At 52.9% G+C, this 270,849-nt stretch overlaps 4 protein-coding genes across 10 annotated transcripts; 2 read left to right on the top strand and 2 right to left on the bottom strand.

Annotated features, from left to right (window-relative positions):
* Window positions 1-962: 962 nt before the first annotated feature.
* KIF12 (kinesin family member 12) lies at window positions 963-8,763 on the bottom strand. Of its 4 annotated transcripts, none has more exons than XM_067040109.1 (19): window positions 8,598-8,659; window positions 8,462-8,527; window positions 8,285-8,363; window positions 8,007-8,134; window positions 7,838-7,913; window positions 7,331-7,465; window positions 7,022-7,157; window positions 6,148-6,239; window positions 5,819-5,969; window positions 5,013-5,131; window positions 4,826-4,930; window positions 4,131-4,233; window positions 3,956-4,046; window positions 3,687-3,773; window positions 2,835-2,925; window positions 2,659-2,763; window positions 1,926-2,026; window positions 1,713-1,831; window positions 963-1,383 (listed from the first exon to the last, which is right to left on the bottom strand). In XM_067040109.1, exons 1-19 carry the CDS (start codon window positions 8,621-8,623, stop codon window positions 1,274-1,276), a joined length of 1,920 nt encoding a protein of 639 aa, XP_066896210.1. In that variant the 5' UTR covers window positions 8,624-8,659; the 3' UTR covers window positions 963-1,273. The 4 variants fall into 4 exon arrangements, with proteins under 4 accessions (XP_066896210.1, XP_058927583.1, XP_066896208.1 ...); XM_059071600.2 differs by having other exon boundaries at window positions 5,819-5,966; window positions 8,598-8,623; XM_067040107.1 differs by having other exon boundaries at window positions 8,007-8,363; window positions 8,598-8,763.
* Window positions 8,764-53,216: 44,453 nt separating this feature from the next.
* Window positions 53,217-197,791, top strand: COL27A1 (collagen type XXVII alpha 1 chain). 3 transcript variants are annotated; one of them, XM_059071692.2, is made up of 61 exons: window positions 53,217-53,312; window positions 59,728-59,798; window positions 63,878-65,610; window positions 73,487-73,540; window positions 77,603-77,656; window positions 87,932-87,985; window positions 89,478-89,531; window positions 99,434-99,478; window positions 100,106-100,159; window positions 100,594-100,638; window positions 103,420-103,473; window positions 104,346-104,390; window positions 112,934-112,987; window positions 115,258-115,302; window positions 123,153-123,206; window positions 123,877-123,921; window positions 127,169-127,222; window positions 128,494-128,547; window positions 129,184-129,237; window positions 132,268-132,321; window positions 132,472-132,525; window positions 133,642-133,686; window positions 135,080-135,133; window positions 136,842-136,886; window positions 140,791-140,844; window positions 142,700-142,753; window positions 142,975-143,028; window positions 146,874-146,927; window positions 152,423-152,476; window positions 153,032-153,076; window positions 153,166-153,210; window positions 153,494-153,547; window positions 154,663-154,716; window positions 155,552-155,605; window positions 156,786-156,839; window positions 158,693-158,746; window positions 162,740-162,847; window positions 166,653-166,706; window positions 166,818-166,925; window positions 168,123-168,176; window positions 169,171-169,224; window positions 172,826-172,882; window positions 173,075-173,128; window positions 173,711-173,764; window positions 174,047-174,100; window positions 174,941-174,994; window positions 175,077-175,184; window positions 176,215-176,322; window positions 177,166-177,273; window positions 181,100-181,153; window positions 181,652-181,714; window positions 182,098-182,151; window positions 182,293-182,328; window positions 182,450-182,467; window positions 182,700-182,735; window positions 183,020-183,046; window positions 185,766-185,831; window positions 186,716-186,884; window positions 187,981-188,090; window positions 194,506-194,724; window positions 195,773-197,791. In XM_059071692.2, exons 1-61 carry the CDS (start codon window positions 53,251-53,253, stop codon window positions 195,917-195,919), a joined length of 5,541 nt encoding a protein of 1,846 aa, XP_058927675.1. In that variant the 5' UTR covers window positions 53,217-53,250; the 3' UTR covers window positions 195,920-197,791. The 3 variants fall into 3 exon arrangements, with proteins under 3 accessions (XP_058927675.1, XP_066896998.1, XP_066896999.1); XM_067040897.1 differs by lacking the exons at window positions 185,766-185,831; window positions 186,716-186,884; window positions 195,773-197,791 and having other exon boundaries at window positions 194,506-194,618; XM_067040898.1 differs by lacking the exons at window positions 185,766-185,831; window positions 186,716-186,884; window positions 187,981-188,090; window positions 194,506-194,724; window positions 195,773-197,791 and adding an exon at window positions 183,200-183,280.
* Window positions 197,792-210,544: 12,753 nt separating this feature from the next.
* On the top strand, window positions 210,545-214,001 carry ORM1 (orosomucoid 1). The gene is made up of 6 exons (XM_059071323.2): window positions 210,545-210,690; window positions 211,083-211,225; window positions 211,473-211,543; window positions 212,387-212,494; window positions 212,641-212,744; window positions 213,825-214,001. The coding sequence occupies exons 1-6, from the start codon at window positions 210,574-210,576 to the stop codon at window positions 213,888-213,890; spliced, it is 609 nt and encodes a 202-aa protein (XP_058927306.1). The 5' UTR covers window positions 210,545-210,573; the 3' UTR covers window positions 213,891-214,001.
* A 2,297-nt stretch (window positions 214,002-216,298) lies between these two features.
* On the bottom strand, window positions 216,299-268,789 carry AKNA (AT-hook transcription factor). Of its 2 annotated transcripts, none has more exons than XM_059071315.2 (22): window positions 268,744-268,789; window positions 253,923-254,312; window positions 249,743-250,806; window positions 247,958-248,032; window positions 242,943-243,099; window positions 242,133-242,287; window positions 239,505-239,564; window positions 237,351-237,478; window positions 236,673-236,880; window positions 235,031-235,185; window positions 234,751-234,930; window positions 233,671-233,917; window positions 232,658-232,764; window positions 231,824-232,026; window positions 229,820-229,982; window positions 226,719-226,895; window positions 225,939-226,054; window positions 224,910-225,056; window positions 223,347-223,442; window positions 221,632-221,748; window positions 221,169-221,361; window positions 216,299-217,425 (listed from the first exon to the last, which is right to left on the bottom strand). In XM_059071315.2, the coding sequence occupies exons 2-22, from the start codon at window positions 254,197-254,199 to the stop codon at window positions 217,167-217,169; spliced, it is 4,284 nt and encodes a 1,427-aa protein (XP_058927298.1). In that variant the 5' UTR covers window positions 254,200-254,312; window positions 268,744-268,789; the 3' UTR covers window positions 216,299-217,166. The 2 variants fall into 2 exon arrangements, with proteins under 2 accessions (XP_058927298.1, XP_066897000.1); XM_067040899.1 differs by lacking the exon at window positions 268,744-268,789 and adding an exon at window positions 259,327-259,447.
* Between the last annotated feature and the right edge of the window lie 2,060 nt (window positions 268,790-270,849).

The following is a 270,849-nucleotide window of genomic DNA, read 5'->3' as shown; positions in this document are numbered from 1 at the left end:
CCTGGGCCAAATGCTATTCACCCCCTGAAAATTAATCATGGCTCTCTTTGGCAAACCTTCCCTGACAATTTCTGATTGGGTGACCCTCTGTGCCTCCACTGCCCTGGGATTCCCCCATCAAAGCACATGTGTGAGGTTGTACGTGTCCGTCTGTCTGTCCCCCACCAGACTGTGAGCTCCCCAGGCAAAGCCAGTTTGTCCCTCGTCTGTCTTCTTTGCCACCTTGATTTACAGTTGATGCCGGTGGTGTCTGTTGAATGAATGAGTGAATGTATGAACAAACAAATGAATGAGCCACTGGGTCTCAGTTTCCCTAACTATAAAATGTGAGAGTTAGGCTAGCCTCGTGGCGCTTTCTGCATTGAGGTCCTCCCATGCGCAACACCAGTTTCTCATGTCACACCCGGAGTTACCCCTGATTGTAGACCCACTGCATCCTATTGAGCACTGTGCTGGGAATCATGATATTCTTAACCTCCTTGACCCTCACTTAGAGATCAACAGGACAGGGAGCCACGTCTAATGGACTGAAAACCAGAAAGTGGTCCAGGGAGGAGGCAGGGCTTGCCCAGGGTCTCAGAGCCGATCTGCGGCATCAGAATTCAGGCTTCATGATCCTTCCAGCACCAGGACACATGCAGCTGGGACAGAGAGTGTGAGCCCCTCGGTCCACCACCTGCCCCAGCTCAAGGCCACATCAGTTTCCCCCGGGCCTCCTCCACGGAGATGCTCACCATTCAGTTTCCCCATGCCTGCCCAGTGGCATAGAGTAGTTGCTCAATGAAACCTCGTATAATACATGAAAGGAAACGGGAAACCTGAAATATTCCTGATCAGAGGGCAAGGGGACACACACCTCTGCCAGGAGTCCTTGCCTCCTCTTCCTCAGAACCCCCCCCAAGAGCCCCTCCTCTCTGGGATTCCCTCAAGGGCAAGTCAGAGGACAGGACCAACCAGACTTGGAGCTGATGCCTCTCTTTATTCATTGATTTCACCACTGCTGCCTGGTTTCTCCTGAATCCGGTCTCATTTCTCCTGGTCTAGGCTGGCGCCCTCCTTTTGCTTCCCCAGACTGCCCCATCAGCCCCCACCCCCATGGCCCAGGAACTGCTTTCTGCCCAGCCCAGCTGCCAACTGGAGCAGCAGCTGCTATACCTCACTTAACAGGTGGGGAGACTGAGGCCCAGGAGTGCAGAGCCCAGCCCTAGGTCACATGGTGGTCTCCTGGGATCACACTCTGCCCTCACCAGGAAGGGAGGACCCGGCTGGGCCTTCATGTGCCTTCACTGGGGGGTGGCTGGCTCCGGCCACGTCGAAGGGAGCTGCCGATTTGGTCTTTGAGGGCCTCCAGTCTCCGGGCCAGGTTTGGAACTGCAGCCCCACCTGAGGGACACAGTGAGACTTGAGGCCAGAACCCCCTTGGGCCCTGCCTCACCCAGGCCCATCAGGGTCCCAACACCCTCTGGGGAAGCCTCAGGTGGTACCCACTCCCCTCCCCCTGCCATGTACCCCATGGGCTCCAGCATACATCTGGGAGTGCAGGTGGCCCTAGGAAGAGAATTCTAAGTTCCAGAAATAGAAAAATCTTAGAACTCTCACCTCTTCATATGCCCCCTATTTCAGAAATGGGAAGACTAAGGTTTGGAGAAGGTGGGTTCTGGCCAAGATCACAGAAAACACTGGGGCAGCCCTTCCCCTGCTCCTTTCTTCACCTCTAAGCACTGGCGATGTGTTCAGGGACCCCATGGGCAGGGGAGGTGCAGAGGGTACCACTTCCTCCTTGGTCAGCATTTCTGCCAGGACCTGGGTCTGAATCCAGTCGCTGTGACTCCTGGGCCAGGGTGGGTTGGGTGGTGGTAAGCGAGCCTTCACGTTCCCGGGCCTCCTACCCTCCCCCAACCCCAGTGCCCCAGAGCTGGACCCACCTCTCTCTTGAACATTTAGCAGAGCCAGGGCTACATGGGGGCACCCAGGGCGGGGGCTGGGCAGACAGGGGCATGTCAGCTGGGGCCTTAGAGCAAAACACCTGCAGGCAAGACCAGAGCCCACACTGGGTGACCTCAGCCCTGCTTCTGTGCCCCACTTCCCTGGCGCCGACCATGACACCACCATCCCTGCCGTACCTGCCCCATGGGGCACTAAGAACGTCAGGTGGGCATAAAGGGGTGGGGTCATGGTCACTTTTTCTGTGGGCAGTGCATGGCCCTTGTGATGCCCTCTCTGGAGACAAGGAACTCCATGAGGGCAGGAACCATGTCAGGTCTGTGAATCCTCAGTGCCCAGAACGGGGGCTGCCACGAAGCAAGGAGCTTAAGGAGGGTTATTGAATGAGGAAGTGAACACTCATTCACTAAGTAAATGCACCCGTTAACTCATTCATTAAGTAAATGCATAAATGAGTAACATGTAAGTGAATGAATGAATAAGCAAACAGCAGAGCAAGTTTCCGAAAGAAGGTAGGACGGGGAGGAGGGGCAGGAGAGGTAAATAGCTATTTTGAACCCTGGGCAGAGAGAACCCAAAGACAGCCACTCCCCACTATGACCCAGCCCGGCACATCAGAGTCCCCAGAGTTCTGGAGCCTTCCAGACTGCAGACTCCCTAGATCCAGGTCTCCAGCTTGCCCGCCTTCCCTCCCCCCACCTCGGCCTTTCCTACCTGGGGCAGGTGGAGCTCCCTCCGTGGGCAGGCCCAGTGGGCCAGTGGCGCTCGGCACAGGGGACAGAGGTGGCAGCAGGGGCAGGGGCAGAGAGGCGGCAGGGCCTGCAAGAGCCTGAGTCAGGGGCTCCGTGACATTCCTGCTCCTCCCCTCTCTGGGCTGGGCAGAGACTCACGTGGCAGGGGGAAGGTGGCACCATCACACAGGGACACGGTGGGGCCGGGCCAGGGCCCGGCTGGTGAAGGTAGCAGGCAGAGAGGAGGCGCCTGGAAAGAACAGTGGGGTCTGTCTGTCTGTAGTCCTCAATGGTACCAGCAGGCTGGCACCCAAGTCCCGCTTTTAACAAACACTCATGGAGTGCTTACTATATGCAGGCACCGTTCTCAATGCTTTACGTATGAACTTATTCAATCTGATCTTTAAAACAACCCTGGAGGACCTCCCTGGTGGCGCAGGGGTTAAGAATCCACCTGCCAATGCAGGGGACACGGGTTCGATCCCTGGTCCGGGAAGATCCCACATGCCGCGGAGCAACTAAGCCCGTGAGCCATGGCCGCTAAGCCTGTGCTCTAGAGCATGCGAGCCACAAATACTGAGCCCACGTGCTACAACTACTGAAGCCCGAGTGCCTAGAGCCCGTGCTCCGCAACAAGAGAAGCCACTGCAGTGAGGAGCCGGCGCACCGCGACAAAGAGTAGCCCCCGCTCGACGCAACCAGGGAAGACCCGCGTGCAGCAACAAAGACCCAACGCAGCCAAAAATAAATAAACAAATAAATACATTTATATATATATATATATATTAAAAAAAACAAACCCTGGAAGGCAAGTACTATATCATTCCCATTTTACAGAAGAGGAAACCCAGGCAGTGAGAGGCTAAATGACACCCATGGCCACCCAGCTGGTAGCAGAGCTGGAATCAGAACCCAAGGGGTCTGGATCCAGAGGTCAGACCTAGCCGTTTCACTGAGCCACCCCTTTCCCACCTGCCCTCCGTCCAAAGGCTTGTCTCCGGCCGCGCTCACCTCTCCAGCTCGTGGATCTGCTGGGCCAGGACGCGCTGCTCATCTTGGGCCAGGTCGCGGCTGCTCTGCAGCTGCCTCTTTTCTTTCCTAGGAAGAGCAGGCCCCGGGATCATGACAGGTGGGGGTATCAGTCAGCCTCTCTACACTGCAGCACAGTATGAACCCCAGGAGGCAGGTGGGGACAGAAGGGGAGCCAGGGACCAGGGAAGGGAGGAAGCCCAGCAGTGAGGGGCGGGGCACAGAGTGCCCGGCTTGGGGCAGGGCCCTACCTGAGCCTCTCGTTCTCCAGCATGAACTCCTGCAGCATCCCGTAGAGGTTCCGCTGAGCCCAGGCCACCCGGGCCCCAATGAGTCCAGAGGCTGCAAGGAAGAGGGAGGTGGCTGGAGCCCCAGGAGCCCCAGACCCTATCCTCATCTCACCACACCCCCAGGGAGCGCTCATACCTTTGGGGTCCATTTGGCCCAGTTGGGACCGCAGGCGATGGTTCTCCTCCTGGAGCTGCAATAACTCAATCTCCAAATGCTTGGGTGGCTTCGCCACAGGGGACTGCAGAGAAACAGACCCAGAGTCGCTGCTTGTGGCTGTAAACGTTTCACACTGCACAAGGGCTCTGGGATTGCAGAGAGTGGAGCTTAAAACCCAGCCCATGCTCCACTTGTCGGCCTTGAATCCTGGCCCAAGGCTGCCTCCATTTGGAGGGGGCACCTTGTCCTAACAGCATTAAAGTGCCATGTGACCTCAGCTGCATGCCTGGAGGGCCCGCTCTAAGCTACACCCCACTCCCTGCCCAACCCCAACTCAGCTCTGTTCAAACCTTGGCCCAGATTCTGACCCCAAATAAGACCCCACGTCAAGACTCCAACTTAACTCAGACTTATCATGATACCCGCTCGGATGTTGGCCAGACCCTGAATCAGATTACTAATCAGACTCCCACCCTAGACCCGCCGTAACCCTGACTGTGACCCGACCCCCGACCCCTGCCCAGCCATAACCCCATCAGCAAGATTCCGACCCTAATCCCAACTCTGACTCAGTCCCAGACTTCAACGTGACACCAACTCAGTCTCCAGCTATTGCCTGGGCCCCCACCCTCTGCCCTGCCCGTGTCCCTCTGCCTGTGTCTCTCTCCACTCACCTTGGGGGCCTGGGGCCGAGTGGTGATCCGCTGAGCTCGGCTTGCATATCGCAGGGTGCTGAGGGTCTCAGGAAGGCACTGGGCTGAGGGGGACACGCAGGCCACCTGGGGAGGACTGTCCCTGAGTGTTCCTCTCTGGGAGCCCTCCCTCAGGACCCAGCCCTCCCTGCCAGCCCCCCTTAGGTACCATGAGGGTCACCCCACGCCCCCCAAGCGAGTCCGCCAGCAGCTTGGTGAGCTTGCTGTCCCGGAAGGGGATGTGGCTCTGCTTCCGCTGTGGGTCCAGCAGCAGGGAGATGCAGTGACCTGGGTGGGGAAGGCAAGGTTACCCTTCATGTCCAAGGCCACCCAGCTGGTACTCTGCAGAGCCAGGATCTCCACCCAGGCTTGTAGGTCTCTAAGATATCTCTTTCCACGTGATCTCATGACCCATTCAGATTGGCCTGTGCCACCAGACTGGGCTCCATCCTTGATCCCCAGGGCCCACTGAAGGGCCCGGCACTTGGCAGGGGCTCAGGAAATGTCTGACAAAGAAATCGAATGAAGAGGCGTTCCCTATGCGTCTCCCCATGCGTGCACAGAGGAAGGCCAAGGCCCCAGCTGTTAAGGACCTCAAGGCCCAATGACCTGGGGGGTGGGGAGGCGGGAAGACAGGTCAGTGCCCTTCCCCTCACTGGGCCTCAGTCTTCCCAAATGCAACAAGGGACGGGTTGAATGTCTGAGGACTTACACTCTGCACTTGGGTGTTTCTACCTCCCCAGTTAGAATGTAACTGTATCCTCAGGATTTATAGATCTATAAACAAAGTTCTAAGAGGGAAAGCATGAGACAACAGCAAGCCGAGGCCAGAGGGAGGCCTGTGGCTTCTGGATCACAGCTCTTTAACCCTCCTCCACACCCCACAACTCCTCTGGTTTTCCCCACTGCGGACAGCTATGGGTAAGGCACAGAGGAGGGAGTCAGGAAGTCGGTCCAGCTGGCTCCAGATCTCACCCAGGGCCAGCAGGCTGCGGTTGATGCTGTTGGCCTCAAGCATCAGCTCCCCACGGGATCCTGTGTTCGCCACCTTCTCACTGCCAGCCAGGTCTACAAAGCACAGCTTCCCCCCAGCAGGGGGTTCCCCAGTATCCACAGGAGGCATCTGCTGGCGTTGGGGGAGCAGAGCATGATGGGGACGTGGGAGGGGCTGTCCCCATCAAAGCCACAAGGCCAAGCATTTTCACCATTACCTCCTGTGTACGCCCAAGTTGTTTTATACATCCAGAGGCAGACCCTTGCTGGGTGGCCCTAGGCCAGCTCTTTCCCCAAGCTAGGGCACTCACAGTTTGGTGGCTGATGTATAGTGTGAGCAGGGCATGGCTTCGGCTGGAGGCCTGGTTCATGGTGTGAGCTGAGCTCCTTCTACGGCTAAGACCTAGAGGGGAAAAACATATGGAGCTGGACGTGGTAGGAAGAGCAAGTGGTCACCAACAAAGAAAAAGGAGCAAAGGGATCCTGGTAGAGGGCCCAACCAGTGCAAAGGCACAGAGGCAGGAGAGTGGAATGATGGGTGCTGGGTCGGGCTCTAGCACAGATAGGTGAAAGGGGGCTGGGGAGAACTAAGTGGAAGCATGTCAGTCTGATTCACATTTTATCAACATGTCTCCCACTGCTGTGTGGACGGAGAGAGACTCAGACAAAGAGATCAACTGGGAGGCACGGCACAATGCTCAGCCTGAGGCCAGAGTCTCAGTGTCTCTGAAGCCAGCCACAGTAGGTGCTCAATAAAAATCTGATGAACGGATGAATGACAGTGGAACTGAAGGGCCTTTAGGCTAGGCTAGGAGGTATGGCCTTTACTCTCAGGGCACAGGAAAGGTCTGGAAGAGAACAGGGATGTGGTTTGCTACATGGAGAAGCATGGACTGAAAGGAGGAGACCCCCCTTCCAGGGGGTAAAACTGAGGCCTGACTGAGGCAGAAGCCCAGGGCTGGAGAGGAGGGTGGGAAGAGTCTGGAAGGCAAAACCAGCAGGTCTGGGGGGTAGGGGTGGGGGACATTCTTGGGCTGTATCTGAATTGTTGGTTTGCTGGCTCTTTCCTCCCACGAGGGTCATCTCCGAACCCACAGCTCCAGCCTGGGGCCCCGAGGGCACTCAGTGAGCAGGGGAAAAATGGGCATCTCTCGTACCCCAAAGCTCCCCTGAAATAGCACGCACCCACTTGCAGAAGCTCCATCAGGGCCCCCAGACTCCCAAACTCCACCACCCGCAGCTGCTCCACATAGAAGCCCCGGGTCTTGTTCCAGCGAACAGGGAGGGGCCGGGGAGCCCCTAGGCTCAGCAAGTCTCGAACCTGAGAGAGGAGGGTGGAGGGTGAGGGAGGGGCCTCTCTGAGTTCTTGCTTCATCCATCCCGAGACCTTATGGTCGACAGTCCCCCATCTATCTGCCCCTTGACCCAGCCTCCTTGGAAAGAAATGCCTCCTTTTCCTTGTGGGCTATCTTTCTAGCCTTCTCCGTCCCCCACCTGCTCATTGTAGATCTCCAGATAGGAGGCATGGAGAGTGACAGGGGCACCGAGGTGCTGCACGCGGTCGAACAGCCATGCGAAGGTCCTCTGCATGATGCCGGCCAGGCTGGGGGGTACGGGCACGCCCTCCCCCTGGGGGAAGAAACAGCTGAGCCTGGGGCCGGCTTACCACCACTGCCGCAGTTATAATTACCCTTTGTAGAACACTGTGCCAAATTCCCATACAACATCACATTTAATTCCCAGTCAGTACTATCACTTCCATTTTACAGATGAAGAAACTGAGAGCTAGTAAGTAAAGGGGGCACAATTTGAACCCAGGTGCTCTAGACTGGCCAAGTCCCTTCACCTCCCTGATCCTCAGTTTCCTTGTCTGCATATAAATGGGGCTGGGCGTCGTTCTCCACATCTCTTCCCTCTGGGAGTCGGAGCTACCTGAGGCTCCGCAGGGCTCCTCGCCCATCGACCCCTGACCCCCGGGGGCTCCGAATGCGATCGGCCCACCTGGGGAGGAGGTCCGGTCAGGGTGTAGGTCTTCCCGGAACCGGTCTGGCCGAAGGTGAAGACGGTGCAGGAGAGGCTGCGGGCCGCAGGGGTGTGGCTGTACCCAAGGCGGGGCGGGGGGCGGGGGCGGGGCCGTGGTGGGGGCGGGGCGTCACCGGGCCTCACTCACCCGCGCAGCGCCAGGTCGCCCAGGCGCCGCACGCCACAGGCCCGGAATACGTCCTCTTGCGTGCGCGCCCCGTCCAGCACTGCGCCGAAGCGGAACGCCACGTCGGGGCCCCCGCCCGGGGGGCTCACCTGGGAGAGGGGGCCGTGGAGAAGGGGGCGGGGCACTCTGGGGAGGGCGGGGCTCACCTGGGGGAGTGCGGGGCCTGGGGGAAATTGGCCTGGAGGGACCTGACGTCTTCCCGGTAGGTGTTTTTGGGGGAGTGCGGGGGAGGTCCTCACCTGCAGAGTCCGGGTCCCTGAGCAGTGCAGCACGCTCTGCTCCCCTCGACGCAGCTCCGCCGCGCTCATGGGACGCACCCTGTGGTCCGAAGAGGCGGGGAGGGGGCGGATGGTCCATCCTGAAATCTCCATCAGTGCCTTCCTCGCTTGGACCCCTCCTAGCCAACCTATACCCACCTGAGCACCACCTGGATGGGCGTTTCTGGCCCCTCTGGCCCCTGTTCCAGGTTCCGCGCGGGGTCCCTGTGGCAGCAACGCGAGTTAACCATCCCTGCGCCAGCGGCTCCTTGAACCTCCCTAAATCTGTACTTACCCGTCGGGGGACCCGCGTTCCTCCATGTTCTGTTTTGCACACGGGTTAGCTCCGCCCGAGTCGCGTTCTTTTCCCTCCCCAGTACCCTCCCCCTTCACCACACTGGGACTGGCTATACACACACCTTACATCCTCCACCCTCATCCCCCCCTTCCCAGGCAACCATCCATCCGGAAAGTCTGGGCGTGCCCAGGGCTAGCTAGTTAAAGATTTACCCACCGCCGTCTCTGTGGCGGAGAGAGTCTGTAGCTAGGGGACTCTGGAGTCTGAGGATCACTTGCCCTTCGCCAGTCCCATCAGGAGGGACCACCCAGACCAGCCTCCTCTGTGCACAGATGGCGAAACTGAGGCCGGGATGGGAAGGACTCAGCCAAGGCCGCACAGCAAGTCTGGGCAGAGCATGGACCAGGCTCTTTCTACTTTCTCCACGTACTCCTACAGTTTTGTAATCTTCCTCCCCACCTTACCCCTCCCCAGCACTTCTAGCTTCCTCCAGCTCAGAGCCCCGGGAGGGGAAAGGGGTCTAGAGGGGTGGGAGGGGCCCAGGTCTCAGTTCCAGGAAGATGTGGCTGGATTGAATTCCTTGAGCTGAGCTGACAACAGGCTCTGAAGCATCTGGTTAAACTTTGGGCCACCTGCCTCTCCAATGCCAGAGCTGATCCGAGGCCAGGGAGGTTGTTTAACTCTCTCCTGGCCTGGCTGATGAGAGCAGCAGAGATGTCTGTGAATATGCTGGGGCCGGGGCAATCACCCATTCAGTGCCATTCTTCACGCAGGGCACCGGGTGGAGGAGTCACATGCAGATCCTGCCCCTTCCAACCTCATAGTCGTGCTGGGGAGACAGGTAAGTGCAACCTGATGTGCAGGGGTTTGGAGGAGGGGGTGGGATTCAGAAGCCTGTAGAGCAGGGAGGTGAGAGTGGTGGGTGAGGGTGTTGCAGGCAGATGTAGCATCCTACAGGAAGGCCAGGATGGGGTGGGGAGATGTGTGTGGCATTGAGAGCTGGTTTGAGGCTGGACTCAGCTCACGAAAGGCACATCAAAGAATCTGGACTCATTCCTCAGAGAATCAGGAAGCCAATGAAGGGTTACCAACAGGGAAGTGACACCATCAGCAGGTATTGATTGTTATAATTATTGCCATTCTGGCCATCTCTGCATGTTCTCTGAATATTTCTGTAAATTCCTCTTCCTTCAAACAAACATTAGAATGAAAGCTCTAGTAATCACCCCCTCTTGATGAAACACGCTCTATACCACCACAAATGACAGCCAGCTGTCAGAGCCACCCAGGTAGCAAATGATTTATCTTGGGTGGCAGTGAGTTCCCCATACACTGGAGGCATGCAAGCGAGAGCCCAGTTGACCTTTTGGTTTTATAGGGCCTTCTACCTAGATCTGCAGGGAGAATTAGGTAGAGCAAAGAGCCACTGCCTCCAGCTCTGCCACTAACAAACCGCAGAGCCCTGGGCAAGTCATTTCCCCTTTTAGCCTGTTTCCTTCCTATGAAAAGAGATGAATGATCCTGCCCTTATTTTATATAGTTCTGTGATTTCAGTGAAACTATAATTGAAAGTGATTCATATATTGTAAAGGATTATTTAAAAGCAAAAATAAAAATCCCGAGATGATCTCCAAGATTCTTTCCAACTCTGAAGTTCCTAAATCTGTTATATTTTTTGAATCCTTGAGGTGGATAGGACAAGAATCACCATTCCTGTTTTTCAAATGAAAACAAAACAAAACAAAACAAAACAGGAAAATAGGGATAGGCAGGGGAAGTTGTCTAAGGAGAAAATAGCTGTAAATGGCCAAACTGAGAGAGTTTAAGTCCAAAACCAGGAACTCGAAGTTCTTTGCTGTCTGCTGTGGCAGGTTGCCTTTTTCAGTCATAAACCCAGTTAAGTGAGCGAGTTGCTCCTTTAAATGCCCTTAAAAGGGTTAAGGGCTATGAGTCACTCACATCTTAGTGTGCATTGGTTTGATCAGATTGCGGTTCCTCCTCAAACTGGAGTGAGGGGAGCCACACTGAAGGGATTTTGAGAGAAGTGCAGAGACAAGGGGCAAGTGCACTCTGGGGTGTGATGAGCCGTTTGGTCGGGACTTTTACACCAGGCTTCCAACCTGGATCCAAACGTGGCCATCACTGGATGTCTACGAGCAGGAGCAAAGTTCTGGTTCTGGTCTCTAATGGTGAATGTGAACATCTGCTACCCCCATATTGAGCACTCATGCAGCAAATTTTTATTAAGCCTCCTCTATGTGCCAGGCTTCCAGGCATTTGAGATACTCTAGTGAGCAAAACAGCCAACGCTAAGTGTTTGTGGGGATGTGGAGCACCAGGAACTTACCCATTACAAGTGTAAATACAACCATTTTTTGGAAAACTGTTTGGCAACATCTACTAAAGCTAAGCATATACCTGTCCTATGACCCAGCAATTCCACTCCGAGGTCTGTGCCCAATAGAAATGAGTGCATACTTCCACCTAAAGACATATACAAGAACATTCTTTGTAGCTTTATAGTCATTTTAGCCATCACCACTACCACTATTTCTGCCTCTATCTTGTCATCATTACTGCACCATTCCCATTACCCCATCACCAATACCTACCAGCAGTGCCCATAATCAGCACTGCCAATAACCAGCAGTGCCCATAATCATTAGTCACAGAAACCACCATCTCCACCATCATCATCACTGTTGCCATGGTATGTAGTCTGTGTTTATTCACTGGAGAAAATTCAAGATGCAGTACCTGGGCCTCAAGCCCCTCACCGACCCTGATGCTACCTGTTCCCACAGCTGGGACTGAGTCCCTCTGTGTCCACCTCCCCTCTTCACCCTGTTTTGAGCTTGTCCTCCGCTTCCAGACCTCCCCTTTTCCTAGGGAGCTATGGGACTCCTGTAGTTGAGGGAGGGATAGAGAGCAGGCATGTACAGCAGCTCAGCACATCTTGGAAGCTGGCTGGACCCTGCAGGGGTGTATCGCCAGGCCTCGCTAGAGGGCAGCAGAGCATCACGACAACACGGCCCCAGGGTTCATCACAAAGGAGGCTTTGTCAACGCTCTTTCTATACATTTTCTCCTGAGCTTGTGCACTGTGGAGGGGCTGGCCGGCCTTGTGCTGTGGAGAGGGATGAGCAGGCCCTCAAGAAGTGCTTCTCGAGGGAATGAATAAAAAGCCACACTGAGCAATCAGGGGACCCTCCCCCACACACCCTGCTCCTGGTTCCAGCCCCTTCAGTCCACTCTCCTCCCTTCAGCCCCAGCCATCCCCACCCTGAGAAAACCCTGCCCTGATCCCTGGGGCCTCAGAATGAAATCTGAGGTCCCCTGGCTGGGGCTGAAGGCCATTCAGACTCAAGGCCATTTGGGCTCTATCTCCAGCTGCCCCCTCTGGCTGTCAGTCTCCACTCCCCACAGCCCCCAACCCCTGCATCCTGTGCTCCAGCCTAAAGCTTTCCTAGGCTTTCCTTTGATTCCTTTAAACCTTTGCCCCTGCTGTCCCCTCTGCCAGGAGCGCTCACTTCTACCTGGTGGATTTGTCCTGCAAGCCTTCCCATCTGTAGAATGCCTTCCCTCCCACCCCCTGGCCCACGAGGTCAGGTTGGAACCACATCTGTGTCCTCACAACCTCCTGGCTTCCCTCCGTTACAGTGCTGATCACACTGCGTTGCTCTTCCTCTCTGTCGGGTAGCAGGGACTCTGTGGGCTTCGTCCCTAGGGTCTCTGAGCCAGGGCCCTGCATGCAGTAGGAATTCAACCAATGTTGGTCGGAGGAAGGGAGGCTGGCGAGAGGGCTGCTGGATGCATCCTTACATCCCCCCACCCCGGACCTCCATCTCTCCTCCCTCCCTTCCTCTCCTAACCACAAACCCTCAGCTTCATGATGCAAAGACTCATTTAGAGACCCATTTTATCATAGAGATCATCAGCTCCTGCCACAAAGCTGCCCTCAAACGTGCCCAGAAGCTGAATGACACTCTCCCCAAGCTAGCTTCTTGGACCCAACCATGTGCTACAAATTTAGAGTTCCCAGAGGGTGGAGGACAGGCTCTAGGGGGCCCTGGTAGGCCCGGGGGTCAGTGCCCTCTGCTCCTCCCAACACATTACACAGGAGGGCTCGTCCCCATTGGTGAGGTACAGAGACTGAGGCCCTGTGAGAAGACGTTGAGCCCAGCCTGGGGCTCACCCTGCCAGCCAGACTCGCATTGGACTGAGGTGGAAGAAAGATGATAAAGAAGATCAGCGAGGAGGATGGTCTCCCTTTATCACACGACACCCTTCTGTCATTGCTCCACTTGTATCCGCCGTGGAGGAAAAGCCAGATGGGTCCAAGGCCTGTTGTGAAATTTTCCAAACAGCTTGCTGGAATCTTTAATTAAAACATCAGTGTGGGCCACAGGACTCATTTCACAAAATTCTCCAGAACAGGGACCTTAAGGGATCGCTGAATGAATGTCTCTCTGGCCCCCTAGCCCATTTTGCAGATGGAAAAACTGAAGGGGGCCAGCACGGGCTAGAGCGACAGTTGCGTTCATGATCAAGAGTGATGATTTTAGGACAAGATGGAGAGAGTAACCCGTTGGCACACCCAGGCCACCACTCTTTCCCCTTAAATGCCTGGCTCCTCTCCTCCGAAGCCTCACGTGGCTTCTCTGCGGTGCATGGTGGGTACCGGCAGCCATGCCAGGCTTCCTGCTAGGCAAGGAGCTTGGTGAGGGTAGGGATCCCATCCCCATGCCCAGCACAGGGCCTGGCACAGAGGCACACTCACTGTCTGTCTGTCTGATGAAGGCATGAAAGTCCAGCAAGAGGAAATGATACTGTGAAGGGTGGTTGTGAAATCAAAGGATCCAGGGTTGTTGAAGCTCAGTTGTTTCCAGGATCTCAGCTCTTCTCCCTAGAAACAGAAACAGCTTTCCCCTGCCTCAGTCCACCCACTGCTCACCCAGGAATGACTTACCTGTGAGCTGGATATCTTCTCCTAAAAGCAATAATGTTAATATGTAAGAAAGTTAAGGGGCGTTAAAGACCATCTCTTGCACAATGATGCCTCGTGTCTGGAACCTTCTGGGTCAGAGGGCCGGGAGTTTATATTTATTGAACACTGGGTATTTTTTCTACTTTAAGTAGTTTTCAAAGCAATCCTCTGGATTGGCACTATAATTGTGCCCATTTTACAGAGAAGGAAACTGAGGCTCTGAGATGTTCGGTAACTTGCCCAAGTGGTGTAGTGAGGATCTGTCAGTCGCCAGAACTTGTGCTCTGTCCTCTACTCTCTGCAGCCTCTTCCCGTGAGCTGTTCTGCAAAGCTGAACTTGGCTAACTGAAGTTGACCTTTTACGTACACAATTTGTCTTAGTTTTACCATCTCTCTTGCAACATGCTCCCCTATTGGCTTTCACACCCCACTGCCTTCTTCCCTGGGGAATGGTGAGTGATACTTTAAGGCGGTGGAGCTCCTCCCCTGGCATCAAAATCACCTGGGGACTCCAGGCCACACCCACAGAGATTCTGATTAATTGGTTTGGGGGTGGGGACCAGGCCTCAGTGTTTCCAAAGTACTCCAGATGGTTTTAATGCAGAGCCAGGATTCACAACTTCAGCTTTCAGTTGTTCTTGATGACCAAGTCACCCCACTCAGAGTGTGTGTTGGACTATGTTGTGGTAGAGTGATTTCTCAGATCCTGATGGGCATTTTGAGACCTTGTGTCTGTTTTATCTAGAACATCTACCCTTCTCTTGGGACCAGACTTCCGGATAAGCCATCTCATTGCTGCCCGAGAGTCCCTCTTTTCTAGCTTAGAATCCACTGAACTCATGGAAAAGAGCAGAACCGTCCACAGGCCCTGCCTGCAGGGACCATGGGATCCATCAACAGTTTTCCAGATTTTTCTTCCTTTCCAGATTTCCTCTACACAGGTGACAGAAAGCTGTCCAATGTGTGAGGCAAAGCTGCACATTCAATTTGAATGTGAATTAAGCACATTCAAAGCACCCACTGTGTACCAGGTCACAAACTAGGTGCTAACGATCCACTGTGTCTTGGTGTTGTTTGGTTGAGCATAGAGAAGCTGCATCCTCTCCCAGGAAGTCCTCCTGGATTGGCACAAGAGCCCTGCTCTAAGGACCCACACCCTCCCACAACTACCAGCCCCAGGCCCTGAACCCATCTAGTGGGGGTAGTGATGGGGCAGCAGCACCTGTCTGCCTGGGAGAACTCTAAGTTCTCTGAGGGCAGGGACTGGTTGGTGAATCAGGGCATGTCTCTTAAACTGAACTACTCATAGCAGCTGGAACCGATTGCCATGGGAACACTGGCGAGGAAAGTGAATCCTGACCAGAGAGGAAAGGCTGGGGAATCTGGGAAGACTTCCTGGAGGAGGTAGCATTCAGACAGGCTTTAAAAATGGGTAGAAATTGGGACAGGCAGAAGGGAGAAGAAGAGCATTTCAGGCAAAGGGAATAGCACGAGCAAAGGCCCAGCAGTGGGACAAGTTGAAGAGCAAACTGTTGCTTAGTGGGATCAAAGGCCAGGGAGTTTGGTGGGATCATACTCAAACTGCCAGAAGATAGAAGTTTCCATGGAAGCCCTGGTAATGGTTCTGGCTAGAAACTCATCTTCACTCACCCTTCCAGATGAGCAGAGCCTGGGGATGATGCCCTAGTGCCCCTCCTTGTAATTATTCAAGCTCTTCCCACGAAGCCCCACCCACCTTATCAGCATGAGGCGGCTGAGTTCCTGCCTGGGTGGGTGCCAGGCCCCACTGCTGACTCGCCCCTCTGGCAGCTGAGGAGCTGGAACACGAAGCCGTAGCTTCCACATAAGCCCAGCCACCAAACCCTCAAAGCTGGCCCACTGGAGCAGCAGGAAGCACATCTCCCGAGACCACAAAGTCATCATTCCCTACTCGGTGGCCCAAGGGAGACACACATGCGCACACACACACACACACACACACACACACACGGAGCCTCTGTGCGTGTAGAGGACAGTGGACCAGAGGCACCCAAGACCCTGCTTCCTCCAGGGCTCTGGGATTTCTGGGAGCAAACACTGTCCCTGCCTCCCTGAGGGAGCGGGAGGCGGAGACACAGCCTGGCCCCCCACCCCAAGGCACTGTCCCTGAAACAGAATCATATTCTCTCACCAAGCCGAAGAGGATTTAATGAGCACCGATTTCTGGGGCCCTGCACCCCTTCATTTCTGTCAACCTCATCTCTCTGGACCCTTCTCCTTTCCAATTTCCATAAACTAGACCCTGTTCCATCTCCCCAGAATTAAAAGGGGCTGAATTCTCTCAGTCTTACCTCTCTCTTTTGGCACTACTGTTACTAGCATCATACTAGTACGTCCACTACTACTTCTACTACTCTTGCTACCACTGTTTATGAGTACAACCAGCACTTCTACTACTACTCCCACCACCAGTCCTTGCAGTACCAGTACTTCTGCTACTGCTACTATTAGTACCACTGGTACTTCTTAATACTATTGCTACTACCCGTACTGTGACTACTATTACTATTATTACTTATATCATCGCTTCTACTGCTACTACTAGTATTTATACTACTACTATTTTACGACTGTTACTACTACAACAACCAACTTCTATTTGCTGCTACTTCTAATAGCAGCAAACGTGGTGAATCAAACACAGTGGGCCAAGAACTGAGCTCAGCTCTCAATTGAGGTAATTTAATCACAGCAACAGCCGCTGTGGTATTAATAATCTCCCTACTTTATGGATGGGGAAACTGAGGCTTGCAGAAGCTAAGTAACTTGGCCAAAGACACAGGGACAGTAAGAAAATGAGACAGGTTCTTGACCAGCAACTTGACTCTGGGGGCCAAGTTTGAGACCTAGAAGTCTTCTTCTCCCCGTCCTTTGATGGTTTCCTGAGTACATCTTGGATTATCTTGAAGCCTCAGGAAAGGATTCCTGAAGTTGAAGAAGGAAAGGGGCCCTTCCCCTCTGCAAGACATCTAGAATGCTGTGAACAAGGTACATAGTGGGTGCTCAGTGCCTACATCGTTTGAACTAATTGGATTCTCGTAACAACACTGAGGTCAGGACAAGGGTCCAGATGTTACAGCTGGGGAAACTGAGACTCTCGGAAGTGCTGTGATCTATCCAGAGGTTAGAGTTGGGACTGTACTCCAGAACGGTCTTTTCATGACCTCGAATGTGACGTGAACTGTTCCTCCCGGCCATGAACTCTTCAATGTGCATTGCACTTTCCAGTTTACAAAATTCACACACCTATTATATTATTTCTCACAGTGACCCTCAGAGGGAGTGATCAAACTCCATTTCATGGATAAGAAAGCTGAGGCTCAGATTGCTAGGCAGGTTTTGAAGCACTCCTGGGGCGTCAGTGGCAAATCCAGGATTTGAATTCCCCACCCCCCAGAGCCTGCGAGTAGGGGCCTCCCAGCTGGGAGGATCCAAGAGGCCTCTCTCGGGCCAGCCATCCTGCCTTACTCTGTCCAGCCACTCCAGCCCCAGTAGTGGGTGAGCCCATGGCCCCTAGGGGCGGAGAGAACTGGTTATTTCCAGCCTGGTACTTAAGGACTGGCCAGGGAGTGGGGTGTGGGCTGGCCAGAGGCTTCTGTGTTCCTGAGAGGGTCTGGCCTTTGGCTGCTGAGACCTAGGCAGGGGGTCCGGGATTTCTGTCCAAGCCATCTAGGCTAGCCAAAGCTGGGCAGGCCACCCTTCCCCCAAAAGGTAAGATGTAGGTAGCGAAGACACACACAGGCAGCTCATTCAACCCCCTCCAGCTCAGCTGATCCCGTCCTGGGCCGTGGCCCAGGCTGGGTACTTCCTGGGCTGCTCCCGAGAGATGGAAAGAGCAGGCAGCCGTCCTGATAGGGGCCTGAAGCAGCCACAGAGGCCTGAAGATCGATTAAAAGCCAACATGTTATGCTCTGAGCACCTACTCTGTGTCATCCTTCCTCCCAGCAGGTCTGGGAAATTGCCACCCATCACAGATCCCTCTCCCCCTTGCGTGTGGAATGCTATTGCCACCCTGACCCCCTGCAAAGCACTAAACACTTCCTGCCTCAGGACCTTAGCACATGCTGTTCCCTCTGCTGAGAGCACCCTTCCTTCAGCTCCTCACATGGTTGGCTCTGTCTTCAGGTTTAAATTTAAAAGCTCACCTTTCAGTGATGTCTTCCCTGACTCCCCTGGCTAATAAGTTCCTTCCAACCCCCCCCACTCTCCCCCACAACTTGTCTCTCACCCTCCTCTGCTTCCTCCTCAGCATTTAAATTTAATTTTTAATCTACTTGTTGATGGTCTCTCTCCCCCATGAGGGCAAGGACAAAGTCTGTTTTATTAACCATCATGTCCTCAAGGTCCAGCAGACAGCCAGACAGTTTGGAAAAACATTCATCACATGAACAAATGGGAAGGAAGTGAAGGCATTTGCCCGCGTCCTCACTGGGGACATCATGAGTTGAAGACGTGGCTCTGCCTTTCTCCAAGTTGCCACCATGCCCCCGTAAGCAAGCGCAGTGATCACACCACATTCTCTGCAGTGGTTCTTCCTCAGCCCCAGAGCCAAGTCCTTTACACGTGGGGCTCCGCGCCCTCATAGGCCCTCCAGCCTCTGCTTGCATGTCGCCAAAAGACAGCGAGCTCACCCCATCCGTTGCAATATTAGACGATCCCTTTCAATGCTGTGTGACCTTCCGAATGACAGAACGGGCTGTTCTTCACAAGTTCTCAGATGCTGAAGAGGAAGAATTTCTGTCACTAGCACAAGGCTTTGGACTTTGACAATGCACTTTTCTGTTTGTTCATTTATTTCCTGAGCCCTAACCACGGGCCAGGCCTGTGGTCACCAAGTAGGGAACAAAATAGCCTTGGTGGCTCAATGATGTTTAAGGTCTGTGACGGCCTGTGAGCCATAGAACAGTGCTGGTGGTGGCAGAGGGGCACGTGCCGTAGATCTGATGCTTCTGAAACCTCACTGTGCGCTCATATCCCCCGGGGATCTTAAGATGCAGATTCTGCGCCAGCGCATCTGGCCAGAGAATCTGCACCTCTCAAGCAATGCTGTTCCTCTGGTGCATGGACCGCACTTTGAGTGACAGGGTGTAGACCCAACTGACAAATAAGGACAGTGAGGCCCAGCGTGAGTAAGGGACTTGCCTAGAGTCACCCGGCCCGGCAGCAGGGGCTGAGGAGGGAGCGCCCGGCTCCCCCGGCTGGGGCTCTGGAATTCACGGCGCAGGCTGGGCTCAGTGTGTCTTTGTGAGATGCAGCATACCTGGACTCACCCGGGCTGCCCGCCCCTGCCCATGAATAGTGGGCCTCTTTCCTTCCTGCACCAGGCTGGCGGGCGCACGCCCACAGACGCCCCCTCCCCTGCACACATACTCACACACACTCACACACCCTGGCCAGCCCGGCTGCCCTCCCTATTTGGGGAAAGTCAACAAGAGCATTTGAAAAGTCTTTCTGTGTGGAGAATCTGTTTGTATAGGGGGAGGAAATGGAGAGCTGGCCAATAGGTAGAAATATTAATGAAGCTTGTTATAAAGGGCCCATTCACGGCTCTCCGAGTAAATAGGGCTCTTGTCGGGCTGCCACGTTATCTGCCAAGTTCAAGAATGTGGTTTGAAAAAATAGAATTTAAAGGGGTGAGGTGGAGCCTTAAATGGCCAGCCTGCTGCAACTGGAGCCAACGACAGGAGGAGCCTCTGCTGAGGGGCTGGGGGCACCCGGGCGCTGTGTCTTGGGGTGAGGGGTGAGGGGCTGCTCAGGAGAAGGGCGGGGGAGGAGCCGCTGGTGTGTGGAGCTCAGAGAGCCTCCCACCCGCCGCCCACCATCCACCGTCTGCTGGCGTGGTAGGCCTGGTGCCGTCGCTGCTTCCCGTTGGTATCTGGCCCGGGGCTTGCAGTTCTTCTGTTCGGCCTCCCACGTGGTGATGCGGGTCAGGAATGGAGTGTTTTAATCCCAGCTACCTTAACTCCTCTGGGAATTTTGCCCCTTGGGGTGTTGGTAATGGGGTCTCTGAGTGGCAGGAAGAGAGCTTTTTAGTAACTTTCAGCCATACTGCAGCACTACTCCACAAAGCACAGCCATTTTCCCCTGCCCCCTAAATGCTACCTTGCAAATTGTTACCCAAACAACATATGAGAAAGAGCATAAAAGACTCAGACCCTCAATCCACTCAGCTCACACAGGGCAAATCCTGGGCTCGGAGAATGAGAGTGACCCGCTCAAGGTCACTCGGCAAGTCTTTAGCAGAACTGGGGCTTGCTTCCACCAGTTCCTTGTTGCACCAGGTCCCCAGGACTGCGGATGGTGCCTGGTCCAGAGGAGGTACTTTGTCATTTCAAGTGCATAATGTTTTATTTTTAGCCCCTGGCTTAAAGCAACTTATAAACAAGGGTCCTGTCTTACGCCCAATTTGCCCCTGGCCAGCTGTGCGGCCTTGGGCAGGTGACGTTGCCTCTCTGAGCCTCAGCTTCCCTTTCCATTGTAAAATGGGGTTATTGAGACCAACCCCTCCTGCTGAGAAGACACAGAGGGAATGTTGGTGAGGTGCCCAGTGCTGTGCCAGGCCCTTGGTGGGTGGCCCAGGACAGTGGCTGTGAGTGTTTCTTTTTCTGTCCCAGCCTGCAGTACAAGAGTAGAGTCTCCAGGAAGACTGTTCCCTGGCCTCTAGGTTTCAGGGCATGGTTTCTGCTTGCGTCCTAGAAGGCTGCCCCGTGCTGAGGGTCATAGGAAGCTGGTAAATTGGGAGTCAGGGGCTTCTGCCGCGGGTGATGGGTGATGTTAGTCAGCACAGCCACACCTGAGTGTGAACTATCTCGAGGATCTGAGAAAAGGCCCTGCAGGGAGCCCTGGCAAGCGGCTGACCTTCTGTCCCCTCTCTGAAATGGCTGACCAGAATCCACCTCTGTCAGACAAGGGCTAACCTATGTGTGGGAGAACATTTACATTGGCTTTTCTTTACAAGTAAAAGGGGGGAAATTCCTATAAAGCAAAAAGGAAATAATCAATGCAAAAACTGAGTGGAAACATTTTTTTAATGGCTCTGCCAGGAGCTTGCTCTGTGACCTTGAACAGTGGGGAACTTAAGGATATTTGGAATGCAGGGAGGCAGCAGCATCCCTTTAAAGGGAGGTGGTGTGGGCTACCGTCACAAGCACAAGTTTTGGGGCTCACGGCCTCAGGTTCAAACCTGGACTCTGCTCCTCATTGGCTGTGTGACCTTACGCAAACGACAGACCTCTCTGGGCTTCCATTTCTTTGATCTGTACAAGAAAAAGAAGAGAGGGTTAAAGTGTGTGAAGCCCTGGCACATCAGGGATGCTCGTTAAATGTCAATTTCCTTTCCTTTCTGGGCCTCTTGGCAGGCCAAGGGGAAACGTCTGACAGCTCTCACCAGCCAGACCTGAGAGAGACCCAGCTCTGCAGGCCTCGGCGCCCGCACAGCAGCTCAACAGCCTGATGCTGACTATGTCTTCACAGCCCTTCACAGTTTGCAAAGCACTTGTCTACTCACCATTAGGGCCTCGCAAGGATCCTGTGAGGTGAGTAGGGCAGTGTTCACTACCCACCGGGCTGGACTGAGAGAGGGTAAAAGACTCGAACCCAGAGCTCTTGGGCATGGCCCTAATCTGTCTTCATCTCTTCATTCCTTCAACAAATATTGGTTGAGGATTATGTGCCAGGCACTGTGCTGAGCATGAGGAATACCGTAGTGAGTAAAAATAGACACAGATGGATGGATGACAATTGGATGGATGGATTATAGATTGATGGTGGATGTATGATATTTGGAGGATGGACGGGTGATGGATGGATGATAGATTGATGGTGGATGTATGATATTTGGATGATGGGTGGATGATAGATTGATGGTGATGTATGATATTTGGATGATGGATGGATGATGGATGGATGATAGATTGATGGTGGTTGTATGATATTTGGATGATGGACGGATGATGGATGGATGATAGATTGATGGTGGTTGTATGATATTTGGATGATGGACGGATGATGGATGGATGATAGATTGATGGTGGATGTATGATATTTGGATGATGGACGGATGATGGATGGATGATAGATTGATGGTGGATGTATGATATTTGGATGATGGACGGATGATGGATGGATGATAGATTGATGGTGGTTGTATGATATTTGGATGATGAATGGTTGATGGATGGGCAGTGGATAGGTGATGGATAGATGAGTGAATGAAGGAAGAATGGCAAGTGCCTTGAAGACAGGATCCTTGTCTCTTCTTCCCACCACTGTGTCCGCAATACTGAGGATGGTGCCTGGCACCGAGGAGGAGCTAAAACTTGTCACGTGATATCTTCTTTGGTGGTGTGGACTCCAGAAACAGGCTACACAGATTTCTAGTTGTGTGACCAAGGGGAAGTTACTTAACCTCAGGGTGCCTCAGTTTCTTTATCTGCAAAATGGGACTGACAATACTTTATAGGTTGTTGTGAGGATTAAATGAGTTAACACATGAAAAGCCCTTAGAACAGAACCGTCTGGTGCAGAGTAAGTACCATGTAAGCATTGGTCATTATTATTTTTCTGGTTTTACTCCTGAATTCCCTTCTGTCTCCTTAGGAAGATGATACATTCTTTGAAGGCAGGGCTCTGGGTGCCCCACCTGGGAAGCCTCCTAGTAGAAGCGTCTGTTGATGCTGTGGTTCAGAGAGGGGAAGATGTTGAGTCCAAATCAGGGTCAGAGAAGTCCAGGGTACACATTCCACCGGGGCCAAGGGTAGAGCTGGCCCCTGGCTGAGGGGGGCAGGACGGCAGGGTGGTCAGAGCTCTGGGCTGGGAGATAAAAGGTCACATGTCCATTGTGGCCCTGCCATGGCCCTCCCTCCTGGGGCCCAGGCTTCTTTGAGCCTGGGTTTCCTGTTAGACATCCAGGGAGATAGTCTGCTGTGAACCACTTGAGCCTCAGACTGAGGAAACACGAATCAAGCTATCTTCAGCTCCTCATCCTCAATTTTCCTCTCTTTGAACAGATTTTTCCGAATCGGAAAAACTGAGCCTTTGCTAGCTTTGGAACACACACGCACTCTCTCGCGCAGCCGAAATGCTGTGTCAGCATCAGCTAGTGGTTGAGGATGGCACCAGATGGAGGGCTCGTTAATGCCTCCAAGCAGGGCCTAGGGTCCCCCCGGGTCAGCTCCCCAGAGCACACAGGCTGAGCTTTCTCTCTGAGGGCTGCCGACAATCCCACCTTGTCCTAGCCTTGCGATTTATAGGAGCCAGTGGTTGACACAAGCTCCCGCTCGGCGTGGGCTCGTGGGACCGTGGGCTCCCCTAGACGCCAAGAGCCACAGAGAGAGCTCCCGCCCGCCTGACCCTCACTCTATAAGTGAGTCACTGGGGTTTGGAGTGGGCCACCCTGGGGGTGGCTCCTTGTTGGAATAAGACAGTCACCTTCGAACAGAGTAGGCAAAGATGGCATGCCAAACCCTTAGTTTGGCAAAGCTTCTTCCCAGAGGGCACCAAGGTACCTCCTTCTAGCCAAGGAATTGCAGGCACTCGGGCTGGCATGACCCTCTGGGAGCCGTGATCCCAGCTCCTCCAGACTGAGAGGGGGAGACAGAGGCTCAGCCTGAGAGGGGAGTCAATGAGGCCATGACACACAGCAAGTCAACGGCAGAGCTAGAACCCTGGAGACCAGGTTCACGGGCATCTCCTGCTCCCCTGCCGTTCTTCTGCTAAAGGAATGGGAGCAGCCGAGGGCCTCCCTGGCTGCTAAAGCTGACCCCTGGCTGGTCTTCTGGGAGCCAGGTGGGGGCCTGGACCTCTGGTTTTAGGGACAGATTCCTGGGTCTCCCAAGTTTCTAGGGAAGCCAAATTGATGCCCCTTTTGCATGACAGGAAGAGAAAGGGATATGGCGTGGAAGAAAGGCCTGGGCTTTGCAGGACACCTGGGTCCTGATCTTGGCTCTGTCAGTTACGAGCAGGATAAGCACAGGCAACTTACTTACCTCCTCTGAGCCTCAGCTGCCTCATCTACACAAAGTGGTAACTTGTCACCTACACGGTGGGTCATGATGTCAAGTGTCTGGCACATAGTAGGCACTTAATAAATGGTAGCTATGGCAATAGCAATCAGTTCCGCTCCAACTGGCTCAGGCAGCCTCAGTGGAGGGCGTGACTGGGGCAGGACCTGGGCCTTTTAGGTGATGGGGCACTAAGGTGATGTGCAGGCACTGGAGGACTGGAGGACTGTCCTTTCAGCACAGGCAGGAGAGCCCTGGGGGCTCTCTGGGGGGCCTGCCTGGGTTACCAACCTGCAGGAGAATAAGTGGGCAACTCTCAGCGCTCTCTTGGACTCAGGCTCCCTATCTGTGCAGTGGATGTTGGAACAGCAAACTAAGGTCGCTGCTGAAAACTCCAGGTTGGCCCAGCTGGCCGGGTGAGGGCAACACCCACACTGGGCCTGCTTCCTGCCTAGATGGACGTTGTCTGAGGAGGTAGAGACTCAACCCAGGGCATCCAAGACAGGAGGCAGGTGAGTGGGCAGGTAGGAAGGAAGGGACCGGACTAGGCTGAGCCTGGCAGAGCAGGGCCACTGTCTAAGGTCCCCGGGCTGATCATCCAAATGGCTGTGAGGGCCCAGTCTTCCTGGGCCAGGCCCAGGCACTTAGGACCAAGGGTTCTTGGCAGCAGTGAGGAGAGGGCCTCAGCCCCTCCCTCTGACGCTTAACATCCTGGGCTGCAGCCATCCTGGCTCAGGGCTTGGACCCACTCCCCTGTGTTATGTCCAAGCAGCCTGCAGGGTCTCCAGGAAGCAGGGGACACTCTGAGAGGCCCTAGGCCTAGTGGGCCAGGCTGCCAGAGGCCTCTCTGCTGCACAGTTTAAGGCCACACTGCTGCAGAGTCACCTTCCTACAGTGCAACTCCATGTCTGCCATCTCCTCAGCTCAAAAACCCTCAATGGCTCCCCAGTGCCTGGAACCGGCTTCATATTCTGGGGTCTCTGTGGCTCATGGAAGAACTTCAAAGTGTCCCAGAAGCCTTGACCTGGGTGCCAGACATCGGGCATATACATTTGTCAGGGGAGAGTTCTGGAGTTTCATCAGATTCACATAAAAAGCCACCGCCCCACGGGCTGAAGTCCAGGCTCTTGGTCAGCATTCAGAGCTCTCTCCAAGCTGGCCTCAGGTCTCAACATCTGCCCCTTCTCGTCCCTCCACTCCACTCCCCGCCCTCCCTTCCTCGTCTCCCCTCCTGGAAGTTTTCCCGGCTACTGGCCCTTCTCCCAGGCCCCACAGCATCATCGAGGCCCCCTCCCTTTTCTCAGAACCGTCCTCTCCTCCACCCATGGCTTTCACGGGGCTTAGACTTTGCCCTTGCCTGCCCGGACCTTTGCAGTAGCCTCTTGTGTGCTTGCCCTGCCCTCCCCTCCTCCAGCCTACCTGCAAGCCCTGCTGTGTTGCTCTCCTACCCAGATCCGTTCTCTGTCCCAGATGAGTTGGATGATAGGGCAGAGGGGAAATGGAGAAGGAGGAAGAGGAGCAGGTAGAGGAAGGGGAGGAGGGAGAGGAGGAGGAGGGAGAGGAGGAGGAGGGTCAGAAACAGGGGGAGATACATGGGGAGAGACTGACAAGAAAAGAAAGGGAGGGACACAGGATATAGAGACACAGGGAGCTATATAGTGAGAAACAGAAAGAGACAGAGAAATGCAAAGCAAGGCAGCAGAGACAGGGATAGAGAAATATAGAGACCTCAGCCAGAGAGGGCTGGAGCCAGAAGCCAGGCAGAGAGAAAAGGAGATTGAGCCTGGGGGTGCCCTAGCCTGGCACTAGACAAATGGCTTTCCAGTGCCTTCCATCCCTGGAGCCCTGTTCGCCGCCACCCCGTCCCCCCGCCTCAGAGCAACTGATCCTCACTGCGGAGCAAAGGAGCGGGGCCTGGTACCCGATCCTGCCGCCTGGTGGCTCCCCGCCCTCCCCACACTGGAGGCTCTGGCCTGGCTCCCTAAGACACATGTAAAAGACTCCCCCAACATCACCCTCCAACCCTCTGTCCCTTAAGAAGTGACAGTTGGCTGGGCTGGGGGCATCACAGAGTTTTAGAATTTAGGGACCTCCAGTTTCAGAAAGTCCAACCGGCTGCCAGATAAGCTGTGTGATACTGGCCCAGGACCATAACCTCTCTGGGCCTCTGGGGAAGTCAAAGGGCAGATTCAGTGTTGTCTGTGAGGGACATTGAGAGGGCTTGTGTTACACCCTCTCAACCCACCTGCTCCCAGCTCCCTCCCAACCCCAGTCCCACTTGAGACTGATCTTGTTTCACCGTATCTATGACCACTGCTCTGGAAGGCGGGAGAAGAAAGAGTTGGGGTGAGAGCTCTGGCCATTTCCCTGGGGAGCAAGCGGCCCCCGGCCCCGGCCCCGGGCTGATCTCACATTCCAGCTTCACCTCTGCGTTGGTCTCCGCCTCAGCATCTGAGATGGGAATTAAGTTACCTGTCGCCAGAAAGAGGCTGGTTAACTGTTCTTTGCCCAGGAGGATGGCCTGGTCCTTGCAAAGCCAGGGTCCTGTTGGGAAACTTGGCAGGAGTATGGAAGAACAACAAAAATAATTGTAACAATAGCTAGCATCCACTGAGCTCTCACCTGCTATTCTGCTTAGCATTTCAGTCAAAAGACCATGCGACACGGGTGCTCAGATTCTCCCTGCTGAGAGTTAGGGAGATTGAGGCTTGGGGCCAGTAAATGGTGGTGACATTCAACTCCAGACAGCCAGACTTCAGAGCACTCTTATCCCTTTAAAGGGCATGACAAGAGTGACACCCTTGTTGGTGCCACACCCATCCAGGCAACACTGCTATGGGCCCAGCCCAGGGCTGGGGACCAGGAGGCAGGATCCAGCAGTCCTACCTTTAAGTGCTCACCACCCAATGAGAGCAAAGACAGTTACCCAATGGGCAGAGGACTTGCCCCTTAATGAGCACCTACTACATGCCAGCCTCTGTGGAACACAGCTCAAGTACAGGCTCGGCACATTGCCTGGGTTTGGACTTATCAACTGTGTGACCTTTGGCAAGTTACTTAACCTCTCTGTGCCTCAGTTTCCTCATCTGTAAAATGTTTCCTTGAGTTGTTGTGAGGATGAAACATACTGATTCTTAGAGGGGTCTCAGAGCCGTGCTTGGCATGTGCTGAGGGCTTAGGCCTGTTACCCACCATCTTCTTCATCACCGTCGTCATCTTCTCTATCAGCACTTTTTGGAGACCATGCTGTTTAATCGTCCCAGTAATTCTGTAAGGTTGGCATGATTATCCCCATCTTATAGATGAGGAAACTGAGGCCCAGAAAGGTAAAATGACTTGCAGTAAATTAGTAAAAGGCTGAACTAAGATTTGAACCCAAGACCGTAGAAACATGGCCTGTGTTTTTAACCATCTTGTGTGTCAAAGAAAAAACTTCCTTCCTTTTTCTCTTTTCCTCCCTTCCTTCCTTTTTCTCTTTTCCTCCCTTCTGTCCTTCTTTCCTTTCTTCCTTCCTTCCTTCTTCCGTCCCTCCCTCCCTCCCTTTCTTTTCTCTCTCTCTCCCTCTCTCTCTGTCTTTCTTTCTTTCCTTTATTCGAGGAATATTTATTGAGCATCTTCTACATGCCAAGTCCTGTGCTGGGGCTGGAATTCCTGTGCTGACCCCGGAGACCAGAGAAATGTTTTCTGCTCCATTCTGACTGGCTGGACCTGGGCCTCCTCCTACCTCCCTGGCTGCAGCTGCAAAGGGAAGAAAGCTTTGATTGGGCCCGGAAAGGTGGGCGGGGGACAGGCGTGGGAGGTATCTGCTGGGAGGCAGGCTCCCTGCCTCTGACACACAGCCTCCCTCTGTGTCCCACCGGCTGTGTTTACCTTCATGAGAAAGTGCACTTGTCCAGCCCTGGGTTAATGAGGTAAGACTTCATCTAGTGGATCCTGTGGAAGGATGTCTGGGAGGAAAGGGACGGGCAACAGGGGGCACAGAAAGAGAAGACTCAAGGCCCAGGAAGCAGACGCCTTTACCAAGGTCTGCTTGTGCCTGTGGGGGTCCCTGGGGGGCCGGAGTGAGAGGACCCTGGACCCGTCCTCAGTCCTTTGCAAGGTGGGGTGCGGAGCATGTAAGAGGGGTTGCCAAGTCCTCCAACGTGGATCGTCTCAGCCCCGATCATCAGCCCTCTGCTCACATATCCCTTCCTTCTAGAACCTTCTCAGACTGGTTCCAGCGCCCTCAGCTGGGTTCCCACAGCCCCTTGAGTCCCTACTGATCGCTTGTCACACGGACCAGAACTGCCCGGTTATTTCCCTGCCCCGTTCTCACCTCTGGGCTTTGGCACTTCTGTTTCTTCTCCTTGGAACTCTCTGCCCCTGTTTAGCTCCCTCACCTCATCCAGGCTCTCTTTAAATGTCACCTCCTCAGAGGGGCCTTCCCGGACCACCCTATCTAAACTAGGCTTGTGGTGATTTTAAAAACATGGCTGCAAATTTTCTGACCCTCTTCCTAGCAAGAGGTGGGGTCTCTGTCCCTTCTCTTTTATTCAGGGTGGGCTTGTGACTGACTGCTTTGACCCATAGTGTACGGTGGAAGTGACACAATGAGACTTCAGAGGCTAGGCTGTGAAAGGCCATGGAGCTTCTGCCTTTTTGTTGGAACGCTTGTTCTTAGAGCCTTGAACCACCATGGGAAGTGCAACTGCTCTGAGGCCGCCATGCTGTGAGGAAAGCCAAGCCACATGGAGAGGTCATATGGGGGTGATCTGGTCAACTGTCCTGGCTGAGCCCACTTTTTAGTTACCAAAAGCCAAGACACCAGACATGTTATATTAGCTTCTAACTGCTACTGTGTTTTCAAATTACCGCCAACTCAGTGGCTTACGATAATGCAAATTTGTTCTCTTAACACTTCTGGAGGTCAAGTCTCCAGTGGATCTCACTGGGCTAAAATCAACCTGCTGTCTGGGCTGCATTCCATCTGGAGGCTCTGGGGGAAATCCTTGCCTTTTTTCAGCTTCTAGAGGCCGCCTGCATTCCTTGGCTCACGGTCCCTTCTTCCACCTTCAAAGCTAACAGAATAGCATCTTCTAACCTCTCTATGTCCCCTGCTTCCCTTGTCACATTTCTTTCTCTGACTTTCTTGCCTCCCTCTTTCCCTTATAAGGACTCTCACGATTCTGTTGGCTCTGTCTGAGTAACCAAGGATACTCTCACCCCTTCAAAATCCTGAATTTAATCACATCTTCAGAGCCTTTTTGCCACATAAGGTAGCATACTCACTGGTTCCAGGCATTAGGACGTGCACATCTTTGGTTGGGGGCGACGGGTACTCTTGTGCCTACCACATGCATGAATGGAGATGCTTCCAGATGAGTCCAGCCCCCACCTGCTCACACCCCCCACCACGGCCATTTGAGTCTTCCCAGCCGAGGCCCCAGACCTCAAGGAGCTGAGACAAGCCCTCCCCGCTGTGCTCGGCCCAAATTCCTGACCCACAGAATCTGTGAGCATGAAAATGGTAGTTGTGTGAACCACCGAGCTTGCGATCGTCTTTTACACAGCAATGTGTAACTTTAACAAGCCTCATTGTTCTCATCATATTCAAACCACTTAGCCTGCTTTGGTTTTTTTTCACAGTACTTAAAAAGTTAGCTTTATGTACTTATACATTCATGGGTTTCCTGATCTATTTTCTGTCTCCCGTAACTGGAATATAAGAGCAGGGGAATTAATACTTGTTGCTCTGTCCCCAACACCCAACCATGCCTACCAGATGCTTGTTCAACAAATTCATGTCACCCCCATCAGACTGTAAGATCCCTGAGGTTAAAAACCAGTCTGTCTTGACAAACACTGGTTTCCCGGAACCCCAGCTGGGTCCCAACACAGCGGAGGGGCTCGGTACACGTTGAACAAGTGACTCTCTCTTCTCCATCTAACTCCTTCCTCCTCGAGAATCGTGAAGTCAGAGGGAGTTTGGAAGGCATCTCTGAGTCCCTCTTCCTGGGGCTCACAGACTCAATCGCCTACAGGGGCCAGCTGGGAACATACGTAAACTGGGCCAGTTGAACTGTAAGGCGGTTGGGAGTGCTGCGGCCCGTGGCTGACTGGAAATTGCCCTACCACCCGAGGCATTTTTTTTAAAGATGGACACATGAACAACCAATCAAAACATGTCTCATCTTGTTATTTCCTCCCCCTCTCTGGTTCTCCATCCACTCCCTGCCCTTCCTTGCCCTGCCCTGTGCCCCAGGAGGCTCACCTCTACATGCTGCACGGCCTCACCTTGGCTCCCTTGCCCCCTAACTTCTGAACGGGTTTGGTTTGTGGGGACACCGCTATCGGAGGGCAGGAGGAGAGAGAGGCTGGGGTATTTGCATCCTCTCTGCCCTGAGCTACTGTAGCTTTGCGATGGCTGCTTTCCTAAGGCTGCACCTCCTGACCGGCTCTCCTAACCCATTCCCTCCCCTTGCCCCTTCAGGCTGGGATGGCAAGAGCTTCTCACTGTCCCCGGGTCTTCACCAGCCCTGGCTGATTGCCACAACCCTGCCCAGTCCTCTGTGGATGCTTTGTTTTGAATATTTCCACGGAGAAGTTCCATTCTAATTTTTTTTTAATTTATCACTGTCACTAGCAGTAGTATCACTAGTTATCAGCTAGTCTTTTTGCCTGGAGCGTTGAATGTTGTCTCAGTTGACCCCTTTAGCAGTGTGTGCTGCCTCCTGCCAGGATCCTGAGTGTGACAACATCTGTAGACCTCATTTGGCCCTGGATTCTGATCCAGTCTCCCAACCGGGCCAGAAGTTTCCCCTCTAGCCCCTGCCAAAGAGTCATTGATTTCTGCCTGCGTTGCCCCTCACCTCCGCCAGGCCTGGCTGATTACCACCCCCCATTTGTATCCGTACGTTGTTTGAAACTCAAGTTCCTTTTCCGTGTGGGGTGAAATCTCCCTCTGGAGCTTTCCCCAAGGCCACCCAGACCACGTGGACTGTTGTACAGGACAGTGGCTGTCCTGTCCTGTCCTGTCCTGTCCTTCAAGTGGCTGTCCCCCCACTGAGATGACTCTGCTTCAGGTCAAACTCCCCTGGTACTTCTCCTGGGCCCCAGAGGACCTCCCGTCTCTCCCCTGTCCTCATTTTCACCTATGCCCCAACCAAACATACAACATAGAAATCTGTTGATTTTGTTCCTGGGTGTTGGAGGCCAAGAAGAGGATGAAACATGTCCCCCCTTGGGCTGGATTGGATTTTTTGGTAACAGTAACTGAGTCGCATTTCCATTAACAGACAGATTTAAGGAGCTTTGGAGACAATTTTCTCATACACTTGGCTTTCATCGATGGTGGTCAGTAAGTTCCCCATATCCTCATCTTCTTTACATATTCCCCCAAGATCAAGGACAAGGCTGCCAGGATTCTATCATTGTCCATGTCGTTCTGCCATGACCCAGCCAAAGTTGGGGGGAGTACAGCTCTGGACGCTGGTACCCTTTCTGGGTACCCAGGAGTCTCTATCCCTCTCTGGGCCTCTTTTTCTTCTTTTGAAATATCAGGCATTTAGATTGGGTGGTTTGAAAAAAAGCCAAAGCCTGACATCCTCTGTGTCTGGGCCTTCTTTCCCACAGCGCTTTATCCCAGAGGTAAGGGCCCCTTCACATGTGCAATGACCTGACTAATGCCACCTCCCTAGTAGACTGTGGGCTCCACCAGAGTAGATACCTTTGTGCATCACCTGACAATCGTAGGTACTCAGTAAATGTTGCTTAAATGAATGACTGCCTGGTTAAATTTTCAAATACCATCTTCAGTTCAGCATGTGGAGAGCCCATCTCAGCTCCACAGATCACCTGGGAACTCCTTGGTGGCCCCCAGCCCCAAATGAAACACAGAAGAGCTTCCTTGAAAGATTTTTTTAAAAAAACCGGGCTTCCCTGGTGGCGCAGTGGTTGAGAATCCGCCTGCCGATGCAGGGGATACGGGTTCGTGCCCCGGTACGGGAAGATCCCACATGCCGCGGAGCGGCTGGGCCCGTGAGCCATGGCCGCTGAGCCTGCGCGTCCGGAGCCTGTGCCCCGCAACGGGAGAGGCCACAACAGTGAGAGGCCCGCGTAACACACACACACACAAAAAAAAAAAAAAAAAACCCAAAAAACGGAGTATTCTTTTTTCCTTGCGGCTCACCTGGCTGCCAGGCCCCCTTAAATGCACCAGGAATATTCCCCCGAGGCTGCCCTGGTGGAACAGCCCAGAACTGTGTAAGGAGCTGCATCGGGTTGCCTTTTTTTCCTGCTGCCTCCTAATATTAACCTGGCGCTGGGTCTCCAGCCCCCACGCAGTGATGGGAGGCCCTGGATGGAGCCAGAAAACAGATCCATCTGGAAATAGAAAAATAATGCCAACACTAGCGGTTTTGTCTGGCCTCCCCAGTGGCGTGTGGAGCAGGCCCATGAAAGGGGCTTTGAGGGCCGGTGGGCGGGAGTGCCTGTGTACCCAGCATCAGCTGGGTACCTGTGCCCAGGCTCCCAGGGCAAGGGACAAATCCGCAGGCATCAGGGGCTGTGTCACAGCTGACTCTGGGACCAACCGGGACTCTGCAGTGTTCCGGCCCGACCTTGAGTCTGAGTGACCTTGAGTGAATTGCTCGGCCTTTCTAGGCCACGTTGCCCCTGTGTTTCAAGTGGGGGTCATAAGATCTATGCCTAGGAATTGATCCCATGGCCAGAGCGCCCAGCCCAGTGCCTGGAGTAGAGAAAGGGCTGAATAAACAGCTCCAGCGGTGACTGTAATTTCTGACTTCAGACCCTGGGTGAGAGCCCACTGTGCCTCTGTCTTCCCATCTGGGCAGTGGGCCGTGGCCCAGGGTCCTACGGCCCTGGAAGCCAGTGAAGCGAGGTTCAGCAGCCATCTGCCCCAGGACAGAAGGAGGCACCTCCCTCCTGCAGGGAGCCCACCTGTGTGCACAGCGCCTGCGCAGACAACTCAGAAGTGGCTGGAAGCTCCCCACGGCCCGTCCCCAGCTTCCTAGGAGAGCCCGGGAGCATCCTGGGCCTCTGCTGGTGCTACTCACTATTTCCATGATTCGGGAGACTGGACACTGGCAGCAGAGATGCTGCTCTCAGAGACTCAAAGGGCCTGGGATGGGGGCAGAGAGAGCCCCAGGCCGGTCCCCAGCAGCTCCTGCTGTTGGCTTAACCTGTAGGGGGCTGTGAGAGCAGGAACCCCAGGTCTGGGTATATTTTCCCATGCTTGGTGTGTTCTTAGGCAAGTTATGTCTCTCCTTGTTGATGTTTCCCCTTCACTCACTCACCCACTCATTCATTCATTCACTCATTCATTCAGCAAACACGTATGGAGTGTCACCTCTATTCCAGGCTCTGTTCTTGTCCTTGGAAAGGTCAATAAATGACAAAGTATCTCTCCTCCTTGGGGGCAGAAGGAGGGGAGGGGAGCACTGGAGGGGAAGCAAGCTGGGGTATGAGGAGGAGGTGACAGTGTAGTTTTGGACAGATTGAGTTTGCAGTACCCGTGGGACCTCCAGGGAGTCGGCTAGATGGGCATGAAGCTCACGGGAGGCAATTGTGCTAGAAACAGAGCCCTGAAGAGGGGAAGGACCTGCCTGGCCTCAGTCTCCCCACTTACCCACAGTCCTCGGTGCTGGTGATGACGATGATGACGGTGATGATGACAGGCATTTATTAAGAGCTGACTCAGTGCCAGGCGGGCCCCGTATCAAGTGATTTGCGTATTGCCTTTCATCTCATTATCAGAACAACTCTGAGGGGTGAGTCTGATTATCGCTATTTTCAGAAAGAATTGAAGCTGAGAGGTGAGTGTCTTTGGCAAGGTTCCCTAGAAACAAAGCCTGAGACGGAGAGACCAGATGTGTGGTTTACTGATAAAACCTGGAAGGGAGGGAGGGCAGCCCCGGGGAGCGGGACAGGGAAGGGAAGGAGTGAGGATGTGGGTTCTGCAGTGCGGACGGCACGACGGGCACCGGCGGGCTTTTGTACCCGCATCTCAAGGAGGCCACTGACTCGCAGTTACCTGGGCTGGGGGCGCAGCAGGCAAAGCGAGCAGCCTGTAGTGACGTCATCTGAGCTCACCAGGCTGCAGCATCTGGGGGCTTCTGAGGGGCTTCGGGGGGTGCTCAGGGGTCTGGCGGAGTGGGAAGGGCCCTCCTGGCTAGAGGCTGAGGCTGTGTCTTCCAGCTCCTCTCCTGGCCTGTCCTTGGTGTGTGTGACCCTGTGTGTGCACATGTGTGTTCTCCTCCCTCTCCTTGGCCCATTTCTCCTTCAGTTCCTCTGCCTGTATCTCAGAATCTCTGACCCCTCTCTTGTTCTCTTCCTGTGATGTTTCTTTCCTCCTTTTTTTTTTTTTTGGCTGTGCTGTGCATCATGCGAGATCTTAGTTCCCTGACCCGTGATTGAACCCGTGCCCCCTGCATTGGGAGCTTGAAGTCTTAATCACTGGGCCACCAGGGACGTCTCTCTCCTCTCTTGAAGACATATATTTCTCCCGGTGCCATCTGTCTTGCTCTTTTTCTGTCCTCTCTCTTCTTTGTTTTGTTTTGTTTTGTTTGTTTTTTTGCGGTACGCAGGCCTCTCACTGTTTTGGCCCCTCCTGTTGCAGAGCACAGGCTCCGGATGCGCAGGCTCAGCGGCCATGGCTCACGGGCCCAGCAGCTCCGCGGCATGTGGGATCTTCCCGGACCGGGGCACGAACCCGTGTCCCCTGCATCGGCAGGCGGACTCTCAACCACTGCGCCACCAGGGAAGCCCTGTCCTCTCTCTTGTTATACGTGGCTCTGTCTTCTTTCTCTCCACTTCTCTTTATGTTTCCAGTTTCCTTTCTGTCTGCCTCTCTGTATTCTGTCTCTTTTTGTCTTTTCCTGCCTCCATCTCTGTCTCTCTGCCTCTTTCTCTCCTGTCCCTGCCCATGGCTGGGCCTGATACTGAGGGGCTGAGGACTAGGGGTGCCTGCATCACTTCTGCATTGGGTTTTCTCTTTTCTTAGGTTTTTTTCTCCTTTCTTCTGTTTCTTTTTCTCTTTGTTCTTCTTTCTTTCTGTGAGTTTGGTTTTTAAGATTCCACATAAACGTGAGATCATACAGTATTTGTCTTTCTCTGTCTAACTTATTTCACTTACCATAATGCCCTCAAGTTTTATCCATGTTGTCGCAAACGGCAGGATTTCTTTCTTTTTTATGACTGAATACTATTCCATGGTACATATAGAGATGCAACCACTTCTGTTTGGCTTGTGTTCCACCCCATCCCCAGCCGTCCTTGAGCTGTGATTCCAGACCAGAGTCCACGGAGACAGCAGCCTTTGGCCAGCTCTGTTCAAGATGGTGGGAGGGGCTCAATGGAGAACAAAGGCAAGGATGGTGCCAGACCCCCAGTTGGAGATATGTGGTCATCAGCACCACGGAATCAGGACATGGCTGTACCAATGCTTATATTTTCAGATCGAGAACCAAGGCCTGGAGGAGGTGGGTGGTGGGCTTTGGGGGATTGATGGTCAGACTTGTTCACGGTCTCAAAGTGAATTTGGCAGGTTCAAGGCCAGAAGTCAGGGCTCTGGGACTCCAAGCCTGGTGCTTTTTGCACAGCTGCCAGAGGCCTCCTCATGAGTGTGGCTATTCTCTCTCCCTAGCAGCTCTCAAGACCCTTCCCAGGGCTGCAGGCAGGGCCAGGGAAGCATTGAGCCAATCAGGCCTCTCCCAAATACCCCACCTCCTTTCCAAACCCCTCCCTTTCAACATAGCCACTCTGACTGAGCTTTAATTTCTAAGACCTCACGTCCTTGCCAACCCCACAAACCATACCCATGCCATGACCCATTCCTCTGGGGTTCTGCTCTTATCTTTGTTAGCAAGGAGCCAGCCAGCTGCTCCAATAAATCTTCCAAGGTCAAGTGCAAATAAGTGTGCATGGGACGATGAGCTTGTGAGGTACTAATTGGTGCTGTGATCTGTGTGCTTCTTCCTTCATCCCCGGTTCAAGCAGCTGGTCAGCCCTCAAGATGCTCTGGTGGCTGGAGTTTGGGGAGAGCCGAACGCTGGGGCTGCTTGATGTAAAGTCTTGTGTGAGCTCAGAGAGGAGATAAGGGTCCCAGAGTGGAAGGGAAGAGGCGAGGAGGAGGAGAAAGTTGGCATTGGTGGGTCCTCGGGTTGGTGGGAAACAAATAAAGCCTCAGAGGGGATGCTCCACGGTATCCCTAGGAAGACTGGATGCAACACATTGGTTTCTTAGCTTCCTATGTCCAGAACCTGCCACCAGGTCACTGGATGTAAAGGGACATCTGGCACAGACAGTATACACCTCAGTGGCCACAGATGGGAGCAGAAGGACAGAGAGATCTCCCAAAATGTATTACTCTGCATAAGACCCCAGGACCTTTGCATGACCAGAACCAGGATAGGGGGATGTAAAGGAGCCTCAGTAATGACCAACACTGAATTTCCTGCCAGCACGGTGATGCACGGACTCAAAGTTGGAATTTAGTTTATTCAAAGAAAATAAAGGAAGGCCATATTTCTTGTACCCTGTGTTGTGGACTGAGATTTAGCCTTTGTGTATGTTGAATAAATGAGTTAGGCAATGAAAGAAGAATGAAGGATCCCTCTCTCCCCTCCAGCTAACACAGTCTATCCAGAGACCTCTGCCTAAGGGAGCATCTCCTACAGATGGGGTTTCCAACAAGGGTGGGCCACGGAAGGGCATATTTTGAGGCTGACAGAGTCTCTGAATCACCCAGATATGGATGAAACAAGCTATGCCTGGGTCCAGGGACAAGCCCACCTTCTCTGGTTTCTGAGTCACTGGGGAACACACTGCCTGAGGAAACAGTTACTGCCTCTCTTTCTCTCTGTCCTGTGGGAATGGATGCTGATGGAGGAGACCAGGGCATTGGCTGCTACAGCAGCATCCTTGTCCACACCTGGTGATGTGGGCTGGGTGGGGCTGGGTGGGATTAAGTAGGGGCCAAGTGGGGAGATGGCTAGCAGAAGGTCAGAAGGCAGGCCAGGCTCTGGAAGCCTCGGGCCAGGAATGCTGCCCATCACAGAAGGAGGAGAGGTCAGGCAGCCACACAGGCTGCCTTTGCGCATAATCCCTGCTGGGACTGAATGCCCCCTTGTGTGAGGTCCTTGTCTATGCTGAAGTAGGTCACAGAGTTGAAGGATCACAGAAATCTTAGCCTCAGAAGCATGGAATCATAGAAGCCAAAAGGCAGTGCCAAGTAGGATTCCAGGATTTTAGAGCCTCAGAGCCCTGGCATCAAAAGGCATGAGAAGTCGAACGCTTTGGGCATGAAATTTTATGGCTCAAGTGATCTAGGAGCCACAGAACCTCGCACTTGGATGACCCTTGGAGGTTCTCATGTCTGATATACTCCCCAGTGCAGCGTTCCCTTCTAGAAAGTTCTAGAAGGTAGCAATCTTCTTCAGGTAGGCAAGGAGGTGACAGCAAGGCAGGACGGGACACATTGGTTTCCAGGTGGGATGGTTTTAGGAGTTCTGGGTTGGAATTCCTGACCCAGAATGTCTGTGTCAGTGGCTATCGCAGAGTCTGGAAATTGTACCATTATCCATTCTTTCTCTGGATCTAGAAAGTCCTTTGGACTCCAAGGATCTGTTTTGCTGTAGACCACTTCTCGGATCAGAACCGCCTCTCAGGGCCTCCTCTACATGGGCTCTGATGAGCGAGGCAACCCTAGATCCAGATGGGACCCTCCCCTCAACCCAGCACCACCTCTGGGTCCTCCTTTTCTTTACATTGACCACCCAGCTCCCGGCAGGAAACCAGCTGGCTGGGAGAGGCGATTCCAACAGTCCTGAGGCTGGCCACGGTGTACAGTGTGGTCCCGCCTCTAATCCCACCACCTCCTGGGGGCAGGCGACGTGGGCAGCAGCCTATAATTTGGGGGTGGGAGATGGGACGCCCAGGTCAGCTTTGACCAGGGGGTCCCCAGAGGAAGGGAGTGGCCCAGGGGTTTGGAGAATCAAAGCCTTCCTCTCAGCTCTCTTGGTGACCATGAAGATAAAAATATTTATGGACAATTTTCCTCTCTCTGGGGACGGCCGGGCACAGAACAAGGCTGTTTTTTTCCTTGGCTGTGGCTGACCTCTCAGGATGGAGGGAGCTGAGACAAACACAGGTTGTTTATGGGGTCTGCAGCAGCCCCAGAGACACATGCTGCATACAGTTTCCCCTTTTCAGCTTCTGGCAAGTTGCCCAGAGGAACAAGGGTGGGTTTCTGTCCTCTGTTAGCTTAGTTCTTGGTGGGGCTGGAGGGATTTTTTTTTTTTTTCCCCGAGAGATGGGGTGAGTGTGTTATGGTGAATAACATGTTTCCCATAATTTGCCTTTTGAAAACACAAGGAAATCTGCATATGTGGCTGCAACAGCCTGGACAGAGAGCCTTCTGGTCCTTCATTTCCCCACCGTGTCAGACTGCTCAAAATCAATAAACACTTGTTGACTGAATGAATGGGTCATAGAAATGGCAAGCCAGAGCTGGAAGGAAGGCCCCCTGGAGATCCTCTGGGCCAAACTGCTCAGGTTTCAAGCAGGGAAACTGAGGCCCAAAGAGGGGGAAGGGATGGAGGCTGCATACAGTGGTAGATTTCCCAGCTTATGATGATGACAATAATAAAGCTAATAATAATAATAATTATTATTATTATAAATCTTTTCTGGGCGTTGAGTGTTTTCCAATTTACCAAAAGCTTTCCCATTGGCCGGACTCCCAGCAAGACTGTGGAGGAGGCAAGAAAAAGATTAGAATTCCCTGTGTCATGGACCAGAGAAAAGAAGTTCAAAGCTATCAAGCAACTTGCCCGCTCATCCAGAAAGGGGTGAGGTGGAGTTCAGGAACAATTTCAGGCTTTTCTTTCCCGTTTGGGTGTGAAATCCACCCCAGGCTCAGCCTGACATTAAATCCCAGCTCTGCCACATGTGAGCTGTTGAAACAGCTCACTGCACCCATCCAAGCCTCAGTTTCCCCATCTGTAATTTGGGGCTTGCACTCTCGAGAATGGCACCAGAGAATGGATACGAACCCACGTTGGGAATTGTCAAGCAAACGGGAGGTCCCATTGCTAGAATTATGATGTGTCAGTGGCTCCTTCCATCCATCCAGGGGAGACAGCATTCGGATTCCAGCTCTTGAGATAAAAATAGCTTTAAGGGGAGGGGAGCAGCTCCCCAGGATATCTGGGCTAACATAAAATAGCAAGGCAATGAAAGAAGAATGAAGGATCCCTCTCTCCCCTCCAGCTAACACAGTCTATCCAGAGACCTCTGCCTAAGGGAGCATCTCCTACAGATGGGGTTTCCAACAAGGGTAGGCCACGGAAGGGCATATTTTGAGGATAAAAATAACCCACAAGAACAGCTGGCTCTTTTTCTTCACTTTGGTATTCACTCACAGTCTTCTGATCTCTTATTCGGTTTCCCAAGTCGACCTAGCATCCTAGGCAAACAATCCTCCTTGTTCTGGGGCCAGGTGGTGGCAAATATAGTCCAGGCTCTGGGAGTAGAGGCTTTGGAAGCGAGAAATATGGGTCCCATCCCACTTCTGTTTACAACTCTCTGTGTGGTTCCAAGCAAGTCATTCTGAGTCCCATTCTTCCTCCATATACAGTGCTGTCCAATAGAACTTGCTCCAAGGATGGAAATAGTCTATGTCTACACTGTCCAATACAGTAGCCACTAGCTGCATATGGCTTTTGAGCCCTTGCATTACTGTCAATTTTCCCCTTTAGGTCTGTTAGTATTTGTTTTATCTATTTAGGTGCTCTTATATTGGGTGCATACATGTTAATGAGTGTAATATTCTCTTCTTGAATTGATCCCTTCATCATTATATAGTGTCCTTCTTTCTCTTTCTTTACAGACTTTGTTTTAAAGTCTATTTTGTCTGATATGAGTATTGCTGCCCCCACTTTCTTGTCATTTCCATTTTCATGAAATATCTTTTTCCATCCCCTCACTTTCAATCTATGTGTGTCTTTCGCCCTAAAGTAGGCAGCATATTGTAGATTCTTGTGTTTTTTTTTTATCCAATCTGCCACTCTATGTCTTTTGATTGGAGCACTTGCCTATCGAACACTTGAAATGTGGCTGGCATGACCAAGAAGCTTAACTTTTACTTTTTTTTTTTAATTTTAAGGAATTTAAATTTAAATAGCCACATGTGGCTAGTGAGTACGATATTGGCCAATGCAGGCTTTTAAATGGAGATGAGGTGAGCACCTGCCCCGAGTCCTGTGGTAAGGATTGGTAGCATGTATGTAGAGCCTGGCACGGAAGAGATGCTCGCTGCTTGTTTACGCCTCCCTCTCCCCCACCGCCTTGAAAAGTGGATTTTTACAAGTGTCTTGGAGCTGAAGACTCCCCCTTTGGGAACATGCAGCTCCTCTTTGAAGACTGGTGGAGAGGTGAATGGAATGGTGGGAGGAAAGGGGTTTCTGTGCTCGGTGGGCTGAGAGAGCAGGAAGCATGTCCAAAGCAGATGACAAGGCCAGGTCAGAGTTAAGGACAAAAATGGCTGCACCTGCCCATTTGTACCTCCACTTTTTTACCTTCATGGGCACCAGTACTCAAAAGGGGTCTATCTTAGAAATTCCTTTTCTTTGCATAGACGTGGTTCAGATCATGGACTCTAGAATCAGATGGTTCCTAGGTTAGAATTTCAGTTCTATCAGTTACTAGCTGTGTGACCTTGGGCAAGTTGCCAGCCTCTCTGTTTCCCATCTGTAAAATGAGTAGAATAATTCCTACCTCTGAGGGTTTTGTGAGCAATCAGTGAGCTAATGTGTACAAAGCTCTGTGCAGTGGGTCCAGCACATACCAAGTGCTTAAGAAACAGAAGCCATGGCCAATTTTATAGAAATAAAGCCCTTTAACTCCCACCCCAACTGGAGTCCAGTGAGATGCCTGAGAAGCCAATGATGGGGTATCTCCAGAAGACCTCTTTTTGGGTAGTCGTCGCAGTGAAGAAGGGACCAGGCACAGGAACAAGTCCTTGTACCCTCAGATGGCAGATAACCCATCAAACTGAGCTGGAAGCCATCCTGAAGCGTCTAGCATTTCTGTTGATCCTGCCAAATAGCAGTCTCCTGGGACCCAGCCAGAGATGGGAACTCTGCTACCTCTTGAGGTCGGTGATACAAACTGATGGAAAGTTTTTCCTGGGATCCAAGGGACGCTTGTCTTTCTGTGATGTCCTGCCTTTGGTTTTCGTACAGTCTCCACTTTCCAAATTCAACTACCTTCCATCGCTGCCTCAGGTGGGAAGTGTCTGCTGATTGGTCCTAGTGAAAATACCCAGCGCAGGGGCTGGCTCACCCGGGTCAAGGACAGGCTTAATCTTTGTTGAGTTGGAGGAGCTGAAACTCAAAAGCTCCAAACCTGCCCCCAGTTAAGAACAGAGGATGTCTTTCATCAGCGTGTCTTATTTTGTGGACAAAGGAACCGAGGGGGTGTTGTTTTATCCATCTGTTCATCCACTCCCTCGCTGAAAAATAATTATTGAGCACCTACTGTGTGCCAAGGAACACAGAAATAAATTCCTGTCCCCTAGGTTTATAAGCTGGTAGGGAGACAGCGGTATCAACGGTGATTATAACGGTGTGATATGGGCTATCATGTCAGGGATGGAACCAGGGTGAGGTGAGTAAAGCACTTATCTGAGGAACAAAATTTAATGCAATGCCAAAAAACTCAGTCATCAAGATAAATAATATTTTACTGTAATATTTAATTTTATTTATTTATTTATTTTGGCCTTGCCGTGAGGCTTACGGGATCTTAGTTCCCCAGCCAGGGATTGAACCCAGGCCACGGCAGTGAAAGCGCCGAGTCCTAACCACTGGACCACCAGTGAATTCCCTGTAATATTTTTAAAAATAAAAATGAATGCAAAAAAATCATGATGAACAAAAGATAAAACTTTTAAATGAAGACAGGATCAAAACGACTGATTTTTCCTTTTGCCTCAGGCTGTAATATGGCTTGGCTCAGCACTGTATTGTGGGGGATGTCAGAGGGCTGCTGTGGGACAGAAAAGGTAGGCAGGTGATCCAGCCAGTGGTGTGCTGGAATGAACTCATATCAGTTTGCGCATTTCTTCCCAACCCTGCACTCAGAATCTGGCAGATGCGAAGAATCCGGGTTTTCCCCTCCCTTTCTGGAGAGCCGATCGTTAACTATTTGCCAGCAACCCACTATATCCAGCCTGCATTGGGGTGGGGGCGGGCCTTTAAGAAAATTTTCAGGATCAGAATCTAGAGAAGGAGAGAAAGAACACCCTTCTAAAGAAGGAACTCCCTATGTAAAGCACCAGAGGAGTAGGGGAGAAAAGTGTATTGCTTTTATGAAACTGCAAGGACCAGAGTGTAGTTGGAATAGGTGATGCTGCAGAAGGAAATTTCAAGAAGGCAGAGAAGGTCACAGCACCAAGTGATGCCCCAAGTTTGAGCAAGATCTGGGATTGTGCTGGGGGAGGAGACTGCAGATCTAGGCGAAGAGGAGGATGCTCCATACTTCTGCAGTGTCCAGACTGCCAGCCCAAGCAGGAGACCTCAGTGGTGAGCTAATAAATAACAAGATCTCTGGGGAAAAAAAGCCCTGATTTATTACATTGGCCAATGTCAGAGGTGTAAGTACTCCCACCCTGGCCAATTTCAAGATGCCAGTGTATGTCACTGAATGTCGAGTTAAGAAGAGATGCTCAGTAACACATCATTATATAGTATGTCCACCCTCCACTTATAACAGATGTAAATAATTTCAAGAACACAGATAATAGTAAAATGCACTAAGATAACTAGAAAGAGATGAGCTTTGAGTGTTTGTTACTTTGTTTTTAATATAATTTGCTTTTAAATTTTTAAATTTATGCAGTTTACTTCTTAATAAGAGCTTGACAGCAGCTCACAAACTTCCTGAAAACTTAACCAGCTATTCTCCTGAGCCAGTCAGAGTAGGTATGAGCGGGCTCCAGCGCGCCAGTGGGAGAAGAGATTTTGGTCCTTACTTGCTGCGTGTCCATGGTGGGGCGGTGCTTTCTGACTCCCTCTGCTTCATTTTCCCCACTTGAGAGACCGCATCAGCTTTATCACGAAGTGCTCTTTGCCCTGACCCTCTGTGCGCAGGGACACGGATCCACGCCTCTGGGTGGCTTCCCGGGATGATGCTGCAGTCCCTGGGACATCAGAGAGTCCAAAGCAATCAAGATTCTCAGATTTCCACCCAGGAAAAAGGACAGCCCGGGGCCAGTTTTGGCCCGTAGGTTTCATGTCTTCATCACTTCAAGAACTATTGTTTTATTCTGAAGGATTGGCACCTAAATGATCTGAGAATATTACAAAAATAATGATAGTAATAAATACAACCTATATTTGTTGTACTTTTACCATGTGCCAGATACTATTCTAAGTGCTTTATATATATTAACTCATTGAGTCCTCATTATAGGCACAAGGTTGGTAATATTATTATACCAATTTAAGAGATGAGGATATGCTCAATAAAAATAAATAGATAAATAAATAAGGACTTTGGGATTAACAGCTACTACTATATAAAAAATAGATAAACAACAAGGTCCTACTGTATAGCACAGGGAACTATATTCAGTATCTTGCAACAACCTATATTGGAAAAAAATCTGAAAAAGAATATATGTATATGTACATATATATATATTCTTTTTTTTTTTTTTTTTTGCCAAGGAGCCAACACTTTATTTGGGACTGAAGCACTTTACTGTACACCTGAAACTAACATGAAACTAACACAACATTGTAAATCAGCTATACTTCAATAAACTTTTTAAAACGATGAGGATGCGACCACTATCACAATTCAAAAGATGGAGAAATGTACAAGAGAGGTTACCAAGAAGTTAAATGGCCTGCCCGAGGCCACACAGCTAGGGATTTGAACTGAGATATGCTGTTAGCCATTACCGACGTGTTTAACAAGGGCAGCCAGTGAGAAGAAGCATTCTTTTGCAACTCAACACAACAAGCAGAGACCCATTCCCTTGGGGGGAACATCCAGCCAAGACCAGCAGTATTTGATCACAGGGACTGATGAAGTGGGAGAAAGGAAGAGTTACCGCAGAGGTGCACATTAATAACCCTAAGTTCACAGAAGAGGAAAGAGGCTCAGGGAGGAAAAGAGGGTGGCTGAGGTCCCATAGTGCTAGTACAGAGTGGAGCTGTAACATGAGCCCCGGGGTGTCAACTTGGCCACATCCTGCAGCCAACCTCAGGTGCTGGGCAGGCGTGGGGTTCATATAAAATCACAACCATTCCCAGATATCCAGATAGGTGAGATTCCAGATAAGAACTGCAGGGACTTCCCTGGTGGCACAGTGGTGAAGAATCCGCCTGCCAACGCAGGGGACCTGGGTTCGAGCCCTGGTCTGGGAAGATCCCACATACTGTGGAGCAGCTAAGCCCTTGCACCACAACTACTGAGCCTGTGCTCTAGAGCCCGCGAGCCACAACCACTGAGCCCGTGTGCCACAACTACTGAAGCCTGCGCGCCTAGAGCCCGTGCTCCGCAACAAGAGAAGCCACCGCAATGAGAAGCCCGCACACCGCAACGATGAGTAGCCCTCACTTGTTGAAACTAGAGAAAGCCTGCGTGCAGCAACGAAGAGCCAACGCAGCCAAAAATAAATAAATAAAATAAATTAATTTTTTTTAAAAAAAGAAAAACTGCAGAAAATAAGGAGAAAATACCCTCAGTGAATAAATTGCCCAGCCCTGGGAAAGAGGAGTGGTAACCACCCATCTCTGATTATCACCACTTTTTTTTTTACCCTTGCAAATGCGTGTGTGTGGGTATTAGTACATAGGGTCCTGCACTAATGACAGCAGTTAGACAGGGTTCAAGGGCTGACAAAGTCTCACAGGGCTCAAAATAACAATGCTTACATATCTGCAGTTCCTTGCAGGAAAACGGTGCAATCTAGCAACTGCACTCGGGTGAGAATATTCTTCACAGCCAAAGGCTGCCTCACAGCAAGGGCTCTGGAGAGGCCAGGCATGAGCCCCAATTGTCCTCCCTTTGAGGGGCCAGACCAGGGTGCACTTTTTCTCTCAGATCAGTGACCACTAACTTGTACATGGAATGACCCCAAACCAGGAAACCCCCAAATGGAGTCTCAGCTGGGGTTTCTTATCCCCAGCCAGTCATGTAGGCATATTCTTGCTAGCAAACCAGCCCCAATGGCAGAGGCTTCGGGGATCTCACCAAGACCGGGTACAACGCATTAGTCTCACTTTTATCAATCAACAGCACTGAAACGTGAAATGCCTCCGACTCATGGGGACAAAGTAACACTATTAATCAGTATGGTCATCAGTATGACCAGTGGTCAATGTCCTATAGTCACGGGTCCTTAAGCAAGGATGAGAGAAGCCTATTTAACAAACAACAATTCAGATAAGCTGAAAGGATGGACCATGCTTAGAAAAGGCTCCACTTAGGAGGACAAAACTTTACTGCCCCAGAGGAGGCACATGAGAAAAACTTAGAGGTTCTCAATGGTCATCAGCTTAGTGTGAATGCTGTGGTGTGTTAACCAAAAAAGCTAATAGGCACTCGGATCAAATTAATAGAAGCATAGAATATATATCGGGGGAGGCGATAGTCCTGCTCAACTCCGTGCTCGCCAGATGCCACCTGGACTTTTGAGCTTTGCTGTGGTCACTTGGCAGTAGTTGGAGGAGATGATGCTGGAAGATGTGACACTGGTGCCAGATGAATAGTGCCAGATGAGGAAATGAGAATGCTGGGCCTGGAGAAAGGATGCCTTAGGGGGTGGGGTTGTTACTTTCAGAGTGATTTCAGCCATGGAGTCAGGCTTTAGTTGACTTCGGAGCTGCTGTTCTCAACAGCCATTGTGTAGGGGCTCCGGCTTGATGGCATGCGTCTGAAGAGCTCTTTGCAGAACTGGTTGCTTGGGTGGAAGGTGGAGTAGTGTGTGTGTGGCTCCTCTGTCTTCACTTTATGATGGGGAGAAGCATCCAAAGGCATTTGCATTGGTCATCTTTTCCTGGAACTACCCACACGCAGGAATGTATCACATCGCATGGTCTGGACATGGGGTGATGAGGTGGCCAAACTCTTGGAGTGTGGGTTTCAGCTGGTGGAGGGGATGACGACTCCCTAACACAGCTGTCTCTCCAGTGTGTTTGACAGAACATCTGACGCTTCGGAGTTTGCTGAGGACATTGTGGAACTGTGGACTGGACGCATTTTCAACTCTTTCAAATTCACTCAGTGGGCCCCTCCCCAGCGGGCTCTGACTGACTACTCCTTGGGCTGTGAAGAGACCGCCCCCCACCCCGACCTCACCACACACACAGGTCCTGGTATATTGTAACAAGCACTTAAGACCCCAGTTCTAGCCCCATTTCTGTCACCTCGCTGCTGGGTGAACTTGGGCAGGACCCTTCCCTTTTGGGATTTGGTTCCTTGTCTCTAAACTGGAGATGCAGCTATCTATTTGTTTCATGGGGTTGTTGTGTGGAAACTTGCGATGCTGGCAATGAAGTTGTTCTGTGCTAATACTGTCGTTGTTGTCATTGCAATCCCCTGGTCTGTCTGGTACAGACCAGAGTTCCTGTTCCCCTGCTACATCAGCTAGGATGCTTTCAGCTGGCAGCGAGAGAAAACCCTACTAAAAGTGTTTTAGACATGAGGGACACCATTGTTTTGAGAAAGGACAGTCCAGGTGTGTGTGCCTGATTCAGCATCTCAATTATGTCCTGAAGGACCTCGTTTCTTTCTGCCTATAACTCCTCTCACATCTCAGGGGCTGGTTTGTGGCTTATGTCGACACCCAAGCCACTCACTGGCCAAGAGAAGGAGGCCACCATGGTGGGCTTAGTAGAAGCGGGAGTCAACCCTTACAGCTCGAGAGGGATGCAGTCTCCACTGAAGGATGAGGCAGCTTAGAAGGAAGCAGGTGAAGATGGAATTCTCTTAGCGAGGATGAACCAAACAGTGTCTGCCCAGTCATGGGAATGTCCTTGCATGATGGTCAACCAGTCTCCAGCTCGGCTTCTTTTCCCTCCGTCCCTCCCTCCCTCCCTCTCCCTTCCTCCATTCCATCCTTGTTCATCCAGCATTTACTGCGGGCCTATTGCGGGCTACCACCGAGTGAGCCCTGGGGATTCTATGGAGATAAGGCGTAGCCATGGCCTTGAGGAGGTCCATCCAGTTCAGTAGGTGCATGAGATAAATATACACCCTGATGTGAAATGGCGGGATAGGGGCAGGGCAGGGTACAGCTGTGGGAATCCAAGGGGGGGATCCAGTGAAGAAGGACATTCCAGCAGAATTGGTGACAGGGGTGAAGGCCTGAAAAGTCTCAGAGCTCCTCAAATGCTTGGTCTTCACTCTTGGCTGCAGGGATATGGCCCAGAACTCATCACAGACTCCCTGTTCGGTACAGCCAATGGTTCCAGACAGATCATCAGAGAGAGTCCAGAGACCTTAACTTGCCACAGCTCTCACACCTGGAAAGTGGGTCTAATTCTTCCAACGTTGACTGAATGGATGGAAGGATGAGGGGATAGGTTTGACTGTCCACAGTTAGACATCAGTGTAGGAGGCCTGGCTTCTCACCGCAGCCCCCCATTGATTCTGTGTGACCTTGAGAGCATCAGGCACCCTATCTGAGCCTCAGCTTCCCCACCTGAAAAAATGAGGAAACTGAGTTAGGTGGCACTAGGGGCTCTCCCAGGACTGAATTTCTTTGGGGGGGGGGTCCCACATTGGATCAGCATCAACCCCCGCAAAATTATCTTTGGACATCTGCCAGCCCTCTGCCACCTGGCCCAGCCCTGAGGAAATAAAGCCAGACTGGGGAGCAGGGCGAAGGCCCCGGGGAGATGGTCTGGGATGCCCAGACAATGGGATCACATGCCCAGAGGATGTGCTTTCTCTTGGATAGTGGCCCAGGAGCTTCCCTGGCTTCAGCCCTCATTCCTCTCGGTGGAATGATTGTTTCTGGGGTCTTGGCAGCCGACAGGCCAGAGTGACATGGCCCCAAAGGCAGAACCCAAGCCCTGGGAGGCAGGCGGGCAGTGGTAACAGCCCACACCGGCTCCCTCCTCCCCTGGGGAGGAGTACTAGACTGGCATTGCCTGGAGGGGACAAAGGGAGGGGACACTCTTGGAGGCTGCCTCTTTCTCCAGCCTGGAGTTCAGGGCAGTTTACTGAAATGCTTTATTCTGGGTGCTGGGAACACAGTAAGGAACAGGATGGAGTATGACTGGTGTATCTGCAGCCCCTGAAATTGGGCCTGCCGCATGGCACGTGACCAACGAATAATTGTTGATGAGGGAGAATCCAGATGTAGGAGAGAGAGCAGGTGGCAGGGGGAGCTGCCCTGTTCTAAGCTGGCAAACTTTACTCTCACGCACGTATCCCTCCCTCCCTCCTTTCCTTCCTTCCTTCCTACCCTCCTTCCCTCCGTCAGTCACTCAGCATTTATGGAGAACTTCCTATGTGCCAGGCACCGTGTTTCGTGCTGGTGTCAGAAACTCAGCAGGGCAACTGCTCACAGCAGGGACCACAGCTTGTATTTGCCTGTTACCAGTGCCCAGCTCAGGGCCTGATGCACGGCAGCGTCTCCTGATTGGCTGAGTGACCAGGGAATGAATGACTCTGTTATTAGATGTGCACTGTGTGCACACATCCTACGGGACATGCAAGCCCGATATGAAAGGAAGGCCCATCCCGGTGTGCCCAGCAGTGTCAGGCATTGGAAAATTGGGGACTAATACGTGGCATCCAAGTTCTCCTCCCAGTCCTGCGGTACCAGTGAAACAAGTGAGTTGAGGCAGGACTTCCTGACCTGCGTTATCTGTCTGTCTCCTTGCTCATCTCCTCCTGCAAACACTGAAGAGCAGGAAGCACAGCCTGGCGCACAGTGGGTCCTCCGGAAAAGCTTGGTGGATGAATCGGTGGAGACTGATACCAGGGCAGTGTACAACCCTCTTTCTGCAGGCAGACTTCATCTAGAGATTTAGTCAAACATTTATTTAGCCCCTACTAAGTGTCCATCATGGAGGCTATTGAGATCAACAGTTTCTCTCAAGGCGGATGCGCCCCAGAGAGCAGTGGGTCCACGGCTGCTCTGCTTGGGCAGAAAGTAAACTATGTGCCTTGGAAAGTCCTCACCAGGAATTCCCGGCCGGAATTCCTATCCTTCTGCCTCGTCCCCAAAACATCTCCATGGGCCTGCAGGCAGTGTCCACCCAGTTCCCAGGCTCATCACCTTCTGCCCCTTTTTGGCTGGCTGGTGAGCACCGCATCCCTTTCACAGGGTGGGTAATTGCTCAGTAAGTGTCTTCTGGATCCAACTTTCATGAAGACTGTTTGTGCCCAGTTGCTGGTGCTGTGCCAGGAACCTACTTGGCAGGAAGACTGGGTGTGAAGGGGCAGTGGAGGCAGGAAACAAGGTCCTTTCCCTAGAGTTCTTATCAGTGTCCATATCTGCTCTTTTCAGCTGACCACGAACTCCTGGAAGGCCATGAGCCTCGCTTCTCTTCCAACCTAGGAAAACGCAAGCAGCCCTCAATAATTATTTACTGCATCGGATTGATTATTTACAGCAGTCTCCTACTCCCAAACTCAAAGGGCACACGCTAAGGATCATGGTCAATGCACCTATTTTACAGATGAGGAGAGTGAGGCTCAAAGGGGACACCATCAATCTTTGTGGGCTTTGGGGGGTTTCCCATGGTCTTTGGGGCTTCTCTCATTAAAGCAAGTCTCCCTGGGGCTCATCATTGCATACTCAGATTTGGGAGTGAGATTTGGAAAGAACTTGGAATTCAGCCACTGACCAGCTGCCTAATCTTTGAGGAAATGCATCCCCTTGCCTGGAAATGTCTTTCTGACCAGTAAGTTGCTCATCATCACCCACACGGTGCATGGGGGAGAACTGGATGGTTTCTTCACTGGGCTCCCCTCACTCCTCCTCCAAAACCAGCCTGAAATCTGCTCCCACAATCCGGGACCTTTTGTGACTCTTTCACTTGAGCTGTCTTCACCAGTGGCTGCATGTTTATCCAACATACACTTCGGGACCCAAAGGCCACCTCCTCCTGGGAGCCTACCTTGGTTTCTCTCCATCCCTTAGTCTGCTTGACAATTCAATTCATCTGTATCTCTCTGATAGCATCTATCACATTCTTCTTGTGTTATCTTTACATGATTGCAGGGGGTTCTCTGTGACACGGCAGTGTCTGATGTCTCCTATCCAGGCCCCCTTCTTTGACCCAAGTTGCTGACCACATTACAAATATGTGTGCCCAGAAAGCAGGACTATGTACAAATTTCTTTGTCTTCACTCCATAGTGGCAGACCCTCTTCCCCCAGCTTTGTATAGGGGTTTGCACACTGTAAGAGTTAAAGAAATTCATTTAAATTATTAATGGTTTGAGCATCTATTGTATCCCAGGCTCCATGCTGGGTGTGGGGACACAGTTAGATCTGACCATGACAATACCATGTGACGTGTGCTACAATACGGGTGTGGAGCAGAGCTTTGAGCTGCACCTAAAGGGACAGAGAGTCTGTGAACAGGCAGAAAGGGGGTTTCGGGGAGAGAACAGCCTGGGAGGAGACAGCATGGACAAGATCTTGAAATACACCAGCTTGTCCAGAGCCTGGATCCAGGCATCAGAGAGAGTGGAGCTCACTGCGCAGAATATGAAGTTGGAGAGGCTGGCAAGGATCTGCTCAGAACCCTCTAGCGGCTAAGATTTAAATCATCATGCCCAGCTGCAAAGACAGGAATCAGACTACCTGGGTTCGAATCCCACCTCCACTACCTAACAGCTTAGCGATCTCAGGCAAGTTACTTAACCTTTCAGAATCTCAGTTTTCTCATTTGTAAATGGAGATAACAGGCCTCCCGTAAGCGGTGGCACTTAGAACAGTGCCACACCTGGCTCAGGGGAGGCACGTGAGCTGCAAAATACTAGGGGATGCCAAAAACCCTTAGTAATGGAGCTATACATCTAAGGGGGGGGGGCTCAGAAAAACCTCTTAGTAATCAAGATACATAATATTTTAATGCAATACTTAAAAAATGTCAAAAATATGTCCCCCCAAATCCACGATGAACAAAATACCAACATTGTAAATAAAGGCAGGATCTCCCTAGTGCAAGGGATGCAGCTCAAAATACATCAACGATTATAGGACTGGGAGTTCGCAGCCTTCAAGAGCCGTGGACTTCTGAAAACCTGAAGAGAACCGGTGGCCCCTCTCCTCCAGCAGAATGCACAAACAGGCACAATTTGTGCAGATTTTCGGGTGTTCCTGCACTTCTGGGGCTCGGCCAGGTGGAGGTTAAGAGCGCAGCTTCAACGTGGACGTGCCAGGGTGGTTCCCTGCGCCGTCCAGCCGCCTGCGGGTTCCCCGGCACCACGCTGGGCCTCCCTCGTGGCAGTCAGCGGTGCTCTGCCCCCTGCAGGAAGCAGCGCGCGGCTACGCGGCTTCTTTTTCTAGCTTGCTTGGCTCGCGCGTCGGCCCTCCCACTCCCTTCGGCTTGGGACTTTTCCTAAAGTTGCTGAAACCAGACACCTTGCTCGACCGAGCCCGCGTGCAGCCACGGTTTAAAAGGCCGCCTTCAGCGCCCCCTCCCCGCCCCCAGCGAAGACTTCAAAAGGCCCGGCGGGCGCCGCGGCCCCTGCACCTATGAACCGCCCCCCGCGCCCGGAGCCCGTGCCGGAGTCCGAGGACGCAGAGCGGCTGAAGTTCGAGCGCAGGCGGACCGGGCGGGTGGCGCAGCCCGGCGCGCCCATGCCCCTCCCGGTGCCGCTGCGCTCCGAGCGCCCGCGCCCAGTTTAGGGAAGGGGACCCCGCCCCCCCGCGCCCGCGCCCGCGCCCGGGGCTGCGGGGACCCATGAATACAAATGCCGTTAGGCGCCCGAGGAAGGACCGACCGTCCAGCCTCGCATCTAGGGACCCAGTAAGTGGCCCGGGGTTCCTGGAGCGCTGGGGGTACGGGGGTGTGTGCGTAAAGGTGCGCGCGTGCGGGGAGGGGGTGCACGTGCGAGGACTGAGTGTGTTTGTGCCCGCATGCGATGGGCACTAGCGGAAACCTGTGTGCAAATGGGCGGTAGCGCGCGTGAGTGTGTGCACTTGGGCTGTTACGTGTGCACGTGAAGATATGTGTGAGAGGTGTGCACGCGGGTGTGTGCGTTGGGAGGATCTGGCTAGGCTAGGCTAGTATGCATTTGTGCGTGTGTAAGCACTAATGTGCATGCGTCTGCGTGTGTGGAGTCCGGGTGTGCGCCAGAGTCCAGACACCCCAGTGTGTGTTTGTGTGAGTGCAGGAGGAGTGCGTGGCTGCGCCTGCATGTGAGTGAGTGTGAGTGTGTGTCTGAGTTTGGAGCAAGTGTAGATATGTGTGGGAATGTGTGTATGCACCAGGGAACAAGTCGTGGAAGTGGAGGCGGAGGGGGATTCTGATGCCAGGGCTCGAACTGGGGTTGTGGGTGTGCGAATTTGCCAGGTGTTTGTGGTGGCCTCAAGGTGTGCAGTTCTGCGCTCCGTAGTGGGATGTGAGGGAGCCTTTGGTCTACTCTGGGGTGAAGAGGTAGGTTAAGCTCCCATTTCTTACTGCGTGGAGAGGAGAGAGAGAGAGAGGTGACCAACGTTGAACAAACGCACCCGCTACGTGCCCAGGAAAGTCTGTCCTCCAGGGCGCCCTGAATCTGGGAGGAAAATAGGTGTGTGTATGTGTGTGGTAGAACACTGGTTGTTGTTTTCATGAGAGCCTGGACACTGAGTCCTAGTCCCAGATCTGTCCGTGGAAGTCCGGGTTCCTTTCAGCAATAGTATCTGTCCCCTTTCCCCCTCTATCTTTGCCCCCAACTCGGGGACCCCCAGTCTCACGATCTAGAGGTCCCGAATCTCCGAACTGTGATCATCCCGCTGTACAGTCTTGGCCAACTCTTTCCTCTCTGTGAATCTCAGTTTCCCCATCTTTACAGGGGGTCTGGGGGGGTGGGGTGTCTCAGCGGGACAGTCGTGGGCCCGCGGAGGCTGTGTCCCCGGCTGAGGCCGGCAGGGGGCAGCAGGGGGCAGCAGAGGGCGGCCCGGCGCGGGGAGGAGAGAAGGTGGAGAGCCACCGCGGGCCGAGACTTTAAATCGCCTTCATTTCCCCCAAATCCTTCCTTTTCCTCTCCTCCCCCAGGCCGGCGGGGAGGCAGCTTCCACCGCCCTCCGCGCGCCCTCGCCCGGCCTTGCTCTGCCTCCGGGGACCGCCAGCAGCCCGCCTCCAAAAGTTTGATTTTTTTTTTTTTCCCCCTGCTTCTTCTTCCTTTTCGGTGGAAGCAGAGAAGAGCGAGGCAGGGGCGAGCGCGGCGCCGGGACTCCTGGGACCATGGGCCTGGCGCGGGCGCCCGCGGGGCCCCGGCCGCGCTGCCTGCCTGCTCGGGCGCCCCTGGGAGCGGGGCTGCGCTGGGGGCGCGGGGGCCGAGCGCTCTGAGCCCGCCTGGCGCGGCGGGGCGGGGGGCTGGCGGCCCCATGGGGCGCGCCCACACTTGCCCCCCGGGCTCGGGAGCATGAAGTAGGGGCCCGCCATGGGAGCGGGATCGGCGCGGGGGGCCCGAGGCACAGCGGCGGCGGCGGCGGCGCACGGAAGGTGAGTACCGGCTAGGGGTCGCCCCCTCCCCAGCTTCTTGCGGCTCCGGAGGCGGGGGTTCCCCGCCGCGCGGGACGCTTCCAGCGGAACGTCAGCTTCCTGCTCCTTCCTTCACCCCTGCGAGGCGGGCCGCCAAGGGTTAACGCGGGCAGCGCCCCCGGCCCGGCGAAGGTTGGCGAGAGCGCTGCCCGCCCTGCCCCGCCTGGCGCGGCTGCCCGATCGCCTTGGGGCGGGGGCCGAGCTGGGGAGGGTCCCATGCAGAGCCAGCCCCGGGAATCGGGATTGGGGGGTGGGGGTGGCGCCTGGAGCGGCGGGCTGGCGGGCGGGGGGCGGAGGAGGGCTTTTTGGATGCTTGGGGGAGGGGGGGATCTCCATTTCTGACTGTCTCGGTGTGTTTCAGTGTCGGTGTCCCGAGCCTGTAAGTCTCTGTTTCTGTCGGTTCTTGGAAAACTTGTCTGCAAATTTCTAGGGCTGAGGGTCTCGGCTTCTGCTGCTGTCTCAGTGTCTGTGTGTCTTTGCATGTCCCCTGTTTCTGGAAATCTCCGCATGTGTGTCAGTCTGTTTGGGTCTGTGTGTCTCAGTGCTTCCCTGCTTGGGGAGGGGCGGGGGGTGGTCCTCAATTCCTGTCCCGCGTGTGAGAGAGGAAAAAGTGAGAGCCAGCATGTCAGGGCATAAAGGGCCCTGGGAGATGACTAATTCGAACCCCTCGTTGCACAGATGTGAGACTCAGGGCCAGAGAGGGGCAGGGAATCTCCAAGGAGGGGCTGGGACCCAGAGGCTCTGCTTCCCAGCCTGTGGAGTAGGAGTTGTAAAGGAGTGGGCATGTGCAAGAGAGAGTCACCGCGTGTGGGTGTGTGTGTCAGTGGGCAGGATGGGAGCAGCCCTTCAGGGCCCTGTGGACTGTGGCTCATGCTTATGGCCCAGAGAAGCGGAGAACATGCTCCCTGTCCATCCTGCCCCCAGGACCAGAGGACATTCCCAAGACGCTGGTCAGGGCTGTAGCTCCGCCTTCGCCACCATGGCCTGCCCCCTCTGCGCTGGAATCAGGGGAGTGAGGCCGCCCCCTCTCTTTCCCATGTCTTGGAAAAAGTGGGCTGGCTGAGATTCCCCTGCCCCTCACTGCCCCTCACCGCCACACACACACACACACACACACACACACACACACACACAGCACCAGTAAGCACACTGCTGACTCATTTTCTCCAGAAGACCCTGTGCCAGGGCAGATGCCAGCGGTTGGGTAGAAAAGTGGTGCCAGGCAAGCACCCCACAGTGGGGCCCAAGCTTTAGGTAAGTGGGCAGTGATGCTGTATGAGGCCCAGCCTCTGCCTCCCTAACCACGGCAGTGCCCCAAACCCTGTGCCCTCTGGTCCCCTGCGTGCCTCCTAGCTTTGCTCCCAGCCCAGCTTCCAGGACACTGTTATGGAGCATCCCTGGCCTCTCTTTCCTTCCCCTTCCTCCCTGTACTCAGAACACTCCCCCTCCCTCGTGCTTCCATAAGCCTGCCATCTGCAAGGCTCAGCTCAGCAGCCATCAGCACCCCTGATGCCACACTGGCGGGGGCTTGCCCTCCAAATGTAACCCACGGTCTGTCCCTCCCTGAGCACACTCCGCCCATTACTTGATTGGCATAGGCTCTTCCTCCCTCTCTGTGTTCAGGGACCCTCTGGATACCCCACAACCTGCCTGGCACACGAAAATGCCATTTCAGTCGATGGCGGTAATGGAAGCAAAACATAAACTCACACCCGTGGGCAGAGAGGGCACTTCAGTCAAGCAGTGCGAATCCTGACTCTGCCCCACGAGCTGCGGCAGGCACCTTGTCTTTCTGCTTCTCCTTTTTCTCATCCCCTAGACGGGCATCCTCGTTCCCAGCCAGAAGGGTTTTTGTGAGTATTAGTGGGACTGTGCTTGTAAAAGGCTTTTAGGACAGGGCCTGGCATGTAGTAAGTGCTCAATAAATGGCAGCTGTTATTTATATTATTATTCACTTCATCTTGAATGGATGTGTGAAACAACTGGAAAATTCTGGGCCGCATCCTGTCCAGACAGATGCCCTGTCTGTGTTCCCATAGAAGAGGTGTAAGGTGTGAAGAAAGCCTGGGCGTGGCCGTCTGGGCACGTGGGGCGTGGCCAATCCGTGGAGGCAGGTGGGACAGGTTCACCCCCCTTCTCTTTCCTGTGGTCCTCTGGCCGCATCCTTCCCAGCTTACTCCGTGGGAGAACAGCCAAGCCCAGAGACCACGGGGCTGCTTTCCTTGTGTTTCTGTGCCCTGGGTCTCAGCTCTGAGCTCACGGTGGATGTTCAAGTTGTGTGGGTCTCTGAGCACCTGTATGTTCTCAGGTAACAAGGAAGGAGGAAAAACCGTGCACACCAGCCGCAGGCTCTGGCTGGCCTCGTGGTCCAGGAGTAACCACACTGGGTGTACTGGCAGAGGGCTTTTTGCAGGAGAAAGGAACACCTGGGTTCCCTTCTTGGAGGGCTGTGTGGCCGGGCTGTGTCTTCAAGGTCAGGTTCCTATTTCGGCCGCCTTCTGCCCTCTCTGGCCCCTGAGCTCTGGTCTTCCCGACATTCTGGAGCCCTGTCTTCGCCCAGCCAAGGCCCACGAGTCAGCGGTGAAAACAGAAGTCTGGAAGAACAAAGCTCTGAGCCAGTGCAGGCACTAAGCGTTATTAGCAGTAGCCTAAACAGGATTGGAACGGGAGCAAGTGAATCGGCAGGGCCTCCCTCTGGGAGCCAACTTTCCAGGCCTGGAGCTTACTTAGATGGCTCTTGGCTCCCCAGGCTACATCTCTGTTCCTGTTGGTGAACGCTGGGACTCTGGTCTCTGGCAAGTAGGAAGTCCCTGTAAGTCTCCAATTTCTTCTCCATGGGAGACGAGCCAAGCGAAAAGGACTGTCTACTAGGTGGTGGAGTCAGATGATGTGGGTCACTGACATGCTGTGTGGCTTTGGGCAAGTCACTTACCCTCTCTGGGCCTCAGTGGCCCGTCTCTATAAAGAGGGGCTGGGACTAGAGTCTGGCCTCTAAATGATCTCAAAGGACCTTCTCCCACTCTATACTCCCGTGCTATACTTTGGCAGTTTCTGGGTCAAGTGCACACAGAATCCAGGTCTGAGAGGGTCAGTTACATTTGTTGAGGTGAATGAAAGGGAGACAAATACTTCTGTAACAGGCCTTTTCAGGGCTGAAATTCTCGAGTTAGAAACCGTGGTGTTAGGAAGCTTAATTGAAGAGAAGATTCCGATCCCATGTCCCCTGTGAGTCTTCTTTCTCCTGACCTTTAGGGATTACAGATATTGCCCCCAATACATCCTCTGATTCTCTCTAGAGGGTGGCCACCTTGGCATAACCCCAGCAGGAAAAACTGACCGAGAAGGATGTACGTGGTTCTTGCACCTTCTCCTCTCCACCTGGCCTCTCTTTATCAGCTTGGGGAGCATCCTAAGAAGGGTGGATGTGACGACACAGGGAGAGACTCAAGGAGTGAGAGCTGGTGCCTGGAAAGGGCTGGGAAGAGAGGAGACCAGAAGGAAATGGAACAGAGACTAGTAAGGTTGCAAGAACACTGGAGAGCTAGGGGCAGTGTCTTCTGAGGAGGCATTCTCAGCAAAAATGAGTTCCCTGGTCCTCTACGTTCAGACACTGCTGACCGACGGAAAGTGCAGTGAATTTCCTTACTGCAGACTTCTCAGAGCCTTTGCTATGCAACTGTGCTTTGGAACTACCAAGACTGGGGTGTAGGAGGTGACTCTTTCCCAGTAGATCTGGCCACAGTTTCCTGGAGTAGCTACTTGGTGGGTGTGGGAAATAGTACTGAAGAGCTATGTCCCAGAGTCTGCCCATGGTGACCTTGAGGAAGCCCCTACTGTCCCTAGGCCTCAGTTTTTGTCAGATCAAACAAAGCTGCCTATTACTGTTCATCACGGCTGATGTGTCTGCCATTTGCTTCAAGCGGGCAGGTCATGCCAGAAGGGTCAGCCTCTACCCTTCTTCTGAGACAAGACCAGGCCCGCTAGGCACTGACCTTTAGTTATTGCTGGTGATGCGCTGGAGCTGAGGCCCGTGGAGGCAGGGAGGACAGGCCCTGTGTAAAAGGCATTCTCGCAGCAGTGGCAGCAGATTGGAGAGGATGAGGAGGGAGCAAGGATTTTATCCAGGAGCATCCCTGGAAAATGTCAGAGGTGGGGTGGGCCTGCTGGAGTCAAAGCTTTGGGAAGATATTCTGTAAAGTCCAGAGTCCTGTAATACCAGGTAACATTCATTCCTTCTGCAAAAATACTCGGAACACTTACTACGTGCCTGCCACGTGCTGGGAAAACAAGAGTGAACAAGACAGATGTGGTCCCTGCCCTTCAGGGACTTGGGATAGAAAGGGAAACAGAGAAATAGACAGTGACCATACATGGGATACCTGGTGACATATGTGCAGCAGGCTCTGGGAAATGACACCCAGGCTAGAATCTAACACATGAGTGGAAACTGACCAGGCAAAAGAGTAGTGTCTAGAGCACTTCAGATTAGCACGTGCAAAGGCCCAGAAGCTGGAGAAGGCTTTCAAGGGACCGTCAGCGTCTGAGTGCTGTTTCAACTAGCTCACCTTATGCTGTGAGTAACTCTCAGTTGAACAATGCTTAAACAATGAGGGGAGTTATTATCTCCCATATCAAGAGGCCCAAAGGAAAAAGAGTAATAGCGTTGGCCAATTCAGCATCTCAAGTGTCATTAGACACCCACTCTTTTTCCATTCTGCCATCCTCACATGCTCATGCGGCTTGTTACCTCATGTGCACAAAATGGCTGCAGCAGCAAGTCGTCACTCAACAACATGCAAAGGCTAGAGGAAAACCTTTTCCACGTCCCTTTGAAATTCTTTCTTAGAGGCCCTGACAGACATCCCTCACACCTCATTGGCCACATTTGGGTCACATATGCATGCCTAAGCCAGTCACTAGCATGGCAAATTCCCAGAGTGGGCTTAGACTTATCTAGATTCATCCAGTATCCTCTGAAGTTCAGTTCTCCCTGAACTAGCAGAAAGGGGGATGGCTGTGGGTAGGTAACCATCAGTGTCTTCCACAGTGTCCAGGTCCGGATTACCATTGATCCTAATTGCAATTAAATTGGAGTACTTGGTATTAAATCAGAGGGTGTTTTCCAAGGCTCCCAGGGAGCTGGGAAGAGCCCGGGGCTCCAGACATCCACTCTGGCAGATGGGTTTCCTGGATTACGTGATTCCCCAGAAGCACATCATCCTAGGCTTTCTCTTGGAAATGGATCCCGGGCCCACGTGTCCCAGGCTTTGCCCTCACCACCCGCCTGTCGGGGCTCTTTCTGCCTGCATCCTAGCTGGCCGACTCTGGCCACGTGCCGCCCTCCCCTTTGCCTGCCCGGGGATCAGATGCCCCGGTGGCTTCGGGTGTCGCCAGTGGCTGCTCCCACAGGAAGGTGAAATCGGATCACTGCCTCTGCCCATCTTGGCAGGAGCCCCTGAGCAGAGCATTAACCCTTCTGGGCCCCAGAATGCAGGGACAGCAGGGTTGGTCTAAGAATAAGAAGCACTTTGGTGGCTGGCAGCAGGCCGAGCCCTTGACATGCATGAGCTCATTTAATCCTCATGCCTGATTTGCAAGATAGGGAGTGTCAGCCCAGTTGCAGAGGAGGAGACAGGCTCAGGGAGGCCGAGGGACTCATCCAGGGTCATACAGCTGGTAAGCAGTGGGGCCAGGTTTGCACCCGTGTGGGCCTGACTCCCCGTCGTCTCCTCTTCTCTCCTTCCCTCTCTCCCATTTCCAGCATGAAGCCAGTAGGCAGATCCTTTAGCGCACATTGGTCCTGGCTAAGGGGTCTTCTCCCGCTCTCTGCTGTGAGTCTGGAGATTGAGTTCTCATCTTTCCTGCTCTTTGAAAAGTTTACCTGTCATCTAAGCAGAGCAGTCTGGTCTTCCCACTGACCTTTCAGCCCTGGCTCTGCTGCCCACTGGGCCTCAAGATCTTGAGGCCACAGTACAGATGGCGAGACTGAGGCCCAGAGATGGGGAGCGGCAGGGGCTGTTCCCTCGTTGCCCAGTGAGCCGGTAGCAGATTTTGAGCTGGACGCTGGGTCTCCTGACGGCCAGGGCAGGGCTTCCTGCCTACTAGTTCCAGCCCGGTGACCTTGGTTTATCGATCTGTGAAAAGCGAGGTTGTATTTGTACTGTGTAAGCAGGTCCTGCCCCAGAGGCTGTGCCTGGACCCCGGGGAGCGTGGGCTGCTCCGATGGGGTCCTGGAGCCTGTGCCTCGCCTCCTGCCTCCCCTGGGAGGGACTCGGGTGGGACTGGGGCTGGGTGATCCACTCCCAACTCCCCAGCTGGATCTGGACGTGAGAGGTGGAAGCTGATGTCACATCTGCTTGTGTCTCCTGGTCTCTAGGGGCTTTCTCTTCACCTGGATCTTAGTCTCACTTGCCTGTCACCTGGCTTCCACCCAAGGAGCTCCTGAAGGTAATTCTCTCTTCTCTTTGTCCAGGGGGAGACAAAGGAGGACAGCAGGGATCTGAGAACGCAGGGGTAGGAGACATCAGTTCCCCTAATTGGAACTCAGTGCCTCGACTTTCTCATCAGTAGAATGGAGCCAGCCATTGGCAAATTTCTCTCCGGGCTTGAAAGAATCACGTTTGATGTTTTGTGAAGGGTAAAAAGGGCTCAGTGCAGAGATGTGGAAAGGTGATGCTTTTGTTCCTATCTAGGGCAGAATGTAAGTTACTCTGGGTCAGTAAGCTGCAGTTGTCCCTCTTTGTCCAATGGGTACCCCCAAGAAGTGCCGACAAGAGGCACGAGGGCCACAAGCATCACTGCTCACGCCTGTGATCCGCCCTCCCCTTCCCGTGAGATGCCGCTTTTTGCCCCCGCTATCCCTGAGGAGCTGTCCAGGGGGCCCAGGCAGCGGGAGGCTGGCTACACCACTGCCCATGGAAACTGAAACGTCTCCCACATCTGTTTGTCAAGCGGCCACAATGTCGCTTAAAATAGCAGCCCCTCCCCCTCCCGCACGCCAGAGCCCCTGTGGCCTGACCTGGCCACCGGGCAGGGATTGGGCCCCGGGAAGGGGAGGGCTGTGCCCGGAAGAGGCTCCTGCTGCCCAGCAACATTTTTTGCAAATGTCATATTTTCCGAGCTTGCTCTTTCCCCCACAGAGTAGGTGAACAGCTGTCCAGAGTCCTGAGTCAGGCACTAGCGGGGTGGTGAGGAGAGGCTGGAGCAGTGTGGAGCCCGGTTTATGTAATAAAGGCATCTTGCTGCCGCCAGATGGCCGGGTCCCTCCATCTTGGCTTTGGGCTGAATTTATTCCCCTGGCCCCCAGCTCCTCTCCCCTGATGGGATTCTGGATGTGTCTCCACCCTGCCTTCCAACCAGTCTAGGGGCTCCAGCGCAGGATGGCATAGTGACGAAGGAAGGACAAAGACCCGGGGGCCAGCTGGGCCTTTTGTTATAAGCTGTGTGACCTTGGGCAAGTGACTGTCGCTCAGTTTTCTGACCCTCCTCTGTAAAATGGGGATAATAAACAGTACCTGCTGTATAAATGATTGAGAGAATAGAGATAACCCACGTAAAGCACATAGTAAGTGCTCAATAAATATTAGTTCTTCTTCTTATTGTTAATTATATGCTACCTGACAGATTTGGGCAAGAGCGGCCCTTCTCTATCCCCCTGGAGCCCACAGTGGTCAGAGGCTCCCGGAGGCTTAGCGGTGACCACCTCTGTCAGTTCCAGGTGGCAGAGTTGGGGACTTGGCCCCTGAGCTGCAGGTAGTGTGCAGGGGAGGCCTTGAGACTGCCTCCCTTGGTGTCAGCTTTAAAACCGACGTGGAGGGCTTCCCTGGTGGCTCAGTGGTTAAGAATCCGCCTGCCAATGCAGGGGACACGGGTTCGAGCCCTGGTCCGGGAAGATCCCACACGCCGCGGAGCAACTAAGCCCTTGCGCCACAACTACTGAGCCTGTGCTCTACGAGCCACAACTACTGAGCCCGCATGCCACAACTACTGAAGCCCGCGTGCCTAGAGCCCATGCTCCACAACAAGAGAAGCCACCACAATGAGAGGCCCACGCACCACAATGAAGAGTAGCCCCCGCTCGCCACAACTAGAGAAAGCCCGTGTGCAGCAATGAAGACCCAATGCAGCAAAAAAACCAAAAACAAAAACCAAACCCACCTGGAGAGGATAAGGGAAACCTCCTCAGGTTATCATCTTCCCTCAGGGAGCGCAAGCAGCTGTAAGTTGCAGGGGGCAGGGAGAGATGTGTGCAGGCCTGAGAGCCTCTCAGGGGCTGCCGAGGTGGGACAGGGGGCAGTGACTTTCTGTCATTACAAGTGGCTCCTCCCTTTTAAGTTGTTTATAGTGAGAAGTATCTTACGATAGTAAGAGGCTTTCAGTGATTAAACGTAAAAAGTATGCTACTACTCACAATCCTTAAAGAGTGTGGTTTATTTTAGCTTAGGACTTGGGGACAGACAGGTGGGAGAAAGGAGGAATTTGAAGTGAAGTGAAGGCCCTCGGGTCCTAGGGAAAAATAAGAGTCTTCAATCCAAGCCAACGTGAAACAGCAGCCTACAGCTACAGAGTTCTTAGAACATTCTTAGCACTTTGTGGCCACCTCCAGGTCTGGTTTCCCTTGTCTTTCAGACAGGGGAACTGAGGCCTGGGGGGCAGGAAGAGACTTGGCCAGAGGTGCCTGATGCAGGGGTGGGTGAGGATAGATAATAAGGAAGACCTCCATTTCATCTCCCAGCACCTCGATGAGGTAGGCACTCTTTGCAGGTTTACAGCAGAGAGAACTGAGGCTCAGGGTCTGGACTCACAGGTGGTCTTGTCTGGCTCTAAAGTCCAGCCTTCTGACTCCAGAGCCTGCTATGGAACCATTATGCTGCCATGTTACCAGCACCCAGGTTCTCAGTTTTTTCCAGCCCATTTATCTCTCTGTCCATCCACCTGTCCATCTCACAGTGGTTGACCTAGGGTCTACTAAGAGCTGATTGCATTCAGCCCAGTGCACCCCGCTCTTACTCCAGGTGATAAGGGAGAGAGCATTCCACACTCAGGGGTTAGGATGCTGAGCTCAGAGGAGGGGGCCTGAGGACCTTTCCCAGAACCCAGTTCCAGAGGCAGCTTCTCCTTTCCTGCTGAGATGGAGCTCCTGAGCAGGCTTCTGCAGACACTGGCAGCTCAGCCAACTGGAGGAGGTCGAATGACCTGACGAGAGGCAAGGTCAGGAAACCTTTCCATAAATACCCTGGAAGCCCTCCTTTTGCTCTGGCAAGCCCAGCCGGCATAATTACCAGGAGGATGTGACCTGGCCAGACCACAGTCCCATGTCCAGACGCTTCGCCAGAGGACAAAGGTTGCAGGGATGCCTTGATTACTTCCTCTGCTCTGTCCGAGGCCACACAGGGAGGAAGGGAGTCATTGGAAATGTCCTCTGCCTTCTGTGTAGACAGCAGCTCCCCCAGTCTGCTCCAGCCTGAGAGAGACTTTGGGGGTGGGAAGGAGACTGGGTGAAAACGATGGTGAAACTAGTCAGGTCCCCTGGACAGCCTTCCCAAGCTCCAGTGACATGAACATTCCTGTCGTTCCCTCACTTATGGGCCAGCTTCCTGGAGGATATGGCTTTCAGGGAAGAGAGACGGGGAAACAAACCATGGTGGGCAGGCTCTTATACCCTTAGTTCTAGCATTTGGTGATTATTATTATTTTTAATATTCATAGCTCTCCTTCAAAAGTGCTTATTTTGCGCCAGGCATTTTTTTTCCAGGTGCATTCTCATTTAATCTTCACAACGTCCTTCTGAGTTTGGTACTACTATTATCCCATTTAAAAGATGGGAAAACCGAGGCACTGAAGTCACAAGGCTAGTAAGTCATGGGATTTGAACTCAGGAAGTTTGGCTCCAGAGTCTGTGTTTTTAGCCACTACAGATGGTCCCTAACTTACGATGTTTTGATTTATGATTTTTTGAGTTGATGATGGTGCAAAAGTGAAACTATACTTCGAGTTTTTGATTTTGATCCTTTTCCAGGCCAGCGGCAGCAGCAGCCACAGCTTGCAATCAGCCACGAGATCGCGAGGGGAAACAACTAATACATTTAAACCCTTCTGAACCAGTGCAACCATTCTGTTTCTCACTCATAGTATTCAACAAATTATGTGAGATATTCAGCACTTTGTTATAAAATAGGCTTCGTGTGAGATGATTTAGCCCAACTGTAGGCTAATGTAAGTGTTCTGAGCCTGTTTAAGGTAGGCTAGGCTAAGCTGTGATGTTCCGTAGGTTAGGTGTATTAAATGCATTTTTGACTTAGGATGTTTTCAACTTACCTTGGCTTTATCAGGATGTAACGGTATCATAAGTGGAGGACGGTCTGCATATGCAGGCTCACATAGCCAGACGAGGGATTGGTTCCACCCCTGTGCTGTCAGCCACAGCCATGGGGCAGCAGGTAGCAGCAGGTGGACTGTCCTCACTGTCTGTGCAGCCGGAAGCAGGCCCTGACTGTATCCTCTCTCCCTCTGCCCTCCCTCTCCAGATGTGGACGTCCTCCAGCGGCTGGGCCTCAGCTGGACGAAAGCAGCAGGCGGCCGGAGCCCCCCGCCCCCAGGGGTCATTCCGTTCCAGTCAGGCTTCATCTTTACACAGCGGGCCCGGCTCCAGGCCCCCACGGCTGCCGTCGTCCCTGCCGCCCTGGGCACAGAGTTGGCGCTGGTGCTGAGCCTCTGCTCCCACCGGGTGAACCATGCCTTCCTCTTCGCCGTCCGCAGCCGGAAGCACAGGCTGCAGCTGGGCCTGCAGTTCCTCCCTGGCAAGACAGTCGTCCACCTGGGGCCCCGGCGCTCCGTGGCCTTCGACCTCGACGTGCACGACGGGCGCTGGCACCACCTGGCCCTGGAGCTCCGCGGCCGCACCGTCACCCTGGTGACGGCCTGCGGGCAGCACCGGGTGCCTGTCCCGCTGCCTTTCCACAGGGACCCAGCGCTTGACCCTGAGGGCTTGTTCCTTTTTGGGAAGATGAGCCCACACGCAGTCCAGTTTGAAGGTGCCCTGTGCCAGTTCAGTATCTACCCCGTGACGCAGGTCGCTCACAATTACTGTACCCACCTGAGAAAGCAGTGTGGACAGGCTGACACGTACCGGCCCCAGCTGGGACCCTTCCTCCCCCGAGACTCTGGCACACCCTTCACCTTCCAGCCCGACCTTGCCCTGCCGGGCCTGGAGAACCTGACCACTGCCACGCCAGCCCTGGCGTCACGGCCAGCAGGCAGGGGGCCCCGGGTGACTCTGGTGCCTGCCATGCCCTCCAAGCCCTTAAGGACTAGCACCACAGGCCCGCACCAGCCCGTCACGGGTGGAGGCCCAGCCCGGACCCTCCTGCCACCTGCCAAGCTGTCAGCCAGTGAAGGGCTGCCTCCCGTGCCCCCAGACTCTCCTGCCAGCTCCACCAGGCCTGTCCAGCCACTGCAGAAGAGCACAGCCACCAAAATCCCCAAAAGTCACCCCAGCAAGCCTTCGGCCCCTTCTCCTTCAATTGCCCCTGTCAAAAGTCCGCACCCCACCCAGAAGGCAGCTCCGCCTTCCTTCACAAGGTCAGCCCCCTCCACCGAGAAGCCGGTGCTACCCACTTCCCACCCAGTTCCTGACAAAGTCTCCTGTCCCACAGTGAAGCCGATCCAGAGGAACCCTGTAACGCCCAGACCCCCAGCACCCAGCACCCGGCCCCTACCTCCTGCTGCCAGCTCCTCTAAGAAGGCTTTTCCCCCAGTGGTCCAGGCGGAGGCCAAGATGAGCAGTCGTGTCAGTGGGCTAGGCCCTGCCCGCACCAACACACACAGACCTCCCCGACCCACTGGCCTGCCCCCATCACCGGCCCCCAGTCCTAGTGCTTCCAGGACTGCTCGGCCACAGGCCACAGCCATGCCTCCCACCCTCGCTCCTGGTTCAGCCCCCACTGGAAGCAAGAAACCCACTGGATCAGAAGCCACAAAGAAAGCCAGATCCAAGAGCAGCCCCTGGAAGCCCGTCCCTCTCAGACCTGGGAAGGCAGCCAGGGATGTCCCATTTAACCATCCGACAGCTGGGCCGAGCCCCAGGCAGCTGCGGCCCAGCCAGCAGACCACCCCGGCCCCGGCGCTGGCCCCGGCGCGATTCCTGTCCTCCAGCCCCCAGCCCATGAGCACTGGCTCTTCGTTCTTCCACCTGGTGGGACCCACACCTTTCCTGCTGCTGATGGGACCTCCGGGGCCCAAGGGAGACTGTGGTTTACCGGTAAGACTGGGTGGGGTGTGCCTGCCGCTTGGAGCTTGAGCGGGTGACTGGGGCAGTCAGGCAGTTAGGGCAGAGGAAGTGAAGCAGCTTAGAGCAGGGAGCTGGTTACAGGCAGGGCCTTGACTCCAGCCCGGGTCCACCATGCCTCCCCCTCGGCTGTATTCATGGTTGCACATCCTGCCCCAGATTCGTGATCCCCTGGGGTGGACTTGGGTCAGGTGGCCCCCTCCAGGTAAGAGCAAACCCTGGGCTTTGGTTAACCCAGACCCCAAGTCACTCTTTGCTAGCCTCACTGTAAAGGTTGAGCGGCTTAAGGAAAACCACGAACTGACTGGCGCCAGGTGACGCAGTCCCCAGAGGCCAGCTGCCCGAGCCCTGGAACAGGTTTCCTCCAGCCCACCAGCTTGTCTGCGAGTTTCAGGCGAAGGCCGCACATGGGTAGGGCTGAGTGTGTTTTCTTTCGCACGTGCAGCATTGTTTAAAAATGTTTGATAAGTTATTAATATTTCTTTTTAATGTGAGAGCTTTCTTCTGAAAGACTGGGTGACCGGCTTTTCTTGGAAGAGGGAGAGATGCAGTGGCCCGTGGGCTGCAGCTGGGTCAGGGCTGCTGCTTTAGATGTGCCTGCCCACACGTCTCCCGCTTGGCCTTCAGACCCAGTCCTTTCATCTTGTTTCTGTTACCTGCCTGGCTCCTGTAGACATTTGATTTGTGGCCCCTAGTGGAGGAGTTTGGTGTGGGGAGGGTCAGGGTGAGTCCAAGCAGTCAAGGAAGAGAGAAAGAATATTCCACGTGCAGGAAACGGTCTCAGGGTCGATGCCTCTGGCATGCCTGGGACAGTCTCCAGGGACAGCGACCTTTCTGCAGCTGGAGGCCAATTCCTCCGGGTGGGGAATAATGAGATGGAGTTTCCAGAAAGCTCGGGCCTCTGCTCTGTTCTCCTTCCTTGGAGATGGCCACCGTGTGGGTTCCTCCTTCCCGGGGCCGGATCGCCCACCGGGTTCCGTGCTTGGGGTTAGGCTCCCCACAATGTAGAGACAGTGGCAGATACTGGGAATTCCCAGGCCTTACAAACACACTTAATGAGTTTTAATAATCATTAGGAATAATATTTATTCAGCCTGTCTCCAAGGGGACCGAGAGCCCGTTTTTATTATAACCATATTGTAGAACTTTCGGAAATTGTATGCATTGCTTTGCAATTATGTCAACATTCTGCTCAAGTCCCGTGTTCTGAACTTGGCAGGGTACGGAGTGGGGAGCTGAGGAAAGCAGGAGAAACCCTTTTCACCCCTCCAGGCTACCCAGTCCTACTCAGGCACCAGGTACCTTTGGCCTGTGATAGCTCAGCTTCCCAAGCTGTGGAGGGGTTGGCCTCGCTGACTGTGAAGTCAAAAGGGGGTGAATTGTCCCCCTCTGATAGAGGGGAGGGATGTTTAGGGTCTCCACCCCACCGAGTGGAGGAGGCCAAACCTGTCCCCCCAAGGCTGTGTGTGATGTGGAATGAGGGAGGCCATGTCCAAGCCAGCAGAACTGGCGCAGGAGCAGGTTTTCAGGGTGTAGACTCTGCCCCTGGGCCTTTCGGGTGCCTGAGCCTCGTACTTTCCTCCTGGAGTTTGGTGATGTGGGTCAGCAAGAGGTGAGGCCTCCTGCCAGATCTGGTCTTGAATTTCCCCCCTGATCGAAGAAGGTGCTGGAGTTGACCTGTTCAGGGAATGGATGCTCAGGGACCATTCAGTTCCCCCTCATCATTGGGCGGGTAAGGAGCCTAGACACTGTGTCCAGAAAGGGCCAGGATTCACTCAGAAGCCACACGGCACGTAGGAGGCAGAGCTGAAGTGTACGCCCCAGCTCCAGACTCCAAGATCAGCACATTCCAGTCCCCGCCCCCTACACACACACACACACACACACACACACACACACACACACACACACACCGCCACCGGCCACGAGTGTCTGCTCTGAGACCCTAGGACTCAGGGCTGAAAGGCTGCGGGCTTCAGAGCTGTGTCAGGCCCTGTCCTTGGTCTCAAGTGAAGAGTTCAATGTCTAAAAAATCTTCTGTTTCTATACCTATCACATTCATGAGTTACTTCCACACACGTGGCATCTCCCTTTAGGACCTTGTAGAAACTGATCCTGGAGGGTAGGATGTGTGCACTAACCCCTCCTCTACAGGTGAGAGGACCAGGGTTGGGGAGACAAAAGACTTGGCCAAGGGCACGCAGCATGTTCTTGCAGGAGGAGCTGGGATGCAGCTTCAGCAAGGACCATGGCTCTTCCTTCATCCTGCCTTATGTCCCGTGCTATCCCCTAATCCCACCCTCCCCCCAGCTCAGAACCTAGTCTCACTCCAATAGGAACCAAGAAGCTTCTAGAAGCTTTGTCCAGTCCGCTGTGGCAAACTGGTGGCGAACTGGTCATTTATATTTCACCAGATATCTGAAATTATTCATTGAGGTGGCATCTTTGAACAGCAGTGACAAGAACTCGTGTTCCTTCTGTTTTCTCTTATTCCCCGCCTCAAACCCTCAGATACATTCACGATCTAACCCCAGCAGAGCAGAAGCTGTGCTGCCTGGGACATGGGGCTTAATTGTCCCCAGTCTGGGCACACGTAGACCTGGGTTTAAATCCTGGCTCCACTCCTTACTAGCTCTGCGGCCCCAACCCACTCTAAGCTTTGGTTTCTGCAGAAGGTAATAGCTCTCACCTCCTGTGAGGAAGCCAGTTGAGGAATCTCCAGGGCTGCCTTGGAGTTTTCGATTTGCTGGGTGATTTGGGGAACTTCTGTCCTCTCCCTGGGGCTGTCTCCCCTCTATGACCCAGTGTTGGGAGAGCTCCCTTTTTAGAAATGACTGCAGAGCCGGAGAGGGTGTTCAAGGCTGTGTCTGGCCAGTTCTGCATGGTTCTTGAGGGGCACGGGACAGACTGGCAGAGTCTGAGACAGCTCTGGGCCCAGGCCTGCCAGGAGTTGTAGCACTGAGGGAGGGAGCTCTGTGGGAGCCCCAGGAGCGGGGGGAGCATGGAAAAGCTGAGCTTGGCCCCGGGTGACTAGGGGCGGGGAAGCCGTGGTTCACAGAGGCTGCACAGAAGCTGCACAGAAGCCCCACGCCCAGGAGGAGGCGAGTCAAGGCCTTATTTATTCACGATCAGGCTGCTGGCATTTGCACGCCCTTGCACTTTTTCCAAGCGTCACCTCGGGGAGACCCGGCTGAGCGCCTGGCCCACAGCAGATGCTCCATGACTATCTGGGAGATGAATGAAGGAATTTGATCCTTACGGAAAACAGGTTGTCCTGACACACAGGCCGGGCTCTTTGAGGTTACACAGATCTTTGCTGCCGGTGGGGTAAGGAGGTGCTTGTAGTGCAAGAGCACACAGACTTTGGATTTGGAATGACCTGGGTTTGAACCATTCCCTTATCCAGCCATCTTTTCATTCTTTCAACAAATGTTGAATGAGTGCCTTCTAGGTGCTAGGTGCTGTGTGACCTTTGGCAAGTCACTTAACCTCTCTGAACCTCAGTTTTTGGCCTCTGTAAAACAAGGGTATGGTACCACCTACCTTTCCAAAGTTGTGTGGGTTGTCTGAGATGAGAGGCCTAAAGCACCCAGCTTTAGAATATGGTTTCCAGTGGATGTTTGTGGCTGATTGTTGATGTACAAATGGTTGAGGTAGGGGCATTGTTGCCCTAAGTGTTCTGGCACAGGAGGGCCTTCATGCCGTTGACAGTTAGGAATCAGGGCTAGATCTTGAGCAATTCACCCCTTACACTGGTATCATCTAGAATCCAGGAGAATGGAGGGGCATTTTGCTTCGTCTTTGCATATGACTTTTGAGCTCCTGCTGCATGCCAGGCTCTGTGCTAAGCAGCTTGCGTGCCGTGTCCTGTGACCCCAGGCAGAGAACAGGGTAATCGAGGAGAGTTGAAGGAGGGCATTATTTACAGAGGTGTTGACATCATCAAAGGAATCAACAGGGGCTGGAGAAGCACATGGGGTCCAACGTGAACTACAAGGGGAGGGGAAGGTGTTGCTAGAAGCCAGTGAGAATGAAAACATGAACAGGGGTCTCGGACAGGAGCTGGGACCAAACTATAGCACAGCAAGGAGGGAGCAAGGAGAGAAATACCCCACCCACCCTCTCCTACGGGAAGAAGAAGTTTCTTGCCGGGGCTTCCCATTGACCAAACTCAGCCAGAAGCAGAGAGCAGGGAAGCCTAGCAGTGCAGCCTGTAGAGGTCAGCTTCCCAGGGCACAGAATGGATCTGGGGAGCAAATGGAGAATAACCAGCACGCGTGTATATATATATACGTTATCTTGGGGGAAAGAAATGGGTATTGTATTCCTATTTTACAGCTGGGAAAACAGACCCAGAGGCATAGGGAGGTGAAGTAATCTGCTCAAGGCCTGTCCCAGTAGACCTTTCTCCAGAGACTGGAGAAAGCTCAGTGCCCTTTGGGCTAACCTTGGGAATAATCGTGAGCTCAGATGGTTAGAGATGGGAGGGCCTTTTGAGATCTCCTGCCTCCCCCACCAGGCAGCAGGCACTGAGCAGAGGCCCAGAGAATGAAAGGTCATTGCTCAGGGTCACCTGGCTGTTAGCAGCACACTCAGGACCGGACTCAGGTCTCCTAGATCCCAGGCCTGTGAAACCTCTCCTTGCCTGCTGCCAGGAGCCATGCCAGCCAGGACGTACTTCCTTCTGCAAGGCTTGGCAGGCAGGCTATTGCAGCTGGACACAAGGGTGGACTTGTTCCGGGGGATGGGATTCCCCTAGGCCTGACTGTTGGAGGCCAGGACCCTTGGGGGAAGCCCAGAGCGGCTGCTTGGTTGTTTCCATGGCTCTGTTTGCGTGAGCCCCGAGCCCCGGCCTCGTCCACCTCCCCCAAACAGGCCTGCAGCCCCCGCTCCCCTCCCCCTCAGCTCCAGGCCCTCTCAGAGGCCCCGTTGTTTGCAGCGTGGAGTGGAAAAATCCCACCCCGGCCTTGTGAATCATCCCGGAGTCACCCGCTCAGGCTTCAGGCCCTGGAAAGAAATGGCAGCGTTTTTCCACTGCACGGTGAGCAGGCAGGGTCTCGGATCAAGCGAGAAGGGCAGGGGGCACCCAGCCTCACTGCGTGTGGGAGGGTCAGGCCTGCTGGGGCCTCAGCCGGGCGGCTGGGCTGCCATGTCAAGGAGTCCGGCTGTGAACTGACATCGCCAGGCGGGGCCGTGGGTCCTGCCTGGCACTTAGAGTCTGTTTTGCAGATGTCAAGGATGAGGTCAGACTCCAGGCTGGATGCCCCCGTTTCTGGGGCAGGAGAAGTGCCAAGAGGGTGTGTCCAGGCCACTGCATTGGTGGCCCTCACAGGGTCCACCAGGGAGCTACACCCCACGGAGACTGTCCCTCCCTGGAGCCCTGCACCAGCCTTCACCCCTCCAGGCCTTGGCCACCTTCTCTGGGAGATGGACGTGATCTCACCGTTTCTCTCCCACTGGAAAACCTAGAGGAGGAAATCACCACAGAAATTCAGGGAACGCCAGTGTTGGGAAGGTTCTGGCATAGTCATTTCACAGATACCCACAGAGGGGAAGGGACTTACCCAAGGTTGCACACCTAGTCACAACGCACCTGGCCAAGATTGTCTGTGAGGAAGCTGCCCAGGGTAAGAGAACAACAAGTCAAGTGATCCTTGGTGGAATCCAGGCTCTACCTATTAGCTGCGTGGCCTTGAGCAAATCACTTTGCCTCTCGAGCCTCTCTGTGGTTTCTCATCCATGAAAAGGGTTCGGTCATGATAAAGATACCTGCAGTAATGCTTGGCCTCAGCCCCCTGCATTTCCCTTTGATTCTGGGTCACCTGGAAGAATAGGGCCGAGGAGGACCTTCTAGGAAGGGAAATCTTTTGCTCTCCCCCCAAACAGATGCTGAGGAAGGTGACTTAAAATTTTGAGTCGGGGAGTTTCCAGCAGCTTGCTTAACAGAAACAGCACCAACTTTCTGGGCATTAACTGTGTACCAGGCACTAGGAATTGCACTTTTTATAGATTATCTGTCAGCTAGGTGCTGGTACAGCTTCATTTTACAGTTAAGGAGTGAAACCTTGGAGACTGGAGGGGGCTGGCCCAAAGCCACACAGCTGGCAAGTGAGGGTGCCCAGTGTGGACCCAGGCCCCTGTCTTATACTGTATTCTACTGCTTCCCAGGGAGGAGCAGAGAATAGGCTGGCCCTGAATCTCAACCCCCTAGAGGTAGATATAAGGCTAGAAACTGTCCACCCAGCCCCTGGGCTCTGGATGGAAGGAATGCTGCCTGCTGCCAGTTTGGCCAGAGGTACCTGGAGGCTCAGATGGCCAGGACTTGCACTAGGTCACGCAGCGGCCTCCCTCCCTCCAGCCGGGGCTCCTTCCAGTGACCCTGGGGCCTTGGTACCCATATCTGCGTGTCTGGATCTCTCTTCTGATTTTTATTTATGGACGAGCAAGCACGTGGTGTTCACAGACCACAACTGTGAATCAAGGCTGCCCAGTGTGAGATCTGGATTAATTACCAGCCAAATCGTACTCGGTTTTCAACACCGATTTTAACTCTGGGCAGGAAACCTGGAATCTCGTTGATGGTTATTTGAAACAAATGAATTCCCCAGGCCTCACACATCCTTGAAAGCCTGGCTTCCTTTGAAGGCTCTGTGTTCAGTTCTTTACATCAGGCACTTAGGTAATCCTCATTCACTCCTTTGGGCAGTAGCTGTGGTAAAGGAGAACGGTGGAGACTCAGGCTGAAGGCCTTGCACCAAGTCTCCAGCTATTAAGTGGTAAGACCAGGATTTGAACAAAGGTCAGACTGCAGTTTAGTAAGTCTGCTGGGCTGACTCGCTTCCTATGGGAAGGGAAGAGAGGTGAGGCCAGACAGGTGCTCCCTGGATGCCATGCTGCAGGGTTAGGCCCGTCTTATGCGGGAAATGGGGAGCCATTGAATGTTGTTGAGCAGGGGGAATATTGCCTTGGGAAGGTGAACCAGGCTGTGTGGAGGAAGACAGGAGAGGGGAGAGAGTGGAGGCAGGGGTTCTCAGGGCGTGGTGATGAAGGTTGGACCCGGCTGTGACCACTGGAATAGATGGAATATTTGAGTGACGATTGCATACTAGGCATTGTGTTGTATGTTTACCATCTCATTTCATCCTCGTGATAATCCTATGAGGAGGGCCTTATTACCCCATTTTATAGGCACAGGCTGGTTGAGGAACTTGCCCAAACCCAGCTGGTAGGTGGCAGCACTGGGATTTGAACCCAGGCCTGTCTGATGCAACAGTCTTTGCTTACACCCTTTATGCTACACTGCCTCTCCGTGGTGCAGAGATGCTGGTGTGACCGTGGACAAGTCCCTTCTCTGCTGAGGCTCTGCAGATAACTTGGCTGAACTCTGAGGTCTTTTGCTGTTTTATTTTATCAAACATTTGGCTCAGCCTTGGGGAGAGAGAGATGACTCATATCCCACTAGTTCCTTTGAGGAGACCATGGTCTAGTGGGAGCAACAGGCTTCTAAGCAGATAATTCCCCCAATATAATACAGTGGCCTTTAAAGCAGAGGGAAAGAGAGGACTTGGCCCAACTTAGGGGAGGGATCAGGGAAGGCTTCCTGGAGGAGGCAACACCCTAAGTGAGTTGAGTAATAAAAGATGAGCGCTTCAAAGACCAAGAAACAGCAGCTGCAACGGCCTGAAAGCCCCAAAGAGCATGCATTCCTCAGGCAGGTACCTCAAGGGATCCCTCTTCTCAACCATAGGGTTTCCATGCCCAGAGCTCTGGATAGGTTTGTTGAATGACTACACGATCCCATTCTCTTCTGCCACTGGGCACTGATGCTGTCTTCTTGCTTTTTATTCAGGGTCCCCCTGGGCTGCCTGGGCTCCCTGGACCTCCTGGTGCACGGGGTCCTCGGGTAAGTGATCACGCGCTGTCCTTTTGAGTTCTGGTAGGCTCTGTGTCCTGTACCCCATTGCCCCTGAAGTCTCAACTTTGCTGTGTATCCTCACGCTGCCTGGCACCCATTTTCCACTTTGTCCGCTGGAGTGGACGTAGGGCTCTTAGGGGGCACTGTGTGGCCAGACGTGGCATGGGACAGTGAGAACCTCTTGAAGAGTCTATGCTGTCTATTGTGGGTATCACCCCTTGGCAGCCTGGAGTGGAGAAGGGGTTTCTGCCCATCCCCTCAGCTGATGGGCTTTGGTGTTAGTCCAGGAAAAAAGCTGACTTGGGAGAGCATGACACTCGCATCCATCTTCCCAAGTCTGCTGGGCCAACCTGGGGTAGAGATGCTGACATAGGCAAGCAGATGGGCTGTGCCAGGGACGGGGTGAGCTTCCCATGCTGAGAGGTCCAACCAAAGTCAAGTCTGGAGAATGGCTTGGCAGGGTTTTGGTGGCTGATAGGAGCTAGCCGGAACCTCGGAGTGAAAAACAGCTCTGGTCTGTTATGCCTGGCATGTCACTTAATGCTGTCTGTCTTATTTGATTCCCCTCTCCTTCCAGGAACTCCATGGGCCAGTATGGCCACTCTCATTTTAGGGATGAGAAAACCGAATTACTAGGAAATGGAAGAGCTAGGACTGGAACCCATGCTCTTAGCCATATAATAGTGGGACTCTTAGGGGTCCTCTTGGAGAGAAATCTGTTGTTTTCCCAAGAGGGCTCAGACCCATGGTGCCTGGCAGCTGTGCCCAGGCTGAATCAGCCTTTCCCACGCTGGGGGCCCGGCGAGGCCCTGGCAGAGATAGCTGCCTGGGGCATATTTTTAGCTCTGAGCCCAGCGGATGGTTCTGGTTATGCAATTACTCGAGCCCTAGTTCCCTCCAGACCTGGCCCTGTGCTCCCTGGACCCAGGGCTCTGGAATCTGCTGTCTGAAGTGGCATTTCCTCCTGGCTTTGGAGTCTCCATGGAGCATTTGCCCAGAGCTGGGGACCACAGAGGTATCATGGACAATGCTGGCCAAGGGATCTTGTAGCCTGGGACCAGGATGAGGCCCCTGGATGTAGCAGTCTGCCTGGGCCTCCAAACTCCTCCTGAGCCCCTAGCCTCTGTGCCTTTGCTTGGACTGTCCTCTTGACCCAGCATGTCCTCCTTTGCAAATTCCTCCTCCATCCATGGCTCAGATCAAATGCCACCTCCTTTTCTGATGATCACCTCCTTCTTGGAGCTCCTGCGGCAGTTAACTGCCCCCTCTGGATGGCATGGATCCCTTTGTAAAAGCTCGCATTGACCACTGAACTCTGTCACCTGGGTGGCGTATGCAGGATCTCATCCCATCATCCCAGCCTTCCCGATAAGTAAGTTCCAATACTATCCCCATTTTACAAGTGAGGAAACTGAGGCTCAGAAAGGTTCAGTTGCTTTGGGTAAGTTCAAACATAGAGTAAATGCCAGAGCCAGGATTGAACCCGGACAGTCTGACTCCAGAGCAGCAGACAATCTGACGCTTAAACTACCTGTTGCGCTAATTTTTCCATCAACTCAACAGCCTCTCTGGACCAGACAGGCCCTGTTGACTTTTCTTTTTCACCCAATGCCTAGCAGAGTACCCTGCGTGCAGAAGGTGCTGGGCAAATGGTTGCTGATGGGTTCTAGTCTGGGAGTCAAGAGCATTTCCCCCAAGAAGCTGTGTGACCTTAGGCAAGTCCCTTCCCTATTCTGGGCCCCAGTTTCCACATCTGTAAAACACTGGATCATGGTAAGGCGTTTCCATCCAAAGTTCCTTCCAGCTCTGAAATTCCACAGGTGAGGGAATGACTCTCCTGGCATTCCTCTCAGGCTTTCGGAGTACTCCTCAGTGCCTGCTGTCCATCACCCTGTTTCTAGACTGGAAATTCCATAGATCATACAATGTCAAAGATAATAGAATGCTGGGATTAAACAATCCCAGTTCCTCTATACAGATGGTGGTTCTGGGGCTCAGGGAGGGTCAGGGCTTTATCTGAGGTCATCCAAAGCCCTGTGGCTGGCCCCTTTCCACCTCTGCCTACTCCCCCAACCCATCGAGGGATGCTGGGGAATCCCTGGGCCCTCCCTCCACTCGGCTTTCTGGGCTGCAGCATTTGTAGAGTCGGTCTGCTTGGCTCCCAGTCAACTATGTGATTCATTTCTCTGCAAGGCAGTGACTGGAGAGGGGTGGAGGGGTGGCGAGGGGAAAGCAGGAAGCCCTCACCTTCACAAGCTGCAGATGGGGTAGCCGAGCGCTCTATCCCCCCATCTTTAGGGCAGCTGGGGGCACAACTGGGGAGAGGTAGTCAATCTTGACATTGCCCGGCACAGCCCATGCCTGGTTCTGGGATGCTAGATGTGAAGGTCCCCCTCCTCAAACACGCCCGTCCAACCTTTTCCCAATTCAGGCTGAGCTCTAAAGTTAGATCCCAGGAGCCCAGGCTGGGGTGAAGCTCTGAGGTCTTCCAGATTCCTTAGACACCATGAGTCCCTGTCATTCATGGAACTGAGGCTGGAGAGAGGGAAGGCTCAGAACTGGGACCATATTGCATCTAGGTGCCAGGAGACAGCGTCTGGTGAAATATTGGGAAGGGAAGGGGCTGGAGGGTTGATTATTTTGGAGGTCACCCATGATACCGTTATAAATTCCCCAGACGGAGTGAGCCTCTCAGCTCTGTTCCTCCTCTACATGGATGGAGAAGGGGAGAGTCCCAGCTCAGGCATGGAGGAAGAGGGAGGTGCCTTGGGCGGAATGTGACAGACTGCAGCTGGGAAGTTGGCCTTGAAGGGAGAGGAAGGAAGCAAATTCATACACAGCCAGGATGAGTCAAGAGGGGCCAGGGACAAGGGCAGTGTGTCTAGAGGCTGTTGTAGTAGGGGGCACCCCTCGAGGTGCCTGTCTCCATCCCCAATGCCTCAGATTATTCCCGTTGGACAAAAGACCCCCAGAAAGTACTCAACTCTTAGGACTCTGTTTACATTACTGGGCTGCAGGACGCTAGCCTAGGGCCTTTGCAGAGAAAGTGGACATAAGGCCCCAGCTGTTGTAAGGGAGATTCAAATATGGCCTGGGAAAATCCAGTGCCACGAATAAGCCTTGGACTTGAAGCCAAAAAACTGGGTCCCGGCCCTCTCTTGGCCGCTACTCTGCTGTGTGACCTTGGCCAAGACTCTTTGACTCTCTGAGTTCAGTCTTCCCAGCTGCTTCGTGGTTCCCTGGGGGACCCTGTAAGCTCAGAGCATGTTGGAATCTAAGGGAGAGCTCTGACTACGTGTTGTGGCCACAGGAGGGATGCCCCTTTGTTCAGAGCGACCAAGTGCTCCCTTGGCTGGGCTCACAACTCCAGAGGCTCATACAAAGTCCAGTTGGAGTCTGAAGTCTGGAGAGGTTCCCTTTAGCAGGAAGAGTCCCAGAAGGTTCCTTGGAGGACGTGGCATTAAAGCCAGGCCTTGAAGAATGGGTTGGGTTTCAGCTGGAGGAGATGGGTGGTAAAGGCATGCCAGATGATGGAATAGCATGACAAAAGTGATACAGAGAGGAAGTATCCATACCAGGCCTGGTCAGCGCAGCAAATAGCTAAGTGTGCCCTGAGCCCGAGGAGCCAAGTGTGGGAGGGGCTAATGGGGCCAGGTGGAGAGCTTACGGAAAGGTGGTCACATTCAGGGGCTAAGGGCTTGTGCTCTGAAGCCACACATCTGAGGTTGCGATCTAGCTTTGCCCCTTAGCAGCTGGGTGACCTGAGAAAGTTACAAACCTCTCTGAACAACAGCTTCCTCATCCTGAAAATAGGAATCGTGGTAGCACCTACCTTGTTGGTTAATAGGATAAAGTGAGATAATGCACGGAAAGTGCTTAGCACGGGGCCAGGCGTCAGGGGAGCCTCTCTGCAAGCAGCTGCCATGGCCAGACTGCTGAGACTTGGCTAGGGAAGACCCAGCGGATGGGTGGGCGGAAGTGCCAGGCCCTGCTCTAGGAAGTGGGCTGACCCCTGTTTTCCCCTCATCTCTTTTTTCTTTTCCCTTTCAGGGTCCTCCTGGGCCTTATGGAAATCCAGGCCTCCCCGGCCCTCCTGGAGCCAAAGTGAGTGTTTGCTGTGGGGTCTGGAGGGAGAGCCGTGGTAATGGATGCTGAGGTTAGGGCTGCATCGGGGGAGCTTCTTTTCTTAGAGGCTCCTGGTGGTCGGGCCTCAGGGTCACTGTGGAGGATCCGTATCCAGGCCACAAGCACTCCCTGGTGCCTCCCAGGTGCCAGGCCCTGGACCGGGCTGGAGACACAGTGAGGAGTTGAGAGTTTAGCTTTGGGTGGGGAGGGATTGAGGGGGAGAAAGGCAGCTGGAACCTGAGGCCCTCAAAGGGAGTGGGAAGAAAGGTCATTTGCTGCTAACTAGGGAGGGCTGTGAAGGTCCAGCTCGAATGTACGTGTTACTGGGTCATAAGACACACCCTGGGGAGGCATGTCAAGTTTTGAGCTCGGGAGGGATGTGGAAAGATCATGTCTGAGAAAGACCCCGGATGCCGTGTGGAAGATGGACTGGGGTTGGGGGGGAACCAGAGCAGAGGCACACCAGCAGAGAACAGAGCTGTCCAGGGCGTGGCGTGGCGTGAGAAGCACCAGGAAAAGTACGGGGCCAGCATTACTTAGGTTACAGGGAGAAGCCTCGAGTGATGGCTGGAGAAATAGGAGGAGGGGAAGAAAGACACAGGCCCGGGCAAGCCAAGAGCACAGCAACCGTGCCGAAAGAGTGTGGGGCAGGCCAGGACAGGCGGAGGGTCTGCCCAGCTGTCAGCTGCGGAGTGGCCAGGTGAAGAGCTCCCCTGGGCCTTGGTTGGCCTGGGCTCAGGGTCCTTCTTTGCTAACTCATTACAAAGGGCTGGTGGCTTGAGGAAGGCCATTAACTGACTGGCCCCAGCTCATGCAGCGACTGACAGTTGAGCATCCTCCAAAGGCCAGGCTTGATTCCTAGGGCAGAGTTCCTCTGCACACCTTGTCCGGAAGTTTGGGACAAATGCACACAAGTAGCCCTGGATGTATGACGATATAGCACCAGAGTGCCAGCGCAGAGCCCTTGCACACAGCTGCAGGAGCCCCTGCCTCCGCCCCTGTAGGTGTGTGACTTCAGCCAGGGCTGGACTGGGGTCCTTGGAAGGCGAGCACAGAGGCCTTAGGTGCTTAGGGGCCAGCAGCTGCCTGGAGGTGCTCTGGGTTTTAACAAGGCAAACACTGATGATAATAAGCACCGTATATTGGACCCTTACTGTGTGCTAGGCACTCTGCATGCACTTCGTGTAGCCTGTCTCATTTGATCCCCACAAAGACCTAAAGGCCTCATTATCATTAGGTGATAGGTGGAGATATTGCACCCATTTACAGATGGGGAAACTGAGGCTCAGGTGGATTAAGACACTGTCTAAGAAATGGCAGTGGCACCTGCCCCCATGGGTCAGTCATGCAGAGGGAGGGGAGCTCCTTGGAAGACTTCTACTTTGCAGAGGGCTCCGGTCTCCGAGGCCATGGCGTACATCGAGATGCTGAGGATTGGCAGCCGTTCTGATTGCCAGGTTTGCTCAGGAACACGCCTTTCTTGACCTGCTCTGGGACTGTCTGGTCCTCCCTCCCTCCCGCTCCCAAACGTGAGCCCTGCTTCTGTGGCAGCAGATGCTCCATCAGCTTCTCCCCGGTCCAGGCTGCCCCACACTGCAGAGCCTCAGCTCCAGTCTGGCCCGTAGCCCACCCCATCCTGCCAGCAGGTGTGCAGCGGCAGGAGGAGGACCCACCAGCTGCTGTTCTCGCCATTTGCAGGAGCAGCTCTGGGGATGGTGAGTGCGGCTCAGACCTAGCAGGTGACTCCTCCTGCTGCCACATGGAGCTGGGACCTGTGGACTCAGGGCCTCACAGATAGGCTTCCAGCTTGCTTCTGTGTAAACAAATAAGGGTGAGGGTTCCAGAAAATACACTGGAATGGGAGTCTTCTTCTCCCGTTAGAACTTGCATAACATGCCAAGGGGAAAAGTCATGCCCTTTACCTGGACACTTGGTTGTGAATCTAAGGAGTGAGCAGAGGTGGATCCAGGACAGATCAGTTGGATGGGAGGCCCGGTCTGCTGGGCTTTGGCCCTGGGCTGCTCTTAATCTGTGGCTTGGCCAGGACAGGGTTAAAGAGAGGCTCTTCCTGGATGGAATTCCTGACTTATCCAAGATTGGAAGGGAATGTCGTGGATCTGCAGGAATAGATGTGATTCTGGGGAGAGGGTCCTCGCTGTCTACCAGATCCTTTCTGGGTCTGGGAGGAGACCTGGTGGGATTGTAGGGCTGGCCTCCTCCAGGCTCTGTGCTGGCTCCTCCTTTTCCGCACGGTGTTGGCTTCGAGAGCTGCCTCTGGGGCCCCCATCCGTTCATCTTCCTGCAATCAACAAACATTTATCGAGCACCTACTATGTGCTTTTTTTGGAAAAATCAGCCGAACAGGCAGGGTCTGCGTGGTGGCAGGGAGCCTGCCCTTCGTTCGGTTGGGTCACTGTGTGGTCGTTCCTGTTCTGTGTTTATTGAGCCCTTGGGAGCTTATGGCCTTGTGGGTTAAAGATCCTCCTGCCAGACTAAGGATGGGAGAGATTGGTGGATTGAGGAATCAAAAAGTGGAGACAGAGCAAAGGTGAGGCACTTTATCCCTCTTGAGGTCACAGAGGAGCAAAGACCCAAAGGGCCAATGCCTTACTGGGGTCACTTGCAGTGACCAGCAGTGGCGGGGCTGTATTTCGGGTCCTTGGGTTTGCCAGTCGGAAGACACTTGTCAGGGCTGCACAGCTGGTACAGGCCAGAGCCAGGCTTCAACCCCACCTGCCTGCTCCAGAGCCCAAGGCTTTCCCCATGTACCACATACCCATATGCCCCACATTCAGATCATGAAGAGGATTTGTCAGGTCCTGCAAGGAGTCAAGATCAAGGACTTTGAGAATGAGGCAGAGACGCCAGAACCCTGGGTGGATGGCATTAGCTGACCCTGGAGGCCCAGGGTTGAGTCATGTGTCCAACCGACCCATAGTTATTGCTGCAGGAAAGCACAGTGGTTAAGAGCACAGACTCCGGAGCCAGACGGTTGAAGTTCCCATCCCAGCTCTGTCACCTTCTAGTTGTGTGACTGTGAGCAAATTATTTGAACTTCCCATGCCTCAGTTTCCTTATCTGGAAAATGGGGTAATAAGAGTAGCTGCCCCCTTGGGTTGTCATGGGGTGTAACTGAGTCAAGAGCAGTGCTGGCCTGTGGTAAGTGGTCAGCTGTCAGCACGTTCAAGGTGCCCGGCCTACAATGGGGCACAGACAGGAACGGTCGCTGCCGTTGTGGAAATAAGCTGACCACCCCGTGAAAAGGGCTCCACTTGAGAGGCACTGGGTGCTCAGAGACCCCACGGAATGGCGATTAACCTGGTCTGGGGGCTTCCCTGGTGGCGCAGTGGTTGAGAATCCGCCTGCGGATGCAGGGGACGCGGGTTCGTGCCTCGGTCCGGGAAGATCCCACGTGCCACGGAGCAGCTAGGCCCGTGAGCCATGGCCGCTGAGCCTGCGCGTCCGGAGCCTGTGCCCCGCAACGGGAGAGGCCACAACAGTGAGAGGCCTGTGTACCGCAAAAAAACCACAAAAAACACAAAAAACAAAAAAAACAAAAACCTGGTCTGGGAGGTGAAGCCTGCCTTTCCAGAGGGTGGGAAGGTTGAACCAAGGTCTGAAGGGCAACAGGCGACCAGGCCAAGGGGCAGGAAGAGGCTGGGGAGGGCAGCAGGCCTGGTGGGTGTGCTAAGACTTTTGGACTTTATCCAAAGAGCAGCAGGAAGGCATGAGGTTTTTAGCAGATGTGACACGATCAGATGGGGTTTGTGAAGGCCACTCAGGCAGCTTGAGAAGCTTGGTCGGTGGCCAGCAAGTTGAAGGGTGACCAATGGGGAGGCCTGGAGCTGCCCCGATGGTGATGCTGATGCTGAACCAGGTGAAGTCAGATGGGATGCAGGGCCCAGGTGGGGTAAGAAGCTCTGGGCCAGAGGCGGGCAGAGCTCCAGCTGTGCCTGTGCTGGGCGACGACGCACCTGGCCGCAATCTCCCTGGCAGCTAGCCTCTTCTTCCCTCCTCTGGCCTGCTCGGTTTGCAGTGAATTACCCAGGATTACTAGGGGCCCTTGGGCACCCGGGGAGAATAGGTGGGCAAGAGGGGCCATGCTCAGTAACCCGAGTGACTGTTAGCAGAGCTGCTAGAAGCTGAGGTGGAGCCAGCCCTTACAGGATTCTCTGGCCCCAGGACCCAGCCTCCCTTTCCCCTTCCTCTGATGACTGAGGTAGAGGCATACTCATTAAAGAAAATGTGGAAAAGTCTAGAAAGTATCAAGGGGAAAGCAGGCCTCTTGCAGTGGCCTTGCCCAGTGATAGGCACTGACTGCATTTTGAACAGCCTGTGGGCCAGGGACTGGTAACAGCTTTACCTGCTTTGCAGGGTGGATGCTATTACCCCCATTTTACAGATGAGAAAACTAAGGTCCAAAGTGGCTAAGTAACTAGCCTGTTTCTGATAAGTGTCAGAGACAAGATTTGAACCCTCTACTATCTGACTCCAAAGTCCATAGTTTTAGCCACAAGTCTATTAGCTCCATAGCTCTTTAGCACTGTTGATTAAGCAATCTCTCTCTCTCTCTCTCTCTCTCTCTCTCTCTCTCTCTATATATATATATATATATATATATATATATATGTATATATATATATATATACACACATATATACATGCATACATATATATGAATAATTTAAAATATGCTTTGTCTGTAAGTGCTATATAGTATTTAGCTGTAATTTTATTAACAATTGCCGTCTAGAAAGATTGAACCAATCCATGCCACTGCTAGCATTAGAGGACGATGTTTGAAAAAGATAATTCATTATTGTTTTCAGTTCACTTCACTGCATTGATCATCTTTGAGAGAATGTTTTTCTTACATTTGTTTTCCATTTGCATTTCACCATTTATGAATTTGTTTATTTTGGGGGTTGGGTTTTTTTTTTTTTTTTTTGCGGTACGGGGGCCTCTCCACTGTTGTGGCCTCTCCCATTGCGGAGCACAGGGTCCGGACGCGCAGGCTCAGCAGCCATGGCTCATGGGCCTAGCCGCTCCGTGGCATGTGGGATCTTCCCGGACCGGGGCACAAACCCATGTCCCCTGCATCGGCAGGCAGACTCTCAATCACTGAGCCACCAGGGAAGCCCTGGGATGTTATCTTTTTTTCTAAAAATTAATTAATTAATTAAATTTATTTTTGGCCGTGTTGGGTCTTCGTTGCTGCCCGCGGACCTTCTCTAGTTGCGGCGAGTGGGGCCTACTCTTCGTTGCGGTGCGTGGGCTTCTCATTGCAGTGGTTTCTCTTGTTGCGGAGCACAGGCTCTAGGCACGTGGGCTTCAGTAGTTGTGGTGCGTGGGCTCAGTAGTTGTGGATCACGGGCTTAGTTGTTCCATGGCATGTGGGATCTTCCCAGACCAGGGCTCAAACCCGTGTCCCCTGCATTGGCAGGCAGATTCTTAACCACTGCGCCACCAGGGAAGTCCCAGGATGTTATATTTTGTTATTGACTTGTAAAACTTATTTGTGCTTATATATGAAGGCTTATTAAGCCTTCATCTACCTTACAAGTATTTTCAAATTTATTGTTTGCCTGTTAAGACTATTCATGATGATTTTCACAAGTGAGAGTGTTACCTTTTTTTTTTTTTTGGACTAAAAATAATAACTAACACTTATTAGGAACTTACAATATGTCAGGTAGTATGGAGAGAGCTCTACCATATGTAGAATGTATGGTTCTTTACTTTAATACTTAGACATTTCTTTCCCATAGTAAGACCAGAGAGGTATTCACTTATATTCCTAGTCATTTTATAATATCATTTGTACTCTTAAAATTTTAAACAATCTGGAATTAATCTTCATGGGAGTGGGTATGAGGTATAACTTTATTTTCCCCCCAGTAGTTAATCATTTATTAAATAACTTTTCCTGCACTAACTTATATGATAGACCAGGGTCTCTTTCAGGCCATTCAAATATATTTCATTACTGTGTTGGTATATTGCTAGTAAAATACTATTTTATGACATTTATTAGCTTTATGCTGTTTGTCTCCCTCCTCCACTTAAAAAAAATTGTTCTGGCTATTTAATCTGTCAGATAAAATTTATGCCCATCTTAATAATTTCCTTAAAAACTCCCTTGGGGTTTTTCTTGGAATTGTATTAAATGTGTTTATTAATTTGTGAAGAATTATCATCTTTAAAATATTAACTTTTCCTGTCTAAAACCATGGCATATCTTCCCATTTGGCTGAGTTTTTGAAACATCTCATAATAAACTTCTATAGTTTTTATTGCATAAACTCTGCACCTTTCTTACTAAGTTTGTTCTTAGAAATTTTATATTTTTGTTGCTGTTATGAATAGAATATTTCCCCCATTATATTTTCTAGCTGGCTCTCAGCTATTGAAAAGAACTATTGACTTTGTATATTTGGACTTTTGTGTTTATTTTATAACCATGCCCTTTACTGAATTATTTTATTAGTTCTAACAGTATTTCAGTTAGTTCTCCTGGGTTTTCTAGACAGGCACTCATATTACTTGCAAAAAAAGACATATTTTTGTCTCTTTTTCCTCAAATCTTAGTAGTCTTATTTGTTTTTCTTGCCTTATTGCCATGGCCAGAACTTATAAACACATAAAATGGTAGTAGTGATGGTGAAAGACCTAGTGAATCTTCAGAGGACCTTCCAGGGCTGGGGACAGATCTGACCCAATCCCAGCCCTAGAGTTGTCTCTTGAGACTCCATTCATTCATTTTCTCACTTGAGAAATATTTTTATGATGCTTCCCCTGGGCCAGGCCCTGTGCTATGTACTCAGGATCTTGTGTCTTGCAAAAGATGACTTGCACAGAGGACTTCTGGCCCAGAATTTTCCAGTCCTTCATGATTTGTTCTTCTTTGTCTCAGCCCCTCTCGAGGCCTCATCTACCCAAAGCCTTCTATTCTCTCCACCTTCCCAACTCTACCTGCAGGAAAGGAGCTCATAGTTTCTATCCCTGCTATATTTTGTGCATTTCCGGTTTAGGATATACCTTCCCAACCATCTTCTAGTTCCTCAAGTCTCTGTTAACTAGTCCAGGCAGAGTCTACTGTTCTGTACACAGAGAGGGAAAGGGGCTTGTCCAAGATCACACAGGGTCGTTGGCTGGAGAGCTGGGTCTGGCACCCAGGTTCTTATCCTCACCAATGTGTAAACAATTAATTAGACCTTATTATTCCTTATATCTCTTACTGGAGAATTTGCAGGAGTCTGGCTGGGAAGGTGGATAGTCTTCTCCATCCCAGAAGTCACACCTTCACTTGACCAAGGGCGCCTTGAGCATTTCTGGACCCCAAACTTCATCTGGCTCCCTCCTTGTCTTCTAGCCTTAGCGTGACCCTCAGTCTGGGTCAAGTGCCCCCCTACTTCCTCCTGTACTCCACTTATCACTGGATCATAGTTGTTCATCTGCAGTGTATTGAAATGTAAAGCTCTTGGACTCTGGAAGCAGACTTCCTGAGTCTAAATCCCACTTACAAATTGTATGACCTTGGACAAATCACTTACCCTCTCTGTGCCTTAGTTTCCTCATCTGTGAAATGAGGAGAGAGATCATTGCTACCTCATAGATTTATGTGTTGAAGGCTTAGAAGAGCACTCAGGAAGTGCTAGTGCAGATTATCATTACTGGTCTCTGGTTTCTCCCTTGATCGGTCCACACAGGCATGAGCTATGTCTTGATCCCCACGCATGGTATTCCTTGTGTGCATTGAAGATGTGACTCATAGTAGATGTTCAATAAATACCTGTGTTTGTTGATGTTGTACTCGGGCAGGGATTACGTCCCAAGCACCATGCTCGCTGCCGAGAATGCAGAGAGCAGTCCATAGTAACTAAAATGCCAGGATACGGGCTCTGGGCAAGGGAGCCACTTTGGCATCCCTTTGGGTCTCAGTTTCCCCTTTTGTAAAATGACAGAACAGGATGCATGAAGGCCCACTCCTGAGAGCATTTTAAGCCCAGCTCTCTTCTATTGGCTGTAGACCGAGGTGGGCAAGGGCAGGGTGGGGAGAAGCTGCTGTCCTTTTTTTAGCCATTGGAATCCTGGGTAGTCCTGGGGCTGACCTTGCACATGGACATAAAAGGCATTGGAACTGGGTTTGTGAACAGCCGAGGGTGGGAGAGTGTCAGCAAGGGGCAGCTGCAGCATGAGGTAGTAGATCGCAGAGGCGAGTCCTGCAGAAGTGACCTGGAGGGACCCAGGTGGACCGAGAGTTGGGGTCCTAGCAAGGAGGGGCTGGCCTGAAGCCTGGGACAGTGGGAGGGCGTATGGGAGAAGCATCTAGGCTTCCTATTTGTAAACGAGGGCTCTGGAGTCAGAGAGACCGGGAACCTAGTCAGACCTAGTGAGACCTTGCCTCTTATCTGCACGTCACCCCGGGCAGTGACTGAGCCTCCCTGAACCCCGGTCTTGGTCCTGCAGTGCAGTAAGTGGGTGTAAGAGGACTGGTGAGGTGCTGCATTGAGTGGGCCTGGCACAGTGTTAGGTGCATGATAGGTGAGCAGTGGAAGGCCGCCCTCCCTCTTCAAGGCTCTGTCCAGTTTGGAATGCAGTGATTTCTCATGGAGAGTGACTGAGTCAGGATTTGGAAGGTGTGCGTCCTGACACAGAAAAGAAACAAATGGGAAGTAAAGTTGGCCAAAACAGCCTTCCTGCGTGTCACGTCCACGATCCCACTGGCTCCTTGCTAAGGAACCTGGATGCCAGCGGGTATGTGTGCGTGTGTGTGTGTGTGTGTGTGTGTGTGCGTGTGCGTGTATGAGCAGCCAGCCATGTGCATGCCTGTGTGTGTGTATATGAGGCACGTGTGTATGTATGAGCATGCACCCATGTGCATGTGTGTCCGTGCCTCTGTGTGTGTGTGTGTGTGTGTGTGTGTACGCGCACGTGCACTGCGCAGCCCACATTTTAATGGTGAGGAAACAGAGGCTCAGAGAGGTGAAGTCACTTGCCTGAGGTCCTACTGTGAGTCCATGGCTTCACCCCAGGACTTCTGACTCAGGACCCAGATCGGGGAGGGAGCTTGAGAGTGAGGGTGAGGGACAGAGAACAGGGGCTCTTGGAAGTTGACAGCAGGGGTGACTGACTTTCCAAGGGACTGTCTCCTGAGTAATTTAGTCAGATTGGTTCAAACGAGTGGGCCCACAACCGGGAGTCTTCTTCAGCCCTGTATGAGATGTGGTTTGGGGGCCCTTTCCTGAGCACGTGCTCTTAGGAGCCAGGATCTTTGTGATGGGGTCTCCTCCCATAGGCTTGGCACAAAAAGTGCTTATCTCTGTCTGGGGACACACTGCTTGTTGGTGTCTTCCCTACTCACTGCCTATTCTAACTTGCCGGGTCCCAGGACGTCCTGGAACACAGAGATGGGAGTCACAAATTCAGGGTCCTAGTCTTAGCTCTGCCATTGCCTCAGCTTGGGGCCCTGTGCAGTCCCTTTCCTTCTCCCAGCCTCAGTTTCCCCGAATGTGTTAATGGGGTAATAACACTTCCGTTGCTCACTTCATCAGGCTATTCTGGGAACCTGGTGAAGTGAGGGTTACTGCAAACTGTGAAGGCCTGTACACAGATTAAACGGCTGCTGATGCACTGGTCCTAGGTAATTAGAGATGGTGAGGAGAGCATCAGGGGACAGGAAAATCAGAATGAATCAAGCTGGCCTCTGGGACATATCTCTCAGAAGGTCTCTGAGAGCCCCGGGGGAACACGTCACCTGTACGTTGGGCCCAGGGATCTACAGGTTGGTTGGGGAGGACGCAGTCAAGCTGCATCCTGAGAATGCTTATGGTTTGGCTAATGATTGAGAAGTGGTTTTCTAGTTGAGAGTGAGTGCTTGAGCAAGGAGCCGGCGGTAGGAAGGTGCAAGGTCTGGCGGAGGAAGGACTGTGGTCTGGGGATGATGCAGAGGGACCCCGTCTGTGGGTTGGGCTGGTGGAAGGAGGGCAAAGTCTGGACAGGATGGCTGGGGCCAGATGACGGAACACTTGGGACACCCAAGGAGGAGTTTGGGCTTTGTCCGTAGGCGTGGTGGGGAGCTATGGGAGGTGCTGGAGCAGGGGAGGGATGGGATTGGAGAGGACCCTGCGGAGGAATGTGAGTGGGGTAGGAGGGGAGGGCATGTAAGCAGGGGACAGGGAGTTGAGCAGAGTTGGTGGGGAGACACCCTCTTTAGACAACTTGGCGACTAAAGTAGAATTGTTTTTGTTTCAGGGACAGAAAGGGGACCCCGGGCTGTCACCAGGAAAGGCTCACGATGGGACAAAGGTAGGTTTCCAGGGACCCCAGTGCTCAGGGAAGTGGGGGAGTGGACAGCAGGGAAATTGCCATGCTCTGGGCAGCACCCTCCCGACAGAGGTCACCACGTGACAGACGTAGTGAGGTGGGAAGTAGAAAAGGACGGGGTCTGGTTTTTCCTCAAAGCCCTTCAGCTCTCCCTACACCAAACCCAAAACCATTCCCTTCTGCCTTCTTCCGGTGTGCAACCAATAAAACCGACAAAAAATGTCGCCTGTGGACATACCTTTGGTGAATGTCCTTTCGCCTAATGCTCCGAGTGGGTTTTCTGTAGGGCCTGTTAGGTGACCCTCGGCATCCAGAAGCTTCTTGGTAGCACATGCCCAGGCAGCTTCCAGCGGACATTCGAAGGCCCCTCTGAGGTTGTTAGTACGAGCGGACAGGTCTGTGAACTTCCGGGATGTGGGAAGGGAACGGGCTGGAGACTCAGGGCTCCCTAACTCTGAAGGGCTGAGACCAGAACGTTCTCCCATGGAAGAGAGAACGCTTAGGCCTAAGGAATTCATCCATCCCTGAAGCGTCCACCCTGTAAATTAAACAAGGGGCCTGGAGGGAGTGCAGGACAGGCCGGAGCAGGGGAATCCAGAACTCCAAGTAAGGTCATCCAATGTCCCAGACATCCATACGCTGGAAGGAATCCTCGAGTCTGTCTGGTTTCCTTCTGGACACAATCCAAGAGCCCTCCTGTGGGCAGAACACTGCTTCTCAGCCCAGCCTCCAGTGCTTGGGTACTCAGAGGTGGCAGCCCCTGCTGATTTCTCTGGAGCACAGGTGGCTCGTTCACTCACATCTTCATGAGAAGTTTTTTCACTCAGCAAACTCTTACTGGGTGTGAACATCCACATGCACCCCCATCGGATCCTCACTGGAAGCTTAGAGGCCAGGCAGCTAGGCCTAGCTTACCCAGGAGAAAGCAGAAGCTCCAGCAGTAGGCAGCTTGCTGGAGGCCACGCAGCTGGTCCGGTGCAGAGCAGGCTCTGCAGCCAGGCCTGGCGACATGCAGGAGCCCAGGCTTCTCTCTTGCTCCTACGTTGTCTGCTTCTGGGTCGCATGGTGGTGGCAGAAATGCCCCCTACTGGGTAGCCGCCATGCCCAGCAAGGGTGGGAAGGAGGGTGTCAGGAACGCAGAGACGGATTCCTGATTGGAACGGGTTGCATGTCCTTCAGGGCGATGGTTTTCAAACATGGTTTTAACAGCGGAACCCATTCCCCAAATGGTACCTTTTGCCAAAGTCCAACATATAAAACATCTTAAATGGAGCGACTGAGTTAAGTGGGGAGGGGCTGGGTACCCTGCCCACCCAGCTGCCCTCAGCCCGCTCAGAGGCCCCGAGTTTCCTCTGAGGCCTCTAAGCCTCCATGAACGCTGTTTGCAAACAACTGGCCGTGGGAGGCCACACTTTCAATTTAATGAGTGTCCGCTCCTGTTCCCCCACCTCACCCCCTTGTCTGTGTTTTTCAGGGCGACGTGGGCTTGCCTGGGCTCTCTGGGAATCCAGGACCTCTTGGACGAAAGGTATACCTTGGTGTCGATGCTTTGCCTTGCCTGGTGGGCTTTCTAGCAAGTGGGGTCTTCATGCAGGAGTGCTGTGTGCCGCCCGCCTGCCCACCTGCCTCTCCCCAGCTCCCTCAGCAGGGGGCTGGTGGCCAGAGGGGAGAGAGGTTTCTGAGGGTCCGTGCTTGCCTGAGGGTGGGAAGCACCTTGGCTTGGACGAGGTCCCGCCACCATGGTTAAGGAGGTGTGACAAGAAGTGACCCTTCCTCTTGGGGCCCAGCTGCTCCAGGGAGGCCATCCTGGGGGTGCTCGTGGTGGTGGAGGAAATATTGTGAGAGCCAGGAGGCCCCCCCGCCCACTGGCCCAGCTCCTCCTCCCATGGGCGGAATGGCGGGGGCCCTACGCATCCCCTCTCTGAACCTGAGCCTCCTCCCGTCTGGAATGACCGTGAGCCCCCTGGGCCTGTAAACCAGGAGCAAGGCCTGGAGCATGGACGTTCAGAGAGTGGGCTCTGGGGTCAGTTGAATCTGGACTCTACTCCCGGCTCCACCATTTCCTCACTGTGTGACCTGGGGCAAGTCAGTAACCTCTCTGGGTCCAATATCATCCCTCTGATATACTGCAGGCCAATGTTCTATAGAGGCAGTGAGTTCTCTGTACATTCTGAGCTGTTGTCATTCTATCCCCACCCCATCACTGCTTCAGTCAGGCAGAGGGAGTTACCTCTAATTGCCTTTGGGGGAAGGTCTGCCATTTTCCTAGGTGGTGGGTCTCCGGCTTCTAGTGCCCCTGGATTCCTCTCTGGCTTCCCAGCCAGGGTGTCCCATCCTTCAGACTCAACTCTAGTTGTGTCCAGGAAGCCCTCTTGGAACCCTGGCCTTTAGTCTAGGAGACCCTACTCTGCTCAAGGACCCCATAGGCTATCTTAGCTGAGTTATTTCAGCCCCAAGACCAGCTTCACCAACAAGGATGTGCAAATCTGGTTTATCGCTCTCCCTACAGAGCCTAGCACAGGGCTGGCGCATAGTAGGTGTTCAGGAAACGGGGGAGGACAGCGCAGGGCCAGGGTCAGTTGTTTTTTTCAGGAAAATACCCCACTGCTGATGGGTTTTCCAGTAGATACATTGGCCTAGGGCCACGTCTTAAGCTTCTACCCTGGCTCCCAGCTGTGGCCACAGCTGCCCTCTTTCTCGGCCATCTGGCTCTCATCTGGGCAGCCGTGGCTTCTCCTGGCTCCATCCTGCTTGTGATCTGAGGGTCCCTGTGGCACAGGGGGACTTGGCACGGACAGGCAAGCACGGACCCTCAGATACCTCTCTCCCCACCGTCCGCTTCTCCCCCACCCTCCGTGCCCAGAGCAGGCCACACTTCAGATCTGAAGAAGCCAGACCCAGACAGGAGTCCGTGGCTGTCTGAGCTGGGGAAATGTGGTCTCTTCTGGCTCAGAGAACACAGAGGGGCTCCCTCTCCCCACTCACTTCCCCTCTGGGCTCCAGTGTTTTCTGATGGATGAGGTGTGGAAGTGTGAGTGGAAAAGTCTCCTTCCAGTCGTGGCTCATAAAGCAGCCAGTGGTGGTCTCGCTCTGTACGGGGGTAGCAGTCCAGCAGAGGAGGCGGGAGATGGAAAAACAGACTGGACCGGCTCCTGCCTGGGGTTCCAGGCCTTCCTGCTCTCAGCAAATGTCCAGGGAGGCCCAGATCCCCCCAACTCAGGGGAACCAGCTCACCTGAGCAGGGAGAGACATCTTTTCTAAATTCAGGAAGAGCCTCCACGTGGTAGGAAAACTATCTGGCAAAGCCATTTCCACCAAGTCCCTCTGGCCCCAGCCTAGGCAGACATGGAGGAGTTTGGTGTGTGGCAGGCCAGCGTCCCCTGCTTACAGAGAATGGTGGGCAGAGGATGGGGAAGCTCTGGTCCTAAGGCAGGGACCCCCGGGACCCCAGTGGTGGGGGCCAGGGAGGAGGACCAATGGGGTGGGAACCCGGCCTGGAATCGTCACTGTTTGTCAGCAGTCTCTCCTCCCACAAGTGTCTTTGGTGACAATAGTAGCCACTTTGCCCTGATCCTGTTGGGTGGTTTTTCTGCATCATCTCATGTGGGGGGCCTTGAGCGAGAAGGAACTTTGGTGGGTGAGAGGCGAGGCCTGCGTCCCCTTTGCTCATCAGCACGTTGAATTTTGGTGTCACCTCAGAGTGGCACCAGTAACCCTGTTCATTCATTTATTCAACTTAATGGATTGAATGACTATTGTGTGTCAGGCCCTGTGCAGGCCTCTGAGCTGACGCATAGACAAAAATCCCTGTTTCCTCAGAGCTTGCAGTCTTGTGTGGGGAGACAGACAATAAAAACAGTAAAAATACCAGGTGTGTTAGAAAATGAAAAAGGCCATGGAGAAAAGTAGGCAGAAGAAAGGGAGTTTGGGTTGGGAGTTTCCCATACTGACCAGCGTGATAGGAAGGTTTACTGTCCCTCATCACATTGTTTCCTAACAGTAACCTCTGCGAGTTAGGCAGTATTGTGCCCATCTTACAGCTGAGAAAACTGAGGCCCAAATAGGTCTCATCCATTCATTCACTCTTCTAGCCGTTTCACAAAGATATACCAAGGTACCTGGCCGTGTGCTGACACTGATGTTGAATGCCAGCGAGATCATTGGGGGCTCACGGAGAGTGAAGTCTACAGCCCCAGTTCACAGCCCCGCTGTGCATGAGAATCAGCGGGGGAGCTTGCCCACCTCCCCACAGGGGTTCCGGTTCAGTTGGTCTGAGTGGGACCCAGGCAGTAGATTCTCATGTGCAGCCAAGGCTGAGAGCCACTGGATGAACAGAAATAGCTGACAGGGTCACTAAATGGCAGAGCTGGGGTTTGAACTCAGGCCTTCTAGTCCTTAGTCCCTTTCCCTTTCCACAACACTGATTGAAACAGCTTCTTAAATAAGAGTGGGCCCATCAAGTGAAAAAGAGCCTCCCTGCCTGAGAAGCCTTCTTTCTCTGCGTCTGCCTGCGATGCTTGCTAAGGGACTTTGCTGAGCTGATTCCAGATGGGGGAGCGGGTGCACAGACCAGGTCAGACACGCCTGGATGGAATCCCAGCTCTGTCCCTCTCCTGCTGTGTGACCTTGTGCAAGTGGCCTCAGTTGCTTCATGCAGTGGTTGGGAGGGTTAAATAAGATGCTATGTCCTCAGCACCCAGCACAGGGCTGGAGCGTGGTAGATGCTGCATACGTATTTGTTGAATGAATGAATGAATGTGTGATCACGATGGACATGAAGAAGCAGTGCTGTAGAAGGTCTTGCCCACCTGGTCCCCTCAGTCATCTTGCTTAGTTACCAGTTTACCACCCTCCACTAACCCAGAAGGCTACCAGAACCCTATTTGTACCTTGGGAGGGCAGAATCCCATGCGGCCCCTAATCTAACCCTCCTGCCTTCTCTCCTGTAGAGCAGCGCTTCTCAGCTGCCCCCCAGGGAACAGTAAACCATGTCTGGAGACATTTTTGGTCATCACAAATGAGAGGGGACGCTACTAGCTTCTAATGGGTAAAAGCTAGAAATGTTGTTAAAGACCTTACAATGCATGGGACAAATGCTCCACCCAGAGCAATACCTCATCCAGCCCAAGGTGTCAGTGGTGCCGAGGCCAAGAAACTCTGCTATATAGAAACCCTCACTCCATCCAATCCTGTGTGCCCTGGGCCTTCCTGCGTCCCTGCATTTGCTTCCTCTGGGCCCTCTCCTGGCATGCTCAGACCAGTCATCTTCATGTATCTGTCCCTTGGTTCCATTCTCAAAGGCCATCTTCTCCAGGAGCATCTCCCCAGCACCTCCAGGCGGAATTCATACCTCCCTTCTCACACCAGCCCATTTTCTCAGCCTCTTTAGGACTCTGCACTTTCTGGCTAACAGGCAACTCACTGGTGTCCTTGGCACATTTGTCAGAGGAGAGCAAGTGCACAGAGGAGGACCTCTTCTTCTTTATTTCCTCATGTGGGGCTTAGCACAGTGCTGGCCACAGACATCTGCTACGTCGTCCTCCCTCACCTCCTGCCTCCCCTGCCTCCTCAGACATCACTAATCGCTCTTTCTTGGCAAGCCTAATTCAGTCTCAGAATCTTTCTTAACACATTGCCCCAGGTAGACATGACTAATGGAATGAAGTTGGTACTCAAGTTGAAACTTCCTCCTGGCTCCCTCCTGCAACCCTCACCCTGCCCATGAGCCCTCCACATGCCATGAGTTGGCCACTGTCTGTGAGGATCTGTGCTAAAATGGGAGGGCAGAGGGGGTCATCTGGGAATTTTTGCAGGGAGTGTGATTGATGCTGCCTGAGACGATCTCCTGCCTTTCTGCAGAACTGCCAGTTCTACCTGGATGTAGCGCCCCCTGGATAGCACCTCCATGTAGTGCCCCTACTGAGAACCTTCTCTGGGCTCCTCTGCTGAGCTGCTCTGGGTTTCTGGGGTCCATACCCCCTCCATTTCCGAGCTCCTCTGCCCCTCTGCTCTCCAACGTGGCTTCTGCTTCAAGCCTCAGCTCACCGTGCTGCCTCCCCTGCTTGGCTGTCTGCTCTCTCCTAGCACTCAGTACTTCTTTGTTCCACTTCATATGTGTTTAATGCCCATATCCCGTTCTAGAAGGTAGGGAGTGAGTTTGCTTTGTCTATCATTGTATTCTTAGTGCTCATATAGGGTGTGGCTCATTGGTGGGGCTCAGCAAACCTTTGAATGCATAAATAACCAGATGAATGAATGAGCCGTACAGAAACTGTACCTTCCTGCCCTGACCTGTCTCAGGTACGCACTAAGCAGAGTTTGGTGTCAGATGCCTGGCTGTACTGTGAAGGACTGTGCTTTTGGACAAGCCACACATCACATTTCAGAATCCTCTAATTTTTGAGCCAACAGGATGCTTTGAGAGGCCAGCTGGGGAAACTGAGGTCCAGAGAGGAGCAGGGACTTGGCGAGTATGCTGTAGTGACTCACTCTGTTTCTTGGCACGTGTTTCTTCCTCCTGACCTTTTCTGTTGAATGGGGCTCTCGGTCCTGCTGACTGCCCAGTGTGGCCTATGGGCTGCCAGGGTGGTAGAGAAGTTCAGTGGGAAGCCTCACGGAGTGCTGAGCGAGTCTGGTGAGCTCCATTCTGCTGCGAGAGAAGCCGGGGCCTCGTGCAGGCCGAGGTAGAGCCTGCAAGATCAGCTTGCAGGGGGGATCAGCTGAGGTGTAGGTGGACGTTGGTCCTCAGGACCCCCAGGCGAGGACAGGACCCCCCTCCTCTCCCTGCCCAAAGCCCAAATAGCATCTCAGCCGATGGGGAGACTGTCTGCAGTAACAGTGAGGTGATGTCTGGTTTCTCCTTGTGCGTTGTAAGCAATGATTAATCTGGCTCCCAAACCAAAATATAGCCCGAGTTCTATTATAAACATGGGTGCTGTGGAGACCCGCCTGCCCGGCGGCCAGAGGCCCCTTGCAGATTGCGTGGTCCCTGGAACTCCCCTGAAGCATCTGCTCTCCCCTAGTCCCAGTCAGGCACTTATCACCCACGGGGAAATCACTGCCCGTGGGTCTACCTTGTGGTCAGTGTCTGCCCCGTATTTGCCTAGGGCCCTGTAGAAGGTGATGGTTTAGATTCTTCCAAGTTCTGGGGCCCTGTCATTTGAAGCTCTTTGGCTAGCCCCAGCTTGGTAAACACTGTTAAGGTGCTTCCAGGGAACATATGAACCTCCCCCCGCCACCCCATGCCTTGGCTGTGCTCAGTCGCAGCGGCTCCCAGTCTGCTAAGAGGAACAGGAGTTCAAGGCAGTGTTCGAGGCCCTTCAGGGTTCATGGTTTGGGGAGGACCTAGGAATCGTGGCCTTCTGGACAAAGCACAGCCCATTGGGTCTGGAGTCGTGGAGAGTGGTCTGGGCTTGGCCATAACTTGCTAAGTAGCCTTGGGTAAGTCCCTTCACTTCTCTGAGCCGCAGTTTCTCTCTCTTTTTTTTTTTTTTTTGCGATACTCGGGCCTCTCATAGTTGTGGCCTCTCCCACTCCGGATGCGCAGGCTTAGCGGCCATGGCTCACGGGCCCAGCTGCTCCGCGGTATGTGGGATCTTCCCGGACCGGGGCACGAACCCGCGTCCCCTGCATCGGCAGGCGGACTCTCAACCACTGCGCCACCAGGGAAGCCCGGCAGTTTCTCATTCTATCCAATGAGAAAGGAGGTTGTCAAATTGACAGCTTAGGTTCCTTCCAAGTCAGATTGATACTCCGGAGTTCATGCTGCTGCTGTGATCCATAAGCTCAGACCTGGCAGGATGTGGTCTATATGATGGTCTTTGCCTAGGTGGCCCTGTGGCTCTTCTAGGGGGGCCTTGGGCCTCAACAGTATGTCTCATCCATGATTTGGTGATTGAAGACATGAGGATTCACAGCCTGCTTCCTCTGGAAGCAGGGAAGTCTCCACCTCTCTGAGCCTCAGTTTCCTCATCTGGCAAATGTGCATGGCAATTCCTCCCTCTCAGGGGTGATTACAAGTTGTTGACGAGTTGATGTATTTAAAGCTTTAGTTCCAGGCCAGGCATAGGGCAGGTCACTGTCCATGTCCCCGATGGTCATTTGTTTCCTTTTATATACATCCTGAGTAAAAGATTTACTTGAAATCTCCTTCTGGGATTTCACCAGCTAAAGCATTGGTTTCTAGCAGGCTTCTTTGTGGCTGCACAGGAAGCCAAAGGAGCAGGGGATGCTCAAGGGCTCCCCGGACCCCTTTCACGCTTCTCTTGGAATCCTTGCTCCATTATTGCATTGGCTCCATTATGGCGCTGAGGCAAGCAGAGGATGGCAGAGAGAGGCTCAGAGAGAGCCGTCACCTGGGCTGAGTCACACAGCCTAGAGCTCAAGGCTCCACCCAGCTCTTCATGGGAAAAGGCTTTGCTTGTTCTTCCTCATCTGCAGGCTTCAAGTGGAGAAAGGATAATGGTGACCATTATATGCGTCCTGTCCCATGACACAGCCCTGCTCAAAACCCTCCTGTGGTTTCCTGTCATCTTACTGCCTGGCATGCTCTGGCTTCCGGCTTCTGCTCTGACCACCCCGCCCCTCTGCCCCTTACCCCTCACTCATTCTGCTGTAGTCACACAGGTCTCATTATCCCTTGAGAGCATTCTTGCCTCAGGGTTTCTGCACCTGCTGTTCCCTCTGCCTGGAATGCTTTTCCCCGGAGAGCCCACCCTGGGTCCAGCTCCCTCCCACGGAGCAGCCTCCCTTGCCTGACCACCTGCGGTCACCACCCTCCCCAACACTGTCATTCTCTGTCCTCCAACTCTGCTCACTTTTCTTTGTAGTGCTATTCGCTGCCATACATGATCTCTTTTTAAAAGTTTATTTTCAGCGATGGTAAAGAAACACATCACATACAATTTACTATCTGAACCGTGTTCGTGTGTGCAGTTCATTCGTGTTAAGTATATTCACATAGTTGTGCAATCCCTCTCCAGAACTTTCTCATCTTGCAAATCTGAAACTCTACACCCATGTAAGCAAATCCCTGAGACATTACCCTTTTATATTTATTTGTCTTTATATGTACTTAATTAGACTGTAAATTCTGTTAAGGCAAAGGATGTTGTCTTCTTGTTCATCCAATGCCTAGAATGGTGCTGGAGCATAAAGTTTCAGTAAATGTTTGTTGAATGAATGAATGAAATATAAAGATCACGGTACTAACAGCAGCTAGCCTTTACGGGGCCTTGAATTCATTGCCAGATACGGTGCTAAGTGCTTCACACTTTATACCATGTAATCTGTACACCGACCCTTAGAGCCCCATTTTATAAGAAGAAACCAAAGCTCAAAGAGGTGACATCAGTGACCCCAGGTATACAGCCAGCCAGTAGTGAAGGAGGATAGGGATCCAGATTAATCTGAAATGAGATCTTAACCACTCTGCATGCTGGCTGCTGGCTGTGGCCTGTGCCTCCATTTGCCCATTGGGGAAAAGAACACACGGCCCCGGGTAGAAGAATCTCACCCAGCCGTAATGCATCAATCTCATGGGCCCCAGGTTTGAGATGCAATCGTAATGCTGAGCTGTCTCGAGGCGTGAGTAGGTACAGAAGGAATGCTTGTAAACGCCCCAAACCTCTTGGGTCAGACCAGCGCTGCTGTTTATGATTAAGAGCTCTGCCTTCTGGGGGTTTGCGGGGGTGCCGAGTGTATGTGCCTGTGGGTGTTTGTGGACATGCGTGAACTGTACATGCCTGGGGGCGGGGGTCTACAAGGCTCTCCATGTGGCCTCAGGTGTCAGAAGTACCCAATGGTGAGCGGAAGCCTGCTGCTCTTAGCAACGGGATTCAGGGCAAGTGGCTTCCATTATCCGAGACTCAGTTTTCTCCTCTGTAAAATGGAGATGATAACCCTTAACCCCCTTTCCCCACACCTCATCTGGCTATTGTAAGGGCTAGAGGACGTCACAAAGGTGTAATCCCATGTTATTTATTTATTTATTTTTGGCTGCGTTGGATCTTCATTGCTGCACGTGGGCTTTCTGTAGTTGGGGCGAGTGGGGGCTACTCTTCATTGTGATGCGCGGGCTTCTCATTGTGGTGGCTTCTCTTGTTGCGGAGCACCGGCTCTAGGCACGCGGGCTTCAGTAGTTGTGGCGTGCAGACTCAGTAGTTGTGGCTCACGGGCTTAGTTGCTCCGTGGCATGTGGGATCTTCCCAGACCAGGGATCGAACTCGAGTCCCCTGTATTGGCAGGCGGATTCTTAACCACTGCACCACCAGGGAAGTCCCTGGTGTAATCCCACGTAAACAGCAGTGCGTAGAGGGGGTCCACAGGCATCGTGTGTGTGTGAGTGTGTGTGTGTGTGTGTGCGCGCGCGTGTGTGTGTGTGTGTAGTCTAGAGTCTCATTTATCAACTCCTAGGGGAGCCCTAGAACTCTTGAGTTCCAAAACACTAGAGCTGAAGGGGACTCGGAGTTCTAACTCCCTCATTTGAGGTCCAGAGAAGGACAGTAACCCATCCAGAGTTGCACAGTAAGTCAGAGACGGTGTCTAGGTCAAGTGTAGGGCTCCCCTTGAGAGGGGGTCTAACGGAGATCACCCCGTCTCCTCCACCCTGTCTGAAATGGAAGCCCCTGCTCCATCTTATTTCATAACAGCCCTAAGCTGATGGAAGCTTGAAGTCCGGGATTTCCCTTCAGAGAGCTCCTAACTCCTATGAAATGACCCAAGTGGCCATCCCCAGCACCACCTGAAGGCACACGCTCCTTTTGATTCTTTTGATTTGGAGACCTGGCTTTGGGGACCATGGGAATTGGACCAGGGTGACAGAGGGTCAAGGTTGGTACTGGAATGTTGCCAGGGTCTTTCTCAATCATTGAGTGGCCTCTTTTCCCCTGGAATACTTGCTGGGACCAGTGGGAAGAAGGAAGGCAGCTATTTTGGTTCATACATTTGGTCGATGTGTGTGAGATCTTTTCCGTTAGGGGGTTAATGAGAAGGTCCTGACAGAAGGCCCCAGCATCGCATGGTGGTTGAGCATAACCCAGACCTTAAGGTCCTAATCAGCCTCCCCATCCACTAAGACGTCCCTCCACCCCTGCTTCAGAAGTTCCCACCTTCGCTCTGGATTTGAAAAGAATGGTTGTGATACAGCATCCTCCTCTCGCGGTTGCCGTATCCTAATTTATCTCCCAAACCCTGCCCAAGGAGTGATCAACCCCCAACGTCTTCTGGTCTAAGAACCATTGGTGGCGGAGAGGAAACCGTAGGAACCCCGATGTGCACATATCCATTCTGGGAGTATTTATTGAACACGTCCCTGCCATGGTGCATGCAGTGCTGAAAAGGCAGGCAGGGAGGCTGGGCCTCTCCGATCCATGGGCCCAGATGTGTCTTCCCAGCCTGATTCAGTCTCTTCCCCCCCCCCGCCCCCCACAGGGACACAAGGGCTATCCTGGACCGGCGGGGCACCCCGGAGAACAGGTGAGGGCTACAGCCTCTGCCCCGCCCTGTTTGCCCTCCCTCACTCCAGCCCCTGCCTGTCCCTGGCCTCCTCCTCGGGCCCGGCTTCATGGCTCCATGAGTGAGCTCCAGAGCCAGGAGGTTCTGCCTCCCATCCTGCTGGGGCCCCCACTCCACCGCACCTCTCAGCCAGCCACATCTGCCGCCCGAAAGGGCTGGAGTCCATGCCGGCCCGGTGTTGGCATGGGCCACTCGACTCCAGTTAGAGCCATGAATAGCTGGCCTGTTCCGGGCGATGTTAGGGGATATTATACACGCCGCCACGGGGTTTGCAGGAATTTTGGCTGCCCCGGCCCAAGTCAAACAGCAGCCGCTGCCAGCATGGGAGAGCCAGCCAGCCAGGCCTCCTCTGGGCCTTATTCCTGGGCTTTGAGCACAGGGGGTTTTGTCCCTCCAAGCTGGTCTGACCGGTTTCTCAGAGGGGTGGGCTTGGGGGCCCAGCAGGCCGATGGCCTCCCCTTCCTCCCATTTCATCTCACATTCCTGCCCTTCTCTTTGTCCATTGTAAGCCCTGGTCCCCCACCACCCCCCAGATCTGGAGCTGGGCAGGGTCTCTCCTTTCCTTACATTTCTCTTGTTCCTTTGCAGGGGCAGCCGGGACCCGAGGGCAGCCCAGGGGCCAAAGGTTACCCTGGCAGGCAGGTGCAGTATATGGCTTCTGGAAGCTCTGTGGCCGTGGTGGTATGGAACTGGCCACGGGTGCCCCCAGGCAGAGGGAGGTGGCAGGCTGGGGCCCAAGCAGCTACACCTGCTGGGTGGGCCCTGAAGAAAGAGCTGTTCAAGGGGGCTGTGCTGAGGAAACTTCTCTGAAGGCAGCAGGGCAAGGATGCCAGGGAGAAACAGAAGAAAGAGGAGTTCTGGGGCTCTGGGTGTGGGGCTCCAGAGGGTCCCCCTGAGCCACCTCCCTGGGGTCCTGGGGTAGCTGGGGGCTCAGTTTGAAGACCACGAGTGTAACCCCCACTCCCATTCTACAGAAGGGGCAGCCGAGGCCCAAAGGAGACAGGACTTGCCCTGGGTTGTTGGCAGCAGGTAGAATGTCTCCACATGTCCTTGCCCCTCTGTCTTTTGTGTTTCAGGGGTTACCTGGACCTGTAGGAGACCCCGGCCCCAAAGGCAGCCGGGTAAGTGGGACTTGGCAAGTGCCACCCGGCTGGAGCCCGGGTGGGCATTAGCTGTTCCTCCAGTGGGCCCGGTGGGAGATCAGGGCTGCAAAGCCTCCACCTACGGTCTGCTGGTGGGGGTTGGGGCCGAGGCCTCCCACCTGAGCACTCCCTGGACCGCAGAGGGGCAGCAGGATGGCCATGTGGTAGGGAACCCTTGAGCCAGCTTGGTCCCCACGGCCAAGTAACTGGGCAGCAAAGGTCTGCTGGGGGCTCAGCCATGGTCTAGCTGCTATAATCAGGCATTTGCTTGCCGTGTCCCCCAGCACATCCCAAGCGCTAGGGAACTAAAGTCTGGGCCAGTTTGTCCGTCACTGGAATCCTCAGAGGCCTCTCTCCTGCTCTCAGCTGAGCACGGGGTGGACCGCCCTTTTCGGAGGGCAGTGCTGCCCGATGGGTGAACATTGCCTGGGCCTGGAGGCTGATGGAACATCTGCTTTCCCTCTCCATCAAGGCCCCTGGAACAAACTCTGAGTAGCTAGCAGCCTCAGTTTGCCCATCTTTTCAATGGGAGTGATGTCCATTCCTACCTCTGGCATGGTTATGGGGATACCAGGAATTTGGAAGCAAATAGTGCCGAGGAGGGGCCACCAGGGGGGGCCTCCTGGGTGGGCTGTGGGGCAGTGGAGAAGGTTTGGGCGAAATGAATGGGGGTAAATGGAGTTTGGAAGACTAAGAAATGATCTGCTGGAATTCTCTCTTCTATATACAAGGAAACTGGGTTCATGGTGGGGATCCGATGGCCCCAGGTGGGGATGGGATGAGGACCCAGGTGTTTTGAGGGCTGGGCTCTCTGCCTCTCAAAGAACGCTCAGCAAGTGGGTCACACAGTCCTCCGTCTGGCCAGGTCAAGTGTGACGTGTCCTCCGCGCCTGAGCCAAAGCTATTTATGGCTGCAGTCTCAGCCCGAATCCCTGGAACTGATGGGCGGCTGTTAGGAGAGCAACTGGGAGGTGGGAAAGTTCCCCAGGACATCATGATGGTGATGTTGGTGATGATGATGATGATGGTGGGATGGGGTAGGGGTGGTGAAAGGCAGCACCCGAGGAGGCTCCTTCCTGTCCTAGGATGCCGGGCCTCCCTCCTTTCCTTTATCCAGCTGTTCCCACAAGCTGTGGCCCCAGGGGGGCCTCCTGAGCCCAGCGAGAAGGTCTTCCCAGTTCAGCCCCAGGTCTCTGATCTGCCAGGAGGACAGGAGGAGCTGTCATTAGCTACAGGCTAATGACATCTGGTGCCGCTTGCAGTTTGCCATGCTGTGGCATCTTGAGGCCACATGTGGGGAGATTGCTGGGGTCTGGCCCCAGCACACCCGTCTCCAGGGTCACAGGGCCCTGCGCAGCCTGGGTGAGCCGGGGCCACTCAGACTGCCCTCCCAACTCTGCCACCACCGGCCTCATGTTTATGAAGTAGGCAGAGCGCAGACTTGGGGGCAGGGTGACAACCTTCGAGACCTGCTCTGCCATTAACCCGTCGTGGGAGCTTGGTTGCTTGTTTGTGGGAGACAGTGTAGCAAAGTGGTTAGGAGCCGGACTGGGAGTCAGATGACTTGGATTCAAACACCACATTCTGCTACGTTCCAGCTGTGTGACCCTGGGCACATCAGTTCACCTCTCTGGGCCTAGATGGTCTCACCTCTACAGGAGGCTGACTAATGATTCCTACCTCCTGAGGGCGTGATGAGGGCACAGTAAATGCATTAATGCTTGCAGAGCACTGAGAAGTGGGCCTGGCACATCGTTTGTGCTCAGTCAATGTTAGCTTTTGTCATAGTTCTGAGTAAGTCATTTCCCAAACATCTAGAGAGTACAGTTAGGGCTAGGCACCCTGGGCGAGGTCCCTGCTCTTGAGAAGCTCCCAGGCTAATGAGGCCATGAAATGTGGACACCGCTAATGAAGATACAAAACAGAAAGTGGTAAATCTGTTAACTGAGGTGCAAATATGGCGCTGGGGTGGAGGGAGGAGGTGACTTCTGGCCTGGGGCGTCAGGGATGCTGGCCAGAGGAGGAGCGCCTCAGAGCTGGGCTTGAAAGCGTTTGCTGAGCAGTCGTGGGGGTGAGAAGCGCCTGCCTGGCGGAGGGCACCGCGTGGATAAAGGCTGAGAGGCGGAAAACCTGGACTCCACTCCTCACTGGTTGTGCTGCTTTCTCTCCAGAGCCGTAGTTTCCCTTGCTTAATGAGGAGGATGGGCAGTCTTCAGGGTCCTCGGGAGGGTTGAATACAGTGGCACACGTGCTTGCGGGAAGCCAGCACGCCGGGGTGGCAGCTGCTGTCACCGCCGGATGCACTCAGGGGCCCAAGGGTGGGTTCGAGCCCCACGTCCACGGGAGGGCCTTCGAGGCCTAGAAGGAGGCACTGCAGAAGCCGTGAGCGCCCTCCAGCATCCCTTGGGGTGGGTAGGGCTTGGCGCCACCCTAGCATCTAACCCGGCAGAGAGCTTCCTTTCCGCAGGTCCCAGAGCCCACGGCGCGGGGCGGGCCTCCCCCTGCGAGCGCCCGCGCCCTTCCCTGGCGTGAGGGTATGTGCCTTTGGACTACATCGTGGAAGCCAGCACCATGCAGTCCATGGGCATATACACTTGCCTCAAGGCCTATGTCATCGAGGAGCTACCGGAGCCGCCAATGCCTCCAGCGAGGAAGAGGAGCCGGATGCCGGAGGGCAGCGAGGGGGGCTGGGCCGGGCCGGGCCGGGCCCGCCATACCCCACCACTCGGCCCCTCTGACCTCCCCTCTGCTCTTTCCTAGGGCTACATTGGACTCCCAGGGCTCTTCGGCCTGCCAGGGTCCGATGGAGAGCGAGTGAGTGTGCTTTCTTTGTTTACCTCCCACCCGGCCACCCCCTCTGCCAGGTGCCAGTCTGGAGAAATCACAGAATGCCTCCTGGAGGAGGTGCCCCGGAGTTGGATAAAGGGTCAAGTCAAGGCAGATGCCTTCCTGACACAGGGAACAGCATGTGCAAAGTCCAGGACATATGCTGACTCGGCGAGTTTAACAGCACGGTCAAAGCGCTGAGTGTGAGGCAGGAATGGGGGGAGACAGGCTGCGGGGGGGTACCTGGGAGCAGTTATACGGCACTCAGGGGCCAAGGTCAGGAGAGGGACTCCGTTTTGACACCGTGGGGAGCTTCTGAAGGGCTTTCAGAAAGTGAGAAACGGCCTCATTTCGTATTTCCGATCAAGTGCCTGCAAGCTACGGCCCGTGGGCCAGATCCCGCCAGGCACCAGTTTTGTAGAACTTTCCGGAACACACCACGCTCATTTGTTTATGTGTGTCTGTGGCTGCTTTTGCTCTCACAGGCCTCTGGACCTTCCTCTCCGTTCCCTGCCCGCCTGAGCCCATATTTGGGAACTCAATAGTAATCTCATCAACAAGCTAGGTAAAGAGAATCTTAGGGAAACAGAAGGAGCATTTATTGAGTATCTGCTGAATACCAGGGCACTGGGTGCTTTCCTTAGGAATCTCCCCAGCTCACGTCCGTGCAGGTCCCGACTCTGTAGCATCTGAGGACCGCCCATCTGATGTGCATATAACTGGAGCCTGCTGTGTTTGTGGACCAGACGCCAGGCCCTCTGTGACTTCCTCTTGTGGGTGAAAGAGGGGCTGGTTTGGGGCAACACTGCTTGTCTCCTGCTGGAATCCTGTCTTGACTTCTTCCCTGTTTCCCCCTACAGGGTCTGCCTGGCGTTCCTGGCAAGAGGGGCAAGATGGGTAGGCCGGTAAAGATTTTCCGTGTCTATTACGCAGATTCTATGGGTGAACCTGACCTCCCACTGGCCACGCGGCCCCGTCCACCCGCGGCCTGGGCATTCTTCACTTGTCTCTGCTCTGCCCTTGCTCTGCTTTGAGTGTGTGGGTGTGCATGGGGGCCTGTCTGGGCCTCGTGTCCTGCTGCCAGAACACTGACTGGCCGCTGCTTGGCTGGGGCTGGGGGCTCCCATGGACGCTGGGCTCCTCTGGGATGCAGCCTCTCTGTGCGTCCAGCAATTGCCCTGCAATGTAGTTCTGTGTCTGGGGGTGGGGTTGTCTGGGTCATGAGTGTCCGTGCTGGGGGGGCCTGCTCTAGACTGCGTCTAGACTGGCTATCTGCGCTCCTGTGTCAGAGAACACTCAGCCTCCGTGTTGTCCTGGTGTCGCCTGTTTTACTCGTGTACACACAAGGCCAGAGAGCAGTGGGGTGTTGGGTAGACCCACAGGAGGCATGACCACCAGAGGGGCTGAGCAGGAACCCCGATCCACCAGGTCAGGCTGAAGGAGACCCAGGACTGTAACTGAGGCATCTTTCTTTCTGGCCCGGCCCATGCTGGTGGCTTAAGGCTCTCTGCTGCCGCCCTGCAGGTCAACTCCTAGGCTCGGAACCATCATCAGCTCTGGGTCTGGCCGACCCTTTGCTTGTGGTTGATGGAGAAGGGATGGCGGGGGAGGAGGATAGACGGTGAGAGGCAGCTGGGAGGGAGCCAGGAGCACTCAGGGGTGGCCCAGAGGGGGTTGTCTGTGATTCTAGGGTTGGCATGCGTGTTCATGGGCACCTTACCTGTTGTAGTATAGGGATCTGGGTCCTCTGGGGGCCAAGCTGGGGATTCAGAGGAAAGCAAGATCCGGGTCCTGGCCTCAAGGAGCTGACAGAGGGGGTACCTAGGACAGTCCGTGGCTGACAGCCCCCCTGTGCCTGAGGGCTAATATCTGACACTTAGATGTGGCCAAGGAGCAGCACCTGATGCTTCTGGCTTCAGGGCAAGGACCTGGAGTCTGTGAGGGCTGGGTTGGCCTCTGGATCTGTTCCTCAAGCCAGGTGACCTTTGGCAAGGAAACTCATTCATTCATTCATTGAAGTTGAGTGTGTGCTATGGACCAGGCACTGTGCTTGGTGCTGAGCAGTGAACAAGGCAAAGTTCCCATTCTCAGGGGCAGACAGACAGACAGACAATGACTGAATGGGGGAATGGAGGGTGAGTGGTTGATCGTCAGGTGGTGCTGAGTGTTAAGACGGAGTAGGGTAGGGGGACCGTGAGTTCTCGGGGTACAGGCTGTTGGATAAGTTGGCCCAGGAAGTCCTCCTCTCTTCTTGAGAAACCTGAAAAAGGTGAGAACGGGAGCCATGGGGCTATCTGGGGAAGAGCATTCCAGGTTGAGGGAACAGTGGGTGCAAAGGCCCTGGGGTAGGAGCGATACTGGCTCTGAACTGCAGTTTTCCCCTATGAAAAATGAGGATGATAGCTTCTAGCTCGTGGGGTCATTGTGCTAGTCAAATAGTAAGAACTCAATATAATAGTGGCATTCATTGTTTCTATTTGTAGTTGTTTGGGTGGCTGAGGATCTCTCTGGTCTGTATGACTTTGAGCCAATGGCTTTACCTTTCTGGATCTGTTTTTCCAAAGTTTAAGTTGCAGAGTGGGAGCAGTTGACTTCCTTAGAATATCTCAGTGGGGCCCTGTCCCATCACCCAGGCCTGCCTCCAGTGCTACCCATGGGGGATTTGCTCAGACTCCATCCTGGGAGCCCCACAGAGGGCCTGGCATTGCCACTTTACAGATGAGGAGATTGAGGGTCAGGGGATGAATGACTTGGCCAAGGCCTTGTGCTTCTGAGAGTCAGAGCTGGGTTAAAATGCAGCAGCCCGAGCTTTTACCTCTTGCCCCGGAGTGTGGCACTGGGGACAGCACTATAGCCAAAACAGACCAGAAAAAAAAAAAGGCAACTCTTACTGAGGCCCTTTTACCTGCATGGTATTTGAACCACATGTGGTTCTCCCATTGATTCTTTGAGGTAAGATTGATTATACCTATTTTCCACACGAGGAAACCGAGGCTTCAAAGCCATTTGCCCAGAGACCCTCTGAGGACCTGCCAGACTTAAACCCCCTTAACTGACAGCTCGTTTCTTCTTCTTTGCTCCGTGCCGTGTGCCTTTAACTTCCTAAGATTCCACCCTGCCCTCCATGATGGGTGTTCCCCAAATGGGCAAAGGGCTGCGTCGGATATGATTTAATTTGTGTGGAATATACTTCGTATCACTGAGTCCCTAGGGCTTTGTCTGTGCCTTTGCCTGGCCGCCGAGTCTGCTGTGCCCTTGGCCCACACATTGCTTGAGCAGACTTTAGGGTCATCCCCCCGTTATGTGCTCCTGAGCCCTTGATCTGCCCGATGGGGTTGGCGGCTCCTTGTGAGCGGGTCTTCCTGTTGTCAAAGCTTGGGGCCAGGCGATTTCTAGGCACTTATTAACAAGAGGAAATGTCAGGAGAATGAGCTGAACTCCCTCATGCCAGATCACAGCTGGCCTCATTTCTGGCAGGGCTGGTGCTGATTTTGCTGTAGTCCATTTCTCTCCAGCAAGCAAAATCTCAGGCCCATGCACACGGCCTGCTCAGTGTCAGGCTGGGAAGGAAGGTGTGTGGGAGTCTTTTGCAGATGGGAACTGAGAAAGACAGCAGAGGTCAGCACATCAGAGCTGCAGGAACATTAGTGATGATGTGGTCCCACTTCCTCATCAGACAGATAAGCAGGCGTATCTTGGAGAGGCCGGTAACTTGCCCGAGGTCACACAGCAAATTGGTGGCAGAATCAGGACTTGAACCGAGGACCCTTGCTTGTTCGTTCAGGGTGTTCTCCACGTCACCCCTCTCCTCTCTGTGCTCACATCTTCAGCCTCTGAAGGAAAACTTAGACCGCAGCTCTCATCTCACATCACCCGCTGGAAAGAGAAATGTGTTGTGGTTTCCTGAGGAGGGGACCAGATATAAGATATTACAAAGTTGGCTGGAGTTGAAGGGGTTTCTCCTGGGCTATCCCGGCTCATTTGGGGCACAGTGCAGTGACACGCACAGCTGGGGACCGAGCCATGTCTTTCAGCCAAGGGTCTCTCATGGGGCCTAGGAAGACGCCACAGCAAATCCTCTTGTCCGGCACCCCGTGGCTTCACTATCAAACCCTCTGGAATGCCTGGCAAGACCAGCCCCTGCTCACAGCTTCTCTCATGGCCTCTGGCCAGGCCTGCCAAGGCTGGTCTTGTGTAGTGAGTCAGGCGGGCAGACCCTAAAGCTTCGAGCTGCAAAGGTCCAGCCTTGGCTCCAGCTCCCTCGGTGTGTGGCTTCGGGATAACTGGGACTTGTCCAAGGCCACAGACCCGTCGGGGTTGGGACAGGGCTTCTCACACGGTTCAGTTTTGACTTCAGGCTCTTTCCACTTCTCAGCCTGTGGGGAACAGGGAGCAAAGTGGTTTTCAATTGGGGAAACGGAGGACAAAGCAGATGAAGGTTCTTATTGGTGGTGATGCTGCGAGCTGGGGGTGTGATCCCCAGGGCCCCAGACTTGAGCCGGGGCTGTCCCGGGTCTGTTGGCAACCCTGGAATCCTGCTGAGAGCTCTCCCTGCCTCCGTCCTCCTTGACTGCCGAGGTGACTATTTGTGGGTGGATTCCCAGGTGAATATCAGAACGTGAGAACATGCTCAGCCTCGTGAGAAAAGGGTGTTGGATCTCAAGGGATCTTTGCCCGCTGGCACACTCAGAGAGCACGCATCTTCTAGCAAAGAATACAGGCTGTTGTCAAGTGCAGTAGGAAGGATGCAAGTCAAACCTGTGCAGGAACCTCCTGACTTTGGAGAAGGTAAACCCTGTAAAGAGGACTCCAAGATCCTTCTGCAGACTCTTCCTAGAGGTTATTACGGATTCCCACTGTTGGTACCCAACCAGCGTGTGCCGGCACATTAGAGTTTACCAGAGGCTGCATTACAAACATCTCACCTCTTCCTCAGCCCAGGGGAAGCTGGGCAGGTGAGTTGTCAGGTGGGTGGGACCGGACTGACCATCTTGCAGGCCTGAGGGCTGAGTCTTCAAGACGTAGCAGGACTTCTGATCCTGAAGGCTGCATGCATCCCTGCCCCCTACATCCCACCTTGTGGAGCAGACCATCGGGTAGACCTTGGCTGCAGGCAGGGGTTAGATGAGAGGACTCTCAGAGGCCCACTCAGCCTCCGGCATCCCGCCGCAGATGTGGTTACGAGGACCGTTCCTTTTTTCCTCGTCTATTCCTCTGAATTGCTGTGGCCAAGAGAGAATGTGGAGTCTCGCCCTGGATCCCGGTTCTGTCTCCTCCTGGGCCTTGTTCTGCTCAAAGTATGAGGCATTCAGTTCCCCAAGGGAGGCCCGACCTGGCCAAGTGGAGAAACCACGTGGCTGGGGCCCGGCAGGACGCCAAGCTCATTCCTTGGGCCTCGGGCCAGCCTGCTGCAGCCAGGAGCTCAGGCCTGCACAGGAAGGTCCTGCTGCCGGCTGGGCCGGGAGTACACGCCATGCACAGGCGGGCACGGCCAGACAGAGAGAAGCAGGCCAGGTGGAAGTGGCAGTGCGTGTTCATCTTGGCGGCCGCCTCTCTGGGATCCAGAGGAGCAAGAGAAAGGGCCGGGGGCGAGCGTCAGGACTGGGATGTGTTGCGCAGTGGTGGAAGGATGTAGCACGCTAGCAGACGGATGGGGCCCTGGGCAGGTTCTGGGCCTCCAGAAGGAGGTGCTGAATGTCAGGAACACCTAGAGTCTTTCCATCCTAAACCATCTATGATTATTCCAATCACAGATCTGTTCTTGCAGCTCTTTTAAAGCCCTTTTTTCCAACTGTTGTGGTGTTTGTTTTTTTTTTTTGCGGTACGCGGACCTCTCACTGCTGTGGCCTCTCCCGTTGCGGAGCACATGCTCCGGACGCGCAGGCTCAGCGGCCATGGCTCACGGGCCCAGCCGCTCCGCGGCATGTGGGATCCTCCCGGACCGGGGCACGAACCCGTGTCCCCTGCATCGGCAGGTGGACTCTCAACCACTGCGCCACCAGGGAAGCCCCAACTATTGTGTTCGTAATTACCCTAGATTCCTAGAGGTCATCTGCTTGGCTTTTCCGAAGGAAGGGAGACGAGGTGGAGACGGGTATGAGGCCACCGAGCACACACAAGCAGAACCAGTGCTGAGCCTCAGTAATGCCGTTCCCTCTTGTGCATTAGCCCAGGGCTCTCATGAGCCCTTGAGAGACCATAGGCTTCCTCTAGTCTATTCTGTGTATTCATGGTCCATTCGTAGCTAAGAGATCAGGCTCTGGAGTCAGACTGCCTGGTTTCAGATCCCAGTTCTGCTATTTCATAACTCTGTGACTTCAGACAAGTTCCCTAACGCCTCTGGACCTCAGTTTCCTCATCTCTAAGATGGGACCAGGGCTTCCCTGGTGGCGCAGTGGTTGAGAATCCGCCTGCCGATGCAGGGGACACGGGTTCGTGCCCTGGTCCGGGAAGATCCCACATGCCGCCGAGCGGCTGGGCCCGTGAGCCGTGGCCGCTGAGCCTGCGCGTCCGGAGCCTGTGCTCCGCATTGGGAGAGGCCACAACAGTGAGAGGCCCGCGTACCGTAAAAAAAATAAATAAATAAATAAAAATAAAACAAGATGGGACCAATAATAAGCCCTCTCTCATTGGGCTGTTAGAGTTTGCTGTTTCTGTCATTGCTGTCACCCCCTCCCCACCCTGTCGTCACCCACTGGCTATACTCAAGCTGTATTTTGTCCACATAAGTGCCTCTCTTGGGGTTTTGTTTGTTTGTTTGTTTGTTTTTTCTGTATGCGGGCCTCACACTGTTGTGGCCTCTCCCGTTGCGGAGCGCAGGCTCTGGACGCACAGGCTCAGCGGCCATGGCTCACGGGCCCAGCCGCTCCGCGGCATGTGGGATCTTCCCGGACCGGGGCACGAACCCGTGTCCCCTGCATCGGCAGGCGGACTCTCAACCACTGCGCCACCAGGGAAGCCCGCTCTTGGGGGTTTTGACCATTCTGATGGTCTCTCCCTTGCTTATGCCTCAGAGATGTGCCCTCACCTTGCTGCTGCCTCCACGTGCTGCCAGGGACTTGCCCGGCATCCAGCATCTCGGCTCATTGTCTCAGTACCCCGATTGTACGGCAGAGAAAACCGAGGCTTGGAGAGGCCTGTGAGTGGGAGAGCCAGGATTGTCACTGGGTTGCACTGGTTTTAAAGCCTCACAGGGGAAGCTGGGCTGGCAACTGAGTCTGAGAGGATTCCTTGAGCCAACTTGGAGTGGCCGTGTCTGCAGACCTGTGGGTTTGAACCTTCCTGGTGGCTGCTGGGTATGATTATATTGGACATTGCAGCCAGGATTGGTGCCTGGGGAATGCTGTCAGGATCTCTCTCTTCCTGGTGGCAGCGGGGCCGGGGGGCGGGCGTTCCTGCACCTCAGGGAGCAGGCTCCTTCCCCCCAGGCCTTGTCCAGGGATTGGGCCAAGCTGAAGGATTCTTAGAGATCACACCCCACCCAGCCTGAGCAGGACAGAGGGTCAAGTGAGGGTCTGCCCGCAGTCGCACGGTCAACCTGGAGGCGAGCCCGGGCGAATCTCCAGACATTGAACTTGGAGAGCAGAGCATGGACTCCCCAAATTCTGCCCCTTGTAGGCCACGTGGAGTCAACCAGGTGCCCGGCTAGACAGCATCCCCCTTGTCCCCTGAGGGATTGTCCTCTCTTGCCAAGCCCCCAAAGGCAGAGGCAGTAGCTCAATGCCTTCAGAAGCCTTCCCTGCCCGCTGCTCACCCAGCTGATGTCTCCTGCCACAGGAGGTGAGAGGGCTCTCTACCTCACAGTATGCCTGAGAGGGGCTGGATTGGAATTTGCCAGGGCGACTCCAAGGATGCGGGAAGAGGCATCTTAGATACGGCCAGATGTAGCCCCACAAAAACTTGATCTGAAGGTTCATGCACATGCACACGCACGTGCACACACACACACACACACCCCTACCTCTGCCACTCTCTAAAACCAGCCAGGCACACACTGGAGCAGCTTCTGCATGCCAGGATTTGCCCATGCTCAGCTCTGCCACAGACTTGCTTTGTGTCCTCGGTCAAGTGACATTTCTCTCTGTGAGCCTCAATTTCCCCACCTGTGAAATGGGACCAATAAATAACCTTTCCCTCAAGGGTGAATGTCAAAGGCAAGTAAAGTTTTGCATACAAAGTCACTGGCTTGGCTCAAATCTCTTTAATATGTCCTCGTTTCCTCCTTTGGGTGTCTGAAGGAAGCCATACCTCCTATAGGGTCCATATCAATGCCTGCCCTTCAGGTCCATGAGGGCTTCCTGGCAGAGGTGGGATTTGAGGGCAATGGTGTTCTGGCCAGGGCAAGACAAAGGCCTAGATGCACACACAGTTCAAGATCTCTCTGCTCAGCCAATGTAGACTTTGTAATTGGTTTGGGTTTTGTTTTTAGCTTTGGTCTTTTTAGTTTAATCTACTTACTGGATTCCCCTGGTAGCGTTAGAAACCAGAAACAAATTATGCTCCATGAGGAATCTTTACTGTTTGAACAGCTCAGGCATCCACTTGGTCAGAAAAACATTTGCTTTGTTTTTCATTAAATTTCCCTGGATAAACAGTGATTTGAATTCAAGGAGGGGAGAACACGTTTCCCTGAATTCCAAGCTCGAGGAACTTTCCTTTCCTTTTGAAGTAGAATGGAGTTGTTCCCCCTCCTCCGCCACCAGAAGCTTCCCCACAGCTGATGTTTTTCCAGCTGCGTGTCTCCCTAGAGAGCGTGGAGTGGGGTCACGGAGGGGGCGAGAGGGCCAGATCTGCCTGGGCCAGGCCTCCGGGCCTCTCTCGGCTGCCGAAACTCACCTGTGGCTGCGGTGCTGATGTTCCCTATCCGTGTGACTCTGTATGACCTCGACACTTACCCTTTCAGAGCTTCATCTTCTTTATCTGTAAAATGAGGACTGTGATTCCACAGGGTAGCTTTTGAAGAGCGCGTCACAAAAATGGCAGAAGGTCTGAGCTGGGAAGTGCTGCAGAGGGCTTTCCTGCTTTGATCAGTGGGGAAACTGAGGCCCACAGGGGACTTTTAAAACTCTCAGCAAGTCAGTGACTGGTCCAGGCCTAGACCCAGCTTCCTGACCCCAGACTCCCATCAGGACGGGGTCTCAGCATGGGCTCTGGCATTTCCATGCCGGAGAGCTGGGTACTATTTTCTTTTCTGAGACTCTGAGGCCATGAGAAGAGGGCTCCCTGGCCATGGGCTCCTCCACAGTGGCCGGTCCTTGGGATGTTCTTTACGGGGAAAGTTTGTTGAGGGCCCGAGGTGACTCGGGACTCCACAGCCTGCCCAGATCCTGGAACCAGGGAGTGAGGTGAGACTGCATGATGTGTCCTGTGTCCCCTGGGGGTCTGGATCAAAGCCACCCGCTGGTATAAACACTAATCTGCAGATGTTTGCTCTCTCTCATGCCCTCAGGGGTTTCCTGGAGACTTTGGGGAAAGAGGCCCTCCGGGACTGGATGGAAACCCCGTAAGTATTTCATGTCTTTGGGTACAGGAAAGAGATTTGGAGCGAACACACAGCAGGTTTTAGGAACCTAAGCTTTTAGGTCAGCCAGCCGGGCCACCTGTGAGCTGGCTGCTCCTGGACAAACTGCATGATTTCTCTGAACCCCAGGGTCCTGTCTGCTATGGATGCCCTGTGTACCCCCTGCCACCAGGAGAGCCTTCCAGCCCACTGAACCCTGGGTCCCAAAACCCTGGGCTATGTCCCATCCTCAAGGACTCAGGAAGGTTCATGGGTCACTCCCCACTGGGGAAGCCAGACCTGCTGCCATCTTACAAAGCACCAAAAATGTTTATGGGATGGGGCCTGGTGAGGCAGATGGTTTGCAGGCCCTGTATGGAGGGAAGAGCCGAGTTCTAAAGAAATCTCCAGCATAGGCATGTTTAGAGCGTTTGTAAATAATCGAGGCCCATGAAGGAACCAGGTCAGCCTGCCCTGGGGAGCTGAGCCCGCCTCTCCCTTCCCGTCCCAGTCTCCAGCTTCCGTGGGGGGAAGATTGTTCTCTGCCTGGGGGTGCAGACCATGTCCAGAGCTCTTTGGAACACCTGCCATGTCCTCCCAATTCTCCTGGGGTTTCCAGCCTGCACAGCTGTGCCCAGCTGTTCCAGTGGCGGAGATGGCTGCTAGATCCATAAGCAGCACCTGATTATGTGTTCGTGTCAATTCCACAAATGCTCCCTGAGCCTCACCCAGCTGGGGCTGACCTCTGGGCTCCCTGAGAGGCTGAAGCCCTGGCCTCGGAGCCAGATGGACCTGGGTTTGAATCCTGCTGCACCGCTTGCCAGGCGTGGAAGCTTGGACAAATCAGTTCACCCATCTGGATCTCGGTTTCCTTCTCTGTAAATCACGGGGATCCGATGCCGGCCTCAGAGAGCTGTTGCGAGAATGAAATGAGAGAGGGCAGGGAGGTGTTGGGCCTATGAAAAACGTTCACTGGATGGAGGGGCTGTAAATATTAGATAATAATGGGACACGTCTCCTGCCCTGGAGGAGCTCATGGCCATCTCCCTAGTCCATTGCACGAGGTGAAGTTGAGATGGGTGGGATCAGAGAGGTCCCAGGTGCTAAGGAGGAGGGAGAGAGAAGCAGGGAAGACGCCTGGAGAAGGTGGCGTTGGAATTGGGATGAGGAAGGAGGTGGAGGACACTCCAGGTGGAGGAAAGAGCACTGGCAGAGGCACCGAGGTGAGAAACCAGTCTTTCCCTCAGTGGATCAGTTACTGGATTAACCACTATAACATATGAAGTCATCCTGGAAGTGCCCTTGGGGAGGGGCAGGGATGTCTTTGTACTCATGGCCCAGAGGAGCAGAAAGAGGACCTGATGCGTGGTCCCGGCTCTGTCACACAGTTGAGTGACCTTGAACAGGTCCCTTCCCTTTCCTGAGCCTCGGGTCCTTCATTTTAAAGCCAAGGCTGCTTCTCCTCCTCCTCTTCTCCGTGGCTGTAGTAATGACCTCCCGTCTGGGATGGCACAGACGAAGGAAGACAAGGCCGCTGGAGGATGTTGGTTATTACTAATCACCATTTCTAGAGACACCTTTGCATCTTGAACTTGCTCCAGACCCCTCTACCTGTCTTTACTGGTGCAAGCAATTATTAAAGGTCCATTTTTAGAGATTTGAGGAACAGAAACTTGCACACTGCCACACACGGCCACATCTCCTGACTCCCAGGCAAGAGCCCTCCAGCCTCTCAGAGGCCCTGGGAGGTGGGAACCGGAGAGCCTCCTTCTGGCGGGGGGTTGGGGTGGGGGTAGGGTTCTCTGAGGGCCCCCAGCACCTCCTGGCTGAGAGAAAGAGGGAGGCCAGCCTGGTGGCTCTCAGCTTGGTGCCCTCACCACTGTGTTATTTCCTTGAACTTGACCTTGGGACATTGGTTAACCTTCGGAGCCTCAGTTTTGCCGTCTGTAAAGTGAGAGCGAAATGAGAACTGGGTCAGGCATCCTGCACATCTTGATTGCCATGACCAGGATGCTACCCATCCTCACACCTACGGTTGGAAGGTACTGGATTCGGAAATCCAATCTCCCCATTTTACAGATGTGGAAAGCTGATGGCAGAGAGGGGAGGGTCTCGTTCAAACTCCAGGCCAGGCTCAGGAGAGTCAGGAAAAAGGAATGCTCAGCTCCAAAGGATTCCACCAGGTGCCCACGTGGAGGGTGGTGTGGAGGGCGTGGCCTGGAGGGAGACAGAGCAAGTAGCCACCAACCACCTTCATCTCTCTTTCTTTGCAGGGAGAACTGGGCTTACCAGGGCCCCTAGGAGTCCCTGGCCTCATTGTAAGTACACAGATGCCTGGGGACGGGGAGGCCCAGGATGCTGGGTGTGGGGAACAAGCCGCAAGTCCCCTCGGAGGAGCTGGGGGTGCAGAACAGACAAGTCTAGGAAGGGGGCTGAGGGGAAAAAAGCCCTGCTGTGTGGCTTCAGATGGGTCTCCTACCTTCTCCCAGCCCCTTTCTTCATTAGTTAAATGAGGATGGGTGCTTGGAGCATGGGACTGCCAGGTACTTTCACACCTGCTGCCTGTCCATCGCTCTGCAGCAAGGTCTAGGCAGGTGGTAGTGTGCCCATTTGACAGGTGAGGTGCTTCAGGTCCAGACAGGAAGTGACTGGAAGAGGAGCTGAGGCTCTGGGCCACGCTGGACAGTCTTCTCCATCCTTTTCAGAACACTGACCTTGGAGCCAGACCACCTGAGTTCAAGTCACAGTTCTGCCACATCCTGGCTGTGTGACCTGGACCAATTCACTTGCCCTCTCTGAGCCTTAGTTCGTCATCTGTAAAATGGGTACGGTGGTAGAATCCTCTTGGGGTGCCTGTGAGGATTAAATGAGGCATTGCTTGTATTGTCTTCGGCACAAGGCCAATTGTAAATATTGTAATATTTACTGTAATATTTACAGTAAATATTCATTTATTATAATATTGTTATTTTTAAATATTGTTTATTGTCACTGTCTCCTGGTATGCCCGGGACTGAGAGAGGCCTGTACGCGGGGAGGTCAGAGGCAATCTGACCTCTAACTCCATCCAGGTTGGGGTAGCCTTGTGGAGTGGTGCTATTAGCCAAAACCATGGCTCCCCACTGGGCCTTCAGAGGCTTAGTCTTGACCTTGGGCCCGGCCCCAAGAGCCAGTGACAGGCCCGAGCCTGGGAAATGAGTCTAGGAGCTTCCCTGAGGGTCTGATGTCCCCTCTCCTCTGTCCTTGGGGTCATACCTCATGGGGTGTGAGTCTGAGGGGCTTACACAAGTAGACCGTTCCCTAGTTTCACAAATGGGCTGCCAACTTTGGCTACTCCAGCAACTGTGCCAAGAGATTCTATTGAGAAGGAGGCTGGAGAAGGCCCTGGAGAGTTGGGGGGCCCCATTGTTCAGGGGAGACCAGTCCTGGGAAGAGGGCCCAGAGGCTCCCACGGGCAACGTGCTCCTGCTTAGGTGGGTGGGAGCAGAACCAGGGCAGGGTCGGGGTGGAGGTCAGATCAACCTGGGTCTGAATCCTGGCCTCGCCTCCTCTGGGCTCTGTGGTCTTCAGTTACGGCCTCCCTTCCCTGAGCCTCAGGGATCCACTCTGTAAGATGGGATCTTCGCTCCCGCTCTTGTTAGGACCACAGACGCACCCGGTCCAGTCCAGTCAAGTGGTTAAGAAGGTAGACCCTAGACCCAGATCACCTGGGTTCAAATCCTAGCTCTATCACTCATTTAATTGCAATTCCGAGCACATTTTTTACCCACCCCCACCACCGTGCCTCAATTTCTTCATCTTTAAAATGGGAATAATATTAGTACCTAACTTGGGAGAATGTTGTGAGGATTTAAGGAACCTAGTACATATATAGTGCCTAGTACATAGCAAGCATTCAAGAAGCACTAGTTATAATAATAATAATAATAAATTTAATAATAATCATAATATGAATGATTTTACTATTACTTGTTAATAATAAAGTACTGTTAATATGTAGTGATTCAGTAGTAGCAGCAGCAGCAGTAGTAGTAGTAGTAGTAGTAGTAGTGTTTTACACACACACATAAGATATTTTATGCCTGGTAGCAGCCATCTGGAGTGCTGCATTGAGAAAGATTTCAAAGTCACATTGGAAATTAGTGGGAGAGGGTGCTGCAAATGGGTGATGTCTGCCTTGGCTTGGGGTGAGGAAGTGTCAACATGAGTCATACATTTGTCATCCCTGATGTCCTCTGCTGAGCTTTGGATAAAGAAATATCTGCGATGAGTGTTAGAGAACCTGACGTTATGAGGATCGCAGAAGTCTAGTGGTCCAGCCTTCTCTAAGTTCAGCAGGACTCCCTTCTGGAGCATTTTGGTCAGACGGTCATTAAACTGCAACTTGAACACCCTGGTGTTGGAAGCTCCCTCCTGTGAAAGCCCATCCGCATTCACAGAGCTCTCATCGCGCAGGGTTTTCCTGTGTTTTGAGCCCAGCTTATCTCCCTGCCCCTGGGAGAGGCTGTTCAAGACGAAGATGGTTGTTGTCTGTTCTTCCCAAGGATCCTTCTTCGGGCTATATGATCCCTGTCCCCAAAGCGTTTCTGAAGGGATTGTTTACGTATCTTGGCTGTCATCCTGGCACATGTGCCTATTTGTCATTGTTGGCGCCCAATAGGTTGGATCCTGAGAGGGGCAAGAATATTGTTCGGCCAAATGCACGCAGATTCTGGAGACTATGCCATCATAGCCCTTGGCCTTCCTGACTCTTTACAAAGCTCCTTCCCACCGATGCTCCCCTTTGCTCTCCACAATTAGGGCTGCCAGATAAAATATAAGACACCCAGTGAAATCTGAATTTCAGATACAATATTTAGAACACATTTATACTAAAATATCATTCATTTGTTTCATTGTTTATCTGACATTCAGATTTTAACTGGGCATCCTGTATTTTTATTCACTCAATCTGGCAGCCCTGTGCAGAATCCCATTGGGCAGATGGGCAGACTGAGGCCCTAGGTCAAGGTCACACACAAGGCAGGAGAAGATGGAGGCGTGATCAGAGGCCATGTCCCCCAACTCCTAGTTCAGGGCACTTCTCTTTCTGCCCCCCTTCTGAGGGGCCTGAGCTAGGGGTGAGCCCTAAGTGTCCCTGCATTTCTCAGGCCCCGCACCCCCCCCATGATCCTCCTTCCAAAGAGCTGCTGTCCACCCCCCACACCCCCAGCCCGCCCTTGCCTTATGTCTTTCTCTGGCCACTTTGAGTCTCGCTTCCTCTGTTTTTAAATCCCCTTTGGTGCCAAGGTGACATTCCTTTTTCCTTGTGCCTGGGGGTGCCACAGGGCTAGACCTGCACCCACCAAATCACCGCCACTCTCCTCCAAGCCAGTACCCTCTCCCACCCAAGGCACCCACTCCTGACCTGGATTTTTGGGGACAGCAGCTTCTGTGCTTGGGGAAAAAATTGCTTCCCCAAAGAGTTGGAGAGGAAAGGAATTTTCTAACCAGGAGCTCGAGGGAAAAGGGATTGTGAGTCACATACGGTTCTCCAGAGGATGTGGGTTTTTAGCTGAGCACATGGGAATTCCACATACTGATAATCATTTTAGTGGGGATTCAGATTTATACAATGCCTTCTGTCTAGTCAGCTGAAGCAATTTGCATGCAGACTGAAGTCAAAACTTCCCCTGTCTCCTGGGTCCTTGCAGGCGGGAGGAAGGGTGAGGGAGGACAGATTAACATGTATGGAGTTTCTGTCTGCTCTGTGTGTGCTTGACATACATTAGGCTGGGAGCCTCGAGATGCTTGAGGCGGGCGGCAGCAGCCTGGTCACCCTGATAAGGAGGCTGAGTGGAGCCTGAGGTCACCAGCTAGGGACTTGCAACCCAGGCCTGTGCGACCCCAATCTCCTAAGCCTCTGGTGGCCCTCTGCAGAGACAGCCTTGAAACAGCCCCCTTTGAGTAATTGAAACCCTTTGGCTGGGCTTCAAGCAAAGTGTGCCTGTTTCTAGAATCTGCTCAACAGGGAAAATTTCTGTCTTTTTTATTCTGGGTGACACAAAGGGAATTTTGGCTTCTCCATTTAATGAGACCCAAAGAATATGTGATCTGGCCAAATGCCAACATGTGGGATATAGTGGACAAGTCTACCAGACTCTGTTACTAAATGATCATCTGGCTTTGTTTCTTTGTCTAGAAATCAAGGTCAGGAACCCCACTAGCTGGCGTTTACCAAACCCTCGTGTGCTGGGTCCCGTGCTAGGTATTGAATTATCGTAGCAGGCCTCTGAGTGGCAAGTGGGATTACAACTGTACAGTCAAGGAAACCGAGGCTCAGAGAGGCTGAAACACCTGCCCGAGGTCACCCAGCTGTTAAGCTGGAGCTCGGCCTGGGTTTACAGCTCGTGAACTTCACCACTGCGCCTAGTTCCACACAACTTCTATGCTGAATGGAGAGAGTATGTGAGAGTGTGGACCGCGCAATGCCAGCGGCTGTTCTGTGTGAGAGATGGTGCTTATGAAGACCACACAGGAGCCGGGACTGGCCACAGTTCCCAGGTCCTGTCCCCGGGCTGCTGCCCCGTATCAGAGTTTCTGGAAAGAGGGCCCTTGTTGCCTGAAAAGGCAGTTCCAGGCAACGCTGTGGCCAGATTTGAACCTAGAGGGTTTGTAAATGAGAGTAGTGTGCAGGCTTCTTTTTTTCACCCACCGGTTTAGCCACTCTTGGCAAGGGCTTCCTCTGGGGCATGGGACAGACAGTGGCCACGTAGGCACCCATGTCAATGGTCCTGGGTATGGAACAGGCCATGGGTGAAAGCCATGTCAGGCTCAGACATGATGGCAGGGGCCTGACCTGGCCTGTGGGGTCAGGGAAGGAAGTGATGCTGGTGGTGAGGGCAGAGGACAATGTGAGCTCAGGGCGGAGCACTCAGTATAGGAGGCAGTGGCCAAGGATGGCCCGGCTGCAGAGGAACAGCAGGGCAGGAAGGTAAGGCATGTGCGAGGGAGGGAGGGAGCTCTGCCAGCACCTGTGAGGGGGGGGTGATGGGAGCCCCCTAGGTTTTCTTTCAGGGGTCCTGGGCAAACGTCAGCCTGGATGCCTGCTGGCGCATGGGACGCTGGAGTGGGACTCTTGCCTGTTTTTGAATCTCAAGCCTGTCCTCACATCCTGTCCCTTATGAGTGAGCGCAATGAGGAAAGGCATCCTTGGGTCCTTTATTGGAGCAAACAGAGTCAATCCCAGGCTTTGTGAGCATGGTCTGTGGGCCCAGATGGACAGACAGACCTGCTCCGGCCCTGCCTATGTCGCCTGCTTGTTGCATAGTCTTGGGTTAGTTGCTTCACCTCACTCTGAGCCTTGGTTTTCTCATCTGTGAGATGGAATGGCACTGATGATGGTGCTGACCTCCTGGGGTTCCTGTGAGCAGTTGGTGGGCGTCTGAACAGAGCTGATGAGACTGGGAAGTGTCTGGCACGGTGCCTGGCACACAGTAGGAGCTCCTTCAGTGGTCACAGCTGTGCTTGGTTGGTTGTGTTCTTGGTGGGAGCCAATGAGATGACGGGCAAAGTGTGTGGAGCAGGATCTGGGAGTTTAGGCAAACATGGAAACAGGTTCCAGATTACAGGCATTACTCACTGTTCTTTCTCGTGGGACGTGACATTGTGTGTCACTTGGCCAAGCTGCCCACGACAGTATCGAGCGCGGAGCAGACTGGTATCTGCAGGCTGAACTGGGGGAAACGTGTCGTGAGATTTTCTCTGTTCTCCCCCAAATGCTTTTATAGTCCAACGTGGGGATCCTGCCCCCATGAAGAAGACCTGCCCTGAGCAAGCGGCCACCTTCTCCCCGTGTGCCCTGCAGCCAGAGCCCCTTCTCCACGGGTTCTTGGGTGGGATGCCACGCTGGCCCTCGCCTCCACCACACACAGACCCCCTTGGAGAGGCGCGCAGGGGGTGGCACACACGCGCCGGGCGTCAGTCGGGCCTGTACTGAACTCACCCTCCACACAACAAGCCGCCGTCAGGTCTGGAGCGGGCAAGAGGGAGCCTGTGTTCCCGGAGCTGCTGGCTGGTCCTCTCTGCTCGAGGCCCCAGCCCCCATTGGAGCCAACTGTGCTAGCCGGGCCTAGTCTGTTTATTTGTGCACCACGGGGAACGCTGGGTGGCCACCCCTTGCTCCCTTCCTCTAGGAAGACGGTGGGGGGGGCAGCCACAGCCAAAGCCTCCTGCTGAAATGCTCTTCTCTGAGGTTCTGGCTTTCCTTCAGTCCAGCCTCTCCCTGGCCAGCGATCCTGGCTTCTCCTCTCCAAAGATTACTTCAGAATTGCTCAGAAGCTCTGGGGACAGACTGCCTGGTGTGAATCCCAGCTCAGCCCAGCTCTGTGATTTGCTCAAGCCCTTGCCTCTCAGAGCCTCAGTTTCCTCATCTGTAAAATGGGGAGAGGAGGCAGATGGACCATGAAGGGCCGTCGTGAGGAGTAACGGAGTTGAGGCATGTGAAGTGCGTAACGCAGTGCTTACCAGCCAGTGTCGTTTGTATTGCTATTATCACCTGTTAAACTGAGAGCCCACTTTCTTAATAGGATTACTTGATGGGAACTGAAAGCAGAGTTCCTTGGCAAAGGCTCAGCTAGGTTGGGTTTGACCCAATCAGGTGGGTTCAGGGGGGCGGGGGGGTGACAATCTGCATTGCCTCAGCCAGGCCTTGCCGTTGCCGTCTGTGCACTCCACGTGTTTCCCTCTGTCTCTCTCCTGGGGACGTTCCACTGCACAGGCTCCTCAGCCCGTCTGCCTGTCCGTACGTATGCAGGAGTCAGCAAGAATGTGATGTTTCATTCTCTGCCGGCCTCCCTCTGAGCTGTCTCCAGGCAGCTCCCACAGGAACCCGGTCTTGAACCTGGCCACCTGGAGCAGCCTTTGTTCCTCAGTGCTTCAGAGCCTTTGTCAGGGGCCTCTGTGGAGCCTGATTCAGGGATGTGGGAAACTGAGGCCCAGAGAGGTGAAGCACATTGACTGGGCTCACACAGCAGCCAGCCACTCAGATCGGTCACAGAGGGTGGACAAGGGAGAGAAGAGGTTATTTCAGGGGCTCCCTTTCTCTGGGGGAGGGCTTAATGTGATGGCTGTGGCTGAGGCCAGTGGTGATGGGGGAGGGCAGGAAGTGAGGACGAGACTTCAGGGAAAGAGGGTGGGCTCGTTTAGAGAAAATCCATTCACCCCTTCCCTTTAGACCAGGGTTTCTCACCTCAACGCTATTGACATTTGAGCCAGCTAATTCTTTGCTGTGGGGCCTCTACCCACGAGATGCCAGTGGCACCTCTGCAGTTGTAACCACCAAAATTGCCTCCGGGCAGTGCCAAGTACTTAATACATGTAAGTCAATTACTTCTCCAAACAACTCTAGGAAGCGCAGAGTATTAGTTCCTGTTTTAGATGAGGGAACTGAGGCACAGAGAGGTTAACCCCCGAAATCGCACAGTGAGTGAGCAGCAGAGGAGAGGTGGGACAGGTGGTCTGGCCTCGACACACACTCACTGCCTCCCGACCTTTCCCCAGCCCTCAGTGAAGGGCCCCCCCGTGAACAGAACATGACTCTCCAGGGTCTAGGAACTCCTCTGCTCCCGCCTTGGACAGTCTGAGCTGATCTGACGCTGGGTCTCCAGCCTGTGGTCCAGGACCTACCCGCTGATCTTAGTATCCTACAGGGTCCACCTGCACCTCTGGTGTCTGTGATTGACAGCCCCACTCCTTCCTTGCTGCTGTCCCAAGGAGGTGGCCCAGCTTCTGGAAGCAGAAAGTTCCTGCCCCTCACTAAGCTAGAGGAGTCGAAGCCTCTGTGTGTGCTTATTTAACCCTCACAACAGCTTTCAGGGCGAGGGATCCTTGTCCCCATTTTATAGATCAGGAGATCGAGGCCCACAGAAGCCCAGTGAAATGCCCTGAGTCCCTTAACTAGTATGGGATGTAAAGAACCTAATACGAGGTGGAAAGGAGTGGTGAAAGGGGCAGCCATCAAGAAATGAACTTGGGAGAGGTCCTCTGTGAAATTTACTCCGGTACTTCAGTGGAGATGAACGTGCCTAATTACAAGATCCACCCAGGGGGATTGCGTCCTCGAAATCCTTCCCAGGCCAGCCTCCTGTGAGCCACCTCTCATGGCGTCCTCTTCTCTTTCTCTTCCCAGGGCGACATGGGAGCATTGGGTCCAATTGGCTACCCAGGACCCAAGGGCATGAAGGTAAACAAGAGCTGTCCCTTAATTCGAGTCTCATCACAGCTGGGCACCCCGTGACTCATTTCAGCCCGGAAGGAAGGCTACCTACCCTGATACGGTGTTGGGGGGCACTCAAAGGGGGGCTGGGGTGGAACGTGGCAGATCAGGGGCTCAGTGCTTCTCAGTCCCGAGAGCCCGTCGTCGTCCGCATGTCATTTATGCCAGACATCTTCATTGGACAGCAGCCCTCCAGCTGAGCATGAGTCAGACTTGGTTCTGGACTTCAGGCCACTGAAAGTCCAGTGGGGGGCATTACCAGGAGCACAGAAACTCTATATAATGGCAAGCCAGTGAGTTCAGGACATCCCTGAGTGGGATGGGCGTGCGGGAGAAAGGTGGGCTAAAATTGCCCGGACCACGTTCCAGGGATGATTCCATTTGGCCAACAAGCGTGTGACACAGCTCATGAAGCCCACCTCTCCCCATCGGCACCCTTCTCCCCTGGATGTGTCCAGAGCGCTGCGATTCACAAGTCAACTGCCCCTTCTCATGGTCCTTCAATCCACACCACTGCCCTTTGGGCTGGGGCCTCCAGCACGGGGTCTTGCAGCAAGCCGGTGGGTTTATGCCAGGGCTCTTGACTTGTGGGGTTTTGAACCTCCCTCACAGCTGAACCCTGGCCTCTGTCTTGCAGGGACTGATGGGAAACGTGGGGGAACCCGGACTGAAAGGTGATAAGGTGATCTGAATACTCCCTTATTGCACTGTGTTTTGTCTGCATGCGAACCCCCTCAGCCTCAACGCTGCTGCTGATTTCTTGCCAGGTCCACTCCCCTGCACTCTTACTGCCTCCCCTCTGGGCCCACTAAATCTGCACTCCCCAGCTTCTTCCTTGTAACTCTGGGTGGGACCCAGGCAGATGGTTCTGGAGGCACGCAGACCTTGGCAGACAGAGTGTTGGGGGGCTCTTGAGACCCGGGTCGGGGGTAGGGTAAGGCAGGTCTCCAAATTTGGGGAGCAAAGCTGAGGCCAAAGCCACAGAACACGGAGTGGGGCGGGGAGGAGCCGTGCTGAGATGATGGGCCCCAGAGCAGGGCTGATGGCGGGGGGGGGGGGGGGTCCAGAGACCCCTCCCAGGCATAGGAGGAAACAGATGAGCATCAGCCGCCCAGATGAGAACAGGGAGCCCCATCCCAGAGTCTGAAAATGCAACGGAAAAGCCAGGACGGGCCCCTGAGCTCCCACCTGCTTTCCTGCCAGCTGCCACGTGCCCTCCGCAGCCCTGCTGCTAAACTGACCCCGGGCCAAACCAGAGCTGGAGGTGGGTAGGTGGGACCCCGGGGCCCAGCATGGGGCAGACCGTGGCCTGGGTCCTGCAGCATCTGAGCCGAGAGACATGGAGGGCAAGGAGTGGTGCCCCTGTGCTCTGCCCTGTGGCCACCTCCCTGCCCTCCCCTCTGCCTCAGCGAGTGTGGGAGAGCTTCTGGCAGCATCCCAGGTTCCATAAACCTGAGCCAATAAGAGCTGCTCAGCTGCTCCTGGCGCCAGGCTGCCTCTGCACCTGTCTTCAGATGAATCTGCTCCTCCTAAATCCGAGGAACAGGAACAGGTACCGGCGCTGGGCCCGCTCTGAGTGCGCTGCGGGGCTTAGCCCGGGCATCCTCCACCCCTCTGTGAGATAGGAAGCTTGCCGAGCACAGACAGCTGGTAAGTAGTGTCAGGATGTGAACCCAGGCACCACGAAGCAAGACTGAGGTCGGAAGGGCAGAGCCGGTGAGGCCCTTAGAGGTCACCTCCTCCAGCGCCTACATTTCACAGCCCGGGAAGCAGACCCAAAGAGGAGAAGAGGCGCATCGAAGGAAACTCAGTGATCTATGGGAGCCGTCCCAGACCCTGGACTCAGAAAGTTAGAGCTGCTGGGCAGGAATGGGCACCCCAGATTGTCTCACCCACTCCCACCCCTAGGTACCTGGCCGTGCCATGCTCAGCCCAGTTTTCTCATCTGTCTCCCCCTCTCCCACCTCCGCCCGTCATGCCCAAGCCTCCAGCTGCAGGCCCCTCTGCCCTGCTGACTCAGCGCTGCCCCCTGGCTCTACCCTGCTGCCTTTGCTAAGCCCCCTCTTCCACGGCTCTCCCTCCGGACATGCAGGGGCTTTCTGTTGGAGGTGGGGCCTCCCCACCGCTACCTGTTTACCCTGCGGTGTGAGTCATCAGCGCTCTGGAAATGTTGAAGTCATGGAGGAGGGGAAGGAAGTGGGGGAAATAGGAGTGTAGGCAGGGAGCTTTTTATAGGCCCTTTGCAGAGCTGGCCTCCAGCTCACTGTTTCTTCAGGAACATGGCAATCAATGTGTTACATAGAACTCGGCTGGCTTGCTGACTGGTGGCGCCTGGGACATTGAGAGAGGTGAAAGCACTGGAAAAAAAAAAAAAAAACAAACAGGAGAAAATTATTTTCCTGTTCATAGATCTCAGGAAAATCAAATAAGTCTTAAGCGTTGAAAAAAAAAAAAAGAAAAATAAGAAAAGCAAAAGAAATCTCTTTTCTGCCCCTTTGGCTGGGGCAGGGTCTTAATATTTCGGGGGGCAGGGTTCTGATCAGCCCCTCTTCACTCCCACCCTACCCCCTGGCCCTCCCCTGGGATGATGGAGCCACCCCTTCATGTTCCATGATCATCCTGCCCAGAATCCCAGATTGTCCATGACCCAGCCTGGCCTCAGTCCCACGTACAACCACCTGGCTCCCTCTCCCCCCATGGTGGCACATTCTGGAACCCAGGCTCCTGCTCCAGGCCCCTGCTCCAGGCCCAGCTTTCTCCAAATCCATTGTCCTGATTTCTTAGGTGCCTTTGAAACTTTTTTTTTAAAACCATCTTACTCCTCCTTTGGACATTAAAAAAAAAAAAAAAAAAAAATGTTCCTTGGTTCCTAAAATTCTGGGATATTGTACAAGATTTTCCAAACTGGAAAAACCAAAGTCAGTTAAAAATTTTTTTTATTTAAAAAAAAATTCTGGCTTTTGTTCTACCAAGGAAGTTCTGCTGGATCATGGCCTTAGCTGCACTACATGAGTTCTCTAAGATTCTCCATTCTTCCTGGGTTTTTCTGTCCATTCCTCCAACTGCTCCCAGGGCTGTGAATGTTTTCTGAGTCCTGGGGCCAATGTACCAACATGGAAAGCTGGAAATGATGAGGGCTGTGTGACAGTTCCAGCTCCAAGGAGAAACATCTCCCGATCTGGTTCTGTAACAGCTCATTTACCAGGATGTGGCCGAATACAGGGAGGGACTAGAAGAGGGCTCCAACAGCCAGAATCGGTGTCACCAAGCCCATGCAGTGTGTCCTCTTAGAAAAGAAACACCCAGACCTAACTCGAGACCAGTTTACTCGCTGTTTACACATAGTCTTCACTAGCCAGGTGCTCCGGTTCCTCATGCTATAGCTGATTAAAAGCATCTAATTAGCAGTAGACCGAAGCAGATTGCTGGCATAGGAACTCCCACAGAAGGACGAAATGACAGCTCGCAGCCTGGTGGTGAAAAATACCAAGCAACAGATGCAAGCACTCAGAGCCCTCAGTGGTGCAGGGCCACTGTCCAGTCTGCACGCTCCTCTGTGTACATCAGTTGATGAGGAGGAGGTTGAAAGATCAAAGCACAGCTCCTTTGACCCTCAAGTGTCTGTTCTCCCGACAAGGAGAACGGTTTGGGCAGTTTAGTTTCTGTTAGTGGAATGTTCAGCCACCTGAGCAACCCCAGGCAGACCTGCACATAAGCTGGCTCTGTCCCCCCAGCGCCTACCTTCCCCACCCAGGGCAGGGCAGGGCTGGGAGCTGCCCTTTTCTCTAACAAGGCTGCTGCTGGGAAGATCGACTTTGGGAACAGCCTCAGCAGAGCTGTACCCTCCCCCGGTGGGTCTGGATGTCGGGGGAGACTTCCAGAACCCACCGTGGTCTCCATCGTAACCTTCTTTGCTGGTGTGTATTTAGGGTGAACAAGGGGTTCCGGGTGTGTCTGGAGATACCGGATTCCAAGGAGACAAGGTAATTGCAGCAGATTCGCCCCCTGCCCCCTATCCTGCCCTTCTCTGGCTCTGGCTTCCTTCCCAGGGCCTGTCAAGGGCCAGGACCCGCCTGTAGGATGGCTTCTTTTCACACAACCCTGTCTTCTCCATCCTCCGTCTACCCTCTCATTGTCTCTTCCCTGGACTTTACAATGGCCTCCTGACTTATTCCCAGGCCCCAGCCTCTTCCCTCCCAGTCTGCCTTCCTCACCGCCACAAAACTGCTCTGAGGGCCCAGCTCTGCTCTGTGTTCACAGCCCATCCATGGCTCCCCACTGCCCCCAGGAGTGGTGTCCTGGCTCCTTGCCCCGGCATCGGGACCCCCGGTGCACAGGACACCCTGACACTTCCCTGCCCCTCGCCCTTCCAGCCCCGTGCTCCAGCCCCACTGACCTGCCCACTGCACCTCAAGTTTGCACACGCTGCTGCCTAGCCGGACACACCCTCCGTCCCTCCTGTGCATGGCCCAGCCCCGCCGCAGAACCCCGCGTGGATGCCATTTTCTCTACCTGCTCAGGAAGCGGCCATTCTCTTCTCTGCCATTCTCATTCCCTGCCCATCACCTGCGGTAGCACATTTCTCCCCCGCTTGATGGCAGTTTGTGCTCAGCCCCCTGCCAGACAGCAGGGTCCCTAGGATAGGGCCCCAGGCTGGCCTGGAGGAGCTCAGCTTAGGGTCCTGCACAGCGTGGTGAACATTTATGACACGTCGGAGTGAGCAGCTGTCCTGACTGACTGAGGAACCCAGGCAGCCTGCCGAGGCCGGCTCCTCTTTGCCTGTGTCCGGCACCATGTGGCCACATCTGGACCTCACCCAGTCAGTCAACGAGACCCAGATGTTGGCCAGCTCTGCCTCTTCCTCTCCCCTCCCTCCTGGCTGACCTGTCCTGACCCAGCCTCAGTGTCTCCAGGTTGCGAGCCACGCAGGCCTGGCTGCCTCTCCAGCTGGGCCCCAGGCTCCAGACTTCCCCGGGCATTAAGGGCGCTTCAGTGCTTGCTTGGAGGCCCAGGGTCCCGGGTTCCAGGATGACCTGGTGAGGACAGGAGCTGCTGTTTCACCTCTGCATCCCCGGCTCCCAACCTATAGGGCTGCCAAGCTGGAACTTGCAAGCAGGGAAAAGGACTGGGGAGCTCAGCCTCCCCCTAAAAGTGGATGTTCTCCAAGCCTCAGGCCGGCAAGGATGACCAAGCAGCCGTTCATCTGGCCATTTCCGGTCCTTACTAACCCCAGTTTGCTCTGCATCTTTTTCAGGGGAGCCAGGGATTGCCAGGGTTCCCAGGCGCACGGGGGAAGCCAGGGCCTGTGGTAAGTACCTGCTGCTCTGAGATCCCTAACCTCTCACTCTCCAAATGGTCATGGAATGTGGCCAGAGATGCTTTCACATCCAGGATCTCCTTTCCTCTCGCAGCAGCTCTGGGAGGCGAATAGAGCAGAGCAGAAATGGAGATTCACCCATTTTACAGATGAGGACACTGAGGCCCAGAGGGGCAGGAGTACACCCAGCGTCATAGATAGGCATCAGTCACTGGCAGACCTCTGGTGAGAATCAGGGCTCCCAATGTCTCGTAAATAATAGTAACATCATTAATAATAGCAGTGGGTGTCATTTATTTATTGAATGTTACTGTGCACCAGATCCTTCCTGTGCTATACCTCTCTGAAGTCTGCCAACAACCCCAGGAGTTAGAGGCTTATTATTGCTCCCATTTTGCAGATGGGGAAAGTGAGGTTCCAAGGTGAAGTGACTTGCCCTGGATCCTGTGGCTAGCAAGTGTAGGAGATGGGGTTTGAACCGTAGCTCCTTGCAGTTATCTAGGCAGATTTTGCTCATATTCTCTTGAGTTTTCCAACCACCCCCAGCCGGGGGGCTAATACAGGGGATCCAGGGAAGGTAGACCCTCATTTAGCCCTGCCTCCTCCACACTCTCTTTTCTTCCATAGGGCAAAGTTGGAGACAAAGGATCCGTTGGGTTTCCTGGGCCCCCTGGACCCGAGGTATGCAATACCCTATTTCTCTGTGTCTGGCTGCTACTGGGACTGGGTGTTGTGCTTGGGAAACCAAGGCTCAGAGACAGGGAGAGACTTGCCTGAGGTCACACAGCAGATGAGAGATGGGGCTGAGAAGAGCAATTCCTTTTCTGCCTCTGTGCCTCCCGGCTTCCCTAGAGGCTCTCACAGGCAGTGGCGCAGAAACTGGCCTCAGACAGCCTCCCCAGCTTCGTAGCCGCCTTTACAGCTTCCAGAAACAAACATCAGGAAAACCCTCTGAGCTCTAGTGCCTCGACCCTTCACGGGAGCTCCCCACATTCTCTACCCCGAGGTTTGAGGCATCCAACCCCTCTGAGCCCCGGAACTTTTCTAACTGCCCACAGCCACCCTGGAGAAGTGCAGGGCTCACGGCTCACAGGGGTGGGGAGCAGGGGACAAGTGTAAAATTCTGGTGTTTGAATGGAGAAGGAGAAATAGTGAAGGATGGATAAAGCAATTAACATAACAACTCTAGTTGAGTCAGTAGAACCTGAGAGTTTCTGATACATGTGATATAAACGTTCATCAGCTGGCATTTATGTACAAAGGAACGAGGCGGCTAGTCGAGCCCCTTTTGCTCTCCCCCCACCCCACCCCAAACCCCAGTACGGGGACCAGCTCTGGAGAACAGGGTGGACAGTGCTAGGGCTCCTGTCTGTCTCAGGGGGTCTAGGTCAGCCCTAGCCGCCACCCCACCTCTACACACCTCCCTGGCCTGGGGCCCTGCACATTCATAAGGTCTCAGAGACAGAAGTCTGGTTCTGCCGGGTTCTCCAGATCCTTCCAAAGATCACTCCTGGTATCGCCTGGATGGATGAGAGAGTGTTTCCTGAAAGCTACAAGTTCTACTTTCCACTCTGTTGACTTTGGCCATGACACAGTGCTATCTTTAGACGAATGGACTTGGCCTCTCTTCCATGGACCTGTTTCCTTCCCCTAGTCACTGTGGAAAAAGACTTTTCTGAGAGTCCGGGTTTCCCAGCAGTCTGACCAGTGCGGGTGGAAAGCCTGCCGCCTCACATTTATTAGGCACCTCCTCATGCCAGGAGGCTGCGTAGTATCCTTGGGATGAGAACTGGTTGAATGGTCACCACAACCAGTGAGGGAGATATTGCTACCACCGTTTACAGATGAGGGAACTGAGTCGCAGAGCAGGCGAGTGACCTCCTCGGGGTCACCCTGCTACTTGTAGCAAAGAAGGTCTTTATTTGCTCTTTGGCTCCCTCCTGGGTCCCTGGACAGACAGGGGTGGGGTCTTCCTCCCCCATCTTTGTGTTCTGTTTGGTTTGGCTGACTCAGTATCCAGAAGATGGCTCGGGTCAGCTGAAGACAGAAGCTGATGAGCATGTCAGCGCCTTCCTGGGTCTTTGCTTCTTTTCTGCGACCGACCGTGGGCGCAGCTCCAGCTCCCTAGCCCCCGTGTGAATTAGCTCTTTCACTCATCAGTGGGTCCGATCTGTGTGAGTGCTAGAATTTGATCAGGATCCTGACCTTCGGGTTCTCCCGGGAGACAGGCCCACCCCAGGCAGACTTGTTTTGTTTTCCCAGGACACAGGACCCAAAACCCTTTGGAATGCAGATTTTTTTTTTTTTTTTTTGGCGGTACTCCGGGCCTCTCACTGCCGTGGCCTCTCCCGCTGCGGAGCACAGGCTCTGGACGTGCAGGCCCAGCGGCCATGGCTCACGGGCCCAGCCGCTCCGCAGCATGTGGGATCTTCCCGGCCCGGGGCACGAACCCGCGCCCCGTGCATCGGCAGGCGGACTCCCAACCACTGTGCCACCAGGGAAGCCCTGGAATGCAGATTTTTATTGAGTGCTTACCAAGTGCCAAATACTGAACTAAGCGCTGCACTCACCTTATTCTCTTTAAGCCTCAGAACAGCCCTGTTAGATGACTTTATGGTCGCCATTTTAGAGGTGAGGAAGCCGGGGCCCAGAGAGGCTTAGAAACCTGTCCGGGGTCACACAGTGAGTCGGGGCAGAATGGGACTTTGAGTCTCTCAATTTGAAGAAAAAGACATGGGGCTTTAGCTCCATGTGCGTTAGCTCCAAATTCAGGACCATTCTTGCCTTTGCTAATGAGAAGAGCGAGAGAATGCTTGAGCTGGAATTTAATGGGAGTTACCAAAAGCTCAAAAGAGGAAGAGGAAAAAGCCACTTACAAAGGCGAAGTGGGGGGGGGGGCATTCTGATCCCAGGGATTCATATAAGAAGGCTTTGGTTTCTGACTAGCAGAAAACTGAGGGAGTAGTGGGTCTGCCCTGAAAGCGAATGGGGTTCTAGGCTGAATTAACAGAGGTATTACGCCTAGAACAAAGAAGGGGATGTTCTTATACTGGCCTGTGCTGGTCAGTTCACACCCAGAGAAGCATGAGTGTCTCAGTGATCACCGACATTGGAAGCTGGGCGGTTGGAGGAAGCCAGACTGAGGGGCCCTGGGCCCCTGACTAGAAGCCGTCGAACCGACAGAGAAGAGCAGGCCTTTTCTGTTGGGGAAGGGAGGAGATTCTGCTCCGTGTCAGGAAGAAGCTTCCATTGTACGGTCATCCAGCTAGTAAATCTCAGTGGGAATTGCAGCTTCCGATATGAGCTGAGACTTAACTAGATCAGTCCTTTTCGAGCCTTTCGAAGTCACAACAAACCCAGAACATAGAGGATCCCTGCAGGAAAGGATGGCACTTCTCAGAGCAGAGGACGGCTGCCTCTGAGGCCCTGGCTGCCCCAGGCTTAGGACTCGGGAAAGTCTGGATTAGACGAACTTGTATGTGCTTGTTCCTGTGCTAAGACCTTCCTGCCTTGTCTTCCTTAATTTCCTCAGCACCTCTCTGAAGTGTAGGGGCTGATTCTGTGGTTGAGAACTGTGATAACTGACTGCCCAGCACCCCATCCCCTGCAGGATGAGAGGGAAAACCAGGTCGGTCCCCCTCTAAGACCTGTGGTCTTAGCATTTCCCTTCATAGTTCCCCCGGGTGACTTCTGCTCTCTGCTTCCGTTCAGGGATTTCCCGGAGACATTGGCCCCCCTGGGGACAACGGCCCAGAAGGCATGAAGGTGAGTCCCTGCCCAGGGGAGCACCAATTGATGAGAATGACAGCTCTGTGGAAACCATGGGCCTGCTTCCAAGCCAGCAGGAGTCTTGCCAGCCTGTGATGGAGATGGAGGTGCTGCCTCTGAGACCCCTTTTTGTTCCCTTCTCACCAGGGTAAGCCTGGAGCTCGAGGCCTGCCGGGACCCCGTGGGCAGCTGGGGCCAGAGGTGAGACCGTCTGGCCCTGCCCCCTGTGCATCCCTCCCAGCTCCCAGCCTGCTCTCTCCTGGGTCCTGGAGGCCTTAGATGAGGGCCAGGGCCCCTCAGTCACGAGACACAGGGCCCAGGGCCACCTCAGGCTTGCCCTCCAGCTCACCCTTTACAGCCCTGCCCCGGCCTGACTGGCAGGTCACTCCCACCACGGCAGCCCAGTTGCCCTGGGGTTTTCTGTCTCAGAGCCGCCCTGCTCCTTCGCACAGCAGCACAGTTTATTGGGGTATTGATATGGGAGGGAAGGAATCGTGAGCTCAAGTGAGGTCCTGAATCTCAGGGGAATAAAGACACTACGTCGGGTCCCATGGTTAATGGCAGGCAGCATTAGGATTCCAACCCAGGTCTGCTGCACCCAAAGCCCATGGCATAGACCCTATAACTTCTGGGCTCCCGGGGACTGCCTCCGGCCTCCCCAGAGAATGACAAGACTTGTGCAGCTAGTAAGTGACAGAGTGAAGATGTACTATTGACTCATTCATGATGAAGGAGATTGACAAGTTCTCTGGGCCTGTTGGAGCATCAGGCGGAGGGCTGTTGGATGCCTCACGGGCTGGCCCCAGGTTTTTCCCGTGCACAAGGCCCTCCACTGCACACCTTGGCCTCAGGCCACAGGTCCCCCGTGACACACAGCCCTGGGTGAGGGTGCAGGAGGCCCAGACTCACCACGACCACAGGCCGGCATCTGGCTGACATGGATCCCTTCTCAGGCTGGTTCTTTCACTGAGTAAATGGCAGAGCTCAGAATAGAGCCCGTATCTTTGAGCTGCCGTCTGGGCTCTACTCCCATAGCATATGATAGGGTTTGACTCTCCTGCCCAGCACTACCACCAGCCCGGGCTAACCACATTCACAGGGCACCTGGAGCCCCATTCACACAGAAGCCCCCATGTGGCCTGGCCTCTAGGCCTCTGCCCTGGGTGGGGCTAGGCAAGGGGCCCAGGTGCACCATTTCTAGGTCCAGGAGAGCTCACCTGTACACACCCCTTCCCCTCCTAGCAGGTCAAGTTCTCCAAGGCAACCGCTGGGCTAACTTTCTCCTTTTTGTTCCTCTCTCGTGTCTCCCGACTCTAGGGAGATGAGGGACCCATGGGGCCACCGGGGGCCCCTGGCTTGGAGGTGAGTGTTGCTGGCTCGGAGGTGGGATTTGTCAGTGCTGAGCCAGCTGTGTGCAGGTGGACAACATCTGGGTGGTGCTCTGGAGAGAAGTTGTCAGTGAGGGCCTTGGGCCCCCCCAGGGATGGAGCTAGGACAGACCCCAGAGGAGAGAGACAAGGGGCAGGAAACTGTTCTTGTGCACCTACTGTGTGCTGGTGCTTTGCACATCCATTTCCGTTCATTGGATTCTCCCGTGAGAGAGACAGTGCCTTTCTTAGTTTCACTCAAGGCCCTCAAGGCTTAAAGAGCGAAGGGCTTAGTCCAGTATCTCATAGCCAGGAAGCGAGGATGCCCTGCCTGGAAACTGACTCTGCATTCTCTCCACTGCTCCAAGTGGCCTTCCAGAGAGAAGGTGTATGTCCCGCCCCACCTTCAGTCGCGATTGCATAAATTGGCAGTTTGTGGATTTTTTTGGTCTCAGGACCTCTTTACGTTCTTAAAAATGATTGAAGGGGCTTCCCTGGTGGTGCAGCGGTTGAGAATCCACCTGCCGATGCAGGGGACGCGGGTTCGTGCCCTGGTCCAGGAAGATCCCACATGCCGCGGAGCAGCTGGGCCCGTGAGCCATGGCCACGGAGCCTGTGCGTCTGGAGCCTGTGCTCCGCAACAGGAGAGGCCACAACAGTGAGAGGCCCGCGTACCACAAAAAAAAAAAAAAAAAAAAAAAAAAGACTGAGGACCCAAAATGCTTTTCTTTGTGTGGGTTACATCGATATGAGTACTTAAAATTGAGAAACTTTGGATCATTTCATTCAAAATTAATAACAAACCCGTTTCATGTTAACAAAAATAATAGTTTTTTTTTTTTTTTAAAAGCTATATTTTCCAAAGCAAAATCATCTAATGAAAAGAGTGGCATTGTTTTACATATTTTGCAAATCTCTTGAACGTCTGGCTTAATAGGAGTCATTCTCCAGTCTGCCTCTGCGTTCCATCTGTGGATGATACCACGTGTCATGTAGCCTCTAGAAACCTCCACTTACATTCATGGAAATGAGTGACACGGGCAAAGGACAGTTTAATATTCTTATGAAAATATTTTTGACCTCCAGTGAAAGGGTCTCAGGGACCCCCAGAGGGCCCCGGACCACACTTTGAGCACCACAGGTGTAACCTCTCCATTTTCCCTGTGTCCTTTATCTTCTGTTCCAGTCCCTTCCTTTTCCTCACTCCTTGAAAGCAGGTTTCATCATCCCCATTCGCAAACAAGACCAGCCGGGGAAGGGGGACTTCCCAAGGTCACACAGCTGTAGACCCTCCCTGCATCCCCAAGGACAGTTGGCAGCCTAGAGACATAGGGGCTCTGCATCCCTGCCCCCTCCTGGCTTCTCTCACTCACCTCTCCCCGTTGCAGGGTCAACCCGGCAGAAAGGGGTTTCCTGGAAGGCCTGGCCCGGATGGCTTGAAGGTGAGGGGACCTGGAAGTGACTGGGCGGGGAGGAGAGAACGCCTGGGGAAGAGAGGAGAGAGGGGGGAGCCAACCTGTGAGGCCCTAGGGTGACCCCTGAATCCCTGGCCTGTTGTGAAAATGAGAGGAAATGGTCCCCGTTTATCACAAAGTATGTATGGCTAACGGAGAGGGAAAAATGGACAGAACCTCAGTGTCTCCCGGTGGGGCAGCGTTCAAATAATGGGGTACAACGCAGCCACCAAAGATGGCGTGCTGGAAGATTTTACGAGACGGGAAAATGCCCGTGCATTGCGGGGGGCGATGGCGGGGGTGTAGGAAGCAGGTCACATAGTGGAAGAGTGCCGGATGAGCCTGTGGCAGGGGCTGGTTACACTTGTTCCCGAAGGTTCAGAGCAAAGGCTGGAATGTGGACGGGGGTTATCTCTGGGGGGTGGGATTACAGGAGATTTCCATTGTCTTCTCTGGGCTTCTGTATATTCCCCATCGTGTACCATAAACATGCATTTCATTTATTAACAGTTTTTTTTAAGTTCTCAAAAAAGAACTGGCCCCAGTAGAAGGGTATGATCCTTAACACATGGGCAGCTTGATGCCTTTCCAGGCACTCCCTTTGAAGGCTGGATTTCCCCAGCCGTCCTGGGCAGGGATCACTGGGCCAAGTCTACAGCTGGGCAAGCGCACAGAGGGTGAGGGCAGAGCTGGGGGACCCAGGCTGTCCACGTCCCCTCCCCTCAGGGGAAATGGCCCCCGTGTCTGCGTCTGTCTGGCCCCTCTGGGGATCCCAAGTGTGAGGTCTCGGGGAGGAGTTGGGGTGGAGGCTGAGGCTCGAGCCGGGATCACTGAGCCACGTGCATTTGTAAACCAAACTCCTGGCTGGTCCAAGCTCACGTCCTGCCCTCTGAGGTGTCGGCCTTTCTGCCTCAGACACCAGCTGTCTTTCTGTAGTGGGAGCAGTGACATAGCCTGGGTGGATTTACCCCATGGGTCTGCTCACCCGCGTGGCTATGGCCGCAGAAGCAGCAGGAGCCGTCCCAGCAGCAGACGAGGCTGCGAATGGCCACCTGGTATGAGAGCTGGAAATAGCCTCGGAGACAAAGGAGAGTCTGATGTTCCTAATTTGTAGCTGGGGACGCTGAGCCCAGAGACGAGACCCAGCAAAGTCACTTGTGAGCTGGTGGCAGAGCTCTAAGATGGCAGGACACGAAGGGTCCTGGTGACAGAGCTCTGGTGGGTTAGATGCAGTACTCAGGCGCCCTGACGCCCAGTTCCCTGCTCATTCTGGGGTGGGGCAGCCTGGTGCAGTAGGAGCGGGGATTTCCATCAGTCAGACCGAAGTCCCAATTCTAGCCCTGCTTCCAGCTCACTGTGTGACCTCAAGAAGGTCACTTCACCGCTCTGAGCTTCGGTTTCTATCTCCACAAAATGGGTTGATGGAGGGCCCAGATGAGATACAGGTCTCGTGCCGAGTAATCTGCCCAGGGCCCCTCCGACGGAATGGTGACTGGGGTCATCCCTGGGGCCAGAGGATCTGTCCCAGTATCCCTTGACCCTGCCACTTGTTTGGAGTCTCCAAGGCCAGACTCTGGAGTTGAGTTCTCTGGTCCATCCCCACCGGTGGGGACTAAGGCCAGTCAACTGGGGTGTCCCCCAGGAGGCCTAGACTCCTGTCACCCACGCCAAGTGACCCTCCTCTGTTTCTCTGCAGGGAGAACCAGGCAATCCTGGACGGCCGGGGCCCGTGGGTGAGCAGGTGAGTCACCACTGTCTTGGAGCATATCGGCTCCCTTTACTGAGCGCGTACACTGTGGGAAGCACACACACGCACCTCCTTCACCCCCGTCCCAGCTGGTGAGGTAGGTTCGCTCAACTTCCCCTTTCATTGACACGGACAGACTCTGGCTCTGAGGGAGGTGAGGTCACTGAATGAGAAAGCCATGCATCTCAGTCACAGCGGCCACTCCCCACGGCCTGATTCTGCAGATGTTCTGGGGGCATTCGCCCAAAGACATTACGTGACTTTGCTCCCGGAACGTGCGAAGCGGAAGAGCCCTCCACGGTCGCTGTGCGTGCTCAATTTAATGGGGAAGCTGAAGACCAGAGAAGCAGAGCCACTTGCCAGGGACTCTTGGTCCAGGCATCCTTAAATTATAAAGAAGATGAAATTCAAACCAGTGGGCCTGGATAGTTGGGAAGTCAGGTCAGGGTCTGAAGAGGAGAGGAGGTGACAAGTGGTCGTGGAGAAGGAGGTCCAGGGCCCTCGGTGCCGGAGGCTGCTGGGTGGGTGGCTGGCCTCAGCCCCACCCCCCTCTGCAGCGCCGTGCCTCCTGAAAGCTTCACCTCTGGGCTTGTAGGCCGGGTTGGAAGGGAGCAGTCTTCTCCACTCCTTTAGAGGAGGACCCCACCTTCTGAACCCTGTGAGGAGCTGCCTCAGGCTGGAAGGAGCAACGATGCCGGGGGCCCAGAAGAATTTGTCTCCACCGAGAAACACCATCAATGGCGTGAGAGTCACACGCACGATGAGCTTCCTCACCAGGCCTGCAACATCTGTTGGGGGGAAGAAAGGAACTAAAGCAGGGGGAGGACTGGATTTTTGAAACCTTTCCAGTGTTATTCGAGTGCATTCTGTGGGAAGCCTGGGAGTTTGGAAGGGCGGCCGTGGCCTGGATGTATTTCCTTATTGGAAAAAAACAGGCAATACGTTCAGCAAATTTAATTTCATAGTTACGCTCATGGTAGGGCCCTCGGGAAATAGATACTCGGAATCCTAAGATGGCAGGACACGAAGGGTCCTTAGAAATCACTCTATCCTGGGGTCCTAACGTTTTTTGTGCCTTGGACCCCGTTGGCAGGCTGGTGAAGGCCATAGAGAACTTTTAAATGCATAAAATACAAAACAAAGGACTACAAAGGAAACCAATGATATTGAAATACAAATATGACAGTGCGTTAAAATGTGATCTCCTCAAAGATCTGTTTCTTTATTCTTGCATTAAATAACGAGATCTAACGGCGGGTCCAGTCATGACCTCAGTTTTGAAGTGGTGACAAGCCTTATTGATACATTTTGAACTCTCTGCAGCAGTGACGGTAATGTGACATGTAAATATCTGTGACCATTACAGTTGCTTACACTCATATTTGCTAAATTTCAACTAGGTTGGTGAAGATAAAAGTTGTAATTTTTCCCATTCAAGTTTATGGACCACCCCCGCCCCCCGCCTCCCGAAATCCATCCATGGAGCCTTACAGGGACGCTAGGTGAAGAACCCCTGGATCCTGGTCCATGTTGGCAGGCTGGGATTCATGGAGGAGAATGGGCTTGAAGTTAAGTAATTTGCCCGAGATCTCCCAGGCGGTAACATAACCGTCAGATCCCAAGTGGACACTCAGGCCTGCTGGATTCCCGTGACCTGCCCCGAAGAGTCTAGAAAACCCTTGACCTGAGCTCTTGCAGTTTTCCAACAGCTAGTGAGAGTGCAGCCAGCCTGCCGGGCCCTGTCCCAGGTGCTGGGTGCACAAAGATAATGACGAGGCATGAGCGTTGCCTTTAAGAAGCTCTGTCCAGGGGGAAACCAGGCCTCTAAACACCTAACCCTGAGATGTCTAGTCCAGCAGAGGACCCACGACTGTCTTGTTCCCAATTGCATCCCCAGCACCCAGGAGAGAGTCATAGGAGAGCAGGGGAGGGAGGGAGAAAAACCCCCATCGTTGACAACAGGTCTTTATCTGTAGACTGCATAAGGACCAGGCCAGCCTCCTCCCCGAGACCGGGGACTCAGATCCCGTCTGTGCCGTGCCCACTGCAGGTGACAATGTTACCTCCCCGCACATGCCCTCTTGCCAGCTGAGAAGAGCCAACTGTGCCCACAGCTGTCAGAGCTGCTTCTCCACCAGCCCCGCCAGGTGGAAGCCCTGGGCCTCGGGGGGGGGGGAGCTTCCCTGGACCAGCCTCAGTTCCACCCACGGGACAGGGTGCCAGGATGTTCCGGGACAGTGCCCCAGTGGGGACAGCGTGTCCTGGGATGGGGGCGGGGAATGGGCTGTATGGCCCTTACTCATTAGGATCCCATTTGGCTTCTTCAATGAAGTTTATGACCTGCCTGCCTTCCAGGACCCAACAACTCATAAATTTAAAGAAGCTACGAAATTTGTTTCTCTGGGCCAGTTGGGCAGGGGCTTCTTAACAGAGTAGTTTTTATTCCCTTTACTCAGCATCCTCTAAATGTTTGACGGCTCCCTTGTGGGGCGCTCAGGCCTCTGTCTTAACCCCGTGCCCTTTTAAAATAAATTAGAATAGGAAGGGAGGGATACTTGGTTATTTTCTGTAACTTATTATCCATGATCTCATACCTTGAACCTCACCCCTCTCACCTCATACTTCAACCCTGAAGGGACTGTGAACTCAGGGAACTAGGCCCCCACGTATGGTGACGGTGTTGGAGTGCCGGGCGGATCTGTGCCCTGCTCATGGCCCCACACGTGTCGGAGTAACTGACAGGTGCACGGGCTTTGGAGCCACACAGATCAGAGTTGAATCCTAGGCTGCAGCCACGAGACACACACAGTCCTGGTCTGAGCTGCCACTTTAAAACTGTCTCTGAGCCCCGCAGAGCTGACCCTTTGGAACTGGATGCTTTTTCTTCACTCTAGTTGCCTGGCAGGTGGGCCAGCTTCACTGCCTGAGTGTACAACTTCGGATCTGTTTCTGATCAGGTTCAAGGTCTCATTTCTTTCTGGATACAGTGTGGGGACAGGGAGCAGGTTTTATTGGGCAAATCCACTCATCCCTCAGTCTTCCTGAGTTCTCCCAGAAACTCTTGGCTACAAACCTGGGCTCTTCCAAAGCCACTTTTGCACCCCTGAACCACACCAGACCCCCGTCTGCTGGAATTTTCCTTAGCAGAGAAGAGAGTGGGGTCTGGGCTGGGAATTGCCTGCCTTCCTGGGTTACACCTCTAACTAAGCCCTTCACCTGTTCCTGGCGGCAGTGCAGCCACCTAGAAGAATTCTGGAACACAGAGGCCAGTTATCACCCAGTGGAGTTAAAAAGAGCAACAGGAACCACAGTGTGCGAGTGTGTGTGTGTGTGTGTGTGTGTGTGTGTGTGTGTGTGCGCGCGCTCTTTCAGAAAGGAGAGGAAGCCTTTCACAAGACAGTAAAAAGGCCTTCACTTCCCAGATTTCAATCAGGTCTTTTTGGCAAGGGCTGTTAGGGTGTTTCTATCCCCGCCAACAGGTTTGTTTCTCTCTTTGAAACGGCCCCAGAGCCCCGAAAGATGGGGACAGATTTCTCACAGGCAGGCCTCTTCCCAGCACTGCTGGAGGACCTTCCCCTGCCCCACCCCCCAACTCCCCTATCCCACCCCCTCCCCAAAGGTGGCTGCCTCCCAGCTTCTGGCGCGGGAAGAATGTGTGGCTCTCCCAGGGATGCTGGCAGCAGCCCTACAGCTTGGCTCCAAAATCAGAACCATCTGGTGGAGTGAAGGAAGTCAGGACAGTGCCCAGAGAGAGGGAACTCTCTCCTCGATGGCAGCCCCGCCGGGGGAGACGTCTCCAGTGGAAGAGAGATGTGGGCGAGTTGCCTTTGAAACTCAGCACATCTCTGAATTCACGTTGCTTCCTTCTTTCTCTTGCTTTTATACACATTTCTTATAGGGACTTCCGGGATTCATTGGTCTGGTCGGGGAGCCAGGAATCATGGGAGAAAAGGTAAGTCATGTTGGCGGGAATATCTAAGCAAACAGAGCTTGTGTTTTGAAATTTTTAAAAGGTGAAGGGGCCAGTTGCCCTGGGGGTGTCAGACCTCCCTCCCTGGCCTCTCCTCGCTTCCCTGGCCTTCCAGACCCTCAAAGAGCCATTGTTCCGTGTCCCAGCATCCCCTGGGGCTTCCGCCGTGCCCTCCTGCCAGCATCCTCAAACACAGTTAGATGTCTGTGTGACAGCCGTCTACGTGGTCTGGGCCGCTCACAGCTGCGCTCTGGCACTGCATGGGGCTGGCAACAGAAGGAGGCAAAGAGTCATCTTTCGAAAAAGGAGCCCAGTTCTTTAGCTTGCCTTGTTAATGCCAGCAGCTTTGTTTTACAGATCAGATAACCAAGGCTCCAATAGGGGAGGTGACTTGCTCAAGGTGACCCAGATAGGAAGTGGCAGAGCTGGGATTTGAACCACATTCAGTTTCCATGGCCACACTTTGCCCCATGTTGGCTTCCAGCCCATAGCTGCGGCTTCCCATTTCCCATGGGCCCTTGAGGGGAAGGCTTTTCTGATTCCCCAGGAAGGCGACCTACGGGAGTTGATATTATTCCCATTGGATAGATGGAAAGACTGAGGTCCTAATCTGGCCCCACCTAGCGTTCCCGGCTCATCCCGTGCCTCCCTCTTATCATTCTCCGTGTCCCAGACCTTCTGGTCACCTTCTCCTCCTCCTCCTTCTCTTTTTCCTCTTATTTTTAAAAATTTAACATTTTTTGAAGTAATTATATTCACAGGAAGTTGCAAAAAATAGCATAGAAAGGTCCTGTGTAACCTTCACCCTGTTGCCTCCGTGGTAACATCTTTGATAACTTCAGTGCAATATCAAAGGCATCTCTGGCCTTCTTTTGTTGCTCGAATGTTCCATGTCTCTCCTCACCTGCAAACCATTACCCATGCTGTTCCCTTGGCCAGGTACACTCTTCCCATCCCCCATCTTTGCCTAGATGACTCTCAGTTATCCTTCAGCATTCTGAGGGAAGCCTTCCCCGCCACACCCCTGCACTCGGGGGGTCAAATCCCCTAGTGAAACACCTTAGCACCAAGACCCACTCCCTCACTTCACTTACCCCAGTTTGCATCTGTTTTGGCGACTTGTGTCAGTCTCCTCGTAACACTCTGTCTCACTCCGTGTGAGCAATGTCTGTCTGTTTCTACCCACCATCGTGTCTTCAGGGTCTAGCATATCATGCCAGGCACATAGTAGATGCTCAAGAAATGTTTGTTGGCTGTGCGGATACAAGGAAGAGGGCTTCACACAAACAGAGCCAGGATCCAAACCCAGAGCCACTGCCTTCCGGCCATAACGCTGTCTGCTACACCTGCCATCTCTGCCCGATCTGTCTGGATTGGTCAAGAGAGACTAAGTTGCATCTCTGATCTCCAGCATCTCATCTGGCTTGGAGCAGAGGGTGGGGAGAATAAAAGAAATGCCTTATATTGACATCTCTGCCTTAGCAAGCCCAGCCCAGGGGATGCCAGGCCTAATGAGGACCACATAACGTGGGCCAGGATCAAAGGGGATGACGTGTTTAGCACATCCTTGATCTGGACCATCCCTGCCCAAGGGAAGCCCACCGTGTTGGCACACCGCAGTGGATGCTGAGGTCTCCTAGGACTTGCTGGGGTTCTTGGCTTCTGCTGACGGAAATCCCAGGACTCCCCCCCTCCCCCTGTCACGACCCTGGCTGACGTGGCTATAGACCTTGGACAAGTCCCTGCACCTATCTAGTCTCTGGAGTGCCCTCTGCCCCCTCCCCCCATAGAGCCACCCCACTTCCGTGACCTCCCTGAATTGCTGTCTCCATCACAGGGTGACCGGGGCATGATGGGACCCCCAGGCGCACCCGGACCCAAGGGGTCGATGGTAAGAGCAAGTCTGCATGCCCTCGCCCTCTCCTGTCACAGCCGCGGTGACAGCTCTGCTCTCCTCTGCCTGTGTCCGCGTACCCAAGGCGTTCACGATGACCGGCTCCTTTACCTTCCAGGAGGCCCTGGGCTGGGGCTGAGCCGCGGCCCAGGCAATACTGCAGGAGGAAGAGGCACCTTCTAGAGCTGATTCCTTCTTTTACATCTCTTTCTTGGTAGGGTCATCCTGGAACTCCAGGTGGCGTTGGGACCCCCGGAGAGCCTGGACCTGTGGTAAGCAAAGCCCTCATGTTCCCTGAGCTCAAACCCACTGTCGAGTCATGGTGAGGAGTCCAGTTCTCAAAGTCAGACAGACCGGGAATCCCAGCTCCCCGACTCCCCGGCTGTATTGTCAGGGCAGATCATTGAACTTCTCTGCACCTAAATTTTGCTCATATGAAAAATAGATGAAATAATCATGGTCACGATAGTGTGATTGCATGGGTGAAGCGAAACCAGGCAGCTAATGTTCATTACAAAGGGATGGTCATTGCAAGGGAGTATCATGGTCATTGGCACCTCTATTGCTTTGTTCATTCACTCAGTGTCAATACTGTGTCACATGTGCCACTCCCGGAGCTGCCATCGACAAGGCAGAAAGCTGTCCCTGCCCTTTAGGAGCTCGTATTCTGGTGTGGCGGAGAGAGAAGCCAGTAAATAAGAGAATGCAGGGAAGAAAGCAGGGAAGGAAATGGGAAATGAAGGGCCAAGGATACAGGGGTCCTGGGCTTCTCATGACGACTGAGGCACCAGGGATATTCCTGAGGATCCCAAGGCGGGGAGGTGGGAGAGGCGGGGGGCTGGGGGGAGGGTGTGGCCAGGAGCACCCAGATTCAGGGGATCTCACCCTGAGCATATGGAGCTTCTGGTCCCTCCACCTCTGCTGGTGGAGGGTGGAGGGGATTGGGGCAGGGCACTCACTTCGGCCAAGGCTGAGGCTCAAGGCTGGGAGCCCACTCAGGGGTGAGGGGATGGGGGGGTGGGCTTCAGGCAGGTGGGAAGGGTATGTTGGGGGGGCACCGGCACAGGCAGGATCCTGGGGCAAGCCTGGAGGGTGATGAGTTCAGGTGCCTTCACAGGCTAGACTGAGGGGCTCCCTGGGGTCTGAGGAAGGAGGGAACGGGAGCCTTCGATGGTTTGAACCCAAGGGAAGTGCGCCCACACCAGTTCTCTGAGCCACTTTTTGTTTTTTTTAATTTTATTTATTTTTGGCTGCGTTGGGTCTTCATTGCTGTGCGAGGGCTTTTCTCTAGTTGCAGCGAGCGGGGGCTACTCTTCATCACAGTGCATGGGCTTCCCATTGCGGTGGCTTCTCTTGTTGCAGAGCACAGGCCCTAGGCACATGGACTTCAGTAGTTGTGGCACGTGGGCTCAGTAGTTGTGGCTCACGGACTCTAGAGCACAGGCTCAGGAGTTGTGGCGCATGGGCTAAGCTGCTCCGCGGCATGTGAGATCTTCCCAGACCAGGGCTCGAACCCTTGTCCACTGCGTTGGCAGGCGGATTCTTAACCACTGCTCCACCAGGGAGGCCCTCTCTGAGCCACTTAGGGAAGCAAGGCCAACTCAGTTCCCAAACTTTTCTGTGCGCCTGCCATGTGCTGTGCCCATGCTCAGTCCTGGAGTTGCAAACATGATACAAAATAGATCCTGCTCTTAAGATTCTCACTGTCTAGTCCTCTCACTCGTTAACAGACTTTTACTGAGCACCTACTATGTGCCAGACAGTGCTAGGTGTCCAGAGTAGGGCCGAAGTCAGAGAACAAGGATGCTAGGGGTCTATCATCCAATTCTAGCTGTGCCCCTGGATCTCAGCCTCCCTGAGCCTCCCTCTAGGCTTTCTTCCTCCCGTGTCCAACCTCCTCCTCATTCCATTTCCTCAGTGCTTCCATCTGTTCAATGGTTTGGCTCCAACTTAGTGAAATCAAACGGTGAGCTGCCGTTTTCAGATCCCAAGGTTGCCATTGACCCTCCTCTGTTGCAGTGTGGGGCTGGGCCCTTGGATCTCTTGGGGCTCCTTTCGGACAGCCAGCTGCCCCCAGTGCCACTGGGGAAGCAGGATAGCATGGAGGTCCAGAAAGCCTCAGAATCAGACACATGTGAGTCAAATTCTGGCTCCCCCTTTACTAGCTGTGTGATTGTTGGCAACATTTATAGCATCTCTGAGCCTCAGTTTCCCCATCTGAGTCAGCATAATACCACCTTCATTATGAGATTGCTGTGAGAAATAAATGATACGGTGCATGACGTAATGCTTAGCAAACTGCCTGCATATACTAAGTGCTTAATGAATGGTAACAATAATAATTACTATCACTATTTGTTAGATATGATAATTACCACTATTATTAGTAAGACTGTTACTATGAAAGTGACATTTCTGATGATACCGTTCACGTCTGATTGGCATTTTCCACTTTTCCAATCACTTTAACATCCATGCTCTCCTACAGTCCACGGAGGTGAGCCAAGGTTATTATCTCCATTATTTGGAAGGGAACAGTCAGGTCCTGGGACCACCAGTTTCTGACCTCCTCTCCCTTTGAGAGAGCTGACAGCAACCCTTTACTGGGGACCTTCCAGGTCATTTCATCTTCCTAGCAACTCTAGGAGTCAGGGACTCTTTTTATACCCATTTTACAGATGATGAAACTGAGGCCCAAAGAGTTTAGGTCACTTGCCAAAGGTCACAGAATTAGTAGGTGGCAGAGTCAGGGTTTGAACCAAGTTCTCTGGTGGAACAGTGTGCTCTTTTAAGCACTCTACTCTACTGCCTCTGAGTTGAGACTTGGCTCCTGAAATTTCCCAGTGACGCATTGCATGCCTTCTGCAGTCTGAGATCCCTCTATAAAATGGTCCATTCTCACCCAGTCTTCATGTTCTCCCTCACCCGAGAGTCAGATCTGTCTTTTTAGGGGGCCAAGCCCGGGTCCACACCCTGCTTGCTCTGCTGACAAGGGATCAGGTTGGGACCCAGCACCTCACATCAGCCCTTTAGCAGTTGAAAGGTCTGTGCCCCCTGAGGCCCTGGGAAGAGAGAAATAGGAGCAGAAAGAGGAGTTTTTCCTGAGGCCCCAAACTGAGCTGGGCCTCTCCCTGGTATTCGGAGTTGGGGGATGAGGCCGTCTTTTCTTGTAAAAGGAGCACGCCCAGTCTGAGAATCCCACGGAGCTGGGAGGCTCCTGCAGCTGTTAGAGGGGTCCTTGGCCAGCCACGCGGCTAAGACGCAGCTTGACGTGTGTAGCTGGGGCTGGAACCTGGGGAGAGAAACCAGGCAGCGAGGCGGGCCGCTTCCTCTCTTCACCTTCTTTCTCTCCCTTCCTATCCTCTGTCCTCTTCAGTCCTTCCCTTAATCCCTGTCATTGGCCCGCCCTGGGCCAGGTGCTGGGAATTCAAAGAACAAAACCAGCCCTGTTTTTTCTTTCCCTCCCTCCCTGTCTCTTGTCATTCCTTCACCAAACCGAGATAACCCTGGCTAACCCTGGCGGCTGTCTTCCCTGGGCCAGGCCCTGCTCCCTTCTCTTTGCCTCCCCCAACCCCAACTTCTCCGCCCAGCCTCTCCCCCTCCTCCCCTCCCCCTCCACACATGCTTCCTGCCCCCCTCCCTCACTTCAGGACTCCCTGTTACCCTCCCTGGCTCTTTCTGCCCTGGTCAGAGCCTTCTGGATGCTTCCAGGTAATATTCAAGGTCAGGGTGGGGGACAGAACTTGGGACGCCATATTCTCCTTGCTGATGGAGAGAGAAAAGGGGAGGTGGGAGTTGGAGGAGATTTGGGTCAGGAATGTCCTCATAGCTTCTGGTTGTTGATTTTGAGATAAAGAAGGAAGTGGCTTATCCATCCAGGATGCCTTCTCCCTGCTGCCGGATTCCCAGGCGCTGACTCCTGCTCAAGGTGGCAGCATGTCCGCTGCTTCTCCTGGGGGACAGATCTTCCCACTAGGCCAAGTCCTTCCATCTGGAGCTGCTGGGCTCGGGAGTGGCCGCTCCTGAACAGTGCCTGTTTGAGGCTGCAGGCCTACTCTTCGGTGTTGTACTTGCTCCCTAAAATGGGGTTTCAACAGACTCTTTCTCCTCCCCACAGGGTCCTCCAGGATCTCGAGGCCCGCTGGGCATAAGGGGAGCAAAGGGACGCCGGGTAAGTGCGGCCCAGCCCCGGGGGGGCGGACACTGGCGGGGCCACCGGCTGGAGAGACCCCTCTTGGTCCTTGCCCTCCGCCCAGCCCTGAGATCTGTGACTTTCACGGCACCAGGCTCCTCCCAGGCCTGACTCTCCGTGTGGCACCCCCACCCATCATTCCCAGCCCATTTCTGAGCACCACGCCTTGCCATCCAGCAGGAACAGAGGGGCTCCATGGTGCCGATGCTTTGAGCATTCATGTGTTTGCTCATGCATTCATTCACCTACAATTTATTTAGCACCTGCTGTGGGCCAGCCACCGTTGGAGGCTCTGTAGATACCACGAGAACAGGACAGGCAGGACCCTTGCCTGGCTTCATGGCTCAATCAAGTAGGTCAAACAGACAGTACAGGGTCATTAGCACATCGATGGTGGAAACACAGGCAGCTTGGGAGCCTGGAGGAGGCACCTCACCTGACCAGGGTACCAGGGAAGGCTTCAGGGAGAGGGTGATGCTTGAGCTGATGCCAGGTTCCAGGCAGAGGGAAAGCCCTAAGGTAAGAAAGAGCAGCATGTTTAGGGATTCCCCGCTGGTTCAACAGAGGGGCAGGAGAGAGGGATAAGACCAAGAATGAGCAGCTGTCAAGCCAAGCAGGGCCTCAAACAGCACAGCTAAGCCTGTGGGCTGTGTTCCAAGGGTAGTGGGGAGCCATAGAGGGTTTTATGCAGGGCTGGCCCTGAGCACGGTAGCTAGAGGTAATCACTAGTACTTACTCTGTGCCAGGCACTACCACGTACATTGACTCAGCTACTCATATTTTTTTATTTTTTATTTTTTTTGCGGTACGCGGGCGTCCCACTGCCGCGGCCCCTCCCGCCGCGGAGCACAGGCTCCGGACGCGCAGGCCCAGCGGCCATGGCCCACGGGCCCAGCCGCTCCACGGCATGTGGAATCTTCCCGGACCGGGGCACGAACCCGCGTCCCCTGCATCGGCAGGCGGACCCCCAACCACTGCGCCACCAGGGAAGCCCTGTTCTTAATTCCCATCTTACAGATAAGGAAACTAAGGCACAGAGAGGTTAAGTATCCTGCCTCAGGTTGCACAGCTAGAAAGTGGCAGAACTGTGCCGTGAACCCAGCGAATCTGACTCTTTCGCATACTGAAGGCGAGGAGGGCAGATGGAGTGGTTTCCTGCCCCCAGTGGGTGTCCAGGTGCCAGGCCAGGCAGCCTTGTGAGAAGGAAACAAGATGGCACAGTGGACCAGGCAGCCCAGGCCTGATATTTAAGCTCCTACCAGGGGATCTGAGATGCTTATTCTCTTCTTGGCTGAATTTCAAGTAGTTTAAAAGTTTTCCCTGAATGAGGTGCTCTGAGCAGTCTGCCTGGGAGAGGCGAGCCTTAGAGGCATTCCCCTGGCCTGGCAGGACCCCTCCCAGTGCCATGTCCTGGTCTCTGTGAGTAGCCGAGGCCCTTTGGCAGCCGGGATGCTCCCTGCCCCTCTGCACGTTCCCTCCTGCCCGGGAAGCCAGGTTGGCTGGAGGCGGAGCTGTGCTGGCCCAGGCCCTGCCCCGCACAGCCTGCCAGATGCAGAGGCTCAGGCCTCCGTCAACTCACTGAGCTCCTCAGAACCGTTGGACCACCCTTCCCGGTGGTGGCTTGAGGAATGTATCTCCTGCTTGAGGAAACCCAGGCTCCCAACCACATCAAAGTCTCCGGGGCTGGAAGGGGAGCTTCAGGAACATGACCGCCGCCCCTGCTAGGTTGGGCAGGAATGCAAAACCTGTGGGACCCACCCCCTGCGTGCCCTGCCTGACAGGCCACCTTTGGCCACTTCACAGATGGGGTCACTGAGCGGGGTGGTGGGGGGACTAGAGAGGCACCCTCTGAGCCTGTGAAAGACCTCAATTCTGGGCAGGCCCCCTGTGCAGCTCCTGGCTTGCCCTGGGACCATAGCAAGGCCTTGTTGCTCTCCAGGCCTCAGTTTCCCCGAGTGTGCTGTGGGAAATGAGCTTGGAGGTCTGCAAGGCCCTGCCTGCTCTTCTGCCCATGTGCGGGATGGGCCCTGCTGCCCAGCCCACTGCCGCCACCCCCCTGCCCTAGGAAGAATGAGCACTAAGGGGTCAAGGCCAGGGCCAGGATGGGGCCCCAGACCCTCAGCTCTTGGTAGAGCAGTTGACCAGGGTCTGGGTCCATGGGCCACAAAGAGCGGGGGCTCTGGGGTCACACAGGCATAGGAGTAAGTCTCAGCCTTCCCAGTCACCAGCTCTGGGACCTCAGGCCAGTTTCTTAACCTCTGTAAGGCTTGGTGGATGACATTAGGAGCAAGTTGGAAGGAACCAGACTTTGAACCCAAGTCAGCCGAATGCCCAGTTTTTTCCACCACTACCTGTCATTGTTTATCAGTGTGGGAGTGAGCTCCCTGTCACAGGGGGTGTGCAGATTAGAGGCTGGGGCAGGGTGTTGGAGAAGACAATGTCTAAAAGCCCTCTCACCCGGGAGATTCCGCTATCTCCCTCCAAAACCCACTTTGACGGAGTCGTGAGGATTCTGTGATCCAAGGGCCTGACACTGAACTCTGCTCCTGTGAGTGGGACTTAAGAGCTCAGCAGACCTGGCCTCGAATCCCAGCTCCTCCTCCCTGACCTCGGGCAGTTGATTCGCCTTCTCTGAGGCCCCGGTTTTTCCTCTATAAGATGGGTCAGCAACAGAACCGACCTCTTTGGATGGCTGTGGGGATAGAATCCCTTTGCCAGAACCTCGAGTGGTAAGCACCTGGAAGGGCAGCGGTGTGTAGCAAGTGCTGGGCACACGTTCACTCCCTTTCCATCCCTTTTTCACAAGAGCCTCGATTGGCCAGATTTTCTGTCCCCTGGGGCTCCTCGCAGCCAAGCCAGACGCCCAGCCTGGCTGGGAGGCAGCCCTGGCTGTGACTGCAAACATCTTTGCAGTGGCTACAAGAGAACAGATCTGTGGCTCTGACAGAAACCCAGACCTGCCTCCAGGAGGGTGGGCTGGCCCGTGTTCATTTGGGGAAGGAGGGGGCAGGACTGAGGCACCCACAGGACAGAGGACAAGCTGCAGAGTGACCCAGAGCAAGGGTTAGGCTGTGCACTGCCCTCGTGCCTCTCCCTGCACAGCGGAGCTGGGAAGGGAGAGTGGCTGGGGCCCCTTTGCCTCCTCCTCCTTCCAGGGAGGAAAGGTTAATCCCGTTTCCCCCCCAGCCAGCCCCAGCTTCTACCTGAGCTCTCTGGTGCTCCGGGGGATAGCAGAGTCTCCCAGGTAAGAGGGATTTTAGATATTGTCTCCTCTAACACCGTGTCCTGGCCCTGACCTGCATACCCCCTGCGACAGGGAGCTCACTCCCACACTGATAAATAGTGACAGGTAGTGGTGGAAAAAAAATGGGCCTCTGGCTGACTTGCATTCAAATTCTGGCTTCTCCACATACTAGCAGGGCAACCACAGGCTATTTCATTGTTAGTTAAATGAGGAAAATAGCTTTCACTATTAACTGCTGCTGCTGCTGTTGTTGATGTTATTACTATTATTATAGATCTCATAACCTTTCTCCCAGCGAGGCTGTGATTCCCAGGAGAAACAGGGTGCCGTGTGATTCAGGCCAAGCCCTTGACACCTCTGGGCCTCCGCTCCACTCCCAGAGCTGTTCCTTTCCAGGAAGGCTAATGCCTCAGGTAGAGACAGAGGTCAGGGGCCAGAAGCCATCTCTCAGGAGGGCCCGGATATCCACCATCAACTCAGCTTCTGTCCCGGCTCTCATGACCTGGGATGCCCTACATCCTAACCTGTGCCCGTCTCCGCCAGGCCCCTGTCCATGAGTCAGGGGCGGTAAGTCTAACACGCGGTCTGACAGTGTCCATCTGAGACTGAGGCCCAGAGAGAGGAAGGGGCTTTCCTGGGGTCACACAGCAAGTCGGTAGCAAAACCAGGACTTGCACCCACACCCTCTAATCAAACCTCATCTTGAACCCATGAAAATTCTGAGCCTCATATAAGCTGCTTATTCTGAGGAAGGGAATGAATCCAGGTTTGCCAGGCTGTTCCTCTGTGGCCCTGCCCCTGGGGAGCCTGCAGCCCCCTCTGGAGGAAACCAGGTATTCTGAGCACTTACTACATGACCGGTACCGAGCTGCCTGTGTGCATTATCTCCTCCTGCCTCGAGGGGGAGATTTCTCATCCCCATTTCAGAGATGGGATAACTGAGGCTCAGCAAGGAGCAGCCACTTGTCCCTGAGACACAGCATTTCCTGAGCAGCACTGTGCCTAGTGCTGGAGCCCTGATAGATTCTGGGCCAGGGCCTGAGACACTGGGCACATAGACTCCCAGCCCGTAGTCTCCTGGCCCAGGGTGATTTCATCAGTGTGGTGCTATTTAAGGCTGCAGCGTCGAGTTGAAGCAGCTGATAAGAAGAATTGTCACTTTTTCTGGTTCAACTATTAATTGAAAATTTCCTTGTTCAATATTTAAATGATTTCTCCATGTTCCTTTTTCTCATCCCTCATATCCCCTATGCCCAGATGCTTCCCTGGCCCCCTTGTGTGCCTGGTCCCCTCGCTCCCAGGCTGGGGCGGGTCAGCCTCCTTCACAGGATCCTCTTTGTCTCCCCAACAGGGCCTCTCTGGCCCCCTGCAGAACAAACACCACACTGTTCTCCATGGTGGACCCCAGGGGACCCCATCCCATCTGTGTCTCTGTGGGAGGCCCGTGGAGGGGACACGTGGGGCAGTGGGTGGAACCCTGGAAGGAATACCAGCTGCTAATGTGCCAAGGGACCTTGGACGAATCACTTCCCTTGCAGGGCCTCAGTGTTCCCATCTGTGCAGTGCGGGGAAGAGGGGATTCTGCCTGCCCCAGGGGGCTCTGAATTTTCAAAAGACCAAGAATCCAGTCTCAGAGGTCAGACCTGAACCCAGAACTCCAGGGAACAGCTGCCCTGTCCTTGCCCCCTCCTCATGTGAGCTGGGCCAGATTAGCTGCACATCTGGCTGGAGAGGGAGCTGTTCCACATATCTGGTCACGTGTAGACCCTCTCCAGGTCGTCTGTCCTCTGCCCGTTTCCCCTAAGGGCTGTGGTCCACAAACTGCTCCTGCCCCATGTGTGCTCTGGGAAGAGCAGGTGACAGCAGTCTGAAGACCTGGCTGTGGGGACTTGGCCACGTGTCTCTCGGCTCTGCCCTCAGTTTCTGCATCCGTGGAATGGGTTGGCTGGCTGAGCCCCAGGGTTTCTTTAGACAGGGTTTAAATGCACCACCAGCCCCACTCCAGGATGGTAGGGCCCCTAGCCAAGTCCACCCATGCTACACCCTGCACAGAGCCATCTCAGCAGGCACACTGCACTGGGTGACCCACCTGAGGGTGGGGGTGCACAGGAAGTGCAAGGTGGAGGGAGCCCCTGCTTGTGCGGGGCTCTGGACAGCCCCGCCCCTCCTGGTTCCCAGCCCGAGGGAGACCCCTACTGTCCACTGTGCTAGTCTCTTTTTCCTATTCCAGGGACCCCGAGGACCAGATGGACCAGCCGGGGAGCAGGGGTCCAGGGGTCTGAAGGTACCGACCCCCGTGGCCTACCCTTCCTCTCACCTCCCGCGCTGGGTCAGGAACCCAGGAACCCAGGCTCACAGCCTCCTCAGTGACAGACCCCTTTGGGACAGCAGGGCATCCCGGAGAGGCTGCAGGGCACGTTCCTGAGAGCTCATCCGGCCACTCTTCCTGATGCTGGCAAGCCCCCAGCATGGGGGCAGGGAAGGGAGAATGAGCGGTCAGACAGAGAGAGAAAGCACGTGAATGAGAGAGAGAAAGCACGAGACTGAGAGAGAGTGAGGAGGAATCACGCATGGCCTCTGACCCCCAAGCCCCTCCCGGGCCCCTGAGAGCCGAGGCTGCTTCTGACCCCTTCAGGACCCGGGGGTCCTTGGTTCTCGGCCCAGAGCCCCTGGCGACCATGACGAGCCACTCCCCTGAGTTCTCCTGTCTGCACACTGGGGAGGGAGTGGGTGCCATGACCCCATGGGTTCCTTATATCTCCCGTGGGAGTGGGTGTCCCTCCTCCGTGAAGGGTCCTCCCCAGCACCCTCTCCCATCCTCATGCTTTGCTTCCTGCAGGGCTCTGCAGGACTACAGGGCAGACCAGGCCAGCCTGGGCAGCAGGTATGTCAGACCAAGTCTGCCAGCTCCTCTCCCTCCCCACTCCCTGCGTTGTCGTACATGCTTCTAACAAACCCCAAATGTGCTTCCAGGGCGTGGCTGGCGAGCGAGGGCACCTGGGCACACGAGGCTTTCCTGTAAGTAGCACCGGTTCATGAAATTCTCTCCGTGGGGAGAGAATAGCCACTTTAGCCAAGTTCCCATCCTGCTGTGGAAATCCCGAAGGTTCTAGTTGCCCACTCCTGCCCTGAAGACTCTCCAGTATGTCTCTTCCCCTCTGGAACTCAGTCTCCCATCCGTCACAGGGCGGAGGGTGGGGTTGGACCCTCATTTGCTACGATGGCTTGACTGAGACCCAGGGGACAGGCAAGGTAGAGAAGGCCATGGAGGGACTAAGGTCACCTTTGTTTGTCCCTGCAGGGCATCCCGGGTCCCTCCGGCCCCCCAGGTACCAAGGGCCTCCCAGGAGAACCGGTAAGTGCCCTTTCCCTCTCTCTGCATCTTTGCCCCTGGCAGGCTGGTCTCAGCTGGGTCACCCACCCGGGGGGGTGTGGGTCCTGCAGTCAGACAAGGAGAGGGGTTGGAGAGGGACAGTGCTGGGGCTCTACCGCCCCGAGGGGACAGGCCTCAGTTCAGGGAGAGAGCACTGGCCGGGGAGGTCAGGAGCTCTGGGTTGAGTCTAAGCTCCCTTGCCTTCCAGCCTCAGTTTTCATGCCAGTAAGATGGGAATAATTGTTGCTACCTTTACACCCTGTTGTGAGGATGAAATAAGAAAATGTGTATAGAGTGCTTAGCACAGTGAAAAGTGGAGGGAATGGAGTCCTTCAGGTCTCCGAAGGAGGGAGGGGAACATGAGAATAAACTAACATGCTGACTGGGCACTGCGGAGCCCAGCGTGCCCGGAGTGGAGAGAGCTGGACCTCAGGGAAGGCAGGAAGAGGTCGCAGGGGCCAGTCACCCAGAGCTGCGGACGGAGTTTGATGTTTGTCCCAAAGGCAGTAGTGAGCTATTGAGAGGTTTGAAACAGAGGGTCCTTGCAGAAGATCTCGCGGGAAGGGTGGGTTTGGGAGGACATCCCGTGTGTTTGGGAGCCCTGCGAGGAGGCTGTGGAGGGTGCTTCTAGTGACGGGGAGGAGAGCACAGTCTCGGGGCCGAGGAGGAGGAGGAATCTGGGCAGGGCAGGGGGAGGACTGGAGGCCGCGCTCTAGCCCCACATCTGGAAGCTGAGGGAGACGCCCTTTTGAACAATGGACTGACCAAGGGTGGGTGCAAGGGCATGGCAGGCAGAGAGAACTGAGCGAGCAAGGCTGGAAGCCAGAAGCCTTCTGAGCAGGGGAGGCCGCCCTGGGTCTTAGGTAGCCGGCTAGAAGAGGCAGACGGATTGGCGGGAGTGCACTGGACGGGGCGCGGGGAGGGCTGCGGGCACCAGGCGCTCAGCGAGGGGTGGCCGAGGGCATGGGCTGCCGAGTCCCGGGCTCCGCGGGTTCTCTCCCTCACCCGCCCCTCCAGACTGCGTTATGGAGCCCTAGACCCCAAAGAGGGCCCAGGCTGGCTCCTCCCAACTGTCTGTGTGTCTGTCTATCTTCCAGGGCCCTCAGGGACCCCAGGGGCCAATTGGCCCTCCGGGAGAGATGGGACCCAAGGTGAGTGCGGAGGACCCTTGTTCGTCCCGTGGTGCTGCTGGGGAGGTACCAGCCCCTCCCGGCCCTCCTCCTCCGGGGTCCCTGTCCTGTGTACTGCAGAGACTGACGGGGAGAGGCCCTGGCAGAGAGGGTAGATCCACCATGACGCCAGAGGGTGAGGGGCTGGGCTCCCCATCCCAGGGGCAGCGGGTGGGATGCAGCTGTGCCAGGACCGGCACGGGGGTTGGGAGTACCTCTTTTTCGGCACCATGGAGAGCAGCAATGCCCCCTGCCCCGACGCTGCTGGGACTTCACCCCGACACGGAGGTTTGAACCAGTCCTCTTAAGGTCATGCAGCAAGGAGCTTGGAAGGGGCCTCAAGACACCCGTGCCTTACCCAGAGGAGAAAACTGAGCCCCAGGGTTTACGCAGGGGCTGCAGCCATGCCAATGGTGATAACTCAGGAGCCCTTGTCATCCTGGCCCGGCTGCAGAGAGAAGGGCTGGAATCCCTCGGCCCTGAACGCAGCCTCCGTTGGCGTCCTCCTCTGTTGTTACATGAATCATGAAATTTTCCTCCGCACGCTTGCCAATGGGCTCCTACTGGGTAAACCACACTCGTGGGGAGGGAGGGGCTCCAGCAGTCTCTGGGCAGCCCCAACGCTCAGCAGCACCCATCTGCCTAGTCCCAACTCTAAGCTCCCAGAAGGCTGCAGCCTGCTCCCAGCTCTGTGTCTCTCACGCTGAGTGACCTCGGACACGTCCCTTGCCATCTCTGAGCCTGCCTCAGTTACCTCCTCCCTTACAACCAGGGGCCAGCCCTTGCTCTAGGAAGGACCAATGGCATTATCTTGCAGGGGCCACCAGGTGCAGTGGGAGAACCAGGCCTTCCTGGGGAAGCTGGAATGAAGGTAAGGTGGGATGAAAGAAGAGGAAAATGGCTTGTTGAAACCAGCTCCCAGCTGGCGGGCCCATCGTCTCCATGGAAGAGAAACAGGCCTTTCTTGTGCCCGGGATAATGGGTTCTCTGTGCTCCCGGCTGGGGAGCAGGGCCTGGCCATGGCCACAGCGGATGGCCCAGCCAGGCCGGAGCCCCCATCCCTGCCCCCTGTCTGGCAGTGTTTTCTCTGGCACCTGCCCCACGCTGGGACGGCCATACCTCCTGGCCTCCTGTGATACCATCTGCATTTCAGCACTGGTGCCCCTCATTACCTGCAGGAAAACAGGAGCCCATTGATCCCTGGGCTCTGGGGAGAGCCCCCTCCCCGCGCTGCTGTTGGAAGAGGACCTGCTCCCTACGCAGGCCCCGGAGGCCTGGGACTGTCGGTCTTGACTTAGTTCCAGAATCCTTTGCTTGAATAATGCAGGAAACCAACCCATATATAAAACAGGTAGTCATGGGATGGTTCTGGCCGCGGCGGGGCTGGGGGCTCGGAGCTCCGCCTCCTTGCTGTGCCCTCAGACACCAGCAGGGAGAGAGTGTAGCTTGGAAATCCCCACATGAGAGAGACCCTTCTGGGGTCTTTTGGAGGAGGTGGGTGACATTTATTCCGGTTCATTTAGGGCCTCTTCCTTCTTTGGGTTTCTCTCCAAGGTTCTCAGGGAGGGAGAGCAAAGAAGGTGGTCAGCCTCAGAGTTGCCATCTCTGCATCCGATATTCCCTGGAGCCAAACTACCCAGGTTTGGATCCTGAATCTCTCACTTACTAGCCTCATGAACTTGGGCTGGTTACTTAACCTGCGGTCCCTCAGTCTCTTCCTTTGTAAGAGAAGATATCTCTCCTGGCAGGGTTGTTGTGACAATTAAATGTGTACAATGAAAAGGCACTTAGGACAGCACTATGTACGTGTGAGCTGAGCCGTGATGGTGGTGGTGATGCTGGGGTCGTGTTCCTGACCTGCCCAGGGCTTATTGGGAGCAGGGGCTCTGGTTGGCATTTTACAATTTCTCTCTGGTCCTGGGGAGAAAGTGCTTCCTCGGCTCCACTCCCCACTCCTCCCACGTCAGAACCAGTGAGAACAAGAAGGTGAGGACTGGGGCTGCTTCTACCCCCCCCCCCCAACCCATGGACTTGTGTTTGGCTTCTCCTAGGGTGACCTTGGGCCTCTGGGCACCCCTGGGGAGCCGGGCCTCATTGGGCAGCGGGTAAGTCGAAGCAAATTCATTCTCCCTGGAAAGCCCCACCCCTCCCTGGCTGTCTGGAGGGGGGAAGGGCTTTACTCAGCTTCCCTGAGCCTCAGTTTCCTCAACTGCAGAAACAGACTGTGAATCTCAGCAGCCTCATCCAGTCTCCCTTGGCGGGCCAGCATTGCCACAATGCAGAGGCGCTCCTCAGAGAAGAGCATTCTGGGGTCAAAATGTTTGAGATTCTGCGTGCTCGGTGTTCCCCCTTACACATTAGCAGTAGCATTTTCAAGGCTCTGAGAAGGCCTGCAACCAAGAAATTAGGGTTTGGGGAGGGTTAATCCACAGTCTCCAAACTTATTTGACCTCCAAGTGCTTTTATTGAAAAACACCTGTTACCATCCTTAAAACTGTTCCATGGAAGGTTATCTGAAAGGTTATCTTCCCCTTTACCAAAAGAAACCTGCAGAATTTGGCTTCCTCTACGAAGGTTTGGGATGCCTCTGTGTCCACCTGTCTATGCTTTGTGCCTGATTTATAAGATCCCTGTCTAAATGGAGACCCCAGGGTGCTGTGAGAGATACAGAGCAGGCATCCTCTAGCATCTTTCGGATGGGGAAGGTGCAGCCCAGGAGGGAGGGGGAGTTAGTGTGGGGGGCTTGGCTCAAGGAGACACCAGGCCCCCGATCCAACTTCTCATTTTTCCCTTTGTCCAATGCCTCATGTTACTCCCTGCCCAAAGTTAAGAGGCTCCTCAAATTGAGTTAAGACATAGAATGAGAGGAGAGGACCACAGGGCAAGAGAGGATGAGCATGGAGCTTGAAATCTTCAGATGGCAATCTTGTCTGTCAGTGAAGATTGAGCAGTGTAGTTTCTTGGAGTGCCACGTTAAGAAGGATCCTGAGGCTTCTTCTGGGCTCACTAGGAAAGAGAAAGACGTGCACTCACTTGATGCCCACTGTGTGCCAGGCACTTCACAGCAGTGAGTAACAGAAGGCCCTGTCCTCCTGGAGCCACATTCTAGTCGATAGATTAGTGATGTCTGCCATGGGCACAAGAGGGGTGGAATCTACACACCTGTCTTCCCATCTTTGCCATTCCTGCATCTGATGACTTCTGAGGCCCCTTCCAGCTCAGATGCTGAACAGCTGTGAAAAAGCAAAGAGAGACACAAACTTAACTTGACAGCCATTTAGATAACTGAGGCATCCAAGGGCATCTTTGGAGCTAGAAAGACAAGCAGGGAACCTGGCTGAAGGTCAGATGGGATTCAGGGTCTTGGTGTCATTCCCAAACTTGCTGGCAAGAAAGTCTGAGGGATGGCCTCACTTTCCTCATCTGAGAAATGAGATTCCACCAAGGCATTCCAGGAGGGCTCACTCCACATTCCAGGAAGAATATATCTAATGGCTACTATTTGTGGGATGCTTATACTGTGTCTCATAGGAACCCTTAAAGGAAGTGTATCAGCCCCATTTTCAGATGAGAAAACAGGCACCCATGAGGGCTAAGGAGTTTGCTTGTGGCCAGACTACCAGTGAATGGGAAGCCCAGTGGAGGCATCGAGATCTGTCTGACGTCAAAACCTTTTCAACCAGTAGGCTGCTCTACCTCCCCATTCCAACCAGCCCACCTAGACACAGGACCAGCACCTTCTAACTCGTGCAGCCCCTTCCTTAGCCCACCCTGCACACAGAACAGGCTGTGGCTTGGGGGTCTGCTCCACTGTTTACTGGCTGTGCTGGGCGTTCCAGGCTCCTACTACCTGGAGATCAGGGGTTGGGGTCTTGTCCCAAGGAGGAGGAGGAAGTAAAACACACTGGGACCCCCTCCCCAGTAATGTCTCCTCATCTTTCCCCACTACCCTTTCCAGGGAGAGCCAGGCCTCGAGGGTGACGGTGGCCCTGCAGGGCCCGACGGGCTGAAGGTAAGCGTCCTTCTGGTGCAGAGTCTGGGGGGAGAGAATGTTCTGGAACTGCCTTCTCCCTTTGCCCCCACTGTCCTCCCATCCAAGACCTAAGTTTTCCCCCAGAAGCACCGTGTTCCCATAAGCTCTGTGGTCAGCCCTCCTGCTCCCAGGGAGAGCAGGATGGGTGGGGGTGAGCCCTGACCAGCACCCACCCTCTACCCTGCTCAGGCAGGACCAGCCGCACCTTCCACTCCTCACTGCCACCCTTCTCCTTGAAACTGCAGCTTCTCTTGGCTCAGAGTGGTACCTGAAGCCCTGCTCTGTGCCAGGCCCAGAGCCAGCAGCTTTGATATCTGTTATCTTCCAAACATCCTAAAAGATCAGGAGAAAAATAATCACCACCCATGACCCATAGCCGCTATTTACGGAGAACAAGTCACCTATGTATCAGGGACTGTGCCAAGCCCTTTGTATGTATCATCTCAATTAGTGCTATGGGGTAAAATCTGTCTTTGGATGAGGACACTGAGACTCAGAGAGGTTAAACCGCTGGTCCAAGGACACACTGCTAGTAATTGGCACAGGCAAGACCCAAGCCTCGGCTACCTCTCTGCACCATGTGCCCATTCTAAAGGTGAAGAAACTGAGGCTCACGCCGAGGTGCATTCATCTACAGTCTAGGGCTATGAGTGGAAAATCCAAAATTCAAACCCAGGGCTCACTGGCACCAAAACATGTGGGCCTGACTCCACCCTGCTACATTCCATAGATTCATCTGTCAACCACAGATGCTGGGGCCTTAAGGAGGCGCCAGGGCTCCCCTGAACCCCTGGGCAGGTTCATTCTCTGACTTACCAGCCCTGCCTCCAGCCCTGGCCTAGTCCTGGACCATTAGGTGGGTTTTCCCCAGGGCTGACCTGTCAGCTGCCCAGCTCAGGATCCCAAGTGCCACATCCCAGCATTCCCTTTGTCACCCATTGACTCTCCATGTGACCTCAGATAAGCACCCCTCTTATCTGAGCCTCTATTGCCCCATCCCCAGACCTCCACCCACATGATTGCCCTGGGTCCGGGGCTTCCCCACCTCCCAGGATGCCTCTGTGACAAGCCCCTGGCTGGCTTCCCATCAGCCTGTGTTTTGCTTGCAAGGTCGAGAGTGCCCCCTGTCTGCCATCTGTCTACCTTCTCTCACCTCCAGTTATCCCAGGGTATAACGGGGTCTGGCTCCGGAGACCCAGAGCACTTGATGGCTTCTCCACACCCTTTGCCAAATGTCTGCATGAATCGTGATGGTGCTGACGAAAATTCTCGCTAAAATGCTTTGTGTACTCACCATGCTTGCATCACCTGCCTTAAGAGCTTTACATGAATTAACCCATTTAATCCTCCCAGTAATCCTCTGAGCTGGATTCATTACCATGCCCACTTGACAGATGAGGAAACCGAGGCACAATGCAGGGACCTCCTGCACTTCTGGGCAGCCACCTTTCTTCTCCTTGGAATCTTTGCTGAGGTGGGATGGGAGGGGGGCTTCCAGACTTGGGTGTCTCACACAGTCTTTCCCGCTCACTTGTCATGGCTCCTCGGTCCTGGCTGCTTCTTCTCACTCCCTCCAAAGCCAGTGCTACCCTAGACCTTGGGCCGGAGTAGTCCGGCAGATGTACAGCATCTTCCCAGGTCCTTGTGTGAATCCAGGAGAGAATCTGTTTCCTTTATGCTGTTTGTCCAAGCATCAGCTGCATGGTGAAAACAACCTCTCGGACATGCACAGCACTTTATAGTTTATGCTGATTATGTCTTTTGAGATAGCCAGCTGCTGGTGATTCTTAGTAATAAGTAATGTTTATCCGGCCCTCATGCACTAGATGCTATGCTAAGCTATCATGTACATGGATTATCTCTTTCACTCCCCATAGTAACCCTTTGGTGCTTATTTTGCAAATGAGGAAACTTGCCCAAGTCACCCAGCTATTGAGAGGTGACAGCAAGATTTGAATCCAGGCGTGAGGAAGGTGTTGTCCCCTGAGCAGAGAACCTTGGAATTGGAAGGAACCAGAACCCAAGGTCTCACCCATGCTCTGCCATGGACTCACCTGTGGTACTGGGAAGTCTATACCTCTCTCTGGGCCTCAGTTTCCCCGTCTGTAAGTAGGAGGGTTGAGCTAGGCAATTTGTAAAGCTCCTCTGAGCACTGACAGATGTCCTGGATTCTGGGATTCCCTGGGCCTCCACCCCCAGACCCCATTCTGCAACCCCAGCTGCGTGGGAGCCCAGGCTCTGGGGGCCTGGGTAGACCCTGGAGCCTGTGCCCCTGCAGGGCCCAGGCTAGGGCCCCTCACAGAAATCCAGCCCAGCCACCTGGAACAGGCTGCCTGCCTCTGAGAGCTAGGAGAGCAGATGGCCAGGTTGACAGGCCAGAAGGGGAATCCTGGAGCCAAGAGAGTCTGCAAGTGGGGCCTCAGGGCCAGCCCCGCCTCCCTGCCAGGCTGAGTTTGGAATCTGAGGATCTCCGTGCGAAGGGACCTCAGACACCAACCTGTCCGACCCTTTCCCGGTGCCCAGATGTGCTCTGCCCACACCTCAGCTTGGAGCTTCCCTCCCTCATCTGTGTCATCTCTGGACGCCTCTCACTGGGTCGTCCTCCTGGACCAGGGCTGGAAACGACCCCGGCAATCCTGCGCTTCAGCTGCTCATGCCCAGACCCTGGGGCCCCAGCGGGAGCAGCCCGCGGGCTGTGCTCTCCGCGGCCCGGCTCCCAGCCTCCAGCTGCTGGCCCTCCGTCTCCTGGGCACACACCTGTTTAGCAGTGTCCCTCATCAAGTGTAGCACCGGAAAACAAAAATGGCAAAGACGCTCTCTGCCTCTCCGCACCTGCTCCTCTGCCTGCCCCTTCCTCCTACCCGTAGCTTCATTCCCTTTCCTGGGGGCCTCTCTGGACCGTCACAGCTCGGCCACCTGCAGACTGGCCACAAGCCCCAGTGGAGGTCCTGGTCTTGTGATGGGCGCTGCCCCGCTCGTCCCCCACCCACGGCCCCTGCTGCACCCCCTGCTCTGCTCATGGGGCCGAGGGCAGCAGCCCACGCCCCATCCTGGCACAGCCTAGCCTGCCAGAACACGGCCTGGAATGGCAAGTGCCGTGTAAGCGTTCGCTGCCACCCCCTCAACAGGGGGAAGGTACTGCGTGCGAACCATGCGGAGCAGACAGCAAAGGGAGTGCGTACTCACGGTAAATAGAGTGAGACATTAACAAACAACAATAGATGGAGACGTGCAGTGCAGTTGGATTATGCCTTTAAAGCTGAATTTACTAACCAACTTCACTGCTGTGGAACAGTTGTCCTACTGCTGTGAGCCTGGTCTGCAGCGATCGGAACGATTACCTTTTACTTATTATTGTAAACTGTTTTGTGGAAGTGAGGGTTGAAAATACAACTCAGAAACATGGAAAGAGCTTGTTCCAAGAGGTAGAATCGGGTGAATTTTTTCCTTTATAAAAATTTCCTTCAGCTTCTTGGGACATCCCTGGCGGTCCAGTGGTTAGGAGTCCACGCTTCCACCGCAGGGGGCGCGGGTTTGATCCCTGGTCGGGGAACTAAGATCCTGCCTGCGGCGCGTGGCGCAGCCAAAAAAGAAAAAAGAGAAGGAAGAAAAAAGTTAAAAAAATTTTCCTTCAGCTTCTTAAGACTCTTGTCCTCCCAGTGTGTCTACAGCGTTGGGGAGAAATCGTCCTACTCTCCCAACACGTTTCTTTCCTGTAAACTCCACGGGGTGGGCGTGGTCAGCTTCTCTCTGAGCAGCTCCCTCCATGGTCCAGGCATGGACACTAGAAACTGTCACGTGCTGCGTGCTGTCTCTACCAGGCCGACCCTTTTGGCGGAATCATCAGGGGAATCCAGGGGCGGGTCTGCTGTGGACATCCAAATGGAGCCCTGAGGTTTGGCGCCTCTGATGGACTTGGTGACATTTATTCTCTCTTTCTCTCTCTCCCCTCCCCATGCCTTTCCAACCCAGGGGGACAGAGGTGACCCCGGGCCCGACGGTGAACATGGCGAGAAGGGCCAGGAGGGACTGAAGGGTGAGGACGGGCCGCCCGGCCCCCCTGGCATCACTGGCGTCCGGGTGAGTATGCACAGCTGTGTGCCAGCACTTGGGGCTCCTGGGTGAGAATAACACCTGGGCCTGTTCAGGCAGTTGGGTGGGAGGTGTTCTGACAGCTGCCGCCAGAGGGTCTTGTGCTGTGATCCTTCCTTCACGTGAGAGTTTCACGGAGAATCAACCTGACTGTGTCCCTCCCCGGCCTAACCTTCCCACGCCTCCCGAGTGCCCACAGGAATAACATCGGTCTCCTTAGCCTGGTTGCCGTGCCCTACACAAACCTGGCCCCTGCTGACCTCGTCCTGCCCACCCCCCACATTCAGCCACACTGAATTTAGCAGGAGGGGCACTGGCCCAATTCTCCATCAGCAACTTCCTGTGTGACCTTTCACTTGCCCTTGCCCTCTCTGGGCCGCACCCTTGGTATGATGAAGGATTTGGAAGAATGTGCACTGAGATCATTTTGAGTTCCACTGTTCCAGGGGCTCTTTTTCAGTGAACTTTTGAGCATCATGACTGTGGAATGGGCAGCAACATGTGGCAGAAATAGCCCTGAGCCAGAGTCCAAAGGCTGAGCTCTTGCTCACGCACCCACTGTCAACGTGACTGAGCACATCACTGCCTCTCTCTGAGCCTTGTTTTTTTTCATCTGAAGAGCTGATGAAACTTTGGATAGGAAAGCACTTTATAAAATGCACCAGAAATATGAACAATTATCTTTATGAATTTGGAGGAGGAAGTGACTGGAAGCTGGTGATGGCGATGGTGGCGATAGTAGTGATGATGGTGGTGTCAGTGTGGTAGTGACGGTGGTGGTATTATTGTTGGTGATGGTGATGGCGGTGGCAGTGGTGTGACAGTGGCTATGGTGATGGGGATGGTGTTGGCGGTGGTGGTAGCAGTGTTTATGTCTGTATTTTGCTGTCACTGCCAGTCCTCATACATGGGAACTGGAAAGAGGTTCACTGGGGCCAGACAGTGTGTGCCAGGTGACAGAGGTGATGAGAGGCCTGTAGTTGAGTCTCTCTGGCATCAGGGCTGCAGAACAAGAATCTCCCACTCTGTGGCCTGGAAACAGTGAAGGATTTAAAAATAGAATTTTATGAGCCATCAAAGCCTTTCCAGAAATACATCTACATGGAATGGGGGCCCAGCAAAGGTCTTCATTCTGGCCGCACAGCCTCACCCCGCTGGGTGCTCTAGCCCGTACTCAGTGTTTCCCTCACCATCGGGGATGCTCTCAGCTGGAGAGGAGCTGTCAGAACAAGTGGCCAGCCGGCTGCCCGGTTCTGGGGGAGACTTCTGTCTCCCTGGCCCTGTACTGAATTCTTTGTCACTGACTGCCTTCTGCTTCTGACAAGGGATCAGCCATTGCAGTCACCTCATTCTGCTGGTAAATGCCAGCAGCTCCTGTAATCATGATTCACAACTGCCCAAACAGGACCAGCTTAGGAAAAGGGGGGTCCCAGGAAGTAAGAATCCACATTTCATTCTACCTATAGCTGGGTGACCCATGGACAGGGCCTTCATTGCCCTGAGCCTGTTTCTTTAGCTCTAACATGGGATAAATAACCCCTTCCTCCCAGCCCTGTGGCCAGAATTGGATGAGATATGATACGGAGTTCAGACATAGTGTCTGGCTTATCGTTGGGGCCATGATGATTATGTAGTATTTAATTACAGGAGGAGCAAAAGACCTTGAGATTGTCAAGTCCAATGCTGTCTGGTAGAAACACAATAGGACTTACGTGTGTAATTTAAAATGTTCTAATAGTTATATTTTTAAAAAGTAAAAAGAAATAGGTAACATTAATTTTAATAATATTTTTAGCACAATCTATCCAAAATACTAACATATCAACATGTAATCAATATAAAAAATCATTAATAAGCTATTTTGCATCCTTTTATTTTTTGTAAGTCTTTGAAATCCAGTGTGGAATTTACACTTAGAGCACATCTCAATTCAGATGCTAAGTTTTCATTGGAAATACTTGATCTGTATTTAGATTTCATAAAACATACAATTGGGACTTCCCCGGTGGCGCAGTGGTTAAGGATCTGCCCGCCAATGCGTGGGTCACGGGTTCGGGCCCTGGCCTGGGAAGATCCCACTTGCTGCGGAGTAGCTAAGCCCCTGCGCCACAACTGCTGAACAACCCCCGCCCTCCACAACTAGAGAAAGCCCGCACACAACAACGAAGACCCAATGCAGCCAAAAATAAATAAATAAAAATAAATTTATATTAAAAAAACACATATAATTGAAAATGTAGATTCATATCCCAAGTTGTGCCAAAAATGTTAGAAGTTTTCCAATCATGGACTTACCGGTTTTAAAACTTAAAGTTAATTAAAATTTAATTGATTAAAAATCCAGTTCCTCAGTCACAATAGCCACATTTCAAGTGCCCAGTAGCCATGTGTGGCTAGGGGCCACCATATTGCACAGTGCAAGGCTAGTTCAAGACCTTCATATTAAAGGTGGGGAAACTGAGGCACAGAGAAAGGGAGGGACTTGTCCGGGGTCACGTGAAGACTCTAGCACCAGGATGCAGGGCACTCTGTGCTTGGTCCTTTCAGGGCCACTGTTCTTCCTAGCCCTCCTCCATCACGATTAGTCAGTACTTCCTCTTAGAGTGCAATGCCAATTCCAAGGTGAGATTATCACCTCCCTCATCCTACAGCATGTGCCTCCGTTAATGAAGCCAAAGGGATTAAATCAAACCAGCTCTTTAGTGCTTACCAAGAACATAGATATTTTTCCCAGCTCCCTTTGAGGTTTGGGCTTTGAGGGGACTGTCCTCTGCAGGCAGTCTGGATGTCCCTTCAGGTCAGAAACACTGCCTGCCCTACCCACTACATCCCAACCCAGTGGGGCCTGGGGTTAGGACTCTCTTCTCTCGCTCGTGCTCTCTCATCTCTCTTGTACTGCCTCGGGCACACTTACACTCACTCAGCCCCAGTGAACTGAGTTTCCCTGACAACTGTGGAGACAGTAGGGCCTCCTGGGGCAAGGCAGGGGAGAGCAGCACTTTGGGATGCTTTTGGGGGAGGGGGCAGAGTGGCCTCTCAGAGGGAGCGGTCTGGGTGCCCCAGTGGGAGAGTAGGGAAGGGTGGCTGAACTTCCTGTCACAAAGAGCCACTTTGAGGACCCCCTCCAGCCTCAACCTCTGAGGGAGGGGGCCCTGTCAGTGGGACATGGTCTCGGGGATTGTCAGAAGTGACACACAACATCTCAGAGATAAGGGCAGACCTAGGAAACCTCTCCTGCCTGCCTGTCATCAGCGGGCACCCTGGACACAGAATCAGACAGATCTGCAGTTGAATCAGGGCTCTGCCTTGGACCTGCAGGACCCTGGGCAAGTCAATTCACCTTTAGGAACCTAGGCTGTCGCCATCTACGGGAGAGACTCTGAATCAGGCCTGAGGCTCAGGATGGCTAGGAGGGCGAGACAGTGCCTGGCACATGGAGAGGGCTCAGTGCAGAGAGCTGCTCCCATTGGGACAGCCTGGGCACCAGCAGTAACCATGACAACAGTGATTTATCGAGTACTTACTTACTATGGACCAGGCACCTTGCAAGCATGATACTGTATCATCAGGTTGAATCCTCAGCTCTGTGAGGCAAGTATGGCCACTGCCCCCACTTTGCAAAGACATAGACCACAGGAGGTGTGGTCACGCTCAAGGTCACACGGGTATTGAGGGCAGAATCCATTTGAACCCAGGCGGTCTGCTTCCAGGGCTAGCGCTCCGATACTCTGTGCATCTGCCTCCGTATTCTCATTTCTCATCTTTCTCTCTCTTTCCCTCCTTTTCCTTTCAGGGTCCTGAAGGAAAACCAGGGAAGCAAGGCGAGAAGGGCCGCATGGGAGCCAAGGTAGGATTCCCCCGCCTCCTGCTTGGATCCACTATGTCCCTGCCCTGCAGCCCCCGCCCTTCCCTCCCCTCTGCTGGGGCCTGCTGACAGCCTATCTCTCCTCCACTGCAGGGTGCCAAGGGCTACCAAGGACAGCTGGGTGAGATGGGCGTCCCTGGAGACCCCGGACCCCCTGGCACCCCAGGCCCTAAAGGGTCCCGGGGCAGCCTGGGACCAACGGTGAGAACTCTCTGGGTGGGTGGGGTGGGGGTCAGGCATGGAGCAGAGGGGGCCGAGGGCAGAGAGGAAAGCATCGCCTGCCTCAGCTCTCAGCTAAACGCCTGTGTCCACTGTCCCAGCCGCTTTGGAATCATGGATCCCTTTGGGAACCTACAGAAGCTATAGCCCCTCTCCCTGGAAAAGTACACACAGCACAGTGTTTCTGGCAATTTGAAGGGGTCTGTGGGTCTTCTGAAGCCCTTTATAACCCCCTATTATCAAGTCCTGCTATTGGGGTGTAGAGAGGGGACCAGACCCTTGGGAGTCTTTTTATTGAACGAGGAGTTTTCCCACTGGAAGGAGGTTCATGATGGTCACGGTGAAGCTGCTGCAGATCCCTGGGTGACTCTGAGGGTGGCCCAGCCCGTTGCTGGCCAGCCCTGAAGAGAGGGTCCCTGAGGGGTTTTACTGCTGCAGGGAGAGAGGAGCCCCAAGAGGAAGCAAGGGAGGGGACAGACAAGGGTGATGCAGTGTCTCTGAGCTGCCAGTGTGTGCCATTAACAGCTGTGCTCGTTTGTGGCGCTTGTAAGATTCCATGGTATAAATGCTCCTGCGGTGGCTGATTTCAAGCTGCCAATGCGATGTTATTGAATGCAGACTTGGGAGGGGATGGGTAAGAGAGCTCCATGATCTGGTATGGTCGGCCCCCGAATCCGTGGGTTCACATCTGCAGAGGGTCCTGGAACCCATCCCCTGCAGATTCTGGATTCCCGGGGATGTCTGTGTTTCCGCCACACAGACTCAACACGTGGAAATAACCTCGTGAGCACAGGTAACAGTAAAGTGTAGTAAAATAACTAGGAAGGGATGAGTTTTGAACATTTGTCATCTATGTTTTTAATATAATTAATTGATTTATCTGTAAGTTCATGCAATTTAATTTTTCGCCATGTTCCTCACAAAATTGGGGAAAATTCAGCAATTGGCTCTCATGAACCACTGGAGCTGGAAGAAGGAAGGGCTGGGCGGGAGGAAGAATGCTCCGGAGAGGAGGGGACAGATGCCACTTGCTCTCCACCTGACTCTCCGGCCTGGGTTCTGGGATGTGGATGTGCCAGGCTGCTGGGCTGAACTGGGCTGGAGCCTGCGGGAGACAGTGCCCGCGTTCCTGCCGTGAGAGCGGCGCTCTGTACCAACGTGGGTCTTCTCCTCTCGTAGGGTGCTCCAGGACGGATGGGGGCCCAAGGAGAACCGGGACTGGCTGGTTACGATGTAAGGAAATGTCACCTCCCCCTCTCCGGAACTCTGCCCTGCAGGCCTGGACTCAGGCCACCTCGGCAGCTTCGCCCACCTCCTCCTAGCTGAGGGCTGGCCACTGCAGGCAGATTCACAGTCTCCTTCGCCCCAGGGAACACCTGGGCCCACAGACCGGGGTGGGGTCGAGAACCACCTGTGGGCCAGGCAGGGGTGGGGTGGACAGAGGAGGACCTCCCCACCAATCCCTGGGCTCGCTGAGTCCTTCCTTCCCGTGGTGGGTGCCGTGCACACCTCGTGTCTGAGCTTTACCGCTGCTCTCTGTGGAAGGGATGGGTCTTAGCCCATTTTCACATCCAAGTTGGCAACTCCCCCCCCCTTAGAGGCTGCTGAGCCAAACCCGTGTTACACATCTGGGAGCCTAGGTCTCAGCGAGGCATGGGGCTTACTCAGAAAAGGAAACTGAGGCTCGGGGAGGCTAAAGAATGTGTGGGCAAGGCCTGACAACTTAAGTTTGAAGGTGAGATCCAGTGTCTGAAAGAGACACTGCAGGGAGGGGAGGAGAAGAAGAGGGCAAAGGAGAGGGAACCTGGAGAGTGGGTGCTGGGAGCCCAAGGGAGGAGTCTGTCTGTGTGTGCGGTCCTCACCCCGGCCTGGGGAAGCCCTCTGAGGCAAGCATTTTGCCCCCTGCCTCTGCCCCATCCCAGAAGACACAGCTGGTTCTCCCGAGATCTGGTCCCAGGTCTGCTCCGAGATGGCATTAGCAGAGCCTTCAGCCACTCAAGCGGACACCCCTTAGAGGTGTGTCTGGGACCGACATGGCATGTCTGGGAGGCCAGGGCTCAGAGAGGCACAGGGCCTGCTTAGATTCACACGGCGAGTTGGGACAGAGCCGGGACCTGATCGCACAGCCCAGAGGGTTTCCATCTTTGAGTTCTTGTCCTTCATCACCTGTCCCTCCCGACTCCTCCCTCCCCCGTGCTCTCACCTCCTGCTGTCTTGTTTCCTGCAGGGACACAAAGGCATCATGGGACCCCTCGGACCTCCTGGACCAAAGGGCGAAAAGGTGGGTGTCTGGTCCCGGGCGGCAGCTGCTTTCTCATATCCGGGGCTGGCGGGAGCAATTCCCCTGGGCCACTGCGGCTGGGCTAGCGTGGGCTCACGGCAGGCTCATCCCCGCTCACACCTTGGCCAGCTAGGAGGCCGGTGTCACCCCAGCTGTGGCCGGCAGGCAGGAGCCATTAGACCTACATTCAGCGCAGGTATACTGGGTGTCGTCTCTGGGCCTGGCACCGGAACAAAAATGGACGCAGTTCCTGCCTTCCTGGAGCTTCTGGTTGAGCCAGGGGAGATGGACATCGGTCATGTAACAATGCCATTCCATCATCTGTGTGAACGTGGGCATCGAAGCCTCACTTGTGAATGAAATCACCCAGCGAGAGCCAGGAGAGGGCTTAGGATGGAGAGTGAGAAGCACCTGCATTTCGAGGCCAGGAACCGCCCAGGCAGAGAGAAGACGTGTCCAGGTCCCATGCCTTGGCTCCAGATTCGGTAGAGGACAGGAATTGGTAGAAGGAACGTTGCTGATCAGCGTGCCCCGCCCCACTGTGCAGGTGGGAATGTGGGGGCCCAGAGGTTTGAGGGTCACATCGCAAGGCAACACCAAGCTGGCCCAGGACCCAAGTCTCTGATTCCTACATTAGTGGCTCTGAGCCCCTCCTTCCTTTCCTCCCCTTTCCCCTGATGGCTCAGCTGGAACGGGCTCCTAGCAGGCGCCCCACTGCCGTCTCTTTGCCCCCCTGCTCACCAACCCTCCTTTCTTTTGCTGAGTCAGCTCCCCACTAACCACATCTCGCTGTTGGGTGAATCACCCTGGCCTGGTTTGCTGTCCAGCTGGCCCCTTCCTCCTGCTTGGAGAACAGATCTGCAATCAGAGTGGACCACAGGCTCTGACACATCCCACAGGAAGCTGCAGAAAGTGTCATTCAGAATCCCAAGTCCCTCCCCAGCCCTCACCATCTGTCTGCCGGGGCTGGTGTAGGAGGGATTAACACGGAGCCTGAAACAAGAGGGTGCCTGCACTCTGGGTCGTCTGCATCCCCAGAAGCAGTTCTTGTGGCTGCTGAGAATTGGACCCTAACCCCAAATCTGCCCTGAGCCTGGGCCTTGGGCAGGGCCCCAACGTTCCCCAATCCTTGATTGCCTCATCTATTAAGTGGATGGGTACCTCGGGAACACGAGGCTAAGCAGGACATCATATATACGTCAGCCAGATGCACTTTCTGACTTACAGGTATTATTATGAGTTCAGTCATTCATCTGCTAACCAACAGGTATTTATGGATTTATAATGATTTATTTAGTATGTTCTCGGCCCTGAGCTAGGGGCTGTGGAATGATGCCCTAAAGAGCTCAAAAATAAAAATACTCACAGGACTGAATAGCCAACCAACTACAGCTGGATGGTTCTTGGCGGCAGGTGTGGGGCGTGGGGAGAGAGCAGGTCCTGTGGGAGACCCCCGAAGCAAAGCTCCCCGGCCAGGATTTCTCCATAATCCTTACCATGAACCTGGCACAGAAGTGTAAGGGTTCCACTTGACAGGTGGGGAAACTGAGTCTCCACGACGCTCCAGGACTAGCTCGGGATCAGCGGGAGGTGTGGCAGGACCAGGTCCAGACTCTGTCTGATGCCCTGTCTTGCTTTTCCAGCCAGAAACAGACACTTAGATGAGCCAATATATTGTTCAACTTGGAATTTCCCTGTGGGGCATGTGTCGGTCTACAAAGGTGGCAGCCAGAGGGACTGGGGAAATGGGATAAGACTCTGAGAACAAGGAGAAAGATAGGGAATGGGGCGACCCCACCAGCTTTCAGGTGCTAACAAATGCATCACCAAACTTCAGCCACAATGTGGAGGAGAGGGGGAGATCTGTAGAGCTGGCTTTTGCCCTAGACATCCCCTTGAGTCTTGTGTGGCCTTGGTTAAGACCCTTCCTTCCCTGGGCCTCAGTTTCTCCATCTGTAAAATGGGACCAATTGTCACAGCAGCATAGAGGTGCCGTATGGATTTCATGAAACCATGTATGAAACATACTTCATGAAGTGCCTGGCACATAGAACACACTAGGTAAACACTGCCCCCTTCCCCGACACCCCCCCAGTCCAGCTATCTCCCTCCACCGTGGGATGGAGCCCTGGGACAAAGAGCCATAGAGAGTGGTCAGGGAGGAGAGGGAATCCCCACTCCTTGGGCCACCCACCCCCCTTCCTGGGTACGACTGGTTCTAGGCCTCGGGCCGAGTCCCTCATGCCTTTGATCTCTGCCCACAGGAGCCACAGAGGCCCTGGGCCAAGGCGTACAGCCACCAGCCCTCAGGACTGATTCGGGCCTGGGACAGGCTCCAGCCCCAGGGACGGCTCCCCTCTCTCCTGCCTCTCAGGCCTCCCCTTCAATCCCTGCCAACAGCGAGGGGGCTCGGAGGTGCCCTGGCTTGAGCCCCCTGCCCAGAATGCACCCCCATGGGAGGTGACACTGATTGTCTGGGGCTGGAACATTCTGAGCCCTGAGGTTCGGCCACTTGCTCTTCTGCTTACACCTTCCTTGTAGCTGGCACATGGTGTCCAGCCACCTGTCCTGTGGATAGCCCAGGGTCCGGCGTGGCCTGCCACGGCCCGAGGACCTTGGCTCTAAACTCTGCTCCTCCCCCAGTCTTTCTGACCACCTCCAATGCCACACATCTCCCTGCTGTTATTATTACCAACACCAGCAATTTCTACGGAGCCTCTCCTGTGGGTGCAGCAGCACGCCTTTGCTCACTGGGTCCTCGCAGCAGTGCTGCGAGGCGTGACAATCCCGTTCTGCAGATAGGAGACTGTCATACGAACAAGACCTGCAAGTTAGCCGACTGCTGAGTGCCATCTGGGGCAGCTCAGGGCCTCCTCTGGGGCTCCCATCAAGGGTTGGACGTTGGTGCTGAAGCTGGTTCTCGGCCCACTTTCCCCCAGCAAGGGTCAGAGAAAGGGACTCTGTCATTGGGGGCTGAATGACTGAGCAGCTCACAGCATCTCTTTGTGCCTCAGTGTCCTCATCTGTAAAATGGGGAGAATGATATCACTTACTTTGTAGCGCTGTTGGGAGGATTCAGTGAGTGCCTGTGTGCGGCCGTGGCAGTGCCCACGCCTGCCAGCTGTTGGAATTACTGTCACTGCCTGCTGAGCACCCTGCAGCTGCATCATTTCATGGAATTCCCCTCCACTCCGCATGGGTATCGCCATTGACCCCTTCACCCCTCCTCACTCTGATTCTGAGATGGGAAGGGACCTGTTGAAGGTCTGGGCAGCTGGTCCCCTGCAAAGCTGGGTGTGACCAAGGTCTCTGCTTAGCTACCCCGTCTGACAGCCTGAGGGCATCGGCCTGGCGGTGTCCAGCAGTGGGGAGGGTGAAGAGCGCCGTTCTGTGTTCTACATTCCTGGTTCCATGCCCAGGTCTGCCTTTGACACCACATCTTCCACTTCCCTCTCTGGCCTCAGTCTTTCTGTCTGTAACCCTGAGTCGGCTGGACTTCATCTCTGATGAAGGCCCTTTGGGCCTCAGTGCAGAGTGTCTGGAATTCCCCAAATTCACCAGGAGCAAGAGGTTTGTCCTAAAGCTAGTTTTGTGTCCACAGGGGGAGCAGGGTGAAGATGGCAAGGCCGAGGGGCACCCCGGGCCACCTGGAGATCGGGTAAGACCCCCCCCACCCCCACTGTCCATCCCGTGGACCAATGCCAGGGTGGAGCCCCAACCTGGGAGGGGGCGGGGAAACTGAGCAGGGGTGAGGCTGCTGCGAGCTTCACGAGGTTGTGGCCTAGGAGGCCCAGGTGTGGCATCCCCTGCACCCGGTGGCCCTTTTTTTATTGTCGTCCTTGTCGTTTAGGGCCCTGCGGGTGATCGAGGAGACCGCGGGGAGCCAGGGGACCCTGGATACCCTGTAAGTATCGGAGCTCCTACCTGCTGGCAGCATCGGGAGTGTTATAAGAGGGCATTCCCTGGCCTCTATCTCCTGCAACCTGGAATTAGAACAGCCTTCGCCAGGAAACAGGCCTGTCCTTCCACCATTAGTGCCCAGGCTTTAAGCACAACCCTCCCCCTCCCTGCAAGGGCTCAGGACCTAGTTCATGCTGAAAGGGGAAGGGTCCGAGATCTTTCCTGAGGGAGGGAGAGGATGGGCAGGGGAGGGAGACGTCTCCCCTCCAAGAACCTCAGTGTCCGCATCTGTGGCCGAGGGCAGCTCTCCCAACAGAAGCGGTGTGAACGAGCCACTGAATGAGCACCAGACCCGCCCCCCAAGCTCCCCCCACCTGCCAGCCCCCTAGACTCTGCACCGCCCCACCTTCCTCCTCCCCGGCAGGGTCATTATTTCACCCATTTTGCAGATGGGGGTGCTGAGACTCAGGGGGACGGTGCCACAGGGCTAGGAAGAACAAGGGCTTTCTGGGGTCCTCCAGGCTGGACGTTGTCCTGCCCGCCCCGCCAGGATGAGCCCCCTTACCTGTCTCTCCTTGACTTCCAGGGACAGGAGGGTATACAAGGCCTCCGTGGAAATCCAGGCCAGCAGGGCCAACCCGTGAGTGGTGCCTCCCGCCCCATCCCCCTCCTGCCCTGAGTGGGGTGGTGGAGGAGCAGTGGGGGAATTAAAGAACTGGGCCTTTTAAAGCTTAAAGGGACCCTCCCTGCAGGAGGGCCTGGGGCAGCCCATTCTGGTTTCTCCTGCCCTGACCCTGGGGGTACCCCCAGAGCCTGCACCCCCAAACCCCTCCCCACACCTCCCCCCTCCAGGCGGAGACTGGCCACCCTCCCCAGGAGAGAATCCTGGGGCTGCCTTGCGTCATCTCACCTTGGTTTGCAGGGGCATCCGGGACCCCGGGGACGGCCGGGCCCCAAAGGATCGAAAGGGGACGAGGTAAGAGGCCCAGACGTCCACAGGGAAAGGAAAGAGACTGGCCCAGGCACACAGCACACGGGAGGGAGGGCTGGGGGTGCTGTGAGAAAGAGAGGGAACCCCAGGGTGGTTCACGCCCTGCAGGGTGTGGCCTGGCCGAGATCCCTTCAAACAGCCTGAGGGAGGGGGGGATGGCCAGCCCCATTTACAGGGCCTCTCAGAGGGAGACCACCTGTCAGGTCAGCCAGCGGTATTTGAACCCAGGGCAGTCAAGATCCAAAGCTGGCCTCTCTTGCCACCATGCCACACTGTAGAAAGAGAAAACTGGGAGAAGTGAAGTGAGGGGGTGTGGAGGAAGACACGGGGGTGGTGATGCTCGTGGAAGAATTCAGAGGCGGCGGAGAGGAGTTTCCTGCCTTGTACCCAGAGCTCCTGCATCTGCCTCCACGGAGTTTAGGCCAAGGCTGCCTTAATGCCCTCAACTTTCCCCCCAGGGGTGCACCCTTCCACCTGCAGAGCCACCCCCCACCCCTCAGGGGTAGCCACACCTATGGGGATTAAAGAGACCAGCCAGCCGTGGGCTTCGCTCCCACCAGGAAGTGGCCAGGGCCCGGAGCCTCTGCAGCAGCGTTGCCAGGGAGGGCCCAGGACCCGGGGTTAGTGACAACGCTGGCAGGCCCCAAGGCCAGCCTTGACCTTGGGCTTCTGAGTCAGACTGCTTGGGCTCATTTGCAGATTCAGATGCCAAGGCCCAGGAAGTGGAGGGGCAGGGCCCAGCCACAGAAGGGTCCCCTTCCAGAGCTCCTGGTGTTCTGCACCTCCTCAAGGAAGCCCTCATTATGTGCCCCTTGATTTTTTCAGGGACCAAAGGGGAAGCAAGGCAAGGCTGGGGGACCAGGACGGAGGGGGATCCAGGTGAGTGACTCACAGCTTCTCCTCTCCCACCCACCTCCCTGCCCTCCCCAGAAGCCCTCACCAGCTTCTTATTTACTGTCAGGGCCTGCAGGGCCTGCCGGGGCCTCGGGGCGTGGTGGGGAGACAGGGCCCCGAGGGTGTCGCTGGACCAGATGGGCTTCCTGGCCGGGATGGTCAAGCAGGACAGCAGGTGAGCAGGACTTGGAGTTAAGAGATGGTGTCTCCATTTGAGACGAGGTGTGTGCGTGGTGGGGTGCCATAAGCCACGGGCCAGGAGGAGTGGGTTTGGAAACTTGGATGGGCGGAACCAGCATATCCAGAAGTTTCCTGCATGGGCAATGGCCTCATCCCTTGGGACCTGGGACTTGGGACTATGGCCCATCTCACTGACTCTCCTCCATGCCAGCACCCAGAGGGTCATGCCCTGTCCGGCAAATAGAGCTTCTGGGTTTTTGTTTGTTTGTTTGTTTGTTTGTTTGTTTGTTTTTTGCGGTACACGGGCCTCTCACTGTTGTGGCCTCTCCCGTTGCGGAGCACAGGCTCCGGACACGCAGGCTCAGCGGCCGTGGCTCACGGGCCCAGCCGCTCCGCGGCATGTGGGATCCTCCCGGACTGGGGCACAAACCCGTATCCCCTGCATCGGCAGGCAGACTCTCAACCACTGCGCCAACCGGGGAAGCCCGAGCTTCTGGTTTTTAAGACTCTTCCCTTCCCCACCCATTTCTCCCCCTGGTCCAGCCATCCTCACACACAGGCAGTATGACCTCCATCCCTCAGTTTGACTTCCAACTTCACCCAGGGCTCACCCAGGTTTTTTTGTTTTGTTTTCTCTTTGGCTACGTTGGGTCTTCGTTGTTGCACGTGGGCTTTCTCTAGTTGCGGTGAGCGGGGTCTACTCTTGGTTGCAGGGCACGGGCTTCTCATTGCGGTGGCTTCTCTTGTTGCGGATCAGGGGCTCTAGGCACACGGGCTCAGTAGTTGTGGCTTGCCAGCTCTCTAGAGCGCAGGCTCAGTAGTTGTGGCGCATGGGCTTAGTTGCTCCGCGGCATGTGGGATCTTCCCCGACCAGGGCTCGAACCCATGTCTCCTGCACTGGCAGGCGGATTCTTAAACACTGTGCCACCAAGGAAGCCCTTCACCCAGATTTTGAGTCATCCTGCCTCCTTGGCTGCCTATTTCCTGAAACATGAAAAATCCTCCTCTGCCCTCTTTCTTCACAGGGGGAGCAGGGAGACGATGGGGACCCTGGCCCCGTGGGCCCTGCTGGGAAGAGAGGAAATCCAGGTGTGGCTGGCTTGCCTGGAGCACAGGGGCCCCCAGGATTCAAGGTCAGACTCTTGTTAATCCCCTTACCTGCCCTCCACCCTTTCTGCCTTGGTACTAACTATCATGACACCGACTGCAGTGCTGATGTGAGCGCCCATGTCCCAGGGCCTGTGTGAAAATGGAGTCCTCTTTCTCAGGGGTCCCTCCCCAAGCTTCAACTTGACTTAAAGGATAGTTTATCCAGGGAGCTGTAATACTGCCCCCTACCAGGCCCTTGACACTGTCAACTATTTGTTGAGTTGTCCGTGGGCGCCCTCTTGTGGGTCTTTGTGGAACAGTGCATGTTGCTGGCTCTGAGACCCTCCAAGGCATCTTTTTAGAAAGTTTCCTTGAGTGGTGGCGGAGGCAGCCAGGAGTCAGTCTGAGCCCAGGGCTAGACACTGAAGGGAAACTTGAGACGGATGAATCAGACGGGGTTCTCGCCCTCTCTGAGCTTGAGGTTTAGTTGGAGAGAGGTTGGAACCCTCCGTAAAGACATCTGGCAGAGGGAGAGATGGCCTTGGCCTGTGGAGGATTTAAGTGAGCAAAAGAAGGGACAGTGTGCATGGAAGTGTGGGGGTGGGGACTGCATGGTCTGTTGGGAAGAAACAATGAAGAGGAGAGGCCTGTGGGAGAGTGGACGGAAGGTGGCGCTTGAATGCCAGGGTAAGAAAAGAGACTTTCCCCTTAAGGAGGCTGAAGTTTTGAGCACCCCTCCGCTACCCCCAGGCCTATGCCTGTTGCCCCAGCACCCGGAGATGTTCACTGACCCTGTGGAATGGCTGTTCTGGCTCTCCAACTGCGCCTCCCCTCTCCTCGAGCCATTTTCTCCCTTTTAATTGGTCATCTTGGTGTATTTCTTTAAGGGTGAAAGTGGGTTACTTGGGCAGCTGGGTCCCCCTGGCAAACGAGGGACAGAAGGCGGAACGGGGCTTCCTGGGAACCAGGGGGAGCCTGGATCCAAAGGCCAGCCGGTGAGTGAGCCCCAGGGAACACATGTGTTCACACACACAGACCCAGAAGCCACCTTCCTGCTCTGTGACGAGGGCTGACCCATACCCTCTGTGTGCACAGATACCATCTGCCTCCCCTGCGCATGGCGTTGGGGATGGAAAAAAGCTGAGAAATGAGATATGAGCGGTCCCTTCAGAATGAGGAGAGGTGATCCCAACCGGAACTCTAAATAGCCTTCAACAGCCTTGTATCTATTCGAGAAATTGAACCTATAGTTTAAAAACTTCCCACAAAGGCTCAGATGACTTCACTGGTAAATTCTAGTAATTGTTTATGGAAGAAAAAAATACCAATTCTGCATAAACTCCTCCAGAAAATTGAAGAGGAGAAATATTTCCCAACACATTCTATGAGGTTAGCATTACCTTGATGTCAATGCCAGATGAGGACATTACAAGAAAAGAAAACTACAGACCAATATACCTCATAACTATAGATACAAAAATTGTCAATACAATTTTAGAAAAATGAATCTAAGAATACATTAAAAGGATTGTACATCAAGATCAAGTGAGGGTTATCCCAGGAATGCAAGGATGGTATAACATTTGAAAGTAAATCAATGTAATTCACCATATTAACAAGCGAAAAAAGAAAACCCAATTAATCATCTCATTAGGTGCAAGGAAAGTAATTGATAAAATCCAGCTCCATTTCTGATAAAAATTCTCAACAAACTTGGTAGACCAAGGAACTTTCTCAACTTGATAAAGGGCATCCGTGAAAAATCTATATTTAACATCATACTTATTAGTGAATGACTGGGACTTCCCTGGTGGTGCAGTGGATAAGACTCCACACTCCCAACGCAGGGGGCCTGGGTTTGATCCCTGGTCAGGGAACTAGATCCCACATGCGTGCCGCAGCTAAGAGTTCACATGCTACAACTAAGGAGCCAACATGCCTCAACTAAGGAGCCGGCAATCAGCAACTAAGGAGCCTGCCTTCCACAACTAAGACCCAACCCAACTGAAAAAAAAAAATAGTGAATGACTGAATTCCTTCTCCCAAAGAGCAGAAACAAGTCAAAGATATCTATTCTCACTACTTCTATTCAACGTTGTATTGGCAGTTCTAGCCAATGCAGTAAGGCAAGAAAAATAAAAGACATTCATATCAAAAAGGAAGACGTTGGGCTTCCCTGATGGCGCAGTGGTTGAGAGTCCGCCTGCTGATTCAGGGCACATGGGTTCGTGCCCTGGTCCAGGAAGATCCCACATGCTGCGGAGCTGCTAGGCCCGTGAGCTATGACGCTGAGCCTGCACGTCCGGAGCCTGTGCTCCCCAACGGGAGAGGCCACAACAGTGAGAGGCCCGCATACCGCAAAAAAAAAGGAAGACGTGAAACTTTTCATCTGTAGACAAAATGGTTGTCTATGTAGAAAACCCAATAGAATCTACAATAAAGCTACTAGAATAAGGGAGTTTTAGCAAGATAGCAGGACACCAGCTCAATATACTCAAATGACTTGTATATGCTAGCAAGAAGCAATCAGAATTTGAAATCTAAAGAGCAATACTATTTACAATAGCATAAAAATATGAAATACTTAGAGATACACATGACAATAGGCATATAAGACATGTACACTGAAAAACTATAAAGCATTGTTGAGATAAATTGAGGAAGATGTAAATAAATGGAGATATTTACTGTGTTTATTGGTCAAAAGACTCAATATTGTTAAGATGTCAATTTTCCTCAAGTTGGTCTATAGATTCAACACAATCCCAATCAAAATCCCATCAGGTTTTTCTTGTAGAAAATAACAAGCTGCTTCTAAAATTCATTTGGAAATGCAAAAGACCTAGAATAACCAAAACAACTTGGAAAAAGAACAAAGTTGAAGGACTAACGGTAGTTGATTTCAAGACTTACAAAGCTACAGGAATCAAGAAGGTATGGTATTGCCATAAATATACTAATAGATCAAAGGAACAGAAAAAAGAGTCCAGAAATGTATTCATTCATACGCAGACAACTGATCTTTGACATAGGTGCAAAAGTAATTCAGTGGATACAGAATAGTGTTTTCCAGCAACGGCTCCAGAACAATTGGATACTTCATACTGTGTACAAAAATTAACTCAACATGGATCATACACCTAAAAATAAAACCAAAAGGGCTAAAACTTCTACAAGAAAGTGTAAAAGAAAATCTTTGAGACCTTGGATTATAAAATGATTTCTTAGAAATGACACCAAAAGCATGATGCATAAAAGAAAATCTGATAAATTGGACATCATTGAAATTTAAAACTTTTGCTTCTCAAAAGGACACTGTTGGGGCTTCCCTGGTGGCGCAGTGGTTGAGAATCCGCCTGCCGATGCAGGGGTCACGGGTTCGTGCCCTGGTCCAGGAAGATCCCACATGCCGCGGAGCAACTAAGCCCGTGAGCCATGGCCGCTGGGCCTGCGCGTCCGGAGCCTGTGCTCCGCAACGGGAGAGGCCACAGCAGTGAGAGGCCCGCATACCACAAAAAAAAAAAAAAAAAAAAAAAAAAAAAAGACACTGTTAAGAGAATGAAAAGATAAGCCACATACTAGGAGAAAGTGCAAAGCATATGTCTCGTAAAGGATTTGTAGCCAGAATATATAAAGAACTCTCAAAACTCAATAGTAAGAAAATAAGCAGCCCAATTTTAAAAATTAGACAAAAGGTTTGAGTAGACACTTCCAAGAAGCTATACAGATGGCAAATAAGCACATGAAAAGATCAATATCATTAGTCATTAGGCAAATGCTCATTGTAACCACAATGAGATGCTACTGCACACCTTTGAATTTGAATGGAGAAAATTTTTAAAGACTGATCATCCTGATCCTTGGCAAGGATGTGGAGCAATGGGAACTCTCATACTCTGCTAATAGGAGTGTAAAATTGTACAACCGCCTTGGAAAACAGTTGAGCAGTTTCTTTAAAAGTTAAGCAACATGGGCTTCCCTGGTGGTGCAGTGGTTGAGAATCTGCCTGCCAATGCAGAGGACACGCACGATCCCTGGTCCTGGGAGATCCCACGTGTCATGGAGCAGCTAAGCCCGTGCACCACAACTACTGTAGCCACGCGCCTAGAGCCCGTGCTCCACAACGAGAGAAGCCACCGCAGTGAGAAGCCCGCACGCTGCAACGAAGAGTAGCCCCCGCTCCGCTGCAACTAGAGAAAGCCCACAGACAGCAACGAAGACCCAACACAGCCAAAAATAAATTTTAAAAAAAAAGTTAAGCAACAACGAACCATATAACGCAGGCCTCTGGAATTGTACACCTTATCTGAATCTAGCACACTCCACAACGTCTGTGTGACTTTGAGCAAGTTCCTGCCCTCTCTGAGTCTTTATTTCCCGGTCTGTGAATAGGCACATTGTGTCTCCCCAGGCTGATGTGGGAGCACACGTGCATGGTGGTGCATGCAAAGTGCCTGGCACATAGCAGGCCCTCAGTTTTTAGGGGTTACTTTGAGGGGCCCATTCCTCAATAGAGCCTTTGGGATGGGTTGGGAAGTCTACAGGTCCTTCCACTGTCTTCCTTGAAGACCTGGGACAGGCGATCCTGAGTGTTCTAGAGCATCCCCTGTGGAAGCCCTGAGCTGGCCTCCACTTTCCCATTTGACAGAGGGCACAGGCTCCTGCCCCGCTGGAGTCCAGGCTGACCTAGTGTCTGGTTTGTGAGCCATTCACACTCATCTGATCGCTTCGAGGTGTAGTGGCTGATATCCCTGCAGGAAGGCAGGCCCAGGGGTCCTGCATGACTGGCCAGGCACCCTTCTCATCCTGTTCTCCCCACAGGGTGACTCTGGTGAGATGGGATTCCCAGGAATGGCTGGCCTCTTCGGACCCAAGGTACAGATTCCCATTCTACACTGTTCCTCTTGGGGTCCTATCCATCCACCTACTTGTTCATTTATTCCCTCAACAAATATTTCTTGAGCATTTGCAACGTGGGCTGGAACACAGCCAGGGTCTAGCATGAACGCCTGTCTCCCAGCACTCACATTCCAGCAGACCTGGGTTCTAAACCCAGCCCCACACTTCACCTGCTCTGTGCCTCAAGCAAGTTACTCAGTCTCTCCAAGCCTCAGTTTTCTCATCTATAAAATGGGTATAGTAACAGCAAAGGGTTGTTACAATTAAGACCAGAGACCTACACCATTTAGCACCAAGCCAGCACTCTGGCACCTGCTGAATAATTGTGCACATTTGTTCCTCTTCCTGGAGCCTCTCAGGTAAGGCGTCTCTTGACAGGGAGGGCAAAGGTTGGCCAGACCTCGGGTGGCAGAGCACTGGAGCCCTTGCCCAGTGGCCGCCCAGACACAGCAGCCCTCCCCCTGCCTTCCACAGGGCCCCCCAGGAGACATCGGCTTCAAAGGCATCCAGGGCCCTCGGGGGCCTCCTGGCTTGATGGTGAGTCCTCTCCCTGTCTATCCCAGCAGGGACAGTTATCCGAGGCCCAAGGCTAGCCAGCCATCAGCCAGGTGGCCACCACTCCTCCTGCTCCTTCAGCATGGAGCCCCTCTGTCCACAGTCTTCACTCCTGTTTCCGTACCTTTGCTCATGCCGTTCCTCCCAGCTGGGCTGCCATCCTTTCCCTGCTCCCCCACCGTCCACTGGTGGCCCCCCCCACAGGGCACATAGGACAGGCTCAGGAGACGCATGACCTGGCCCCCTTGAGGAGGTCTCCCTTCCATCCCCTTGGGACACTCAGGCTGCCCTCTACCCTCCTGTCCCTGTGACTGTATTCCCCAGGCCCTGGGCCAAGGACACACAAGCTTTTCTCTCTCCTTTAGGGGAAGGAAGGCATCATTGGACCCCTAGGAATCCTGGGACCTTCAGGACGCCAGGTATGTGCAGCGGGCTGGCCAGGAAGACCGCTGGGGCAAGACTGTCTCTGTGACCCAGGGCCAGTCTGAACCTCAGTTTCCCCATCTGGGAAGTGGGGCTTCCCCTCTGAGCCCTTCTCACTGGGCCATGGTTTATTGCAGGGTCCGAAGGGCGACAAAGGCAGGCGAGGGGACTTGGTGAGTGGATGGGCAGGGGACAGTAGGGCAGGGGGTACGGTGGGGTTGGGCTGGGGCAGGGGGCGGGCATGGCTCAGCCCGGTCGTCTAACCCTTTCTCCCTGTTTCTGCCCCCCCTCTAGGGATTGCAAGGTCCGAGGGTGAGTGGGCTGGGGTATGAGGGCTGGGGGGACAGGGGAGTGGGAGGGACGGGCCCTCTGGGTTCCCCTGCCCATGACCAGGCATGTCCTTGGGCACGTTTTTCCCTGTGGGCCTCAATCTGTACCTGGGCCACCATCGTGCCCGGGTCTCAGGTCTGCCGGAGGAGGCCTGGGCTGGGTTGGGGGATGAGAGGCCTTTGACCAGGGCCTCATTGTTCTCCTCTTCCTCCAGGGTCCTCCCGGTCCCAGAGGGCAGCCTGGCCCACCGGTAGGTAGCTGTGTGCTCGGTACCCCTTGAACTGCAGGGCAGCAGGTGGGGTTCCTTTGAATGAGACCCAAGGCTGTGCTGGCAGCCTTCACAGGACTGGCCCTGACTTCACAGGCCAGGCCAGGCCTCCGGGACAGTGTGGCACAGCCCTGGTAGGGCCAGCCAGGCAGAGACCAGCATGGTGGGTTCTCTCACGCCCCGACAGCCCCTCCCGTCTCCCGACGGCCCCCGGAACTGCAGCACCCGGTCCCCATCAAATACAGACCCAGCCTCTTCTTTTGCAGGGTCCTCCAGGGAGCCCTATTCACTTCGTAAGTTGGAGAACGTTCTCTGTTGCCTGCTTGGGGTAAGGCCTGGGGGGTGGTGTCGGGGGCAGGCGGCAGCAGTGGACCCCTCTCTGGCCTGGGTGGCCCTAAACTGCTCACGTCCTTTTGTCGCTCCATACTGGGTGCTGGACCCTGAAGCAGCAGAAAGAGCCCTGGGCCGAGAGGCAGGATACCCAGCTTTTAGTCAGAATGCACCCCTGACTATGAACCCAGGAAGACCTCCCACCGCTGGCTCCGGGGTCCTGTTGGTACAGTGTGCAGATCCGCTGACAACTCTTTAAGGTTCTGGTACCGATTCCAACCTGTGTGTGTTGGGAAGGGGGGTTCCCCGCCCCAACAAGCAATGTTGGGGACACCAGCTGGGTGTCCTACAATCCACCTCAATCCTGACACTACCTGGAGTTAGCATCAGATTCCACAGGTGGAGGGCTCAGTCCTACAAGATTGCTGCTGGCTCCCCCATCCCCCAATCCCCACGTCCCTCACGCTCCCCCCCGCCGCCCCCCTTCAGGTTTGCCAGTGGCAAATCCAGGTGTCACCTGTGCTTCTGGCCACCTGGCTGTAAACCAGAGGTTCCCACCGTGCCCTCCTCGGGTTCTGTTAATTTGCTAGAGCGGCTCACAGAACTCATGGAAACATTATGCTTATGAGATTGTTTGGTTTGTTATAAAAGGCTGTCACTGAGGAACAGCCCGTTGGAAGATGTGTGTAGGGCAAGCCACGGGGAAGGGGCACGAGCTTCCCTGTTCTCCCCGAATCTCCGTGTGTTCACCAACCTGGAAGCCCTCTGAACCCAGTCCTTTGGGGATTTTGTGCAGGCTTCATTACACAGACATGATTGATTAAGTCATTGACCACTGGTGATGGACTCAACCTCCAGCCCCCTCTCCCCTCCTTGGAGACTGTGGGCCTTAACTGAAAGTTCCAACCCTCTGATCACACGGTTGGTTCCACCAACCACCAGCCCCCACCCTTAGGTTACTTATGAGCAGTCCAAAAGTCACCTCATTAACATAGCAAAAGATACCCTATTCCAGAAGATTCCAGGGCTTTTAGGAGCTCTGTGCCAGGAACGGGATTGAAGACTAAATATATATTTCTTATTATAAATCATAATATCACAGAGTCCTTCCAGCTCAGATTCTGAGTCCAAAGAGGGTCGGGCAAGTTTGCAGGTCAGGCCCCTGTGTTCCTTCCTGGTGGGTACCCTGGCCTGTATGAAAGCATGGCCCCCTCCCAAGCCCTCTGACAATTCCATCTCCATTTTACCACGGTGGTGATGGACAGTTAGAAGCAGGCCCTGACAGCGTTTCCGGGAGCAGCCAAGGGGAAGGACTGAATAGAGGAGGAGCCCTTGGGCCGTGAGCTGCTCAGAACCCCTGTTCTCCCCTCTTGCTGTCCATCCGTCTGCCTCGTCCACAAAAATGGAATGACAGCCCTGGCCTCTCCCTCTACACCTTTCCTTCTTCATTCAGTAACGAAGCCAGCTAGGGAGAAGTGAAGAGATCTGAGAAAAACGTTTTCCCTCTGAAAAACTGGGAAATGAGAGGGTTTTGAGTTTTTTTGAATAATAACTAATATATTCAGTGCTTGCTATATGCCAGACAGCATTAGAAGTGCTTTTCACGTATTAACTCATTTATTCCTCTCAACAGTTCTGAGAGAGTTTTATTGTCATGCCCATTATCAGGATGAGACAACTGAGGCAAAGAGAGGTTAAGCAACTTGCCCAGATTGTGCAGTTAGTAAGTAGCAAGGCTGGGATTTGAACTGGAGAAGTACCTCCAGAGTCCTGGCCCCAGACCCCAATCCTGCGCTTTACTCACTGTCAGATTCTCCCCCTCACTATTTTCATGACAAGACCATGGCTATGTTTCTGGCAAGCCCAGTGCCAGGGATGGAGCTACAAGTGTATGTGAGACAATTACAGTGCAAGCCAAAGGGGAGACACGGGGACTGTGGGAATGTAGAGAAAGGGGTCCACACCCAGCCTGGGGGCAGAAACATCAGGAAAGAGTTCCCATGGCAGCTGGCATCTATAGGATGAGTGTAGGGCAGGATTTCTCAGCTGCAGCACTGTTGACATTTGGAACCAGATGATTCTTTGCTATGAGTGATTGTCCTGTGTGTTGTAGGATGTTTAGCAGCATCCTGACCTCCACCCACTACAGGCCAGTAGCATCCCCTCCTCCAGTTGTGACAGCCTCTAAAGTCTCGAGATATTTGCCAAATGTCCACTGGGGGCAGCATCTCCCCTGGATGAGTACCACTGGAATAGTAAATGGAATATGGTGGAGGGAGGGAAGAGGAAGTGGGAGCAGCATGTGCAAAGGCCCAGTGGTTAGATAGAGCATGGTACTTAGGAACTTAGAAGTACAATAGTGTGTCTGGTGCACGGAGCACATGTGGGAGAGAGAAGAGAGGCAGGGCCAGAGACCGCAGCACTCAGTCCAGGTCTTATAACCATGCTGAGGAGTTTGGACTTAATCCTGAGGGTGTTGGAGCACTATGGAAGTGCCTGGAGGAAGGGAGCGGAAGGGCCTGTTTGCAAGGTGAAGAAGGACAGAGTTCCACCGAAGGCATGCTGTTGGCCACGATCCCGCCGGGGGAAGGTGGGGTGGGAGGGCTCTTGCTCAGACCCTGGAGCGCCCACTTGGTGGGTGTGTGGAGACCAGGAGATACACCCTGTCTTCTCCCTGCACAGCAACAAGATGACCTTGGGGCAGCTTTCCAGACGTGGATGGATGCTAGTGGAGCACTGAGAGCAGAGGTACCACCAGGGGCCCTGCCCACATGGGGTCCCTTCCTGGGCGAAACGGAAATGATGGCCCATGTGTGGTCAGTGCCCTCCACGTGGCCCGCACTGAGTGATTCATGGCCAGAGCAGGGGCCAGAAACGGGCCTGAGCCCTTTCTCTTTCCTCCAGAGCCCTTTCCTCCTGAGTCAGTCAGGAAGAGATGCTCACCCGGGTCCAGGGCCCACAGCAGCTTCTGTGGTTCAGTTCCACAACCCGCCAGGAGCAGGAAGCTCATTGTCAGTCCACAGGCTCTGCTAAGACCCTGGCCGGTGATCAAGTCAGCCCCAGGATATGAGGCTGAGCAAGGCCTCAGGTGTCCTCTAGTCAAGCCCTGTCAGGAGTGCCCTTTGCTGCTTTGCTTCCTTCCCACGATGGGGAACTCACTACCTCCCAGCTCAGACCTTCAGACGTTTCCATTTGTGCCCTGAGCAGGATGCTGGGGAGAGGTGATGCGAGGTGACTCTCTCAGGGCTCATGATCCAGGCGGAAAGGCAGATGGAAAGGCCCGTTATCTTCTTTCTGTTCTGGGTGGTCAGTGGAAAGTCCTTCACCAACCCCTTCCCTAGGTATTCAGGACCACTCCCTGACTCCTCACTCACGGGGACCTTCCTGTTCCGCACAGGAACCAGGCTGACCCTCTACTCCTCTCAAGCCTCCAGGCCCTCCTGGCAGACCTGCCCCCACCCGTCCCTGGTCCCCAGTTTCTTTATTTGTTAAGTGGAGGGAGACCCAAGTGTGCCCCCTGCTGGGAACTCGGATGTCTCCTCAGTAGCAAGAACTTGGGGCCGTGGAGGCTCGGACCTTCAGCCAGGCCAGGACCTCAAGAGGCCGATGGCCGCCCTCTCTCCCCACGACAGGGTTACAGCCATCCGGACCGGCTGGTGCTGGACCAGGGAGGGGAGATCTTTAAAACCTTACACTACCTCAGCAACCTCATCCAGAGCATTAAGACGCCCCTGGGCACCAAAGAGAATCCCGCCCGGGTCTGCCGGGACCTCATGGACTGTGAACGGAAGATGGTGGATGGTACGAGGGCCTGCGGGGTCTCAAGCGAGGGCCTCCTGCCCCAGGGGTGGGGCAGGGTGGGGCAGGGGGTTCCTGGAGCAGCTGGGGGGATGGTGCGTTAGAGTCTCCACTCCACTGGGCCAAGTTTCTGTCCTCGGGGAGGCAGTCATTTATTCACTCAACAGACAGTCACGGAGCCCCACGATGGGCCAAGGGCTTGTGCTTCCTGGGGTGTGGGGATATAGTGGGAAACACAGAGGAGGGGTCCCACCCTTCCAGGGCCCACAGATCCGCAAGCTGTCCCATTTCCGTGCAATGGGACAAGAGCTGTGGCAGAAGAAGCCCCCAGGGCCAGGAGGGGACCCCATCATAGCTTCCCTGCAGAGCCAGGATTCCCCCTTTCTGTCCGCACCTCATCCAAGTCTCTTCTCTCTCTGTGAGCTGATGTGGTGCCGTTGAAGGACCACAGCTTTGGAGGCAGAGACCGGAGTTCAAAGGTCAGCCCTGCCTCTGACCAGCTCTGTGAGCTGGGCGAGCCACCCTTCTCTCTGCTGAGCAAGAAGGTGGACAAGTGGCCGGCTGTCCTACTCTTTCAGCTCTGGGGCCTTTGGCTCCCTTGGAAACCCAAAGGGGAAACCAAGTGCCAGCAGAGGTGCCTGGTTGATGGAGTGGAAGCCCTGACTCCCACCAAGCTCTAGGAGGATTACTAGCCTTGACGGCAAAACCATTCAATTAAACGATCCCTAAATCCCTTGGGCAAGTGACTCAGCCTCTCTCAGCCTCAGTTGTCCCCTCTGTAAAATGGACGCTATCCAATAGCGACATAGGCAAGGGCTCCACCACGTGGCCTCTCCGGGGACTCTGCCAGCTGTGAGCTCTACCCAGAGGGTTTCCTTCCATCTCTGCGGCTCATAGAATCCCTTTTCTGCTCACCCTCCCTGACTTCATGTCCAACTGGGGCTCAGCGGGTCACAGGGTGTGGGGTCCACCTGCAGAACCAAGCCCCGGGTTCCTCCCCACATATATATATATATATATATATATATATATATATATATATATATATATATATATATATATATATATATATACCACCCCCATCCCACGCTGCCTGCAGGTATCTACTGGGTGGATCCAAACCTTGGCTGCTCGTCCGACACCATCGAAGTCTCCTGCAACTTCACACATGGTGGACAGACGTGTCTCAAGCCCATCACGGCCTCCAAGGTACCCATCTGCTCCCCAGCCCCCACTGGATGACCCTCTCTACACCTCCCTGCCCCCTGCCCTGGACCACAGCCCACCCAGGTTTGGGACTGAGCCTTGACTATCTTGCTACATGGCCTTGAGAAAGTCATCTCCTCTTTCTGAATCCCAGTTCCTCATCTGTACATTGGAGATGAATTGTTCAAAATCCATGGTTTCCAAACCCTGCTGAGTTGTGTGATGCTAATGGTTCTTTCTTCAAATAGAACTTTCTGCCTAATATCTAAAATGGCGGAGTTAGCCAAGCTGGCCTGGCTTGGACAGCCATGACCATCAGCACAAAATAAATCAGTGTGACGCTCACCTGGGATATGTGTTCCGGGGTTGTATACGCAAATATGTAACTCATGTTTGGTGCCCTCTTACCATGTGCCAGTCTCTGGGCTGAGAATTTTCTCTGTACCGTCACCCCCATTTCTATTAACGATAACCGTAGAAAAACTAATTTGTTTGCAAATTAAGTCTAGTTTCAATAAATTTGATTATTTACATAAGTACAGCAAGAAGAGTGATTGACAACATAGGCTCTAACAGGCTGATTTTTCTAAGGGGCTTTATTGGCTTCATAAAGTGAACCTTAGTTCCTTAACTGATCTGGTTTATGTCTCCCTCAAATATGACATTCCATTCATAGCCTTGGTGATAACCAGTATGTCCAGCTGTGTCCTGTTACAAGGAGAGTAGATTCTCACTGAACTTATGCAAATAATTATACTGCCATGAGAATACTCACCAAGAGCTTCTGAATTCTAGAAGGATCAGCAATTGTTTCATCTTTGTTCACAAAGGTGTACTTCACCAAATGGCTGTAATTCATTGACAGCTTAAGAGAAATGTTTTCCTTAAATGTGGAAACAGATTAAAGAACTGCCAATGTTTCCAAAAAAGTCATAAAAAGTTATAATCATCCTCATCAGTTCATTCAGTTCTATGTAATTGATCCTTGATCTTGATCTTTTGTTAGAAGTTTCATGAATCCAGTTTTTCCTTAGAGTTCTATAAATTCTTACCCATTCAATGGTAAAAAGTTATCAGAAAAAAAAATTAAATAAATAATAAAAAATAAAATAAAAGTTATCAGAAACCTGTACTTGTCAGAGTCCTTCATGAATCTCCTTGAAGACGAAGCACTTTTGCAAAGGCATCGGAGTAAAACAATAATTATAAATGATAAAAGATTGGCAAAACAATGACATTTAAAAATGCCTATGGTTAAAGATCTGATGGGAGTTCATTATGATGCAGTTGACAAGGAAATTTGGTTATTTCTGTGACACACAACATTTTAAGATGATAGCTGGAGTTATAGATGGATAACATAACATATAAGACTTTTAGGAATTTCATTTTATTTCCGGAACACCACATTTATAACATATACCATTCAAGGATATCCATAAAGAAGGTGTATTTCTTTTTTTAATGTATATAAATTTATTTATTTATTTTTGGCTGTGTTGGGTCTTCGTTTCTGTGCGGGGGCTTTCTCTAGTTGTGGCAAGTGGGGGCCACTCTTCATCGCGGTGCGCGGGCCTCTCACTGTCACGGCCTCTCTTGTTGCGGAGCACAGGCTCCAGACGCGCAGGCTCAGTAGTTGTGGCGCACGGGCCCAGTTGCTCCGCGGCATGTGGGATCTTCCCAGACCAGGGCTCGAACCCGTGTCCCCTGCATTGGCAGGCGGATTCTCAACCACTGCGCCACCAGGGAAGCCCAAGAAGGTGTATTTCTTATTTGACAATGTTTCCCATGTGATTTAACATATCAAATAAGCCTAATTAGTTTAATGTTTCTCTTTTTATAAGGAAAGAGATGGATCTTTTGAGATGTTCCAATGATCCTCTGGAAAACCCCAGTTACTTCCAAGTCAAAAAGTCTTCATTTAGAGCTTGATTTGGGGAAGTCTGTCAAAAATATCAAAGGTTTTGGACACTTGACTAAATAGAATCACAGATCATTATGAAAAAATGCTCAATTATCTACTTAGCCAAAGTGACAAAAGATTTTAAAAGCAAATACAGATGGTTACATAGTTGTGAGAAAACTTAGTTCTTTTGATATTGGGAAGACTGTGTCTTCTATGTAACTAAAGACGTCATTAAGGCAACATGAAGCAAAGGAAATTGTTTTGATAAAACACAAAATCTTTGCTTTCTAGCCAGATTACTTAAAAGGTAAAGAAAAACTTTTCATAATCTCTTAACAGGAGCAGACCAATACTCCAAGAGAACTTTGTCATTATAGCAGATGAAGAAAATTACATAAGTACATTATTGATATTAAAGCTTATTTTTTTAAAAAAACTCTTATAATAACAGTTCAATTTTAGCCAACTTGACCACACAAGGTAAAATTCTTTTTCTCTCTCCTGACAATATGCTTATACTACCTACAAAATCTTCATTGGACAGTAGACAAAGTCAGCCATCATCCCAAGCTATTTTCTTTTGTAATAGAGATAACATGGATTTATTTGACTAGTAAACCCTGGAAAAGTTGTTTATATGCAGTATATTTAATGCTGATAACTATGAAGACATACCTATTTTAATTCAAACAAACTTAGACTGGCTTTTATTTACCAAAAATTATCCCAGATCATGTGAACTGGAAAAACATTTGGATTAGTTTCTATATTTCTGAGTGTTAGGAATACCTAATTCATAAGTGCTTATTTTTAAGCCAGTTAAACAGAGCTCTTTCACAAATTAATTTTGGCAATACCATTCAGAGGTAGAGAGAAAGAAAAATATCGCATATACATCCAGAGACTTACATAAACACACAGAGACACTGAGGTGCTATAGCTTCCACTCCAAAATTTTAGCCATGAATCAGGTACAACAATATAAAACTTACTACTTTATAACTAACATTTGACTCCAAATTGTGTCTGACAGGCAGAACAAAGTTACCTGCTCCAGTGGCTAATGCTTTTTACTAGTATTTGTGGAGATGACTTTTAAGATGTGTATTTGTTCTTGGCAAGTAATATTAAGGAGGCTGTGGACTCGATTTTGAGTAAGAGAGCTTTTATAGCAGTTTGTATTTTAAGAGGCCTCTTCCCCCCTCATTTTTTTTCTTCAGCCTCAGGCAATTGTGGGTAGAGTTTTAGTTACCTCCTGGGGTGTTTCCATTTCAAAGATTTAATCTTCAAGGGACAGAGAAAAAAAATGTAAATTTTCTTCCAGGAGTTTTAGTGCCTTTTGTATGGTTTTGGCAGTTCCAATAAAATGTTGTAGTACCACCCTATAATTAGGGGAGTGTGCTATAAAAATAATTCTCTGCCCATCAGCAGAACTAGCATCTTGGCAGTCATGGTAACAACAACAAAATAATAATAATAATAATAATTCTTTGGGTCAAATGGGGCCTCTTCAGAGTTGAAAATGAAGAGGGGTCATTTAGATCACCACAACCATGGAAACGGTAAACCCACTGGACCATATGCCAACTTTGCGCAGCAGGAGATGGGCCTCATCTTAATGTTTTCCATTCACTGTGAGCCTTAGCAGTGATCACTGTGATGGAAAGATGCGACCGTGCCAGGAATAAACATCCAGAAAGAGTAAGGGCCCTGGTAGAATATCAGTGGCTCTCTGGGCCTTTGCCTTCCCTGATCCCTCTTCCTCATCCTAGATGCCTGGATAATCCCGTCAACTGTTCCCCTGGCAGCAGGGCCGCCTTATAAGGTGTGTTTCTTAGTGCTGCCGAGGGGAAAGCCGAGGGGGCTGAGGAAACAAGCATATATCCTGGATGGATCTTTAAAAAAATGATGGATTTTAGGGTCTTAAGAGGTATTGGCCAGTTGTTGAATTTTGGCAGCCTTGAGTAACAATTGAGAGCCTGTAACAAACAAACAAAAATCCCAAAATAGCCAATTAGTTCCTCTCTCTCCTTCCTGCTACATAAAATATTTAAGAAAAATTTGAATTTCAGTTAAGGTATAGTTTTTTATCTCAGTTTCTACTTCCCGATTTTCTCCTGTTATCTTAAACTGACGTCTTGTTACTGGAAAATTTTGGATGGTATCACTGTGAACCGTCCTCATAGCTCGCTGCTTTCCTTCCCAGGGTGTTCCAAGAGACCTCTCTGGAACTGAGGTCTGCTTGCACTAGCATGATATGCACGGGGTCTTTGGGAAAAGCCCTTAGGCCTCTAGTGTCATACCAGAGCCTTGGCATGTTGGTATACCCCCAGGATGCTTCCATGGGGTTTTGCATTTATCAAGGAGCTGGTGCACCTCTTCAGGGATCTTAGGAGGTGCCGGCATCGGATTTTTAGGCCATTTATATTTTCCCAATAATTTTTTTTTAACATCTTTGTTTTGTTTTTTTGCGGTACTCGGGCTTCTCACCGCCGTGGCCTCTCCTGTCGCGGAGCACAGGCTCCGGACGCGCAGGCCCAGCAGCCAAGGCTCACGGGCCCAGCCGCTCCGCAGCATGTGGGATCCTCCTGCACCGGGGCACGAACCCGTGCCGCCCCGCATGGGCAGGCGGACTCCCAACCACTGCGCCACCAGGGAAGAAGCCCTTTAACATCTTTATTGGAGTATAATTGCTTTACAATGGTGTGTTATCTTCTGCTGTATAACAAAGCGAATCATACAACCTCATATCTCCTCCCTCTTGCGTCACCCTCCCACCCTCCCTATCCCACCCCTCTAGGTGGTCACTGCTCATTAATTTTTTTTAGTAACATCACACCAGGGATGGGACCCATAATATCCCATTGGGTCAGGGATGAAGAATGACAGTAATGAGTGAAGTTTTGACACAGAAACCATAGATCTCTGTTGTGTTTTCCTTCTGGAGGTCCACTGGTTTCCAGCTGCGAGGCTATTTCACTCTTCTGGATTATGACATGTGGTCCAGGCACGACCACCAACTCAGTGGTCATAGGTGGAGGTCTCCTATCCTCCTCACCTACAGGAATATTTCCCTCGTGCCTTCAACCGAGAACCTTTCCTTGGGCAGTGACTTAGCCTTGTGGTCCAGTTCACTTTCCTTAACTCTTCCCTTGAGGCATGGAGGACCCTTACGCACATTAATAGTCAACTAAGGCCTTTATAATTAGTGGTCTCAGTGGCTAGTTAGAGCCTATGGCCTTGATCACACTGCTCTGGGGAGATCATTGGATTATCATGGTGGCCGTGACTTTTTGGATTGGATGCCACAGCAATATGCAAAAGCACTTAGCAGTGAGACAGACCGCCCAGCAAGCAGTGCTCCTTCCCCAGATGGTGATACCCACCTGAGTTAGGTGGTTAGTAAGCAAGTTGCAGGTAAAGGGCATCCCATCCGTTGATTGCAAGGGCGGTCGTGCAGTCCTGCCAACTACACCAATCATTGTGTGCTGGTCTCAGCCTATAAATAACCAGTGTTGTGGCTGGACCAGCCCTTGCAGTTCTTATTACGATTGCAAGATGCCTTTCAGCAATGATCATCAGGAAACTTGGCAAAACTAAAGTTTTATTATTTACAGGATGTGGAAATTGCACAGCCCACCTGGGGCCACACTGCAAGGTCATGGGGAGAGAGAGAGAGCACGTGGGCCTGGGGTTCTGCTTTTATTGGGGTGGGGGGGGTGTTAGGGTTTTGCAGGCTCATTCTTTAGTGGTGAATTTTAAATATAAGGGCCAGAATTTAAAGCATGGGGAGAGAAAAAACAAGTAGCCCAAATGGTCAGTTATTGAAATCAATCCAGAGCTCTAAAACAAAGGAGCCTCAGTGCCTGGAGGTGGCCTGGCTCTTTATCTAGTCCTGTGGCTGGCAAGGTATTTATTTGAGATAGTCTGTCTTTGAAGTGGATGCCTCTTTGAATGGATGCCTCAGCAATCAAAGCTTAAGTCAGGCACTTGCACCACAAAAAAAAGAGAAAACCCAACTGTCAGGACTTACTGTACAACCACTTAAGCCTGAAACCCTGTCCTATTGTTTGTTGTCAGGTCTGCCTTTTCCAGCTGCCTCACCCTACCCACCTGCAGCTTGGGACTTAGAAACATGGGGAAGGCACTTCTCATTTCCTCTGCCCTCTAAGAGCCTCTCCCTCTTGGGCAAGATCCTCTTCCTCTGTGAGCCTCGGTATCCCAGCTCAGCTCCAGAGACCCCTCCCATACAGTGCATTAGGGCCCTCGCATTTCTGGCTGGAATCAGGCAGACCTCAGTTCTTTCCCTTCCTTGTTACTCCTTAGCTGTGGGACTGGCTCACACAGAGCTCAGTTTTTCTGTCTTTCGAGTGAGTACAGCTCTGGGAGCATGGCTGGGAATTGCTTACCAGGAAAGGGCTTATCCCTGGACCTTCCAGAGGAAGGTAAGGAATTCTAAGAGCTGTGGGCAGCCCAGCCCGACCCTGCCTCACTGCTGTATCTCCTCCACAGGTGGAGTTTGCCATTAGCCGGGTCCAGATGAATTTTCTGCACCTGCTGAGCTCTGAGGTGACACAGCAAATCACCATCCACTGCCTTAACATGACCGTGTGGCAGGAGGGCACCAGGCAGACCCCAGCTAAGCAGGCTGTGCGCTTCCGGGCCTGGAACGGGCAGATCTTTGAAGCCGGGGGTCAGTTCAGGCCGGAAGTGTCAATGGATGGCTGCAAGGTAAGTCTTGGGGCCCCTTACAGGCCCCTCATGCATAGACAGGTAGAAAAACATGTTCTTTTTCTTTTTCTTTTTTTTTTTTTTTTTGCGGTACGCGGGCCTCTCACTGTCGTGGCCTCTCCCGTTGCGGAGCACAGGCTCCAGACGCGCAGGCTCAGCGGCCACGGCTCACGGGCCCAGCCGCTCCGCGGCATGTGGGATCTTCCAGGACCGGGGCACGAACCCGTGTCCCCTGCATCGGCAGGCGGACTCTCAACCACTGCACCACCAGGGAAGCCCCGTGTTCTTATATAGTAACAATTTTATACTATAGTATATTAGTATGATACATATAATGTTTATCTTTGAGTTTGATAAAATTGCTTTTTTTCACTTTTCTCCCTGGGAAACTTCTGAGGGAAGGTCTGGACTGGTAAAAATTCTGCCCGCTGGTAGATGCTGTGCTTATTCACAAGGCTGCTTATAGAAAGATGTATCTCTACTCTTCTCTCTGCCCCTGCCCTGCCCGGCTAATTTCTTCTCTTAACATTCTGGTTGTTTTCAGAGGCCTAAAACAGGGTGGGTTGTAGGGGAAGAGGGAGACAGAAAGTCATCCAAAAAACCAGTTTCACAAAATTAGACAAAACCAGTAATGCACAGTGTTACTGAGGATGAGGGGAAACCAACACTCTCACACAAAGCTATTTGGAAAAATTAAAACTAAATAGGTAGAGGCTTTCAGAACAGCAGCTACATGTATATTTCCAATATATATCCAAAGCCTTACAAATGTACCTAGCCTTGGATCCCGCAAATCTTGCTTCTAGAATTTGTTCTAGGGAAATAATGAAGAATGTGCACAAAAGTTTAGCTACAGTGATACTCATGACAGCTTTTCTTTTAAGAATCAAAAGAGCAGAAGCAATCTAAATGGACAAATACAGGTCACTGAAGCAGTGAAATGCCACGTGGACATTAAAACTTGTGAAGAAAGACGAAGGGGAAATGCACTTGATATATGATAAGGACTATGATGGATGTACGTGTCCCCTTTCCCCTCTACCCGCAGGTCCAGGATGGCCGCTGGCATCAGACGCTCTTCACCTTCCGGACCCAGGACCCCCAGCAGCTGCCCATTGTCAGCGTGGACAACCTCCCTCCCGCCTCATCAGGGAAGCAGTACCGCCTCGAAGTCGGACCTGCATGCTTCCTCTGACCTCTGACCTCCTGGCTCCTCTCAGCCTCGTGGGGGAGGGAAGAGGAGGAGGAGGCAAAGGGAGGGTACCTAGGGGCAGGTGGGCCCCTAGGAGAGGCAGCTCACCTGCCCAAGGATCCTTGAGCAGACCCCAGCTGTTGTCTGCCCAGTAGAAGAGGCTGAGGGGTAAGCAGGGCACGGGGTATCCTTGGGAACGACTGATCCCAGCTCAGCCCCAAAGACCAACCAAAGAGCCAGCCAGAGCAAGCTGGGCCCACAACCCGCCTGAGCCCCGTGGCCTGTCTCCCAGCTCTGCGGCCACCCCCTTCCCTGCCCAGCTTCCTTCCCAAAGAGCCCCACGTTCCAGCCAGCTTGAGGGAAGGGGGCATCTCGTCAGCTGGTCCCTGCCAGGGAGCTTTGATGTGCAATATTAGAGAGGAGACATGAAAAAAGGAGAAAAGGAAAGAAAGAAGTATATATATTTTATTTAAACAAACACAAAGAAGGTGCGTTACTATTTTTTTTTTTTTCACCTGGGAAAGAGGTGAGAAGGTGAGAGAGAGCAGCCAGGGGGTGGGAAGTGATGGATGCCGAGAGGGAGAGGTGAGATCCTCGGGGCTGGGGGTGCCCACGTCTGCTACCTCCCACTGTGAAATCGCTGGTGCTCACAATTGTCTCGTAGTGTATGTGATTTTTTTAAGGAAAAAAAAAAACCTATTTAAGATTCTGAAGGTGCTACCAGTTTTGCTACAGACTTTGAAGAAACATTTGGATGTAGGGTATCATCCACGTTTTTCTCTCTCCTCCAAATGACAAAGTTTGGGGAATTTAAAAAATTTTCCTAGCATCACCTTTGTGCTCATTGCATAATCTGTTAAGGAGGGGGCGAGGGGAAGAAGGTAAAAGGAAAAAAAACAAAAAGCAAAGCAAAAAAACAAAACCAAAAAGCAACCAGAAACAGAAGTCGAAAAGATTTACCTTTTAACTTATGGACTTTGAAATGTTTGTCCTCTTAAGGCAGGGGGAGGCCTGAGGATGAAGGATTTTAGCTTGGCCTTTCTTGGTCCTGGAGGGAAGTTAGGCTTGTCTTGGAGGGTATGAATCTAGACCGGAGAGTCCTGACCTTGCAGCTTTGACCTTGAAGAAACCAGTTAGGAGAACGGCACTGGGTCAGGGCTGGCCTTGGAGGTGGCATGTAAATATGGACCCATCTCATGAGGAAGCCACAGACCATCCCCTAAGGTCCTCCCTTCCTGGAGCTTGTCCTGCCAAGATGCAGTCTGTCACTCTTGCTTTTTCATCGTCATTCAATTCTGTAGAAACCCAGCGCCATTAGCTCCAAGTATAAATGTGGGCTGAGGAGAAAGGCTTATTACGGAAATCTCCGAGTTCAGCGTGGCAGGGCTCTTCAGGGTAATCTGAATTGTCCTGCCTCAGCAAACCAGTCAGCGTCCAGGCTGGATTTTGAGGTCATTTTAACTATGGAATTATTTTTGTAGAAGGGGAAATTTTATGTGAAAAATCTATTTGTGTCTTTTTTTTTCTAAAGTGTCTCTTTGGGAATTGGATTCCATTTTCACTATTTAATACCTCACTCCGGCCCACCCTCCCCTCCCCTCCCCCACACTTCCTGTCTCCCTCCCCCACCCTGCCCGCCTGCACGCTCCCTGGAAGTGTGTTTTCGTAGCAGCTTGGGCCTCATCTCAGCGCTCGGTCTCCCCAGCCACCAGTCTCCACCTGGCCTCTGTCCTGGTGTCTGTCTTGTTCTCGGATTTCTCTACTGTCCTCGTTCATGTCTCTGTCCACGTGTCAATGTGTTAAAACCCAGGTGGGTTCCATTTCTCCTTTTCCCTTCTGGATTTTTAATAAATATTTAAAACTGAGGCAATGGAATGACACATCCGTGGCCGTGTGCTTCTTTGAAAAGGCCGGAGGGAAGTTTATGGCAGGGCTGAGGGCGTCAGGGGAAGAGGCTTAGAGAATGCCCTGTTTACGCTGCTCCCCCCAAAGGATGGGGGAGGAAGAGGTAAAACGCCTTGTGGGGGGGGGCCTAAAAGTGAGGGAGTGGGTCCCGTGGGGTCCCATTGGCCGCTGTCCACAAACCTGGTGGCTTAAAACATCAGAAGGGCCTTCTCTCCCAGTTCTGGAGGCTGGAAGTGTGCTGTAGACTAGAAATCCAAGTGTTGGCAGGGCCACGATCCCTCCGATACCTCTAGGAGAGGTTCCTTACTCTGTCCCGAGGCGCCAGGCGGTCCCTGGCTAGCATGGCAGCACCTCAGTCTCGGCCACCGTAGTCACCTGACGTTCTCCCTGTGTGTCTCTAATCCCATCTATTTTTTTTTTTTTTTTTTTTTGCGGTACGCGGTCCTCTCACTGTTGTGGCCTCTCCCGTTGCGGAGCACAGGCTCCGGACGCGCAGGCTCAGCGGCCACGGCCCACGGGCCCAGCCGCTCCGCGGCACGTGGGATCCTCCCGGACCGGGGCACGAACCCGCGTCCCCTGCATCGGCAGGCGGACTCTCAACCACTGCACCACCAGGGAAGCCCTAATCCCATCTATTTTTAAGGACACCAGTCATATTGGATGAGGGCCCATACCCTAATGACCTCATCTTAACTGGATTACACCTGCAGAGACCCTATTTCCAAATAAGGCTGCCTTCACAGGTAATGGGGAAGCATATCTCTTGGGAGGACACAATTCAACCAATAACACACAGGGAGGAGGTATACTGAGGTTAACATGAGAGCCTCTTTTTTTTTTTTTTTTTTTTTTTAAACGTGGTAAAATACACATAACATAAAACTGACCGTTAATGACATTTAGTACCTTCACGATGGTGGGCAACCATCACCACTGTCTACTTCCAGAACATTTTCATCATTTCAAAAGGAAACTCCATACCCATGCAGCCATCGCTCCCTATTTCCACCTGCTCATACCCCTGGAAAACCACTAACCTGCCTTCTGTCGATGGCTTTGCCTACTATGGATATTTCATATAAATGGAAGCATACAATATATGACCTTTTGTGAATGACTGCTTTCATTTAGCATAATGTTTTCAAGATGCATCCTTGTAGCATGGATCAGTACTGCATTCTTTTTTATGGCTGAGTAGTATTTCATTGTATGGATAAACCAGACCTTGTTTATTCATTCTTCCATTGATGACATGTGGGTTGTTTCCATCTTTTGGTGACTAAGGATAGTGCTTCAATAGGAACAATTCTTACCTGTGAGATTCTTGAAAGAGGCCCCAACAATACCTGCTTTGGAAGAAGTGAGTGAGAATCTGGGAGGCAGAGTTAACCAGAGTTAGTGAATAAATATACAAGACGCCCAGATAAATTTGAATTTTGGATAAATAATAAATATGTTTTTAGCATAAGTATGTCCCATTCAATATTTGGGACATACTTACACCTGCTGGACCTGAAACCCATATCTCCTGACTCTTGCTTCAGAGTACTTTCTTCCTTAGCTTGTTCCTCCTCCCCTGGGACGTTGGAGAAATCAGAACTTTTCCACCCTTCTCATCTAAGAGAAAGAACAAATCACGAGCAGTTGGGCCACGTTTTAAAAACGTGTTGCCGGGGCTTCCCTGGTGGCGCAGTGGTTGAGAATCCGCCTGCCGATGCAGGGGACACGGGTTCGTGCCCCGGTCCGGGAAGATCCCACATGCCGCGGAGCGGCTGGGCCCGTGAGCCATGGCCGCTGAGCCTGCGCGTCCGGAGCCTGTGCTCCGCAAAGGGAGAGACCACAACAGTGGGAGGCCCGCCTACCACAAAAAAAAAAAAAAAACGTGTTGCCGGGCCTCCCTGGTGGCGCAGTGGTTAAGAATCCGCCTGCCAGTGCGGGGGACACGGGTTTGAGCCCTGATCCGGGAAGATCCCACATGCCGCGGAGCAACTAAGCCCGTGCGCCACGACTACTGAGCCTGTGCTCTAGAGCCCGCGAGCCACAGCTACTGAAGCCCGCGCACCTAGAGCCCGTGCTCCACAGCAAGAGAAGCCACCACAATGAGAAGCCCGCGCCCCACAACGAAGAGTAGCCCCCGCTCGCCGCAACTGGAGAAAGCCCGCGCGCAGCAACGAAGACCCAACGCGGCCAAAAAATTAATTAATTAATTAAAAAAAAAAAAAACACAACTAGCTGTAAGTTTCTAGGTCATCAGTCCACAGGCAGCTGGGTCTTTTCTACCCTCCCCACCCTGACACCTACCCCAGACAGTGAGCCCTGGGAGCCGCTGCCCTGCGGTGGCTCCACACTTCCATCCATGGAGCCCAGGATTCATGGTCTGGAAGAGCTTGGAGACTCCCATGCCTCCAAGTCCACCCTCCTGTTTTGACAAAGGTAGCAACTGAAGTCCACCGAAATCCCCTTGGCGAGGCCAAGGCAAAGCTGTGATTCAACCTCAAGACTGCTGATGGCAGTGCCAGGGGTTCTCAGTGTGGCACCCCGGGATTAGCAGCGCAAGCAGCACCAAATTCTCGATCCCTTCCCAAACCGACTGAATCACGAACCCCGAGGGGCCCTGCAATCTGCGTTTTAGCAAGCCTCCCTGAAGATTCTAGTACAAGCTCAGGTCCCAAGAATCATGACCCTTTGCTATTTCCTTAATCTGGAAAATGACTTTCCGACACTGAAGAAAAAAAAACAACAACAACTTGGAAATGAGATGAGGGTGTTCTTTTCATTTCTTTGACTGACAGTTAATCAACAATGAAATTGAGGCAGCATGGCCCATTTCCTGAATCATTTCCTGAGGTCTGCCGGATACCATCACAGCCAAAGAGTTTACCCAGCTGTTCCATCAGGCTTCCCATTTTGCAGAGGGGAAAGGTCAATCACTTTAATGACTGTTTTCCCCATGGGAAGCTCTGTGAGGGAAGGAGATGTAGCTTGCTCTCTGCTGTAGCCACAGAGCACAGCATGTCGAAGGCACTCGATCTTGTGGAAGGACTCCCCGCAAGAACTCCCATTTTTAGTTCCTTGAGACGTGTTTATCAGCGGCACCTTCCTTTTGTCAAGCCATGTGTGGGCACTGGAGTTATGATGGATCTGAGAGCTTGTCCGAGGGGCTCTGAGTCTAGCAGAGGCAGCTAGAGAGGCTGGACCTTGTGTGGTTAAGGGTTAGGAAAGCGGGGAGCAGGAGGCCAAGTGCGGGGTTAGGGAAGCAAAGAGGGGGCACCATAGAGCCCAGTCTCAGCTTGGGGAGGATAGTCAGGAGGTGACACTATAACGGAACCCATACGATGTGTGTGTGTGTGTGTGTGTGTGAGCGCACGCCTCTGTGCGTGTAAGAGATTTATTGTAAAGAGTTAGCGCACATGGTTATGGTGACTGATGAGTTCCAAGATTTGCAGGGTGAACTGGCCAGCTCAAGAGCCAGGAGAGCGGATGCTGTAGTTCCAATGCAAAGGCTGGCAGGCTCAGGACCCAGGAAGGACCAATGTTTCAGTTCACGTCCAAAGGCAGGAAAAGACTGATACCCATCTCAAGCAGTCAGGCCAGAAGAATTCTCTTACTTGGCCTTTTGATTCTGTTCAGGCCCTCAGTAGATTAGCTGCAGCTCACCCACACGTGGGAGGGCGATCTGCTCTGCTCAGTCTACCCATTCAAATGTTAATCTCCTCCAAAACACCCTCACAGACACAGCCGGAATGTTGAGCCAGATATCTGGGTACCCCATGGCTCAGTTCAGTCAACATAAAATTAACCATCAGAAGCCAAGGCTGAGAGAGAACGAACAGAGGCTAGCCAGCTGGGGAAGTGCACTGGGAGGAGAGAGAAGAGCACCGGCCAAGGCCTGGAAGTAAAGGTAGCACCGCGTATCTGGGGAGCGGTAAGTAGTTCAAAGGGGTGCCACGGGGTCAGGGGAAGCCTGGAGTACTGGGCTGGGAATAGGACAAGCCACAGGTTTGCACAGAAGAGCAGGGTTTGCATGGGCCAGGTTAAGTCTGTGCTGTGATGGGGCACTGGAGTGGAGCTGTCCAGGGGCAGCTGGCTGAGCTGGGAGGACAGGAAAGAAGTCTGTGCACCATTCGGAGCTCTGGAGAGTCAGCAGCTTTGAAGACATGGAAGGTGAGAGAGTCAGGGAGAAGGGCCAGAGGGGAAGGAGAGGAGGGGCTATGTTAGAACCATGATGCTCTGCAGTCCGGTCAAGTCTCCGTTCCAGGAGGCCTCTGTGACCTGGCTGGGGAAGCCACTGAAGCTGGGCCAGCTCATTCCCAGCAAGGGTAAGTAGCAATTTGTCAGGGACGGAAGGCAGCTCTTCCCCAGCTGGCAGCCCCACAGTTCCCAATCTCCCGTTGCACAACCCAGTGTCCAGAAACAGCTACGGTGGACTTCCAGGGGGAAACCCCAGTCCTTTGTTCGCTCTGTCCACAGGGGATCAAGCCCCAGCCAGGGACAGTCACACCTCATGGTGACCAGCAGCCTGGTGCTGGGAAAGTGAGAGAGGGACGGGCAAGAAGGGGAGAGGCTGCCAGGTGGATTCTGGTCTCAGCTTCCCGACTGTGACATGGCCTTGAGTGGGTCATTCTCTCTCTCTGGGCCTCAGTTTTTCTTCCAGGAAAATGGGAGTGACATGCCCTTCCCTGCTTGTCAACCACAGACCAGGCCGTTGTTCCATAACAGTTGGATGAACCGGGTGAAATTGAATGATATTCAACTGCTTTCTGACCTATAAAATCCACAGTTTCACAGACTCATAGACATAGAGAACAGACTTCTGGTTGCCAAGGGGTCGGAGGGAGGGAGAGATACGGACTGGGAGTTTGGGGGGAGTAGATGCAAAATATTACATTTAGAATAGATAAACAACAAGGTCCTAATATATAGCACAGGGAACTATAGTCAATATCCTGTGATAAACCATAATGGAAAAGAATATTTAAAAAATGCCTGTACGTGTATAACTGAGTCAATTTGCTGCACAGCAGAGATGGGCACAACTTGTAAATCAACTTCAATAAAAATAAATAAATAAATCATTTAAAATCCACAGTTTCATATGGTTCAACCCTTAATAGCACCTTTCAAAATAATAGTGGCTGCAGTTTCTTGCACACTTTCTTTTCCATGAACCAGGAGCCGAGTTGAGTGTAATCCGTGTTCATCCCACGAACAACCTTCAGGGGCATGTTTTATCACCCTGGCTCTTCCGATGGGGGAACTAAAGTCCAAAGAGTTTACATAAGTTGCCCAAGATCACAAAACAGGATTTGAATTTGAGCAAATAGTTTTCGGTATTTCCTCAGCCCAGACACAAAGTTCCTAATTTGGACTGTTTGCTCTGCCCGTTTATTTTTGTGATTGCTCACGTAGATGAGATCACGAATTAGTTGTCAGACGCAGAGCTCAGCCCTGGCCTTGTATAAAATGGCCAGAAATCTGTATAAAGTGGTTTTCTCAGAAAGTGAATCATTTCAAAATGGTGCATTTCCCTGATTATGGAAACCTCATCTTTTCACCCTGTTACCTTACCCTTCTGGGCCACTGGTTTTCTCAAGTACCTAATGGGGAAAACATCCTATTTTCCTGAATCTAATATAGACATAGTTTTGCATTTTGATGTCTTTAGAAGTAGGATGTAACCTGCAATCTCTGAAGTATTTATATAATGCAGGAATCTGTCTTTCCTTCCTCACCACCCCAGCTTGTCATTAAACAGATGATGATGGTTATTATAATAGAAGGACCCTTAGAAGCAAGTTTGTTTCATCGGCTATTTAGTTCGTCTAAATGTGAACTGATTGAATATGCATAACAATCCAATGAAGTGGGGTTAATATATTATTATCATCCACATTTTACAAGTAGGGAAATTGAGGCACAGAGAAGTTAGGTAACTTGCCCAAGGTCACAGAGTTAGCAAGTGGTAGAACCAGGACAACTCTTTACCAGCATCCTACACTGCCCTGATTGCTTTTCTGTCTCTTTCCTGCCAAACTTCTTGACATTGTGCCAGGGACAGATAGGCAGGCTGAGGAGGGCTGCCCAAGACTTCAATTCATGGAGGTACTAAAGCATCCTTAAAATGTAAGAAGATGGGGGGAATTGTACTGTGTCAGGGTGAGTGCTGGGTGTGCTTGGAGAAACTACTTGGCTAGCCTCTTGGGAGGAGAGTGAGAAGCCCCTCAAGGGGCAGTCTGGGGCTGAGGACAGTGAGGACAACTCACTCCTTCCCATCCGCCTGCCAATGCAGGGGACATGGGTTCGAGCTCTGGTCCGGGAAGATCCCACATGCCGCGGAGCAGCTAAGCCCGTGCTCCACAGCTACTGAGCCTGCGCTCTAGAGCCCGCGAGCCACAACTATTTAGCCCAAGTGCTGCAACTACTGAAGCCTCGCAACCTAGAGCCCGTGCTCCACAACAAGAGAAGCCGCTGCAATGAGAAGCCTGCGCACCACAACGAAGAGTAGCCCCCGCTCGCCGCAACTAGAGAAAGCCCGCGCGCAGCAACGAAGATCCAGTGCAGCCATAAATAAATAAATAAATATTAAAGAAAAGAAAGAAACAGGGGCCATGAAGAGGCTTTTGTACCCAGGAGGACCCTTCCCGGTCCTGCTCAGTTTCAGTCTCCCCTTTTCTTTGTTACTCCTCAATCCCAAGGGGAACGGGGGTTGCACAAGAAAGGAAATAAAATTTTGGGTAGAGGGATTAATCATAAACTCAGTAAGGAAACTCGGTTTTAGGGGCACGCGGTTTCAGCGCTAACCAGAGTTGAGTTAGCATCAGATCCTGCAGATTAAGGGCTCAGTCCCACAAGACTGTCCCCATTTCAGATGCCAATCGCAAATCCAGGTTGTCAGCTGTGCTTCTGACTGACCAGCTGTAAATCAGAGGTTCCCACAACCCTCTCTTTGGGTTTGGCCACTTACTAGAACAGCTCACAGAACTCAGGAGAATCGTTTACTTACTAGATTACCAGTTTAGTATAAAAGGATACAACTCAGGAATAGTCAGAGAGCAGAGATGCAAAGGGCAAGGTATGTGGGAAAGGGCAGGGAGCTTCCATGCCCTCTTTGGATTGCAGCTAAAATAGAAATGAAGTTTTTCTTCTCCTGAGAACAAGGAAAGTAAAGGGAACAGAGAAGAAACATAAACAGGCCTGAAAGAGTTAATCACTCCTAGCTTTACTTTAACTGTTACTAATCTGTAGTATCTGTAACTAGATCTGTCCTTCACAAAACTAGCCCCTATGTGAATTAAATCCTGCACAAATCACTTCCTAACTCTCTGTATGAATTATGTCCTGCATAAATCACTCCCTAACTCTCTGTGTGAATTCTAGTGCTTATTCTCCCTACACACTCTTGTAGCAAATCGCCCCTTGTAGCTGTTTGCATTTCAGAAGGAAGGTCACAGGCTGATAACCCAGAGACAAACGGACCCGGACCCAATTACCGGGTTGCCTGACGCCAGCGGTAACTTTTGAAATAATGCAAGAAGAGGAATGCAAGACCTTCACCATTTTGACCCTTATCACTCACTTCGACTGTGAACTCCACCTATAAGAACCCCTGTAATTCCCCAGGAGCGGGGGCACAGTTCTTGAGGCACTAGCCTGCTGTGTTTTCCCCTTTTGCCTGACAAAGGAATAAAGCCATCTCTCTTATCCTCCAAAATCTCTGTCTCCGTTTTTCTGTTCGGCATTGGCGCACAGAGAGTCAAGATTCTGGCAACAGGATTGGCCACCTATTCAGCCCCTCCACGTGTTCCTCAACCTGGAAGCTCTCCAAATCCCATCATTTAGCACTTTAGTGAAAGCATCATTACGTGACCATGGTTGATTAAATCACTGGTCATCGTTAGTGACCAAGTCGATCTCCAGCACCACCAGTTCCTTTCCCAGAGGTGAGAGGGTGGGGCTGAAAGTTCCAACCCTGTAATCACAAAGTTGGTTCCCCTGGTAACCAGCTCCCATCCCGTCTATCCAGGAGCCCCCACCCAAGAGACATCTTATTAGCATACAAAAAGACAAGTATCACTTTGGAGAGCCCAAGAGTTTTATGAGCTGTGTGCCAGGAAAGAGAGGTAGAGACCAAGTATATATTTTGTATGACAGTAAGTTCCGTACATATAAATGAGTTCTGTTCAGAGAGCACGTTCATAAGTTCCATTTGTTCATAAGTCCACAAAGTTAGCCTAGGTACCCAACTAACACAATCGGCTATATAGTACTGTATTGTAATAGGTTTATAATACTTTTCACACAAATAATACATAAAAAACAAACACAAAAAATAAAGTAAACATGTTTAATCTTACAGTACAGTACCTTGAAAAGTACAGTAGTACAGTACAACCGCTGGCATCCAGGGGCTGGTATCGAGTGAACAGGCAAGAAGAGTTACTGCCTGGAGGAGGGAGAGGAGGTGGGGGATGGTAGAGCTGAAGGATCGTCAGCAACAGGAGATGGAGGGCCAGCTGCAATTTCACTCATGCCTGACATGGATGGAACGCACGTTCGCATCTTTGAAAGTTCGCAACTTGAAGGTTCGTATGTAGGGGACTTACTGTATATCACACTCACTGTCTGTGGTTTTGCTTCAAGAGGCATGCAGGTTAGGCCAGAGCTGAATTGCTCTGGGTAAAAGAAAGACGGAGTCCTGCTCCTTACTGGCTCTCCCTGCTCACCATTCCCCCACCCAGGCAACCCTAGTATTTCTTCGCACGAACAAAGGAAGGCCCAAAGACCATTGGTCTAAATACCTAAATGTTATAAATCAAAAGTTTTTAAATAAAGCTGACTCTTTACAATTTAAGTTTTGGAAATTTAATCAATGGATTAAGTCTTGTTCAAAAATTTTATAAAGCTGTAAATTATTCACAATGCTAGCATTCAACCTCTAGCTGCTGATATCAAGAATCAGATTCATGCCTAATGTGTGTTACATCTACCTATACATGAATTTAAGAGGAATACGAATAATTTCATATTGCAAAATGTCTCTCAGCTACCATGTGCAACTCTTGCAAATACTGCCTATTTCTACATCAGGAGGGCCTCCCCAAATACACGTTGCAAAAAACCAAAAAATGGATTCTCAGTACTATTGGGAAGCAAGAGCTGATGTGGCAAGAACTTACTACCTTTATGCTGAGAGGGAAGAATGAGAAAGTTAACTGTCTTTTCTCTTTCTGTTGTTGAACCCGAGTTCATACGTCCCATGCACAGTGAGGCCAAACTGAAATGTCAGAGTCTGGAGCAGGGAAAGGTTTACTAATTGAGGAGGTGTCAACACAAGAAGATGGGAGACCTAGACTTGTCTCAAATCCATCTCATTAGCTGGCTGGGGCGCAAGGTTTTTAAAGGCAAGGAGGGTAAATAGGAGAGGGTTGTAGGATGCGTGATCAGCTCATGGACCTTCTTCTGATTGGTTGGTAGTGAGGTAACAAGGGGATGTTTCAGGAATCTTTATCATCAACCTTCTGGTTCCAACTAGTTTAGGGTCCACGTGCTTGTGGTCAGGATGTAGTCACCATCCTCCACCTGGGTTGGAGTCTTAGTTTCTGCAAAACAGCTCAAAGATATGCATCAGACTGTTATCAGCATCCCTTCAGGAGGGACAAGGAGTCCTGTGTCTCTATAGTCCTAATGATTAACTGCTTGAGCCTGCTCTTTGGAACTCAGAGAAGGCCTAGGAGGCTAAAGTCTCCCCTCCCCCACTTTGTTTTCTTTCTATAAACAAGAAACATGTTTTGTTTTGTTTTGTTTTTAACCCAGGAGGGCCCCCGCAGGGTCCTGCTCAGTTTCATCACCTCTAAGTCCACTCAAATCCTCCCTGAATTCTGAAGTGGTGTCTGTCTACTGTATCAGCAGTAGCATCACCCGCAAAGCCTCAGGACATTTGGATACAATGTCCAAATGCCTGATGTTTCAAGCATAGAGTACAAGATGGGAGGAATTGTTCCCCTGGGGTCTGAACACAGTTGGTTGTGAGGAAGGATGTTTAGGGCTATGGGTCACCCTGTGCCAATACCAGGTACCAGATCCCAAGTGACAGAGGTGCTTGTGTGTTGCTGAATGACCTTTGCATGTGTGTGTCCTTGTATGTGTGTGTCCGTGTGTGTGTGGTATGTGAGGGCCTCTAAACTCTGGGTTGCAGGTAGGAGCCCCAGTGGCCCAGGTCTAAGGTGGCACTGTCCCCATATAGTGTTCAGCATCTCTGTAAAATAGTGTCAAATCTGTGCCTAATCCCATCATCTCACACCTGGACCATGCAACCGCCCAACCGCTCTGCCAAGTTCTCCTGTTCTCGCCCTCCCCGTTCCCTGTTCTTCTCACTGTAGACAGACAGAGTGATCTTTCTAAAAAGCAAATCTGACTAGTCAAGCCCCCTCCACCTCACTTAAAATGTTTTCGTTTCTCCCCAATACCCCCAGGGTCCACGGCAAACTCCTCGGCCTGGCTTCCGTGCTCTGCAGCTCGGGTTCCCACCAACGTCCCCAAGCATCAGCCCCCATCACTCCGACCTCATCACAGGCTCCAGCCACACAGAGCATCCTGGTCCTTCACATACCACACTCTCCCTCACCTGCACTCTTCCCTCTTGAAGAGCTCCAGTCATGTTTGCAAGACTCCAGTTAGGGCAATGCAAATTCAAAACACTAACTGAGCTGGCAAAAAAAAAGAAGAAAAGAAGAGAAAAAGAAGGGAAATTCCAATTCTGACAAGGACGTAGAGAAAGATTCATTTCTGCATTGCTAGATTGGTGCAGCTTTAAAAATCGTTAGTGTTTTTTGATTTATCATGTTTTTGTTTTCTCTCTTGTGGGGGAGAGGTTTTTAAAAATCAACTTAATTGAGGTATAATTGGCTTACAGTAAAATGCACACATTTTTGGTTTCCACTTCAAAGAGTTTCACAAGTATACGTACGTGTGTAAACACCACCACCATGAAAATACAGAACATGGTCATCTACTTCAGAAAGTTCTCTCGTGCCCCTTGGCGGTCAAATGACAAGGCAACCACTGATCTGATTTCTACCGTTATAATTCGTTTTGGCTGTTCTAGAACTTTGTATAAATGGAATCATACAGACTATGCACTGTTGAGTCTGGCTTCTTTTGTTCAGCATAATGTTTTTGAGATGCAGTCATGCTGTTACATGTATCCATAGTTCATTCCTTTTTGTTGCTAAGTAATATTCCATTGTAGGAAAATGCCACAGTTTGTTTTTCTATTTTCCTGTTGGCAGGTATCTGAATTGTTTCTAGTTTGGGAGCTATTTTATTCATTTATGTATTTGGGGGGCAATTTTAAATATTGCTAAAGTCTTGCATTTTAAAGACATGTTTTTCTTTCTCTTGAAAGAAATTTGGATGCTCTCTGACACATATCATCAGAGGAAAAATCACAGTATAAAATGCTATAGACAGGGCTTCCCTGGTGCCTCAGTGCTTGAGAGTCCGCCTGCCGATGCAGGGGACATGGGTTCGTACCCCGGTCTGGGAGGATCCCCCGCGGCTGGGCCCGTGAGCCATGGCCGCTGAGCCTGCGTGTCCGGAGCCTGTGCTCTGCAACGGGAGAGGCCACAACAGTGAGAGGCCCGTGTACCACAAAAAAAAAAAAAAAAAAAAAAAAAAAAGCTATAGACAGCTATATTTCAATAAAGCTGGAAAAAATAAAATAAAATGCTCTAAATATAAAGAGAGGACATGCTCAAGGAAGTTAGAATCCAAGAAGTGAATGAAAGGTATGCATCCATTCAAATTACAACTGCTGACTATACTGACACATGAAAAAGTATTCAAAATACATGAAATGAATAAGAATACAAAATTGTAAGCTTATCATAATAGTACTTTTGGAAAGTATTTATTTATTTGAATAAAGATTTGACCCCGTCATGTAGAAATGCAAATGGGCAATGGAATTATTTATGCCATGGTATATACTGAGCGTCCACTACTTGCTGGGCACTGTCCCAGGGCTGGGAATATACGGGTGAAAAGAGGGGCAAGCTCCCTGCTCATATAGCAGGGGGTGGGGATATTGCAGAGATAATTTCCTGTTTTAGATACTGAGAGGTGGTTCAGGAAAACATTTACTGGAAATAGACATTCAACTTAGAAGCTCCTTTCTTTTGGAAAGGTCCCTGCCTCCAGGACCGGGTTGGGGGCCCTCTGGACTTTTGCTCTTTCACAGTTGTCAACACGCTCAGCTGGAATTGATCCCACGTTTGCCCTCACCTCCCACCCCTAAACCCCTCCCCCACTCATTCCCCCCTCCCCTATGCTCACCTGGGAACTCTCTAAGTTGCCTTCAGCGCTTGATTGACGGCTGGGTCCTTCTCAAGTCTTGGCGCTTAGTAGACAGGAATTGAATGAAAACCGGAGAGTTTGCTTACAGGCCCCTCTATCGACATCTAAACACATTAACTAATATCACTCCGGCCCACATTCGCCTTGGCTTTCAACAGCCAGACCTTTGGACTCTTGTAACCCTTCCAGGTCAGGGACCCAAATTAGACTTGGGGTTGCAGGCTTTACCTATAGCTGGCTTTGTGAGATGGAGGGAAGGTTTTGTGTAAGACCTTTTCCAAGAGCTCACCAGATTGTGTCATAGCTTGCCCCCAGGGCCCCGCCCACAGCTACTTTAAAGGTCACTGGCACCCTCCAGCCACCAGTTTGCCTGGCTGCAGGTGCCTCGTGGTTTCAGCATGGTGCTGCCCTGGGCCCTCGCTGTCCTGAGCCTCCTTCCTCTGCTGGACGCCCAGAGTCTGGAGTGCACCAACTTGACGGCGGTGGCGCCCATCACCAATGCCACCCTGGACAGGGTGAGTGCCCAAGTCCCTGAGTGCCATGGGCAGCTGCTTCCATCTCTGGGCTTCCCGTTGCCCTCCTGATGCCATCTTTTTCTATCCTGGGTCCCGGGGTGAAATTCTGACCAGCCTCTGGAGGCATTTCTTTGCCTCCAAACTCTGACGCCTCTTTGCAAGGTCCCTCAGCAGGGAACAATTCTGTACCGGGCAAGGAGGGGCTGCCCAGGGGTAGGGGGGGTGGGGGGAGATGTCTGGTCCTCCAAGTGAGCTCTTGCACGTCCACTCCTCATCTGGGGTCCCAGTCTCCTTGTTTGTAAAATGAGGGGAGAGATCTGCTGAGTCTCATCCCAGCTGACTCTCAAGGATTCAGCTCCAGCCTCCATCACCAGTTCCTGGCTTCTCCCCAGCTCTCTGGCAAGTGGTTTTACATCGGCTCGGCCTTCCGAAACCCCGAGTACAATGAGACGGCTAGATCGATCCAGGCGGCTTTCTTTTACTTTGAGCCCAAGCACGCGGAGGACAAGATAATTCTCAGAGAGTATCAGACCATGTGAGACCCCACACACCAACTCACCCCCAGCCTCAGCTTCTGGCTTCCACTCCCAGCTGCAGAAAAACCTTGAGCGAGTCCATCTTCCCTCCCGGCCTCAGCCTTCCCGTTGATGGACTAGGCGGGGAGGGATGGGGGGCATTGACTCCAATTGCCACCTGACTCTTGGCCCTCAATGACTGAGATGGGTGATCGTCCACTTCTTGACCATCTTATTGCTTGTCTCCCCTCTTCTGTCTAACTGTAGTGGGAACCAGTGCATCTACAACTTCAGCTCCGTGACGCTCTATCGCAAGAATGGGACCATGTCTAAATATGGTGAGGGCCAGCCCTGAGGTGGAGGGCTGCCGTGTGGAGTGAGGAGATGGTGGGTTGTCCAGCCTAAAGACGGAGGCCTGCACTAAAGCCCTGGGGACTTTGAACACAGAGAACACGGGACAGGCCCACCTCTTATATCTCTGTGGCCCCAGTGCCAGCACACAGCAAATAATCAGTAATAACTGCCAACATTGTTGAGCTCTTACTATGTGCCAGGCACTGTTTGAAGTGCTTTACATGGATTAATCCCCTTAATACTCACAAACAACCCTAGGAGGACATTACAGTGACCAGATGAGGAAATAGAGAAACAGAGACGTCAAGTAGTTTCCCCGAGGTCACACAGCTTATAATTAGAACTAGGATCTAAACCCCAGACTGGCTCCAGTCCTGCCTCTCTGTCAACTACTCCTTATCTTCGGGGAAAACTCCTTATCTTCGGGGAGCTAAGGGTGGGAACCTGCGTTGGGCAGGCAGTGACTTCGCCCATTTCCCCACCATCGCTGCAGAGAGGGCACCTAGGAGGAGCACACAAATACTGATGGAATTGAATGGACACCACTCTGCAGCCCCGAGGCTCCTGTCTGAGCTTGACTTCCTCATCTGTAAAATGGGGAGAAAGGCTCTGACAGCCATGGTCCATGTGAGGCTCCTATGATTCCACACATAGAGAGTGCTCAGTGCAGAGCCTGGCACGCAGGAGGAGCGAGTGACCAGTGGCCTAAGAGAACCCCTGGTCTTCACTGGTTGGCTGTGTGGCCCTGGGCACACCCAGGTTCCTCCCCCGTGAGATAGGAACTGTTGTACCGCCCCCGTGGTCTCATCAGAGGCTCTCTCCTCCAGAGTCGGGTAGAGAACACTTTGCTGACCTGCTGCTCACCAAGCACCCCAAGACCTTCATACTTTCTGCCTCCTGGAATGGCAAGAAGAACGTGGGGATGTCCTTCTATGGTAGACACCTCAAACTCGCACTCTACCCAAGCCTCACCCCAGGACCACCACGACTCGGGCTGGACCCCCAGCACCCCAGCCCCCTCCCTGGCCTCCCACTTAGGTCCCCCATCATCCTCACCCGGCACCCTTGCTCCATCCTGTAGCCGACAAGCCAGAGGTGAGCCAGGAGCAGAAGAAAGAGTTCCTTGATGCCATCAAGTGCATAGGCATTCACGAGTCAGAAATCACGTACAGCGATGAGAAAAAGGTAAGTGCAAGGGGGACTGGGCAGTGACCACCCTGAGGGTGGTCCCACCTTGGTCAGCCTCAGAGGCCCGGAGAGGGAAGCTGTCAGTCAAAGCTGCACAGCGAGGCAGGATATCCTGTTTAAGCACCTGCTTCACCGCAGGGCCCCCGGGTGATGGAGGCGTGCCCAGGAGGGAGAAGTCACTGGGAATCAGGGAGGACGCCTGGAGCAGGTGGGGAGGATTGTAAAGGCTAACAGGAGGGGAAGAGCACAGCCAAGGTGTGGTGAACTTGGGAAAGAGACACGCACACGGGGAGTGATCATTTACAGCTGCCTGCCACACCCCCAGGCTTCTAATGCCTGTGTGCGGGGGAATCAGTCTTGTGGTTTTAAGTGTCACCCAAACTGCAAGTCCAGGACCACCGTCCCAATTTTCGCTGGACCTGAGCATTATCTGTATAATCTTCTTCATACTTTCCTTTAAACCTGTGTTAAATGAAAGGCTTTACATGGTCTCGTCCTGTGCAATAATAGCTGAAATCACAGAGTTGATTTAAACGGGTTACGAAAACCAAAAACTGGCTCCACGTTTCTGGATATAGGGAAATACTTTCATGATTACTAAAATAAAAACGTCTCCAACTAGACAGATTAGTGCCCCCAGAGGTCATTTCCCGTGACCACCAGTGGCACGAATCGTCCCCCGCTTTCGGGAAGCCCGGGAAAAGGCGTATGAACACAGACACTGGAGTTGGTCCCGTGGCCAGCAGCCTGCTGTCCCCTCCACTGGCCGGGGGACCTCGGACAGGCCGCGGGTCACCATTAGCCTCCCTCTCAACATCTTCAAAACGGTGTGAGGAATCCAGGAGATCAACAGAAGGGCGTGGCAAGTCATAAGTGCGCCGACATGCCAGCTGTTAAGGCTTTGAGCCTCCATTTCAGAGGTGAATAAGCTGAGACTCAGAGAGAGAGAGAATGACTTGCCCAGGGTCAGCCAGCTAAAGCCCTGCTTGGGCTGGAGCCACAGTCCAGAGCTTACTTCCCTCTTCCCCCATAAGACCCCCTGCCCTCCCCCGATCATGTGCTGTCTTCTCCCACTAGGATCTGTGTGGGCCACTGCATATGCAGCATGAGGAGGAAAGGAAGAAGGAAAAGGAAGGGTCCTAGCATTGGGTTAGGACCCTGGGGCCTCTGCGGACCCATCCTCAGCCCCCGTCTCACCCTTCGTACCTCAGCTCTTTCCCTCGGTGGCCTCAATAAAGCGTCTGTTGTGTTTCAGTCAGGCTGTCATTTGCTTGTTCGCGTCTTCATTCGTTCCTTCATGTTGTGCCCGCCTCAGTTGAGCCCCAGCCGACCACTGCCCTGAGTTGATCCTTGGTTGGAAGGGCCCTTGCTATAATTCCCAGCACATGTGCCAGGATGGATGACTAGATGCACTGAGTGCTGTGAGAGCCCAGCACGGGGAAGCTTCCTTCTCCAGTGGGGAAATCTGGGAAGGCTACCTGGAAGGGGCATCTGAACCACTCTAGAAAGATTAGGAGCTTGCTAACACCTGCTGTTCTCGCCGCAAGCCAAAGATCTGTTTAAGGAACATCGAAGCAGAGGACCCTGAAGAGGAGTTCAGGTAGAGAGAGGGTGGTGAGGACTCAGGAGTGTGGTGCTAAACACAAGGGCCCTTTATTTATTTATTTTAAAAAGATGAATCAGTTTGGTTTCACTTTTGCTCAATTCATGAGATATTGTCAAAATGTCACCATTCATATCAAAATTTCTCCCAGGTGTCACCAAGAAACTGATGATCAATATTTTTGAAAAGATTTTTTTCAAGAATCTTATCAGATCATATTGCGTTTCCTAAAGTAAATCCTTTCAGGAATGAAGGAAAGTTTCTCCTCTTAAGTACATGAAATAGAGTCTCTGTCACTTGATTATGAAGGTCACAGAGGTGCCCTGTTACCAAGCCCCGTGGACAGGGCAGGAGTGAGGAGACCGCAGTTGGGACACAGCTGCCCTGAGGGCACCTGGTGAGCAAGTGAATTGCAGCAGAGGCCGCAGGCCCTGTGGAGGCGGCTCTGGAGGTCCCGGCGTGAGATTGCAGGCGGACTCTCATCCGAGCTCCCTTTACTGCGTTAGGGCCTTTACTTTAGATGCCAGCCTGGCCATCTGGGGAGGCGAGTTAGGAGGGCCCAGACGGGAGGCAGGAAGACCTACGCGGAGGCTGCTGTGAGCATCCTGGAAGAGGCGGGTGTCTGGGCCAGGGCAGGGGCAGGATGGGGGAGACTCGGAGGACTTGGGGCCAGGCCAGAGGGGCTGTGTGTCTCCATGAGGTGTTCCCAGAGTGCCCACCTGACACCCAGGAGGAAGATAGGATACCTAGGGTAAGGTTGGTCTCTCGAATCCAGCCATCTTGCAAATAGATGTGTTTGGAGCCCTCGCCATGGGGCCACGTCTGAGGCTGGCCCACTTAGAGGCATAAAGAGGACTGAGCGTCTGAAGCCAGGATTCCAACAAGGAAGGCTGGTCTCCTTCCAGACCCAAGGGCTTTGTGATGGTCATGTGAGGGAAGCAGGTCCACACAGGTGGCAGAGAAACTGGGCTGAATGATTGGAGTAATTCTACGTGCAAGCATCCTAAGCCAGGTGGAGTGACAGGACCATAACCCTGGCTCCTGACACCCAGTCCTGTGGCTCACAGGCCAGCGTCCTCCAAAGAGCCACAGACCCAAGACTTCAGCATTCTTCGTTCAAAGCTGCAGCCACGCTGTGCCCAGGGCACTGAGGCTGGACGCACTGCTCTGGCCCCCCACCGCGGGCTCCCCCTTCCCAAACACCTTCCCATGAGGGTGTGGACCGGGAGGCTCAGAACCAACAAGAAATCTCCCATCTCGGCAAGATGCCGTTTTCAACTCTCCTGAGAAGGATCAGCTGAAAAATGAAATAGAAATGAGTCCTGGAGGGCCAGGAGAAGCAAGTGAGGTGAGAGGTGGGGAAGACTGAAGAAAAGACCAAGGGAAGGGGAAGCAGGAGCTGGGGAGGAAAAAGTCATGGAGGTCTCAGGAGAAAAAAACAGTGACAAAGAATACGGACTGTGGAGTCAGACCGTCGCGAGTTCGGGCATTCGGAACCTCGGTCTCCTCATTAATAAAATGGGCGCACAGTGGGTCACTTAGCTCAAGGATTGGCATCCAGGAGGCGCTCAGTAAATGGCAGCTGTTGTTGCTGTTTGCTGCCAAAAGGAGCACTGGAAAGAGAGTCCGGGCTCGTGCTCTCGCAGACACCAATGTGCTGTGTGTCTCAGAAAAGAGGCTTGGTCAGACGGCCTCTCCTCGCAGGCCCCTCCAGTGGAAAGCTTTATGGTTCTGAGGGGGAGAGTTGGAGAGACAGGAGGCACTGAAGGGAGGTAGGCAGGCAGAGTCTGGAAATGTGTACCCAACTGGTCCCTCGGGGGAGGGCTCCACTTGGCACCAAATCTTTCACCCCACAGACTTGACTTTAGAAACCACAAGTGGATGACACACACCACAGATGTGGGCGGCTTTGGGAATGTTTTGGGGGTTTTTTTGGCTTTCATTTCTTAAGATCAATATTCACTCTTCTTTATTTGCTCTCATAACGAAAATAGATTTTTAAATGTCCCAAATATACAAATATCACTGATGCACACACATTCCAGAAAAGCTGAAGTCTGAGCTGCTACAAGGTCAGGGAGCAGGAGATGGCCTGGCCTCATGGCCACAGACAAGGACCTGGCAGGAAGCTGGCCACTGGCTCAATTCCACGGGGGTCCCAGGGGAGAGCCGGGGGTCTCGGGACGAGGTACTGAGGGGGGCCATGGTGGATGGCTTTCTGGGCCCTCCGTGGGGTGTCTCCATCCCAGCAGACCCATGGGAAAGGCCTCTCAACCATGGAGAAGCTGGGTGTGTCATCCTGAGATATCCCGATGGCCTCAAAGTGCCCCACTGACCCCCGGTCACCAGGAGAAAGGTCCCCGCCACGTCCTTCCCAGAGACACCTACTCTGGAGTGGCTGGTCACAGGTGGGGGGACAAGTTTTCGCCAGAGACCCTGGCCCCGTCCCTTCTTACCTGGCCTCCTAAGAAGGATCCAAGACCAGGAAAATGCTTCCGTTTGAAAAAAAGAAATCTGTCCATCCGTATATAAAATACATATTGTTAGCCGGAGATGGACAAATGTAGGACCAGGAGCCTCCCAGAGATGGCATCTGGACAGATGGTGGCCTCAGTCCCAGCATCCCCTTCAGGGCTGGTCCCTAGGAGGTGACTTCTCTGGAGGACCAGCCGACACCCTTTCCGTCTTGGAAACATGGAGGCTGAGCAGCCAGGGCCGGTGCGGAGGGAGCCCTCCTCGTGAGGGTCTGCGGGGCCTCCAGGGCGACAGGGACTGCCCACCCCTGCCCGCCGTGCGTCTCTGAGCCTTGAGCGCAGTCAGAAGGGACAGGAGCCCCGCAGGCCGCGGGCCTGGCGCAGGTCGGCCGACAGGGAGCGGCTCATGAGCTTGGTGGTGGAGCGGACGCTCTCAGCAGCCTGGACCGCCCGGCTCAGGGCCTTGTTGAGCTCCTCCAGGTCCTCCAGGTCCAGCTGGATGGAGTGCCGGGGTCTCCCGGCCGGCTGAGAGACTGCGGGGGGCCACTCGGCAGCTGCTCGGGCCGAGGGGGCTGAGGTAGGTGCTGGAGGCACGTAGTACCTGGGGAGAGACACGAGTGCGTTCACCGACCACGGAGAGGGCTGGGGGCTTCTCAGCCCCAGCTCGGCCCCTACACTCTGAGTCTCAGTTTCTTCACCCCTAAAATGGGAAAAATAACCCCCGCTGAGGGATGTATTAGAGGGGTGTAGCAAGGTAAATGGGAGTGCCTGAACCCGAAGAGTCCTCAAAAAATGGTCCGTTTCATCTACCCGTTCATTGAACAAATGCTTATGGAACGTACATGTGCCAGCCAGTGCACCAGGGCCTGAGGTTACCATGGTGAATGAAAGACACGGACCCTGCCCGCCGCCTTCTTGGAGCTTCTAGTCTGAGAGCCTGGTCTCAGGGAGACCAGGATCACGCCAGGCTCTGGAGCAAACCCCCGTCATCAGAGAGGTCATGTATGGAGCCCTCTTTGTCAGGCGTGGAGCGCTGGAGAAACGTGATAATAATAATTAGGATTCTGCAGGAGTGAGAGGGTCTGGCTCCACTCATCCCCCCCGGCCTGGTCCTGCAGGAATGTACGGTGTTGTTTAAAAGTCCTGGGGAAAACCGGCTGAGGAGCCATGAGCTGAAGCACTGGTTTCTCCAAGAAGTGACTACTGCATTCCTCCAAGGATGCCGAGTTTAGGGTTCGAAGAAACCGATGCTGGGCAAGAAGAGGGCGTGGCACCTGTGTTGTGGAGTAGAGTGTGTAGGAAAGAGGGGGACAAAGAAGCATGTTGCCTAAATAGAGCAGGAATGGGTTTAGGAGAACTCGGCCGGAGACATTCACTCGTGTTTTGCTTGGCACGCTGCAAACTCTGGTCTTATTCCTGACCCTTCACTTTCTAATTTTGCATTATTGCACGCTGTGAAAAAAGGGCTTTGCTAGGATCTGAACAGATGTCTCTCCAAACGAGAGGTACAAATGGCCAACAAAGCACATGAAAAGATGCTCAACATCATTAGCCAGCAGGGAAATGCAAATCAAAACTACATGAGATGGCACTTCACACACTCCCCACCCACTGGGTGTCCTCAGAGACACTCATTGCTCAAAGCAAAAAGATAGCAATGAGTGTCTGTGAGGATGTGGGGAGATCGGAACCCTCAAACACTGCTGGTGGGAATGTAAAATGGTGCCACTACTTTGGAAACCAGTTTGGCCAGTTCCTCAGTTAAACACAGCGCCTAGCCTGGGCCTGGCATCCTCAGCCTCAGGACCCATTTGCCAGGCTCTGAGAGAAGTCCTTTACCAGCACTGGCTTGATTATTCGGTAGGTACTTTTATGCTTATTTTACAGATGAGCAAAGAGAAGCTCCGAGAAGCTAAGTGATGCAGGAAGCTCCCCAAATCCTGGCCACCCGCACGACCATGAACAAGCTACTTCATTTTCAAGGGGTCCGTTTCTCCATGGAAAACAGCCATATTTAGCTACCTCCCAGGGTAAATCCAATAGGAAAATTCAGGTTAAAAGCTCTGTATGCCCAGCGCTCTGTAAATGTCAGCTACTGAGGACTCCCCCAGAGTCAAAGAGCTGGAAGGAGCAGTACTGGATTTAAACCCACAGCTAATTAGCTCCCAGGAGATGCTGATACATATCATCTGAACTGAATGAATGGGCTTCTTGAATCCAGTTCCCTCCTTTAAGGACAGACTAGCTGGTGTAACTACTGGCTTCCTACACACCCCTGCCTTCTGATAATTCTGATGACCAGCTTGGCCTGAAAGGTACCCCAAACTCCCCCTAGGGCAGAAGCTACAAAACAGAACAAACAACAACCAAGAAACCCCCCCCAAACCAAAAAACTGGCTAGAAAGCCTCTGGTGCAGAGGCTATAAGGTGGCTGGCCAGCAGGTGGCAGCACAGGCCCATTCAGCTTTCTAAGCGTTCCTGGCCTCAGCCACTGAGCATGCTCAGTCCTGCTGATGAGCAGCTGGAGAAACTTCAGGGTGGCATCAGCCCCAATTCCAGTAGCATTAGAAGCACTATGGTTACTGGCCACCTCCTATGCACTATGGGCTTGCCATGCATCCGTTCATTTAATCCTCACCACAACCCATCTCACAGAGGGAAAAACTGAGGCACAGGAGCAAAGTGACCTGCCCCAGGTTATCTGGTTACTGCTGGCCTGGTCTGTTGGGCACTAAAGCTCAGGGTCTTTCCCCTTCCTCACGGCCTGTCCAGGCCTGGGGACACCAACCTGGTTAGTTCTGCCCACAGGTCTGAGCCCGGAAGGATCTGGAATGGCCGCAGAAGTAGAGACCCATGGCTACCGTGGACGCTCAGAGCTTTCTCCTGGGCCACCAAATTCCAGGCAAACCCTTTCCTGTCCAACAAATCAAGAGGCCTGAGCATGCAGCATGGCCTCTCTTAACTGCTGGAGCGGAGGGTTCCTTAACGACCCAGCCGGTCTCAGCTGAGAGGAAAGCCAAGAAACCGCGCTGTAGGCAGGACTCCTCACGGAGCCGGATGGCGCCTGGGCCTCTGCTCCTGCCAAGCGGCAACACTGATGGAAACTCTGGCCTCTTGCTGCTCACAGACACAGGCTTCTGACAACACACCACTGAAGAGGGCCCCTGACCCAGTGTCATTTTACAGTGAGGGAAACTGAGGCATAGAACTAGCTGACGACAGTCAGGAGAAGAAGAAAGATCTCCTAATTCCAGGGTCCAGGCCTTTTTTTTCCTGCATAATCCCGTCATGTTGAAGCCACCTTTCCTCATTTTCTCCTCTTACTGATGACAATATTAACGGCAGCAGCATTTGCTGTGATGACAAAAGCTGCTGTTTATTCAGCAAAGAGCATTTGCTGGCACTGCACTACGAACCCCACAAACAGCTCGTGGGGCTCTTGCCACCTGCCTCATTTAATCCTCATACGACTGTACGTGACTGAGACTCTGACCCCATTTAACAGATGGGGAAAGCGAGGCTCAGAGAGGAAGTAGCTTTACCAAGGCCACACCACTAATAAGCGGACAGGATTCCAGTACAACTCTGACTCTAAAACCTGGACCATTTGCGTCTCAACTGCTGTGCTTTTTCTGTGTTGACTGATAGTACATCCAAATCCATGTAAAAAGTGATTGCTCCTCTGGCCGTGGACCTGACCAGTATGCCTCTAAACTGTCAAGGCCATCGGGAACAAGGAAAGTCTGAGAAACTGTCTCAGCCAGGAGGAGCCTGGGAGATGTGACAACTAAATGTATGTGGTAACTTGTGGGGCTGTGGGGGGTGGTCCTGGGACAGAAAAAGGACTTCAGGTAAAAACTAAGAAACCTGAATGAACTGTGGACTTCAGTTAATAACAATGTATTAATAATGGTTCACTAACTGCACTGTACCATATCAAGGTGAGATGTTTATAACAGAAGAACTCTCTGTGTTATCTGTTCCATTTCTCTATAAATCTAAAACTGTTCTAAAAATAAAGCCTAGTTTTTGAAAAAGTTATTACTTGCTTTCTGAGAAGTCCCATAAGGAGATGGAAGATGGTTAAGGTCCTAGGTCCCCCTGAGGCTGTAAGAGGTCAGGGCCCTCTGCCAGCCTCCTTCACTGCTGGGTCCCCAGGGCCAAGCACTCTCACTGGTGCCCAGGGAGCATTCAGGGTTTGTTGAATGACTGCATGAGTGTTGGCAGGGGGAAACACAGGACTACTCAGTGCCCGAGTTCTCAGCTACCCAACTCAGGTCTGAATGCTCATTATTAAGCAATTCAGACAGAAAGGCTAGGAGGGTTGGAATGGAAGGTTCTTACACAGTGGCTGATGGATAAGGCAGGAGGGGAACCGAGGAGACGTAGGCAAAGGCAGGAGGCGCTGGTGCAGAGGGCGCGGCAGCCAGATACCACAGTGCAGGAGGCGGCCTGGGTGACGACCCTGCCCGCTTGCTCCTTTGTTTGGGGCTGGAGGTAGAAGATGCGTTTCTCCTGGTGGCGGCCATTTCTGGTGCTGTCAGGGAGGGACACCAGAGAGACACAGTCTCACCACTTGGGAAGATCTAACAGAGAACAGAGGGTCCTCCCAGCCCCACCAGTCCCCATTAGAGCTGGACACGGGGCCGGCCATGCCGGGAGTGCCTCGCGTTGGGGAAGCCAACTCTCATCCAGTTTGCTCCATCCCAGATTGTGCAAGCTGCCACCCCGGCTAAATGACCCCTCCCAGGGGCCCACACCGGAATCCAGGAGAGCCAGGGGGAAGAGACGGAGCATCTGTCCCTACCAGAGCTGGCTGAGTCTGGGCCCTCCCCCTTGGAGGAGGACCCAACTCGACCACACAGGGGACATCGCTGGGTCTCAGCGTGAGATGGTCCCAGTGGGTCCTTGGTGCCAGCATCACCTGGAAGAGGAGGCAGAGACGTCAGGAGAGGGTTATGTCTAAGTCACTGGGCCCCCACAAGCCTCCCGCAGCACTGAGCTCCCCTCAGGGACCACTGCAGAGGAGACAAGCGGCCTCCACTGGTGACAGCAATATTGATGGTAACCATGACATCGAGAGGCATCTCCTGAGCCAGGCCCTCTGCTCAGGGTCTTCGTGCATTAGTTGATCAAATCCAACAAGCCACTGGTCTAGCTACCATCGTCACTCCCCCATTTTACAGATGGGGAAACCGAGGCTCCAAAAGGTTGAATAATTTGCCAAGTCTCAGGGCAGGGAAGCAGTGGTCCTCTGTCTGATCTCAAGCCTGGTTCTCCCAGCTGGAGCCCTAGTACCTATGGTCATCCTCCACAGCGACACAGGCCCATTCTCCAGGTGGGACCGGCCCACAGCGGCCCCTGGGCACCAGGGCGAGTCAGTGGAGGCCTAGCGAGCAGGAGGAGAGTGGGCATCCTGGTCCTCTTCCTGTACAAATCCTCAACACCACAACTGGGAGAATTCCAGGGCCCATCTGCCTCTCCTGCAGGCCTCAGCTCAGCATCACTCCCTCTGGGAAGCCCCACCACCCAGTGGGCTGAGCTATGTGCTCCCTAGCCCCGCCCTGTGCTCCCCCATCCCAGTTCTGACCATTCTGTTTTGTCTGCTTAGCTGAAGAGTTTGTTAGGGACAAGGCCCAGGGCCCAGTATGGGAGGGTGCTGAATAAATGAATGAGTGGTAGGCTTGTTGGGACTCTAGCAAAGGCGCAGCAATACAGTGGCGAAGAGCCAGGGCTTTAGAGTTACAAAGACCTGGGTTCAAATCCTGACTCTACCACTTGTAAGCTGTGTGCCCTTGGGCAAGTTACTTAACTCCTCTGAGCCTCAGTTTCTTCACTCATATAATGGACATAGTAATAAAGTGTGCAAAACCTACTTCATAGGGTTGTGAGGATTAATGTTTGTACAACCCTTAGCATGTTGCCCTGGATATAGTAACGGCTTAATCAATGACAGCTCCATCATTACCATCATTATTGCTTGAAAGGGCCTCAGAGACCATCTCCAAACCTTTCATGATGGATGTGGAGGCTGAGGCTCAGAGGTGTTAAGGAACATGCTGAATGTCACAGAGCGTGTCCGTGGCAAAACTGGGACTAGGACCTGGTGTCCATATTCTCGGGCCACTTCTCTCCCCACTACTCTTCCCCTAAACTCTTGGGTTTGGGGGAAAGGGTGAGGAGTGGAGGGAGGACAGAGGAGAGATAAGACAATCAATGCTGCCAGCCCCCCTGCTGCTTGCACCCCTCCCTGCATCAGGACCTTCTAGAATCATGTTCATGTCTTCTCTAGGTCAAGGTGAAGGAGAGTGGCTTCAGGGAAGGCACCTGGAGGAATAGATGTGAGGGCAGGACTCCCTGGGAGGGCTAAAAAGACCAGAAAGTAATCTCTTTCCCTTGTCTGTATCTTGACCCGCACAGAGCTCAGGGTGGCCCATGTCTGGCCCCACTGCACCCCCAAGGCCAAGGGCAAGAAGCTGCAGCCTCATAGCCTTGGCCGCTTCTTCAGGTACCATCCCCTACCTGGATCCTCTGTCCTAGCGGGTCGGCAGTGGGGACAGGAGACTGGGCCGCTGCCTCTTGGGAGAGTCTTGGGGGTCAGTACATGGTACTCCTGGCCTGGGGAAGAAACCAGAACAGTCAGTGTCAGCTGGGCGTGGATGCAGAATTGGGGACGATTTAGAATAAGGATCTCTCTCCTCTTCTTCCAAGTGGTTTAATAGTCTCCCTCTCAATCTTCTTCTCATGCACACATGCACAAGTGCACACACATGTGATATATGTGCATAAATATGTAGCTATATAATTGTGCATGTACATATACACATATACGTAAAAACACATTTATTTGTCTGTTTCTTAGAAGCTCTCTCCAGACTCCTGTTTCATCTCAGATCCTATTTAGGGACCAGCTGCCTAGTTCTTGATATACAGAAGCAACCAACAAATGCCAGCTCTGTCAGGATTGGAAAGCAGGCCAGGAAGACATGATAAAGCAATGACAAAGTGTGATGCTACTCCCCCATACCCTGGCTTGCTGGTTAGGATTAGAATGGCTTAGGCAAGGAGTCAGTGGTGTTTTCTCGGTGCTCCAAGCAGCTGGAAAATAGCGAGAGCCATACTGTGGGTTTCATAGGCTTGTTGGGAGGGCTGAATGGGGTCATATCTGTGAGGTATCCTGCGCGCAGATGTCAAGTGCTCAAGGTTACCAGAAGGTTGGACAGGGTCTTGGGTCTGCACCCAGCCCTGCCACCCCCTGCCTCGTCCATCCCTGAGTCTCACATAAGACCTGCAGAATGCTGCCTGATTAATTACTTTTTCTCTCTCCTCTGCTGTGCACGGTCCCCACTTTATACTCTGTGTGTGTTGCCTTGGGGCCCCTGGACACGCTGCTGCTTTCGCTTCTAACCCTCGGCTTCTATCTGCTCTGTTGGGAGATATTGTATCTCATTTCCTGCCTTCTCTGCATCACTCAGCCTTCCGTATCTGAGGTTAACAGCCCTCCCTCCCAGTGAGGTATGGGTGAGAGCCACGTCTATAATTTACTTACTGTAATTCACACATCTACTATAATTGCTTATTTGTTACTGGTCTTCTCTGCTATGCAGTCAGATTCATGAAAGTAGGAGCTGTATCCGTATTTGTTTCAACGTTAAGCACTCTGAAATCCTACTATGTGTCACCTCAAGCCTTACTATGTGCCGGGTACCCAGTCCGTGAGACACGGGGCCCCCCGGGGAATCAGAACCTTAAGGCAGTCCAGGAGTGATTCCGTGTTCACCTTGTCACCCAGGTCCTGCAAACATCAAGCTCTCCCTAAGCCGCTTCATGAATGACCAGCTGAATGGGCTTCCCCAGCACCAAGCATGGGCCCCGACAAAGGGGAGGCCTCAGAAACTGCTTGCTGAGTGAATGAATAGCAAACGCACCAGATTCAAAGAGACAATACTCCCTGATGTTCTTGTATCACACAACTCATACAAAAAATGATAGTATTTCAATGTCCCACTGGCTAAACGGAAGAGCCTTCTCAGGACAGAGACCAGCCTGGGGACCATGCCCACCCAGCGCCCCCTCCTGGCCCACCTGTGTATTGGCCGCGGAAGGTGACCCTTTCCGGCCGACCGGTGCTACCCACTCCTCTCCTTCTATCCCGAGATGCCTGTGGACTGTCCTCGGTGGTCTTGCCCCTCTCAGAGAACAGCCTGGGGGAGGTTGGCTCAGATTCGGAACCTGAGGTGGAAAGAGGGGCATCAGAGGGGGAGGGGGTGGGGGTCACATAGCTTAGGAAGTGGGTGGATCACAAGTTCAGGCTCTGGGGCAGGCGTAGATTTTAAACCCAGCTCTGCCCCTTAGTAATCACAGCCGACACATCTGGACCCCTGGCCTTGTGCTAAATGCCTGGCGTGCTTCATGACACGTACCCTCACGGCAACCCCGGGAGCGGACGCTATCATCACTGCACTGTTAGCTGTTCATTTAACTGCACAGGGCAGGTAAGCAACCTGGCCAAGGCCACACGGCTAGAAAGGAGTGAGCTGGGGCCACTGATTCCAGAGCCATATTCCTTCAGGCAAGTCCCCTGTGCTTCCGGGCTTTGGTGTCCTGATCTGCAGAATGTGGATAATACGACCCATCTTGCAGTGAAGATTAAGCAAGATGATACACGTACAAAAAGCCCTTATGGGGCTTCCCTGGTGGCGCAGTGATTGAGAATCCGCCTGCCGATGCAGGGGATACGGGTTCGTGCCCCGGTCCGGGAAGATCCCACATGCCGCGGAGCGGCTGGGCCCGTGAGCCTGTGCGTCCGGAGCCTGAGCTCCGCAACGGGAGAGGCCACAACAGTGAGAGGCCCGCGTACCACCAAATAAATAAATAAATTAAAAAAAAAAAAAAAAAAAAAAAGCCCTTATGGAAACCGCAGCTCATAGTATGTGCATAGCATACTGTTGCTGTCATTAGAAGTACATGGTATTTCAGAGCACAACTACCTAAAAAAGACACCCGAAACCTTCTCCAAGTTTCCTCTAGGGCTGTTGCTGTGGTCCCTGACCACTTAGCCAGCATGCCCAGAATGTGGCCTCCAAAAATCAGTCCAGGCGGGTGGTCACTTACTCAGGGACAATCGAGGCACCTCCCGAGGCACCAAGGAGGACCTGGCTCGCCTCCTTCCTGCGGAGACTGCTTGCTCTGCACCCCCAGGCTCACCAGACAATCTCTCTGTGGATTTACTAGCAAAAGGGAGAGAGAGAGAGATGATGTCACTGGATGAGGTTTCATGCAGCCTTTAAAGATGATCAGTGAGAAGCCCAACCCAGAGAAACGCTTATAACATAAGGAAAGAGGAGAATACGAAAAGTCAAAACCAAAGACTCTGGAGTCAGACTCATAGAAAATGGCTCTGAGCCTCTCTGCCCCTCAGTTTCCTCATCTGTCAAATGGGGATGATAGGAGCAATGACTTTAGAGGGTTGTTGGAAGAATTGATGCGACAACGTCCATTAAAAACGTTAACGTAGTGCCCTCCAATAGAAATACTCAGAAGTTAGTTAGTTAAAGATGATTTTATAAGTCATCATAAGTGAATAGCTGCTGAGTAAGTGGGTGAGAGGATGAGCGTCCTGAAAACGTTCTAGCTCTTCACTTGGGTGGTGAGTTCAGGCATATTCACTGTATCATGCTTTATTATTAACACATATGTTTAATATATTCTTCTATGTATCAAATATCACATGGTAAAAAAATGAAATGTTAAGAGTGAATGAATGAGTGAATAAGCGAGAGAGGGGTGTGGCTGTGCCTGAGTCCACATGTCTGGGGAGAGCCAGAGGTTGGCCAACGCTACCTTCTGCAGCTCCCACCAGGGCAAAGGGGCGGGAGTTTGGGGTTCACCCACCTGCCGTAATGGGAGCCCCAAGTGGCTGAGGAATCAGCTGGCTGGTCCCGGGCCCGGGCGGCGTGGTCGAATTTGGACGCTGGGCGCTTCGGGCTGCCCTGGGGGTGCTGGTGCAGGCTGTCCTCCAGCCGGAGACGGAGCCGGGATACCTCTTCTTGCAGCTCACGGATGGCCTGGCTGGGGTGGAGGGGTGGAGACAGGAGAAAGAACAGAGGCACAATGAACAGAGCTGCAGCCGCCGCCTGAGTGCTGCCTGGATGCCAGGTCTTTGTCCTTTTCCAGCAGGCACCGTCCAACTCTGCTGTCAGTGGATTCTCGAACTTCCCTGTGTGTCCGCTTTTCTTGTTACAAAGCGTGACGCCCCTCTGAGTTCACGTCCCTCCCCGCACATCTGGTGAGCAAAGCAGAACCTTCTTTGAGGTTTACCCAACCTAGCACGCAGGGCCTCTGAGTAACTATACTGAAACACCAGTGACAAATTCTCAACATAGAGATGAGGATGCATAGTAGTGAGGGCATTGGCTCAAGGTGCACTTTAAAATTTCAATTCTGACCTGCCTCAGCCCCCCGGCTGCCCTCCCCTTCCTCAATTTCTGTCTGTAGAAACCCTAACTCTCTGTCCTGGTTCCTTCCCGCCTGGTTCCTTCCCACCCTTGCTCAGCACCCCCTCCTGGGTTCCCGCAAACATTTCCTACGTTGTTCAAGTCCATCTCCCTGCTCCTGGCGGAAGATGCTTGTTTATCTATCTCCCCAACTAGACAGCGAGCCCCTGGCAGGCAAGGAGCGGGTCTCCCCGTCTCACAAGCCCTGAGACCTCACAGATGCTCAGAGAATGGCACTGAGCTGGCCTCCAGGCTCCCAGAGGGAGGAGAGTAAAGGTGTGTGTGTGGAGAAGGGACAAAGAGACACACACGGTGCTTCCCATCACCGACCAAACGGGAGCAGGCTGGAAGCTGCAGGGGTGCCACATGCAAGGCTGCTGTCATCCTGGGGGAGCCCCCAAACACAGCCCAACCTGTGATTGGCAAGGCATCTCATGAGCCACTAGCATCTTGGGAGTAAATCCTGTTTGCATTTCTCCCCGATCGGTCCCTGAATCTCTAGGGTCTCATTCTGAGGGTGTCGCTGGCACTGCAGCAGCCAATTCCACCCAGACACTGCTACACACAAACCCCCCTACACACAGGGCATCAGAGTCTGGGCTGGGCATGGCTGTCCTTCAGGCTGATGCAGGCTCTACGTCTACTGTTCGAACCAGCTTCTAGGGTGAGGGCTCCCCTCAGGGTTAGTTCTTGCCTGGTGGCCCCTGGACTCTTGGGGGAGTGTCTCCTGGTGCCTCCTTCAGCAGACATCAGCTCTCAGATGGGTGGCGCTGTGTGTGCCTGAGAGCAGTTGGTTCCCCTGGCAATTCCCAGGGCAACGCTTGTTGGGGTTTCCAAGGCAAACCAAGAGGGTGGCGGCTGCAGGAGAGTGAGAACTCCCGTCACCAGTTAACCCCTGAAAGGCAGGGCTGAGGCCCCGTGATGGGTGCAGGACTGGGGCGGCTCTGGCTCCCTGTCCAGGCCAAAGGCCGCTGAACGAGAGCCTGGGATTTGGAATGCCCCCTTAGGCATCACTTGTTCTCTCTGGCTTGTTTCTATCAGGATATCGGTCTTCCTGACCTAATCCTTTAGTGACTGAGTGCCAGCTGGCACTTAAAAGTCATCTTTCCCTGCAATTTTATTCCCCCTTCCTAGGTTCCCCATCTCCGCATCAGCATCCAACTGGTTGGCCAGCCAGCAATGTGAGTCATTCTAAACCTCTCTCCCTGAACACCCCCAAAGTCAACCAACTCCCAAGTCCTGTGGGCCCAATGCCCAATTATCTCTTTTCAAATGCACCTCCCTTCCCTCCTCGCTGGCCCCATAACCTCTCTCCTGGGTGCGGCAGCCTTCTCAGCAATCCCCTGGCCTCTATTCTCACCCTCACAGTGGTCAGAGAATTCTTTCTAAAAGTAAACCCAACCACGCCTCTCCCTGGCTTAAAGCCTCCCTCACTGTCCTTAGATGAGACTTTCTACATTCATGAATATTCAGTGAGCACCTTTCCTGAGCAGAGCCATCATCCAAACTTCTAACCGCCCTCCGAGATCTCCCCCAGGTCTCCCTGTCTTCCTCTCTGCTTTTGTTAACATCCCACTTCATACTTGAGGATCCGGCTATAATAAACATTTGGTGCCTAAAAGGTGGCGGGCACTCTCTCACCTCTAGGCCTTTGCACATGCTGTTCCCTCTGCTGGGATATTCTTCCATCTCTCTTCCTTCCGGTCTCAACTGAGATACCACTTCCTCCGGGAAGCCCTCCCTGAAGCCTCTGACTGGGCTAGATGCCCCTTCTCTGTGCTCCCACAGTCCTTTAGCCCTGTGCCATCACACTGGGGGTGAAACCACCTGTTTCTTGGTCCATCCTACAAGATGGTGAGCCTTACGAGCTCAAGGACTGTCTTGTCCACTATTGTATTCCCAGGGGCTGGCACACTGTAGGTAAATAAGCCTCTCATTCCCCTGCAGATATCAGAGGAGACTGCAGGAGTGAACTTACTAAACTCAGGCCTGGAAGCCAACATCCCAACCCAACAAAGACCTGTGATTGATTATTGGCCAAAAGCTACTCAGAGGAGGAGTAGGAGGACTGACTCACCTCTTTTCCCATTTCTGTTTAATGAAGCAAGGAGAAAACTTTCTCAGTAGAAAAACTGCACTTGGATTAAAAAGAAAAAATTGAAAAAAACTGTCCCTTCTCAGTCCATACAATGAATGCATAAACTGCAGAAACCACACCCCCGGGAAGTGCAGACCTGCCTTGGAAGGGAAATGTTGGGGGACAGGCAGAGGGGTCTTAGCACCAGCAAGGTGAACCTCTAGGTCATTTCCCACCGGCTGGAGAAGTGTCCTCAGACTCTAGATCAATGATGTCCCACAGGAGCAGCCCTGAGCTGGGAGGCAGGATGCCTGGGTCCGTCTGGCCTCAGCACAGCCGCCACTGGATGGAGACCCTAGAAAGCCCGTGCTTCCCGGCTCTATGATGAGCTTGAATCCGCAGCGCCCAAGTATGCAACTTACTCTCGCCCCGTCCTGGTGAGGAGGAAGGTGGAGGTGGTCTCTGCAGGCCTGTGGGGTGGAACGGCAGCTGCAGGGGCCAGGGTCGGGGGTGGGCTGATTGTCGTGCCGTGGGAGAGCTGCTCAGAAAGCTGCTTTCGCCCCTTGAACTCTGAGCCAGGGACCACTAGGGAGGCAGAAAGGGGCCAGAGTGAGTTCACACAGAGAGGACCCTTGAAGTGAGAACCTGTACGGGTGGAAGGGTGCTGGGGGTGAAGAGATGGGGCCTGGCTGAGGTCACGAATGAGGCTCCTACTGAGGTCGATGATCCTCAGAACAGGAAGAAGATGTGGTTTTTGCTGGGAGCAAAGCGGGCCTGCAGAGCTGTTTATAACTAGATTTCCCTCCACCATCCACCATTTCGGCATCAGATCCAAGTCTCCAAGGCCTTCCCCCTGCAAAGCGCCCCCTGCTCCTCCACGAGGGCCCCCAGACTCTGTGCACACCAGGGTGCTCTGGGACTGGCTTCGGAGCCTCCACCTCCCTCTGAAATTTGTCACACCTTTGCCTGTGTGCAAGTTTCTTGGGGGAGCATTCAAAACTTTAACTAGCCTCTCACAGGGATGGGTGACCAGAGGTTACAAACCACTCATCTGGCCCATGCATAAAAACAATGAGCCCTTGGAAGATTAATCAGCAATATATAAAGGAATAAGCTATTGATTCATGGAGCAATCTAGAAGAATCTCCAGAAAAGTATGCTGAGTGAAAAAGAAGCCAATCACAAAAGGTTACATATTATACGATTCCATTTCTATAACATTCTTGAAATGACAAAATTACAGAAATGGAGAACAGATTAGTGGTTACCAGGAGTTAAGGAGGGGGCGATTGTGTCTATAAAAGGGCAACATGAGGGACCCCGAGACGCTAGAAATGTTCTGTGTCTTGACTGAATACTTGTCAATATCTGGTTGTGACATTGTTCTATGGTTTTGCAAGATATTATTATTGGGAAAAACCGGGGGAAGGATCTCTGTGTATTATTTCCTACAACTGCATGTGACTCTTTAATTAATTAAACTTTTAACTAAAGTTTAATTCAAAATTTTTACATGGTGAACCTTAAGAAAAGCTAAATCTGAAAGCTAATCTGAGAATAGTGGTTACCTCTGGGAGGTGTGGGAGTGACTGGGAAGGGCTTGAGGGGGGTCTGGGCTTCTAATCGTGTTGAGTTCCTTGGTCTGTGGTCACTTCGAGAAAATTCATTAATTTACATTCTTTCCTGTATGTTTTATTTCAATTAAAAAGTTCACATGCACTTTTTAAAGGTTAAAAAATGAAATCACGGATTTTATAGACAGTGTTCATGACATGGTGTTTAGTGAAAAAAAGGAGGTTATTGGGACTTCCCTGGTGGTCCAGTGGTAAAGAATCCACCTTCCAGTGCAGGGACGTTGGTTCGATCCCTGGTCGGGGAACTAAGATCCCACATGCCCGGGGGCAACTAAACCTGCACGCCACAACTACTGAGTTCGTGTGCCTCAATGAGAGAGCCTGCGTGCCGCAAACTACAGAGCTCACGCGCTCTGGAACCTGCACACCACAACTAGAGAGAGAAAACGCGCACGTCACGACTAGAGAGAAGCCCACGCTGCAACGAAGACGCTGTGTGCCGCAACTAAGATCCGATGCAGCCAAAAAAAAAAAAAAAAAAAGGGTTATTAAACATTCATGTATAATACCCCATTTCCGTTTTAAGTATTTGTAAATAAACACACACACACTGACAAAGAAAACAGCTCACAGGTTCTACACCAAAATGTCAGCAGTGATGGTTTTTAGCTTATTATTTTTTCTTTTGTTCCCTTTTGTCCATCTTACCTGCAATTTCAAATTTTCGTACAATGAACCTGTAAGATATTTTGCATCTAAAGGGTAATGCAAGTTGTCTTATGTATTTGATTTTTTTAACCCATGCAATCCAGCCACCCCCAGGTTCTGGCCAACCCAGATGCATCCACTCACCCATCTCAGCTGCCAGTGCCCGTTCCAGGCAGAAGCTGGGTGCCCTCTGCCCGAGAGGACTGTCCTGGACAGGTGGGGGCCTCTGGGCTTGGCTCCTGGGTATGATGGCTCTTCTTGGCACCGGAAGACCCCTGGTCTGGCGGAGGGAGGTTGCATCTCGGGGCACAGATGGAGTGAAAGACTGGGCTAATGTCCCTCGGGTGCTGGGAGACCATGGAGGGAGAGACACGCTGAGGTCACACAGGAGGCGACCACAGCCGCCAAGACCCTTCACGTGCTAAACCATGAACTCCTGACCTTTGGGACTTGGCACCCCTGGCAGTACAGTATTTCAGAGGATGCACCCCCATTATACACGCATTTTCTTTATAAACTGCAGAACTGTACATCTGCCTACTCACACAAAATTATAAAGCTCAACTTCGTTTTTAGATAATATACAAAGAAATAAAATTTGTAATCCTTCCTTCGCAGGCAGCCCTGGGTAGCCCGAGGGGCCTGCATCCAGCTTTGGAGACTATCACTCTACCTGGTGGCTCTGTCACGCCACCCTCCCTACAGACCTTATTCATTCACCATTTCATCATCCATTTGCTCAACAATTATTTACTTCCCAGTCTGTCGATGATTGGCGGAGTGACACTGGGCAAGTCACTTTCCCTTTCTGAACCTCAGTTCCCCTCTATCAATAAGATGGGGGACATGAACCATCCTTGGGGGGATGAAGTGTGGGCTCCGAGAACACCCAGGCCATCTGTCCCTGTTCTGAGCTCACAGGCACTCTGATTCTCAGGCTATCTCAGGCGTGTGACACTGATGGGGTCCCCAGGATACCTGATCTGGGAGAACCGGTGCTCTGGGGTCTGAGTGAGGGGTGACACTCTGCTGGTTTCTGAGCCCACAAAGCCACTGTCTGTCTCGGGGGATGCCATCCAGGGCTCCTGAAAGAGACAGCGTCCCTTTAGATCAGAGAAATGTGCTTGAGGCACACTGGGAAACCCTTCCCAAGTCCTGGCCTGGGCCTTAACATTCCAGAGGCTCACCGACAGGGAGGCTGGCCCAGCTCCCAACAGACGGGCCCAGGGTGTGAGGGTCCTGCAGCACGAGCACCCAGGCAACCTCAGGGACTCCACGCCCCAAGAAGACCCTGAGCAAGTCCCGCTTCCTGAGGGGTGGGAGCCAGGGCCCTTGGGAGACATACTGACACATATCCTGAGTTGAGGATAGAAAGAGGAGGAGAAACGTCCCGTGGCGGGAATGGGAGTCTCATGTCCACACGGCTTCCAGGCTGGGCCTGGAACACCACGGTCCCACCTGACTGCAGAAAGGCCCGGGCCTGATGAATTGGGAAAATAAACTTGATCAAATATCCACACCTCCGACACACTGCATCTAATGCAAGGTGCAAAGATGGCCAACAGAGAGACACGGGTGCCTGCCCTCAATGAGTTCATGGTTGAGTACAGACTCCTTACCATGGGCTCATTAGCACTACAGGTGTGTGTGTGTGTGTGTGTGTGTGTGTGTGTGTGTGTGTGTGTGTGTGTGTGTGTGTGTACACATGCATACGTATGTGTTTTTCTATGGGAAGATACATCACATAAGTCACATTTCCACAGTGATTTCTGATTCCTGCAAATCACAAGCTCTCAGAGGAGGAAGAGGAGCTCCTGGCAGAGGGACGGGGGTGTGGGGAGCTATGGCATAAGCCCTGAATGTTGGCAGGGTTGTGACTGGCAGGGGCAGGAGTAGCAGGCATTCTGAGCAAAGGCCTGGAGGCAGGAGGCTCCAGGAGGTGCAGGGAATGGCCCCGAGGCTCTGAGCCCGTGCCCCGTGCAGACGCGTACCTCCAGGTGGGGCCCGCCAGCTTGGCACAGAGACTTCGGTGGAAGGCGCTCAGAGATGCCACTTCCCTCTAGGCTGGTGAGACTGCTCTGGTGGGACTCCGCAGACTTGGTGCCCTGAGGTGGGGGGGCCCTGCTTGGGCCTGAAGGAGCTGCCTCAGCTTTGTCCAGGCCCTGCAGGTGCCTGTCTCTGGCCACAGATGCGTGGAAGTCTGCTGGCTGCACAGACGCCATCTGCTCCACGGTTTCCCTGGCAGGGAAGGAGAGACACACTGGCCCTGAGCCCTGGCATGGGCTGGGCAGCCCTGTCCCGGTGGCCACACAGTCTAGGGCACAAGCTCTGGAGTCAGGAACCCCTGTGTGTCCACCCTGGTTCTGCCACCCTCTCGCTGTGTGACCTTGGGCAAGGCACCTCCCCTCTCTGAACCTCACTTTTCTCAACTGTAAAATGGGGATGCCTACAAAACCCACCCTATACACTGCAGCAGAAATAGTGTGGAAAGAGATGCGCTAAAGCATCCTTTCCCAGGCTCCTGGAATTGCCTTCCATCCTCTCTCTTCCAGACATTTCCATCAACTTCAATCTACTCAGAAAGACTTTATGTCACTGTTATAAACAGAAGACCAGTATTTCATGTTACAAATAGAAACTAACTTTGCAAGTAAATACAAGGAACATGAAAACAATATTATCATGGTCTAGATAGATCCTGTTGCCTAGTAAAGGCTCTGGGCCTGAGGCCTGCTTGTTTTCTCTCTCTTTCTCTCTTTTTAAAGGAAGATCGAGAGAGGCACTGAAGACATTACTAGCCCTAACTGAGATTTCTCTTTGATGTACATGGAATGTCTGAGACTGAGAAGGAGAGTAATGTTATTTAATGCTGCATCTGTCCTACCAGAAACCTCGTCCCACAACACCCAATCATTTCAAATGCTATCAATGGTATATGTTGTACATTTTAGAGAGACACTGAGCTACAGGTCAGGAAGGCCGTTTCTAAACTGTCTAGCTCACTATGACAATTTCCACCCCTGCGGTTTCTGAGCTGGTGTGGGACAAGCGGGGGAGGCTCATTGACATACTCGAGGGGGCCCCCGTGACTTCTCTCAGTCTGTGCTGGGGGCTCTCTGGTGGGGAGCCTGGTGGCCGCTGCTTTTCCTGGAGCTGAAGCTGGCCCCTCAACTTCCAGGGTGTGGCCCTGCCCCTCCCCCTCCTCCTCCTCCAGCCTCAGGGCTTCTGGGAGAGACTTCACACTGAGGTACCTGCAGAAGAACACAGAGGAGCGTGACTTCTGCCCAGCAGGGCCAGCAAAATCCCACCACTGGACCCAACACCCTGGCCTCACTCCTGGTGGGCACTCACCGCTCTAGGAGGCCATGGAGATCCTGCTCCACCCGCAGCTCCTTGTGCCTGAGCGGGGTAGGGAGGCCCAGCGGCCTGTCCTCCACTTCATTGCTGCTAGCGCTCAGATCCAAGTTCACGTGCGATGGGTGGGGGCCAGTGATGATGGCGTCAAGCTGCGGCCAGAAAGGAGGAGGGGCAGAGATTCAGCAGACATCTAAGACCACTTTTTAAGGACCCACCTTATGCCAGGCTCACGCTGGGTGCCAAAGAGTAAGAAATAGGTTAGGTTCACTACCCTATCATCCTTTTATGTGTGCAAAAGTAGCGACTGGATCTTGCGATCTTCGATACTGACTGCCGTTGACTGAGCCCCTGCTACGTGCCAGGCGCTGTATAGATATCACTTCACAACAATCCCACCAGTACCTAGGTTATTACAGCCCATTTTACAGACAGGTAACTGAGGCTCAAATGATTTGCCTAAAGTCACACAGAAGTGAGGGGCAGAGCCTAGATTTGAACCCAAATTTCCATTCCAACATGGACACCCAGCCCCTCAAAACACCTTCACCATGGGAGCAGGGGAGCCCCTCAAGATGATGCACTCGAGATGACTGTCTCTCATGGGGTTGTGATGTGGGCTAGAGAGAATTCTACAAAGCCCCTTCCACGTACAGCCCTTCTTTAGTGTCACCACCTCTGTGAATAGTCCCCCAATCCACCCAGGACTAAAAGCTAGAAGTCTGGAGGTCATCGTTTGCTCCTTTCCTCTCATCACCAATCCAAGTCCAGTCAAATGTACCTTCTAAACCTCTCTCAAGTCCATGCACATCTCTCCAACTGCCCGCCACCTCCCCACTTCTGACCTACCTGCAAATCCTCTGGTATCTTCTCCTGCTGAAAATCCCAGCAGAGTTTAAGACCCACATACCTACATCCTGAGGCCCCTGCCTGCCTCCCAAGCCTCCTCCCCTCCCCTGCCTGTCTCCGCTGCCTCTTAGACAACTGCCCCCATCAGGGTCCATTCTCTAACCACAGGGCCTTTGCACAGGCTGTTTTTCCCACCAGATGGCTTTTCTGCACCTAGTTATTCCTACTCACCCTCAGATCTCATTTAAACATTACTTCCTCAAGGAAAGTTTCTCTGACCTCCTAAACTCAGATATGTTACCCTGTTATCTACTCTCGTAGAACCTCATAATTCTCCTTCAGAGCACTGATCAAAATTATAGTTAAGGGGTTTCCCTGGTGGCACAGTGGTTGACAGTCCGCCTGTCGATGCAGGGGACACGGGTTCGTGCCCCGGTCCGGGAGGATCCCACATGCCGCGGAGCGGCTGGGCCCGTGAGCCATGGCCGCTGAGCCTGCGCGTCCGGAGCCTGTGCTCCGCAACGGGAGAGGCCACAGCAGTGAGAGGCCTGCGTACCGCCAAAAAAAAAAAAAAATTATAGTTAAGTAACTGGGTAGCTAGTTCAACTAGACAGAAAACTCCATGAGGGTACAGGCCACCTATTATTTCAGTTGTTTTCTACTGAATTCCCACCATGTGTCATGAGTCTTGGACCATGGTACAAACTTCTCAGATATGTCATGAAGAAGTTAATGAATGGAGAAAACAGTGAATGAAGGAAGAGTCCAATACGGTTGGGCAAAGAGGTACCTCAGGGCAGAGGGTCTGGATAGCTGGCATAGGGGCTTGTTCCAAAGGAGTGGGCAGGCCCGTTGGCTCTTGGGGGGAGGGCATGGCTGGGGAGCTGTCCAGAGCCAAAGCTGACCCGGCTGGCTCAGGCTCCTGCTGGTTCTGGTCTATGTGGTCCTTCAGCTCATCCAGGCGAATGCCCAGCTGGAATATCTCTGCCTCCAGCTCCCTGGAACGAGGAAACATCAGGCAGGTCTGGGAGGCTGTGCTTCACAGCAGAGGCCCCAGAGATGCCCATGGAGAGTGCATCTGACATCATAATTTAGATTATGTGGAGAGCAAAATCAACAAGGTGAAAGTGGACGCCGCTGGGAATAAGGAGGCCTCAGCCTGAGTCCCCTTCTGCCACCACCCGGCTGCAGGAGCTTGAGTAAATCCCTTCCCCCTCTAGCCTCAGTTTCCCCATTGTCCAATGAGGGACTTTAACTTTCATCTCCAAGGTCACTTCTCATTGAAGGGAGTTCAAAAGGACACAAATCTCAGCCTTCAAGTATTCCCCACCTGGACATGTTGTTAATTGGGATAGGATTTCCCCCTGGTCCCCTAGTGTGTGAATTATGAGGACAAACTGTCCCCCTCCTGGTAGGAACCCAGGGCCTGACCCATCTGTCCTTGGAGGCCTCTCTCCCCAGCGTGTACCTGCGGGGATCAAATCTCCCGGGCGTCCCCGTGGAGCCGGCAAGCTGCTGGGCCAGGTGCTGCTCCCTGCAGGCCTTCAGATACTCCTCCTCCAGGGCCACGTGGGCAGCCTTTAGCTGCTGGAAGACCTGAAACCAGACAGGCCAGGAAGACTTGAGTGCCCAGCCCCCGTGGGCTCCATCCTTGCAGACACAGTGGGCGAGACAGCTCTTTGGGGGAGGGGAGGGGCATGGGACTCTGGGACTGCGGAGGCCTCCGGGCCCCGGAATATCTGGAAGGCTGGGGTTGGTACCCTCTGGAGCCTGATCACTCTGGTCAATCTCCCTGCCATCAGATTGGTATGGCAGAGGCATGGCTTAGAGCACTGGCACCAGCCCTAGAGGGTATCAGTCCTTCCTGGGTAGACCTACAAGAACCCAATGTTCCATGATGGTCATCGTGTCAAATACGCTATCACTATATCCCCATAAGGACCTAGTACTTGAGAGACCTTACATCCTCATCCTCGATTCTCAAAACAGTGGATTTTGGAACATGAGTCATTCTTTTCCCAAATCCTTATAGACTATCACAACAGATGGTATTCTCATCACCACCATACTGTTGATAATGATAACGAACATTTATGGAGCACTGAGGCTCTGTCTAAAGCCCTTTGCATTATTCATTTAATCCTCAACATAACCCTAATGAGAGGGGTAATTTATCATCTTCATTTAAACAGGATGAAACTACAGCACAGAGAGGTTACTTAAGCCAGTGAAGGTCACACAGCGAGTGAGCAAGTTGTAGAGTCGGGATATGAACCCAGGCCCTCTAGCTCCAGAGCCCATGGTCCCAACGATTATGCTAGGTCCCCAGAGTAAACATGATAGCAGCTAACTCATGGGAGGTTAAAACTATGGGAGGTGGGCTCATTATCCCTGGCTTTTTATCACCTTCATCTCACTCATCCTACGCTGACGATAGACTGAGGCCAAGGACAAGCTAGAGTCTGGCCCCCAGTCAAGCTTTATCTTCCAACAGCTCTCAATCGCCCTGCATACGGGGGAATCAGGAGAGGGGGAAGAAAAAGACTGGTTCTGATTTTCAAGGTCCTTGATCATCCACTCAGTGAGATAATACAATCCATATCCCATTTTGTAATTGGAGGATGTGTGTAACATCTATATAATAACATAACTCTTAGTGACATAAAATTAACAGTAAAAACTATCAAACCAAGTGCGTAGCATTTGCCCTGCTCACCCTCCCTCAGCTCCTCTCCCCACCCCGCTCTGTGCCTTGAGCATCAGCTGGGCTCTTGACCTGCTGGTTTCCCCTGGGGCCTGTCTATGGGAGGCATCTATTAGAGGTCACAGGGTGGGAGGAAAGAGACCTGGGAGGGAACTGCTCCGGGCAGGTGCTAGTCGCTGGGCTTTCCCTGTCCTGGTCGGGCTCCCTGAGGCTGCTGCCCGCAACCCAGCTAACAGTCCCTTCACTCTGCAGCTCTGAGAGCTCCATCTTCTTGGGACCCTGGCTGATGCATCAGAAATCTAAATTTTATATATGACCGCGGTTATCTAGAAATACCAGAGCCCAGAAGGAAATAAGCCAATAATGGTTAGATTAGGGGTTTCTTTCCCTTTTCCCCCCAGTTTTCAAATTCTAGCAATTACTTTTATAATAAGGAAAATTATAAAAAGAAAAGGCCTTTTCCTGGTTGCCAATAGGCAATATAATCCGTGGGAAGCTGTGCAGGGCAACGATTAAGACCCTGGACTTGGGAATCAGACAGACCTGGGTCTGGGCTGTGCCGTCTACTGGCTGTGTGGTCTTCCAGCTGCCCCTCTGGCCTTCAGTTCGTCCCAGTTAAATGGGGGTGATGACTGTAACTGCCTTGTCGGGTTTTTATGGTGATAAAATGAAATCATGTACATCAAGGGCTTACCACAGGGCCTGGCACACCAGCATCTTTGCTTAATAAATGGTGACTATTGTGATATAATGATCATTATCACGGAAAGCTAATCAGGGGCTGTTTGTTCTAAAAGGAGACACAACGTCTGGGATTCTCTGGTCTGTCTTGCAGCAAACGAGGCTTCAGAGCCTGTGCCATGGGAGACAGAGCAGCTGTCTGGCAGCTCCAAAGGCATCTCTTGAAGTGGGCAGTACCTTGAGTTGGTCCTGGGGTGTCAGCTGTCCTGCTTGCAGCAGTTCTACAAAGGACTCCACCTGGGAATTGGAAAGGGAAGGAAACACGCTCCATTAATCCAGGCTCAGAAGGTAAGTCCTACGGACTCCCACACTTAGCCACAGTCACACTTTGGTAAGGAGAGCTGGGCCCTGCCTTGGGATGTGGGTTTTCTGACAAGCACGGAGAGGCGGGTGCCAGAAGAGGTCCACCACTGGCCTTGGCTATGGCAGCCTTAGGAAAAATCAAAGTGAAACCTCCAGGAATTTATCGACAGCAAAGCGCTGTCGTGGGCGCTGGGGCAACGGGAAAACAGTCTGAATGCCTATCTGTGGAACGGTATGCAGCCATCCAGAAGATGAAGGCACATGTGTGTGTTCTCATGCGTAAATGCCTCCAAGACCTACTTTTCAGCATCAAATCAAGGTACAGGACAGTGCTTATGGTAGGCTACCATCTGTATAAGATACGAAGAGAACAAAGAAGGAAAAATACAAACACAGTTGCTTATGTATTATAAACTATCTCTAGAAGGTATATTATAAACTCTCTCTATCAGGATGCAAGAGACTAAAATACTAATTGCTTCTAGGGAGGAGAACTGGGTGGTGGGCGGGTATAAAGATGGGAGGAAGGTTTTCTACTATATGTATCCTCTGAACTTTGAACAAAGACAATTTGTTGCCTACCCAGAAATATTCAAATTTGGGACATTAAAAAAGTCAAGGTACATTATAGTGTACATACTCATGTGACCAATTCTATAAATGCATGTGTGTGCATTAAACATTTTGCATGAAGCAGAAGGGCAAGAGTGGAAGAAAAGATTTCACTGAATATATTCTTTGTCCCGTGTGAGGGTCTTTACCATGGGTATCTATTACTGTTACAAAAATATGTTTAATTAGGAAAAAAAAGGCAAAGACAATTTGGAGATTTCTGGCATTTCTAGGAAAGCTCTAGATCAGTGCCAAAATGTAATATGGAAATTTACCTAATATAATTACATTATATAATTTATATAACATAACATAGAAATGTAATGCAAGCTGCATATGTGATTTAAAACTTTCCAGGAGCCATACTAAAAATGTGAAAAGACACAAGTGAATTAATTTTAATAATGTATTTTATAAACCTAAAATATTATTTTGACATGTAATCAATGTAAAAAAATATGTTGAAAATTTTATATTCTTTTTGTTGCACAAAGTCTCTGAAATCCAGTATGTGTTTTCCACTTACAGAACGTCTCAATTTGGAGTGGCCACGTGCCAAGTGCTCACTAGCCACCTGACCAGTGGCTCCTGTATGGACAGGGCAGCCTGGATCATTAGGGGTCAGCTGGTGCCCCAGATTTTGCTCAGTGTGGTGACCTTGGCTTTGCTTTGCTTTACAGCACACAGGACAAGGAGAAACATCTCTCCAGTTACAGGACCCGGAATGGCGGTGATAAGAAGGAATAAAGTTCATGCTGCTACAACATGGATGAGCCTTGAAAACATTATTCTAAGTGAAAGAAGCCAGACACAAAAGGACAAACGCTACATGAATCCATTTATAGGAAATGTCCAAAACAGGTAAACCCGAAGAGACAGAAGGTAGATGAGCAGCTGCCAGGGCCTGCAGGGAAGGGGAACGGGGCGTGACTGCGTAATGCATACGCAGTTTCTTAGTGGGTGATGAAAATGTTCTAAACTTGATTGTGTTGATGGCTGCACAACTGTAAATACACTAAAAGCCACTGAAGCATTAACTTTAAGTGACTGAATTGTATGTTATGTGAATTATATCTCAATAAATATGTTACAAAAAAGAAAGAAGGAAAGGAAGGAAGGAAGGGAAGAAAGAATTGGTGGTGTTTCTTTGAAAGAATATGTCTTATGGACACGGTGATGTAACTATTGCATTTCCCTTTCTGCATTGACAGCCAGGAAGCTCAAAACCAAATGTGAATCTGATAAAGCATTCAGGGTCCAGCAGAACATTTTGTTTATTCACTTCTCCCTAAGTTCATTTTATTTTTTTCCTATCCTTACTTCCCCTTTGCCCCAGTTTCCTCACTTCTGTTTTCAGAATGTGATTACAATGCATGTATTTTCTAAGCTGCTTTAAAGTACTTTTGGAATAAGGCCAAGTGTATAGTTATAAACAGACCTGCAAACAATTCATAGTTATTTGGATGAAAATATAAAGGCCCCTTGAGAAGTGACTGAGGATTGATTTCCATAACGAAAGGAACTAAGGCAGTGAGGTGATCTATCCTAAAGAGGAGAAGGTAGAGTGGAGGTTCCATAACCCTTCCAGAATCCTGAAAAAGCAGAGAGTCTCCCCCAGAAGTGAAGCCGGAGATAGGTTCAAGCACAATTAGAGAGAGTTTGATGAGACACAATGCCAAAAAGGGAGTTAAATCTAGCCCTGGGTGACAAGGAGGAGGCTGGAGCCAGGAGGTCTCTAAAGCCAGCGTCAGGGAGGCTCTGTTTCCAAGTTAACTCCAGCGGGGGAATAATGAACGAGCCTCGCAGACAGCCCCTCATCCAAGCGGGCAGAGGCTCTGCTTTCTCCAGGTGAGTTCCATCTCTCGTGGGCGAAGCCGGGGTTCCACTCACCTTGGCCAGGAACCGACTGGCCCGAGAAGTCAGCTCCTGGGCCTGCTCCGCTGAGGGCTGGTCCTGGGCAATGCCCGGGTCCTCCGCAAGCCACCCTAGGGCGGGTGTGCTGGGGTGCGAGGAGGGGTTCAGGTCTCCTTCAGCTGATGGCCACCCTGGAATATACAGCCACTAGATGCTGGGGCCAAGAACAGTCCTTCCTGAGAGACTGTTGCTGAACCTCAAACCCACCACCCCCATCCTCGAACGAAAGCTCAGCCGTCTCACGATCGTGCCATCTTCACATCGACCTGAGGAGGGGGCCTGGCAGTGTTGTCCCCATTTACAGGAGAGAACAAGGTGTGGATCAGCCCCGGATGACACAGCTAGAGCCAAGCCAGGCCTCTGGGTTTCCAGTCAATAGTGTGGGCTCCAACTCAGAAAGATGCGGCTTCAAATGCCCACCTCCCCCATAGCAGTGCGACCTTCTACATGTCTTCACCTCTCTGAGCCTTGGTCTCCTTGACTGTCAGTGGGGTAACACCAGTGGGGACCTCACCAGGTGAGGGCTCTACAGTGACGATGCTCTTTGTCATACAACTCGTCCGAGATCACACAGCTGCTAGGTGGCAGAGCTAGGGCTTCTCCCAGGCTGCTCTGGCTCAAAGCAGACACATTCTACATCTCCATTGGACCTCTTCAAGCCAGAGGGGCCTCACCTCCCTCCCTCCCCTGGCCTGACGCCAGTGCCACCCCAGGGAGATCCAAGTGTCCCTAGAGCAGGGTCACAACAGAGGAGCCCGTTAGCCACATCTCCTCTCCCAGACTCACCTGAAGCCTCAGAGGCCTGCAGGCCCTTGGCAGGGCCCGGCCACCGCTCTACAGAGTGGGGCTGTGGGATGGTGAAGGACAAGACCTTGGTCCCCTGGGGCATCGTCCCCATGTGGATGCTGTGGCTGGGCTGGGGCGGGTCCAAGTACAGGTTCACCTTTAAGGGAGGAGAGGCACAGCAGAGCCAAGGGTTGGCGCAAACCCACCCAAAAGGCCTCACCTTCATTCATGCCATCATTCAGGCGCTCAACAAACATGCCTTTGTATAATAAGTAATACCTTTTAGTGGAACCCTTGGGTGGGGGCCAAACACTGGGCCAAGGACTTACATATCCTTTCATTCTCTCTTTATGGCAGTCCTGACAGGGAGGCACCATATGCCTATCTTTCAGAAGGGGGAACTGAGACTCAGAGAGGTTGAGTCACTTACTCAAAATCTCCAGCTGAAAAATCCTTGGGCTGGGATTATAACTCTGCTTTGACCCCAAAGTCTATGGTTTTCCATATTCATAATTTTATTAATAATAGTTGTTATAATGTATCATGATAATATTGTAATCAATCTAATATTTAACACAGAACAAGTATAATTATATTACAGTAATATAATAATTAATATTTGTTATTAATAAAAATATTTCCAATAATTATCATTACTTTGATAATAACAGCAATTAATGACTTTGAATGAATGTGTCAATCAACAAGTAAAGGAATTATCTCTCAGTTGTAGCAGATCTCCAACATTTGAGGATGGATTTCATATGGTAAATGGTCTAGTGTTTGGGAGAGAAGTAGAGAGTCAGGGAGATGGCCAAGGAAGACCTTCTGAAGTTAAAGACCCAGGTGGTTTAAAGCAGGGGTTGGCAACTATAGTCTGTTTTTGTGAACAAGATTTTAGTGAACACAGCCACGCTCGCTTGCTTTTGTATCGTCTGTGGTTGCTTTCATCCTACAACAGCCGAGATGAGTTGTTAACCATGGAGAATATGTGGCCCACAAAGCTGAAAATATTCACTATCTGGCCCTCTGCAGAGAAAGTTTGCTGATCTCTGGCTTAGCGTGTGAGCTCTGCAGTGCCTGGGTTCACACTGAGGCTCTACCACCACCCTCCTTTGAGTGCTAGGGCAGCGGACTGAACTCACCGGTCTGTGCACAAAGTGAGTGCTCATTAAAGAGCAGCCACCACCCTCACATTCATCACCATCGATATTATAACTATTACCATCTCCATCATCACCACTATCACCATCATCACCACCACTGTCATGTATGTGGCCATCGCGGAGGCAGGTCCCCAAAAAAGCTACTCTCCTATGGTGCCTCAGTGTCCCCTGGTCCTCGTGACGTCAGGCAGCTTATCTTACCGCCCTCTGCTACCCTAAGGTCAGGAGTGGGCAGTTCCGGGTGGGCTCCCAGGCCCTCAGAAGGCAGCCTCTCCCTGCTTAAGCTGCTCTTCACGTCCTGGCTGTGGCAGAAAAATCTACTCCAAAGTGAGGGACAATGGCTCCTGCTGCCTCCCCGCCTCTTTCAGGCCCAGCCTCTGATGAGAACAAAGCTGGATTTTAATAATCCCCTTGGCCATCTGCTTAGGCCCGCCCGTGGGGACTTGCCCACCAGCACCCCTCTCCTCCCAAGGTGACCCAAATCTGGGGGAGGCCCGGGCCTCCTGCGTTCTCCCCCCCGCCCCACCCATCAGCCAGCCTCAGCCCCCGCCCACCAAAGGCCCAAGGTGGGGGAGCAAGGGGAACAAACTGCCCTCAGCACCTCTGCTTGCACAGGAACAGGAAGCGGGAAGCTGGGGTGAGTGTGGGTTTGCCGAGCTGCTCCGGCTGGTCCCTGCTGGACCCGTCTCTGGACACAGGCAGGACCCACCCCCAGGGCCCCCCCCATTTGAACCAGGGCGTCCCACGGTGCTCCCTGAGGCTGGATTGGCTCCCTCAGGGGCGCTAAGCAAGGAAGGGTGGATGAGTGCGGGGAAACACTGGGTTAAATAACTGACTAATCTCAGCACAGATGGGTTCCTCACAGCCTTTAAAATGCTAATGGGCTTTATGAATGGGGCGGGGAGCGGAGAGACTAGGAAATGCTTCCCCAACTCCTCCAAACACACAAACCTCCCTGGCGCCTCTCCCCCCTCCCCGCCACATCCTTACCCTCCCCTCCCCCTCCCCCCTTCCACTCCCCCCCTCACCTCCACACACTTTAGGAAAGGCAGTTGCATGTCATCCCCCCTGATTCTTTCTGGGGGTAATTTCCGGTCTCAGCCCCTCCAGATCCCCCTCCAGCTGAGGTGGGGGACAGCAGCTGGAGGGAGGTGGCAACACAGCTGCGAATGCACGACACCCCCATAAACTCTGGCCCTAAGCTAGTCACCCGGCAGTGACTCCTGACCAGCCCTGGCTCCCTGCCCGCACCCCAGACGGGATCCAGTAGTGCCCCCCCGCCGGGCCCTGGAACCCCCTGGTCAGCCTCCCCAGTGGCAGAGCTCACAATCATTTTAGTCTGGCTCTGTTAAACCTAAAAAAATAAATAAACTGATAAACCTAAAAAAAAAAAAAGGTTTTGTAGAGGGAAAACTAACACACTATTGTAAAACAATTATACTCCAATAAAGATGTTAAAAAAAAAAAAAAAAAGGTGGGCGGTGGGCTATTGGGCTCAAACCCCAGCTCTGGCACCTACTTGTTGAGTGATCTTGAGCAAAGCCCTTCACCTCTGTGCCTCAGTTTCCCCCGTGGTAAATGACTGAGGACCGTGGTCTGTAAACATCATGTATTACCACTGATATTGTCACTGTGACATCATCATTCCGCCTCGTCACGTCTCTGCCACATACCCACTGCCAGGGCCCGAGCTGGGCACACCCAGGCACGGGGAAAGTAGTGCCCGCTCTGGAACCAGGCACACGTACTTTAGTCCCTCACTTTTCACCCCTTACAAGCCGTGGGATGTTGAGCAAACCGCTCCGCCTGGCTGAGCCTCAGTTTCCTCTTGTGAAGAGGATCAAATGACAGGACTCTGGCAGTGTACCCAGCCTGAGGCCTGGTACCTTTGTACTGCTCGGCAAATGCCAGTCTCCTTCCCCTGGTCTCCCCCACGGCTGCCGCCCTAGAGCCAGGCCTGGGGTCCTGGGGTCTAGCTCTCCCCCTGGGGGCTCTGAGAAGAGTGCCACGGGCCCCGGGGAGGTCACTTCAGCCAGCTCAGCCTTGGGGGGAGCAGTACCGCTTCTACCTCTGTGAGCTGGGCTCCCTGGCAAAGGGCTCTGAGTAGGCAGCTGCTCTGGGGTTTCCCGAACCTTTGGGGGTAGGGTCTACAGAGCTGCGGACACGGTGAGAAGGCCGGCTGGAATCTCGGCTCCCTCAGGCTCTGTGGAGCCCGGCAAGGCCCATCCCCACTCAGGCTCCACGTCCTCCTCAGCCCTGCCTGTACTGCTTCCCAGGGCGCGGAGAGGATCGTCCCGCTTCCAGAAGAGTCCAGCTTACCTGTGGTCACCCATCTCTGAAGGAGAACCCTCAGGCCAAGGGGTCATTCTTCCAGAAAGCAAGGCCAGGTGAGCTAATGCTGAACCATTCCTGGCCTCTCCAACCTTTCCTCGTCTGCACCCTCACACCCGCAGGGGTCTGGGTCACCAGCCGGGCTGGTGTAGGTGCACGTGGTGAGTCCCCACTGGGACAGGGGAGTGTCCCCGAGACGCACACGGCTGTGCCCCCATGGTGTCCCCCTGCCTGGCACACATGGGCACCCAGTGAACACCTTCATATTAATACTATTAATCATAATAATATTCCTTAACTCTTAGGAAGTACTTGCCAGGTGCCAGGTACATACTTTCCATACACGAACGAATTCCTTTAAATAAGTAAAGGGGGAAGGAAGGAAAGGAGGGAGGGAGGAGATATTCCCAGCCTCTGACCCTGACCTTGACCTTTGGCAACCTAGGCCCCTCCTGGGGTCCCTCCTGGGGTGAGATAGGGGAGCTGAGGATTTGGACCCCATGACCAGGTTCCTTTCCCCTCAGACCTCCTAGGAGCCTGCGGCCATGAAAATGTGGTTTCCCCGGAGAGGATGCCTCACCAAGCCCTCTACTACCCCCATCCCTTCGGCCCCTGAAACTGCCTCAGAGAGGTGGAAGAAGCCTTAAGACATGGGGCGGCGGCGGGGGGGGACCCCACTGGCTCCTAGGAGGCCCGATTAACCCCCTTTTACAGTTGGGCCCCTTCGTTTCCTCATCGTGGCTGCCTCGGCGACATTTCACAAAAGAAGCGTCGCTAGACGGTGGAGGGCAGAGGCCTGGCAGGGGACAGCCCAGGCTGGTGTGGGGGGGTCGTGAGAGGGAGGGTCTGCATCTCTGCACCCCACCTCCCACCCCTCCTCCGCTGCTGCCTGATGGGGCAAGAGGCGGGTAGAGGTAAACAGGAAACCAGGAGGGGCTGTGAGAGCCCCACTTCCTGCCTCACCTCACAAAAGGGGAAGGTCCCAAGTGCAGAATTCACAGCTTCCCCTAGATGGGGTGGAGCCTGGGTAGGGTGGGGGTGGTGGATTCCTGCCCCCCGCCCCCCCCCTCCCCCCCCCCCCCCCCCCCCCCGGCCGCGCCCCTGTCCCACACTAGACATTCAGTGAGGAGAGAAGCTGTGGGTGAGAAGACGTGGGAGGAGAAAGGCAAAGGTGTGATCTGATGCAGAAATTCTGTGCTACTCCCTTGGGGCTCGAGAGCCCAAGTAACTTCCTTAAGGTCACACAGCTAGTCAGTAATGGAACCAGGAGTTGCGCCTAGGTGGTCTCACTCCAGAGCTCATCTAGAAGGAGAGAGCTTCTGGTGAAAATTCCTGGGCACCCTGGATTCCAGCATTCAAGGACTCAAAGTTCATCAACAGTAAAGGAGATTGAGCCTGGGGAGGGCAAGGTCACTGCCCCAGGTCACAGAGTGACCTTGTGGTAGAACAAGGAAGGACCGGGTTCCTCTATCCCCGGGGCCTGCCGAGCGCCCCGCTCCAGCCCACCGGGCCCAGTACCTTGGCTCCGAGGCGCAGCTGGTCGATGGTGTTCTCGGCCTCAGCGTACTTGGTGAGGAGCTTGTGGTAGTCTTCCTGCAGGAGATGGGGGTGTGCGATGAGGTCACGCACCAGGCCCCTCACTGTGAGACCCCTCGCAGGGAACCCGTTCCCCAAAGGGGGCCTCTGGGTGCCTCGGAGTGAAAGAGCTCTGTAGTGGTAGCTCAGCAGACCCCTTCAGGCTCACGTGCAATACAGACCCCCACGGCCAAATTCTGGGGGGTCAGAGGTGGCAGGACAACTCCTCCGCCATCCCTTCTTCTACATCCCTGACAGTGAGTCAGGGATGGGGGCCTTCGGGCTGGTTCGCCTCGATGCATAACCGTAGCTACTTGCTTATTTCTCCGAATTCCCTGCCCTCATCTGTCTTCCCCACTGCTGCGTTCCCAGGAATTAAGTAATATGTGCTTAATAAGTATTTTTTAATGGCTGATTGAATCATCTAAGCGTCCGGAAGTAGAAAAGTAGAAGACTTGAAAATCACAGTTGCCTTTACTCAGAGTCACTATTTGCCGTAAACAAAACTGAAGAGCTTCCTAAAACATGTCATTACAGGGGAAAAGCAAGAACAAGTGTCACTGGTCGCCTTTGAAGGAGGCCAGGGAACTGACGCATTGTTCTGAATACTGGTAATTAGAAGGGCAGAATCAAGCGTTTCTCCTGTCTTTCCCATGTGAACGAGGCCTTGGTAACCAAATAGTTGATGAGGGCACGTTTCACTTTATAGAAGATTTCCTGCAAATAAATGCAGCAGGAATGCTAGCATTAGGATACTACCACTCTGTCACCCCCAGTGAAAGGCTGGATCAGGGCAGCGACCATCAGGGGTCCTTAACACCACAAATGAGAGACCGGGAGGCAGTTTACACCTCCTGAAGGCAGCACCTGTGATGGGCTCTCCAAAAAAAATCCCTACCGGCACAGAGCTCGTGATCTGGGGGGAAATAAACAGAGGACGACAACTCGAAAACACCTCTGCCTCTAACTGGGCAAAACACAGGACGCAACGCATGAAGAAATATCAGAGAGTGTGTCAGCAAACCCCAAAGTGTGGGAGAGTCTACAGGACAGAAACCGGTTTCCTTAACAAATAAATTACAAGGAAGAAAGAGATTTGACAAAGAATGCAAACAGAAAGGCAGGCTGGGGAGGTGGTGCGCAGAGACTTGAAAAGGCACATCGACCGCATACAAGATCTGAGCCGAGTTTGGATCCTGATTCGAACAAACCAAACTAAACAAGCCATTTATGAGACAGAGTGGGAGACGTGAACACTAACTGACTGGACGTTGGTTGACATTAAGGAATTGCTGTTAAGTTTTAGGTATGCTGAGAGTATGGTTATCTTTAAGAGCCATTCCTTATCTTTAGACATACACACTAAAATATTTGGGGGTAAATGATTTGAAGCCTGAAATTTGCTTCAGAATACTTCAGTAGGGTGAGAGGAGGAACAGGTGAGACCATAGATGAAAAAGGTCGTCCGGGGCTGGGCGATGGGTCCGTGGGGGTTCGTTATACTATTTTCTCTCTTGTATATATTTTGAGTTTTTCATAGCAGGAGTTAAAAACAAACAAACACGGCCTACCCTTGCAGCATGAGTGAAATCACTGCTTTTTTGAGCCAAGGGCTTGGCACTGTCCTCATCGCAGGGGACCCCTGGCTGAGCCCCAAGGCCCCCTACCCCGACCAGCCTGCAAACCCAGACCAAAAGGTACCTTGGTGTAGAAGTGAGTTGGGCTTACCTGGAGCTGATGGACCAGCTTGGTGGCCTGTTCGGGCGTCTGAAATTCTCGGGGTACCCTGGTGGTGGGGTGAGTAGGAGGGAGGTCCTCTCCCGGGCAGACTTCTCCGCTGCTTGACAGCAACTCCCGCACAATCTCGGCAGGTGACTTGAAGGTCAGTGGCCTGGCAGGGCCCTCAGGCAGCCTGCTGTGTTTCCTGGCTTTGGGGGGGCGGTAAGTCTCATCTTTGGGGAACTTAACCCGGGGTCCCACCTTGGAGAAATCAGGGAGCGGGTAGTTCAGCCTCCCCCGGCCGTACTTGGGGGCATCAGAAGATGAGTGACCAGCCAGAGTGGCCCCCAGCCTGGGTGGCGGCCTGTCCTGTCGAGCTGGCCTAGGTGGAGGCTTCAGGGGGCTCATGGAGCCGGTGAATCGGGAAGGGAGCGGCTTAGGTGATATCCGTGTCCGCTTCCAGGATTGGTCCCCGGGCTGAGGGCCTGAGAGGCTAGTGGTTTCTTTCCTCCATCTATCTGCAGGACACTGGACGCTCTGGGCTGGAGGGGCTGAGGACTCCAGGAATTCCGTGGCCGTCGCCAGAGTAACGCTTCCTCCAGTTCTATCGTTTGGGTTTAGGAGGTGGTGGCTGGAGCTCTGGGGTGAAGTTTCTGCCAGGGCAGCGGGCGGGGGGACATCAGTCTCTCCTTCCCAGGTAGAATCCAGACTGCCACTGGGGTTGAGGCTCACAGTTCCACTGGTCCATGACCTGGCAGAGCTGAGGTCAACAGTTGGGTTGACCTCAGAATGTTCTCGAAGTTTGTCTCCACTGGCTTGTTGGTCAGAAGCCACCCAGCCTGTGGGTTGACCCCAGCCCAGAGCCATGGGGCTGCTGTCCCCATTGCCCCCCGAGCTGAGATCAGCCTCATACCCCAACCTTGGGGAGCTCTCTCCAGCTTCCCGGACCTCAGGACCTCCCAAGGCTTCATCTGGCTCCTCTTCAGGCATGTCCAGTTGAGGATCCTGCTGCGGGGGCCAGTTGAGTGGCAAGTTGGAACTCTCTGGGCTGTCCACATCCTCTGCTTCAGACTCTGGAAAGACAGGTCATTGCTTAGTATACGCCAGGTCTGGACTCACTGTGTCACATTACCTAGGCCATCTCACTCCTCTGGGCTTTCATTTCCTCATCACATGGTGACGGCAAGAAGCCCAGCGATCCCCTCCATAGAGCCAAATACTTTTCGAACACCTCCTCTAGTTGTCTTAAAGGTCCTCCAAACTCAGTCCTCAAACCTGGTTGTCCCCCTAGCGTCTCCTGTCTCAGCAAATGGAAACGTCATCCCACCCAACTGCACAAACCAGAAGCCTGGTGGGCATCTTTGCCATCTCCCTCCCCCAATCTCCCGCAAGCCAATCTGTCACCTGGTCCTGTCCTGATTGCCTTCTATGGTGCTCTCAAACTCACCTGCTGCTCTAGAGTCCAGAACCACCAGGTTTGCCCAAGTCTACATCTTCTCTTGCCTGGACCACTGCAGCAGCCACCTAATCATCTCAATCCTCACTCTTATTCTCCATATGAAAACACTTCACTGTCTTCCTGTTGTTCCCAGGAGATAGCTGAACCTTTAATATGGTCCTAAGGTCCCTGTCTCCACCCCCCATTAGCTCTCCTGCTCCATCTCTTTCCATGGTTCCCCTCAGTCTCTCCCTGCTCTAGCCATGCCACATCCTCTCCTACCACAAGGCCTTTGTACACGCCTATCCCTCTGCTAGGGTCCTCTCTCCCTCCCTTTGTCTAGTTAACTCCTATTTGTCCTGCATACATTAACTCAACCTTGACCGCATCAAGGAAATCTTCTCTGATCTCTCTAACTTAGGTCAAAAGCTCTCTTTTATAGGCTTTCATATGACTGAATACCTCTACTTTGAAATATTTATTACAGCTGCAGTTTTCCATTTATTTATGTGATTCTTTCATTAATATTTTCCTCCCCCACTACACTGTAGGCTTCATGAGGGCAAGGATGCGCTCTGTTTTTATTTATGACTGTATTTGCAGAGGAGGTGCTCAATATTTGTTGGCTGAAAAGAAAGAAGGAAAGAAGGAAGGAGGATAGTAAGGCATGCAAAGCTCCCAGAAAATGGATAGTTGTTATAATTATTAGATGCTCAAGAAATATCCATTCATCCACCCCACTCACCCATCCACCCACTCACCCATCCAACACCCACTCACCTACCTATCCATCCAGCTATCTATCCATTCACCTATCTGCCTATCCACCTACCCATTCATTCATCCATCTGTGCATAATCTGTGCAGTCAGTGCTTATGGAGCACCTCCTCTGTCCTAGACCCTGTGTCAGCCTCTGGCACAGATTCAAAGTTTCATGAGATACAGTCTGGGTACCACCAAGCACAGACTCTCTGCTCTGGCCAGATGCACCTTTGTCATAATCCTTATATCACTCTGTGCTTCCCCATGCTCTTCCCCCTACCCTTGGCACCTCTACATCTTTCATCTCCTTGGAATCTCCTTCAGCGAGACTCCCTCGTTTGCAGCAGTGCACTTGAAGCCCAGAGAGGTTAAGTAACTTGCCAAAGATCATGCAGTGGTTCAGAGCAGTCCTGGACTTAGAAGCAAGGTCCCAGCTATGCAGGCAAGTTAGTCTCTGCTGATGGGGGTCATGCAGTGGGATGAAGAGATCGGGCTTTGGAACTGGGCAGACCTGGCTTCAATGCTGGCTCTTCTGATCCCTCATAGGGCACCATGAACAAGTAGCTGACCTCTGTGGCAATCTTTACTCTACCTGGAGGCTATTCTCTCCTACCTGGAAGAAGGTGGTGAGGAAAGGTGGAGATATGGCTTGTGCCCTGCCCAGCCCTTTGCCTGGCACACAGTGAGGGCACAGAACATGGCGGCAGCTGTTACATTACAGCAGGGGGTTACCATGTGACCTCAGGAAGAGATGCCTCTGCCCTTTCATCCCAGTGTATCCCTGTCACCATTCCCTAAGGAGAGCTCAGAAATGGCTCCTGAGTGGGTCGCTGTGGGCAAACCCCACTTTTAAACAGACCTGGCATGAGGAACTTGGGGTCACTGCACAATCTACTATCAGCCTGATGGTTTCTCTGACATCTACGGGGGCCTGCCTGATCCCAGAATCCTAAGACAGGGGCGTTTCATTCATATTCGAATGCAATAATCACTATGTAATCAAGCTCAAAGGTGTTATTACTCCCATTTCACAGATGGGGAAACCAAGATTCAGAGAGGAGAAGGGACTTGTTGAGCCAAGATAGGAATTTAGTCTCAATTGTCCTTGATGCAAAGAAAACAGTTATTTTAGAAAACAAGGGAAGCCATCATTCTCATTGCTAATTGGGATTTTAAAAAATCGTAGAAATGGGTAGAACGCCTGGACCAAGCAATTTAAAATATCAAGGTTATTATCAAATTAAGTGTGCAAAGATATACTAATGACATATCTCTGCATTATTTATAATAGCAAAAACTGAGAAACTACCTAAATGCCCAGCAGTAAGAGGACTGGCCCAACAAATTAGAGAATATCCACACCACGGAATTCCTAAGCAGACATTAGAAATGACTTGTGGAAGAATATTTGATAAGCTGGGAAAGCGTTCATGTCTATTAAGTTACAAAAAAGCAAGTTACAATAGAGTTTGTAGAATACTCTTACATATTCATACTACATTTATATACACACACACACACACACACACACACACACACACACACACATATGACAGAGAGCAGCTATCTGGATAATAAGTAATTTTTAGTTTTTTCTCCTTTGGCTTATATTTTCTGATTTTTCTGCAATGAACAGTATTGCTTATATAATTTAAATCTTAAAAAAATTTTAGGGCTTCCCTGGTGGCGCAGTGGTTGAGAGGCCGCCTGCCGATGCAGGGGACGCGGGTTCGTGCCCCGGTCCGGGAAGGTGCCGCGGGGCGGCTGGGCCCGTGAGCCATGGCCGCTGAGCCTGCGCGTCCGGAGACTGTGCTCCGCAACGGGAGAGGCCACGACGGTGAGAGGCCCGCGTATAGGCTTCGTAGATTTTTATTTTTTATTTTTTTAACTTAAAAAATTTTTGGAAACTCTCTCTATTCCTGCCTCCCGCCAGAAGGGGGGAATGTTTGGGGGACCCCACTGTGGGGTTGCAGGGGAGCCGGTCTCACCCTCTTCTGCAGACTCTCCTGATTCAGGATCTGGGTGCCCATCAGGCTGTGAGTCTGGGCCCCTCCACTCCAGTGGCTGCAGGCACTGCTGGGCCAGGCGGAAGTCCTCCAGGAGCTCAGGGCTGGTGGCACTGGGAAAGGGCACCTCTTCTACCAAGCTGCATGTGCCACTCCCATCAGCATCCTTCCCCTTTTCGGCCCAGGCCCAGCGCCTCCGCCGGGGCCCCTTTCCCAGGCCTGACTCGGCCCAGTGGACCTCCGTCTTGGAGCTGGCCATTGGGCCTGGCCTGAGTTTCACCTGGGCCCCTTCATCTTCAGGAGATGGAGCTGCCCCTATGGGCACCAGAGTTCCCGCCGGCTCCTCTCAGCACCAGCCATCCTGCCTGTGGCCTGTCGGGGACACAATCAAATGGAGAGCATTAATCCTTGAATCCCCTCCTTTCTTCAGAAGCAGAGATTACTAGCAGGGGCTCTGGAGTTAGAAGCCCTGGTTCAGCTCCTGGCTCCACCTCTTTGAAGCTGCATGACCTTGGCCAAATCACTCCACCTTGGATTTCTTCATCAGTAAAACTGGGGTAATAATTCCTCTCTCTCTCAAGAGTTTTATAAAATCACCTGAGATATGGGATAAGGAGGCCAGCGGCCGGCACACAGCAGGTGTCCCATGTGTGCTGGTGCCTGTTACCATGTGCCAGGCTCCACACGTGGGCGCCAGGGCACAGGCCCTGCTCACAGGAGAACTGAGGGCCCAGGAGGAAGCAGACAAACAACCTGGCACCTAGAGATCAAAGTGAGAGCGATGGGAAAGCTCGGGGAGGGGCCCTGGGGGTCCAGGGCAGGCCCAGGAAGTCAGGATAGGTCCCATTTAGAGGCCACACCCTCTGGGAACCTTCCTGACCCGCTCTTGGGTAAGATTTCAGATCGTGAGTGGGGGACCGGTGAAAAGAGCATTCCAGTATCCAAAATAATTGACAACAGGTACTCAAACGAATACGTGTACATGCACTTTCCTAGCAGCACTATTTGCAATCACCAAAAGGTGGAAACAACCCAGAGGTCTATCAGTGGACGAATGGACAAACAAGTTGTGGTTTATCCACACACTGGAATATCATCCAGCCACTAAAAGGAGTGAAGCCCTGACGCGTGCTACGAGGATGAGTCTCAAAAACGTGACGCTAAGTGAAAGAAGCCAGACACAAAAGTTCACATACTGTGTGATTCTATCCGTACGGAATATCCACAATAGGTAAATCCATAGAGAGAGAAAGCTGACTAGTGCTTTAGCTGGGGGAGTGGGGAGAGGGGAGTGACTGCTTGAATGGGCACAAGGCGTCCTTTTGGGGTGATGAAAATGTTTTGGAACAAGGCAGAGGTGGTGCTTGTACAACTTTATAAGTATACTAAATGTCACTGAATTGTTCATTTTAAAATGGTTAAATTTTATGTTATGTGAATTTCACCTCAATTAAAAAAAATTTTTCAGGCAGGGGTTCCATCAAGTACCAAGGCCAAGTACAAGGAGGGGGCGACATGTAGGTGGTTTCCGGATGGCTGTGCTAGTGGAGGCAGGAGCTGGGGCTCTGACTGCAGAGAGTGTGGGCATGCAGACCACGGGAGAGCACGTCGAGGTGCAGTTAGAAGTTTCTCTCTGGCTGCCTGGGGAGAATGAACCAGAGGGAGAGCCTGGTTGCACAGGGACCTGTGGCACGGGAAGCATGGCTGCAGAAGGGCTCCTCCCCGCCTGCCTTCTATCCTCTCCTCCTTTCCCTCTCTCCCTTCTCTCCCTCCCATCCCGCTATGGCCAACAGCCCCAAGCGCTTCCTCGGAGCCCTGGAAACACAAGGCTGACAGGGCAGCGGCATGGTCCCACCCAAGGAGCTCATGCAAAGCACCCACTCTACGGGCAGGAAAACTGAGGCCCAGAGAGCAGAGGGGCCTTGGCTGAAGCCACACATGGGTCGGGACAAGGCTGGTACGAGAGGTTATCTTGCAGCTTGGGTCCCGGCTCTTCCCTCCGTGCTGTGGACCCAATGAGAATAACTCCAGGCCTCCCAGGACAGACACGCCCTGTGTTTGTCCCTGCAGCCTCGTGTGCCATTGGGTCTTGGTCAGAGCCTTGGTTCATACCGTTGGGAAAAGTCAGCAGGCAACTATTTCTGGATAGAGAGTTCCCCAGGGATTGGCTGCTGCCTTCTCAAGGGCTGGGGTAGGAACGGGGACTAACATTGTCCCCACTCTGGTCTCAGGGGCCTCACCCTCTTCCCCCGACACAATCTTCCTCCCTCCTCCCTGAATTTCCCCCAGATCACCCTGTAAGCCTCCGCATGACCCCCGCCACATATGCTGGGCCCTCGCTGGGCCCACCCAGGCTAGAAGCTTTACTGCCTGTTCTCGATCTGCCCTCACCCCAAACAGGTAAGTAGGTCATAGGAAAACTATTCTTCAAATGAGAAAACCAGAACTCAGCATGGAATAGTTACTTGACCAAGATCACCCGGCTGGTTAGTGACAGCAAGATTTGGAACTGTCGATTTCGGCCCAGTGAGTGGTCTCCAGTGTTTTTTTTTTTTTTAAATCATACAACTCATCATGAAAAATATATTTGCTCATATACCTAACATGTATTTCTTATAACATCATCCGCATGCATTCTCACACAAATATATTACATGTTAGAAAAAATATATCCAAAATTGAATTTTTAAAAAGATCCAATAGAAAATAAATATTTTAAAAGGAAGTTCTAATCCTTGCTTTCCACACCCTCTCGGGGTGCCTGTACCCCTCTTGGAAATCCCTGCCAGCTTGAGTGCTCTTAAGAATCCTCTAAGAATGCAGATCCCTAAGGTCAACCCGAAGAGAGTGGGACTCCATGGGCCTGGGATGGGGCCCAGGAGTCCGCATTTTAAACCAGCGTCCCAGGCAAGGCCCACCCTTTGACCTTGACTAGGCCTTCTGGACCCTGCCACGATGGCAGGTGTGGAAGGTGTTAAGAGCCTTTGCTTTTCGCTTTCTGAAACCTCCACCAAGGAAGTGGCTGGGGGAGGCATGTGGGTTTTTTTTGACTTCTAAAGGGCTTTTTTCTAGCCGTGCCACAGAGCAGCCCGTCCAATCACAGAGGCCCCGGGTGCACAAAGAGGAACATCCTGTCTCCTGGGATGACTCAGTCATTGCAGAAATCTCACTGTGATCAGGGCAAGCCACTGGTTGGAGGCAGCTGCAGTCACTGGCTGGAGTTTTGCACATGTTCCCCAGGCCCCCAAACCTGTGAGCCTCTCATGAGCAAAAGCTCTGCATTTCGCACACGCCACAGCCCTGGGTGCCGTGGAGTCCAGGACCGGTCGGTCAGCCAGTCAGTCAACAAACACACACGAGGGCCAAGCACATGCTGACCTCATGCTGGGACAAGGACACCTGCTCACTGGGCTGCTGTGGAAGAGAAGCAGGCAGGGTGTCTGGAGACCAGCTTCTGGCCCTGGTGCTGTCGCTCCACCGTGAACTGCTAGGCTTAGGATTTCCTCACTGTAAGATGGAGAAAATGCCACCTGCTCTCGCAACCATGGGGAGTGGCGCGCTGTTAGGGTGGGCTGGGAGGTAGGGGATGGGGTTCAGTGAACTTTGAGGTTCCTGGTTGACTTGTTGGCTTCTGAGGACCACAGACCCCAAACAGTTAACCCCCTCCTCCTCCCTGAGGTCCCACTTCAGAGTAACAAAGATATATATTGAGCACCCAGTGGGTGCAAATTAAGAAAACCTATGATCTCTTACTGTGTGCCAAGCACCACACAAGACACGAGGAACACAGACCTGAGTAAAAGCATTCCAAAATTTCAGATGGGGTGGGGTACAGAAGGATTACTGTCGAAGGAAGCATGAAGCTGGGCCCGAGAGACAAAGAGGAGTTGGGGGAGAAGAATGAGGAACGGCATTCCAGGCAGAGGGAACAGCACAGGCGAAGGCACAGAGGTCTGAAAGTACGAACAGAACTAGACAGAGAGCTATGGCAGGGGTCCCTGAATGGCGGCCAAAGACAGGGTGGTTCTAGACAGCCTTCTCGAGGGCACAGGGCTGCTCCCGAGGGGCAGTGGGGTTGGGAGCCCAGGAGAGCCCCGTGAGCACTAAGTCCCTTCAAGGGCTGGGCTGTCCTTGTGGGACTGGTTTCTCCAGGGTTCAGGGGCCCTGCCAGCCCCAGAGAGACTAGCCCCACAAGGAGGCACCACCCATTCCCCGTCCTTCTGTACGTCTCCTCCCTCCATCCACGCCACCTCTGCCGCTGGCTCTCTCTCTCGAGGGTCTGTGAGACCCTTGTGGTCCCTTTGTCCACTTCCCGAGTGGCTCAGCCACCCCCAGGGGTCTTTGCTGCCCCCAGGTCCCTTCCCTTTATGGCTCAATCCCCAGGTTCTCCTCTGCCATCTTCAGCCACGCAGCCCACCTCTGCCCCCTCGTGCCCTCCCAAGTCCCTTACTATCCAGCAGAGCTCTCCGAGGCACCACCCCCCTTGCTCCCACCCAGTCCCTGACACCTCCCAGATGTGGAAACTGAGCCACAGAGAGGCGGCCGCCTTTCACAAGACCTCGTAGTCCGGAAGTGTGGCCAGGGATTGAAATCCAGGGCTTGTGACTCCGAAACCAAGTCCATCAGACTTGGTGGGGCGGCGAGAGGAAGGGGAAGGAAAACCCCCTTACCAAGTGGCTGGGCCCCTCCAGAAAGGCTGGGCTTTTGAGCTCAGAGCCCCATACTCGGCAGCCCTCCCCGAGCAGCTGGCAGGGCACAGACCTACTGTTCTCAAGGGGTTCCCGCCAGCCGTGTAGCACAGCCACTTCCCCCTCTGGACGTACCCTGCCCCCAGCTCTCTCAGGCGGCGGCGGTGGCGGCGGCAGAGGCCGATGAGAAAGAGGAAAGGTGCCCCTTGCTGCTGTGGACTCTTGTCCCGCCAGCCTGAAGGGCTGGGCTGGGTCTGCCGGCCCATCCCTGGCTCCTCTCCTTGTCCTTACTCGGCAGAAGGGGCCACTCTTTAGTGGGGACCCCCTGCTGCCTCCTGGCTGCTCCTCACAAGTGCATGATGTCTGAAGCCACTTAGCAGCCCCTGGGGCTAACTCGCCATGTGCAGATGAGGACACCCCGGGCACAGAGAGGGACCAGAACTTGCCCAAGTTCACAGAGATCAGAATCAGAGCTTTGGCTGGGATCCAGCATCCTGAGGCTTGAAGAAATCCCCCCCAAATCCACCCTTGCCCTGGGGGCCGGGCTCCCCTAAGCCAGAGAGAAGTAATACAGCTGCCACAGCTGCAACTTCCTGGCTGGGCTGGTCCAGCCGCCCGGACTGTCCCAGAGAGCCTGTGACTGGCCCGTCCAGGGAAAAGGCGGCTCCCCCAACCCCCGCCCTCCTCGGCTCCCTCACCTCTCTCGGGCTCCACCACCATCCTGCTGGCCCAGGCTCAGGGGACCTGCATGTGGAGTCTTTGTTCCAAACCTGGGGAGCCCCCTGCCTCCATGGCGCCCTGGCCCGCCTCCAGGCCGCTCTGCCAGCCCCAGTCGCTGCTCACAGACTAGCATCGCTCCCCACCTCTCCCCGCCCCTGCTGCGGCTGAGGCCGCCTCGCCTCGGCAGGAAGCGCGCAGCCTGATTTCCTACAAGTGTTTGTCAGAAGGAGGGGGTTTGTCTGCATGCAGAGTGAGGGGGGGCAGGAGGAGCTTAACCCCTTGCAGGCCCTCTGCATGTCGGCACCGCTCAGGAGAGGACTCATAGAAACTTCCAGTGTCAGAACTTGGGACCATCTCAGCCAAAGTACAGACCGGGGACAATAAAGCCCAGAGAAGGTCAGAGGCTTGGCTAAGGTCACACAGCATGCTGAGCCTGGAAGGAGGTCTCCAGCAGCCTCAACCCTTTGAGGGTCTTCTCCGTAGCCCCTACCATCCAGGGCATGAACTTGATTGAGGATCCCTCTCTCGCTAGGGCAGTGCCCATCTGTACAATGGGAGCCCAGACTGGATGCTTGCTTGGCACCCTTCCAGCTCTGACTCTCTGTCCTGTCTGCCAATATGCGACTAAACACCTCAGGAAGGCTGCAATGATTCCTGCCATCCCACCCACTGTCCTTGCCCCAAACTGGGCCTGCAATTAGAGTGGGATTTTCCAGGCGGCATGGAAGTGGGGAATTGGCTGACTGAACTGAATTTCAATCGCAGGGCACAAGACAGGCCAAGCCCTGGCTCCACTCTAGTGGAGACACAGACAATAAACAAACATGGAGAGAAACAGAGTGGGTGAGATGGGCTGCTTTCGGTAATACTGATGCCTAGGTTCACCCAGACTCATAGACTCAGTCTTTGGGCATCAGCGATTTTTTTTTTTCTTTTGGCCCCGCCATACGGCATGAGGGATCTTAGTTCCCCGACCAGGGATCGAACCCGTGCCCCCTGCATTGGGAGCACGGAGTCTTAACTGCTGGACCCCAAGGGAAGTCCCCATCAGCGATTTTAAAGCATCCCAGGTGACTGGGATGTGTGGCCCTGGTAGAAAATCTGTGGGTAAGAGAGTCATGGGTTGGGGCAAAGAGTTTGGGGGTGGCCAGGAAGATCTCTGTGAGAAGGTGGCATTCAAACAAGGGACCAGAAGGAAGAGATGGGCAGGAACAAGCCACAAGAAGGGCTGAAGGCAGAGTGTTCTGGAAGGGCAAGTGCAAAGGGCAAGGTGGGAACCAGCGGGGCTTTCCCTGAGAACAGCGAGTGTGTGTGCCCCGGGCAGCGAGAGCCAACACGGAGAGGCAGGAGCAGGGCAGAGGGGTGGCCTCAGTGTCTCGTCCCTGCACGTTGTGGCTCCCAACTCCGGCCCCGCCCAGGATCCAGGGATTCTGATTCAGGAAGCAAAAAGAAAAAGGAGAAAATATGGCCACTGTATTGTCCCCAAAGCCCTCCAGGTAATTCTGGTGAGCAGCCAGGTTTGGGAACCACCCCTGTGGGAGAAAGAAAAATGCATTTTCCAGTCAGTGCAGACCTGGGCTCAAATCCCAGCCCCACCTCTTGCTAACTCTGCGACGTTTGACGCTTCACCTCTCCAAGCCTCAGTTTCTTCATTTCTATAACTGGGATAAGAAGAGTAGCCACCTCACAGCACTGCTGCCAAGATCCAATGAGGTAACACTTACAAAGAGCAGAGCCGGGGGTCTGGAACACGAACTAATGAAGGAATGAATTACTCCCAAGGTCAGTTTGTGAGTATCTGGCAAAGCTAGGACCGGCGGCCCTCATCCCAGTTATATCACCCCATCCCCTTCCCTGCCTTTTACCCTCATCTGGGTGGTGGGACTCTATCCGCAGCCCAGGCAAGCGTGCAACAGAGCCAGACCCTAATGAGGCCCCTCCCTGCCAGCTCTGGTGACCATGTGGGCCATTGTGTGAGGGGCGGGCTCCCCTGACACCCCGTCACTCACTCACCCTCCCTCCCTGGCCATTAACCCAGGCAGCACTGCCATCAACGCCAGGTGGCTGCTGATACCAGGCACGCCCCATGGCCCCTGGATAACCCCGAACCCAACTTAGGGGCAGCCGCCACACCCCAAGGGAAACAGCTTCCTGTGCACTCTGTTCTATCTCCTTGACACCCACTTCTTACCAACCCTCCTCCCTGCCTTGGCTTGTGTGGTGCTCCCTGACGGCACACTATCTCTACCCATGGCCAAATTCTGTCGATACTTAACCAAACTGAGCTCATTCATTATATTGCTACCCTCAAACCCACCCTTCCCCACGAAGCTCGGCCCATCTTTCACTCAAGTGCACAAACCAGAACCGACCGTCATCCTGGATACTCCCCTCTCCCTTACATCCCCAAACCAATCCATCATCAACTGCTATTCATTTTATTTCCCAAATCTCACCAGAATCCATCCCATCTCTGCATCCCCACGTGGCCTTCTGCAGCAGCCTCTCCTGGAAAGCTCTTAGGTCCCTCCAATCCACTCCTCACACTGCACCAAGGGTTCTTTCCAAAATGGAAGTGTCCAAACACAGCCCTTCTGTCCTGAAAACACTCTGCTAGTTGCCCACTGCTCTGAGAAAGAAGATGAAACTCCACACCCTGGCCGCCGCTCTAGTCTCTTTGCCCTCAGCGTACTCGGGCAATACGGGGCTCCTTGGTGTCCCGGGGACAAATACCCGGTGCTCGCCCTCATCACCCAACCCCAATTTTTCTCCCCGGTAATGTGCAGGCAGCTTGCAGATCCCAGCTCCATGTGCCCTCCTCAGGGACTTGCCATCTGGAATTAGATGTTAGGTCTGTCTGCCTGACCACTGGGAGCTCTGTGAAGTGTACCATTACATCCCTGTGCCCGGCACAGGCCCTCACACACAGGAGAAGCACAGTGAACACATGCTGCATGATCTACTGAACCTAGCCAGTCACCCCAGCCTGGCTTGCGGCCCTCACATCAATCCAGTGAGGGGGATGTGACATCCCCATTTTACAGGTAGGTAAACAGAGGCCCCGAGAGCTGCAGCAACTTGCCCATAGTCACAAAGCTGGTGAGTGCTGCTGTAGATTCAGACACAAAAGGACCCGAGTCTTTAACGACCATGCTTGGTGCTCTCACCGTGTAGCCTGAGGAGACTATTAATAAACTGGGCACCAGAAAATCAGGAGTGGAGTTTATTACCCACAAATTGCAATTCACTAAGTCAATGTTCTAACTTTATAAGGAGGCTCTGGTTCCTCACAGAGCCTTTCAGTTTTCTAAAGTGCTTTCTCATCCTTCATGGCACTAGATGCTTGAGAATCACTTTGGCAAGTAGGCAGGACAGGGGTATGATTCCATTGTATGGGTCAGCAAACTGAGGCCCAGAGATGGGAAAGAAAGAGATTAGTTCCTGGTCACCCAGGAGAAACAAAAGAGCAAACAAAACACCTTGGCCCCTACTGCCAGGTCTTGAGTACTTCCATCAGAAGCATGCCTGGAGCGCTACAGCTGCACAAGCCTGGTCCTCACCACAGGAGCCCAGTAAGCCCCTGGCCATTTGTTCCCCCAGCTCCTGGGTCATGATGCTCTAACATGGTGGTGGCCGTTTCTCACTCACTTTCCCACTGCTGACCCTCCCTGCTCCCCCTCTCCACCGTCATTCTTAAGCCCCACCTAAGTGGGCAAGGTGAATCTCTTTCTTAAAGTCTTCCCCTTTCCATGCCTCCCAGGACACAGTCCAGGACTGGGATGGGCATTGCTTGCTGATGTGATGAGCCCTGGACAGTCACTCCTTCACGTGATGCCCTGAGGTCCAGGGGGTACAGTGGAGCCACCGGGCTTCTCAGCCATCCTGGGGGAAACCAGGGGCTGGCGACTTCAGGATTCATGGGGGCTGAAGACTGTTATTTCACCCTCTGCCCCTACTTGAGCTCCTGATATCTCCCTTCCCTGGGGAAGAAGTGAAAACCCATCCCAAGGTCACCCACTCCTTCCTGCCCAGGTTGCTGAATTTACCCCCATAGTTAAAATCCACAGGGATGTGGGGATGAGGAAGCAGGGGAGGATTTCAGGAGTGAACCCAGAAGAACCCACGGAAGCCTGGCTTGGGAAGTGGAGACCCAAGTTCCAGCCTGAGTGATGCTGGAGAAAAGCTTTTCCCTCTTGTAGCTTTGGAGCCTTGAGGCTTAATGAGATTCTCTTTGAGGTTATCAGCATAAAATCTCCTGGGTTCTTGATTCCACTTGCCCACACAGGCAGAAACACTGTGCTGATGGGAGGCTGCGGGAAGCAGGTGTTCAGGGCACATGGGCTTCGTGAATAATCAGAGGCCTCCAGGTTCTCTCTTGAAAGCTGTGTGGCCTTAGGCAAGTCACTTAACCTCTCTGAACTCCAGATTCCTCATCTGTAAAATGGGGCTTTACAGGATCCTTGGTCAATGAGGCTATGTACCTAAAGCCCTGGCCAGTGCCCAATTGGCACAAAACTCATGAATAAATGACTTTGGCCATATTCATGAAATGCACATATGGCCTGCTCCCTGCAGGACTGAGTTTAATTTTCCTGGCTCTCCTAATATCAACCACAGCTCAAGCTTTGAGTCCTTTACACAAAAGGGGACGGCCAGCCCTCCCAACCAAGTGGAGAGAAATGCTGCCATATCCCAGTGATTCTTCTCCCTGTGGCCCCCAAACCAGGTCTGGGGGTCACTGACCCAGCTAGAAACTGTGTCTCCACCTTGAATCGTTAAGGAGGCGAGGAAACAGGCCTTCCTCAGCCAACTGAAACATGGGTCATGAGGAGGGTGTGGTCATATTGAGGAAAACACACTCATGCTCACACACTCGCACACATACACACCCACACTCTCAAATTTATGTTCCATGGAAAGAATCAAACAAAAAAAAGTGCATGTGATGGGAACGCATTGCTAACAGCAAAACTTTATTGCGTGCCTATTATGTAAAGGCCCTTCCATGGATTAGAAGCTCATTATTTAATCCTCATATCAATCCAAGGAGGTAGGAATTATTATGCCCATTTCACAGGAGAGTAAGCTGGGTTTGAATCAGGCTGTCTGAAACCAGACACTACAATCTTAATCACTTTGCGACTGAATCTTACAGTAGGTGGAAAAGTTGGAAACAACCTCAATGTCCAATAACTAGAGGATCATTAAAATAAATATTTCCACTCAAAGGAATATTATGCAGTGATTAACAGCCATACTATAGAAGACAATAAAGTGATGTAAAAAATTGTGATATTTTAAGTGAACAAACCAGTTATAAAATAATGTGTATCTAGTGTGAGTCCATTAAAGAAAAACACTGTAAAATGTGGAGGAAGAGAAGGGAAAGAGGAAGGGAAAAAGAGAGTTCCTCTAAAATGTTTACAATAATTATTATTAGGTAGAAAACTAAGGCAAGTTTACTCTTTTTCCTTATGTGTGTTTTCTCAAAATAACAGTTGTTTTAAAAATAAGAGTAAAATTAACATTTACTATTATTAAAAGAACAAAGCAAAACAAACAAAAGCCACTGCTGCATGTCTGTGCAGGGCTTCATTCTGATGAGACCTTGGGCCTGGCTCTCCTCGGTTTCCCGCCTATGAAAGTTGGGAAGAGTGGCTGGGCTCTTGGAGGGCCTTGGCAGCTCTGACATTCTGTGACATTCTGTATCCTCATCCCACAACTTCTCTCTTCCTCTTTTTAGACTCTGACACCATGTGAGTTTTCACATGGCACATATCGCCATTATACAACATGTAGGATTATGTGAAGATCACAAAAAAGGAAAGGAAGCAATCCCTGCCTTAGCCACTCTTAACATCTTGGGACATGGCATGTGTTAACTGATTGGAGCCTCATAGTCGGGCATTTAACAGATGAGAAAAGGCTCAGAGAGGTTACACAACTTGCCCAAAGTCACACAGCACATTAGGGGCAGAGTTGGATCTGCACCCACAGGTAAAGCATTACCCTCCGAATGAATCCCTGATTGGGGGGTGGGGGGCTGAGTGCAGCCTCCTGAACCCTGAGGTCCCTCCCGGTCCTTGGTCCTTGGCTGTGGTCCCAAGACTGAGAAGACTCACAGCTGGGCATCCAACTCTGGCTTTGCTCACTGGCCCCTCCCCTACAATAGGCTCAGCTTGGAGTGGGGGGGTGGGAGGAATGCTGGCAAGGATCCAGGGGGCTGGTACAAGACCACCACTGAGAGCAGGGGGTCTCTCTCTGCAGCCGAGCTGGAGTTTGGCTGACACTTGATAAGGAAGATCAGAGCCAATATGGGACTGTAGGCTGGAATGGAGGAGGGACTGAGAAAGCAAAAATGTGAGGGCTTGGGGGCACAGAGGCCTGGGTCCAAATCTGGTGGTTCTGACCTTAGATATGTTTCCTAACATATGTTCTATATCCTCATCTACAGCCTAAGGGTAACACTGTCCTCAGGGACATGCTTGTAAAGTAATGGGATAGTGTTTGCCAGTCTTAGCACACAGGAGGTGCTCAGAAAACCAGGGGTGCTGTTAGTCTCCTCCTGGCTCCCCTGATCAACCGGGGCCTCTTCCTGGCCACCATGCCCCCAACTCATCCTCCAGTCCCTTCAGGACATGCTGCTGGATAAATCTTAGAGCATCATTCTGACCAAGTCTTTCCCTGCTTAAAGACCATCAAATCGGGCTGTTGTCACTTTCAGGTTAAAGGCTAGACATTTTGGCTTGGAATTCAACAAACTGTTCCCAATTCAGAGGGCTGCTGCATTACATAACTCATACCACAGACTAGGAGCCTCATCTCATAAGTTTCCTTCCAAAATCCCACACTTCAGGGGAGCTGTAGTGGGGTGCAGGCCTTTTGGCCTGGCTCCCCTTGGTCTTCCTGTACCACCAGGAACCCTCCAACTTCTGGCTGCCATGCAGAGCAAGGCTTGTCTTCCATCACCCAACACCCTTCACATGCAGCTCTCTTATTAGAAAAAAGAAAGAGAGAGAGAAAGAAAGAAAGAAAGAGAGAGGGAGAGAAAGGAAGGAAAGAAGGAAGGAAGGGAGGAAGGAAAGAAGGAAGGAAGGTAGGAAGGGAGAAAGGAAGAAAAAGCAAAAGCTCTGAATGTGGCATTTACTAATTTCTATAATGTAAATACCCTAATTATGGTCAGTTTCAAGCTACCAAGACAATATCACTGAACACAGCGCCGGGAAGAGATGCACACAATCAGCTCTCACCAGATGACACACCCCTGCAAATCCCAAAGTAATAACCGACTAATCCCAGTGAAGAGCTGTGTGACCTCAGATGAGTGACTTAACCTCTCTGAATCTCAAGCTTCTCATTTGTAAAATGAAAATAACAATAGCACCCATCTTATGGCAATGATGTGAACACTAGGTGATCAACAACAATGTACTGAGTACCTACTATGTGTAGGGCTCTGTACTAGGCATGGGGAGGGTGACTGGGGACAAGATGGACAAGAGCTCCTGCCCTCCCAGACCTCACTCGATGCAGTAAAACCCCTGGCATAGTGGCTGGAATATAGCATTCCATAACCATTAGCTATTATTATCAACGGTATTATCGTTGTTATGCCTTCCTTTCTGTAGGCCTCAGTTTCCTCATCTCTAAACTTAAAATGTAGCCTAAAAACTTTCTATGATGCCACCTCACTTGAGCCTTAAAGTGGCATTACCATTCCCATTTTACAGAGGGGAAAACTGAGGCACTCAGAACTGAAGCCAGGCTGAGGATTCAATCCAAGTTCTTCTAAGTCTCAGTCTCCAGATCTGTCCCACCTCCTGGACTGAGGAAACAAAAAAAGGACCTGAAATTCAGCTGGTGACTCAGCTGGATGCTTAAAAAATAGTCTTTCTTCTCCACTTCATGGGGGTAAATTGAAATGTCCTTCGTGTGTACCAGTTTCCAAAACACCCTCTCAGCATGACAGCCACAGTGTCGGGACCATTCACAGTCTCTCTGGAAACCCTGGCACTTCTGGCAGACTCTGCAGGCTGATGAGAGCTGATGAAACCCCCTTGCAAGAAACAACCCAAATCACATGTTTCAAATGCAAACCACTGGACTTTGGGTCTTTGCCTAAAGTCCTCACATGGGCACCTTCTCGCTCTTTCTGAAGAACTGAGACCGACTTAGGCCCCATTAAATGGATAGGTAGAAATTCCGTTTTTTGACAAAACAAAACCAACAGCCAAAAAATAAAACCCACCAACTCCAAAGGAGGTGCCTCGAAATTTCTCTTTGGAAGTCCCTATATGTATCTAACCTCAGTCCTTCATGTTTCAGCTTCAGTCATTTCCTTTCCTTCTGTTCTAGAGGGCAGAAACAATGTCTCTTTTCACTGCAGCCAATCTCAGCTTCTCTTCTCAGCTCCAAAACAGCCTAAGTTTGTTATCAGCAATTTGGAAATTTCCTTTCCAACTTTCTTACTGAGAAGCAGAAGCTTTCCAAACGTAGGTAAGCTTTCCAAACGCTCCAACCTGTCATTTCTTTCAACAAAAGCCAGGGAAAGGAACAGGGAAGAGTCTTGTCCAAAGTCGCGCAGCAAGAAGGCTCTGGCTCTGCCTGTGCCAGACCCATCACACAGGGGAGAGGCCAGCTCGGCGGCCGCCCCGCTGCGCGCCCCTGGGCAAGTCTCAGACCCTCTTTGGGCCTTAGTCTCCCCATCTTCGTACCAAGAGAGGCTGGCCTTATTCCTGCAGTTCGTTCCAGTTCCTACCACTGTCGGAGCTGCCCACCCTCATGCTGGCCCTTGCTCTACCTCCGTACCCCTGCCAAAAAGAGGAAAAGAAACTTGCGTTAGGCGTCCGGGGAGGGCGCGCGGCGCCGAGTTGTCAGGCTGCGCAGGTTGTTGCCGGGTGAGCGAATATCACACAAATCCCACGACAGAGAAGTCCCAGTCCCACCTCCCCGGTAACCACAGCTACCCGGGCCACACCTCCAACACAGCCCGAGGCCCAGCCAAGGACCCCTCCCCTCCCGGTGACCAACCCCAGCGAGAGAGAGAGAGGAGAGAGAGAGAGAGAGAGACAGAGAGAGAGAGAACTCCCCCATTGCACGGAGGTGGAAAGTGAGGCCAGAGGGTAGAGACTGCGCAACCTGTAGGCCGGCGGCGTTTGGACTCGGACCCTGATAGCCCGTCCAGGGCTCCCTCCTATTCCCGGGGCGGCAATCCGTCTCCTTCCCGTGCTCAGGGGTTTCCACGTGGGAGAGGCCGAAAACTGCGCAGTCCCTGTGGATCGGAGCCCACCCATGCTGTCCACTCTCCCTCCCCATTCCGCCGACGGAGAAACTGAGACCCTGCGAGGGGCCAGGACCCGCCCCAGACCCAACGCGAACCCCTCCCCGCTTCTCACCTGCTGGCCGCCACGGCGCGCGGGTGGTTTCCCGGAGTTGAGCGGCAAACAAAGGCCTCCAATCCGGGTGCGGGGCGGGGCGGCTATATTTTGCATAATCCCGGAGGCCGGCCTGTGACGGCCAGGGCGAGGCCCTGGGAGGCGGGGCCTATGGAAGATCCACCAATCGCAGAAAGGCGACAGCCCACGTCCCGCCCCCAGGGGTTCGGACGTAGATCCAGGCTCCCGGGCTGAAAATCTCAAATCTGGGAGATTGCGTGTCCTTCTGGAACGCGCCCAGTGGCAGACGGGAGGCCTGGAGTTAAGACATTTGTGCAGGGTCGCACAGAGCCACAGTGAGGGAGAAACCATAAACTTTGATAGCCGAAACTACTGCTTCATAACAGTAGTAATAAACTTTTCTGGAGCACTTACATGTCAGGCACTGTTGTAAACTCTTACTATGCTCGATCCTCTCGTAAAAGGTAAGTGGGTATTATCACTACACGCCTAGTGTATTCTACTCAAAACCATCATTAGACAAGTGGGCAAACGCAGGCCTGGAGAGAGATGAGAACTTGCCCTAGGTCCTGCAGTGAGAACAGCACAGAAATAATCCATTGTTCAGTGAAAGCGCACCGTGAGGGGTGGTAGTGTAAGGCATCAAACTGGCCTAGGCTCTCGCCCTAGTTCTGCCAGTAGCTGCCACTGAACTTCAGGGAAATGGGATTCTTAACTCTGACCTCACAGGATTGCTGAGGGGAGTAAATAAATATGCATAGCACCAGGCCTATAAGAAATAAATCAGTGACACTAATTTAAAGGGCTCCTGGACCAATTCTATTTCACAGAAGGGAGAGGGTGGAATAGGCCCCCAAACAGGAAGTGACTTGCCCAAGGTCTGGCATCCAGCTGTGTTGCAGCCCAGTTCTTTTCCCTCGTGGCAGAAAGCTCTTCCCAGTTCCCCAGGTTGCCACTGGGCCCCTACACACCCACACACTCTCCAGCGTTTATTGTTTGTAGATTTTAAATAATAAATTTATTTATTTATTTGTTTTTATTTTTGGCTGTGTTGGGTCTTCATTGCTGTGCGCAGGCTTTCTCTAGTTGCGGCGAGCAGGGGCTAAGCTCTTCCTTGCAGTGCACAGGATTCTCATTGTCGTGGCTTCTCTGCTTGTTGCAGAGCATGGGCTCTAGGTGCGCGGGCTTCAGTAGTTGTGGCACGTGGGCTCAGTAGGTCCGCGGCATGTGGGATCTTCCCCGGCCAGGGCTTGAACCCGTGTCCCTTGCATTGGTAGGCAGGTTCTTAACCACTGTGCCACCAGGGAAGCCCTGTCTGTAGATTTTTGATGATGGACATTCTGACCAGTGTGAGGTGATACCTCATTGTAGTTTTGGTTTGCATTTCTCTAATAATTAGTGATGCTGGGCATCTTTTCATGTGCCTCTTGGCCATCTGTATGTCCTCTTTGGTGAAATGTCTATTTAGGTCTTCCCCCCATTTTTTTTAATGCGTTGTTTGTTTTTTTGATATTGAGCTCCATGAGCTGTTTGTATATTTTGGAGATTAATCCTTTGTCCATTGCTTCATTTGCAAAAAGGAACGAAATTGGGTCATTTGTAGAGATGTAGATGGACCTGGAGTCTGTCATATAGAGTGAAGTAAACCAGAAAGAGAAAAAGAAGTATTGTATATTAACACATATATGTGGAATCTAGAGAATGGACATGTGGACACGTGGGGGAGGGAAGGGGAGGGTGGGACGAATTGGGAGATTAGGTTTGACATAAATACACTACCGTGTGTAAAACAGATAGCTAGTGGGAACTTGCTGTATAGCACAGGGAGCTCAGCTTGGTGCTCTGTGATGACCTAGATTGGGGGAATGGGGGAAAGAGGTCCAGGAGGGAGGGGATATATGTATACTTATAGCTGATTCACTTCATTGTACAGCAGAAACTAACACAACATTGTAAAGCAATTTTACTCGAATTAAAAAAATGATACAAATGAACTTATTTACAAAACAGAAATAGACTCATAGACATTGAAAACAAAATTATGGTTACCAAAGAGGAAAGGCGGGGAGGGATAAATTAGGAGTTTGGGAGTAACAGATACACACC

The sequence above is a fragment of the Kogia breviceps genome, chromosome 8 (assembly GCF_026419965.1).
Source record: "Kogia breviceps isolate mKogBre1 chromosome 8, mKogBre1 haplotype 1, whole genome shotgun sequence".
Taxonomy (NCBI): domain Eukaryota; kingdom Metazoa; phylum Chordata; class Mammalia; order Artiodactyla; family Physeteridae; genus Kogia; species Kogia breviceps.
The sequence above is the reverse complement of the archived record's forward strand: the minus strand, read 5'-3'. Positions and strand labels throughout refer to the sequence as shown.

What these genes read in the sequence shown, in the direction of transcription:
- COL27A1 (XM_059071692.2), top strand. Translation starts at nt 53,251, where the DNA reads ATGGGAGCGGGATCGGCGCGGGGGGCCCGAGGCACAGCGGCGGCGGCG. An exon ending in AGGGAGACTGTGGTTTACCG is followed by an intron (nt 65,611 to 73,486) that starts GTAAGACTGGGT and finishes CTTTTTATTCAG; the next exon opens with GGTCCCCCTGGGCTGCCTGG. An exon ending in CCGGCCCCAAAGGCAGCCGG is followed by an intron (nt 100,639 to 103,419) that starts GTAAGTGGGACT and finishes GCTCTTTCCTAG; the next exon opens with GGCTACATTGGACTCCCAGG.
- ORM1 (XM_059071323.2), top strand. Translation starts at nt 210,574, where the DNA reads ATGGTGCTGCCCTGGGCCCTCGCTGTCCTGAGCCTCCTTCCTCTGCTG. An exon ending in CGTGGGGATGTCCTTCTATG is followed by an intron (nt 212,495 to 212,640) that starts GTAGACACCTCA and finishes TCCATCCTGTAG; the next exon opens with CCGACAAGCCAGAGGTGAGC. An exon ending in CGTACAGCGATGAGAAAAAG is followed by an intron (nt 212,745 to 213,824) that starts GTAAGTGCAAGG and finishes TTCTCCCACTAG; the next exon opens with GATCTGTGTGGGCCACTGCA.
- KIF12 (XM_067040107.1), bottom strand. Translation starts at nt 8,623, where the DNA reads ATGGAGGAACGCGGGTCCCCCGACGG. An exon ending in GATGGAGCTTCTGCAAGTGG is followed by an intron (nt 6,240 to 7,021) that starts GTGCGTGCTATT and finishes TTTCCCCTCTAG; the next exon opens with GTCTTAGCCGTAGAAGGAGC. An exon ending in TATACATCAGCCACCAAACT is followed by an intron (nt 5,970 to 6,147) that starts GTGAGTGCCCTA and finishes CCCCAACGCCAG; the next exon opens with CAGATGCCTCCTGTGGATAC.
- AKNA (XM_059071315.2), bottom strand. Translation starts at nt 254,199, where the DNA reads ATGGCCAGCTCCAAGACGGAGGTCCACTGGGCCGAGTCAGGCCTGGGA. An exon ending in CCCAGACTCAGCCAGCTCTG is followed by an intron (nt 221,362 to 221,631) that starts GTAGGGACAGAT and finishes CCTCCCTGACAG; the next exon opens with CACCAGAAATGGCCGCCACC. An exon ending in CCTTATCCATCAGCCACTGT is followed by an intron (nt 217,426 to 221,168) that starts GTAAGAACCTTC and finishes GTCTCTCCCCAG; the next exon opens with GTACTACGTGCCTCCAGCAC.